The 243,333-nt window shown below is 39.5% G+C and overlaps 4 protein-coding genes across 19 annotated transcripts; 2 read left to right on the top strand and 2 right to left on the bottom strand.

Annotated features, from left to right (window-relative positions):
- The first annotated feature begins 26,810 nt into the window (after window positions 1-26,810).
- Window positions 26,811-53,630, top strand: MYB (MYB proto-oncogene, transcription factor). Of its 9 annotated transcripts, none has more exons than XM_021540549.2 (16): window positions 26,811-26,833; window positions 30,482-30,599; window positions 32,231-32,302; window positions 32,966-33,058; window positions 33,454-33,674; window positions 35,186-35,423; window positions 36,212-36,292; window positions 36,733-36,828; window positions 38,169-38,426; window positions 39,478-39,843; window positions 41,352-41,494; window positions 42,089-42,203; window positions 42,290-42,415; window positions 43,091-43,201; window positions 43,840-43,947; window positions 53,475-53,630. In XM_021540549.2, the coding sequence occupies exons 1-16, from the start codon at window positions 26,811-26,813 to the stop codon at window positions 53,589-53,591; spliced, it is 2,286 nt and encodes a 761-aa protein (XP_021396224.2). In that variant the 3' UTR covers window positions 53,592-53,630. The 9 variants fall into 9 exon arrangements, with proteins under 9 accessions (XP_021396224.2, XP_021396225.2, XP_021396223.2 ...); XM_021540550.2 differs by having other exon boundaries at window positions 36,733-36,837; window positions 38,169-38,378; XM_021540548.2 differs by having other exon boundaries at window positions 36,733-36,837.
- Window positions 53,631-80,855: 27,225 nt separating this feature from the next.
- Window positions 80,856-164,723, bottom strand: AHI1 (Abelson helper integration site 1). 7 transcript variants are annotated; one of them, XM_021540648.2, is made up of 26 exons: window positions 164,656-164,723; window positions 162,219-162,254; window positions 160,534-160,605; window positions 159,577-159,698; window positions 153,990-154,600; window positions 153,271-153,431; window positions 152,762-152,975; window positions 151,690-151,879; window positions 150,065-150,160; window positions 148,427-148,612; window positions 147,325-147,462; window positions 146,208-146,340; window positions 145,109-145,232; window positions 142,691-142,920; window positions 141,648-141,751; window positions 140,718-140,836; window positions 137,620-137,750; window positions 136,191-136,331; window positions 134,103-134,305; window positions 126,595-126,712; window positions 105,413-105,471; window positions 99,926-99,991; window positions 97,453-97,615; window positions 95,936-96,036; window positions 85,528-85,607; window positions 80,856-82,009 (listed from the first exon to the last, which is right to left on the bottom strand). In XM_021540648.2, the coding sequence occupies exons 3-26, from the start codon at window positions 160,541-160,543 to the stop codon at window positions 81,778-81,780; spliced, it is 3,732 nt and encodes a 1,243-aa protein (XP_021396323.2). In that variant the 5' UTR covers window positions 160,544-160,605; window positions 162,219-162,254; window positions 164,656-164,723; the 3' UTR covers window positions 80,856-81,777. The 7 variants fall into 7 exon arrangements, with proteins under 7 accessions (XP_021396323.2, XP_077638325.1, XP_021396324.2 ...); XM_077782199.1 differs by lacking the exon at window positions 164,656-164,723 and adding an exon at window positions 162,675-164,151; XM_021540649.2 differs by lacking the exon at window positions 164,656-164,723 and adding an exon at window positions 163,552-164,151.
- A 13,432-nt stretch (window positions 164,724-178,155) lies between these two features.
- Window positions 178,156-201,533, top strand: LOC110476048 (plasminogen). Of its 2 annotated transcripts, none has more exons than XM_021540647.2 (19): window positions 178,156-178,286; window positions 181,467-181,602; window positions 183,784-183,890; window positions 186,904-187,018; window positions 187,903-188,042; window positions 188,639-188,756; window positions 188,887-189,005; window positions 189,882-190,044; window positions 190,595-190,725; window positions 191,537-191,702; window positions 192,424-192,590; window positions 193,509-193,657; window positions 195,112-195,205; window positions 196,762-196,882; window positions 197,595-197,669; window positions 198,024-198,164; window positions 199,253-199,359; window positions 200,195-200,340; window positions 201,119-201,533. In XM_021540647.2, the coding sequence occupies exons 1-19, from the start codon at window positions 178,238-178,240 to the stop codon at window positions 201,278-201,280; spliced, it is 2,406 nt and encodes an 801-aa protein (XP_021396322.2). In that variant the 5' UTR covers window positions 178,156-178,237; the 3' UTR covers window positions 201,281-201,533. The 2 variants fall into 2 exon arrangements, with proteins under 2 accessions (XP_021396322.2, XP_021396321.2); XM_021540646.2 differs by having other exon boundaries at window positions 178,157-178,286; window positions 188,636-188,756.
- Window positions 201,534-205,897: 4,364 nt separating this feature from the next.
- On the bottom strand, window positions 205,898-238,096 carry SLC22A3 (solute carrier family 22 member 3). The gene is made up of 11 exons (XM_021540547.3): window positions 237,438-238,096; window positions 220,678-220,781; window positions 220,129-220,283; window positions 217,588-217,753; window positions 216,488-216,605; window positions 211,361-211,458; window positions 211,009-211,223; window positions 208,511-208,619; window positions 208,163-208,275; window positions 206,875-206,974; window positions 205,898-206,146 (listed from the first exon to the last, which is right to left on the bottom strand). The coding sequence occupies exons 1-11, from the start codon at window positions 237,849-237,851 to the stop codon at window positions 206,089-206,091; spliced, it is 1,650 nt and encodes a 549-aa protein (XP_021396222.1). The 5' UTR covers window positions 237,852-238,096; the 3' UTR covers window positions 205,898-206,088.
- Window positions 238,097-243,333: the final 5,237 nt, after the last annotated feature.

The following is a 243,333-nucleotide window of genomic DNA, read 5'->3' as shown; positions in this document are numbered from 1 at the left end:
ATGTTGCAAGAAATAGAAGTAAAAAACAAGAAAGCTTTTACTAAATGTAAAATTATTGTATTATGTTAAATATATGGGGAGTGTTGTTTACTTATAAATCAGTCTAAATGTCCAAGTCCATAATAAATTTTCCATTTAGGAAAATGCATGTAGACCTGGCCGTTTATGCCATTTCAGTTACAGTATGGAGATCAACGCTTTTCTGATTCCTATGGAGACATCTGTTCATTAGCACACAGGGTGGCCAATATTGCTTTAGGTAAAGATCAGCTAGTTCCTCTGTTCTACACACTTTGGAAGAATAGCTTTGCTTATAAAATGTAACAAATGTTTCCTGGACTCTAGCCAATATATTTTTGATCCTTTCTTGATCTTCTTTTCACTAATCCTTTTCTTTTTGTATTCTTGGTTTTTGTTGACATGCCAAAATTCTGTCAGTCTTGTTTCCTCTTTCAAAAAACGTATTTTTGTTAAGTTGAATTAAGCATTCTACCCTGTTGCCAAGAGCAAATTAAGTTCCCCCACACTGAAATCAAATTTCGTAAAGTGTCCGGGCAATTAGCTCTAATATGTGGTTGCTGTAACTCTTAATTTTCCCCTTTTAGGGGTTTTCTTTTTTCTGTCTTTGTTTCTGAACAGAAGACATGAGATTCCTTCTTTTCCCTCTGGTTGTCGTCTTTTAGTTCCCCAGATCCAGCAACCACACACTGATACTTGGCCAAACCTCACTTTTAATCTGTAACCCAAAGGTATTTAAGTAACAAATTGTTCATTCTTCAACCAGAAAGCTGAGCTGGTGGACCAGCCTGCTGGAACTGGAACAAAACTTGAAGAACAGACTTCTGAAGAGCTCTCCCAAGCACCACATTTAAGCATATCATATGCACATCCAGAGATTTCCCATGACAATTTAAAACTGGCACAGCTCACCCACATAACAACAGAAGTCTTTTACAACAGAACTTATCTTCTATGCATTAGTTGTCATGGTTTTGATTCCAAGATGTTCAAGGACAAAGCAAAAGCACTTTCTACATTCCCATCTATATTTCAAGAAGATGGGAAAGGAAAGGCCCAGTTTCAGAAGGATCATGACAAAATTGTGACTGTTTTTATATCATGGAATGGCCTGGCTCTAGCGTAACCTTCTTGCAAAGCTTTGGCATGCTCCCATGTGCATCAGCCTACCATAGGCTTTCTTCTCCAGGCTGCCTTCAGCAAAGAGTTTTTTCTTATCCTATTCCTCAAACCCTTTGTCTTGATGCACAGGCAGGATGCATAAGAATGAGACTTCTCTCTGCTTGCCGCACCAAGAACTCTGTGGTGAGGAAGGATGTAATCAGAGCCAAGGAAGCAATGGTTTCAGTTCCAATAAAAAGTTGTATCAAAAACTCCAAGTAATAAAAAAGTCTTGGATGGTTTCCCAATGTCAACTAGATTAGGATCAGCTAATTTGTTCATGAGAAATTTGACAGCTTGAACATTACTCAGTCAGCCACCATCCCTCTCTTTCCTTTACATCCCCATTTATTTTGGCAGAATTAAATAGTGCACATTATAAAGCTTTATTATAGTAACAGCCATCGTGCTATTTTAAACATAACACTAGAAGTCAGAGAAAAGCTACTTGGATTCCCAAGGAGATACATAGATATAGATATAGATATATAGATATGTATGCAGCTATATATCTATATATCTGCAACCAGCCACAGTGCAAACACTCTAATGAAACAACAACTGATTTCAACACATGAAACCTGCAATTACATTAAATACTCTTTTGTTTAAAAAATTACTTTTATTCTCAGAACCACATAGAAGTGTTGTCATGCATCCATACCTCCATTGCTGATTGCCAACCCCTGTAAATATAATAGTCCTTTAACTCAAAGAGCTGGGTATGTTCTGCTGTTGCTATTTTCCCTTTCTTATTTCTACTCACACCACCAACAGTCTTTAGTCTACCTCTTCCTTGATTTAGCTTTCTGTCAGCCCTGTAAGTGATGCAGAAGGGAGGTGCAGCTGAGAGTTGAGTGTCACTGATGTTCACTGGGGACTAGTCACTAACTGCCCTTCAGTGTTTTGAAAATTCTGTTATGAATAATAACGTGTTAAAAATTCAGTCTCTATTTCAAGTTAATGTGGCCAGAACAGCACCCAGAAATTCATAGCTAGTCTTTGACCTTGGCTGTATGATACTCATCTCCTTTGGCCGATTCTATTTCTTCCAGGCCAATTAAAAAAATTTCCTTGTGGCCAAGGGCAAGAAGGTCAGCATGTATTTCCAGAGAACAGGCAGAGGGATCTTGGGGAGGATGTGGTGACAGGTGGGAGGTGAAGCATCTTTTCCTTCATCTGTAGTACCACTGCCTCTTGGAATGGGTGGGAAAGGGCTTGGAGCTAGGTCATGCACCTTCCCTCTTTTCACTGTAGGCATCCCTGAACACTTGGCACTCCAGCCCAGCACAGGCTCATCACATGTGATCTCGCCATAGCAACCACATGTGACCTGCTCCCAGTTTCCTGCAGTACAGGAACATGGACAGCCACCTTTCTCTGTGTCATCAATACCAGAACTGCAGTGTCTGTACTCACAGTGTCTCTCAGAAAAGGCTGGGATGTCTGAAGGCAAATCTGATCATTTGTGAACTCCCACAAAATACACCAATTTCATTCTTCTCTATTTCATGAGCTACTCTTCTCTATTCATCATTTCATTCTCCATCTGGCACACCTGATTCATGTTCTATTCTGTCCATCATGCTTCAGCTTCTTAATCCTTCTTGATTCTTACTCCTGATAAGACTGACTTCTTTGTTATTAATGTTATCAAAAAGATGAATTAAAATTAATGCAAGACTTGTAATTCAGTCAATTGTTGAAGTGAAAAGTCAAGCCAGTCAAAACAGCAAATGAAACATGCTCAAAGGCATATCACAGCAGGTTTTAAAAGAAAACACAGACTCTTTATAAAAGCCTAGGCTTCTAAACAGAAGAGAGAAAGATACATGACCATACAAGGGACAATGTGTACTCACAGAAGCTATTTGAGAAGTACATATGATACTTTTCAAAGATTTTAGGTCAGTTAGATGATAAACACAATACATCTCATGATACAGCTACAGAATCTGTACATCAAACCTAAAATGCAATCTTCTATAGGAAAAAAATTAGAAGTTTTATATTGATTATTATATTAAAAACAGAATATTTATATAATATTTACACTATTTTCCTAATAACATCAGTCATCTTTTTCTATATTTTCCTGATATTACAAATATTTTATCCAATATATTTGAGTTAGTTCATAATGTCATATAATATGCAGCTACTGGTTTTAATCTTTGAGTGAAAAGAAGAAGTAATTTTCTTTTTGTACAACAACTGCTGCCTGTTTCCCAGTTGCTTAAATTCTCATTCTTTGGGAATTTTATTTTGCAAGCTAAGTACTTAAACTTGTATTTCCTGGCCTTTATGTTAGGATTTCTACTTCTACAACAAGCACTCTTGAAAGGCATATTATTTTATAAGTGTTATTTCCAAGTATGATCAAGTGGGAAAAATCAGAAAAATCTCAGATAGAAAATATATTTAAGTTATCATGAGGCATAAAATTCAAGGAAACAAAGTAACTACTAATGTATTAGAAAGAGGAAGAAAACTATGTATAGATTCACTAAATAAGGTAGGAAACAAGCAAGCATGGCTTCACATACACACAAACATGAAAGATACATTGCAATCAGACATGTATAAAAATATATTTTAAGAAGGACAGAAGAGTACCTTACAGAATACATAAAAAGCAGGTTAAAGAACAAATTTAAATTAATGTTTTAGCCAGCAGAAGTAGATGAAATTTACCCTAGACAAAACGAGAAAAAGTTTGATGCAGCCAAACTAGCTGATTTTGGAACTAACCAAGATACTTTCTGGAACATTAGTGATTGCATGTTGGAACCTGGGGAGAACAAGGGAAGTTCTATTAAATGAGAAAAGGCAGAAGTGTGGCAGGCACGTTCTTCTCTCTCTCTCTCAGGATTTTTCATAGAGATGCACAGAGAGAAGAAAGAGAAAACAATTTCTATTTCTGCTCCTTGTTTTCCCATGTGGAATGTGTTTGGAGAATTGTTTACCTGGGGTGATTGCTTCATTGGATTCTGGTGAGGATTGAGCCTGATGGCCAATCCAATCCACCTGTGTCTGGACTCAAATGAGAGGGTCACGAGTTGTGGGTTAGTTACATATGGTAGTTAGAAAAAGTAGGTAGGTAGTTTTAGTATCTCCTTTATATAGTGTATTAATGTATTATAGTATAGTTATAATAAAGAAATCATTCAGCCTTCTGAACCGGAGTCAAACATCATCCTTTCTTCCCACCAGCTTCTCCTGCATTTACAACACAGAAGTCTTTTACAAAGGGAGAAAGAAAGATGTGAAGATGTCGAGCATCATAAACTAATTAGTCTATAAAAAAACTGTAATGAATTGTTGAACAATCCATGTCAACAGCCTTAAAGATAATAAAGTGATAAAAAAAACCAACAAGGGTGTGTCAAGAACAGCTCACTTCACACCAAATTAATTCATTTCTTTGACAGGTGATAGACATAAGAAGCGCAGAAGGAAGAAGCAGAAGGCTGTATTTCTACAGTAAATGTTTGTCATTGTCCACATGGTATTCCTGGAGAGAAGCAGAATCTTGATTTGGTCACCATCAGGTAGATAAGGTTGGCTGAATTAGTTTCAAATCTGTTTATCAGTGACTTCCAACCAAACAAAAACAGTAGATCAAGTGGAAGTGATTCTGCTTTGGGTCTACTGAATCCACTTGTATTCCATATTTCCATAGTGACTAGGACAGTACAGTAGAAATTGCCTAGTACAGCAGAGAGATGACATATTACATGGGTAGGGAGAAAAATGAAATACTGGTTTATTCTGAGCTGGGGACATTTCTGATGGCTCCTTCACCACCTGTGTAATACTATGGGCCCTTAAAAGCATTCTAGTCACATCTATCTTGCATTTAGATGTATTCTGCTTCTCAACCTTCTTGCCAAGCCTGGAATCCAGTCTGGTTCTCCTGTTAAATCAGAGGTGGAAGGATACTGATTGTGTTGGATAGTTTTGAAGAGGCATACGGCATTGTGAAGTTGATGAATGGACCTATGGATTTGACTCAAAGACCACTTCAGATAATACAAGTGGTAGTGGTATTCAGATGGGTGATAAAAGCCTTTTGGACAGATTTTGAAAGATTTTACTCATTTCCATAGAAGAATGACTGAAGTATTTAAAGATCAGGTGGGAGGATAATCTCACAACTGCAATTGTTTTTACTCTAGTGGCAGTAATCTTCTGGAAGTAGCTCCACACTTACATCATTCATTTACAGTAGCACTGATCCTCAATGAGAGAAAAATGGATGCAGCACTACTTGGGAAAAGTAAGTTTGTCTGATTTATAAGAGATCATGTATCTGTCTCTACCTGTTCAAATATTAATGTATCCATCCGTGTTCTGTGAATATTTTACCTGGGAGTATTATGAGACTTTATTAAGAATTTAAGAAAATTTAAGAAAAAAATATATATACACACATTTCTGGTTTATATGGCATCTTTTATTGTAAAAAAATTAACTATTCAATAGAATTGACTTTACTTTTGTTTTTACTGTTTTTTTTGTTTTACTGAACTTTGGTATTATATCACATACTCAGGATTTTATATCAAAGGCAAATAATCACTAAGGTCAAGTTTAGGGGCAGGACTTCTTTTAGTTACTGAATGATACCTATACTTTTTCTTAACTTCAAAGTCAAATCACTCTTCCTTCTCTTTATTTTTTGATCACAGACTGCCCAGAAAAAAGGCCAGGCTTATTCACAGGCATCCAAGACACAAGAATGTTTGATTAAACATAGCAAACTAAAATTGCAAGTACGAGATTTCAGAACCAAAGTTTCAAAAGAATGCTCAGACAAAACACCACCTCTCCATCTTAGCTGAGTACAGGAGCTTCCCAAAAAAGCAAAATACTGGCTTTAAGCACAAGAGCAGATGAGCTGAACATTAAAAATTGGTCTCATTCGCTTTGACCAAAAGCTTGGGCAACTGAACAAAATGAGTGAACCTAGGTTAACTTCCAGATTAGCTGGCTGAGTGCTGTGAAGACTCTGCCTCTGCCTTCTGTGCTTCAGAAAATGTAATTTCTTTTTCATAGGTACAAGAACATGATAAAAGGTAGGAAAAAGAAAGCAGTATTTACAGTTGTTCATTTCACTTAGCTCTCATACACAGTTGTGATTCATTTTTACCAATAAGGGAAAGTAAGATCATACTTTTCATGAGTCATATTCTTTTTTATTGTGGATTTCTCAGTTTTCAGTGTTTTGCTTATTGATTATCCTTTGAATTCCTTGTGACAGAGATAAGTTTAGCAGTAAAAAGGTCACCACCAGATGTGTTTTCTCCTGATACCTTCCTTTGCATTTTTGAACTAAGTTGCAAATCATGTCTTCTTGTTGGCAATAACACTGGAGTGAGAGGTTCAGCTCAGTCTTAAGTGCCTAAAGTTATGGAATCTAGATATGCATTGCCTTCGTCTTTGATCAAGAGATACATCTCATCAAGCAGGCCATATTGCATAGACAGGTATGCAAGTAGACAAAAGACTTACCTTTAATCTTTATAGTATGAAGATCTTGATCAGCTTTTTGAGGGAAAAAACCAATAAACAAAACAAAATTTAAAAAATTATTAAAAAAACAACCCCCCCCAAAAAACCCCAACAAACTTAACAAAATTTATACATATAAACATAAACTTCACAATTTTGCCCTGATATAACTCATCTGAGCCTCCCAAATCACACCAGAAATTATTCAGCCATACAGAGGTAATGCTGAAGGGACTCAAAAGTATTCACTGACTTTGCATGCCTCTGTTTACGGTTGTCTGGCTTTAAAGACTTACCAGCAGGTGTCTAATTTAGGCTATATTAAAAAAAAAAAAAAGAAGAACTCAAAATGTGGGGGACTTTTTAGAAAATATTTCCCCAAGTGGTTTGTACAAGGATTTTGAGTGAGCCTGTGCTCAATTCAGAAAGGACAACGAAGGGCCCAATCCAAAACAGACCGAAGGACACAGTCGGCTTGTATTACTCTCGTGTTCTCATGCTCCTGAAATTGGCAATCATAACATACACCAGATTAAGCAGTATGATGCATATGTTACAGGATTCTGAGGCACCTGTCTGAGGTGATAGTTTTCATACTGAAACTATGTGTTGCTTTTGTATGCATCTGGTATGTGCTCCATATGTACAGACCTTGTCTCCTCTAAAATGAAGAAGGGGAAAAAAAAAGTGAGAGTTGGTTTTGATCCATTTCATTCATGATCTATACTACAATCCTGAAACCAAGGAGAAAACCCAATCTTTAATAATTTCTCATCTAGTCAAGGAGTGCCTGAGGAACATACTCCAGTTATTTTGACTAGTATGTTGAAACCGTACCTAGTTTTACTTTTTTTAATTATCTCAAACTTTCTGAAAAATTGTTGTCTCTTGGATACAAGCCATTGAAGTATTCTAGATTTCTTCTTCAGTTTTCATCTCCTTCAAAGGCTGACTGCACAAGATTTAAAAACTCAAAATATTTTAGTCTTTTTTGGTATGTGTTTCCAGCTCTCATAAATCTTTCTCCCCTCCTCACTGGCTAATGGGGCTTAAAAACTTCAGTTGTCTTGTCTTCCTTAAGATTTTGTCAAAGATTAATTAACATGGCTTGAAATGCATCCTTTTACTTAGTGAAAGAAAGTCTGTATTTTAATTTTTTTTTCAAGTTACCACCAGGAGTGTCAGGATATGAAAATAAAAGATTTTAACAATATAGACAGAAAGACAGTTTTGGAGAAGTTAGACTAATCACCTGACAGTGGTGGAGTGCAAACAGAGGGGAGAAAGGAGGTCAAATGTACATCAGTTTCTCACACCTGTGAGAAAGTAGGTGTGGGGAAGAGTTCACATAAGAAAAAATAGGGAAATGTAAAAGTCTGTAAGACACTGAAAACAGGTTGTTACAGACTTTTACATTTCCCATCCTTCCCAACCCATTTTGTTAAAATGATAGAGGACAATATTTGTCTACCTTTTAGTAAAGGAAATCGGGGCAGATTAAGAGGTTCTCTGACCCTTCTACAAAGATAGCAGAAGAAAATTCCCAGGATCTTGGTTATTATATGTATTTAACTAAGCACAGGATTTGGCCTAGTATTTTTTGTTCCAAGAGAGAATTTATTTATTTCTTTTTGAAACAAAATTTTTACTCAAGCAAGATAGTATTCAACTTAAAGTGAGCTTGAAATCCTCCCTTCTGAGTGGGGACCTGTGCTGCAACAGGCATGGATGTGCTGCATGGCATGTTGATGTTGCTGGCCCAATGCCCACCTGCTGGATGTTACATGAGGTTTCAGTTTGTGAGTAGCTGAAGTCTGGCAACAGGTGCTGACAGCTCCTGCCAGGCATCCCGAGCTCGCTTCCACCTGAGAGAACAGCCAGCCTCTGCATTCCCCGGGCACAGGGCAGGATGAGCAGGGCATTGCCCTGGAAGCTGCGACTGCGAGGTGCAGCCCGGGGCACACTCAGGTGGGATGGGAGCAGGGACACCCACCAGCCAGGCCCTGTCACAGCGGGAGGAGCAGGCGGAGAAGCACCAAAGCTCTTTGGCCAGGGAAGCTCAAGCATGAGCCAGGCCCCAAATTGTTCAGTCATGTTCTCACTGAGGCATTTCCCACACAGGCAGAGAGATGCAGAAGCTTAGGCCACAACCATCAGTGGTTTCAGGACTGTGCCTTTTAAAGCATTATTCTGCTGCCTAAGCAACATTTTAGGGACCTGTATAGTAGTTCAAGTCATTTGCCTGAAGCCACGACAGCCATTTGTGGCAGAACAGGGAAATACACGTTCATCCCCAGAGGCTCTGGCTAACACCATAACCGCACCAACGTCCTTCCTCTTTTCTCCTTCCTCCTGGCTGGTCAGAATCAGCTAGAAATCACATAACAGGAACAGATTTTGATCACAGAGAGATGAGGCTGTGAGAGGCATCACAATTAGACAGCTCTGCCTGAAATGGAGACACTTCAATCACAAGAAGTCCATGTGGCACATAACCAGCTGGACTGAGCCCACTGACTGACAGTGGTCTGTCAGAGATTAAATGGCTGCAGCCATATAAAATAAAATATAGTTGTGGGGATGGAAGAGTTAAAAGGTGGTGGTGAGGTGAAGAGAAATGCTGGGAAAGATATTTGTCCAAAAGACAATAAAAGTCTAAGCTGTCATCCTATATTATGCAATGGTAAAATTTCCACTGACTTCAAGAAAAAGGACTGGCAACCCATGACAGTGACTGCAGAAAGTGGCCCCCCGAGTGCAATTCAGTGTCTCTCCCAGAGCAGCTCGGAGCATCACAAATCAGCAGGACAAGATAAATATTTGATTTTATTTTCAAACTGAAATATTCTGTTATATTCTGAAATATAGTTTGTTTTCAGTATGTGACAAGATTTATTTTAGGCCCTGAGGTTTTGGCTAATGCTATGAATAGTAAAAGCTGCAATAGTAGGTATAGAATGCCCTGCTAGCCTACAGAATCACAGAATGCTAAAGGTTAGAAGAGACTTTCAAGATCATCTCATTAAACCATCAACCCAGAACCACCATAATCACCCCAACACCATATCCTCAAGTGCCACATCCAGACACCTCTTGAACACTTGCAGAGATAGCGACTCCATCACCTCCCTGGGCAATTTACTCCAGTGCCTGACCACTCTCTCAGTGAAAAATTATTTTTATAATATTTCATCTGAACATCAGTTTAGTACATCGATATACAGAATGTGAAAATTGAAATGATCAACCATTTTTGTAATTTCTCACCAAAGTATTACAAAAATCAGTAATTAACATTATTTTTTCCTTGTTTAATTGAACAAGCACTTCAAGATTTCAACCCTACTTTCCCTTCATTACCTTTTTAGGAGCTGTACTTGTATGAACAGGAATTTTAATCTCAAAACATAAAGCTTAAATTTTCAAAACTCAGGCAAGTTACCATGCTCAAAATCTTGCTCCTTCTAATGAAGGAGGCTTGCCAATTAATTTTAATGAAGTTGTGCTGGTACCTACTACCTTTCACAGTTTTGGATCAGGCCTTTGTTCAAAATTGTTTAATTATGTCTCTCATCACACCAAAAATCTAACAATATGGAAATTGATCAAAAGTAATGAATAAACTTCTTTTCTCAAGTCTTGTTCTAACTTGTTGCTTAATGTGCTCTAGCCAAATTTGTAATTTATAACACTTTATTGAGTTCAAAAAACAGTGAAAACCAATAATGATTAAAAATAAAATTAATGCAAAATTTATCTCTACTTATAATAATCTTTCCAACAATTCACATTTTCTAAATTACAGTGTCATTCTTTATGTTTTCATCTCACATACAGAAGTAGCAATGTATATGAGAGTTGTTATCAGATATTCTGAGGTATACATTTTCTTGTGGTATGTTTGCAAAATTAATACAAGCTGTATTTCATCTCCCATTCTGTCCTTTATACCAATAAATCACAAAACAAGAAAAAAATACAGTATCTTACTAAAAAAGATGTGGAATAAAATGTGGCCTTGTTTTTTTCCAGCTCTCCGGATTTATCAGGGTCCCAGAGTCTGTACTCCTATGGGAAGGGAAAAATGTCTCAGCTCTAGTCCCAGGTGGTCGGGTGAGTGCACAGGAAGAGGAGTAGTGCTGGGTTTATGGCTCTACAATCCGTGTGGGAATGAGCATGGACAAGAATATCTGATTTCATATGCACTGCATGAAAACTGAGAAGAGAATGGTGCTGATGATCAGCTTAGTGCCAGGTAAGTGCATTTCCAAATTTGGGGCAAAGTGTCAAAATATTGCAATATGTTTTATAAAAAAAAATTCCCAAAGGCTTCTGGAAAAGCATCAAAGCAACTGTATCAAAAGAGTATACATTTGAAATGGTTCTGCTACATGATGTCAACTCAGAAGCACAAAATGTTATTTTTCTCTCTAATATTTAACAGAATACAGACATCATAGTAATACTAATGTAGAAGTTCATAAAAACTTAAAATACAAATTGAATAAAAATTAAATACCAGGAGAAAAATAATACATGGAAGCAGATAATGGTCATAAGATTCAAACTACTTAAAAATTAAATAAAACATTTTTAAATATTTGCATTTTAACAGTGTCTTCTGATTTTTCAATATTTTTAAAGAATCTGACGATCTTAAGGAAATTATACATTTGGGTCATGCTTGTCCTTTCCTTTTATTTTTAGTCATTTTGGTTTTTGAACAATAAAATATGCACCAGTACCTAGTTCTGTTTGCATAATGGTGACAGGATATGACAGAATAGAGTTTCAAAGGTCTTTTTCCCCATGAATCCTCTTTATTTTGAAATAATATCAAATAAATGTTTATTGCACCTATGGAAAGCAAACACTTCCCTACTGAAATGCAACACCCTTTAGGAGGAAAGCAAATTTTGTGTGAAAGTATGGGAGCTAGAAGACCAAGCCACAGCAAACAGCCGAAGCTGGCCCCTGCTCTGCTCAGTGTTTCCTTGCACAGGGCTGCCAGCATCCCTCCAGAGCCCCACTACCAGAGATGCTGTGCAAGCTGATACGATTTCATCCATATGCCATAACCTGCAGGGTCTTAATTCCTGTTGCCTCACTGTGGTTTGAATAGCAGAAGAAAAGGACACCAAGTAGGAAGTTGCTTACAGACATTCTGCTACATTGTATGAGATTAAATGAGGGGATTTCCCATCAAGGTGAAGCAGAAAGCACACCTGTAAAGACTAAACATCAGCAATAATTTGGCATGATTTCCTTCCTGCTCCAAAACCTGCTGGAACGTTTTTCACTTTTTTCAAACTCCCTTTTGTGTTACAGATGAAAACAATGTACAATTTTAAAGCTGCAAAGCTGTACTTTCCCCCACCTGTTCACGTCTTAACATGACAGGGCTATTTTTGGTAGAAAAGCTGAAGAAAAAACTGCTTTTATACTTTTCTACATATTTGCCTTCCAGTCTTGCTCTATGATTTATTTTCACTCTCCCTTTCTCTCTCATGTATCATTGTGTTGAGACTCTTTAAAAACTTCCACACTCTCTGTATTTCACCACTGGGACAGCCTGGACTTTTCTGATGCTTGGATCTCTCACTTGGATGTCACTCTGCTGATAGAAGCCCAGAGTGCAGAAGAGAGATAAACCCCATTTCTCCTATGTGAAATAACGGTTGGACAAGAGTTGACCAAAATACGTCCTGAAAGGGCCTGATCTAATATTCCCTGCAATCAATGGAAGGCCTTTAACTGACTTCAGCAGGTCCCAGATAAGGACCCACACTAATATTGTCATTATCACTTGTAACGGAGGCTCTGAGCAGTGATGTTTTGTAAGACTAGGAGACAACTATGGCACTGCATGTTTGTCTCTGCTGTTTCAAAAGAACATTATTTTAATGAAAATTTCTGTTTGCTTTGTTTTCTTTGCTGTTTTTATGTATCAGATGTGCCCTTGTTAGAGGTCCTCCCCATGTTTTGAAATCTCTCAAGCCTCAACAGAAAGATAAGAATATTAAAAATCAACAAGGAAGTTTTTCTCACAAATAGTTTAGGCCTTTGTGGTGATTAAGCTTTAAAGGAAAAAAAAATAGTTTGGAATGATCCAGATGAAAGAAGAAGTCCCACCACATTTAATCAGGTCTCACTCATATGGGTGACAGTGGTACCATTACCCTTTGTGTTGCATTGTGTTCCAGAATAAAACAGACCTTAGTATCTGACAGAAAAACCCAAGCTGAATTTTCTCAGGCCAGAGATGTGGAAGACCTTAAAAAAAAGGCTTAAATACTGCTTTCATTTTAGAAAATTGCCTAAAAACTGTGTAATAAAAATCTATAAATATCAGAAAAAATAATGTCTCTGTTGACTTCCACTGCATGGAAAAAAAAAAAAAGTGGAGAACAAAACTGTTTTAAAAGAGGGATATCTCTCAGACCTCTTTTGCTTCAGTAACTTTCCGTTTGATTTGCATTGCAATCATTTCAGTCACTGTCATGAACTTTAATGGATTCACTTTTGCAATGTCCTGTAAAGAATGGAGATGTTATTAACCCTTGTAAGATTCCTTAAGATGGACCTGCTGAAGATAGATTATATGCTTTGAATCCTGCAGCATATCAATTGTAGCATGCAGTCCTTTAAGCTCTGGCAAATGAGCTCAGCAGCCCCAGGATTACACCTTAGCACCTGAGGAAGTTGTACCTGTGTGAATTTTTGTTGGCCATTACTCTTGCAGTCATTATAACAGGGACTGACCTTCACATGTTATGTTCTGGGCTTTGTCCTTTTCTCATTTAGATGAACAGAAAAATCCTTTTGACTCTGCTATGAATAGGAGCAGGAATATGATATGCAAGGAGCCTGCTCAAGAGCCAAATTCAGGGCTGCATCTCAGTAAGTCTAAATTCTGTCTAAATTGATGTATATAGTTATATTTGTACACATATTTTTCTATTGATATCTAACAACCTGTTCCTTAGACTACATTTTTACTTCCTCTCACTGATTTCTTACCTTCACCTTCCATCTTTGCCAATCTAAGAGTGCTTGCCAAAAACTGTTTGTATGCCCAAACCTCAATACAGGAATGAAGCAGCTAATCAATAAACACTGAGGTAGGCCATGTATTATCTCTAATAATTATCTAGTAACTTCTCCAAGAGCTTCAGATTGTAGGTTTTATTAACTCAGTACATTAAGTGTATGTAGCTAGGAAATTTAAATGAAAGTAAATAGTATTATTTGTGTATCACAAGTGAGGTTTGTCTGTATGAAAAACAATATATTTTAAAAGCATTTTCAGTTAAACTGATGAAGTAAAAATAATTGAAATTTATAATTCATATCAATTTTATCCCAAATGGATAGTTAGAACTAAATTAATATGAGTCAGGCTGAAAAAAAAGAATATGCTTTTTGCCACATTTCACCCTGTTTTCACTTCCTTTCCAGTGTGATTTCAAGATGAACAACCTTAACTTTGGTAAAGATAAAAATCTAAGTCTGGCCTTTGTAGTCCAAAGCACTAAAATGCTGACGAAGTTACAGAATAGCCAAAATAGAAGGAGTTCTCACAGGCAGGTACCAAGTTTTTATACTGAGAGTTAGATGTAAGGGTCAGATTCATCAGTTTGCAATAGCATAGGAAGAGAATATTAGTTTGCCAGTCACAGCTTTCCCAGTCAAAGAGAAGGGAAAGAAAAAAAAAAAAAATGAAAGCCTTGAAAGTACCAAGAAACTTAGCTATAGCTTAATGTCTAAATAAAGCTTTATGAGATGGTAATACAGACAAAAGGATAGTGCAAAGTTCTTGCTAAACGCAACCCTGTGAAAGTAATTAAATTTTAGATTAACCTAGTAATTGTTGTTTCTGAAAAGAATTGGTGGATGGCTTTCTAGTCACATGCCACTGGCACTCAAGGGACACCACTGAGATGATCCTATGAAATAGGAAGTTGGTCATTTAACAAAGTATTTGAGACAGATGCTACAAAAGTATTTGAAGCTACTCAAAGGACACAGAAAAGTGTAGCAAGCACATGTGATCAAATCAATAGGCAGTACTGAAAGAATGATCTTGATCACAGATGTGCTAGAAATGCAAAATGTAGGAAATGACAGAAGGGTCATTTTTCAGTTGTGTGCTGAACAAAAGGCATCCAAGAGGAGCATGCAGAGCCATTCTTCTGAGGCTCTATTACTTGTATCTCTAAGTGTGATGAACCCTGGAAAGTATGTTTCCTACTTAGTGTCAAGTTCAGGAGCTTTAAAACAGGCTTGGTACTTCTACTGTCAGAGACAGTATACAATCATCTTCATCACCATTCCAAGCTAAAATATGCCAGTGTTGTCCTCAGAAGCTCAGCAGGAAAGCTGGAAGGGAAAGGGCAGTTTACAGAGGAGACAACACACCTTGTCTGTTGGTTGAGACCCCGTGCACAGGACAGACAGAGATTTGCAGTCTGTTAAGCTGTAGTATCATACCAATGTAGCTGATACAAAAGTAAAGGGAACATCTGAAGAATGTGGATCTCTTGAAAGTGTCAAGGATGAAAAACTGGAGAGTGATGCAGTAGTGGTGCAGTGATCATATCTCATTTCTCAAGATGGAGAAGATAACTGCAAGTAGAGAGCATTTTCCTCCTGCAAAAGAAAGTAGCTGGTGGGCTTTGTGCTGTTGTGTGATATGAGACCAGTGGAAGACACTTATTCTACAAATGAATCTTTTGTGAGTTTCACTGCTGAACTACAGTAACCCTGCGGTCATTCTGCACAGTCAGCTCATCTGTATCAGAAAGCAAAGGAATCCAGAATGATGGGGCCTTTCCAACACCCATTTAAAAAAAAAAATTGTAGTGTAGCAAATTGCCTGAAAATGTTTCTTGTAACACAAAGAATGGTATTGGTCCTTTCCACATAAAAGTAAAATGGCCCTCTTTCTTTTCCTTCCTTCCTTCCTTCCTTCCTTCCTTCCTTCCTTCCTTCCTTCCTTCCTTCCTTCCTTCCTTCCTTCCTTCCTTCCTTCCTTCCTTCCCTCCCTCCCTCCCTCCCTCCCTCCCTCCCTCCCTCTCTTATATGAAATCATGTGAAGCTTTTATGACTTGTTCCTTACACAAAAATTTTTGTTGATACAGTATTGGTACTCCAAAGCTTTTCTTGTGGAAAGATTTGATAACTATGGATATCCCAACCTGTCACCCAGGTACAGAAACAGAAATGTTCACATATTTATGGTGTGGAAGAAAGCACAGACACAAGAGGGTCAGGGAATTCTATGGGCCATTGAACTTTGAGAAAGTCAAAAACAACTTATTACAGAATTACATTTGCCTGACCAGGACCTTACAGAGTAAACAGTCATGCCTGCCTTTTCAAACAGTAGTGAATTGCTAGCTACAAGCAAAAAAAAAGCATATTTTTTATGGGTAATCCCTAAAACCTGGAGAGGAAGCTGAAAATAGAAGACAGGATGGCCCTGAGGCCTTCAGAGACTGCTGAAAACCTCACTATTTCTAGAGTGGCCTACAGCATGTAAAAAAAGTATTAGAATCTCTGAATTCTGACACTTTAGTAAGGCAGTAAAAAAAACAAAGGTGATTTTCTGATAATACCAGCTTTGTCTGAGGAAGACTAGAAGGGTGGATATCAATCTTTGTGCGCTAGAGGGAGAGAAATAGCCAGCTGGGCTAGAATATTAGCCAAAACACTTATGAACTGTGTGATTGTCAAGTACAACTAAGATGTCACTAGGAAGGTTAAGAGTATGTTTTCTTACTGGGGAATTCCAGAGGAACTATTACTGGAAAAGAAAAAAGAAAAAAAAAAAAAAAAAGCAACAGGGTTTATAGGGCAAGGTTTCAAAGCTTTTTTGGCAAGATATAATTTCTACTGCATTATCACCAGCCCTCAATGTCCTGAAGCAAAGGCAGAGACTGGAAGAAATGTGCAGACAAGATGATCCTTCCTTGGCACAGTTACGTACAGATCAGCTCCTGTTATGTCAGCTAAATAAAACAGACTTCACAGAGAAGCACTTGCCATCCCAGTGACTGACACCACAAGAAGCTCTGTATATCGACCTACCTATTTACAGAAGATAGAGGCTGTACCGACCATGTTGACAATGTCCAGCTGTTTCTGAAACATTTAGATGAGAATTTATGTGAGGAGCAAAAACAGTATGTTTCAGCAAAACCATGTGAGTACTTTCCTACAAAAAATGCTGAAGTCTGTTATTATCAGGAGTACCTGAAACTGTATATTTAACAGAAACAGCAACATTGCCTGTATTTCTTGCAAAGAGGTATCTGAGGTTAAAAAAAAATCACATGATTTGACACCAAAGGAACCTGTGATAGAGTAATAAAAGGTTTAATATATATTTGCTTCAATGTGTTTAATTTGAACAGCATGAACTGGTATGGGATTCATACCTCTTTTTAAAGCAGTTTGAAGAAGCAGCTCCTGTGATAAGCACATGACATTCATTTGACTAAGTCTGAAAACTGGAGATAGACCATTTAGGAATTGTCATTGAATACTTAACCATTTATACTGGAAATATTAAAAATGTTTCTCAGTTCTGTCCAAACTCCTCTAGACTTAGATTTCCTTTAACCCAGAGTAAATGCCTTCTACTTCATTCTCAACCTCTAGAAGGCACTGGCTCCTGGAAAGAGAGAATTTGTGCCTGTGTGTTAGCTTACAACACTGAGATTTAGAGCATCTGAGGTTAATTTTAATGGTCCTTCCAGTGTAATCAAATAGCTCCTATGTGTCTATCAAAATGTAATTTGTCACAGCTCCATGGTGGCACTTAGCTGGTGTGTTGCCATTGTTGAGTTCTAGTGCCTCACCCTAAGAGTTGAGTCCTGTTCTCCAGTTATATTTGAGCAGAGAGCAGAGCCATAACCAGATATTGGTCTCTTCATCAAATTAAAACAACATCTGACATGTGATAGATCAGTAAGGACAGATGCTTTATTTATTCATACAATGAATAACTAAAGCTGGTTCCCTAATTGTCTTGTTAAAGAAACGTGAGTTGTCTCCACTTGTCTTATATTTCTACCCACAAAGCACTAAGGATCTACCTAATTTTATCATTCTCAGAGCTACTAAAGGTGCCTTTACCTGCTTTATTTTTCCTTTTTTTTTTTGCACAGCAATTGCACCCAGTGGAAGGCTACATCTCTGTTAGTGACCAGTTTAAAGAGTCAGATACTTGAGAAGATGAAATGGTTCTGTAATTTTGCTTATGTAAAGTAGGAGTATTTTTAAAAAATCTTTTCCCAGAGGAACTGCAATTCCTTATATTTCTAATTGAGAAAAGGGAACATCCCTGAAAACTGCAACGTACCTAAAACTGAAATAAAAAAAGTTAATGACAGTTTAATGTGAAAAGAGAGACAAGGCACTGAAAAACAATATGTCATTGCAAGTGAACAAAAAATTAACTGAGCATTTTGTTCTTAATGAACCAAGCAGTAAATATTTTATTGCAGAACTAAGACTAATAGGTTACTAGATAAAGAATTTTTTTTGACAAAAGTAATGTTGTATGATAAGCCCCTCAGTCAGTTTTCATAGGAAGGAAAGGAAGAAATATCTAACTTTGACCAAAAAGTACAGACCAGAAAAGCTGTATTGGGCTGCATATGATTCTAATCAAGCAATAATATCTCTATCGAACTGAAGACCAAATGATTGCCCCCACAGCAAGTTCACCTTTGATAAAAAGTTGAGCATGCTGTCAATGCTAAGTTTCTGTAGCATCTCCAAATATAGCTGAGAAATCAGATGCAGAACCAAAATGCAGATCTGGTGGTACGGCAAATGATGGGCCAGCTCCCCTTAAAAGGCTCCTTGTGTTTTACGGTGCTGAAAGCACTGGAACTTGTTTTCATTAGTGTACTATCCAGATATGACTCAGAAGACATATGGAGAATGTGTACTACCAAGATTCAATTTTTAAAGTCACTTTTCTGTTCAAAACCACAATGAAAAAAAAAAAAAAAAAGAAAAAAACCCCAAACTAAAACAAAAAACCCCACAACAAAGATGTGCTAAACTGACAAAAACTGTCATTAATAGCTGCCTAAATCAATAGGTGGTCATCTCTTGCCCTCTAACTTCAGTGGGGTGGGAAAGAGGAAAGGTGCTTGATGTATAAGTATGAAAAATGTCCATTTCAGGAAAAGTTTTAGATTAGCAAACCAGAACACTAAATACTATCTAGATTACAAAAAAAAAACTTGGTTTATAGTAGATGAACATGAACCAATTATATTGGTTACTATTCAAAAGAAGTAAAAAAGAAATAATATTTCAGTTTGCTATTGAAACTATTACATCACAATATGCCTGTGAAATAAGAAGTGCCAATAAACAAGAGAATAGGCACTTGTGAAGTCCACTTTGGAGCTATATGCATGGCATGGCCATTTGCTAGGGAATCTGTAATCCATACTAGAAAGCAACAGTAGATGGCCTACTTTTCACAAAAAGTGAGAGCTAGAGAAAACCACATTGTGCCATAGGGAGGGGAAACACAGGCATAGCCTTCATTATTAATTGGCATACACAGAAAGAGCAAGCAGAAACAAGACAAGTAAAAGAAAGAAGGGAATTCTCCCCGGAAACATATGGGAAGCACAAAACAGAAGTAATAAAACATTAAAGAATAGAGATACAAACACCATCATGTCCAGAAAGTGCAGTCATTAGTAATGACTGAAATGAAAGCACTGGAAGCGTGAATGTGAAAGTTAATGGCTTCTTTTACACATGTGAGAGAGTGCACAGAAAAAGAACAGGGTATCTAAATGTATGAAAGAGTGTTCCAAGTATCATTTTCTATATAACTCACCAGGTTTCACTAAAGGGAGAAGTAAAGGAAAGCACAGAAAATTCCACTTTGACACCTGTCTTTCAAAGCTGATTTCATTTTCAATATTTATCTTTGTAGCTACTGTACAGTAGAGAACCCAAAGCCATCCACTGCCAGCATGTCACTCTGGCCACAGACCTGGTGATCTACTCACTTTCTTTATGGGTCTACTGAACCACCTCAATTTTATAATTAGCCACCAAGGATCATTTTCCAGCTAATTTTGCCATGTAAACCCTATAAAGGTTCAAATCACTAAAGAAAACTTAGAGGGCACCCAGCACTGCTGAGGTACCCTCTCCTCAAGAAGCTGAGCACAACCTTTTTCAATATTTTTGACTATCCTTTTCTTATCTGGTTAAGCTCTCAAACCACAAGTTCCCTCATGTTGTCAATTCACATTTACATGATACCTTGGGAAATATTTTTGCAGGTCACAGAAGTCATTTCCAGTGCTGAAAAAATAGCACCTGTAAACATGCAATTTGAAGAATTATTGCTAAAAAATATTTGGTTAACACATTTTCAAAGTTCATACCCAAACGTTGTTGGACACAAATACTTAGTAATAACATAGTGATGGCTTCAGAGTTATCTAAGTGATAGCAATCACCTATTCAACTACTTGGTCTTCCCTCTAAGATCCAGAAAACTTCTTTAAAAGCTAACAGTGTGATGTAGGAGTAACTTCATGGAATTAAATGACAGCACAGGGAATGGCCTTCCTTATGGGCACAAGGAAGAGAGGAGGGAGCACTGCTGTATTCCTATACACAGCTTTTCTGCAAACATAATTTGACTACCTCTTAAACAGCAGTGAGTAACAAGGGTTGCAAGACACAGAAATGGAGGTGACTAATTCTGTCTTGGCCTGAAAAAATTACTTTTCTTGCCAATATTTTGGCATCTCCTACTGACTAATACAGAAAGGAGTGACATAGGGCCTGAGGATGTAAAACAGATATGGTGAAAATGAAAGCTCTAGTAGCTAGCCTACAGTTGTCTACCACAGCAATAGAGCAAGTATATAGGAGAATGGAAAAAGAAGAGATTGATTCCATTTTGCAGTATACAGCCAGTTAAATGATGGGGAAAGGTATGAAAGGGGCAAGGTTAAAACCATATAAAATACAAAATATTTTAATAAGATAATAAAAGACTACATGAGAAATGGGGCTTTGTGTGAGAAGTGTAAGTGTCCAAGACAAATCTAAAAAATGAGAATAATAATGGGTTAACATCTAAAAGAAAACATGTATGAAATGAATGCAACCAGTGAGTTAGAACCACAGGATAAATCTCCTTTACATATCTTCCAGTAATAGGAGAAAGTAATGAATTTTAGAGACAATGGACTTGACAAGTGTCTGCTCATGCTTTTATTTAAATTGGTGTAAATCACCTTGTATTTCCTTCCAATTTATCAAGTCAATAGAACAAGAGGGAAGAAAGACTGCTATAATGGGGAACCAGGCCTTTCCAGCTGCATGACGGTGAAAGAGGGCTAAATGTAGGCTGTTGGTGTCCATAGGAGCTTGCTGTGTTGTGCATTGCACAAATAAGTGACTAAACTCATTTACATGCATTTAGTCTCAACTACACTGCTACCGTTTATAGATTAAACTCCGCTTTCAGGTACAGCAAGGTGTATCTATAGAACCTTACGAAACATCACCCGAGTTGCTTTGCATTTACAAGAGCAAGAACAGGAGAGAAGGAACAGACAGAATTCTCTGCTAAATTGGTGCAAAGGTGCACCTCCCTCAGAGGACACTTTTAAAAGCAACCACGGAACAAAAGCCTCTCTGCTTGCCAGCCAGGCATACATTATAGTAACCACACCCTTGTAGGTAAACATCTACATGGAGCAAATCACTTATTTTGTGAATAGGGTTTACTTTATCATTTTGAAATGCATATTGCTGTTCTTTGACATATTAGTATGCTTAAAGGAATAATTTAAGGAAATAAGCTTATTTGCATATGTTTTCACTTATTTGTCCTCTCCTGTTATTAATCAAATTTGTTTAATATTTTTATCACATCATGTTTTATATAAAAAAGAAATAAACAAAGATAATTATGGCCTTTCAAGTAGTAGTTGCTTGCAATAAAATGAAGTCAAGAAATCACACAGTCTTATGTGTGATAAAAGTAGTTTAAAAGTTGCTCCAGGTATTCTGGTAACATACAATGTCAATGCCCCACCATATCACAAATTTTCTATTACTTTGAATGTCAGTGCTCTGCTGCAGGTTAAGATGAAGCTGCAATATGTGCAATGATGCTTCTCATTGTTAGCAGTGTGTTTTAAAAATAAATTAGATTGTTCTGTGTGATGTTGCAGGGCATTACATGGAAAGGCTAGTTTTCAGAGGAGGCCCTGCACTTGGAACACCACTGAGCCCACCATCCTTGGGCAGCCAACTGGACGTGGGGTTCTGCTAGAGTCCAAAGATCTGGTGTCACTTGCCCCAAGCCTCCTTTTGCACCTACTGTACCATCCTGTTTCAGAATGAATGAAAAACAGCTTTTGTACAACATATGTTCAGCTCCTATAGTAAGCTATTTTTGAAGTTGGAAGGCCTCAGGCATTACTATCCTTTCAAGCCATACACAAACAAAGAGGGTTTACCACAAAAAAGAGCCTCTGCTGATGAGTGTAAGGTTTACTTTTGCTCCCTCACTCAAGATCCTTATTTCATCAAGTTCTATAAAATTTCAATTGATTCAGTTTCACCTTATCATTGAATTCTTATTGCTACCTGACCTAAGGTCAACTATACTTTCAAAATAAATAAAGGTATAATGCAATCAACTGTTAAGTCTGAACTACTGCTATTTCTGTTGTACATCAGAACACAGTGGGTTTCCAGTGTAGATGCTCTGCTATAAACAGGATAATAGTGATCTAGAGGGCTCTGAATGTGCATGTGCACAAACCAGAGGTTACAGACAAAGGTCTATGCCACGCCATCTACACTGCTGGGGTAGGAGCCCGCTGAGCACTTCTCGCTCTAAGCACAGGATGCATATCCTAGGAGAGGTCTTGTTTCTAGCTGCTGTTTCCAGTCAGCTTCTTACCCTTTCTCTTGCTTTCCAGCCTGGCAGCAAGAAAATGTGAGTGTCATGGTGTGGAGGGAGCTGCATCTCCTGCTGGCCCACATCTGTTGCCATTAGTTTCGGCCTTACACAGGACGAGGCTATGCCCATTTTCAGCAGGGGAGGTGGCTGCCACTCACACCTAAGTGTTTGCTCTTCTTGGAGTCCCAGGACACGTGCAAATCTAGGTGCTAACATATCCAGCTACCTTTGAGGCAGGTATCCCTCAGGAAGACACCTGCCTGGCCCTCACACCTGAACAGTTTACTGTAACAAAAATGTTAATGCACACTGTTGGACATAATCCGATACATGATAAAAGAGGCACCAAACCCCAGTCTCCTGCCTCCTTCCCCATAACCTCTAATCAATCTTCTTATCTCCTTTTATGAGGAACTTGTGAGGAAGTCTACATCAAAGGAAAACATACATTTTTATTTTGCTTCAGATGTGCTAACAATATTTATTAAAAACATTTCTGGCCAAAATACCAAAAATCACCTGATGTTTAATTATAAAAATACCACAATTTAATTTGAAACTTTACCGTAACTACAGTCTAAAAGTGAAACTAAAAAAGTGAAAGTTCCTTGTTGTTTTATGATACACAGGCTGAAAGAAATGCAGAAAGTAAACAAAAAAAGCACACGTAAACATATATTTATAAAAATGTATCTTGAATTTTAAGATACATTTGCACCAGAGGGAAAGGTGGCAATTTATAAGACTTTTGATAGGAAAAAAACAAGTGTGATCATACAAGTTGTTAGACACTCTTTTCCTCGCAGATTCTGTGACAAACACAGAAAAAAATAGGAACATGTAGGTAGAGACTGCTGCTGAGATTTTCCAAAGCCTAAAAAAAAGTATGCAACTATCTCCTACACATTCAGAAAATCCTGGTGTTTAGGCTTACTGCTCTTCTCACAGCTGAACTTCCTTCATAATTCCTTTTCTATTTGGTTATGCCTAGTTAACTGACGTTGGCAATCCTCAGCCCAAGCCATGCCAGCTGAACAGCAGATAGCAACAGGAAAACAGTAAGGAAGAAGACAACACATATTTGATTGACATCAACAGATTTGATGTTTAACCAGGATTCTTTAAACTTTCTTCACATGCTTTTAAACTTCATCTTGAGGTTTATGTTTGTAGTGGAGGTACAGGAAATCAAGTAATTCAACTTGTATTTACCATTTATTTAATTACTTTTATTAAATTACCTATCTAATTCATGTAAGGGGGAAAAAAAACCCCTCCGGAACATGCAGTTACACTGTTTACTCTGTCATTGATGCAATTACTATAAATAGGCTCAAAGACATCACTAATTAATAAAGTTGGAAGGGTAATGTAAGAAAAAATCTGCTAAGGCATATGATATATAAGTTGAGCTGTAGAAGGGCGATTTTTCTTTTGGGTTTTGGCAAGAATATATTATAAAGAACCCTCACACATAAAAGTCCCCCAAGCTACAGATGCTTGGGAAATAAAGCAAAATAGTAGAGTTGTGGCTTGTTTCTAGATAAATTTTAAACATTAAGAATGAAGAACATTAGTGCAGTGCATGCACACACCTTACTGATTTTAGTGGGGTTTATATATGCAGAGTGAGATGTGGAAGATTGACCTTTAAACCTGGAACAGAGGTGTCATTTCTCTCTCTGTTTTGAACACAGTAAGAAGTGTTTTATTTGCAATTTTATGTAATCTTATAAACCAAATGTAGAGGATTCTTTTCTCAGTCTGGGATGAAAAAATGTGTTTCTTCAGTCACTGGAAATGTAGCCTTGCAAAAAAAAAAAAAAACTATCAGAAGAAAATTGTGCATATTAACAACTCTCCTGAGAGCAATAAAAGACATTCTTTGCATTTATTCAGCAAATTTACATCCAAATCGGGAAGACGTTTGATTTATCTCAGTTAATACTGAAATATTTGCAAAAATCAATAAGAGATGTTGATCAATGTCTCCTGCAGAAGAAGGTTTTTTTTGTACCTCTCTGGGATACTGTAGGCAAAATAACCACACTGCTTCAGTGAAACATGGGTGGCGGTTTTTTAGTTTTTGGTTGGTTTTTTTTTTTGTGGGTTTTTTGTTGTTTTGTTTTGGTTTTTTGTTTGGTTTTTTCGTTTGTTTGTTTTTTTTTTTCCCTTTCCATGACAGAGAAGTTGTACATATCCTTAACAGCAGATCCAGTAAATTCAGTCATTTTCTTAGAGCTCCACTGACGACAGGCCCAACTCTGGGCCTTCTGTGTATGTAAGCAACACTCACTGTTGGAGCAGTACTCAGAAAAGTCTCTTGCTTCTAAACAGCTTTCAGTAAAGGGTTCAGGAACATTTTACACACACAGGATTTACACTCCTGTGGCTTATTATCAGTTTTGATTTTGCAACAGTAATATCCCAAACACCTAGCAACACTGTGGACACTAAGACATCTTTCTGTATTTTCTCTGGCCTCCTGATTTCCTTCATTGCCCAGAATGATAAATACATATTTACTGGGGAAAAATAAACCCAAAACTAGAAAACAACTTCAAAATCCAATGGATAGGAGCAACCTTGTTCTCAGCTGATGCCAAAATGCATTTTATACAAAGGTGTAGAACAGAGCTGAATTAGTCTTCAATTTTCCGGATCAGTGCTACCCCCCACCACTTCCTCGCAGAGGAATGCTTTGCAGACGTGGCACTGTACAAAGCCCCTCGACTGTGCACTAACACTGGTCCCCGGCGCAGCAGACCCATTTCACAGGTAGGCACGGCACCTCCTACCGGAGGCTCCGAGGGTAGGGCAGAACAGGAACGACGCGCACCCTGCGGCTGATTTAGCACGAGGTGTGATCCCGAGAAGGGATGCGTCCGCTCGGAGAGGCAGCCCTGGCTGCGTGTCCATCCAGCCCGGCTGCGTGTCCATCCAGCCCGGCTGCGTGTCCATGCATCCCGGCGGGGCCGGAGCCGGCGACTCGCGTTACGCGGGAGCCCTCGGGAGCAAGGCGCCGCGGCGGGGCGGTGCGGGGCTGCCGCGGGCTGCGCCCAGCGCACGGCCCCGGCCCGCCCCGCAGCCCGCTGCGCCCTCCGCCAGCGGCGCCGCGGGCTCGGGAGCGGCCCCGCCCCGGCCCGGCCCGCCCCGTCGGCTGCTCATTGATGAGCCGCGGGCCTTTGAGGAAAGGGCGAGTGTGCCGAAACCGCTGCAAAGCCATGATTTTTCAAGCAGCAGCGCAGCCTGGGAACTTTGCATGTTTCACCATTTTTCACGTCCTGACTCATTTCTGTATCAAAAAATGTGTTCTCTGGAGCTCATCGGACACCCACCGCCCCTCCCGCCGCCGCGGCGGCAGGCAGCATCCACGCCGGGCGGCAGCAAGGGGAACTATAGCAGAAATCCCCTGCGGGCAGGCAACCGCAGTCCAGCCCCGGGCCCCTCCGAGTTCCCTTATTGCCAGCGGGGGTTGCTTGCCCCCGAGGGCTGCAGCCGCTGCAGCCCGCACCACGCAGGGAGCGGAGCAGGTGCACCCGCCGAGGCCCACCCTCCCCCCGTCGGCGGGAGGCACCTGCGTGGGCCGGGGGTCGGTCGCGGGGTCTCGCCCGAGAGTTCTCGCCCCACGCCGAGCCTCACCTTCCCCACCCGCCGTGCACGGCGGAGAGGGGCTGCCCCCCGCCCCGACAGCTCCATCGGCGACAGCCGCAGGGCACGGGGGGGCCGCGGCCGCGCCGTCGAGGGCCCGCGGCGCGGGAGCGGCGGCGGCGCTGGCGCGGGTGGCTCCCGCCGCTGCCGCGCGGGATGGGCGGGGCGGGAGGGCCCCGCGGGGCGCGCGGCGCCGGTGCGCCCGCCCCGCGCCCCGCCACAGCGGCACGGGCCCGCCAGGCGCCTGCGCACTGCAGGGGCGCCAGATTTGGCGGGAGGGGGAGTGTCCAAGGGCCCTTTGTTTGATGGCATCTCTGTTTACAGAGTTTACTCTTTAATCTCAACCTGTTTCCTCCTCCTCCTCCCGCGGCTCCTCGGCACTCCCGTGCGCGGCGGCGGAGCGCCCAGGCGCAGCCCGGCAGCAGGGCGCGGCGGCGGGCGCGGGCTCGGTCTCCCCCGTCCTCCTCCCCCAGCGGCCGGTGCGAGGATGTCCCGGAGACCCCGGCACAGGTAACCCGCTGTCTGCGGGCGGCGGACGGCCGGCTGCGCTCCGCGCCTGTCAGACGGGGCGCGGGACGGGAGAGAGAGAAAGCGGCAGCAGGCAACCGGCTCGCCCGGCGGACGGGCGGGCAGTCCCCCGTTCTCCGTGCACCTGGTCTACTCCGCCCCCGGAGCCGAGGCGCTCCCCTCCTCCGGAGGCGCCGGGAGAGCTGCAGCCCGGCGGGACGCGCCGCGGAGCCCCGGTGCCGGGGCGCTCGGGCCCCGCGCTGCACGCCTGCCGGGGGCCAGTGCTCGCCGCCCGCAGGAGCCAGCGCGGAGCCCGACGGAGCTGCGCGCTCCGCAGCCGCGAGGCGGGACAATGTCTGGCGGGCTCGGCGGCGGCAGGTAGCGCGTCCTTGTCCCATTCATTCATTCATTCCCGGCCGGCTGAGGCGACAGGTGGGCAGCGGGTGCGGGGACTGGGTTCGCTCCCTCGACTTTTTGTTTCCTTTATTCGTGCGGCCCTTTCGCCCTTGGAAGCGCGACTCTGGCCTGAGTGGCTTAGCTTTTCCCAGGTACACGCCACTTGGCACACGCAGGAGCGCGGCAGCGCGGGCGGGGGGCTGCGAGTCCGACGGAGCTCTCGGCCGCAGCTGTCACCCGTGGCCGCCAGCGTGCCGCGCACCCGGGCCAAGGCGATCCCTGCCACGCCGTGCAGGGGCCGGGGGCGGCGGTGTCCCGGGGGCGGCGGTGCCCCTGGGGCAGTGGTGCCCCGGAGACGGTGGACTGGACCGGACAGGGCGATAGCGCCGCGTGGCCGCGTCCGTGGCCCCGCTGCCGCGCGGGCGCACAGAGCGGAGTTGTTGTCTAATTAGCCAGGGACGGCGGGTCGGACACGTGGAGGCTTTTTTCTCTTTGCAGCCTGGCATCCTCCCCTCCTCCCCTCCCCTTTGGCTGGCTGTGACAGGGGAAGAGGTCGCAGCCCTGCCTGTCGCTTCCCGGGCGCCGGTCCTGTCCGGTGGGACTGGGGGCTTGGTGGGTTCTTTCTAAGGAAGAGGGGTTTGCGGTGCGGAAGGAGGCGGCGAGCCGCTGGGCGAGCGCCGGGCTGTACTTTCAGTGTCAGAGCGGGGCTGTCGCTTGAGCTGGCGGTGAATCACCCGGCCCGTTTCTCCCGAAAGAGAGGGACAGCTACCGCTGTCTCGTGGGCGCCTCCCGCAGGGACACGTCCGCCGCTCGGGACTGGGAGGCCGGGGCGGCACGGCGCGGTGTCCGCCTGATCCGGCGGGCGCGGCGCCGGCGGGCGCGGGCTCTGCCCCGCGGGGCTGGTGCCCGAATTCCTTCAATCACGGTAACAGCAGCGAGTCATTTCCTCTACACCTCCTTTTTTTTTTTTTTTTTTTTTTTTTTAACCTCTCCCTTTTTTTTTTTTTTTTGCTTTTTTCCCCGTGTATCGTTGCACAAGCCGGTTGCCTCGGCGAACAGCGCGGCGCTGATGGGGGGCCGGGGGACTCCCGCTGTCCCGGCCGGGCGGAGCGCCGTGCCGTGCCGTTCCGAGCCGCTTGGGGGGAGGCTTCAGGGCTGCAGCCGGAGGTGCAAAATAAAGTTTTAGAGCACCGCTGAAGGCCAAGTTGACTGAAAAAACAGCCGAGAGTCCCGGAATCCCCGGACACTTTTCTCCTGCTGGAGAGCGCAGGCAGTACAGTGGAGTTTGCTCAGTTCTGCGGTGCCAGCGAGGCCCCAGTCGTTTAAATAACCCTGTTACAGAACTGGCCCCACACTGAAGTCCTTAAACGTGTTGGCCGCTGATGCTGTGCTGCTGCTGCTGCAGAGCGGGGTTTCCCTGCGGCGCCCGGCCCGCACCGCCGCGCAGGAAGCGCCGCGGATGGATGCGGTCCTGCCGGTTGCCTTCTACGGAAAACTCATTTTCAAACTGCTACTTGGAAACTGTGCCACAAAAACTTCCTTTGCCATATGGGCAGCGGCGCAGCTGTCTGTGTGTGTCACTGAGAAAAGTGAATCTGCTTTGAGCGGCGGCTGGGGACCGGAGCCGCGCTGGTGGCAGCTGGAGCGTGGGAGCTTTTGCTCAAGCACGGGAGGCTCCAGCTGCCAACGAGGGGTGCGTGTGAAGTGGGAGCTTCCATCGGGGCTTACTCCCAGAGGTTCCGGGGTCTGGGAAATAGGGAGCGAATCGTGGGGCTGCAGGACTGCGGCGCGATGGGCACGAGTTGAGGGTAGTGGCGATGGGCTGGTTGGGTGAGTCAGGGGCACCCGGCAGAGGCTGCAGGATGACCACACACATCACAGCAGGCTGTGGAAAACTTTTTACATGTAGCATGTAAGCATGTTCTTTCATTACACAGGCCAGAAAACTGTGTGGAAGATGTAGGGTGTGATTAGTCCAGTACTTTAAAGAATTATGTTCAGTAGCTTGCCTTTTGGAGGTGTTCACATCTTGACAGTCATGGTGCTTCACTGCAACTTAATTGAAAGTCATCTCCTGAAAACAGGTTAACAGCATAAACAGTGCCTGTTAACTTTATTACAAAATAACTTTATTTTAATGTCTTAGTCATACTTTTAACTACCATACCATACCATACCATACCATACCATACCATACCATACCATACCATACCATCAGATATATCACAGTTTTTAATCTTAATGACACTGACTCCTTTCTAACACTCATGGCTAGCATCTTTTAGCTGAAGTATCAGAACTGCTGCTCATACCTTAAAAGTTAGAGGTAAAATACTGTCCACCAGAAAGGTACATCTTGTTGCAAAACACTCTCTTTTAGATTTAGTCAGCTAGGTAGAGCAAGTGCTGTTTGTGAAGAGTCATGGAGTCCTTTTTACCCATAGATAGCCTCTGGGGAAATCCCTTAGTCATGAATTAGGTGAGCAAAGTATTTCAAAAACAGTATGAGGGATTTAGAAATACAGTAGAGGTAATAAAGTTATAGAAATGGAGAATATAGAAGGGTTCATTCATTTGTTGGTTGCAGGATATTAAACTTGTCCTCAGTTCTTATCTGTCCAAACCCATAAATGGAGGGCATATTTTATATTAGAGCTTATTGCATGTTAATGCTGCCACTTACTGTCTTTGCTTATTGTAAAAGCTTGTGCCTTCTCATATAGGGCCCGTAAACATTTTCTCAGACAAGGTTATTGTTTAGCTTTTTGTTTTGCTACACGGTCAGTTTTATTTTGGAGCAGTAGAACAATCTGCTGTATTAAAGAACACAAAAGCACTAATGTTTTTCAGAATGTATGGCACGAGTTAAAGATCTTAAACATGTACTCACATACTGGACACAGCCTCTAGTTGTCTTTATTGTCCCAAACATTGTATTTTAATTTGAAACCTTCATTGGTTGAAAGTTTGCCAAATGTGTAATTCACCACTGATCTAACATTAGGAGCAGGTCTAAACATGCACAGTAATACGAAGGTTGCCAGCCCTTTGCCGGTATCTGTGGATACCAAAAACAGCAGAACCAGTTCAGAATACTAGAACAACAGAATGCAGAACAAAATCTTGTTGTGCAAGTTTTAAAACTTTTATCTGTGTAACCTTTGTAAGGATTGTAGCGGGGGGCTTTTTGTGTTTTGTAATTAAGTAGCTCAAGTCCTCATGCTCCACTCTGTCTCACTGTGTTTCCTTTTGCAGTATATATAGTAGTGATGATGATGAAGAAGATGTTGAGGTGTATGATCATGACTATGATGGTCTGCTTCCTAAGACTGGAAAACGTCACCTAGGAAAAACCAGGTGGACTCGTGAAGAGGTAAATCCAAGTTCATTCTTCTCCTGCATGTATAAAGATAAGAGAGAGCATGGATCACATTCTTCTCCAAGTTGCTTCATGTTCTCACCATATTGCTAATCTGCAAACTTACTTCAGTGACAGTACCATATCTGAGGACAACTTTTTTGACCCACTAGCTACATTCAGTGTTTTATTTAACTTTGAGCATAGTTCTTAACTTTTAAATAAAATATATAAACACAACCTTTTAATTTCCACCATGCTCTGTGTTAAAGTATGTGATGTGTGAAACTGTAATCCCTGTTGGAGAAGCAGATTCCAAATCACCTGTAGCAGTGCTTTGTTGTTGCTACTTGCCTCTTTCTGTTTGGAAACTGTTGCTATGTGAGAGCTAATGTGTGTTCAGTGTCCCACAGCAGCAAACCACTGTGGCAAAAACTGCTGCAGTCCTTCTGTACCACTGGAATTTTGCACTTTAATTGAACTGTTATGATTCCAAGTGGAAGCGAAGAAAAAGCTGGAGGAGAGAAATCCAGCAGTACCAAAACTGGGAATTCAAGATGTATTTTGCTTTTCAGGTCAGAATGTGCTTTAGTCATGATACCCTTGTGCTCACTTTTTGGGAAAATTGTGGTATCAAACTCCTTTGCCAGGTGGCTCTCCTTTAGCCTTTTAACTGGTTTGAGTTTGTTGTGGAATACATTAATACAGTTCTTGAGTTATGTTTTGACTTTCTCTTCTCTAACAATGTGTATTGATGTAAAAACAGTGGCAGGTCACCCCTTGCAAGCTTTTTATTTATTTATTTTAAACCACAGCCTGCCCTTACAAAGGTGGACATGGTTGTGATGTGGCCAGGGAAGAAAGGATGGCCATGAAGTCCAATGGCCATTGATTGTCCTGTTTAATGAAGTGGGAGCATACTGGGAGGTGCTAACTGGGGAAGGAGAGGGTTACTCTTCTCCTCTTATCTCTTGGGGCATTTCTGGTTTGTTTTACTCTATCTTGATCTTTCCCAGTACATAAGATTGGTTTCTTTTGTCTTTAGGGGCTGTATTTCTGGCCTTAATATTAAAAAGATTGGGCCAAATTTTTTGCTATTTACAAGTATGCAAAATTCCCTCACACAATGCAGGAGCAAAAAGGAGCTGTTTGTTTTATTGTGCATTTATTGTAGGTGGATAGGCCATGAGCAAATCACTGGAACTCCCATTACTTGCAAGACATATAAAGCTTAAGGCTGTGATTTTCAGAGGTTCCCAGGTAGCTGAGTGCCTGAGTGTTACTGAATTTCAAGGTTTTTCTGATGCTTGGAATCTAAACACCCATTTCCTCCTGTAAATCCAGTCCAAGAATAACAGTTACATTGCTTTGATGAGTAAAAGGGGAATGTATATTGTGAGTCAGAGAACAGCATGGAAGAAGTCAGTCTTTCTCCTGCAACGCAGTAAAGAACCTACCAAAATCCAAAGGAGTAGAAAAATCTTGTTTTAGGAATTAGCATGCAAAGTCTACAGACACCCTCCCTGATGCTCAGAAAGCAGAAGTAGATGCATAAGAAGCTACAAGAATGAATTTTAAAAGATATTTCTTTTGAATAATAAGAGATTGCAATATTAATTGTATCTGTGGGGGGATTTATGATTCAGGATGAGAAGTTGAAGAAGCTTGTGGAGCAGAATGGCACAGAAGACTGGAAAGTCATTGCCAATTTCCTTCCTGTAAGTGGATATTGGTTTCTGTTTCCAGGCTTAGTAGCAACTCTTTATCAAAGGGTTTCCTTGATAAAGGGGAAGGGGAGTGGTTGCTTTATAGTTACATTTTCAGGGGAGATATAAAACTTCCACAAATGGAGACTTAGAAATTCAGTTGGATTACTGTGAAAACCCTTATATTTATTTTTCCTTGTACTTCTCAGAAAAGGTTGGAAAAAATCAAGCAAGCAAAAATGGGGGATGGTGAGGACTTGCACAGTAGGTGGTCAATAAGACAATGAAACAAAATGTCTCAGCACAGCAAAAAAAAAAAAACAACACTTTGGTGAATTCTAAGTATGATTTTGAAGAAAATAGCTTTGTGTTTGGCTGTTGCTGAAATACTGCATGTGAAAGCATGCCAGATATTGTGCAGGTGGGGAAGATAAAATTTGTGTAGTTTTGGTGATGGAGTCCTCAATGCAGAAGTGATGGAAACCTTATCTGTTCTGTGAGAAAATTGCTAGCTGACCACCTTCTTCTCAGACTTACTGTATCACTTTGTGTTGTTTAGTAGTCTCAGCTGGTGGTGAAATACATTAAAACAAGTGTATGTAAGTAAGAGCATTCTCACTCTACTTTGCTCTTTTCTAAAGAGTTGTCCACTTTGTGTATTTCACATTTCACTAGAATCGGACAGATGTTCAGTGCCAGCACCGATGGCAGAAGGTACTAAACCCAGAACTTATTAAAGGTCCATGGACTAAAGAGGAGGATCAAAGGGTAGGTAATCAGTTTTTCTTTCTGTTTGATTAATACCTTACAAGCAGATTTCAAGTGCTGCGGCAAAACTCCTGGAAACTTTGGTGGTCTCAACATTATTATGGCCAGAGGCAGATTGTATTTGTGTAGTACTTTCAAAGTTTGCTATGCAAATAAATTACTGTTGCTTTACAGCACTGTAATGTGGAATTGCAGCCTAGAAATGCCTTAACTATTACCAGATTTTTCCTTTTGGGTAAAAATATGAATGGGAAGTGGGGAACTTTAATTGCTGTAAGTTTTACTTTGGCAGTTTTGAGAAATGTTGTTGAAAATATTGCTTCACCACAGAAAATAATTTCATTGATTCATCATGCATCATTAAATACAGACAGTTTTTATGTCCTTCTTTGAAGGTAATAGAGCTCGTGCAGAAATATGGTCCAAAGCGCTGGTCTGTCATTGCTAAGCATTTGAAGGGAAGGATTGGAAAACAGTGCAGGGAGAGATGGCACAACCATTTGAATCCAGAAGTGAAGAAAACCTCCTGGACAGAAGAGGAAGATAGAATTATTTACCAGGCACACAAGAGACTGGGAAACAGATGGGCAGAGATTGCAAAGTTGCTGCCTGGACGGTAATGACATATGCTTTTAGCTCCTAAAAAAGGAAAAAGCTGCAGGTCTGAGTAGTCTGTTTTGGTTGCCTCAGGCTGCAATGTATAAATGGAAAAAAATTTTGGAATCAAAACCTGGGAAGCCAGTGACACCAGTGTGTGTTTTTCTCAGTGGGGAACTTCACTGTTTGGTCAGTACACACAGCAGTGTGTTATTTTTACAGGCTTTTAATGTTTGCCATGGGTTAAAAAGCCAATAGCTGGAGCAAGACCATAACAGTTTCCCAAATGTCTATGCAGTCTTATTTGTGTCTGTGATGACTATCAAAATTTAAATCAATTTAACAGGGAAGGATCAGGCTCTGCAAGTGGAGCATAATTTACACTCAGCTAAGGGTATGCCTTCAACATGAAGTCCAGTCTGTTTATTCAAAATTATTTAAGAGAAGACTTATTCAACTTCTTTATTTGCTCTTGAACCATCCAGATGATTTTGACCTGTTAAAAAAACATGTGTAAAAGAGGACAAACTTTCTTGTCAAACTCTGGTCTAGGAAATACTTGTCTCACTGAAACCTTTTGTACAGCTTGTATATAAACTCAAAGATTCAGTGTCTTACTGGCTTGATTAAAAGTGACTCAAAATGTGGGCAAGCAAATAATGTAAGCAAGGGAGAGGTTTCCCTTCCTACTTTTCTTCCTGCTACTTGATAGACCTAAATATAAGGCCTAAGATCATGATAGCCCTTAAAACAGTCATTCCCTGGGCTGCTTTTACCTTCTAGAAGATAACAAAGAAGGAATTAGCCCTTGGAAATATTTTCGTGGCTTCCACACATCAGATACTACTTTGAATGATAACATGCAGTGGTGATGTTTTTCAAATAGCAGAGCTGTTTTAAAGCATACTCTTTAAAATCTCACAGAGTTGGTAAGTTTGCTTTTCCTGACTCATATATGTGAGGATTTGAATCTCAGTTTTTCTGCATCTAAGAAAAATCCCAACAGTTTTGTTTACTGATTTTGTGTGTGCAGCATGTTGTTGTTGCTGTCAAGGTGACCAGCTGGAAAATTGCTTGGAAGTTAGTCTATTCACAACTGTTCTCCACAATCTTCCTTTCCAGCAATGAGACACAATAAGACTGCACTGAATTATTAAGATAAAGGAAGATGATGTTGGCATTCCTTTAGGATAACCTCAAAGAGATATTAGCCTTTGTTTTCTCCTCACTTCATGGGAATGAGGTGAAGATGAAATTAGTAATTTCTTACAATTTGAGGATGCAAGTCATGAGAGATTGCTTTAAAAAGTATGTAACCACCTGTAGCCCACTTTTCTTTTTCCCTAACTTTTATACTGAGCATCTTTCCTGAGACTAGCATTCTTGGAAATAGCATCTGTAGTGATGGGGGTAGAAGGAAGGTCAGAAAATTGCTCAGGATTTAAACAGAAATGCCAACAGGAGTTCCCTGCCCATTGACCTGTCTGAATTGGAAATGCTCATATTTGAACATCTGTATTTCTGTTGCAGAACTGATAATGCTATCAAGAACCACTGGAACTCCACCATGCGCCGGAAGGTTGAGCAGGAGGGCTACCTGCAGGAGTCCTCCAAAGCCTGCCATTCCTCAGCAGCTGCTGGCTTTCAGAAGAACAACCACTTGATGGCCTTTGCTCACAACCCATCGCCACCCGCCCAGCTGCCGGTGGCCAGCCAGCCCCCGCTGAGCAGTGACTACCCCTACTACCACATCCCTGAGCCTCAGAACGTGAGTGCCTGAAAATGTCAGTGTAGGGGGGATGTTTGTTTTGCCTCATTGAACAGATGGATCCAGTTTAGCTATGCCTGGTTTCAGCACGAAGGATCTTCTTCGTCTTGGTGGACTTGGATGTGTTTGATGTCAGATGAGGATTTCTTTGACTTGTACTTTGTTCAGTGGTGAAAATAAATACATTTCAAACTGGTGGGATTCAGGTGGTGGAACCAGGTACAGTGGTTTAATGTCTTGGGAGCAGTTAACATATACCTTAGAGTTGTGAATATTAAATTTCTTGAATATAACTTGAATCTCGTTAATTCTGTGTTCCATATCAAAATCTCCCACATTCTCTTTAGTAGTATTCTGTTTGTGGGTTGCCTGTCAGAACCAAGTGAACAAGTATTGTTTTTAATCAGATTTCTTTTCCATTAATGATTAATAATGAAATAGGCTCCTGCTTCAGACAGTTGCATTGTAGAGTTTTACATGGTAATAAATTGTGTCTTTTGCTATTTCACTTCAATTTAGAAAATCTTTACAAATGTGTCTGTAAATGATGCATCTTTTCTAGTTCAGAAAGGGTATATATTTCATATATTAATTTTTCTCTCTAATACTTCCTGTCATATTCCCAAAAACCTGGTTATTTTTCTTGTAAACATTATTATTTTTTTTTGCTATTTCATCTCCACAGACTAGAAATATTAAGTACCTAACATCAAAGTATGTTTAATACAAATTAACAATTGCAAGCAGATAAAATGATGGAAATAATCGAGTTTTGCTTTTTGACCTAGGTTCCTGGTCAGATCCCGTATCCAGTAGCACTGCATGTAAATATTGTCAATGTACCTCAGCCAGCTGCTGCAGCTATCCAGGTAGATAACTTGAACCTTATTTCAAGAGTCAATTTCTTAAATATTTGATAAACTAAAATGCAGACATTGTACATTAAGGGAACATTTTAATGTATTAAGTGTGATGAAAAGAGAAAATGGGGAAGGTCGGGTGTGGTGTTGAATTTTAGTTAAATGGTATGCTCTGTCAGGGAATTCTAACATGGCTAATAATTGCTCCTTCTGAAGCGGATTTTAAATGCAGTAGTTGACATCTGGTGTGATGGCCTTCACTTTCTCCATTTCAAATGTCTGTACTGAAATTCAGCAGAGACTTTGGTAGTGAAAAACACAATTGACATTTGTTTCATCTTGGAATCTAATTTGGCTGTTATAACCACAGGTCGGCAAACCATGAGCATTTTAGTTGCTACATCCTATCAGACCTTTATCTTTTCTTTTCCCTTAACTCTTAATTTCAGAGACACTATAATGATGAAGACCCTGAGAAAGAAAAGCGAATAAAGGAATTAGAGTTGCTACTAATGTCGACTGAGAATGAACTGAAAGGGCAGCAGGCATTACCAGTAAGATTGTCACTGTGTGCTTGGATGGAGGGATAGCAGCCTTACCCCAGTGCTTGTCTTTTTAACTTTTTACTCCCCTTCTGCCTTCAGTACTAATCAAGGCTCTATATTTCCGTTTTTAAAGGATGAAACATAGCACATATGTAATTTGTATCTGCTTCGTAAATTCTTTTATGGAAAATAAAATCAAAAAAATTTGCATGTATATTACGTTGTAAAGTGGGAGCAGAATTGGGCTCCATAACTTGATGTAATATTGGAAACATGATGATTGTACAAAAGTTGAAAATCCTACAGACCTTTAAGCAATAACAGGATCTGTGTTTCTGAAAGTGTGCAATGCTTCATGTGATGAAAATGTAGTGCCTGTGCATTAGATTTTTCTTCTCTGTTGTATTCTTTCCTTCAGCTGTGTTTTATACACTTTGTAAGCTTCAGACTTGGTGCATGTTTGAGAATTTGATTTACTCCTCTGAATAATGTTAGATTCTTCATAACTGCATGTGTGGAGCAAGTGCTGGCTATTACTGAATTCTCATTGTATATGCCATTGGATGTTAATGTGTGAAAACCCTTGTGTAACTACTTAACACTGTCACCAAAGCCAAGAATCCGAAAATCATTTTTGAAGATAGGTGATAGCCAGCAGATTCTTTTTTTCTTTTTTTTTTTTTTGGGTAATATTTAAAAGAATAGTAAAAGAATTGCATGCATGATACGTTAGTTTGGCCACTTTTTAACTTTAGTTAATGTTTTGCAATTTCTTCTGTTGCATGATCACACTGGAAAGAAACTTCTGTTAATTTGTTCTTCTGCTTTCCTAACCACGTTGATTTGACAGCCCCTTCATTGCATTGGTGTAAGCTGTAGCATTAGACAGGGATAGCAGAAGAAAAGGAGATAACCAGACAAAAGCAACTCTAACTCTAAAACCTTTTAGCCTTCTACAGTGCTGAGCGCTCAGTAGGGAAATCCTGACGCCTCTTGCTTCTTACAGAAAAGGACTTGCAGACACTTTTTGAGCACTTGGAATAACGAAGTATGAATTGATTATGTGCTAGTAATGATATATGCCTATAATCCTGGAAGTAAATTATGAGGTAATTTTGGGATAACAAATACAATGCCAGTATTACTTAAAACAAGATCTTGCACTGATGAAAGGAAACATCTTGACAATTGTTTCATAGGCATAAGCTTTTAGATGATGATGCAACTACTTTTATCTTTCTTCCAGTGGCATCTGACACCTTGTGCAATTTCATTGCTAAGTTCCTTCTGCCTTTCCCCCCTCCCTTTTCTTCTTTTTTTTTTTCTTCTTCTTCCTTTAGACACAGAACCACACATCAAACTACCCCGGCTGGCACAGCACCACAATTGCTGACAGTACCAGGACCAGTGGTGACAGTGCACCTGTTTCCTGTTTGGGGGAGCATCACCACTGTACTCCATCTCCACCAGTGGATCACGGTTGCTTACCTGAGGAAAGTGCATCCCCTGCACGGTGCATGATTGTTCACCAGAGCAACATCCTGGATAATGTTAAGAATCTCTTAGAATTTGCTGAAACACTCCAGTTAATAGACTCCGTAAGTAGACTCTCTGCCTCAGGTGGCTTTGTGCATGGTCAAGGAGTAAGGGGTGAGGAGCTGGGATTGTCCTAAATGTGGTCGTTGATTTTTTTTTCCCCCCCGAGTAACTTCAAGTTGTTCTAGGATCTGAAACTTACTTTCTGACATGACAAAACGCAGCTGCTTGCAAACAAAGCCCTCAAGCATGGATGCATATGCTTTTTATGGGTGTCTCCCTTTCCTGCTACATCTTGGAATGGGAGTGTGAGTTTCAGCAAGTGCACAGTAGGAGCTTGAGACAATCTCTCAATTTTAAGTCTCTTTATAATACAATCAGAGATACCATGAAAAATTTTAAACAGTGCTTTGGATATTTATTGATATTTGAAGTGGTACATGCCATAGGTTTGGGTGTGGCTGCTCATGTATCTGCATCATTTTTTAGAATTTTTAGTTGTAGCCTCTATAGCTGCTTTTCAAAATTTAAGGGACTTTCCCTGACTTATGTGAAGGATTGTAAACACACATCTAAATGTCAAGTATATGACTGACATTGACAAGGACCTCTTGTCATTGCAGTCTCTGGGATGCTACATGTAAAGAAGTAGTACATTGAATTACATTTTTTGGTGACAACCTCCTTCAGAAGCAGAGATGTCTGCTTCGTTTGGTATCATTTCCCTTTCAGCACATCCAGAGCAGCATTGCATGTTAGGAGGAGCCGGTCTTGGTCTACAGCACACATTTTTTTTGTAACAAAAGGCACCATCATCATACCAAGCAGAAAACACTGGGCAGGCAAATAATAAGGACATAATTTGACTCATTCGTTAGGGATTCAGTTGCCAGCAACACTATTAGGATGTCAGACAGTTTGATAAGATCAAGGTATGTATTGAAAACACAAATTGTGTTCACAGTGTTGCTGCTCCTATGAACAGGGTCAGGCTAAACTGAACTGGGAAAGTCTTTGTTGTTGTTGTTGGTTACAGACATATCCTAGCGCTGTATTTTCATGAGGTGGCACTATACACTGTCTTATAGCTCCGTGCCTCCCACGTTGTTTCAGGATCCTTCATCATGGGGTGATCTCAGCAGTTTTGAATTCTTTGAAGACACAGACACTCCGGCTAGCAGAGCTCCCTCAGGCAAAGTCGCTCAGCTTCAGCAAAGAGGGGGCAGTGCTTGTAGACCTCAAGGACAGCCCACCACAAATTTGAGCAAAGTCATGTTGAGTCAGGGCTCTCTTGGCTCACCAAAGACCTTATCTGCCTCACAGGGCAGTGCGGCTCCGTGGGTCCTTCTTCGCAAAAGGAGAGGGCACTGCAGCCCCTCAGCCAGTGGCCACGGTAGCACCTTGGTCCTAGCTGACGTCAGCAGCTCAACTCCTCCTAAGTGCTCCCCTGTCAAAAGCCTGCCCTTCTCTCCCTCGCAGGTAGATCAAGACTTCTGCACAGATGTTACTAATTCTCAAAAGTCACCCCACTCTTAACAATTTAGAAACTAATCCTTTGGAACAAATGACTAATTACCGTTGTGCTTGTTGATTTCATTCCGTGTTTGAATCTTCTCACTGCTCCTAGTCTTCACTGCTGAGTTTAGTTAATCAGCACGCTAACTGTTGATTCTTGTCTTTTAAATTCATCTGTGGGGCTTGTTTTTTTGTGTTTTGGGGTTTTGCCTTTTTGGCTCTTTTTTGTTAGGGGAGTGTGACTCCTTGCTTTACTGTTGCTGCTAACTCCAACTACTAGAGTTCAACATTTCTGATCATCTGTGATACTTTCCATCTCTGTCCACTTACAGTATGATTCATTGACCTAGAAAACCCCAAACTGCATTTAAATAGCATTCAGGTTGTGAGACAAACTGACAACAACCAGAAAATTCAAATCACACTTGCCATCCTCTGCCCAGGCCATGAGAGTTGGAGTGGAATAGGAATGAGGAGGAAAATGGCCTGTTAAAATGGCCTGGCGTGCAGTTTGAAATTCCTGATGATGGTTGCTTTGTTTCACAGCTGTAGCACTATTTAAAAGTGTTTTGGATTTTTTGTTTGTTTGTGTTAGTTTCCTTTAGTCTTTGATGTCAAAGAAATACTATTTCATGAAGGATAGTAAAAGATTTCATGTAATGATTTCCCACTGTATTTCCCATTACTTATCAGCTATTTTAATCATATGTCATTTTTCCAGTGAAAGCCAGATTTTCTTACATGCCACATTTTTATAACGTGACAGAATCTAGAAGAACATTGAATTGTTGTCAGAATATAGGATACCACTATGCTCACAGGTTTGTAGACTAGAAATAGAAACAATATTTTAGATTACTAGGTAGAGCATATGCAAGAGCAATCTTCTCCAAACAAATAATGCTGCCTCTTTTTCAGTCAGCCGTTTCCATTCCAAAGTATTCCACGCTCCCATCACAGGTGGCAGCTTTCATTTTATACTCTGAAAATGAAGAACTTTTTTTTGAGATAGGTGAAAGGAAATTTATTTTCCTGTCATCAACACTTTCACTGCCCTAATAGCCCCTAGATGCCCCATATAAATATTTGTGGAATTTAATCCTGTTTCCTGTGGGTTTGTTTTTGAAACATCCCTTGCTCATTTTCACCCAGTTTCTTGGGCACACTGCTCTTAATTAAAATTTATTTGGAGAAAATCCAAATCAGACTGTGAAAGTGATGGAAAGTTTTTCTCATTGGAACAGAGTGCCATTTCCTTTAGAATTTCCCTTTCTAGCTTCCTGAGCCAAACCATTTTTTTCACAATGTAGTCAGGTACCCCACATACCCCTACTCACATCATAGGATCAGGAGAGTGACTCATGTCAATCAGAAGAAAATAAATTATTTTTCCTTTGTTGAATAAAGTCAGCTTAAGAGGTCTGCCATGTAATCTGGACGTTCCTGTTAATTTTTTCTTTCCACATGTGCAGTTCTTAAACACCTCATCCAATCACGAAAACTTGAACCTGGACAACCCTGCACTTACCTCCACGCCGGTGTGTGGCCATAAGATGGCAGTTTCCACCCCGTTCCACAGGGACCAGACTTTCAAAGCTCAGAAGGAAAACCACGTGTAAGTCTGTTGTCTTGTCGAACTCACGAGGGTCCATGTCTTCACATTTGCATGCAACCAAAGTGCTGGGTCAGCATGTGCTTTAGGCTGCAAGGGGGTGGGTTTCGATTCACCTTTACTGAGAGGGTGGTGAGGCACTGGAGCAGGTTGGCCAGAGATGTTGTGAATGGCCTATCCCTGGATGAAGCCCTGGGCAACTTGATCTCGTGGAACGTGCGCCTGCCTGTGACTGGGTGTTTGGAACTAGATGATCTTCAAGAATTGTTCCAACCTAAACCATTCTATGATTTTGTGCTTCCTGCAGAGCTGTTCGTTCACACATTCAGATTTTTCTTAGTTGGGAGTAAAACTTGCACTTTATGACTATTGATGGGTTATCATACCATGCATATAGGTTCACCAGTTTTTAAAATAAAGCCATTACACCTTATCACAGTCAAATGGATGTTCTGCTGTAAAAGCAAAATGAATTATAGGATGGCAGGGAAATATTTTCCAAAGTCTTACAATAATGCCGTCTCTATGCATGCATTTCTGTAAAGAGCTAGTATTTCCAAGCATCTTCCTTTAAAGTTCCTCTCCTTCTTTTTAAAGTTTCAGGACTCCAGCAATCAAGAGGTCGATATTAGAAAGCTCTCCAAGAACACCCACTCCATTCAAAAACGCACTTGCAGCTCAGGAAATCAAATACGGTCCTTTGAAGATGCTGGTAAGAAGGAAACAATGATAAAAGTTGCTTTGATATTAGTGCAGAGGGATGTTCTGGGACTTGGATATAACGTTTCTTTCTTTCAGCCTCAAACTCCAACTCATCTGGTAGAAGATCTGCAGGATGTTATCAAGCAGGAGTCGGAGGAATCTGCAATAGTGGCTGGGCTACATGAAAGTGGACCCCCTTTGCTGAAGAAAATCAAACAAGAGGTAAATCTCAAACTTACCTGAGGCAATTTAATTCAGAACTCTTTGCTGAGAAACTTATAGCAATGCCTTTTCTATTAAATAGCTGTGTCTGTTTTTCTTTCATGTAAGCCCCAAGATCTTAGTGTCGGTTCCATATAGTACACTAAGCATGTCTAATTCATCTCCCATTGATTTCCATAGAAGTCTTTCTGCTGTTTTCAGCAGGGGTTTGCTTGGGCCGTTCTAATGCAGTTTTCATTTGAAACTTAAAAAGAAAAGAAAAATTAGACATGAATTTGGATTGAATCTTTCAAATATTGGTGAAAAGTATAGAAAAACCCCATGGGGACCAAGCTCCATGGAGTGACTTAGAAACCTGAACATTTGAGGACATTGCATTATATTACTTTGTCACTAAAGTTCTAAAAATACATTTATTCTCAATCCTTTCTAGGAGATTAAACTCCTGAATACTGACAGAACACTGAGTGCAAGTATTCAAAGTTTTATTAGATGGAGGTTTTTGGAGAACCTTGAACTTTTTTCTTCTGCAAAGAGCAAGGCTGCTGTAAAAGATCTTACTGTAAACATGCATTATGCACCTCTGTGAAGAATATTTGTTCATTTTGTTAAGCAACTGACAGAAATCTCATGGTTAGTTATGTGGTGGTTGAATCGTGCCTTTTCTCCTTTCAGGTGGAGTCCCCAACAGATAAAGCTGGAAATTTTTTTTGCTCAAATCACTGGGAAGGAGAAAACCTGAACACTCAGCTCTTTACACCTGGCTCTACTATGGAAGATGTGCCAGTAAGTATAAGTTTTCATGCCATCAAAGGAATTCTTTGTTTGACATTTACATTCTTTGTTTTACATCTGTTCAATTCTTAAATGCAAGAGAAAGAGAATATTTTTTCTGTTTTTCTTCACTAGTAGGCTTTATTCCTTATTTCTGTCATTTTCATCTACTAAGCATAAAAAGCAAAATGCTACTCTTAATTATCACTCTGATACCTATAGAAGGTTTCAGAAGTTGCAGTCATTTTGCAGCCCACAGACTTTGAAGAACCTGCACTTGGAGGATGCCTGCACCTGTGTGTAGAAATTACTAGATCATGGAGTTAAAAAGTGGTGAAAGAGAGAGAAACTCTTGTGGTTTTTGCAAAGGGACCTTGCACGAGCACAGTTCCCTCTGCATTGCCAGGACTCATGGACTATTCAATTACTGTTACTCTTGAATTTGGGATTTTCACTGGAAAACCTTTGCACAGGACAATGCTCCTGCAAAGCCAAGTCCCAGGGACACCAGGCTGAGGTCTGCTCCTCATCTGTGGCTGTGCCCAGTGTAGCAACTTCTGCACTCAGCCTGCATTTACTTACATGCATTCTAATTCAGGTTGTTCTCAAGAGTTGCTGAAAACCTTTTTCTTTTTTCTTTTCCTGTTCAGAATCTTCTTACCAGTTCCATTTTAAAGATGCCTGTGTCTGAAGATGATGATAGTTTTCACAAAACAGTTGCAGTACCTAGAAACAGGCCACTAGCTAGTCCTCTACAGGTAATTATTCTTTGATAAAAGTATCCTCTGTATATAAAAATACATATATGCATTATATGCATGCATATATATATATATATATATATATATATAAATATTTATATATATTGCTTTCTCACAGAGCAATTTTAAGTTTTGAGTGTGGAAGAATGAAATGTTCAGATGTGGCTGAGGATCTCACTTTGCCTGTGGAGCATGAGGGCACAGTGGCTGCAGCAGAACCAGGAAGCTAAACAGGGCAGTGCCCTGTCTGTGGGGTGTTGTAACTCAGCTGGGTGCAGTGTGGAATTGGTAGGACTAAGAATTAATGTGGACCAGAGGGTTTTTTCTATAGACTTCTTGTAGGTGGCACTGCTTTTGGAGATTTGAGTGGTGTGGTGGTGGCCAGAACTTGTAACTGGCCTTGGGGTGAAAAGAGAGACTCTAGCACTGCCTGGCTGGCACAGGTGTGGCCAGTATTGCCCATTCAGCCCAGCACCAGGATGGCTTTTTCCAGTGAAGGCTAAATGTGTAATTTTGTAATGTAAGTCAGATGTGAGGCTGGGGTTTATGTGTCTGTGCTTTTGCCAAGGATTAACAAACACAGACATTTGCTGCACTTTAAAACAGAGCTGTTGCACAGGGGCTGATCCAAAGCCCACCAAAGTCATTAGAAGCCAGTTTGGCAGCTCTTGTGTACTGCAGGTAAAACTCATGGTAAGTCATTCAGAAAACAAAACATAATTTCTGTATTTCCAAGGAAGATGACTAAGTGATTTTGTAGCCCTTCTCCACATGGGAGAAATAAAGGAAAGTGTCTCATTCCCCAGGGTGAGTCACTGTCAGGAAGGAAATTGCAACTCCATAGTTCCCGACTTTCAGGCAGTCCACATGGCTAATCCTTTCTTTCCTCCCTCTTTCTAGAATTTACATTAGGGATTATTTACAGTAGAAAGGAATAAATACAGGCTGGTTTTGATTAGGCATTTCTAGCCAGGCATTAAAAAAGGAGATAGTAAAACTTTACACACATCCCCATTTGGCACAGTTTGCCATGGAGTAGGCTTGTATTTTGTCCTGCAGAATCATTTGATGAAAAACATCTTTGGAGAGCAGGGCTAGGACTCCCCTTGGCATGGGGGCATCTGTAGGGGCCAAAGACTCACTCAGTGTTTATCTGCTCCTCCCTCATGAACTGTGTTTCTTGGCTGGACTGTGGTAGACAGCCAGGAGAAGGGTTTGCAGATTTGCCCCTGATTTAGTGCTGAATTCAGACCCACCTCATGGCAAAGGAGCTTGGGTCTCCAGCTTTGCAGGGGGTTGCTGGAGCTGCCAGTGGGTGTGTGGGAGGAGGCTGCTGGTCCCCACGAGCCCTACTGCATCCCAACACCTGCCTGTCAACCATGACCCCAGCCAAACTCTGGGCTCCTTCACAGATTTAGAGCAAGATTTTCAGGTAGCTAAGCATGGGCTGTGTGTTGTCCTATTAGTGGTAGTTTCCTGCACTCTGGCTGTAATAAAAAAGAAGGATCTGAGAGGTCTGTAAAATAGGATCTTTTGATCTTTGGTGTACCGGTGTTATGTTTCCTGCTATCTAAAAATATTTTCTTTACAAGCTGCTATAAACGAAAGGGCTTGTTTAACCTTCTGTCCTCACTCATGCTGATTTTGTTCAGGAAGTTTACATGAGTCAATTTGTGGATCATTCTGGATTCAATTGTTCAGTTCTTGCTTAGGAAAACCATGTTAAAAGTCAGGTGTGTTCATTGTTTGGATAAAGAGGACCTTCTCTTAAGTAGGAACTGAGTTAAAAAGGACTTCCCAACTCCTCTCAGTGTTTAAAGTGTGTTGAACTGAAAGAAAAAGTAGTTGTGAAAAGCCCCAAAATGAATAGTTAGTAGGCAGCTTCTTGGTTTACTAGTATGAAGGTAAAATTGTTCTCTCTGCTGGTGGAAAAAGTAGTTGTGAAAAAGAAAAAGTAGTTGTGAAAAGCCCCAAAATGAATAGTTAGTAGGCAGCTTCTTGGTTTACTAGTATGAAGGTAAAATTGTTCTCTCTGCTGGTGGAACACTGAGGTTTTCAGCTGAAATGTAATCTTAAATGAAGAATGATGCTTGAGGTTTCTGTGATGGTGGCACAGACAGCTTTTTCAGAATGAAATACAGACTTTTTATAACAATGCAGTATTGTCTGCCAATGGCTGCACTCCCTGGTTTGGATTTGGTATCATGGTTAAAACTAATGGTAAAGCTGCTTGGCTTCATGTCAGAGGGGAGGAGTGTGGCCCTGTGCAGCTCAGAAAGGATGTATAGTCTGGCTCTGTTTCACACCAGAAACTGCTGCTGCTCTGTCCCTAATGCTTCCCCTCCTCCACCTCAGTGTAAATGGCCTCCTATGACCTGGGCATAGCTTGTCTAAAGGGTGCAAAGCCATGGAAAACATTAGCCTTTGTTCTTGTCATTGTTTTTACTGTTTGCTTTTTGCACATGACCAGATTTTAGCACGTTACTGTCCTATGCTTTCTGCCCTTCCTGGTTTAGAGTTTGGTGTCTCACCCTCATACATGAACACATGCATGGACACAAACAAGTAACTGGACTAAATCCACTGATCCCATGAAAGCAGACAATAAGAATGAGGGAACTCATGTGGGTGAAATTTAATTGTGTCTGTGTATGTTGACATTGCTGCAGTTAATATTTTGGGCCTGATCCAAATGTTCTTACTTAGGCAAATTCTCATTGACTTCAGTCCAAGAAAGAATTACAGCAATCTCTGTGCCTTGGGATCTGTGCATGGAAAGGGAAGAGAGAAACAAAGGCAGCAATAAACTTAGGGGTTTTAATATGCTTGGTTCCTAAAATTCCATTTTCTTTTAAATTTGAACTTAGAAAAGAGGGAGGCAGTATATTTACCAGCCCACAGGTTTCCATTGCTTTAATAATTTGCACTACATTTACACAAAGATATTTAGATAGGGATAAACTGATCAAAATCCTTGATTACTTATTGTCTTGCTGTTAAGTTCCAAAGAAGGCAAGAGTAGCAAATGTTCAAACCCATCTCTAATGATATTTTTTTACTGCATTTTGGATACCCAACTGATCACATGCCACTTAGTAAATAGCAGCTGATGACCATGTCAGATAGCACAATATGATTCATCATCACTTAGCAGGAACAGCATGTTGCATCATTTGGCATGTGAAGTTAGGTAGCTCCATGTAACACCACTGGAGTTTGGTGCTGTCCATGTTGTACAGAGCAAAGTGAGAAAAGAGCCACAGACCCAGGAAGAGTTTGGGCTTTATCCTCGTTCAATCCCCTGTTAAGTCTCCCTAAGACATAGGATGTAAAGGCAGTTTTGTCTAAGATCTTTCCGGCAAGGCGTGGAGGTTCCGCCAGCTCTTTTGTCCTATGTGTCAAATCTCATGGTTGAGCATGGAGTATTGTCAGACTGGCAGGAACAGGAACATCTCACCAAACCAACATGTTGCCTTGGGGTGGACTTACTCTCCATTGCATGGATCTCTAATATTTCTGCTTTGTATTCATGAGATGAGTTAAAACCTGTATTTTTGCACCCTATATTTTTGTCACTTAATTGCGTGTCAGGGAGATTTTGGTCTCTATAACATACTCCACTACCAAGACAAAAAGATGATCTGTACTGAGCATGTGCTCGAATTTTGCCTTGTAAGAGGTTACATAAAAACACCTCTGTTTCTGGCCCTTCCTATGTAAAAGTTAAATTTTATTTCACATTATGTTCTGTAGCAGTACATAATTCAAACTATCCTAACACAGACATTTTAACAGATAGAAAAGTAGGCTAAATCACAGACCTTCCACCTAACCCTGCAGGCTATCAAAAGACACCATGAAATGGAGCCTTTTAAGAAAATAGCACTGCTTTGATATCTTCTTCCCCCAGTAACAAAGGAAACAACACAAGGTAGAAGCCCTGCAAGCTAAAGAGAATGTTCTTCAACCCCTAGCTCCTGTCACTTTCCATTTTTTTAACCACAGACTGACACATTTCAGCTTGAATTTCCTGACTTTCAGCGGTTTATGTAGCCATTTTCTTCAAAGAGTAAGTTTAAAGGATTTTAAAACAGTTACTTGGTTGACCTTTTTTCAAGTGTTTGAGCTGTCATGAAGCTTAATTTTCTCAGTTTAAAAAGTGAAATGTTGTTTTATTTGCAGCTGGTTGTAAGATAAAATGGCCAGGAGGGCAGCATGGTCTTCTCCAACAGCAGCAAGTTTTCTCTGTTTCTGCTCCATGGCTTTTTGAGGGAAAAAGGTCCTAAAATCTCATATTTTCCTTTGTTTAATCAAGGGAGAGGGGGAAGCATGCTGTGTTTGAGATTTGCACAGCAGGGGAAGGTAGCCCCAGAGGTTTCTCTCACTTGTGTTGCCCCTTCTGTCCCCAGTGAGTGATATACAGGAAAAAGATATGCTTGCCACAGCTGAGGGAGCCAGAGAAGGTTCAAAGTTACAGGCAGTCATTGCATGTTTTCCTCCCAGGTCAGCAGAATTTGGGTTGCAAACCGATTGGAAGTTACAGCTGCCCTGACTTGGCGATGGTCTCTCAAGAAGAAAAGTGACAGCTTAACTATTAGTCACATTTGCAGCAATATATTCTGATCTGTGGGAAAAAAAAAAAAAAGATTACTGGAAAGAGGAAGAATATCCTAGTATGAGTTGCAGATGATTAGCCCACTTCCATATCTCATCCATTCATCTTACTTGGGAAGTTCATATATCTTAAGCAGGAGTTTTAGCTGAGCAAGAACTTCAGGGTTAAGCTCTTAAAAATGCCATCAATAGCTCTTTCTAGCTCTGGTATCATGCTTATAATAAAACCTGAAAGGTTAGACCATCTTATTCTTTCACATTTAGGAAGCTGTATTTCTGAGCAGCTCAGAAAGCCCCAGAGTTTAGAAGTCTGTCCTGTGCCCCAGAGGAAAGCCAGCAGCAGGGGTAGAAATAGTGGTCTGTCTTGTCAAATGAGATAAAAAATTAATTTATGGTCACTTTAGTTTTTAATTAGTCTTTACTGTCGTACCAGTTCTGCATCCTTACAGAATAGAAAGCCATATTACTCATATCCTGTCTATTGTATTCTGCTAGAAATTGTTTTGTTTAGTGCATTGTTTTACTGTTTCAGGAGTGCTGCATTTCTGTTGCAAGCCTTCTTTTCAGTGGCACATTCTGCAGGCAATCTATACCATGTAATCTAAGGGAAAGCTGACAAGAAATCCAGCTTTTGCAGCAGGGAAACACAATAAGAGACCTTCTAATAGTCTGAGCATTTAAAATGTTTTACATACAGTAGCTTTTTTTAAATACCAGCAAAGCTTGGCTAAATTAGTGGTAATGTTTGTAACACCACTAGCTTTGCTAGAGTTGCTGAAGCTACCTGCCAGCAGAGCAGAGATGTAAAAGGTGTCTTCTAACAGAGTTCTTTGCCCAAGGATTTCTACTGGACTTTGATCAGTTCAGGAGCTCGGCACTGCAGGACTGCAGCAGTGTTTGGTTTTGGCATTGGCTTCTAACACAAAAGGTGTTGTAACACAGGAGGTTTCTTAAGCTACAGAGACAGTACATGAAAAAGCAGTCTGGGCTACAAGAGCAGAATGACTAGTTCTGTAAGAAAAGCACCTTTCCATATTGTTTTCTTCCCTTACTCTGGTCTGTTTTCTCTAGATGGTCCAAGTTTTTATTTAAAGTGCTTTAACTGGATATCCCAGTTACGTCTTTGACAGTTTGTTTACAGTTCACATTTGCCTGAGGGCAGTTGAAGGCATATTACAGGATAAATAAAGTAGTTTTGCTGCCAGGAGAAGGATGTGCTGGTAGGATTGTTGAGGTTAAAAAAAAAAAAAAAAAAAAAAAGGAGAGAGAATAAAAGAAAAGGGACAGGGAGAATGACATAGCTGGAATTGTACCCTGATCTGTAATTTAATCCTATGAGAACTTGTAGCACTATACTTTCTTTTCCCCCTCCACTCCTGATTTAACTTAAAGAGAGAAACTGCTGTGTTTGGAAGAGAAAAATACAGTGGAAGTAGTGGCTGAAATTGTTTAAACTCTTCTAATTGACAGCAAAATTAAGACTGGTCTCCTACCCTGTTAGGCAATGAAAAAATTGTGTATGTGGAAAGAATTTACACTGGAAATCACTTTCACTCCCCATTGGCTAGGAATTTAGGTGCCAAAACAAACACCTCACTGACTGAAGTTAGGCTTGATGAATCCACTGGATTAATGAAAACATGTCCATCAATTTTGGTGAGGTATGGGTCAGACCTTCTGGCATCTGGTTACAAAGATCTTGTTTCCTTCCATTGATTTGCAGAGTTAGACTTGTAAGTGTGGTCAGGAGGATGCAATGAGCATTCTGCAACAGGAGTGTTTCTGTGCTATTTTCCTGCATGCCTCTAGCTTTCTGCCTTGGGTCTCTTTGCTTCTGATACATGTGTTGGGTACTGCTGCCATGCTGGTGTGGAAGGAAGCATTGTGGCATTCCTTTTTACAAACAGATCCCATAGCTGTGTGTGACCAGGCCCAGCAAGGCACTCTGCCTGGGTTGTAGGACCCAGCACTCCCTGCCAAGGAGGGAAGGAAAACTGATCCCATCAGGATGACTTTTACACGTGCCTCTGGCACTGTGCTGCAGGGCTGGCAAGGCATTGTGCTTTGTTTTGTGTTGGCTGCCGAGAGTCAGGGCTTCAGACAGAAAATGTTTATTAAAAATACCCACTTAAATGTTATCTGAGTTCCCCAAGGGTAGAATGGAAAACTGTTAGTAAATATGCTGCATCAGAAAACATATTACTTTGGGTCCAATTCTTTCTTCACTGGAGCAGAGCTCTCACCATCATCACCCAGATGCAAAGTTAGCCTCTTGTTATAAATTTGTCACAATAGGGAGAAGGGAAAAAGTGTAAGTAGTGTAATTTACTGGGAAAAATAATACATGGATGAAAACTTTAATGTCCCTACAGCAAAGCTGAAGTTGTTTCAAGCAGGCTCAAGTGAGGGGTGGAGCTGGTCCTCCTTGCTTGCTGCCCAATGCTCCCTGGGGCAGCCAAGCCCAGTGGGAGGGCAAAGGGTTACTGCCTGCCTGAGCAGCTTCTGCCACACTGACATCAGGCTAAAGATGAAGACCAGGCTTTCCATGGAATGAGTGACATGTAGCAGCCTGCTGAGATGTTGGTGATACCAGGATACAGATTTTTTTTTTCCTACTAAGCACATGGCTGTTAATACAAAGAGCTCAGTGTAGATACTAACAATGAAGCCTAATTTATGAAATAGGGACACTCCTTACCTGAAGTTACTTATAGTTTTCAGAAATTGACATACTGTGACAAATGAACTTTTCCTTACATATTTTCAGTTATTTAAGGTACTGCTGATCTCTAATTTCTAGACTGGTCCATTGAAGCTTTGGGGGATCACAGGGGGAAATACTGGTTTGACACATATTTCTGTCCTTGCAAATCATGGATATATGAGAACTATCAGCTGCTTTTGAGGTGTGCAGAAAAAAATCCAACTTCTAAGTAGAACCAATGGCTTTATACCAGGCATTAATTTGGTTCCTTACGCAAATACCTCTAAAACAGCAGGGGAAAATATGCACAGGTGCCTGAGTCTTGCTGAGGATCAATAGGGAGTTGTAGGTTCCCAGCTTGTGTAGGTGCCTTTGAAAAAGTTACACTAGAAGTTGTTTAACCAAAACATGAAAGGAGCTGTGGTGTGTTGCATGAGGGTCTGTGGCACGCAGAAAGTGTGTCACATCTGCTTTCTGGCATATGCCCACAGCTGAGCCACAGCACAAAGGTCCACAGCTCTAGAAAAGAGGTGTATGGCATGTCTGTTCACTTCACAGATGCAGCTTTCCCACAAAAACTGCAGAAATATAATGATTTGAGGTCTGACCTGGTTCTCCTTCAGAAAGGGAACTCCTGCTGAAGTTCAGCAGTTTTGCTTGCAAAATGGCATCCAGGAGAAGAGGCAGCATTTGGAACTTCCTTACAGAGAAGAGAAAGCTATGTCTAGGGAAGCCCAGCAGAAATTTGCAGAAGACTAGCACACTTGTTTAGTTATTCACTGGGTTTGTCCCTTTCAGACTTTAAGCCCTCCAAGGCAGGAACCTCGGTCCCTTGTGTTTGTAGTAGTACCCTGATTAGGGCATGTTACATGAAATTATCTGTATTTCATAGTTGCCCAGCCTTTTACTATCTGTATGTGTCAGATAACACTGTTTGCAGTCAGAAGAGCATTCTGTAAGTATTTAGGCCAGAGAATAATTTAAGGATCCTCTTGCAAAGTTAGCAACTAGAAGTTGGCAGAAAGAGCCATGGGCATGCCAGGACAGTTCTGCAGATGCTTTGCAGTCCACTAATTATGATTCATCCAGTGTCCTAGAGGTTGGGAAAGCTTTGGACGTCTCTTTGAGCAATGTAGTTATTGTACTGCAAAGATGATCCTATTCAAATGCAATGGAGAACTGAGAAGGGTTTCTCTTGACTTGTCTTTACTGGTGAATCCTGAGCATGCACCCTCTCAGTATTCAGCAGTGCTGGGATCCCCTTGTGGAAAGATAAGCACAATTGTGTGCAGTTTTGGAATGCAGACTATTTGTACAGTTAACTGTGTGATAATAGAGGTTTTATTCAGGTCTTAGAGAAAGTTTCAGTGTGGAAAAGCAGACACACTGACTAAGTGAGAAAGTTCAATAGAAAAAAATAAAAGTGTGTATCCTGGTAAATTCCAGGAGCTTTGAAATTTCATTGCTGTTTATAGCTCAAGGCAATGAGAAATGTCTCACATGTGTAGTGAGTAAATATATACAGCACACACAGCCCTCTGCAGATAGGTTTATCTCATTTTACCATTATACTAAATGGTGTCTGCAACCTCCATAAATACCACAAGAAGTGAAATGGCTTACACGATAATTAAAAAGCTGTTTCTGCCGAGAGTCGAGCCCCCCTCCCTCCTCCTTTGCCAGAGGAGCCGAGTTGCTGGGCGGGTGCTGATCGCTCACACAGGTGAAAGCAGCTTGGAGCGCGGGAATCCTCGGCAGCACTGGGCAGGCTGCCGAGGTTGTCAGGTCCCCTTAGGGAGCTCCAGGACAGAGCAGCTGCATTTTTAGAATGTAGGTTCAGCAGGAATTTGTTCATGGTCGTAACATTGAATATTTTAACTGTGCGCTGTAGCCTGTCTGTGCTCTGTTGACCATAAAGTTGGCCTGCTAAGTACATTTTAATTTAGACCTTCTTAAAGGATTAAAGGCAAGGCTTGTAGCTATGGCCTTATAGAAAAGACACTGTCAGAGAGAAGCAGGAAAATTTGGATCTCCTGTGGTGTCCCCTCTGCAGATCATCTGGTCTATCTGCCCCTGTGGTCAATACTGAGAAGTCAGGGTGACATGTTTTTGCCTGTTGTGTTGAGATTTCAATTTCTCAGGGGACAGGACAACTATGGATAAATCACACAGCACTCAAACTAAATCTCTCTCTCTGCTAATTTAGCATCTGAACAACACCTGGGAGTCGGCGTCCTGCGGGAAGATTGAGGATCAGATGGCTCTGGCAGATCAGGCACGCAAATACATGGCCACCTTCCCCACACGGACTCTGGTGATGTGAAAGGGTCGACACACAGAGAAGCATTATGGTTTTGAGAACACTTCACCTCCACTGGGAAATTCCTGTTCCTCTGCATGAGAACTTTTCATGAATGGGAGAAGAGCCTATCTTTGTTGTGGTACAACAGTTGGGAGCAGCACAAAGTGCATTTAGTCACTCAGCATATATATTCTTGTTGGATTTCACCCAACTTAAGAGTTTTTGTTTTTTTAATGATACTTGCCTAAATTATTAGGTATTGAGTTTGAATCGGTAATTAATAATCTTAAGTGCAGTCTTATAATAAAGGTAATTTTTCTTGTACTTTTTGAGATCAAACAGACTTAATACACCAGTATTGTTATTTCAGTGATGTGCTAGTTAGGGGTGGGGTTTAGTTTGTTTCTTTTTTTACTTTGTTTTTTAATAATAAAAGAGCAGGTACTCACACAGATATATTTTAAATCACTGAACAAAATGAATTGGTGTAAAATACCGAAGTGAAAAGCATTACTACAAACGCTTGTCTGTGTAAAAGGGGAAAGCTGATCAAGATCGTGAATGCTCAAACATCCATGCCTCTTGAAATACTCCTTTCTGTTTTGGTTCTAGGCCATTATACGTTGTGTGTTTCTGTTGGGGGGGTAATTAGCTTGCTTTAAAAAATATTACTGTATGAAACATAGATTTATGAGAAAAAAATATATTTTTATTCAGTAATTTAATTTTGTAAATGCCAAATGAATACTGTGTTTTGCTGCTACAGACCTTAGCGTGTAGACATGCTGCTAGTGTAAAAGGAGCAGTAGAGCTTTATATGGAAAAAAACAAATGTTGATGTTAGCTAATTGACTATGCACTAGCATTTCAGACCTTTTTGTTTTAATTTTTTTACATCATTTATATTTTTCCCCTTTTTTATAAGCAATATTTTTGAACACTGTTCTTGGGAGATTTTTATTTGTGTGGATGTGTTGTTTTGTTTCTCATTGGTTTGTAACAGCATGCATTGCACCTTCATATGTTTGGGAGAACACTGTCTTGTTCATGTTGTCTCTTTTGTTCCATGTCTAGCTAGTTGTTCCCTAACTTGGGTCTTGTGTACTGAATCAGGTTCTTAGAAATACATGGTTCTTTGTAGTGCCATATCAGATCTTTATTGATATGGCAAAACACTGATTTTATTTTATTTTTTTTTTTTTTTGTGTTTTTATAACAGCCTCTGACTTTGCTGCCTTAATAGCATTTGGTGCAACTTTATCTGCACTTAATTTTTTTATACAGCAATGTACTGCCTTGTAGATAAATAAAGTGTGTTCTTTTTTACTTAAACCTGCATGGCCTCCTAATCTTGTTTGTCTTCAGTTTTTTGGCGGTAGTGTTAAAGGCAACAATCAAGCCAAGAAGGTTTTTCCCAGCCAACTTAGATAAGCAAGGAATAGAGTTTTGCAGACCATAGCCTCAAAATCCTCGGTTCTCATCGATTGTTAAGGAAGTGGAAGGAACACTGCACAAAACAGCGAGTACTGAGCATGTTGTGGTCTCAGGGCACATCTCTATTGACATCGAAGTCCAGGTCAGCTTCAGTCAGTGGGAGACTCACTGCACCTTTTGTGCAAAACTGCCCTCATCCCACAGTGCTAGCTAATTTATTTTTTCATCTAAGGACAACCAGGTCAGAAACCAATTGAATAAGAAAAAAATATTCTGGAGTTCTTGTAAGTGTAGAACAGGTTTTTTTCATGCTTGTTTTAAGAAAACAGAGGTGAGAGTATACTTTGAAATCCTGGTGCATTTTGCTTCACAGCAAATAATTGGAGAGACCTGCAAGAGCCTCACACAGCTAACATGCTGAGGGTCTTTCAGCCCTAGCAAAGCTAGAGATAAAAGCAATTCCTGACAAAACAAACAAACAAATAAAAGGCATCCTGTCAGAAAAAAAAAAAAAGCATTTTATTGAGCAGCTTGAAAATAAATTGCAGAAAGGTAAGTTGATGCAAGTGCTTCAAAGTCATACTGATATTCGTGAGAGCAGACTTCAGCTCCACGATGGAAGAGTAGCCATGTGTGTGCTGAGCCCCAGAGGTGCCTTCCAGCCCTTTCTACTCCTTCCCCAGCACCTGCCTATCCCTCCCAGCTGCAGCCACACAAGCTGGCCCTCAAACCATGCAGTGCAGAGAAAAGGAGGAGCCAAAAGGCCTTTTCCACCCTCTGCACAGCTCCCTGCTCGTGTGCTTTTGGCTCCCACCGTGAGACGGGACTGTGGTTGCAGCAGCCCCGTCCAAGTGTTCAGTGTGTTTCACATCCATCCCCCGTGCAGCCTGGGCTCAGCCCGCGCCGGGGCCGCTCCGGAGGGTCACCGCGGGCAGGACCCCGGGCCAGGCCTGGGTCACGGAGAAGGGGAAGCGTGCGGGAGCCCAGCCTGTGCCAGAGCTGCCGGCTCGCGCCTCAGACCGCTTGTGCAAGATGTGGGAGCCCTGCGGGACTCCCTGGGGACTGGGAAAGGCCTGCCACACAGCTTAGGCAATGCTAAAAAGGAAAAAGAAAGGCCAAGCCTACAACAGGGCTTCAAGGCAAAACTCCTGCCTTGTATGGCTCCAGTGGTAGCTGCACAGATCCTGGCTGAGTTTAAACAGACCATTATCCCAGTGCTGGGAACCATGGAAGCTCAGCCTGCAGGTGCCCAGAAAAAGGAGTGGGCTTTTTTTCCCCTACACACTCAATTGCTTTAAAATCCATTTTAAACATGTAAAATTATAACAATAATTGTCTTCTTGATGGGCACACTTAGAGCTAATACAGAAGAAAACTTTTATTTGTTTATTTTCCCCATTTCTCATTTCACTGAAAATGCAAAACACTCAGTAGTTCAGGCTGATTTGCATTTGTTTCTGCACACATGTGGTGCCCAGCATGGGTGAAGGAGGAGGCTTTCTTTGGATGCTAGACCCAGGAAGCTGATTATTTTCCCTCCACCAATAGTGACTGCATTTCCCTAGCAGCAAAGTGCCACCTCCTACACGCCTTTCTCGCACAAATGTCCCTGTGTGACCCTGCTCTTCTCACTGCTTGAAACACATATCTTTCAGAGGCCCAAGAGGAGTTCCACCTCTCTGGAAAATTCCATCTTGAATTCCATCAGGTCAGGCAAGAGCTGTCCTGAGACGGGTCTGTGTAAATGGTCTTGGTGACAGCAACCTGTCCTAGAAGTGGCTCTTTGCACGGGTGTATGGCCATCCTGGACACATTTAAGCCTGGAGTAACCTACCAAAATGAAAGGAAAGCAGGTTCAGTCAAGTTCTCATTTAATGGAGAGTAGATATTTGGCTCAAATTCCTATTAACCTCTTTGTCCTCTGTAATTATAAATTAATAATGTTGTCAGTGGGAATTCTTTTGATTTCTGAAAAGAATTTAGATTATCATTTCAGCATGTGCTACTAATTAGAAATGAAGAGGCAAAGGAACCGGGGCGAAAACAAAAGTAAAGTACCTGAGTGTGAGGTGTTTCCCAGCTAATTCCCTGTCATTCTTCAGCCTTCTGTGCAGGGAATACAGGGGCTTCAGCTCCCACTGGTCTGACCCATGTGACATCTGTAAGCCTAAACTGTAAAAGGGCCAGAGGTTGAAGTTTTGGGAAAAAAAATTAGAGCTTGAATGAAAGAGTCAGACTTTGTAGTTAGCAGCCAAAATAAATCTGATGGTAAAGCAGAGAGCAAGTACAGCATTGACTATTCTGTAGCATAGAGTGATCCTTCAAAAAAGCCAGCTTTTTTTTCTCTGTTTTTGTAATCTTGATCCATGCCAGCTAAGTCAATGGCAATCACCCCTCCCTCAAGCCCACACAGGCAGGCACACAGGCTAAGGGTGTTTCTATAGCATTGTGATGGGGACATCATAACCATAACCTCCTCTTACTCCTGCCACATTTAATTTTATTTCTACCTCATTCCTGATCTGAGACAGGTATGATGGCAAAGCACAAAATAAAATACTTGTTCCTAGAAATCTATTTAAAATGTGTTGAGTTTTTTTTTTTTTTTTTTTTTTTGTGTGTGTTTGTTTTTGTTTTTTGTTTTCTGTGTTTAATAAGCATGTTAAAATATTTCAATTTGGGAAAGAATGGTTTTGAGGCACTGGTCTGCATTTTGCCTGTGTCCTTGTTTCCTAGCACAGGTGGAGTCAGTCATGGGAGCAGACGTTGCTCAGGAGCAATGGTGGAGTTCTGCCTGGGTGGCCAAGGAAAGACACTGGTCACGTCCTTCAATCTCCAGTCTAATGTCTTAATTCAAAAGGAAGTCATGCTTCCTGACCAAATGCACTTGTTCCCTTTGTTTGCCTCTTTGCTTTGAACGTGACTTTGATGTTTCAGTGGTTTTCACTGAAGACCCCGCTACCAGCATAAACTTGTTTGTGACTTTTTTGCTGTCAGTGACTGCTGGAGGTGAGATAATGAAGATATACCAGAAAGGTCCAAATTCCGCCTTCAGCTGTGTTTGCAAGTTGGCAGTGGTTAAACAGCTCATTGTTAAGGGCTGCAAAATGTATTCACTCTGCTATTATTTTTCCATAAATTATTGATGATCGGGTTGTTGAGTTTGTTTATGTTTTTTATAATCCCTCTTGATACATGACATTTCTAGAAGGCATTTTTCCAGTTCATATGGGTATCAGAATGATTGTTGAATTTTCAGTTGTTTTGTAAAAGAGCCTCCACTTCTCAGACTGCACAAATCCACATTTACAGCCTAGCTCGACTCACAGCCAAGGAAATTTCTTTTCATGGGGAAAATAACTTTTACCCCTTGATTCAATCACTACTCATCACCACAGCTCCAAGACGCGCTCTGTGCACACATCTGTCAGAGAAACGAAGAAGACGAAGAAGAAAGTTTCAGGAAGCTGTCCCCAGACAGGTTTCTACACTAACCATAGAGACCACCTCTGCATCTCCCGGTTCCTGCCAGCCCAGCTGCAAGCCTGCCGTGGCCCTCCCGATACAGTCAGCCCCCAGAGAGCTGAAAGGGTGCCTGCAGGTGTGCTTTCCTGCCTGCTGCCTCTGTTGTGTCTGATTAACTCTCTCATCAGTGTACATCAGCACAGGAGTTATCTGAAGGTGCAGGGAGGCTATCACTATTTCAGTGAAGGGTTTTTGATATCTGTGTTCCTACCAGCTCAAGGCAGAGACCTCTGAGGTGCTGGCTCAGCCTTCCTGTACAGATAAAGTTGCTGCTAGCCTGTGCTGCTGGCTGGGAAATAGAAATCTGCAAGAGGTTAGAGCTCCTACTTGCTCAGCCAAGCCTTGCTGCACCAAAGAAGTAAACTAAGAAACATCTGTGGTTTGCTGTAGTCAAAAAGGCCTAAAGTACCCTTCAGTTAAATAATAAAGAAAAGAGATGATACTTTGCTTTTCTATTCTGCTCTGCTCATACTGGCCACCCCTCTGCACCCCTACCCACTTAATTTCTGTTTCATCAAGGCTCATGCTCCTGATAGGGTTCAGGCCCAAACACTGCTTCAAAAGAATTGATAAAAATCTCTAATCTCCATAACAGCAGAGAACCCAAGCCCCAGGACTAAAGACATGGATCATTTCCCTGCCCATGGCTGATGTGCTCCTGCCTCTCCCACTCAGCAGAGGCCCCACACACTCACAATGGTTTGCTCAGTATCCCCAGGTTCAGGATCATCTTCACTGAAAGGCAAGCTCTGATTTTATCTCAAATAACATCCTCCAGTCAGGGAGATACACAAAAGGAGGTACACCTCCTTTCACCTGAGGTGATATGCTCCTGACTGGAAGGCCCATCAGGAGTAGGTAAGACAGGCTATGTTACACCCAGCTTTGGCACCCTCTCAGCAGCTTTCCACCTGTCCAGGAAGGGGATGAGTTCTCCTGCTGCCTCATGAAGGTCCCACTGTAGCAGTCCAGGAGCAGCAACTCACAGCTGCTATCATAGACACAGAAACACTCTTTCTTTAATCAAAGAGGTTGGAGTAATCCTTGTCTTGCCAACCTCTGATTTGTGGCCACATCCTTTAACAAGAGCATAGAAAATAGAAACGCTGTTTTTGTGGCGATAAGCTACAGAACCGAAGTGACAGTCACTCCTCCATCACTGCTCTGAACCCAGGGCTCTCTAGTACAAACCTTCATTGCAGCCAGCTGGAGCAGCTACTCTTGGAATCTCCGAGCCAGACCCAGCGTGATCAGGGAGGACTGAACGTACATACACCTACACAACAATTTTGCCACAGAAATCACAAAGCAGCAAAACATGATGACTAAAATAAGATGATGATTATTCCAGCGGTCCCCTCTCCTTTTTGTCACTACCAAGTTTTGCTGCGCTGTCTGTCTGATATCCAAAAAATACTTATTACCATCCCTTCTGGCAGCTCGTCAATGGAGCAACTTGGTTTTTATGTGACAGATTGAGCAGAGTGAATGTGGCAATTCATTTGATACCTTCATTTGCCTTCCTGTTAGTGATACAAACTCTTCTTCTTTCGTCTTTTTCCAAAGGATTTACAATATCAGAAATCCATTTTTGTCTAGAGCACAAGTTTTCCAGAAGGCTCGATGTCCCAAAGGCAGCCCTGTACTCTCTTGAAGACCATGCTGAGGGTGCTACAGCTTCAGCCTTTCTCCACCAAAGCAGGTTTCCACACCCCAATCCAAACTTTCCAGTAAAACCAGGCTCTGTGAAAGAAGAAGAGCCCAGCTGCTACATGTGTACATTTGGACTGACCAGATTTCTCTGGACTGAACACACAGGATGGCCAAGGACACCAAAGTTCTGGAGCAATGTTGAAATGTTTCAGTTATGAGGATGTTTTGAGAAGTTGCATGTAGAATAACACAACCAAGCAACAGAGTGTGCTGCCCTTGCAGTTTCCACGCCCTTGAATCTGCTGAGGAAGTTTGTGTTCATAAGACAGCTGCTGCAAGTCAGCAAAGGACTTCCCTGGGAGGGTTATGAACCTTTACTCATGTTAGGTAAGTGAATGCAAATCTCTCTCTCTGTTGTATCATTAAAAAAAAAAAAAAAAAAAAAAAAAATATATATATATATATATATATATATATATATATATATATAATTGATACAATAGAGGATATTTTACTGAGGAGGCCCAAATCCCAACCAGCAGTCTGAATCTAAGTATCATGTGCTTGCTTTGTGGACACTCTTGTTCACTGGAACAAAAACTCACAAAAGACAGAGCTCAGACAAACATGAGACTCCACACTTAGAAAAAGAGAAAACCATCCAAACAACAGATTGCTGTGAGAACATCTTATGTGATGAGAACTGAAACTGCAAGTCACTGGTTTTCATTGAAAGCAATGCAACCAAGAGTCTGAAATCAGTCATGTCCCCCAACTGATGAGTCGTCTGAAATCCTCCACCTTCCAGATCACACAGATCCTGAGAATTCTCAGCTTCCTCATTTGTGATCACAGATTTCTGTAGAAGCGTATTTCATTATTACAATTCAAATTAATAATAGTAATCATATAGACACTATGGAAAAAAAATCATACACAGAAGTTGTCTGACATGCTTGGGGTTTTATTCCCCCAATGAATAATGTGTTAATTTTTCAATTTATGCTGCAAGTAATTTAATACAAAACCTTTTACCTTAGAAGTAAGGTTGTCAGAGGTTGGTTCAGATACACTGTGGTTTAGAGTGGACTGGACTTAATTTCACAACTGTATTTTAACCTAATTCTTTCATGCCTGCTGCCAGAGTTTCCAGCCGAGTCAATGGGAGTAATCATGTGAATAACACACGCAGGTTTTGGCCTGAAAAACTCTACCACCCTCATTTGTGGGTCAAGGTTGGTCTGCCTGGGGAAAAGCACAATGCAGTGCCAACAGTGAATGGCCTTTACATGGTCCATTTCCAAGAGATACAATGATACCACCAAACCACCAGGACTGTATGCACATAATGAAAAGTGACAATGCACTCATTTGTGAAGGATATAAGACAGCCATGGTAGTTAGGGAAACATTTGCATAATCACATTAACTTTAAGGACCTACTTTAAAATTGACCTAACAATGGCTGTCATTGTTTAAAGCCACAGCTGTCCATGTTGATTGGACAAAATGCTTGGTCAACTTGTGTCGCAGCCATCTTCTTCAGGAGGACTTAAAAAGTTTGACTGAAAAAATCATAGGCTCCAGGACATCCTGTGAATGTCTGGCCTCCCACCGTGGTTCGAGTATTAGAGAATCCACAGCTTTCAGGGCTGCACAACTGCTGCATTCTCATTGGGTCCGGTGTAATCTATGACACAGCTTTACTTTTCAGAATTGTTCATCAAGGTTGCGTGGAAAAAGACACGCCTGTTACTTATTGGTTGCTAAAAATATTGCAAAATATGAATAGTCTGAGCCCTGATTATTTTAAGCTTGAGCAAGTTACTGCTTAAGATTATTGAAAAATCAGAACTTGTACTTCAGATAAGACACTTCAGTCAGATGTTTCTTCTACACACAGGGAAGACTGAACAATTTACACCTTCATACACCTTGTACAATCATTCCCCACCACAAAATTGCTGATATTCAGCCAAAAGTGTACCTGGTGAATGTTCTTCAGTAGAAAAATATTTACATACATTATCACCACATTTCAGGGTAGCTGGTCAGGTACATGGCTCTTATGAAAACCCATACTCTTCTTAGCTAAGATTTTTTTGCTCTGATTTTAGAAAGGCAGCCTTGTCCACTTTGAAAAACATGTTTATTTTTAATTATTTTCAGGATTCTCAGACAATGGAGGTGGTACCGGACTAGCTGGAGAGAGCTCAGAGTTTCAGTTACAGTGTGTCTTCTTTGAATAACACTAACCACAGGTAGGAGAATGACTAGAGCACACATTCTAGAATGGAAAACAAATAAAGGGAAATGTCGAAGAAAAAAAAAAGTTGTAGCAAAAACAGTTCAGCCCTTTCTGAGAATGAGGTTGAGGAAAACTCGTTTTTCCTTGCCCTGGTAGGCCTAGTTAGCATAGCATGAGTCTGTGAACTTTAACTGACTTTTTGCTTTGCATTGCATATACTGTGATTAAAAACCCATTTAGGCTCCCCACTGTCATTTGGTCTCAAACCATAATAACCAGTTTAAATATTCTTATATTGGTTTCAATTAAGAAGCTCTCCTGGCTTTATGCTGTGGATCAGGGACTCAAAATTTTAGGCAGGAGTGTAATTTGTGACGCTTATTCCTATGAGGATTCATATAAACTTGACCATATAGACTTGCCTTCTGAGCATTTCATTCAGCACAGGAGCACCGGGGGCTCACCTCCATTTGGCAGTTCCCCTCCTGGGCAGGACACACCACCTCTCTGAGGGTAAGGGGCTGCACTTGGTCATCTACCACGCTGCTCTGGTGCTGAAGGGGCAGATGCAATGTCACACCAGGCTCAGCTGGGCTGCCTTGGTCCCTCCTGCTGCTCCACACCAAGCCTGCTGCATGGGAAGGACGAGGCTGCCCAACACCAACGCAGAGGGGCGCGGGGCAAGGTGGGTGTAAAGGCAAGCTGGGAGCAATGGGAATTACTGGCTAGGAGCCAGATGTAAATATGTGCATGAGTGTGTGCACACACATAAATGTGACTGTGTAATTAAGATTAGTATTGTAATGAATATACAGAAAAGTGGGGAGTGAGAGGAGGGTGAATTAATTGCATGTCAAACCTCAGTTCTGACTCCACTAGCTTTGAAGTATTGCACTCCCAAGCCTTAATGATCTTTTAATTTATATTTTAAATTATAATTTTTACCTTCTGATTATTCAAAAGATGGGCAACATTTGACACCAATAGTTTACATTTAAGAAAAGTAATTGAAAAGATGCAAATGCCTTCACTGAACAGATATGCAGAATGCCCTTCTGTGTTAAGCACAGGTAAAGTGAATAAGCATATTAATATAGGCAAAGCTTTACTAACCACACTTATTTATATTTTAGGCAATTACTTCATCATTAAGATCAGCATTTATTCCTCATATTCATATCTGATCATATTAAGGCTACTGGAATAGTTCAATAGCATTACAAGAGAACTGCAGCTAGAGTATAAATAGGGATGAGATCTCTGAAACCTCTTCAGAAACACTTATGCTGTTTCAGCCCTTCTGTACTGTTTCAGTACTTCAGAAACTTGTGTACTTTGGGACTGAAAGAAAATACAGCTTCATATCACTTAGACACACATGCCTTTTCCACATGAAGGGAAGCCTCAGAGGTGAATACTGTTAAAGAAAAAAAAGTAATGGTTGTGCCCTACTGTCCTCTGACAGTCAAAATAAACCTTTGGCAGGGAAAGTGATATGACACCTTAATTTGGTCTTATTTTTATAGGATTCAGAGAGCTAAGGCAGTCCCTTTATGTTAAATCAATGTCAAGATTCATGATGTAATTTCTACTTTTGTAAATCACCATTGTGGCATTTGTACATTCCTATGGATTTGGTTATTACTTGAACACAGGTGTTTTTGCAGTATGTAACTAGGTATTTCATTACACAAACAGTCTTGTGTATGTTTCTGCAGGAATCCAAGACTGAATGATCAAGTTTCATTTTTCTGAGTGGCAAGGATGACATTAGTAGCTCCAGGATTTCTGCCTAGAAAAAATCTTAATATTTCATAGAAGAGGCTAAAATGCACAAGGGACTGAACTAGGGAATCCATTAATGTGCTCAGTAGGTGGAGTATCAAAACCTTCCTCCTCATCAGACATGTCCAGTACCACCTGCCTTCCAAGAACATATCTGCATTCACACTACAAAACACGTGCCTCTAGATACCATTCCCAGCCCTGTTCCATATACAAGCCCAGTCAGCCTTGGCTAAATCTAAAGCTTTGCCAAGGGGAAAGCTAACAGCAAATCAATATAGCATCCAAATCAGGCCCTCTCCACTAACTGGGACCATCCAAAGTTTGTGCATCCAAAAAGGAAGAAAGAAGTTCTCTTAAGGAAATCACACTTGCCTTTTCAGGCTCATTTATATTTGAGGTAAAAATGCATTCTTTTTTTTCAGCAATGAGCTGAACTAACTTTCCTGTTACCACTATTTGATGACAGATTACAGCATTTCAGGTTTCAGCTCCACCATTTTGCACAGACTACAGCACTTATACCGAACATGTCTGCATTGGAGAACAATTTGAAATAACTTGAAAATTATGTCAAATATTAGCTCACAACAGCATAAAATTGTCTATTTACAAATAGCACTCCTGGTAAAAAGTTCAGACTCTAAATATAACCTTAAAGTCATCCTCTGTAAGACAAAATTAACTCTTACTAATGCATCTGGATGTAAAATGAGGAATAGGATCATAACTGCTTTATGTAACTCTCCCTACAAAAGAGAAACAGTGAATAATTTATCTTAATGATGCCAATATTCTGCCACACACAAGAAGATAAAACTTCACAGTGTGGATAGAAAGTTCAGAAACTCATTTAACCACCAAGCAAATTCTCATCAGCTATCAGGAAAAGTAACTCATTTACTACAGAGTCAGACAAGGTTTACAAGGAGAGCAATATTTTTATTAGACTACCTGATACAGCTTCTTAGATCAATGGTTGAGCAAATGCAAAGATACTACAGACTTTGATTTTCTCTGCAGCAGAAAGCATAACCTCACTTGCACCCTTGGGCAAGCACAGGTACAGGAGCATTCACTAATTGCATGACACACGTGGGATGAAGCGTTGTGCCGTGACTGCGTATGGAAGTGGTGGTGCAAAAGCAGCTCCGGCAAGACCTCCCACGCAAAGACAAGGGTGGCACTGACACCACACGTCAGAGGGGCCAAACAGCACAAGGTGTGTGTACCAAAGCAGGTGAGATCCTCCATCCAGCTATTATCCTATTGTGCCTCTCACACGCCACAGGTGGTGGTACCTGTTGCTGTAGGGACAGGCGAGAACTACCTGCAAACCAGGTTAGTATTTTCTGCACTGGTGGAGAAGAGGCCAAGATGTTATTTTTGGGGTAGTGCATGCCCTGACATGTGAGATTTAGTTAATCTTTCTTAATACCAAGTGTTATTTTGTAGCCAGTTACCCATGTTATACACATAAATATACACTGTTTAAAAACAGATTAGCATTAGAAGGTCATAGGCAGCTCAAAATAAAATTACACAAACCCAACCCAGCTACCTCCTCCAAAGTCCCCATACACTTCATTGCAATATGCATGTGGGTTAATTTCAGCTGCTGTAACTCACTGATCTCCATTTAGCAACTTCTGGGTTTTTTTCTTTCTTTCTTTCTTTTTTTTTTTTTTAATGGCACTTTGGAGGCGTGGGCTTGTAGAGAAGTGATGTAAAACAACAACCCAAGAAAACAACCTAAATTAAGCATCTGTTCATATCACTGAAAAAAGAGGGGGAAAATGAGATGTCTTTTCCTTCTGATAATACTTTCAAAACCCACACAAACAGCATAACTCTAACTTTTCCAATGGATATTTTGGGGTTTTTCCCCCTGCACAAAGCCCTTTCATGGAGACTGTAATCCTGCAAGTCTTATGTTCCACTCACATTTAGATATCTCAGATCTTACTACTGCTCTTTACCTATCGTTAGTTTCTATCACAGCACCAGTCAGAAATGTCAAGAAGAGCCTGACTGTAAGACACAGAGTAGCGCAACTCCATAAAGTTCCTATTGTCAAGCAATACTATTTAATAGTAAAATATTGTCATAAGAATAAAGAATAGATCTTGCACATTCAAAGTGTCCATGTGTTTTCTGCTGCTCACAACAGGCAGTGAAGGCACCTTCACATGCAGGTGGGACTACTCATTTTCATATACAATGGCATATTATGACATAAATCTACACAGTTTTTGTGAGAACTTCTTTCATAGGCACACATCAAGACATACAGCCAGAGCTCTCAAGCAATCTTTTGCCTTTCTTTTGCTTATTGGAGGAGCTGCAATAGCTCCTCTATCGAGGAACTGCAGTAGTGATATTGCAGGGTGTGTATTATACAGTGATGGCTTGTTCCACCAGTTACAATCAGTCATTTTGGGATTCCTTCCATGTTTTCACTGTCTCTTCCAAATTAAAAAAAAAAAAAATGGGGTGAGAAAGAAAGGAGGGAGGCAAAAAAAGGGAAAACTGCTCAGCCTATTTCTTTCACATGGAGACCATGTGCAGCCTGCTTCCTGCTTTACCATGTTCTGTGGCAATCACTTTGATCCCTGGGGAGGTGAGACGGAAGTTGGTCTTCACCATTTAATTTTTTTATAGATAGCAAAGTCCATCCTTCCACCTGCATCCAAAGCACTGAGGCAGCTGGCAGAACAAAGCAGGAGAGAAAAATAGTTGACCAGAATCTATCTGAAATTGCCAGCATACAGGTGCAGTCTTGTTTTTCATCTCAGCTGCAGCAGTCCCCAGTGACTGTCAATGTTTTACTGAGGTTAATTAACCCTTTTTTGCCTAGAAAGCATCAGAGAAAGAAAACAACCAATCAAAAAACCCCAAAAGCTATCCGAACTAGAACAAAATTACGTGAGTAGAGAAATGCAAGAATCATATCTAGTTCGGAACTATGCTACAAATAAAAAGGTTGCTATGCAAGTAAAAAAGCTCCAGCAAATCTGTGGGGAAAATTTGCATCTTTGGATTGTGAGACAGCTCCAAGGTTAGCATGTTACTTCTGACACCTGAACAAGGTGGTAAAGATAAACAGAGAAACCACTCAAGAAGCACCGTCAAGAGTAAAGGAGCACTTGTTAAGCAAGGAATAGTAAAACTGAACAATAAACTTGGATAAGCACTGTAGACGGGAAGTCAGCAAATCTAAACAACTGAAATAAAAGATAAGACTTTGAGGATAGATAAGAATTCCCAAAGCTGCAGTTTGGCTGAGCCGTCCACATTAAACATTCCTTCAGATCCTCAAGGAGAAGTGGCAAAGGAGCCTTATGAGCAAATTCAAGTGCAAAAGGCAGGACTCTACCCTGCAATGTGGTGCCTCGTGCTCCTTCTCTGGCTGGTTGTTCAAGTCCTAAACTACAGGCTTCCATTACTACCCTGAGGCAATGATTCCATAATCCCAATGCTAAGATTTTTCCTTTTACATGTAGCCCAAGTTTTGCTTCTCATTTTCATCTCATTCCTGCTACTTATGCCTCCTTCCATTAAAAAGAAAATGTCCACCATTACCATTTGAGTATTATACATATTGGCCTCCTTTTCACTCTGCAGCTGTCATTAACAAGGGTGTATTTCCTTCTCTGAAAGCCTCTGCGGAATCCACCTGTCAGTGAAGGGTCCCTCCAGCCCTCCAGGCCCACCACAGTGGCTGCAGAGAGGGAAAGGTCCTTATTTCTTCCTTCCATCACCTGATACCTCAAAATGCCCCTCTTGAAATGCACTGGGCTTTTTTCCCCCTTCTCCAATCATGCTGAGTGCATGTCTAACCTCACTAACAGTGCAGTTTCTTGCCTCGCAGAAAGTTTATTTGGTCCAGGTTATTTTTTCCCCCAACATCAGTTTTTCCATAGCAACTTGAATTAGAACTAACTGTCCCTCTGATTTGTCACAAATTCTGACAGCTGCCTACCCACCACTGAAAGCTGAGTGATGGCAGGACAGAGAAGTCAAACACTCAGGCAACATCTGGGCTTGTTTTTACCTTCAGTCTTTGGTGCCTCAGCTTTCAGGGTGGAGAATTCATAAGGATGCTCTGCAGCTGCTCTTCAGCTGTGACAAAACCCAGACTCAGCTCTGCCAAAGCCTCTGTAGCTGTAAATAAGGTAGTTTTGGTAAACAGAGAAAAATCCATAGGTTTGGGAGGAAAGAGGGGAAAATGGGTGACAAATGCTCAGTTGTGCTGGTACAGCAGGAGTTCAGCAGTGGTGTCAGAGCTACTGAGCCCTCCCTGATTCACAGGCCAGTTCAAAACACCTCACCAGGAGCTGGGGATTCTTGAGCTGCAGTCACATTCCTGGCCCTCGGCGAAGCCGCCCACTCTGACCCTGAGGAGCAGCGCCAGGGAAAGCGATGCCTGCAGACCCAAGAGCTCCAGGCCTGCCACGGGGCTGGAACTGCTGGAAAGGCGGGCTGTGATGCAATCCTTGGCCTGTCTGTGCCAGCTGTGCCTTCTATATCCCTCACTTTGAAGAATGCCATGTGCAGAGTCAGTGAAAGGGAACACATGCCCCTTGCTAGGAGACTGCAACAGCAACTCTTGGATACTCTGTTAGCCGTAAAAATAGAAAACACTGTTTGGTGAGGGACATGCCCAGTTTCTTCAGACCTCTCAGTTCCTCACACGATGTTTTCTCAAAGTCTTACCTGGATCTTCCTCACTGCAGTTCAAGCCTATTCCTTCTTTTTCAGTCAGCAAAATCATGGAGAATAGCTTGATGTTTTCCTCTTTGCAGCAATGTTAATAGTACTTATTAACAGGTAATTGCCCTCTAATGAAATAGAATGGGATTTAGAAATTTCAGCCATTAGGAGCCTTCAGTTGAAAGGGAAATGAAGTATGATGAGACCTTCTCTCTTTAAGTGTAGTATTTCAGGATTTAACTGGATTCACACTGTTAAATGGAAATTCCACAGCAAATGGAATTCGAGGCTTGCAAAACAACTTCCTCTCATTTATAAATGGTATCACTTTGCATATATTTGAATGGTCAAACATCTATTTAGTCCCTGGAATTATTTGTTCTTTCATTAATGGAGACTAGATGAAAGCTGCAGATAACAGGTAATAGTGATTGAACATAAAGTAAAACCTCTTTTATTGTACAGGATCTGCAGCCTGAGCACCATGGCAATAATCTAATGATGCCAAACCTTGGATGCCCTTCAAATGCTCCAGAACAATAGGTGCTGCCAGCATGACCCACACGAGGCAGCAGCGGCTGAGGAGCCAGACTCTGCAGTTGCACTTTAACTCTGCGGCCGTGGCAGCACAAGGGCAGCGCCCCAGGGGCGCCCTGGAAGGGCTGTGCCTGCCCTGAGCTGGGCAAGGGCCAGCGCTGCTCAGACCCAGCCTTTTGGGGCTCCTGCTGGTTTAGACCCTCAGAAATCCAGCTGCCAGAACTCAGGAAGAGGTAAATCAGAGTCCTCATCAGGGTATTCCAGAGCAGGGAAGCCCAGCAGCTCCCATGGACTCCAGCAAGACTTGCCCAGCAGTGAAGCTCAAAAACCTCTCTGCAGAACTTCCACATTTTGAAGTTGACAGGGGCTCAGTCTAGGTAAGGGGTGTGAGATGAAAGTTGCCCCTAAATCTGCTCCAGCACTTTGGAGCCTTCTGAGGGACAAGCATGCAGCACACTGTGGACAGTTAAATGCACTGATTGTGTGCACTCAGCTGTGCATCAGCAACCCCTTTAGAAAGACTGTCCAGCTTCCGTCATTTGATACCAAACTCCAAATTATTTTAATGGCTGGTGGGATTATTCAATGCATGTGCCATAAAATCCACATGTACTCTATATAGCATGAAACTAAAACACTGCTGGAGAAAATACATTTTAGTAGCAAGCAAAAAGTGATTTCTCAGACTAATACTTGGTGTAGATTTGGTGCTTTCAGAGAGTTTGTGGGAATAGGAAAGGATAGGAAAAATACCAAAACATGTTAACATATGACACATGGTATAGTTAATTTCTTGGGTATTATTTCTCTCCTGTTCACTAAATGGTTGGATTCACAGAATACCTAATTTCCTGAACAGAAATCTTGTTAATTCTGTGTTGTGGAGAAAGATACCTCCATGAAGAAAAAAATGTGAGGACATTACAGACCATAAACTAACTGAGATCACAAAAGGAGAGAAATGGACAGGGAAAAGGCCAAGTTCTTCAACTGAGAGACATTTCCGGCTGTACCAAAATATTTATTTTAGTTTAAAATTATGGCTCAGTGAATTAATGAAATGAAGGCACAGAGGTCAGGACCCACCAGAAATACCTCTACCTGCTGTCATCATATAAGTTTATTTTTTCAAAAGCCTAAGTGCTCACACCTTTTATTAGTCCTGTTTCAAACTAAAGACACTTCTATTCCTTAATGAATGTTTGCAATTGAGATAAATACTGGATTTACATCATGACCCTCCTATCTAACTATTATCACATGTTCTGTAAAATAATCAGGGTCTCCTCAACTACTTTTTAATACATTTCTGTTTTGTTATTAAATCGAGACAGCATCATATGTGTTGGGCAGGCATTCCTATTTGCAGCGGACAGAAACTTGGGTCCTTCTTTTGCCAGCTAATCCAGCATTTATCTTTTCTCTCTGTTTTGATAGTAATTATCACTTTTGATTGAAAGAAACCTGAGGGGAGATGTAACCTCTCTTTCCTTGCCATGGAACATACTTCAAGGCTTTCAGTTTTTCTGGCCAGACTCCCATCCCAGATTTTTGGAGTTCCAGTGGAGCTTGCTCTACTATTATAGCTGCCAGCAGAGTGTATTGTAATAAGTTATAGCGTCCAACTACAGCTGAGTAATCCACCTTTACAAACAGGCCTTTTCCAGAGCTTTTTACTCTCATGCCTGATAGTGACAGCCCCAAAAATAAAATAATCAAAATTCCCTCTCCAAGCAATAAGACTGAAACACATGATTTTACAGAAGTACTTAAAAAATCCCCAAACCCTCTAAACTTAGTCCCACTATAAATGCAGACTACCTTTCAACTACTGAGTCATAGGTATGTGACAACTAAACTTTTAAGGTTCTGCTTGAGGACTGGACATTGTCAAGACAGTCTTACACAGATTAACTCTCAGGCTGTCCATGGGAGAAATATTAGTAGCTTCAGCTAAAGACAGGGAAATTGAGGTAGAGGTTCAATTTACCCAAGGTCATGCCATAAATCACTGCAGAAGCACAATTAAAACTAAATAGCCATGGGCTCAGAAGTTCTGGAGAAAGATTCAGGGTCAGGATTTTTGCTCCAGCTAGAGATTTATGACAGAGGAGATAATGAATAAATTTTTTCACTGCAATTTTCTTCTCAAACAATGGTTGATATAAGTTACAGATGCTATTTTAGAGGAAGAAAAAGACAACTGATAATAGTATTCATAACAAAGTGAAAAAGAGGAAATATATGATCATATAATTTAAATGGACCCAAAAATAATTTTTTTTTGCTCCATCACACTGCTGTAAGATAAAACTAAACTTTTCCATGTGAGGGAAAAAATAATAGATGATCTTTCTAATGAAATCACATGGGCAGAGATTGTACCAAACAGAGCTACCTCATTTCTTGCTTTCTGTAAAAGCCTTAAGCATCCCTAGTGTGTCTCCCTTACCTCTTCTACATTAAAAATTCCAATCCCTTGCACAGTTTTTGTCAGTTTCTAAATCTCTTGTCATGCTCACTGCTGTTCCCCAAACCATATTCAGCTTGTCTGCCAGCTCCAGTATGCAGTGCCCAAAGCAAAGTATGCCTGCTGAAGTGTAACTTGGGAAGAAGTAATAATCTGATCTTACACACTTCACCTCTGCTAATATCACTCAGGTGACCCTTTTTTTCCAAATAGACATAGTGTGTTGATGATTCACTTAGTTTGCCTTTGAACCTGCCACCTTTCACATTTTTCGTCAATGAAACTGGAAAGCCACTTTGTATTTTTGTCTTCGGTTCCCTCTTCCTCTAGCACAAATCTTACTGGCACCTATTTTACTGATTTCCACCATTACTTCCATTTTCCAACATAATTTTTAATTCTGATCATGTTCTACAAACAGCCTGCAAACTCCTGGTGTCACGCATGCATTTTATAAATACAACTACATCATCCAGCACATTAATGGAAATAGTGAATAGAAGTGACAGAGAACTGACCTCAGGGACCTCACTTGCAATATCTCCCCGGTATGATAATTAAACTTGGATAGCTCTTTTTTGAATGCAGCTTTTATTTTTTAATTAGTTATGCATCAAATCATTGTGATAGTTGATCATATTTCTCCCTGTTTGGTAATAAAAAACATTATAAAAGACAGTATCAAAAATCTTGCTGAAATCAAAAGTCATGTCACTTTTTATGCACTCTTATTCACTTTGACCAGTTCTACTGCCAAATAAGTGAGTGGATTTGAACATCCAACATCAGTATTTTTCATACAAAGATTTTTCCCCAAAATGGTCTTTAAATAAGCACAGAATTTCTTTTGGAAAAACTGTCAACATTTTCAATATTTCCTGTGACAATGTAATCCTATTCTTTTCAAAATTTGTAAAATCACTGCTGGTATTTTTTAGTAAATAGTGATAAAATATAGCTAATGAATTAGGTCTTTGAGTATTTAGACACAAGTTTCAGATTAAAGTTAACTAATCTGATTTCAGTTGAAACTCACAAAACCAGCAGTAAATTAAACATAGCAAAGTGGAAATAAATCATCATTTCAACATCTTTTGACAGAGTGTTTTCTTGGTTTTCAAACAGCACTAAGAACCCAGACCACAGCTTTTAATTTAACTTTCCAAAGCATTTCCCATTTACTTTCTTCCTAAAGCAGATACTTTACATCCTTAGAACAGAGGAAGCAAAAGCTAATTCTACTCACACCTTTCTAGTCAAAAAAAGTTGTAATGATAGTGGCAAATCAGTGGCCAACCTGCCTACACAAAAAAGCCAACCTTCAAAAGGGCCGATGTGAAACAAGGCAGCTATATCAGTATTTACAGAGATTTTTGCAGGAGTGAGTAAGTTCTTTGAGCTACAGGAGGCACAAGTGCCTGCAGAAGTGAGTCACGCTGGGGATGGACGGCAGGGTGTCCGTCAGAGAGATAAGCAGCACCGGATGCCCGGGCAGCTGGCACACTGCCACCCATCCCATTTCTCCATTTCAGCTGGAGTTTACACAGGAGGCAGGAGGCCAGCAGGGAGCTGAGGGTGGCTGGGAGGGAGAATGGGAGCAGCACCACAAATTGCATGTCCTTCCAGGAGTCCTTAATCCCATGTGACATGTGCCACTGCTTACAAATCTGCGGAGAGCCAGGCCTGTTTTCCACACTGCTGCACTGTGCAGAGAGACTGCCAGTGGCCTGCTCGAGCACTTCTCTCTTGGTATTGCACAGGTTCAAATGGCAGCAAATTCACTTTTCCCCTCTCTGGCTGAGCTCTTACTCAATTTACAGGATTCAGTCTGACCCTGGGAGACATATTCATGACAAGAAACTCCAATTCACACCAGAACTCTGCAAGTGAGGTTCACCAGCACTCAGCTACTGTTGCAGGTGCAAACACATGCATCTTCAATTTGGAAGCTGTGCTGGTCTATTGCTGGCTCCTAAGAAGGCAAGTATCTATATTTAGTTAATTCTAGCTCTAGAAAAATATGGCAATGCTCTGGAAAAACATACAAACAGTTCAAATTAACTAGGAATAGATTTCTTCAGTTATACAATTTTCCAATATGATTTACCACACATTCAAAACAAAAAAAAAAAAAAAAAAAAAAAACAAAAAAAAAGAAAAAAGAAAAAAGAAAAAAGGAACAAAACCACTAAGAAAAAAAAAAAGATAACCCAAAACATTCACAGATGTTACAGCACTGATCTCAGTGTGGGAAACTGGTGGAGTTAAACAATTCAATGAAGCAACTACAAAAAGACCAGACCTTGACAGTGTTTGACCAATGTCAGTTCCAATGTGCTGAACTAGTCACTCTTTCCTCTCCTTGCAACCTGAACAAGCAACCTGAGCTAAATATTAGGTTTATCACATTTGGTGGCAGGCTTTGTATGTACATTTAGGCTGGAAGATATTTGAGTCTTACGGCTTTCTTCTCCTAGTTATCATGGCTCAGGAGAAATCCTTGTTGATAGTGTTGGTAATGTCTGGTAATGGCCGTCAGCATTACTTGTTCTGTATCGCCTTCTGTTTCACTGGCATGAAAAAGCAATCAATGCTAAGCATTGTTAAAAACATTAACTCTCCTGATGAAGCAAACTGAATCCAGCTGTTGCTAAATGATAGCACAATCCATCAGGAAATTGTATCTTAGACCATGTCTACACAAGTGTCTTTCTCTTAACACAAAACCTGACCAACAATCAGAACCTCAGAATTATCCAACAATTTCTTTCCTTGTGAATTCCGGCTACTCAGGAATCTAACTGGAGGCAGCCAAGTCTCTAACTTGTCCCACAAACCTGATATCAAAAACACTGCCTCAAGTAAGTCTCAGCAAGAGCCAAGTGCCCAGGGTCCCAAACCTGAAAACCCATACTACTGTGTTGGCAAAGAGTACAAAGGGCAAAATGCCAGAGGCACCAAACTCAGAGAGCTGCCTTTGAGGACTTTTTCTGCTTTCAGAGAACCCTGACTGAAAGAACAGCAAGGAAAGACAATTGCAGCTACCACTTCAACTGAGTGTGAGGCAAAAGTGCTGCCTAGAGCCTTCACCCTCCTTCCCAGTGCTGGCTTGGTGACTGGCACCCATCCCTGGGGAGCAGGAAGCCTGAACCCTGGCCCTGCTCAGTACCAGCCCCAGGGTGCTCTGGGTGCCCTGCTCTGAGGAGTGAGGGTGCCCTTGTTTACCTCCTTCTCATACAAGCCTTTGGATACAGGCAACAAATTAGAACCTTTGGGGTCTAAAGTGGGAGTCCTGATTCCAGGATGTTTCCCATGGAGAACAGGACCTGCAATGTCCAATGAAAAAGTATCCTTGGGAAGCATGCCAGTGCAGGGCCATGTGTTGCTCCACACCTTCTGTGTGCCTGCACACACCCACAGTGCATCACCAAGGAAAGCCACCCTGGGATGTTCATGGCTCTGTAGCTCTGTCTCAGTTAACAGAAGAGCCACTTTCAGTAGCTCTGAATTCACCCTCCATTGCAACCTGGACCTGCTCAGTTCTGCTCATGCTGTTGCTTAAGGAGGAGGGATGTCAGGAGCACTTGGCCACACTGGAGAGCTGCCCCTTCTGCCCTTTCCCTGATGTCACTTTTTTATTATGACATTATACTAAACAACAATGGGGATTAACAAACCCCGTATAAGCTTATTATAGGCTTATACAGCCTGCTGAAGCTTGGCTTTGGATGGCATTTATTTTAATGAACCTCGGGCTGACGTCACTATTGCACCCATGATTGTGTATCCCCATCAAGCTCTAAAATGAATGCAGAACATAACACAAAGTTGCTTTATACAGTGTCTATACAAAAGTGTCAAAATCCTGATGACACACACTGAAATAAAAGTGGGCTGATGATGCAATGGCAAAATAAAAATGTTGAGGTGAAACTAAAGGAATAATTATGGTCCATAAAAAACCAGCACTGCCAAGTGAGTAACACTTGGTGATGATAACTACTTGCATGTACTCTGCACGGCTCACCTGCAGCAATGGATATACAAAGGTTTAACTTGTGCACTTTAAAACATGCAGTGCAAGCAAGGGAGCAGACCAGCCTATTCTACTTTCTAAAAATTTGGGGGGGAGAAAGAGGATTTTCTTCAAATTATACAGTTGTGCAGTGTTGAATTAGCTATGTTTAGCTATAGATTAATAGCAGGATGTTTAACACTTAAGATAACATCCAGAAAAAGATGAAATTCAGTATTTATTTTACCTGAGAACTGAGGCAATGAACTTAGGATAAGGAGCTAAATGCAAGAAAAACCTGCTCTAGTCACTTCTGTAAGAACTAGAGACATTTAAAAACTGATTTCTGAGAAATCTGCAATAATTCTCTTTGCAACTCCCAGACAATTTCATTGGAACTCTTTCACTATTATTTAACGAAACCAAGACTCTTAAACATAGGCAGAAAAACAAATATGAACTGACCAAGAAGAAAGTTAAATCAGCACTGTTTCAGCTCCTCTTATTAACTTTATCACCAAAAGACATGGCTAGGCCTGTGCTGACTCAGAAAATGTGTGAAAAGAGGTCCCTCAGTCGAACATGTCCACAGAACTTCATTAACTCTCCTTCTGATCCCAGAACAGTAGGATCTAAGCCAATATATTCTGCAACAATTTCCTTCCTAGCTAGTGCAGGCAGAGGTATTGAGTCTGCCATGTGCACTCCAGGATGCTGGTGATTGTGAGTCTGGTGAAAAATTTCTACATAACAGAAAAATAATGGTAACACCGGGCTACTTTTCTTTTTCCTTTAATACCTGCATTTTATGTGACTACAGAGTTTTCAAACAGCTATATCATAACAGTCTGTCGCAAGCGTATTGGGTGTTTCAGTTTGCCAGACCTGTCATAATAAATTAATTACAGGATGTTGCAGAAGTGGCTGAGTTCCAGCAGCATCTTGCACAGTTTAATATAGACCTATTTCCCCATTTCGATGTATTTGTGGTTAGATAAATCCTCAGAAAATTTACAGCTGCTACAGACTAGTTTATTATATTCCCTGCCTTTGCAGGCGATATAAATGCAACAAAAATTTGAAGTCTGCTCAGAGCATAGATTTTACTGATATTGCTTTACCGGTGTGGAAACATTTTTTCCGCTAAAAGTGGCATCTGCAGTTTCTACTGATTGTTTGCATTTGAGCATTACACAGGACTTGTAAACTTGCTTGTCACAGCCAAACACTGTGAAAATTCATTTGGCTTGGCCAAAGTCCTCACAAATAATCAGGTGGATGAAGTTTTGTATGAAATGCAGAGCTGAAATCTTCATCTACGACTGAAAGAGAGAAAAGGTTTTCCCAGCCTTTAAAGTCAGTATACACTAATTGCAGCCATGGTGTTGTGGCTCAAAGCCTTGCTGATTTTGCTGGAACTTTGAGTACAGGGTTCCATCTACTCCAAGCAGCTTGCAGGACTGGGACTCTACATAAACATCCTAGTGCTGGTAAACAAACCCTTCCAAAGGGGAGGGCAGCAAGCAACCTGCACACAACAGATAAACAAAAGACAAACCTCTTGTCAAAACCACTGTGAGCAGAACACATCTACACATAAGAAAGGGATCCTATGACATTAAATGTTTGAAAGCAGCTTGATTCTTGAAGTTCCAATCTCTGCTGCAGCTGTTTTGCACCAGATGAAGAGGCTGGAGAGGACTGAATCAAGGCAGAGGTGCCTGTTGCAACAGACAACAACTATTAAGGTGCCTCCTGAAAACCTGTACCAGAAGTCAGGGAATGAAAGCTTTCTCTCCTAGCAGCTGTGCAAGTCATAGACAACATGGAACTCCATAAGCTATAGCTCAGAGTTAGAACACCAGAGAGCGAAGAGTTACTGGAGAGACACAGAATGTTGTTCATGGGTCCTGAGAGTTCATCCAGAAAGCTTCTGTAAATGGCACAAAACAAATGCTTTAAAAAGTGAAGTGGTTAAATATCTGAATTTCTAAAGTCTAAAAAACATGACTGAAGCAACCAAAGCTCTGCTATAACACACCTACATGTTATCTTCTGTTCCTTCTTCTTAAGTTCCAATTTCTAATTGCCACATTTTTGCAAGTCTCCCCCAAGCAGCAGCTTTCTTCTCAAGTTTCTTATTTCCCTCTCTCAGACCTCCTCTTGTTTCTATTCCCTACATGCAGCAGTTTTGTTCCTAAAGCATGTATGCTAAACTCCAAGCAATAAACCCCCTTGACTGAACTGACACAGTATATTTTTTCAAGTGCAGGTGTACTTAAAGTAACTTGTTTGCAATATTCAATATGGACACCGGACAGAATGCTAAGGGGGAAAAAACCCTAGACTACAAATCTTTGTATGAATCTTCCTGGCCTCCCTCCACTAATCAGAAAATATTTCTATCCCCTCCCAATTTCCACATCCATAAAATAGGTTGCACTGCATACATACTAATTTCATACGTGCTGGAAAATGATCATTAAAAATCCCCATCACTCTTCGTGTTTACCAAACAAGTGTTTTTGCTCTAGTCTGTTCCCGCCTTAAACGAAGTATTTCCTATTCACCTGAGTAATTAGAGCAGAAGGATGTAGTGAATGAAGTGCCTCATTATCAAGTTTGCATCCATGGTCCCTGCAGAACGACTACCATGCCGGCTATTTTTCATAGCTGTCTGCTTTTGCTTGTAATGGGCCATTGTTAACCCTAAATGATCCTGACATTCAATTCTCCGTCAGACAATTGCGTCCAGCCGGCAGATTTAGTTCACTAGTCAACAGAGACTTTCGGTTGTCATGTTCCTCTGTGTTCTCATTAGCCCTTGTTTGACTGTGATCCATCCCCTACTGCCTTCTGAATTAAGTGATGCTACACATACACTTATTGTGTTTTATGATGTCTGTTCCTCAAATTATTTTAAGGAAAAAAGTAAATGCAATTTGATGGTTATTGGGAAACACAGGAAAAACACAGCCGCACATTTTCTTTCTTCTGTGTTGCTCATTTACACACAGTTCTTGATATCTCTGCCCTATCATAAAAACATAATAGCAACTCTAACACACAAAACCTACAAACACCAGAACAATGAAAGATCCATGATGCTGCTATTTACAGGCAGCTATAAATATCTAATATTCACACTTTTAAAAGCAACATTTTATCTGGTTTGTTCCAGCAATGAATTTGTGTCACCCTCTAAGGAAGTTTCACAGAGACTTTTATAACTCTTTCATTTTAATTCACACATCGTGGCTCAGGGACCAATTTTGCAGGACACCGTAATGCTTCATCTAATAAAAAAGGAAAATTTTCAGTAGACAATCTGAGTCCTTCTGGAATTCTTTTCTTGCACTGAAATTTAAGTCCTCTAAGTACTTATGCAATATTCTGCAAACATACATGATATTCACTGCAAAGTGATTTTAGAAAATATGCAGATTTCATTAACACAGAAACAAGAGGAATTGCATAGTTTTTAAATTAAAAACTTCCTTTTAAACCATTAAAGCATTTACAAGTTTTATCCTTTCTTTGTAAATGTAAAATACCAACAGCAATGTCTGAAGAATAAAAACTCTAATACCAAAAAGCAGCTCTTCTAAAAATAAATGTATCAACCGTATTTTTGAACAAAAGGTAAAAACTGTCTTTGCCATTGTGCCACACTCATAATTTGCTGAAGAGATTTTAGGGTGAAGGCTCTAATTTTAATACTGAAGGATCATAAACCTTTCTAAATTTTAGATATTTTTGTTCCTTTCCTGTGAAATGAATGCAGAAAGCTAGCACCACAGTGACACTGTGTATAAAGAGAAGTCTCTAACCAACCATGAGGTAGGGAAGAAAAAAATTATAGAAGCAAAACAAAAGCTATTGCAATTACAAGAAAACATTATGAAAAGTATTTTCAACTCCTGCATTTTCATGTTTGGCTCTTATCTGATTCCTTCTGCTTAATTGTTATTTGGAACTGTGCCTTGGAAGACACTACTGCTGCCTCTCCTCTCAATTTGGAAAGTGTGGCAAAGCAGCTCTATTCAGCTTCAGAGCAGTGAACATAATTGGAGCCCTAGTTCGCAAGCATGAAAGGAGGTGCTGTGTCTTTGATTAGAACTACCATCTCTCTGTGGTGTTTATCTGAAGTGTTATTTCTGTCTTCTGTGTCGACAATGGCAAATTAACATTTTACAGTGCTTTCCAATGAGCTCCCAGATCTTGGCTACTGTTCAGCTCTCCCTGATGTGGAGCCTGATGTCACGCTCTGCCCTTGTTTTAAACGTGACCCAGGACATTTTAAGAAATGTAAGATGTCGAGATTTTTCCCCATTATAAAATCTCTAAGTGCCACAAGTCACACAGGATGATGAGCTGGAACACACTGCAGGGACATAAGAGGTGGGGAGCCTGGACAGAATCAGGCAGCCCCAGGACTGAGGCAATTTTACACCACCTCTGACTGGGGAAAGAGACATTACTAAGTTTCCAGCACACACATGCAAGCCCCATTTAGGGCAAGGCTCCACGCACACACTCTAGGCAGAGCAAAGTTAGGACGGCTGGCAAATAACAACTCCCAGTGGGGTAAAAAGAGAGGATTTGCTGCTGTGCTTTACTTGAAAAAAAAAAAAAAGTTTACAGATTTTTCTCGCTTCAAAACATGTGCAAGGAAGATATTACAATATACAGCAACCAGTCCTCTGCATCTGGGTGCATTTCACACATCAGTGCCCAGCATTGTTATTTTCACTTCTTTTTTTAATGGAATCAAGTGCCCTGTCTACTAAATAAGGGCTTTCTAATTTTATGTTATTTATTGCTTCAGAGGGGGAGGAGAAATAATTTCCTAGCAGAGTAAAAATAAACTGGACATCATCAGCCAGAAAAAATACCAACACTAACTGATAGAAAGTGTTTTGTTTAATATAAAACATAAATTATTTAACACCATAGATAACTAGTGAAGTCATTAGTAAAGGTTCACAAAATAATACTCAAGTAGAAAAATAGAGTAATGATGCTTACAAGTGAATAAGGACTGCAAGTAAAACAAACAGCAGAGTTGGATATGAAATATTTTGTTCAGACAAATGAAGTATATTTGGCAAGACTGCTGCCAAAACAGCCAGGAACTCTGACAAAACTCCAATGAATCATTACTATGTGCAGCACACCTCAGTTGAAAAATACAACTGTCTGGAATTTGCAACACTAATTTATTTTGATAAGAACAAGTAGTCCTACTGAACACAGTGTAGTTGCATAGGTAGTTACTCCACAAGTCCCTTCAGAGCTGCAAAATGCAGTCCAAACACACATTTGATGTCAGGAAAATATTTCTGAAAACTTATGTTTTCAGGTACACCTTGATGTCAGCACTCCTTTGGTATTTTAACATTCTGAATACTCTTTTATTTAACTTACAGCACACTTTAAAATGCTACTTTAACTTATGTAATGGTTGGGCATGTTTTGCTCTAGATCACACTTTTTCATTCGATTCTTTGCTTGCAATGGATTGATCTAAAGTCTACACAAACGCCTAAGTGATAGTTTAATCAGATATCAAATTAGGAAACACTGTATTTGACAGTTTCAGTTCTTTTCCAGTCCAGTGAGGAGCTGAACCTCCAAGTTCTGTTGATTTCAAGGAAGCCAGGGCAAGTCATCCAAAACAGGCTTGCACTGTTGGTAAGTCACAACTGGTACCATTTTGCATATTTAGGTATTTTAATCTATTTGCTTGTTGTTAATCCTAGAAGAGAGATCATAATTGCAGCCTTCAATGCGTGTAATGAACACCCCCCCAGTATTCAGAAATAAATTATGCCTCTGCGTCATGGCGTTCGAGCTCAAAGGCAATATTTGTCCTTCCATTTGTGCTTAAGTTTGAGCCTCTCACTGCCTTTTTCTTCTTCAATTCCACCCCACGGGATGTAGGTTCGTTTTCAACACCATTAGTTGCAACTGATGACAGAGGAGTATCGACGCTCATTAAGTTGTGCTGATTTTCTCTCTCATTCCTTTGTATCCTTTTCTTCTTTTTCTTTGTACCTCTAGAGGAAGGTGGATATAAAAAGAGTAAAAGAAACACAAAGTTAGCCCAAATTTAGAGCTTTTTCCACCTACAGCTGATGTGTTAGAGCAATTGTCTGCCCGTCCTCTTGAGCACAATACTGAAACAACTACAAAAACTACTGTTCCACAGCAGAACAAAGACAGAAAAACCATGAAGACAAAATATGAGACCACTCCACTAGTCTACTTTTTATCATAGCATTGCTTTGAAAAGAACTGCTCATGATCTTAAAAATCAGCTTGTCTTGATCAACACATAACAGATGTAATTAAAAAATACAAATTACTAGTCTCCTCCTCTCATAAAAGCAATTGCACTTGTCTTTTTTCACTTTCCTAAGCTTAGATACCAAAATACTTACAATTAAGTAGAGATTCCTGGTTTATTTATACAATAAGAGTAAGACATGCAGTCAAAGTGCCTAAGATCAATTTTTCTATTTTAATATACCTGAACAAAGACAGAATCAGAAATCACTTTAATGTCTATTTATGCTTATCAGCCTTCATGCAGTGCCAAAAGGATCAGTCAAGCTCCTGTGTTACAGTTGATGCCTCTAACTGGTCTTGCACATGATGGCAGGGATTATATAGATGTTACACCACTTCTACCATGAATTTCCACTCTTAGCAGAAGCTGTAACTTTACTTAACTATAAATACAAATACATAACAATACTTTGACTCTAACCTTTCAAAGGAAGGCACTGTGTTTGCTCAAAATTTGTATTGAGCCTAGCACAAAAGGGTCCTGGTTTATGACCCAAACTGTTTAATGCTGCTGAAACACATAAACAAATGGATGAACCAAGACTGAAGAATGTGACGTGTGTCTTTTCCACAAAAATGGTGTTACAAATGCTGCACTGTCCTAATGTAGATTTTATAGATTAAAATGTTTACACATCAGCCTTGCTAATGAACTGATGAATATCTGCCTGTAGTTGGAACTTATTTTAGAGCTAAACTGTATACTTATGAATATGTGGATTGCTGCAGCTCTGGTACTGGAACATCCAAAGGAAAAGGTTTGGGAGTCCAAGAACCTCTGTGTTAGGATTCCTACAACAATTTGAGGAGTACTGCTGCATGAAGAAATGAGGGTACAGAGTCATAATTAGTGTTGTAAGTACCAAAGTACCAAACCCAGGGTTCAGCTGGGTCTCGTGTACACCTATGCAGAGCACTACCTAGTGCAGCTCAAGAAAACCATACAATGGGAACACACCTAAGGACATCCTGGCTGTGCTGACAAGTAGCACCAACCATTACTATTCAAAGGGTAAGGTTACTATGTTACTTCCAATATAAAGCTACTCTAATTTTGAGAAGCAGTTTTCATTGTTTTATTATTTGAACATCAGATGTGGTGATGTATCAAAACTTAGATTAAAATCACTTAGCATAATTTCTCTATTTCTTCTAGTCTGCAGAAGACACATCAACTGCTTGGCTAAGATAAAAGTCCACTGGTATTTTGTACAGAATTTCTTTTCTCCTATTGCAAAAGCATATTTTTCACCCAGAAATTCTAAAAAAATAGACATTTCATAAGGACTTCTCATTCATGTTCTTTCACAGCAGGTATTGTGGCTGTAGTGAACAATACTGTTCTAATAAGCAAACCAGTAATCATTCATTTGGCTTAGCACGTTGTGCAGGCATTAAAGTTTCACTTCTCCATACTGCAAGTTTGTACTTGGGAACCACTTGATTCTTAGGAGTTATGCAGTAAATAAATTTTGTATAATATATGTCAATGTGACATGACTGCTAAGTGTATTTTCACAGAAAACAGGAAAGTAATAGCATGTTTTAGGTGGAACAACTATTTAAGTACAGATTGGACTACATCTCAAGTCATGTTGATATTGCTGTTAGATGCTGAAATAAAAACCTCTTCCAGTTAAGATGGCAACACTTGCATGTATGTAAATGTTTAAGGATATTTCAAGACACGTTGACTGCAGTGAGCGAGAAAACTAGAGTCCTGGCAGGTCATGTTTTTGGTAACAGTAAAGTGAGAGTTTTCATGAAAAATAGCCCTGTTTCTGAGCTGTTTTATTATCTGATGTGTGCTGTATAAATACCTATAAACAAAAATATTGATAGTTCTTCACACTAGTAGCATCAGCAGTGTCAGAGGATCTTTTCCCTAGCTCTCAAAATAAGGCAACAGCTTGGGGTCTTTTCTGGAAAAAAACTGGTTCATGTGGTCACTGCTTTGAAGTGCTATGACATGGAGCATGCATGATTTCAGACTGGAATCTCCATGATGCTCCTGCTCCCTACAGTTTAGGATGAGGGAGCACATTCCAGTGATTTGAGCATATAGGTGCCTTCTCTCACCTTTTTGAAATGTAACTGAAGTGATTATAGGACTCTACTCCTTAAGTGTGAGATCTTGTCAGGATAGCTCTAGTTTAAATGAAAATGAAAATTTGTATTTGCAATGACTCAAAATTCTTGAATTTTCTTAAATAATTTGTGATTCCACATTTTAATTCTGTGGTTCCACATTTTTCAGTGGATGCCCTGGAAAGGTCACTCAAAGTAATTGTTTCCTGAAGTTCTATCAATGGAGTTGAGTTATCCCAAATTTTTTATACTGACTTCTAACAGACTGTGTCAACCGTCACAGTAACTGTGCTTTTAAGGCATTTCCTTCCTTAATGTATATACTACTAGAATAGTTGTGTCCAAAATTCAACACTGAATTCTGTCAATGTGTAGTTGTAAAGCCCACTCCTCATCATGCTTGAGGGTTAAACTTTCCACTCACAGTTTATTTTCAATTCTAGATACAGCTGGAGATACAAAATTCAGATTTAAAGGCAGGTTCAAATGAGGTATGTATCTGCATCTACAGCATAATGCATATTATTTATATGAGGAGGGAACCAGTCTGGCAAATGATCAGTGAAATAACTTTGCTTAGGTGACAGATAACAATGGCAAATGTGGGAAGTATTTTTAGATATCAATTTTTTAAGCAAAAATGGTTGAAAAAGCTAAAGATATTGTGGAAGCTCCTGTTCAAAATGCTGAGATCTTATCTGCTTACAGCTTTCACACAACAGAGAGCTACGATTTTTAAGAAATGCAAGTGTCATTATTAAAGGTGCTGCTGTAATCTTTTTAGAATGTGAAATCTTTTGGAATTTACATAAATTAACTTTTAGAAGGTGCAAAAATAGCTTTTAGTCTGCAACAATAAATCTTAATACATAGCTAAGGGATGCTAGTGAGCAACCACATATCCCTGAATTTAGATTGCCATGTACATTATAGTCCTTGCTCTTCTGGGGATGTGCATTTGTATTTGAACTGTTATTTCATTCACATTTTGGGTGTGAAACACCCTCCCACTGATCACCCTAAGGGTAATTTCTTGTTTTGCTTGAAAAAAAAATCAACCCTTCCAACATTTTTCACAGTTTTCAAACAACAGTTGTAGGTATAACACTGAAAATTGATTTAAGCATTTCTTGCTTACTGTGTTGCAGGTGAGTCTCTATCTGTGTCATGTCTGGAGATAAACTTCAGGTCCCCTGACTTACTGGTGACTGCTGACATCTGTAAAAGAGACAATAAAAGCAGGAAGGTAAAAAGACAACAGAAAACGGAGCCAACACATGTGCATAGAAAACCCACCAGCTTCCTGAATAAGGAGAGAATATACCTCATTTGAAAAAGAATGTCTATCAGCCATAAAATGTTAACTCCTATGTGGTTACAAACAAGGAAACAGCGCCCTGCTAAAAAAAAAAAAAAAAAAAAAAAAAAAAAAAAAAAGCTATTTGCAAATAAAAGTCAGTTTTCAGGTAAGTGTAGAAACAAGAGGTTGTGAATCTGCTTGAAGACAGCTTAAAACACATATTGTTTTAAAAGAATTGTTATTTGTGCTTCTAGAAGTACAAAAGCAGAATGCTATAAAGCCTTCTTATTGAAAAGTTTTCACAAGAAAAATCTGTCTTTTTTAAGTCTGCACATTTCATTCAAAAGCAGTTCAAATCACTCCAGGTTACTTTGTAGTTCAGGGCTAAAAAGATTCCCCGAATCTGGAAAGGTAGATTCTCTCACTTCCAAAGTAATTAGAGGGTCTCTATACCACTTGCTCCCTCTACAAACAAACCTAATTCTAAAGGGTCTCAAACTTAATGAAAGAATTCCCACAAGGAAATGTGAATGCCCTTCCTGAGTCTTCAGGGACAGGTTATTTTATCAGTTTAATATTATTTTTCTACTGACTTAGAATAAACAGGATCAAGCTCCCAATGACTTACTGAATACACACGTTTACACTGTGCACAACAACCATGTTCAAACATTAGTCATTAGAATTAGTCTGCTGTAAAAACACAGATTGCTGGATTAGTTTAGACAAAAGTCAGTCTATTAGAATACAATAATGTAGCATTGGCAGGGCTGGGAAGAAAAATCATCTACTTCACACACAAAATCCTTGTTAATACAGTAATAAACTTGAGACTAAGTCAATGGTAAAAGTAAACACAAAAGAAGGAAGTATAATGCCACTGATATGAAAAATACAAGGGAGTGTTGTAAAGGGAATGACTCCAAGTAATTAATACTTCCTTCAGCATTTATAACCTTGTGGTTCCTTGCCATAGACAATCATGAATTCATTCTGCTTACAGTCAAAACAAAGTATTTTTTCAGAAAATCCTTTGTGAATGGTGTTGAACCATTTTTACCCACATTTTTGAATATATATTACAGAATCTTCTCACAATACTAATACTATAATCAAATATGAACCATTCCAAAGAACAGTAGAGTAGAATTCCCTAGTGTTCTGCTACAGAAGACTGACCTCTTACAAAAAACAGACTAAGATTTTTAATATTTTCAGACACCTAAACATAGAAAATTATCCTTGTTTTAAACTTAGAAGCTTAAAGTATCTACTAAATTAAGCTACATAATTGAAAATTCTTATGATCTGTTGTAAAAAGAACTCATCACATAGCCTTTCATATACTAAAACACAGGTTTTTAGTATGAGTACCCAGGAAAGAGCAGCATACAATTGGAGAGATTTGAATAGCTGTTCATCTCACGTGGCAACTCATGAGAATTCTTAGATCTGGAAACAAGACTCCCAACATTCCACAGTACTGTTTCTGACAACTTTCTTATTTCATTCCTACAAACTTTCAAGCATGTAACAAAGGAGGAACTAGACACTAGATCTTTATGAATCAGATCTCGCTGCCACTATCTCCTTTTGTCTGTCCCACACACCTTTGTGTCCCTTTCAGCCTACTCCTTGACCTTCTTTTCCCATCCTAGTGATGTACAAAAAAGCAGTACTGAAGAAATGAGGGGATCAGTGGCAGATGCAAGGAGACAGTGCAGGAGCTGGTGAAACAAGGGAACGAAGCATCCGGAGGAAGAAGTGGAGCCTGGGAAAACATGCAGGAGATCTTTGGCAAAGGAGGTGTGGTAACACACACTGGGAACTCACTAAGGACATGTCAATGTAAGGAGTAAGCCAGGGAAGGCTGGAATATGGAGGAGTTGAGGAGGCTGTTGATCTCATCTTTGTCCATTTCTAAACCTCTCAACCACCTGTTATCATGGGCAGATCTTTCAGGAAGGTCCAAACAGCTCTGCACTATCCTCACTGCCTCTGTACTAAGATGCAGTAAAGCTGGCACTGGAACAGGCATGGTGTGAGCCATGACACTCTCCAGATCACATTGTTAATATCGCATTATTAGGGCAGTGTTTGTTTTAAAGAAAAACACCCTAAGGTTTCGGACACTTCTGAATATTTTTCTATTCACAAGAACAAATACTGAACACAGTACAAAAATTAGCTCATTTGTACAGTGCCACCAATGGTGTTCAATTTTGTTGCCATCTTCTAATTCTCCCCCTGTTTGAGAGATATAACCCACCAGAAGAAGAGAACATTAGTTCATGTCAACTGTAGAAGCTTGGATTTTCTAAAGGTCTTTTTTGCCTTACGATCATAGAAATGAAAATTGTAATAAAGTACATATTTTCCTTTTCTAAAGGGCTTGCTTGCTTTACAGCTCTTTCATTTCATACTTAACATTCTCTCTTGCTACCACATAAGGAGCAACCAAAGCAATATAAATAAAGGCAAAATACACAAAAGCATATCAAGTTCCTGATCCCTGCTATAGAATCCACAGCAGTAAATCAAGCACTAAACCTGTGCACTAAACCTCCACAACTTGTGGGAGCAATCAGGTATTTCAGAACACACTTCCTAAAAGAACCTGAAGCAGAGGGCATCTAAAGGAAACACTAAGGACATAGTACCATCCCAAATCTATGTTTTTGGTGGTGCTTTCCTCTAGGCTGTGCAGAGTTGTCCCTTAGACTGGTCTGCAGAGATTCTCTGGCAGATTAGGAGGTGGATGAACAGAATAGAGTGGTGCAGGAAATCTATTCAGATGATTCAAGCCATGATAGTAAATGAGTTTGCTCTATAGCCTACAGAGGAACTCTCCTATAAAAGCTGTTTCTACAGAACTTCATCTAATTAAAAACTCATTGGATCACAGATAGCAAGAATGAACATGTCTCTGTGCTTGTGCTTAGGACACTACACTCAGTACTAAGTCTGTATCTTGTTTTCTATTATGCAGTCCATGGATAAAAGATTCACAGCCACATATTTAACTACCCAGAACTATGCCAATGCCTGCTGTCAAAACTGTTCTAACAAGTCAAGTTCAGGAGAAATGTGACACCACACCTCACTCATCATTTTCTTCCCTGCTATTCTGCACCCGTCCACACATTTCCCCATTAAATCAACAACTGGCAGAATCTGCTAGCAGAATTACATGTACTTATTTTACCATGACCTTCCTATTTAAAATGCAATTAACTTACAATTGCTTTTCCCCCTCTTCAGTGTTTTTAAAGAACAAGCCTATGTAAATCAGACTGACCATATTCTGGCCCTTATATCTAAAGGTATTAGCTTAGATGAGAGAATCTAGAAGAACATAACTCTGTATACAAGACAGACATTGGCATGGATTTGTCTCTTTTGCATAAAAGGAAAATTCTGTTGGGTGAAAACTGTAGTAATGGCTTAACATCAGCAAATACTGCATCTCAGAAATCAAATCCACTATGTGAGTTTCTGAGGGATAATAAAAGAAGGAGGAGGAGGAGGAAGAGTGGAGACAAGATACTTCAGATGGAAGCAGTATGGTTTAGAACACCTGTTTTCAGTCTTAACAATTTGGCCTCTGGGAATTTATACAGGATCACAGCTTTGCATTAACATTTGCATAAAAAAGTTCAATTTTATTCAGAAAGAGGCCATGGGGAACCAAGGAGAAAAATGGAGAAGGGAGAGGTTAGCTTGCTCCTGAGATAATATGTCACATAACAAAATTTTTGGTTCTGCTTGACCAACTCAGTGGCTCAGCCTCATTCTTCCTATCTTTAAACAGACAGGTCACCTACAGTAAACACCTATGCATGAAATGTCACCTTTTCTTTTTTCCCCCAACAGGTATTAATTTGCTTATAAACCAGATACCTTCTCTTTCAATGACTCAAGTAATACAATAGACACAGGTGTAAATATTTCTTGAGACAGAACACAAATAAAGTAGCACCACACATGCTTAAGAAAGAGTAATTCAACTTGCACATGCAGCTGACACACTGGAGGGAAGGGATGCCATCCAGAGGCACTTCGAGAAGCTTGAGAGCTGGGTCTATGCAAACCTCATGAAGTTCAACAAAGCTAAGTACAAAGCCCTATACCTGGGTTGTGGCAATCCCAGACACATCTACAGCTGGGCAGAGAAGTGACTGAGTGCAGCCTTGTGGAGAAGGATTTGGGGGTGATGGCTGATGACAAGCTCAACATGACCCAGCCATGTGTGCTCACAGCCCAGAAGGCCAAACAAATCCTGGGCTGTATCCAATGGAGTGTGGCCAGCAGGTCATAGGAAGTGATTCAGCCCCTCTACCCTGCTCTTGTGAGACCCCACCTGCAGTGCCGTGCCCAGTTCTGGACACGGAACTGGTGGAGCAAGTCCAGAGGAAGGTCACAAAGTTAATTAGAGGACTGGAGCACCATCCCTGTGAAGGCAGGCTGAGAAAATTTGGGCTGTTCAACCTGGAGAAGAGAAGGTTGTGTGGAGATCTCACAACCTTTCAATATCTGAAGGGAGCCTACAGAGAAGCTGAAGAGGGACTTTTTTTTCCTGTGTCCTGACTTCAGCCAAGGCAGGGTTAAATTTGTGCAATAGCTGGGAGGGGTACAGCCAGGACCCAGATGTGATAGGACCTCACATCATTGCCAGGTTAGGGGAAAAAGGACTCTGTTGGAGAAGGATGTTCCTTCCAGTCCGAAACTTGGTGAGAAGCCATCTGGCACTCATTTATTGTAGCAGGCTCCACAAAGAGCATATTTGGATGTGAATCACTCTCTCTTTTGTACATTTTTGTTATTAACATTGCTGACGTTACTGTTAATTTTCTTATCTCATTGCTGTTTACAGTAAATTTCTCTTATCACAACTCATGATCTTCACCTTTTGTGCCTCCAATTCTCAACTTCATTCTGGTGCAGTGGAAAAGGAGGAGCAAGCGGGAGCAAGAGAGTGAGTGGTGTGTGGATTGGGAGAGCCTCGGTGGGGGCACTGAACTGAGGTGTGCTGTTCCCAGAACAGCCTGTAATGACAGGACAAGGAATAACGGGTACAAATTGAGAGAGAGGAAATTCAGGTTACATATTAGGAAGAAATTTTTTACTGTGAGGGTGGAAATAGACTGAAACAGGTTGTCCAAGAAAGTTGTAGATACACCAACCCGTGAGTAGTCAAAGCCAGGTCAGATAAAGCCTTGAGCAACTTGGTCTAGTGGAAGGTGTCCCTGCCTATGACAGAGTGGGTTGGGACTAGATGATCTTTAAGGTCCATTCCAACCCCTTCACATTCATTCACATGTCTCAAATAGTACAAACTGCATTTTAAAGGAAAAAACAGAGTACCAAGAAATAGGAAACTAAAGAACTCAAAAGCTAAATTATGTTAATATTGTGTAAAGATTAAGAAAAATGACCTATTCCTCATACATGGTGCCAATATAACATTTCCTTCAGATGAATGATTTCTTAAAGAACAAAGTAATTACTACTTCAAAAGTAGGAATTCTAAAGAAATATGTATTTTATAATGCTATTAAACAATATATGTGGAAGACTACATAGTAGCTTTGTAGATTGATTCTAGAAAAGCATGTCAATACCTTCAGATATCAATACCTTCAGAAAGAGAGATCTGTAATCATATTAGCTAGGAATGAAGCCCAGAATTATGAACTTCACTACAATACATTCTAATTCAATTGAAAACGACTTTTTTTCTGCTATCTCCCTGAACCTTTGAAAATTAACAGATTTCATGATGTGCCAAAAGTCTTCAGCACTATTTATTTCAAGTTTCATTGTATTAATTCCTTAGTATTTCCCTCATTAGCATAATCACATCTTCCTATTTCCTCCTCCTCTTCCTAAAAGATAATCAGTCTCTGAAGTGCTCCTCAGTAACCTGAAGAAAGGTAACATTACTGGAGAGAACAGAAACAGTACAAACTATAAAATAAAAGTGTTTGATGAAACTAATAGAAAAAAATTCCAGCTATTGTTTTTGAAATATGGAACAAGCTTTACATGCTTTTTAAATTTTTAGATTCAATAAATAAATTTGAAGCCCACAAAATCACCCACATGTAAACAGCCCAACCTCAGGGGAAAAGCATCAATTGCTTGGCAGGTTAGTTTAAGACACACTGGGCTAAGTATTCACAAAGTCTGACAAGGACCTCCTCTACATGAATTATTTATGTGAACAGTGATAATCCCCAACTTTGTTTAAATATACATGGAATCAAGTTTTGATGACCTTTGGGTAGATTATTCAAATTGTGCAATAATAATGTGGTTCTTGCCAGTAAGCCTTTTCTTTTTTTTCTGTTTACATCTTGACATCATTTTCTAAATATAAATATACCAGAAAGAATACTTCCTTACACTTTTAATGGAAGTTTAAAATTTACTGTTTTGTCTATTACTAATTCCTACTATTCTTATGAAACATAGCATTGCATACTTAATATTCAGAATCCAGTTATATGTATTTCATGTAGTGAGTGCGAGGCTATTGAATTATAGAACATGTTCACAAGATCTTATAGCCAGCAGAAAATTTCTGGAAAAAAAGAAAACAAAACAAAAAAAGACACACTATCGACTTTGAAATGTTTCTGATTGGCCAAAATTTTGCAAAACCCACACTATGGTTTCTAATAGAACCCTAACTGAATTCCTGTCCTTTCCACCTTCATCTTAAGGAACCTGAAAACAACATATTAACTGGAGCAGCCAGCTGTTAAGTCCATCTCTATTTCTTGAAATTCTTCCTCAGTGCAGCGAGAACTTCACTCCATGAAATTTCAATTGGCAGTTTACATGCATGTTGTAATTAAAGATGATTATGACCTAATTTTGTGGCTCAGGAGTTAAGTAACTCCTAAGGCAGGAAAACAAGGTTTGCATAAAATTATTGTTATGAATGCAAAACTGATGGTAGAAAGTATTTTGAAAGAAAGTTCTTTGAACTAAACCTTTTTTAGAAATTATTTGCAAAGCTTAATATTGGATCTTAAGTATTACACCCTCTTCTAATGTTAATAATTCCACTTTATTCACTCATAAAGTTCTGACGATTACCTAGGTATGTGTGTGTAATATCTGCAGTTGGAAAACTATTCTTAATTAGACTATATGGTATTTTCAGTAATTAAAACCATAGTTATAGTCAACATTTTAAGTGCCTTATTTAGTCTTGAACAGTACCAAAATCTCACAAGTAATTGCTAGGATGATTTTCACAGTAACTGTTTTGCAGTCTTAACAGTGCTAAACATTTGAGTAATCTTCAAGAAAACCCAGAAAGAACACTAGATATAGCAGACCTAGGTATAGCTAAGTATTAAGCAACAACCTAATTACTCAATAAATATTTTTGGATTAAAAAGATAAAAGCTTTTCTGCTAAAGCCAATGAAAAAAAAAAAAAAAAAAAACACCAACCAAAAAACAAACCCCAAAAAAACTCTAATAAAACACAGGGTTTTACTAAGTTTTTCTTATCTCCCATATAAAGGAAATTGGCAGTTCCCTTCATCAGGTCTTATACTGAAAAAAGTGAAAGGAATAGGAAGAAAAGTTGCTGTGTCACTGCTGCAAGACAGGAACTGCCATAACCGATGAGCCCCCTCAGTGGTCATCTTAGCAGTTTTGTCTCTGAAGTCTCTGGTATTGCCTAAAGCTAAAGCCCTGTACAACCTTCATTCATTCTGGCAAACAGCTGAATGACAAGTTGTTTCTTCAATGCAGAACTCTGCAGCTTTTGTAAATCTATTACATTTCAAGGCATCATAAGTCCTACAGAGATTTGATTCATCATCTGGATAAACTCACTATCTTCTTGATGGTTTATAGGGCGCTGATTTGACTTGAAATTAAAAAAAAATCCTCCAAATTGTGTTTCCCAGTCATTCAAATTGTTTTGAAATCTCAGTCTTTTCCGCAGACTAAAAAGTTTTATTAAAGCAATTAATTCCTAAGTGAAGTACATATACTTATATATATATATATATAAGAGTGTATATATATATATATATATAAGAGTGTATATATATATATATATATATATATATATACACACTCTTATATATAAGAGTGTCTTGTAGTAGTTGAGTTCACCAGGGTAACTAAGCATGGCATAAACAAAAATTTCCTTCTACCAATAGTAGATGTGTTCCATTCCAGATTAATGCTCCCTGCTCTTGTTTAACAGCAGAAGGAAAGAAAAGTAAAGAAAGAAGAGTGCATTGACTTCACATCAGGTACTACTTTGTATGCTCTCTCCACTGCTCATTCTTTACTAGTTTAATCTCATATGTATATCCCCTTATATAGTTTTTCCAGGATCTGTTTCACAATTTCCCTCTAGACTCTATGATTTTGTACTACCCTTGGCTGATGTGTAAGATGAAAAGCAATGTATTTGCTTGGTTTTAGACTGATATTGTACACTTGATTCATTATGTCTTTGTTGTAGACTATGTAGACTACTACAAAATTCTGATTAATTATTAAATATGCAGTTAATTTAACTCAAGGTACAAGCAGAATTCAATTTAAGAGCATTTTAATTAAATAATATTAAAACTCAGTGTTACTAAAACAAGTACTACCAGTAATTAAAAAGTAGTGTTAAAAAAATATGTCAGCCCTGGACACTTGAGAAATTCTAAGCAATCAAAACTAATCAAATGTTGCTTCTCACGAAGCTGAACGACAAATATGGGTTGCAAATATTAGTAACAGTAGCTGGTGTACATAAAAGTACTGTAATACAGTAAATTGACTAAATTCCTACCAGACTAAAACACAAAAAAACCATATGGATAACAATGACCAAGTCTAATAAAAATAAATATACCAGCACTTCTCTCTCTTTTAATCCAGGTATGGGTGAAACTGGGTGATTTCAAAAACATCCTCTGGGATATCTTCCTTGCCTCTAGCCATTAGACAATATACTAAAGAAATCTTCAGTAAAGTATTTTTCCTATATTTATTCCAGTCTGCCTTTACATAAGCATCTCTAAGTAGTACACCCTTGTATTTCCTGGACAATGGTTTGCCTAGGAATTTCTCAGCTACAAAGAGGTAAAGGATAGTTCAGATTAATTACTACTACTCAGTGTAGTGATTAATTCCATTTTTCAAGGAACAAAACACTTAGTAATTCGATTTATACAGTTGGCTTCAAAAGACAGCTGGCTTCAACAAGATTGCCAGGTGAGTAATCTGTTCTCAATAATTTATTAAATGCTACCTCTCTATAATCACCTACTAAAAACAGAAGCTGCACCAAAAAGGTCAATTGAAACAGTATTGAGTGTTTCAGCCTTGGACACTGCAATGTCTTTTCCAGCCTAAATAATTCTGATTGTATACACTATGGAGCAAAGATTAAATGCATCTTCTGAGGACTTCTCAAATGATAAGAATACTTGTTACATTCTTACAAATCAGACAAAAAATATTAGATGCAATTTTAGTAAAGCACATGGAAAAGTCAAATAATTTGAAAGAAATCTGAACAACACTTTTAAAGTAGTTGTGTTAGTACCATTTCGGTAAATGAAAATGAACAGTTGTGGAAAGTACACTTATTAAGGATAGAAACATTTTGAAATAAAAATTTCTTAAATTCTAACAGTTGTTGAACTAATTTTTAAGTACTTTTTTGTCCTAGAAGGTATCCCATGTTTTAAGACAACCTTCATCTTATTTCACAGAAGGGAAGCATAAGCATGCAAAATTTCCAATCCCCTGAAGAACTGAGAGTCAACTGTCCTGCTTTGCATATAGTGGAATCTTTAAAATCCAGGGAAAAAAAACCAAACCCAATCCATAAAAATCAAATGTCTAATTTTTTTTTTTTCCTGGACTAAAAAGTGGGTCCTGTTTATTTTTCTTCTGTATATTCTGAGTAACAAAAATCACAGAAACAGGAATGCTTACACACACATAACTCCTGAAAACTTGGAGTCAATGGGAGATTTGCCATCCATTAGTATGGTGGAAGCAAGCAGGATATTTAATTGCCACATAATGGAACAGCTGATTCCACACAAGATAAATATTAAACTTCTGCTGAAAATATACCTGCTTGCCTGGAATGAGATCTACACATAATAATTTTTTACATAAAAGATCAAAAATTAATACAGTCCATGTGGCATACAAAGGACACCTACCTATACTTACAGAATCCTTCCTTCTCAAATTATTACCTTATGTAGTGTCAGAAAACCTTCCCCTGCTTCTGTTGGTCCTTCTGGTAGGAGAGGAGCAGAATCTGGTATTAATCCTGAAGGCTGTTCTTCATATTCTTCTGAAAAGAGGAACCATAATTCGCCATGATTAGAGCTATGAAAGAATTTGTGAACCACCATGACATTACATTCCAAAACGAGGATGTGAAGAAAAGCAGGTAAAAAATGTTTAAAGGTAAATGTTGTATGAGAATTTATGAAAACTTCTCCCATAAACCTTTATTTATACTAGCAAGTTAAGATTTAAATGTGATTTATATATTGATTACTGTATAAAAGCATTCAAACATTTACCTAAGAACGAAGTCCATACTGTTAGGAAGTAGTGGATACTTAACAAATGTAACTTACATATTTTTTTGATTCACTAAGATGATCATCAACTGCAATAGCAAATTATTTACCAGAGATTTTTTTTTTTTTTTTCACAATTGGACAAATGCCTCAAAAATTTAATTTAGGTTTTGTCTTTGTTTGTTTTTCTGAACATTTTTTTAAGGCCCTCACAGAAGACTCTTCTTTCAGACTTCTCTCCAGGTTATCTTACGAGGAGGAAAGGCAGGGAAAAATGCACAAGATGTACAAGGAGAGGACAATAGGGAAGGGCATAGTAAATCTAACTTTAATTGACCCCATGAAGTGAGCACAGTGTTATGTGCAAGTGTTTTTTAGGAAAGAGGCTTAAATACTAGATTTCACTTTAAAGATATAGGGAGGAACTAAAAAATGTGGGAACCATCTTGAGAAATGTTGGTTTAAAAGATTTCTAAATACCAGTATAACTGATAGTTTGATAGTTTAGGAAGGCAAATGAATTTCTTGTAGTGTTCAACCACATGCCATGTTCACAAGCTGAATATTTACACCAGCACACTGAGCATCTTTACAGCAGTGGACTACGTAGGATGCTTCCTATATTATTTGTTCAAATTCATCTAGGTTTGTCTGTATCAGTTTAATCAAAAATATTTTTATGAAAAGGACCTGGTAGCAACTTCAATGCTCAGATGTGAGATTTAACCATTATTGTTCTTTTAAAACTTCATACTGAAATCCAGATATTTGGGAACTGAACATTCTCCATTATAGCAGGGGGAAAATTAAAGGTTTGTACAAAAGCTAGATTTAATGGAAATTGCCTAACAAAAAAGCCCAAGACATTTGCGAAATGCTCTGTTGTGCCCTAAAACATTGCCAAGCTGGGGCCTGAACTAGGTGGCTCTGTTTTAAAAGAGACAAGGGATCAATCCAGCTGACAGATAATTAAGTCAGTAATAAGCTGACTTATTCCATAAGCTGAAAGTGCAATGGTTAGCTAACTTAATACAATTTTTGCACCACAATAAGTCATCATTATGCCACGTGTGTACTACATAAATTCCTATCTTCAGAACAATAAGCAGAACAGCACGGTAAAATCTTGGAGCATCAGTTAAACCCACACCGGTATACCAGGAAGACAGCAGTAAACTTACTTTCACCAGCCACATAATTAGCTGGAAAATAGCCTTGCTGTCCATTTGCTAGGCTGCCAAACCACCAGTTATCATTATCTTTGTATAACACTTGGATAATGTCACTGCGATGGATGGTTAGCTCATCTGATCGATGCGCTGTGTAGTCATAAAGAGCCACTACCTAAAAGAGAGATAAGAACACCACAGCTTTATCACAACCATGCCACAGAGAAAAAAGCGCAACATTCACTTCCTCTTGCAGAAAAGCAGCTGAAACCAAAGCTGCACTTTGGTAAAAGCTGAGGCTGCCTTAAGTTTTGCTAATGGGATCAGGGGTGGTGGGAAAGCAGCAGGAGAGGCAAGATAAAGGACTGTGGGATTGCAGAAATGGTTAAGAACATTCAATTCACTAAGATTAGCTTCAAAACAGCAGCTGTTAGTTTTATAAGCAATTTGCTTGTGAAGCAAAGGGAAAAAAAAACTTCACAGAGTCACTTTCTCAGAATTGTTACACCACCTTCAGATCCCATTCTCTGTGTGCTCATGAAGCATATGTGTTTGAATAAATACTTCAACAGTATGACAGCTTTATCCAAGGAAAAATTTAATACAAAAAGACATTGCGAAGTTTTGCTTTGATCACTCCATTTTTTCTTTTTTCTTTTCTATTTTTCATTTGTTTTGTTTAGCAATAAGCATTTGGATATACAATTTTATAAATATCTGCAAAAATATATTTATATTCCATTTCACATAATAAAACTATTTGACAGTGAAATTCAGCGCAGCTATAGTTTTATGAAAAAAAGTACTAACAGTCATCAGGACCATGGATACTACATATAATAAACTATTGGAAGCCTGCTTTCTACCTGAATATGAAAATATCAAGTACAGTTTCTTATTTATTTCCTATGCCCGATGAATAAAAATCTGTCCTAGTGAACTCTGAGCAGAGAAGCATGAAAGGAAAACAAATTAACTGAAAGAATAATGAATTGCTCACTTCCCTCATCATAAGTGAAGAGCAAAATTATGACCTATTTTACAAACAGAATGCTGCTTCCATACCTACAATCTTCACCTCATATTCCTCTACTAAATTGTAAGTAGAGGTCAGAAACAGGGATCATTAGGAGCAATAGGAAGGGTAACAGGATTGAAGGAGACAGCAAAGTTATAATGATACGGATAGGAAAAAATCCTTCTTTTTTATTACTCATGCATGCATTTAAATTTTAAGACTGCTGACTTCCACAGTGCTTTTTATATTTGTGTTTCTGCTTTGAGCAAGGTCACCTGCAAGTTGCGTGTGTAAAAATGTAGCCAATATCACTTGTATTTTCATAATTCCATGTCACCAATTAAATAGATTAAATCAGTTATGAATGGGAAAAGATGGAAGTGATTCTACCATTGTAAATTTTACGCGGTCGCTTTGTAAGCTGGTCAGCACCAAAGAATTAGTATCAGCATAGTTTACAGCAGACAGGAAATTTACCTAAATATGCACTCAGTAGCCCTGAAGCTTTTATATAAAGAAGCTAAACCATGAAATGTGTTTTATCATAAACTCTCCTTCCTGCATTAGGAAAGCCAACAGTAATTACAGGTGATGTTGGCAGTACAGAAATATGAACTATAGAACTGAACCAAACTAAACCACACTAATGAACACCATGCCCATGTCCAGTAAGAGGTGCTCTAACAGTGCCCACTTCAGTTAAGTGGCATTCTCATGAAAACCATGAGGTCACTTAAGGTAAAAAAACCCAAAACCCAAAAAGGAATGTAGGAATGCAACATTAATTATTTGGCAGCATGAAAAACAATGAAAGGCAGAGCAAAAATTACTTTGTTTCGCAGTGTGTTTTGCACTATACTTCTGGTACAAATGTTGTGTTTTATAAAAAAAATTACAAAAATTTAGTCACATGGAAACTGCCACAAACAGTTCAAACCAATCAAACAAATCCCACTATCTCTCAGAAATAAGAAATTAATATACCAATGTGTTCTATAATACAACTGGTTTAGTACGCCAATTTAAATAATGACAATTTAAATAAAATGTGGAAATTGCCATTATATTCTCTGTCAACATATGATCAGAAGAATGACCATAACAGGATATAAGAAATGCATTTCAGAAACAAAGAAGAATGTAAACCACTCACAATTACACCCAAAACAGTGGTCTTTCTGCTGGTGTAAAATTTAAAAATTTGTCATGTTCTACTTGGGTTAATGTCCAAGTAAAAAATAAAAAAAATCTACATTCAACAAAATTTTACAATATTGTTTTTCAAGACTGATGTAAACCCAGAAGTAATGTATTTACACAGTTATGAACATCTTTGTAAGAATTACAAAATCTATGGTAGAAAAAAAAAATGTCCTTGGGATCATGCTAAAAAAAAAGGCATGCTTTCAAAAGCAGATACAATATAACAGGTACAGAAGATATTGCAAAAAATTACATAATACTTACAGTCTCTTGCCCGGGTGGACAACTGTTTCCTCCTCCCACTCCCAGTGCAGTCAGGCTGTCATCATTCTAGAAGAATAAGTTGTTTTCATTTTAATATGAAGTATTTTGCTAAACTATGATTGTATTTTCATTTCTCCTGTAAGACAGTAAGAATTATCTGCAACAAAATGCTTTTTTGAAAAAGAAAAAGCAGAAGTGATGTTAAGCAACACTGAGTAATATTGGCTATTGGCTGGTAGATGTTTAAAAAATTATATTAAATTTTTCAAGTATGTACACCACTCTAAAGAGACAACTGGACTTAAGACTGTGCAGTCCAAGCTTGTCTGCACTGAGAACACTACAGCAGATTTTTAAGAAGTTGTTGCAGTGAACTTTAGCTCTGAACCAGTATGCAAAAATGTCACTTCCATATAATGGAGAATTTTAGGTTGCTCTTAATAACCAGTACTTTAATTCTAATTGTTCTTTCCTTACCCCTTGCAGTTCAGACTTTCAATTAATTCAAAAGAATAGTAGATATATATTGCAATAATCAGGAGAAGCCTGTACCTTAAAAAAAATTATTTCTGTTAAATAATCAAATAATCTAAATCCTAAAGAGGATTTAGAATAGAAAAATTATGAAAATTAGTAGAGGAACAACAGACTAGGGGAAAAAAAAAGGGAAGAGGTTGAAGTCCTTTGCTGGTGTTACTTAATTTTTTTTTCAATGGTCTATCTTCACAAAGGGGAAACAATTTCCCCTCAATTTTGTGTGCATCAAAGGATACACACTATTATACAGAACAGAAATATTACACAGCAATTAAAATATTTTAGAAGCATTAAATGTGTGTTTTGTGAAGTAAACATTTCCACCTCTAACAGATATACTGCATTATAACCATTTAAACCTGAAAATTTTAATCCAACATACTTTACCTATTTAATATTTTACAGCCACTCCTTTATATATCTTTTTCACAAACTTCTTTCTCTTCTTCTGCTTTTAAAAAAATCTATCTAAAATGTATTGTTCTTTTTATTTTCAGTGTTTGCAATTTTTAATTTTTTTTATTATGGTGGTCCAAAGAACATCATTACAAATTACAGCAAAAATCCTTGCAAATCCTCAGTAGAATAAATGCCATTCTTGAGAACAGGCACTCTTGCCCTCGGTGCGGTTTCCATAACTTAGCTGGGCTTATCCCATATGGGAAAGAAATCACTGACTATCCTGAACTCCATCCAGCCTCCAGATTGTTTTGGTACTGTCACAGTAGTTACACACACAGCAATTACAGATGAACTCAGTACAAAAGTGAACAGTTGCACTCAGTTCTTATCATCTACAAGAACATCTAAGCCTACCACCTAAAGAGTTCTGAATAATTATGTACATGCAGAGAAGGAAAAAAAAATGAAGTGCAACTGCCTGATTTGATAAACAAATTTTGAACAAAGACTGGTGGAACTGCAGTTCAGAGTACACTGCTTGTTCAGTGGTCTATTGGTAGTCAGCACTGCTGTACAGGTTTTAGCTAATTCTCATTTTCCATTCTCAAGTTTAAGAGAACTGTGCAGGCAAAGTGCTTAGCCTGTGGGATGGGAGTGCCTCCTGTTGCTCAAAAATGATTCATCAGAATTATTAGCAGCATTACTTAGGTATCTAGTTCAGGTACTCATATTGCCCCATTATTGTGTCTCAATCTGTCTCTCTCTCATTTTTTAATAAAGTATTTATGTGGCTCTCAAACACTCGGGAACAGCTCGAGTAGAGCAAGCTGTGTGGAAATTAACAAGCTAACATCTATGAGTCACCCTGAGACTATGCCGAATGTTCTCAGACACTGCCTTAAACTTTTAATGCAACAACAATCCAAAAAGACCTCTTGAAGAGGTGCTCCGAGTATGTCACCAGCTGCACACACCTCTACCTCCAGCTGTTAAGGGCAATTGACATGGCTGCCTACCACACATCCACTCTGCTGTGCCCTGCCATCCCTCGAGTAGTGCCAAGCCATTCCTCAACAGTGCCAAGTACCAGTTACACCACAAGAAACATCCAACAAAAACTAGCAGCCTTTCAGCTTAGAAGTATCATTTTTTAAATGCTGTGTCACAAGATTAAGGCATGTTTTCAGGATTTTGAAAAAAGCAACAGGCATATTGAAGGGTATGAATACATGTTTCTTAATACAATATTAATATCTCCCTTTTTTCATGCAGGATGGAAACTATCTTATCCTTTTCCTGCACTGGAACAGATGTGGGGCTATAGCTTTGTCCTGAGGAGTTGGTCTTTTTGGGAGGCAGACCCTCTGTGAGAAACAGAAACAAAATGCTTGCTGAAAAAGTGTGCCATGTCACACTGATTGTGGCTGAACAAAGCTGTTAGCAGCTTTCAGCATTAAGGAACATCCTCAGAGGAAGATAAATAGATCCATCAGTTGATGCAGAGTTCTACACCATGGAGTATCACACTGGTTATCCATGACTAACCCACTTACTTAGATACATACCCTTGACATTTCTAACTCAAAACCAAACAAAAATGTTTCAATATGCTGATACAAAAGAGAACACTGCATGTGAGAGTAACCTGATACATTGTCACATCAAGTTTTATCAATTCCTGATAATAGCCCAAATTAAAATGTTTATGGCTTCTTTTTAATGGGTCAGTCTCAGTGACTGCTTAAATGGAGGTTTTGTGTTTTTGATGCAGATGTATAGTGGCATGTATACAGGATTTGGGCATTAGATAGATTTGGGCATCAGATAGATTTGGGCATCTCATTCCCTTAGGAGAAAGAGCACTGAGAAAGAACAAATGATATCTTATTTCTGCCTTTTCTGCAAGAATTTCAGGATTCCGTTTCTACTACTGAACCATTATACTTCAATTACCACGATAACAAAATTTAAAGAAAAAAATATTAATATAGTTTTATACGCTTCTTCCTTATATGTAAACATATTCATTGTGAGACAATAAACATACAGACTAAATCCCACTTCTAATTAGCCATTAACTCTTCTTAATAACAACACTTCGAAAATAAGCTGTTCTAAGATTAATTTTAGGCAGACCCTACACATAGCAGGGTGAATTTCAGTGTGTATGCATACATGGCCAGAGTCATGCTTCCTCCTTTTCCCATCAGTGACAGACACAGGGACATTAAGAAGGACAAACATCTATTTCCTGGATGCTCCTCAGTAGCACTGCTTCCCTCCACTAACACCCCCCCCATACCTGCACACATAGTGTAAGAGAAACTGGGAATATTGCTAATGCAAACACCCCAGAAAAGACACAAGGAATTTGTGTTACAACTTCTCTTGTCTGTCCAGTAAATCTGAGCCTCAGTGTGTAAAAGCCAACATTCTGAGGCTGTTACCTTTAGCGGATTTCTTTTGTTGCTGCTTTTGGTTTTTGGTGGTTTCTTGATTAGTTTGGGTTTTTTTTAAAGAGAAAGAATAAAAAATTAACTTCTAGAGCCTGATTGAAAACCCTTGATTGGCTTAAAAGTCAATATGCAAAACATCTAAAAATTCTACAGAATTAATCTGAGATTTCACTGTTGCTCCATTGTCTTTTTCCTTAATATCCAAAAGGTTAGAGATTTACTTGTCTCTTCCCCTAAGAACGCTATGTAGTCTATTTACTCTTTACTAAGTGAAGTTTTAAATTAAATGCTATGTAAGATGAGACTTAGAAGAAACAGCTGGATACTGTTAGCACTTCTGCATTTTGTTCTCATTCTCTGGTCCTAGCTCAGGACAACTAACTACAAATTTAAGTCTATGGGAAACAGAAATACCAATACTAGTATTAATAGCTCAATTAAAATTAAAAAGTATCAACCGTAAGAATGATAAACTCTTCTTCAGTCATAATTAATCTGTCTGTAGACACTGTAAAATTACTTCCTTAGGCTTCAGATTACTACAATCATGATTTGATTACAGCCCTTCAATATTTAATAAGCATGGGAATCTATAATTTGCCTAGAGGAAGAAAGGACCAAAACTGCACCAGGCTGCACTTTATTGAAACCTGCAATGTACAAACAGAAATCAGAAATGCAAACATAGCTGCTGCAGTTAAAACCTACAAGGATTAAAAAAAAAAAAAAAAGAGAGAGAGAGAGAGAAAAGAAAAAAACAGAAAAAGACCGATTCAAAAACACGTGAAATACCCCAACTCTGAAAATGATTCAAAACCTCTTCCACTATTTCACCATTTCTAAAAATGCTAGGTTTTGATATTATTTGGTTAACCTGCATTTATATATATTAATGCATTTACAATAAAAGTAGTAAAAAATATATTCAAGACCCTAATTTAGCCTTCTCAAAAAAAAATATTTAAATTAGCTGCTACCTAGCATTTCACAAAACAGTTGATCCTGCAAATGTTTATCAAGCTTGCTGTGGTGGAGAACACTACAGAGCTGGTTGAACAATATATATTTTTCCCTAAAAAATTACATATTAATGGCTAAAAATTTGAAAACATGAAAACAGAAATCATTTAGCAACTAACGTAACACCAACGTAAAACCACGCTTTCAACATTTCTTGGTGAATCCTATGTATCTTACAAGCTTGCCACAATTGTTTTAACAGGTTCTGCTAAAAAATGTAGGTCCAAAAATCCTAAAGCAATCCAAACAAAACCCCAAACTGAAACTGTAAAACAGATATAAATGACCCAAGTTAATTTATGTCCATTTATCACATTTTTCTCAAGAATTAAAATTAGTGCAATTACAACAGAATATTAAACCATGCCATTCTGTCCATGGGAGCAGAAGGATTAACATCTCCAGTACAACAGGCCCACAAATGTACTCAGTATTCAGAAGCACCACAGCTTCTTTCTTCACTAGTTTCTCCATACATTTTGTATTTACTACTACATCATCAAATGTATAGTTGCAATTAATGGCAGATTAATGACAGATACTGTTGGATTTTTATTATGACGATCAGGAAACCAGAAATAAATGAAATAACAAATATAATTAGGAGAAACTTACAATCAATATTTAAGAGATAAGCAATTAAGTAAACAGAGGATAGCTGTGATTTAACTTGTTACAAAAAGATGAAGTATGACTAAACAATGAAAACATGGTGCTACAATGAGAATTTCATTCCAAGTTATTGTCTTTGCTTTTCTCTCAGCTACTCATCAATGCCTGTCTTTTTAGTAAAAACAAAAAACACACAAGTGTGATTTTATTTATTTATTTCTAAACAACAAAAATTAAGTAATGAAAAAATATAAAGCTTTTGATTTGCAGATATCTGATCTCACTACCAGCTGGTCACAGCATAAGCTAATTTGGCCATGTAGCCAATTGGTTTGAAGATACCTCTTTTTTGAATAAAGAAAGGATAAAAAACACCTCTCTACAATGAGAACTTGTGAACAGTGACATTTTATAGTTAAACATCAATTTAAAAAAAAAATGCAAAGAGAGAATTCCTTACCTTCTGTAGTCTATCCAATAGTGTTCGACTAAGAGGATTTCCTACTGGGCTGAAGCACCCTGTGAAAAGAAAAGGCTGTGAATTTTCTGCTTGTTATCCTTTTCCATCGAATAAACCATTTTATTTTAAAATCATTATGTTAGCAGGGTATGTTTGACAAAATTCTAATGAAAAGCAGCAGCATCTTTCAGTCACAACTATGCATCCTTTAGTCAGGAACAGTTGGAGGGTTTATTTAACTAACAGACCTGACACAAGGTTAACTAATCCAATATTTCCATTCAAATGATTTGGAGAAGTAGCTCAAGCTATGTCCACATGCCACCTCGTGCTCAAAGCTGACACTATTATCTAGGCTGTATTGCTTTTCTCTTCATTGAAATTCCAAGTAATGCATACAAAGTTTTCCAACAGAAATGATCACAAAAACTCACAAAGGAATTACTTCCTTATTTTATCTGAAAGAATAACTATTCCTATTCAGAGGTTCCCTTTGATCATCTGAGTTCCTATCACAACACATCTTGCTGTTTATTTTATTCACTCTCTACACAGCACACTTGAACAAGTACTTGTAAATTCTTTTCTTTTCAGACTATTATGTTAACTACTAAGCTCAGTAAAACCCTTTCATCATCTATGGATTTATCTTTTTGTTATTGGTCTCCTCAGCTGTATACTTAAGAAAACATCTTAAAAAGAAAAGATACAAAAAAATCGGAAAATCGTTGAACATGACAGTGAAAAATGCTACTGCTTCACTGGAGAACAGTTTCTCAAGTACAGAAATGCCAGGCAACACAGAGTTAAGCTCACTAGATTTTCTCTGTGAGACACTAGCTTTGAAGCAAATTTTGTTTTTAAAGAAAAGTAAGTTGTGAAAACTCATTTTCATTTGCCACACCAAAAACCTGCTTTTGTGGAGTCCAGTATCTGAATAAAGAGGACTTTTCAGATTCAGATTCCCATGTACTGGCAGAGCTCCACAAGGAAACTTGCACAACTCCACCTACAGTATATTTTCTAAAGCCTAGTGGTTTTGACTTTCACAGAAGATTTACTCATAAATGTTTAATCATTAAGATATTTAGATATTTCTAACTAGAATAAAAGCTGCAAGCTCAAGTAACTGTAGTTAAACCATGCTCCTGAAAATCTGCATGTGACTAATCTACTTGTGAGAAATCCTAAATACATGCAATAATGGATTATTCGACTTCATATATGAATTAAAAACATTTTGATCTTTATAATCTAGAAAAATCTTGTATCAATTCAGGAATACTTTATTTTGAAAGGCTTACTTTGCTTTTATTACTTTTTGCCACCTCTTTTAAGAAGAAGAGATGAGCACGTGAACCATTTTCTGAATTTAATCCATACTTAAAGACAGTAGTCCTGAAGGCAAACTTTTGTCAAATAAGCTATTTGCTAAAACATTTTTTCAGCACATACCACAAGTCAGTGGGGATATTACTCCTATTAATATTGTTATCTACACACTCACAAAGTCAGAAAACCAGATGCTACAGAGATTATATTACATGTGGATATACTATCACATACACATGTTGTATCAAGTCTTTGAAGAAAAAAACAAACAAACTAAAAACCAACAAAATGTCTGCATGATAAAAAAATTTTTTTTTAGACAGCCAATTTGAGCATGGGAGTGTTGTTCCAACTCACAACATTCAAACCCATGCTAAGATAAAAGACACATAAAATATTTGATAAAAACAATTGTTTGTCTGGAAAAATATTCAAGTTTTAATTAAAAACAACATTAATCTACATTTTTATCTGTAACATCATTGATCTTCATATTTTTCTAAGGAAAACATGCATTACTTCCAAGTGCTCCTGGACTGTATGTTTATGCACGTCAGTATTCCTGTGCAGCCTCTATATTCAGCTGCTTATCAGGCAAAAACTCAATGGTTAGACTGATATTCCCAATTACACCCCAATAAAGGGCAACGCAGACCTGCTATGCTGCAAGTGTAGGACAGCAGATGTGCTACTCAAAGATATAAGGAGCACTGTATGGAATTCTAGAAGCTGGCACTGGTTCAGACTCAGTGTTTTCCATGACTAGAGAAAAAACAAACAGAAAATTCTTACTACTTTGCTTGAGGTATAAATAGACCACAGCACACCTGGGCACAAATATTCTACGATCATGCCTATTGGTTACCCCAAAGTAGACTTTACTGTTATCTGTTACTTGTTTTTAATTATCAAGCATCCCTTTTTGTAGCCCCTACATTCAAAACAGTCATATTAGAAACTGCCAAGCAAACAAAACAAACCCACACCAACAAAAAAACCTGTTCAAATCTTCCTCATTCACAAAACAAGCTCCATTCAGCAGGCAAGGGAATATCCATCCTTTCTTCCCCAAATAAAGCAGTAGAATTTTAAAGCAATGTTCCACAGCTATGGGCTTGATATGGTTCCATGCTTGATGAAGCAAGTAAATGACATCAAGCAGGTGTGACTAACAGCCTCAGCAGTGCTTGCTTTACTTCTCCCTCATCCAGGCTGTACATGCTTCTAAAGTACTATATTGAAACTGAGGTCTGCATTCCAGAAGGACATTTCCACTTGATCTAAAAATTAAGTTTACAGGACACCGTGACCTGCTGGGACTCTCACTTAGTCTGAGCTTATAGAAAGGTCATTAAATCCCTTGTAAGGTCAAGTCCAAAACAGCCCCAACACCCAGGGTAATCTGGATTGTTCTATCTTAAGGTTGCCTCAGAATCACTAATGGAGAAGCATTTTTATTGATGCAGATGTTTTACATGTACTCTCCAACGATCTTTTTTCTTGTCTGCTGTCTTCACATTCAAAATCATATCCCGAGAAGCTAATCTTTCCAATGAAAGTATTAATATTTGACTTACTGCATTTCCTATTTCTCTGCATTGATTCTTCAGTGGTTTCCTTTACATGGAATTTTACATGAGAAGAACATACTACTTATATGAGAACTTACTGCTAATGTCTAGCTGCAAATCAGGCATCTCAAAACAATAGATGTTAATCTTTTACCTCAAATGATCAGAATTTTCACATCGACACAATTTAACAACAGGACAGGTCATCTTTAGGGTTCACGTAACTCTATTGTTAGAATTATATCATGAGCCTGTCAAAGAACTGGTTTGAAAAACAGCATATCTGTCTGCCTCGAGAGGAGTCAAACTCTGGTAGCTTCCTGTACAATTTGAACAGAGAACTGAAAGTGTACCCTCAGGCCCCCTTGGTCACTTCTGGCAATTTATTCTTTGCCAGTATAACTGCAGCCTAAGAGAAAAGAAGGGAGAAGCTAGGCAGTTGTCCTGCCCAAAATGTGTCTGTAATACCAAGTCCCCAGTCTTACTGCATGCTTTCACTGAAAAGCTACCCTCTGCTCAAATTCCAAGCAGTTGAACTGAAATGCACAAAGTAGATGAGTCCACTACCAAATAGACTTGACTTACATAGCAGCAGCAGTGCCCCAGAATAGTACTTGTAATAATTAAGAACACTTCCTTTTAAATAACATCTTTAGTGATTTTGTTTTAAACTAATAGCATAAGAGGCAGAATAGAGAAGAAAGTCTTCCTAGGCAGTCACATATTCCACTATTATCCTACTGGACTGTCTATAACCACCCAGTGTGAAATGTTTATGCAAAAAAATGCTGTTTTAAAAAAGGCCAAAAGAACATTCATTACAGAATAACTCCTGTTTTAATGAACTTTTCAAAAAAAGGCTTTTTCTTACTTTCTGAAATGTTCTTGATAAATTAATTTTGTAATTAATAAAGGTATTTGAATATAATAAATCTCTAAGGCTTCTAGTCACACAGATCTACAACTAATGGAATCATCCAAAAGTTCATCCTGGAAAATCCCTAGAAAATCACAGAGCAAAGATATATCTAAGAAAACTGAAATATGATAATATTCAGACATTTCTGTGACAAAAACCTCTAAAGCATGTAGAGAGAGAAAAAAAATCTTACCTACTCTAGCCACACACTATTCTGTTTTTAACAGAGTTTTACTTCAGGTTTATACTAATTGCTAATGTCTCAAAACCCACAAAAAATCCTGGAAGACATGAAAACAAACAATGCCTCTAGGAAATAGTATTTCTTATTGCAGGCATTCTTACGAATTATATCATGGTCTCATGGTCTCTTGCAACACATGTAGTTAAAATACACCCAACTAAATAACAAACACTGGAAAAAAAAAGTCAAGCTAGACATGAGATGAACATGTGTAGATCAGCTCATTCCTCTTCCTACTCATCTTCTGTGGCTTTGAAACTGTTTCCAGTAATGAGAATATATTTTCAGCACAGTCACCTAGTGTAGTGTGACCGAATAATCTTTTAGTATGCAATATAATCTCTACTTACTTTAGGTTCCAAGGGAAAGTTTTGAAGTTTTTAAAGTAAAAGCTTTCAGCTATTTCTGAAATTTCACTTTTCAAAAAGTGTATAATGTAAGAGAATCAAGATAATTTTGTAATGATCTAAATATATATTAATCTTCCTTCAAAGACTTTATCCTCTTATGCTTATTAGAATGTAAACCAATTATGCTCTAATAAATAAAAGAGAATTCATTATATAAAAAGACTGTTTATATATTGGGTAAGAACCTGTTTTCCTTTATTTAAACACATGATCACAAATACATTTAAAACCCACAACAAACATTTTCAGATGCAGTTCACACAAAATGAAAGGAGTGGATACTTAACACAAGCATACCTTTCCATTTTACCAGCAAAGCAGATGTTTCACTAAAATCCATTGCTTTAGGTGAAAACCCACTTCCAACTCTGTTCTACATAACTTAGTGTAGCACCTATGATTTTGAAGATATTTCAGACTGAACAGCAGAATTGATAGGACCAAAGTGTATTGAAAACTGTTTCAGTGAAGTTTAATCTGTATGATAGTGACAGGACAAGAAAAAATGGTCTCAACTGCATTAAGGGAGACTCAGGGTAGACATCAGGAAGAATTTGTTCATGGAAGGGGTTGTTAAGCATTGGAATGTGCTGTTGAGGGAGGTGATGGAGCCAGCATCCCTGGAAGTGTTCAAGAAATGACTGGATGTGACACTTAGTGCCATGGTCTAGTTGAGAGGGTGACTTGGTAAAGCTTGAACTCAGTGATCTTGTAGGCCTTTTCCAACCTAAACAATGCTGTGATTCTCTGATCTTGCAAACCACTTAAAATGCATGTGCTTAAAATGGGCAGTTCCCACATGCTATATATACAAAGGTGCTGGCAAATACAAAGGTGCTGCATATACACAAAGGTGATGGCAACACTTCTGCATTCAAAGGTTTTCTATGAACACCCATAAGATTCTTTCAGTGTATTCTGCACTGACAGAAGTCACCTCAGTGTCAGATCTTGCCATTACTAGCACTCTCCTTGTCTCTTCTCCACCTTTTTCTTCTATCAAAGCATCTGAAAACATTGAACTCTCTCCTCAATGTCATTCTCATTTTCTAAGTGAGGTTCCAATTTATTAATCTAAATCTATCCTCTTAGAACCAAAACCCAAAATCTAAAGGACAAATAGAATCCCTCTCTGTTTACTGTCTCACTTTTTCTAAATTATATAGAGAAATACCTGTTTATTTATTTTGTTCATTGGATATGAGAGCTGTTTACATGCTATATACACTTGAGTAAAATGAGAAACAAAAAAAGCTCTGGCAGCTCTACTGCTGCCAGACATCACTCCTCCAGTTACTGGAGATTGATCTAGATGGCAAGCATAAAAAAACCCCAACCATCCCACCTTATACTCTCCAAGTTCAGCTGAAACAGCTGTGCTGATAGGTGGAAAAGCATAACTTATTTTTGTTTCCCTTCCCCATCATTATCGATACAATGAAAACTTGTAAACTAACAAAATAATCTTGGGAAATTATGTCAATAGATCAGGCTTAGTTTGCCATTCAAAATACTACACTATATAGAGAAGTCTGTACAGAAGGATAAGCTTTCAATGAAAAAGTAAGTAATGTTTACCTTTTCAACCAGTTGTTTACTAAACACTGATATGAAAAGGAGTTATCTAGGGAAAAACCTCTAGGGAGTTACACAATTCAGGACCATGCAGTTTCATACATCGTGCTGCAGCTTCTTAAACACAGCATGTGATTTCCCAGTGGATGTCTCAGCTGCAGCTACTAGGAGAACCCTGGGTTCACAAACCATGAACAAGTCAGATTTCCTGAAGTGAGAGACACAACTGCTCTAGTGTGCTTTGGCACAGTAACTTCCTTATCTATGGATTCATGCAGTTATCTCTGGCTAATGCATCTGGTTGTCTGATTCCACAGCTCAAGTGACCAGGTAGTTTGTCCTTGCAGCAGAGTTAAGTAAACACTGGAGCAGTGGAACAGAGCAAGGCTTAAATTCACACCTGTAGATCCACAGAGAGATACCTTTGCTGTAACATCAATTCCAATCCTCATATAAGAGACCTCAGAATCAGACAGCACTAACATGAAAACACTGTGCTTCTGGCAGTGCCAGATCCCACAACGTAATTATATCTCCCATCAGCCAAAAGAATGTATAGAGATATTCATTCAAGGTTAGCCATCATTTTCATTCCTGGTTCAAGGTATACAAGAGCACATACATGTGTTTGAGAATAATCCTCCTCGAGGAGGACTATAGAGAGAAAATGCCTGTCACTGGCTTTGGGTTTCATCTGAAAACATTTATTCTGTGCTTAGGCACAATGAAGAGGCAGAATTTGGCCCCTATTTACAAAAAGCATAATGAAGTAAAACCTATTGCATCACAAAAACAATTAAAAATCCAACTTTTTAATTAGAGATTAAAATCAAATACATTTAGCAGCCTACACACCCAGCTAATTATTTCTGAGTAATCTTATCAAACCATCATCTTACATTTTTCTTGCAAATGTTAAGTTTCTACAGTACCATATATAAACAATGCAAGTAGTAGCACGTGTCCCAAGCATTCTTTTGAAGTAAAGAACGTTTATTGAATTCATGCTAATCAGGAACGTGCTAATTTACGACAACTTCTAACATTACATCACAATGGCAGTAGATATCACTGAAAATGAGCACAGGTTATAGTATCCAGTTGTTTCTTTCTACAACTTGGAGAACAGAAGGTGATTCTACAGCAAACATCAATAAGCCTGCACAGATACCATCAGCTTTCCGAAATCAGATTGGCAGCATTATTTACAAGTTTTAGACAGCAGATAAAGATGTAAGGAAAATGCAGACTATGACGCATTCTTTTTATTAGTAAGAGTTATTTTTCTTCTCATGCTGCAGATATCCTGAGAAAGTCATCATTAGTTTTGCTAGGCTCACCTGGACTATCACCTCACAAACAAACTAAAACATAACAGAAAAGAAACTTATTTTGTATTTTATTACATGTAGTTTATGGTGTTTCTTATGAAAAAATACTTCACAAAATATAAAAATTGCAGTCCCTTGGAGCTGTAGATGCCCAGTACTGAAGTAGCAACCTTCACTTTTGGCTTTAATAATATTTTTGCCTCTACTTTAACTTTCTCTGAATCAGAGGAAATGGAGCTCTTAAGCAGGATTTATTATTATCTACTTTCTAAAAATATGTAGAACAGTTAGATTTTATTTATTATTTATTTATTAAAACAAGTAATTCCTGTGTAATACAGTTAAATAGAATTTAAATATCTGCAGCTCTCAAAGTCAAGTATCTTATGACCACATAACTCTACTCGTGTTTTTTAAAAAAACATACTTAACTACAGATAAAAGACAAAGAATGAAAATTATGCAAGGAAGGAAAACAAAGTAATTTTTTTCTCATGGTTCTTCCCACAACAGGAATTCAGCAATGGCTAGTTACTCAGAGTTACTTAAATCAAATTAGCTTGCCATTCTACAAGTGGAAAGTTGTAAGAAAATATGCTTAGAATACCACAAGTGTCTGTCATTTCTGTATTGCCCAGTAAGACTCACAATGTCAAATCACATCTTAATTGGAAAAAAAATCTAAAAAATATTTCAGATCTTGTAACTGCTTATGTAGCATTTTCCTAACATTTATATTCAAGGTAAAATAGTATCATGTGCAATATGCTGGAAAAAATAAGTCAGCTTGATATTTCAGGTCTTTACCATGACCAGAATAGCCACTACTTTCTCTATGACATTACCACTTTCAGCCATTACTGACTACTAATTTTGACAAAGTATTACCAGAAAATTCCATGAAATAGCCAAACAAGTCATACATTATCAAATCTGAAAAATGCAGGACCATTGGCAGACACTATATCAGGAAACCATTATGTAAGATTCTTAATTTGGCCTCAAATCAAAAGAGTAAGGAAAAAAGTTCAAAGCAAAAATACTTCTATATTGAGAAATAGAAGATCATGTCTTTAAAATACACTCCTAAGTTTACTTTCCATTTTGTAGTTCATAAATTAGACTGGTCAGATAGTTCATGGAAATATATGCATGTGGTGAAACCAAACTACTCCATGAGAGTTTTCCCACGTGTACACTTTTTGAGTTTTCAGAAAATTGATGAATAAACTACTTTTAGAAAGTTTTTCTACATATCAGTGAAAAGAACATGTATGAATAAGTAAGTGCTTTCTAATTAGCATCCAACTGTATAGGAAAAATAAAATAATGGCCTGCATCCACTTTGGTAACAAAAATCTGAATAAACTTCCTTGTAAACAACATGTGAAAAAGCACATGAGACTACTATTGGTATCATCTGTTACAGAGGAAAATATACTGAAATGTTATGTCCAACATTAAAGTAACGCATTGGAGATCCAGCTGGGCACAGATTATTATACTGATTTTTCAGTTTCCTTTACCTACAAGGTCTGCAAAGCTTTTCAGAATGCAAGAGTAACTTGTTACTGCTTTTACAGCAGTAGCTTTTTAGAATGTTTGGGTCTTAGATGGGGGATATGCAAAAAAACAACAAGCATGGAAAATATTTGCATTGAACATAATTAGGCAGCAATACTCTTTAATTTACAACAGCAGTACCTGATCTGAGGAGAGGTAAAAGAAGGCAAATCAAGACAGGCAGGTTAATAAAGAGTAGCTGTGCCCAGCTTTAGGCTAAGACCACATTTCTAAAACTCTGGATTATCCTGGAGGGAACAGAATTATCTAAAAGGTTCAATCAGGAACACAAAACACTACAACTGGGATTAGAAGACAGTAAGATTTTTCACTATCTCGGTGGCAAGTGAGAAAGTAGAAGTAACAGTCCTATCCAGTGAGTTAGTATCTTGTTACTATAGGAATTTTGCAAGCAAGACTATTTGCACAGCAAATCTAAAGATGCAAACACAAATAATAATAAAAATTAAATTCTGAATGAAGAAATACTGTTTGACTAAATATTTTTTACTGTTTCATAAATACGGTCTAAGTGCTTAATACAATACCATATTAGTTTTTTTCATATCATCACATAGGTAGCGCCAAACTGTTAAAAACTACAATACTTTAACATGTAAGCCTAATTATATGACCCATCCTCTCTAGCTGATTACCAGCTGCAGCTAAAATCCCTACTGATTATGCTCATATAGCATCTCCAATAAGCCAAAACCCAGACAAAAGCAGCAAGTGCTAAATTTTCATAATCATCAGTAAGAGGAAGGTGATTAAGGGCTGAATATTCAAGGACAGGAAATTCTTCTCCATAACCTTTTCTAAAAGGAACCACCCATTTCTATGCATTACGAATGATATTGAGTTTCTTTAAAACTGACTTCATCGCCAGCTGCTACAAACATTTGCTTCTTCAAAAGGACCAAACAACTGAAAACCACAGAAAATTGTCTAGTAACACTCTTAAGTTTGGAAATCTCAAAGTAAATGTTTTAATAGCCTTATTCAGTAAACCTTCCTAGATGGTTTTTGCTCACATTTATGTGCCAATTATTAACTCAAGAACTGGTGATACAGACAACCCTGGACACACCTTTTTCTCTTTGAGTGATTACTGGAACTTACTCTGAAAATTGTTCTGGTAAGAAAAGCTGATTTGCAGGAAGAGTCTTAATTGAAACCACAGTTTCAACTGCTGCAGATCCTTTACATGTGTGAGTAGTAAACAAATATGGAAGTTTATGTTCTGTACCAGAAGGAAAGCAAATTTCTAATGAAGTACTGTTATCAAGGTACACATGATATGGTATGTTACAGATGTGCATTAGGTGGGCATTACACTAACAGTAGAACAACTATGTTTCTTCTCCCCTTGTTGCTGTTTTTTATGCAGAAGCTGCCAAATCAAAAGCAAATATAATCTGGCAGAACACACATTATATTAGATTGAACTGCTGGACACAAAAGGTGAAAAGTTGCCATTTAATCAATATATATATTCAGAACTTGTGTTTTAAATTATTTCAAAAATGAAAAATTCCAAGAACATGCTTGGAGTCCTTACAGGAAAGAAACACCTGCTTGGTTTTAGCTAAGGCCTGGCTCACAATAGACATTCTTCAACTAGCAGCAGGCATAACTCTGTTACAACATTCTCCTGAACAAGCAGAAGAGGTGATGTACCTCATGGATACCTTTTCTGTATTGAGACAGTCATGTCCCACCCTCCCCCCGACTTTAAGCATAAGCTCATCTCTTTTTACTATAGAGGTGAACTCTGCTTAAATGTGATTATCCATTAATGAAAACTCAAAGATGCAAGGAGTAGGAAAAGGTCTTCACGTGAAAATACAATGCCTCACAAAGGGAATCTTTATTACGCTCTGTAGGTGCATAGTGACAACCAGAAGTTTGGCAAATGAATTCTCACAACACTTCAAATTGCTACTAGGCAATTTGTCACACCAAAAGATACTCAACACGTATTTTGAAAGAAGCTCTAATTTTCTGTATGTTTTAATTTGGCATATTGGCTGTAGCAGTCTGCTTCCTTTGACCAGTCAGGATCTGAATGGATTCCAGAAAGCCCTGTATCAACATATGCCACTGCAACTCCCTTCAGCTAATCTGTAGAACACTCCAATCAATGAGGCACCAGAAGCCAGCATAGATAGACAGCTGGAGTAGAGATCGACAGGACAGGAAAAGGGGATGTAGTATCTAGAATCATATGGAGATGCAGTATGCTGGAGTCAATCTTTAGATAAGATTCAGAGTGTCAAGTACTATCTGTTACATGGTCAAGAGCCTTCTGCAAAGGGACTGTCCAGCAAGCCAGAACAAAGCCCAGGGTCAAGTGAGCAAGGGAGAGTTTTTTTTTAATTTGCCTTTTTGCCACTTGAATCTTTTTTCTTTCCCTGATGAAGTAAAAACTGAAGAAACGGAGCCCTAATTATGGGAGGAAAACATGAGAAAGGAACCTCTGCAATCCTTCACTGCATGCCATAAGGTTGCAGAAATCACCCAAATAAAGGTTTTCAGAAGCAGAGTTTTAAGAGAATTCTAGTGCTTCATTGAGGCCAACAAGCAATGAATCATTGTTCCTTACAACTTCCAGCAAGCAAGAAAGCAAGCTAATGATGAGCATGCAGGCTCCAGTGAAGCTCTCATTTCATCTGGATCAAGGCAGCACATTGAGGCCAGTACTGTATGTAACAGCAAACTACTATGTGACAACAGCAATATCTGAATTACACACCTATGGAAGCCCTCACTTCTCTGTACCTGCTTTCTTAATGCTTTCCCAAGCCACAATCCTCTATCATTAGTTTCTATAGGTCCAACATGATCCGTATCAAACTACAATGACCAAACTGCATCAGTACCCCAACCTACTGCAAAGCATACTACAGACCACATACACCCAAAGTTAACTTAAAAGGTGTTATATGAATAGAATTAATCACGTCATGGAGGTTTGCTCTCACTGAAATTGGTGGTTCAACAACAAGAATAACAAGGTGCATTTGAATCCATGGAAGTTTAATTGTTTCACACATAAAAATCTATCAACAAAATTAGCAAAGGCTTTTTAAAGCAGTTAAAAAAGTATGCATGCGTACCAAAATGGAATGGACAATGTATGTTTAAAACATAAGATTTTTTTTTCTTTTAATGCACTTAGAATTTACTAATTTGTCAAAAGCAGTGATGAAGTCAAAGTACTTTGGTTTCCTCTTGGTAGATGGAGATGCCTCCCTCCTGTGCATCACAGCTGCTACCAGGGTTTTTGCATAGTCCTCCCAGCTCCTCTGGAAATTACAGGAACAAAAGAAATGGAGGAATACAGGCAAGGATCAATTTCCTCATTTTATTCACAGTACATTTCTGCTGTACTTTACTGCACAGTCCTTGGGAGAAGGACTGTTTCTCCCTCTGTGACCAGCTGAAATTTCATTCAAGCATGTTGTTGTTTTGTGGCTCAATAGCCCAAAATTACAGACAAGCTCAGAATGAAAACAGTTAACAGGACCTCTCTACTTAGGAATTAATTAATCAGTTGTTTTAGGATCCACATAACTGAGAAAAGTAAGGGCACACTTAGGCCAAATATATTTTGGCAGCGACTCACCAGAGTGCAACGTCACACCCTGATTTTGCAATCTATACCCATTGCTGCCAAGGAGAGAGTAATGCTTCATTTAATCCACACCCTTGTATAATTTGGCTGAGAGAACTTCCTTTAGCCTGAAGGTTCAGCAGTAATTACCCTAACATACACCAATTTCGAGTAAATATAAATGGTGTTCTTTAGATAAAGTTTTTGGAATCTTCAAAGATTGCTGTTATTGTGCTCTGTATTTAATGTAATTTTTACAGAAATATTTTAATTAACTTACCTAGAAGAAACATGAGAAAGAACATATAAAAAAGGAACATGTGTATCTTTGATCTCAGTATAAACAATTCTAGCAAGTTTAACTAGAAAATACAAACTCTTCTGACATTTATAACATCTTATCAATCAGATAGAAAAAACTGGATAAGCAACCTTTTACAATACGAGAACTAGACTGTCATTAATGTTAATGGTTATGTCTCTGTGTCTTTACTATTCTATTAGAACATTTTTGTGGTTAGATGAATCTATTTATACAACTTATGTTTTCGAATTAAAAATAATTTTTACTATTCATTTTATAAATGTAAACACCCAGCTCCTCTACCTTAAAACAAGGTCCTGTATTTGTGCCTTGAGCCAGAACTCTGACATTGTCCAATGATGTGGGCAGCACAGCATGTCACAGAGCTCTAAGAAAGTTCTTTCCCTTGCAGAATGGCCTGAGCTGCCTGTAAGCCATGATGAAGGCACAGGTGTGGCCTGATACTCTTGATTTTTATTTACTGCCAAAGTCACCTGCAAGCTGGAACATCATGAGCCTTTGTAATCTATTTGCACTGAAGAAACTGAGTCACAGCTACTTCAAAATGTAAATGGTATAGCCAAATAGGTTATAAAAGAAGGAGATATAAAAAATAACAAAAACATCTTGTGATAAGATATTCCTGTTGTTTTAAAAGAAAACTAACTTTGAGAAAGATATCTGTAAGCTGTTTTTCCAATTCTTCCATAGCATTATAAGCGAACCGAAAAAAATAATTTTTTTTTTATTTTCTCCCTTCTCTTACACATTTCCCTTAAGTCAAAGTGAGAGATATGAATATCTTAAAATGAATGATCATTTTCCCCAGGGGAGTTCCCATTCAAATTAAGACATATATAAAAAAGCACTTTAGACTTAAAGCTCTTCTGCTCATGGTAAAAATACTTTAAGCAAATATCAGTGTATTTACATCAGTTGACACTTGCTGAGAGCTGATCTGTGGTGTTGAGTTGCTGATTCCTCTCTATTGAGTTCTCCTACTACCTTTTAAAAAATAAAGAGAAAATCTGCTAACTGGATCTAAATCTTAATTCATTATAATAAATTCTCAGTGACTAAGCAGTAATCTTTAGTTAAAACAAAGGCTTCTAATGACTGCAAAGGTATGTTTATCTTTGGTTAATAGGAGGTAAAAATCCCACAACAGAAAAATATATTCAAAAACCAAGGGACTAAAATAAGTCGTTTACTCACTTAGGAAGTGCTAGTATTCTGCACTACTGTTATCACTATTGCTATCTATTATTGCAGACCAAGTGGTGGTGGGGATGTTTAAGTAATTCAGTTTCCAAAAGAAAGAAAACATACATAGTTGATCCAGCCACAGAGTTAAAATCAGTTACATCCTACAAATTACAGAGAACATGAGAATTCTTCAAAGTAGCAATAAGATATTTCTTGCAATACCAGAAAGCAACTCACATTTCTACATTTAGGAATGTATAAGAAAATACTAGGCAAAATTCTTAATTTTTTAGCATCAGCATCCCACTATAATAAAATGAAAAGGGTCACATTTAAAAAAAATCATCCCCATAAAAATGTAAGAACAGTTCTCTTGAGAATTTTTCAAAGTATCAATTTCTTAAAAGTATGTCAGGCAGAATTAGGTCTTCAGATATGTGACAGAGCAGGAAGACAGCAAACTGTGTAAGAACATAGAAAAATAACTGTAAAGTGAGAGACAAGTACTAGGCACTTATTTCTTCCATCTTGATGCACATTCCCCTTTTTCAAACACATGACATAATCTACTAGCAGCAGACTGCAGCTTGCAGGAAGCAAACCACTCCACAAGCATTTATTCTCATGTATCACTTCCTATGTTGGCAGCACCTCTACAGCACATACTGAAAGTGTTCTGCATTTCTGTCCAGCTTCAGACTTTATGGGTAGCAGACTGCTAATGGAAACATATTTTACCCATTGGACTGCCTGATCACATCAAGGCCATTAGGAATATCCCTTAGTGCAGGGGGAACTTGCATTTCTCCCTCTGTAGAAGGAGGAGGGAGCAGTAGTAGTATAGTAAGAATAAACAGAAAAGATAAACAAGATCAGTCAAACAATGAAAAGACTACTAAACTATGTTTTACAGTCCTCATAACATCACTTGATTATTTTCTCAATCAATACCACAAGAAAAAAAAGGCCAGCAGACTCACCAATGCTAATGAAATTGAGAAACTCTGTGAAATTATTATATATTACCTATTTCCCTTTTGTAAGTTTTTTCATAAATAAAGTAAAATTAGTTTCCTATCATTACCTATAGCAGATTGTACTACACTCAAACCACTTTCAATTAACAGTATGGGTTCCGAACTACTTTTAGGTGTATCTTTGGTTCTCTTCACCATAACATGCTTCTGCCCGAATTTTAAGATGTGGGGATAAAAAGAAAACTGTCAATGGAACTTAGACATTATGGCAAATTGCTACACCATTTCCATAGCTCTGATCTGTGCAGCCCTGCAGGCTTAATTGCTTTCACCATTACAGTAAATCTAAATGAAGCTGCTGGGTGAGCTAATGAGGCAGCATACATTACAATTCAACAGGGAACAGATACACCCAATATTCTTTCAAAACAAAATTGAATTATTTCCTTATGTTTATTGCAAGAAGTCTTTTACACATACTCAAGATATTTTTCTTAAGAAGTGGATATAAAGATATTTCACTTCTATGTTAAAATATGATTTGTTAAAATACAGTATTAACACTGATATGCTAGGATTAAAAAAAAAAGTATGTATCCAGTGATTTATGTGTCATTCAATTTGCCTGCATGGATTGGATCCCAGTAACAGATTTCTCCAATGGGCACTGCCACTGCCACTTCCTCTAAACAAAAATATTCCCCCACCCAAGATCAAAATTAGATATTTTCAGCACAGTAGTGCAGGGAAGATGGCAATGCCACCACCTGTGCCACATGGCTTCTTTTAGTCATCTTATGCCTTTCAATCACTTCTTTCAAGAGATATTACAAATACTGTATTTCATCTTATACTTGGACTATATAGTACACTTACATGCACTCCTCAATTAATACAAACTCTGTTGTTTTTAGTATCTCTTTGGAATATTTTGTTGACGATTATTCTCAAATAGAAAAAAATAAGTTATTAGAATAACAAATTGAATTAAATTGTTCATTTGATACATGTTCAATTACAGTGTGTCTAAGTCTTCTTTCCCCTAAGAGTTTCTTAGCGAGAGACTAAAAAGAATAAGGCCACACTGAACAAGCTTTCTGCAGACGTTCTTCCTTGAATGGCACAAAGCTATGCGAGTGGCATATACCTGCCAAAAAACCCAAACAAACCCATCCAATTCCTCCACAGCCATTGCAGTACTGAATGATGGATGTTACAGAGTTGTGGAGAAAGCATGAAATACTGGGGGGGGAATCAATCAATGACTTAACATACATGAGACTGCAACTTTTGACATGTATTTCTGCAGCATCTCTGCACAATGTGAATTTTGCTACCTGGTGTAGCAAAATTGTACCTCCTTTTTCTGATTCTTAAAAAAAACCCCAAGAATATAAATGGTATTTTAAGAACATTTAACTGATGCATGAATATTTCTGATATCTTTCATGTAGAAATCTATTTCACCATTTGCTTGAGACTGAAAGAAGCAGTCTTCAATATCAAATGCAGAAGAGGACTTAAAAAATGTGAAGTCAGTTTTGTTTATTTTTTAGAAAGCAATAGAGTACTTTGAAGCTTTCTCTTTATATAGGTGGAAAACACCTTTGACTGTCAGTTGTGTTAATGGAGAGAAAATTTCTAATTGTTCTCAACCCTGCCAAAATGTTGTATTTTTTTTGTTTCTGAGACTTTCTTTAATGATACAAGAACCATCACGTTTCTAGCACATACGTAATTAATTTTTAAGAGCAAGTTTAATTAACTGATTTTATTGAAGTCCAAATTTCTGTGAACAGATCTGTGTAGTATTTATAGTCAAGCTTCAATCTCCCACATAATTAACAATTAGGGTCACCGTTAATTACAATGACTTGAAACCTAAAACTTATTTTAGAAAGCATGTCCTGAACATAATGGTAGTTACTGAAGAGTCACTGTTGAATAAAGCCCAAAGATGCCAGATATTTCTTTCATGGCATACCACAGACCTCCAGAACAGTGCCTCATAGGAAGGTGATTTCACTGTCCAAAGATGCTCACAGTCTTAAGGAGGAAAAGCAAACAAAACCAGAGGGGATTTTAAGGTCTGTCAGCCAGATGAGCAATTGAGAATCTGGAGTTTTTGCTACTTCCCTATTTGCTAAAAAAATAACAACTAGGAAATGGTCATCCTGGAAAAATTTATGAAAGAGGAGCATATGAGAAGAAAGAGACAGGAATGTTTAAGACAAATCCCTGGATAATGCTATACTGCTGTGCTGCAGAACAGCACTACAGGCCAGGTATGATAAAACTAGCACTAAGCATGAACATAGCCAGAGCTTACAGCACAGGCAAAGTAAAACCTCAATTCTGACTATCAAAGACAGATCTTAATCAAATGCTGTTACCACTGAAGGAAAAACAAGAAAAAAAGGAAAGCAAAGGAAGAAAAAAAGAAGTTCAGCAACCTTAAATATTACATACCTTTAGGGACCGATTCCTTACAAGTACTAAACACTCATAAGACTTAGTGAACCTAAATTATAAATGTAAAACTCAAAGAGGATGACTTTCTCTAAAGACAAACATCTAGCAAACTTTCCAAATTACTGACATAGCTATGAGCACAGCTACAACTATACTGAGGCAGACACAAAAATTATCCTGATGTGGTAAAATGAGTCACACTCTTGATGAAAAATTTCGGCAAACAGGCTATCATGACAGATGGCAAGAAAACCTAAGTTCCATGCCTTTCCCTCAAATTTAAAACAATCTTTGTGAGAGGAAGGCACACAACACACATTTTCTGTAATTAACTCTGTTAAATCTGATTAAATGTCTCTAATGAAATGCTTTATACATAACACATAAAAATAAGTTGATCCATGTATTGTACCTGCTTTGTGGCACTTGTTTGCTAATTACTATTTGACAAAATTCATTATGTTTTTCTAGTAATTCTACCAATGCTCTTGACAAAACTCTCATACAGCACTGCAAAGAATCAAGTAGATGTTGTTAACCTTGAATTTGGCAAGACTTTCAACACTGTCCCCCATTCCCACAGACGAATGGCTCAAGTTAAAACAGACAGTGCAGCAGACTGGTAAGTTGGCTGAACTGGAGATTTACAGGTTTGTAACCACTCATGAAATCTAACTGGAGACTTTAGACCAGTGGTGCACTCCACAGGTTGATACTGGTGTCCACACTTGAACTTCTCCATTAATGACCTGGATGATAGCACTGAGTGCATCCTCAGTGAATTTGCAGTAATAAAAATCTGGGAGGAGGAGCTGATACAGCAGAGGAACATGCTGCCATTCAGAGGCACCCTGACAAGGCACACAAATGGACCAACAAGAACCTCTTGAAGTTCAAGGGAAAATCCCAACTCCTGAACTACAGGAGAAATATGCACCAAAGCAGACTGGAATGCACTAAATATAATTTAAAGATCATTAAAAATCCTTTCCCGTGAAAACAGTCCACTATTGCAATAGGTTGTCCAGAGATGTTTTGGAGCCTCCATCCTTGGAAATATTCAAAATCCAAATGGATACAGTCCTGAGCTCTGAGCGAATCCATTTTAAGGAGGAGGGTTTGGCTCCATGGTCAATAATATCATGGTCTTGTCTTTATTCATCTCACATAAAGAATATTCTGTCATTGAGAAAGATACTGAAGCTCTCTATCAGATGATTAAACAATTAATTACTTAATTTAGAGCTGGTTGGAAACAAAGGCAGTCCTCCCTTGGCATCCATGAGCTAACTGCTCTTGAGGGAAGTGGGGAAATAGCAGAATAAAACTGGGGCTTCATTAAAGCCTATAAATCTCTGAAATTATGCACTTGAAGAAAAGCCAAAACACACAATATGTCAGGGTATACAGAACCCATTTGTCAAAATGAACACACATATTTAAAAGTGATAACAGTGAATATTACTTTTATTTGAAGTATTTTAATATAAAAGTCACAAACAGCTAATTCTGCAAAAGTATCTGGATATGAAAAGATTTAAACGTCAAGAAAGATGTGCTGTTTTACTGCTACTGTCCATATAACACATAGATGGAAACACTGTTTTCTCATTGTTTCCTACCTCAGGCAAGACCAAGGCAATTAAACTGTTTTTTAAAAATAAAGGACTGCATATATTCAGGCTACTACACTACCTGTACTACAAGATAACAGCTATCACCTTACCGAACTATTAGAGCATGCACATACACCAGTTACGTGGTTAAATATATTGCTAACAGAGGTTTACAGATGTAAATGGGAATTCTCCATTTTGCTTTAAGAAGCACTAAATGCCCAGTAAAAGGTGACAGAACTGAACTCTCAACATAAGCTTCAGGAATGTGTAACCATCTGCTGGATCTCTAGAACAAGCAATTGTGATCAGTGTAACATCCCAATTAACGTAAGTACAAAATGAAAATATATTTTGTATATAAAATCAACACAGAAAATAAAGGTTCTATCTTTCCAGCACAAGCAATAAATCAATAGATGCATTTAAGTACAGATTTTCTATTACTCAAAAGCAAAATTTAACTGGTAGTTAGGCACTATGAACACCAGCACTTATCTTCACAGCTTATAACCAATGGGGAATGATGAAATAGATAAGTAAATCTTTTTCATGTTTCACTGAAAACAAGTCTACCACAGAAGAACAACTTGGAGGCCCACAAAACATTTTCTTACAGAAAAATCTATTTCAGTTGTGTTCCATTAGTATTTTTATGGTTGCCTTCCCTTAAAAATCTTCCTGTTCTCATGGCTTCTTCTTTTATTATATTTCCTTTTTTTACTACACTTCCCTTCTAGAAATACTTTCCTGTACCCATGGATCATCTTGGAAGTATTGGTCAGCTTTGGAAACAAAAAACACTGTGAGTGCTCATGAACAGCTGTAACATACACCTATGTTCGCTCATGCTATTTAGGAAGTCTCCATCAACACTTTTATCTGTGCTTTTGCATAAAGTAAAATTCAAGAAAATAAAATTCCTTGGTTTGAGCAATACTAGGAATAGCCATGTAGAACAACTTAAAAGTGTACGTTAATGTTCTTTAAAGGGTTAGTCCACTTTAAGTATTCACAATATGTAAGCATATGCCTTCTACTGTGGAAATAATATGCATCCTTTGAGCAACAGATGAGTATTAGTATGGCTCCAAGCTCTTTTGTTTAGGTAGAAAATAAAAATACTGAAGTTAATTGCTGTATGGCCATTTGCATTGTGAATTAGTGAGTAAGAGTGATCCTGAGACCAGTGGTCTATCTTTTAGACCATGCTAAGAACCATTTCCCCAGCTGCTCAGAAAAAGTAATCATAACTTCATTTGCGAAAAAAATTGTCTGCCTTTAGGAGATAATTCTATATAATTATAGACATTATTCCTATCTTTACTATCTACATTTGAAATCTCTATTACGTGTTTTTATTTCATTATATATTCCACCCTCCCTCTGGAATTCTTTTTACTCTTCTCAAGGATACAAAACAAAAACACTTTGAAATTAAGGTGCCAATTTTTTGTCTTATTTTACAGGTGCCCAGAAAAAATGGCATGAAATTATAAATTTTATTATTAAATACTGTGATTATCAATGAAACATATTATTAGCAAAATAAACATCACGAATGTACATAATTGCATTGCTTACCTTTTTCTCAAAATCTTTCAATATAAAATATCTTTAGGGGAAAAAAAATCTAAAAATAGATTTAAAACAACTGCAAATAGACTATCAGGCAGTATGATCATGTATTAGTATATATGTTTTTAAATTATATTCTTTTTGAGTGCCCATGTTTAAGATACTTTAGTAAGCATTAAAATATTATCAAAATATTAAATTAAGAAAAGCTGGCAATCTCATCCTCTTCTACAAACTTACACTAATAAATAGATATACAGCTTAAAGAAAAAAAATAGTATTACAAAGAAACACGCATCAGCATTGGACTGTATCACACTGCGCTTAATAAACAGTATCACATATAACCAAACTGGGTTAGTCCCCAAAAGAGCTGCACAGCAAAATTTTAAAAGGCAGAAAATAAAAAAGTCTTCATAGAAGTTATCACCTCTTCCCTAAAAAGAGTGAAGAAATAAAGAAACTTACCACTTTCAGCAGTGAAAGAATACAGAGGATTCAGTGGAATACTCAGAGCGCCTGGCAGTCTTAGCTTGGAGTGTGGTGAGAGAGATGATGGTGCAGGAAGCAAGAGATTTGAGTTTGCCTGAAATAGGAAGACAAATCAGAAAGTGAAGTATCATTTCCTGGGTCACTTACTGATGTAATAGCTAGAAGATAAATATTTGTTTACTGTAAATAACGATTAAATTCCAGGAAAAAAAATCAAAACTCAAGTTAATGATGGTTAACAACTTCAATATTTATTTTTTCTTAGCATTTGGAGATACAGACTTGGAAGTATTACTGGCACAGCAATAAACTGAATTGTATGTTTATAAATGGACACTAACTCTCAAGCAGTGCAATGGAGCAGAATTGTTCAAACCAGCATTTTGTTGCATCTTCTTGTATGAAAATTACAAGACCTACATAAGCTCATAAACTTATACATATAAAATAATTACTCTTTTTTGAGTACTCAAACTATACTACATCTATGAAGAGATACTCACCACTATAGGAAAAAAAAATCTTAAACCAGTCCTAGCACAGAACTGATTTCTGTAAAGGAATAAACACCAAAATCCCAGGCACTTCCTATATGCAAATTATATATAATATAATTCCAGTCTTACTCTCCATAGCAACAAAGATAATGTAGTTAAAATCTGTTTTCCTCTGGAGTTTCTTTATATACATATATACAACAATTACAAAACAAAGGCCTGTCCCAAACTTTACTCTTGTCATATTATGCAATAGAGTCTATGAAAAAAAATCTAATGATCTCAACTTTTTGGTTGATCCCATTGAAAATTTTAGTGTTTGTTAAATATATTTTGACTGCTTTAATACACCAAAGCCAAGGCAGAAGAAAAACAGGCCTTGAATAAAATATTTGTAACTTCCCTCAAGCAAGATATTAATATACTAAAATTCATGAGAATTATTTACATAAGATAACATAATCCTTGACCCTTTTAAAAGTTAAGCCTATTTCATCATATAGAATAAAAGCATATGGTCACTTAATCCAACTAAAACCTCCCAATCAGTAGAGCACTACCTTTGGCCTCAGTAAACTCTAGATCAGAATCTTAAACTTCAGCTGTGGGCCAGTGATATTTTCCAAATTTTCAAATTACTTGCTTTAAATTCTGTTTAAAGAAAGAAAACAATCACTGATTCACTTTCGTTTGACTATCTCAAAAATGACATTTTATATAACTATAATTTCTGTAATTCAATAAATATTTTTCAATTCAATAATGCATAAGTATTGGCAGGTGTACTAGAATGCAGGTAATATAGCAGTAAAAATGTGTAATGAGTTACTTGACTGGGCCAGAGGGTATCTGCCACCAACTGCTTTGCACCACTACGCCTGACCTTCATCTTAAGATGTCTGGTTTTTTGGGCAGGAATATGGATTAAATTCTAATGTGCAAAGTTTATAGTAAAAACTATCTTTGACTAACAAGGAATCTTGTAGCAAAAGTGCACAATTGTAATGACTATACTCCAAAACTGACAGAAAGAAAATCCAGACAGAAAATCAAATTAATCATTGAGCACGATTTTAAAAAAGCATTAAACCTGCTAGATTTTACTACAGGGTACAAATTTAAATGAATGCTAATAAACAGTAGCTGGGAAACATTATCAGAATGGAGGCCTGTCTCTCTCAACAACTGCAACAACAATATCAATCTGCTTTTCTTACACTTACATATGCAAGCAAGTAAGCTTCATTAATATGAAGTCTTTTCTGATACAAAAAATGGTGGAAAGCCATTAACTTACCTATTTACTCAAACACAATAAAAATAATCTGTTCTGCAAATGTTTTGAGCTCAGCTTCCCAGTGTTTCATCTTCTTTGACCCACTGTAAACTCTAGGGAGGGCCTTTCTCTCTAGATAAATGAGAAGGTCTCCCCTTTGCATGACTTTCTTGTGAAGCACACACTACACTACAAGACAAACAGTGGCTTTCCAGTCAAATACTTTAATGAAAGTCTCCTTCAAATTTGCTATCAAAAATGAGATTTCAGATAATACAAGGACAGGACAGAGCAAACTATTGAAAACTAACACTTAATAGATGTCTCTGCAGTTCATCCTGGAAGGAAGAATTATGAAGCTAAGCTTTCTTGATTCTAGTCCTTGAACAAATTATGTAAGAGATTTGGAACTCTATGTAAATTATTCCTGTACAACACTTAATTCACTTCTCTTTATTTTCCTGCTGTATTATGCAAACGCTCTCACAATACATGCCAAATAGCATGCTTTGAAATCAGATGCAACAAAACACATAAAAGAGATGACAATGTACAGTCCTGAGGATTTAAGAAAATCACCTGTTCTAAAATGCAGCACAAGTTCTCTTAGAATACTTTCTTCTTGTCCAAGGCCTTAAAAACAAGATTAAAACCTTTTTAATGAAAGAGATATGAAAAATGAAGTTTTATATCTAAGTAGTCTTACAGGAAGTGATTCATTCCTCCTCTTGATGGCAGTGAAGCTGAATTCAGGTGAACTATAAAAGACTGTCCATCCAAATTAGAGACAAAAACAGAATTTCAATGACCTTTCTGCCACTAGCTCTTAAGAATTATTTAAATCTCTAAGAGGTCCAAGGAGGAAAAAAAGCCACAACATTGTAACAGAAATGGGAAGCACTCAGCAATAAGTGAGGAATAGTGAATCAAGCACAACTGCTTCCAGGTGAAGTATGCTATTCTATGAAAACTAATTAATTCTCCTACAGCAGGCAGACATAAGACTAGCCACAGTACAAAAAGACATTATTTTTGAAATGCATGATGTGGGAAATCATTGCTAAATACCTTTACAACAATGAGCAAAGTTGGCTAAGATAGCCAACCATGAATTTACTCATTTTTGCTGATTTCTTCATGCATAAACCACAACTTTATCAAAGATACAGTTTATTACTATTGTGAATTTACTAAGACTAAGAGTTAAAACACTCTTATTGTTTCCATCACAATAAAGATACCTTCACATTTTTTGCCAGGTTTAAACAAAGATTTGCATTTTCTTTTTTGTGTTAGGGCAGCTCTATGCAAATAATGCAAATACACACTTTCAGTGAAACTAGTTTTCACATTAAAAGTGAATTGCATAAGATAAAAATTAGAACGCTCTAAGACTTGACAATGTGGCAAAAGCATATATTGAGAGATAAAGCAGCCAACATGTAATTGATTCTGAGACTAATACTCCAGAGTATATACAGATGCTATTCCTAAGTGCTACAAAGATGCCAGACATCTAAAAGCCGAATTTTAGAGCTAGAATACTACGTTTTCAAAGAAAGCCCTTCTCTCTACACCTACACAACATATGTCATCCCCTTGTTATGGATAGTTATAAACTGTTTTTAACTGCTAGTTGGAAGTGAAATTAAAAAAACATTAATAGCAACATTGAATGAAAAACACTTATGAGTACTTCCAAGAGCCAGAGGTGAGTTAAATTTTTCCTATCAAAAACCTCCATTAATAGAATCATGTATTAGTATTAGCTTCTTGAGGTAGAGATAAATAACTGCTGCCAAGATTCACTACTCTGTAATTTCTTGATGAGCTACAGAAGCTAATTCTGCATTCTGGTTTCATACAGAAATTAACTTTTACCTTTTGTATAAAAAGGTTTTCGCTTTTGCAAATTGCTAAAGCTTTAACACAATAGTCAACTCCTGGTTCTAATTTATGGGCTAAGAATGGCAATGCTGCAGAAGAGAAGAAAAGAAACTATCATTTCTTAAGGTTCATGTTTAGGTAAAAAGAAAAAAAAACAAAAAAAACTATTGGTTCTAATGGGACCTGGAAAGGGGGCACGGGTCATAAGACAAAGAACCCAAGCTTATATAGAATCAGAGTATTCTCTAAGCTTGAATGTATTGATATCACATTTTCTAGTCCTATATCTAAGTCACAGAACTCTAAACTCTACCCTTTAAAGTTAGTTTTAAATCCAGTAGCTATGCTGTTGACACATGTTAAAACCAGAGACCCCCATGTAGGCAGATCTGTCATTTGTGTGTTCCAGCACCTTTGTGCTGGACATGACCCCAGGTGTGACCTTAGGCCAGGTCTACGAGGCATGCTGCCACCATGCTTGTCCCAACATGGTATTTCCTCTGTATCTGTAACAAGGGCATGCAAACATGATCCAAAGATCAGGATTACTTTGCACTGGGGCTGCCTCACCTTGAGTGCTGTGTGCAGTTTCGGGTGCCACAACATAAGACAGACATTAAACAGAGTGTCCAAAGGACAGAAACAAAGATGGTGAAGTGGTGAAGGGCAGGGACGAGAAGCTGTAAGAGGAGTGGCTGAGGTCACTTGATCTGCTCAGCCTGAGGAAACTGAGGACAGACCTCACTGCAGTTACAACTTCCCTGTGTGGGGAAGAGAAGGTGCAGACACTGATCTCTCCTCTGTGGTAACCAGCGACAGGGCCCAAGGGAATGGCCTGAAGTTGTGTTAGGGGAAGTTTAGGTTGAATATCAGGAAAAGTTTTTTCACCCAGAGGGTGGCTGGGCACTGGAACAGGCTCCCCAGGGAAGCAGTCACAGCACCAGACTGACAGAGTTCCAGGAGTGTTTGAACACTGCTCTTGGGCACATGGTGTGGCTCTTGGGGATGGTGCTGTGCAGTGCCAGGAGTTGGACTTGATCTCTGGGGATCCTTCCAATTCAACATATCTATGATTCTGTGAAATATATACAAGGTAACACCTGTGTTCTCATCTGGATTTTTAATGTTCCAACTTGACCACAGGGTAGCAAGCCAACCTATGTGTGGTTTCCTAAAGTCATCTTTTTCCATTTGCACTTGTCTGTTCCCATAAATATTAGCACATTCTCACACATGTGGCTGAGTGGCAACTTTCAAGAGTTCTACTTTGACAAACACTTCAGCAAACCATTAATGTGAGTGTGCATTCTAATAAGCCTTCCAGCACAGCCTGCACTTACATACACGCATAATTTTTCATATGATAAAGGGAATTGCACACACATTAAAAACTAATTCCCAATTACAATCAGTACAAGTTTTAAGTTTTAATGTTGTATAATTTACTCTGAGGCTGTCCATAATGTGATAAATCAGGCAGGCAATACTGCAGCCACATGCAAAAAATGAGCTTATCCCTGCTTGAAAAGTATCTACCACTGTCCCCTGAGTGTCATGTTGCATCACTGAAAAGATTAGCTGCAAGACTCCTTTTAAGGAAATCTCCTCCCCCATATCTCAGTGGTTCATAAATTCCTGCAAGGAAGCACTCTCAGTGTTTATAGTCACTATTGCCATGTGACAGATACCGAACAATGTGCATTCTTTCAGCTACCATCCTGTGCTGTTTGGAAACTCCCACAGTAAGAAGACTCGGATGAACTTTTGGACATCTCCCACATGGATAGAGGGCTTGGAGTATGCTTGGAGTCAAAACCACTGATCATTACTCTGCTCACAGTGGACTCACTCATCCCAAACTAATCAATGGAAATCTAGGATTACAGAACTCCAGTGGCTGAAAGTTATTCTTTCAAACACAGTTGTAGGCTTATCTATTTCGTCTAGTCACACAGTAACATGGAACTTCTGGATACTTCTGCTAAACCAGATTTGTCTTTCACAATCCAGACTGCTGGTTAATCTGGGAGTAAACAGCTGCAATAATAAAGACTCTCATAAATTCTCTAACCTAATCTTTTTCTTCATATGACCGACATCCAGAACAGTAAAAATTTATCCTGCAGCACTTGTCCCAGACACAAGGCTACATGTTCCATTCTCTCCATGTTGTGCCTTTTTCTGATAAACAACTTGATATCTCTCACTTTGTAGGTGAGGGGAAGAATGAGAAGGAAGTAGAAACAAGGTTTGCTTCCTTGTGTCAGGCCACATGTAATTGAAAGGTAGAAGCAGCAGACTACTGTTATCCATGAGAGCTACCGTGTGCTGTTTCATGAAGGGGTTCACTGGGCGTTCACAGTCCAGAAATCTGCGGTCTGTGTGAAGGTCTGTGGGATAGTTTTCTTCCAGACAGTTTCAAAGTACAGGCCTAGTGGGGATGCCAAAGCCTAAACCAGACTAAATCTAATCCAAAGTAAAACCCCTACAGCATGATGATAGTAGTTACAGCAACCTCAGCAACAATTTTCATCTACTCGTCTGCTTCTTTTGTGATTCACTGGTTATTAATGCAGACAAAACCTAAAGCTACCAAAAAAAATCTACATGTACTCAAAAGTACTTCAAAATTAAAAACAGCAAATGCAAACCCAAATGCAAGTTCATGTCATTGTGAAAAGTAATTATTTACAGTGCTCCTCAGCTACATTTTGCATCCTTGTTGCATGCAAAATTGTCTCAAGTTGGGGAAATCAACTGAATTAAATTTATTGCCAATTACAAAAGCTATAATTACTGATTTGAGTATAGAGAAACAAGACAAATAGTAAAACACACAACCAAACACTTTTCATCCCTCTTTGTCTCCACTTCAGGCACCTTTTTGCTCCTTTCTAATCCCCAGTCTCCTTGATTTCAAAATTACATTAGACTCAGTCCCTTTGGAAAGGAAATGGAAGGGTGGTGCAGTAGAGTGAGGCTAGTGCACTTGCTCTTTTTGAATCTTCTTTTTTTCTTGCTCTTTTCAACTGCTTTAGTATGGATCCTCCACCAGACAACATCCCCTTGGGGCTGCACATTTTCAGCATGGATACTTCCATTGTTGCAACCTGTTTGGAGGGGTACCTTCATCTGTATTTTCTTTTGCATGTCCTCGTGTATCTCTTGTCTTTCCCTTCAAGCCTATTCTGTTATATCCCCAGTATTACCATTTCTGCATTGTCTTTTGTCTCTTGCACCACCTTCCTGCCTCCTTCTGTGTCTTGCATATCTCCTCATTTCACATGACTTAGCACATCTCTTCTCCTCTATCTTCGCTTGTGCCCCCTGACACGTTTTCCTTTGCATTTTTCCTCTGTTATGGTATTTCCTGTCTCTAGTAGGTTCTGACCTATCTTAAATCTGTTTTCTCAGAGGTGCCATATTCTGTTCAGTTCGTTTCAGTTGTGCAGTGGGTCCATATTGTCCTTCACTGAGCTGGCCTGAAACATCTGTGCCCAGCACAGGGCATGCTCTCCCCGCAGCCCTGCATCTCCCTGAAACCCCTACTATTTACGCCACATACAATTTTTAAGGTATCCATAATGATCTATGGATCCCTGATTTTACATAAATGGACAAACAGCAATGGATACTAGCACAAAAAAATCCCTTGTCATCGGTACATGAAAAACAAATTTTTTTAAGATTGCTCTTTTCTTAAGAGCTACTTATACCTGCATTAGTATAAGTGAGAGATGCCATGACAACACATCTGGCTTTTTAAGTATAGCAGTTCCAGAATATGGAAAGACTATATACTTCTGAAATTAAGTTTGACTTACCACAACAGAATCAAGTTTTTGTTTCACCTTCTGCACTCTCATTGATGCTCTTGCAACATTGAGAAACTGATCTGCTGGAGACATCACTGAGTTTTTTTGTATAGGAATTTCAGAAAAACTGCTAAAGAAGTGTGGCCCTCTTGGTGCAGCTGTGGTAAGTGAGGAACTGAGATCTCTTACAAGTTCAGCTTCCTGTTGAGCAACTGTAGAAATAACCAACATTAATGTCTCAGGTGAAGCCTTATAATGCCATGGGAAAAAAATTGAAGGAGCACGGTCATTTTGCCAGTCTATGTCTCCAGTCAAATACCATCAGAAACTACAGTCCTACAGGGAAAACCTGAAAGCAACATGAAATTTTCCCCTTACCACCTGATTTTCCCCCTAGCTCTTCTGATCACAATATCTCACTCCAGTTATTTGTGTTTAGTAATCCCTCATACAGAACTGGTATTTTTGTATTACTTATAAACAATAGTGTTCCTCATGCAGAAATATTGGCATTAGGTAGGGGGAAAGAGTGGGAAGAGAAAGGAATTTTTCAAAGGCAATAAAGTTATAAAGCCTGCACTGAGTTCAGGTTGGTGACGTTGCACATTTTTTCTAGCTTAGTTCAAGTGAGTTTGTGATATCTGAGCAATATTTCATACGTTGACAGACATACAGGCATAGGACACACTGCCTGACAAGTTGACTTTTGCAATTTTTTGTACTATGGTCTCAAGCCAACAAAGGTTAAAATAATTCTTTGTGGAAGTTCTGCCCATGATATTAATAAAACTGCTTGTGTATCTAAAACAAATGCTGTCAGAGTCTTAAAAATCAGTATTTTAGTCAGAGACTAAAATTAGTATTACTGTATGTTTAAATCTTTCAACGCTGTGTCAATGACTATTTTCTGAAAGCAAAAAGGTTGCATTTAACCAAAAAAGGCACATAAAAATAATAACCAACAATACAAAAAAAGACCACAACCTATGCAAAGCCTTATTGTCAGCAGTTGCTTGTGTCAGAAGACACAAATAACTATTACTTTGCTGTGTGATCTCTAAATGTGCATGCACAAATATATATATTTCAAACTACTATGTTAAGTTTAAGGCTCACTGTCTGCTTATCAGAAAATTCTGAACAAACCCTTCGCCCAAAAAAAGTCTTTGTTTTTTAAAATACCAATATCCTATTTAATTGAAGTATAGCACTGAATATTGATTGCAATGTCACTCCACTTAATGTTCCTGTAAAAGTCAACCAATTCAACAAATAACCTACACTGAGAATTTATATGAGTAATCCTTCTACTACATGTTACTTAAAAAGCCAGTGTATAAAGATAGGATTAGCTTTACAGATCTACGTCCTCTGCAAACATAATTCATACAAAAAATTACTGCATATTAATTGCTGCAAAAAAATTTCTGCATGTTTTTAAAATATGAACACATTAACTCTCTAGATGCAAATGTCTTTAATTGAACACAACTATCAAAAAGGCCTGTGAAGGACAATCTGAATTTTATTCTGTATACCAAAACTTCCAATTTATTTTTTACTATCTTCTCTTCAATATGACATGGGGAATACACGTCACTGACACAATGACATCACAGCTATAACAGCTATTTCTCAGAAGTCTATACACTCTCATTCATTTCTATATGGCTCTTCAACATTATTTTGCAACATAGCTGCCACAAACTACTCAGATTCCAATTAAGCTACTAATTAGTTTTCCAAATAATTGTTTTTTTCTGGATCAATAATCTACCTTGATATTGCAAAAAGGGCTTTTGTATAATGCTGCCTATATATGATAAAGTGTTACAAAAATCACACAGTATGAAACACAAAAAAATTGAGGGACCTATGGTGTTTCTGGCTAGGCCAAAACCCTTGCTTAAAGCAGCATCACATAGAACAGGCTGAGCAGGATCATGTTCAATCCAGTTTTGGTATCTCACAGGAAAAAGATATGCAGTATCATCAAATGACTGTTTTCTTTTTCTCTCAAAAGAAGTACAGATAGTAATAAATCACTTCTAAAAATAAAATACTTAAAGGCGAGTATCAAGAAAATTTGTACTGTACCTTTATAATCATAAATGTATATAAGTATTGGATGGTTTTGACCAAAGGCACAAAAAGACACCATGTGTTCATGTGGATGAAAGGCAACATCACGAAGTGGAGATGTGAAGGAGAGATCAGAATATGTCGCCACCTGATCTCCTGCAGAAATGAATTAAGTTTATTAATGCCATGGAAAAACATTTGAAACAGCCAAATAACAGTTGGTTAAATCTTGTATTACTGCAGTGTTTGCCACTGCTAATAAATGTTCTTCAGTCAATTTCCTGATTGAAAAGTTGTATTTTGGCATAAGACAAATGAAATTTTGTATGCTTATAAGTTATTCTGTAAGTCAGAAGTTAGTGCTGTTGCAATAGCTGCAGGAAATGCCAGAGGAGCATACACCAGGTTAGATGAGTTCTCTCATTCTGATAAACACATTCTTGAAAGGTGGCGTTCCACAGTATTTGTTTGTTCTTGCATTGTGCAAAGATAGCCATCTTACTTGTGGATTTCAGCTATATAATACTGATAACAGGAGTGAAAGTTGAGGAGAACATTATTTAAAAATATAAATAAAATTAGCTCTTCAGCTGATGGCATTATAAATGCAAATACACTGTGTATACAAAAGTCAAAATCCAATAAAAACACACTAATAACAAAGTTCCTCCTTTCTTTTACTTTTTATTATTTTTTAAAAGTTTTCAGGCAAATTATGTAGCAGCAAAGATGCAAGCTAACACAGTTGGAAACATGGAAAAAATTTCAAAACAGAACTGTTAGTTATCTGCCAGTTACAAAGTACATACCTTTGTTACTTTAAAATATTATATAAACTACAATTACAGACAGAATATAATGTCCTCAAATTCAAAATGGTATTCTGACTTTCTGCTCTTATTTTCATCTCTTTTACCTCCTGTACAAGAAACTACCCCACATTTTCATCACATTTTTCAGAAGATTCTGGTAGCTATTTTGAAACTCCTTGGCTTGGGGACTAATTCACAGTTAAACTTTATATACCACACACCAAAAAAAAATCAGTCTCTGGCCACCCACCACAGAGATTAAGTGGTTCTGCACAAGAACCTGATTCTCAAATCTAAACAACACAACATAAAACCTTACCTGACCTAAAACATTTTTGTGCACTCCATCTTAAGATCCTCACCACATGTAAAGAGTTGCAGTATACAAAAAGCTGAGCCTCAGGTGCTTAAGTCATGCTGGATATTACAAATGTTGCCTATATTAATTTCCTCTACAGAATTAAATCTCAGAGATTAATAACAGCTATTTAAAAGGTGGAGCTAAAGCTTCAGGATTTAAGAACGTCTCACTGAAGTTTTATTCCGTATCAAAAGTGTTCCAATAAACTTTAAAAAATCTTTTACCCTTCAGCTTTGACAATTTGGCTTAAGCCCATAAAATAATTAGTTACCTGTTTCTGGATTCCAAACATAAGCTCTTCCATCTTCACTTCCTGAAAACAGGAAGGTACCGCAAGGTGTTAAGGTGCTGTGAATCTTTTCTCTGTAATTTGTAGCACCTACATATTTCTTTGTTGCCAAGCTAAAGAAAGTTTGCAAATATAGAAGATACAGTCAGAATATAAAATGTAACTTTTTAAGTGTCAGTTCCCCTTCTATTCTTCAGAAAAATAAGTACATCTTGCAACCCAAATAGATATGCAAGCACACACTATTTGCAGAGTGAAGTATTTATTTACCCTTTATTTTCCCTAACCTTCATAATGCACCTGACAGTATAGATGAAAATGTACATCCTTGTCTTTCAGCAGAAAAAGGAAACCCTCAGATCTAGACAACAGATAGTGCAAATTACTGGATCTCTATCTTGATCCTGGGTTTTGCACAAAACAGGAAAATTAGCACTATTACACCAAGCTCTGTTAGAAAAGTTTTCATTATGCTTCTTGAGCTTGAATGATTAAACCTACGCAGCAGCTCTCTTCATCTCTTCAGACTAACGTCTACTTGTCTACCAGCAACAGAATCAAAAAAATTCAGAAATAAATGTTGATTTACTATTAATATGTTTGATATTATTTTGCAACTTAGGTATTCTAATCTTTTTTCAGTGAAACATTATTGGTCAGCACAGTAAGAATGATCAAATAATCTGTTGGCATCAAATAGAAGAGTATCCACGAAAGAATGGAAAGAGGAATAAATCAGCTTGTAAAAGGCTATTTTAAACATGAGGCATAGCTTGGAAAACAACATCAAAAGTTCAACATGGAGACTAACCCAGCAGCAGCACTACAATGCAGACTTTACGGCAAGAACAGCAGTAGGCCACCATAGCCCTCAAGGACAGAAGACAGTATTATTTCACATTTGTTACTGCAAAAACAGTGGAGGTATGCTGGGAGAAGTGCAGTGCATTTAATATTACAGGAAAATTATTTTAAACAATATTCCAAATAAATATACCCTAGATGATCCCACAGCAAGTCTATATTAGCCCAAATAAGAGTTTTAGCTGCATGAATAAGATAGATAGTATCTCCAAGATGTCATTAGAAGAGCCCTGCAAGATGTAAAACTAACCTTCATGTGAAACCCTAAGGAGAGGGCTGAACTAAAACCAAATCCCTGATTACATACCTAAGTGACAGGACACCAGTATTATCCAAAAAGAACAAAAAAAGCAAGTTCAAAGAAGAAAGTTAAGAGCAACCAGCTGTCAATCAAAGTGAACTGTGCTCATCTGTGACCTCCACCCCCTCTTTTCTCATGCAGGGAATGAACAGTTAATGCTGACGTGTAAAATTATCACTGCTGGGTATCTGACCCTGTGGTTTATTGATAGACTTAAAAGTCAATGTAACTGCGGGCTGTGGTCAAAGTAGCAGTCCTGGTGGTGTTCTCTCCACCCTTATTTTCCCAGGCTCTCCCTCATTTCTTCTCTAGTGTTTGGGCAGCTATCAGATAAATTTGACCAGAGAGCTGATTAAAATGAAAATTAATCATTTGTATTTGTAGGCTAATTTTTAGTTGGATCAGCTCACTGATCTGACTTACCCTACATCAAAAGATCTCTAGAAATGATAAAAAAGAAATGCTATGAATACACGGCCAAAGGTGTGGGAGATTGCAGGAGATGGTATGACCTATGGATAAATTTGCTTAAAATAATTGTGAAAATGCACCCCATATTAAACCCTTTCTGAAAGATTAATATGCATGCCCATCTTTCCCTCTCAAACTAAAACTCTCTGCATGTGTTAGAAAGAGAAGCAACAGAAGAACACTTCTTAAAAAACTACAGGTTCCCTCTCTTAATCCAGCAATTTCATGCTTCAATTGAGTTCAGCTTCTAGCATATTTTATAATTTACAGAAAAAGAGAAACATGCACCATAATACAGAAGAGTCCTCAGCTAGTTCAAGCATTCAATCCAGTACAGAAACAGAATTGCTTAGTTTCAAAATAACCTTCAAGATCATTAAGTCCAACTGTTAACACAGCACTGTCCCATCCACTGCTAATCCATATACCTAAGGGCCACCTCTACACATCTTTTAAATAGCTCCAGGGATTTTCTGTGTGGTAAGGAATGGAAAGAAACCTATAAAATTAAGGATGAAACATCTTAGAAAAGTTGTACATGTCTTCAATGTGATTTTCCAGAAGAGAATGTTCAAGTGCATCTTATCAACACATGTAAGTGATTGGTGAGAGACTCTGCTCACTCCCACCCAATGAAACACTCCCACCCAATGAAAATACAAAGAGGGGATGGACATAAATTGAAATATAGCTAATTCTGTTTAAAAATAAGAAATGTCTTTTATCTTGAGGGTGAATGAACACTAGAACATGTTGCTCACAGAAGTTGCAAAATTTTCACCCTGCAATATATAAAAAGTCCAATTGGATAAAGCTCTGAGTAGCATGCTGTTGTGATTTGACTATTGGGTTGAACTGGTCATTCTCCAACATCAACCTCAAGTGAGTTGATAATCTCCTTGCTTGTTATTTTTGTCATTAAAAAAATCATGCTTAAACCAATTAAGAAGGAAAAAATCATCAGAAACTGCAAAACTACCTCACAGCCTGATTAATAAACCATAATAGGTACATCACTGCATTTTTTATTATTTATGATGATAATTTCCATTTCATCATCAAAATATCCTTCCCAGAGTCTTTAAAATGCAAAACTAACACAAAAATATTACCACTTCCAAGTTCTTTTCATGCCCAGATTGCATTTCAAAAGTGAATTCACTCTTTAGAAGACTAACATTGTATTCTTCATGGCACTTTAGGCTCCCAAGTGATCTAGGATATTTTAGATATTCTACTCTAAAAGACTTACTAAATATCACCCAAAAGGTCTGTAACAAAGCAGCATATCGAAATAATTTCCTAACCATAACATTTCTATCCTTGATTATTAGGACGTCTTTTTTCTCCCCAGCTACACAACTAATACCATTATGGTATTTTATTTCTCCATGTAAATTTTAAAACATAAAGGAAATAAACATTTGTCACCAAAAATACCAACATTCTGAGATCCATAATTCTCAGAGTACTGTCTTTGGCATGGATTAATAAATGCCTTCCATTTGGATGCACTTCCAAATGATTTACTGGTGTTCCTTTAATATCATTTTCTTTTATTTCCTACAGAAGGATAGAAAAATAAAGAAAATTATGTAACTTTGTGTTTTAAAACTCATGTTTTTACACAGTATTGTCCATTTTTCTCTTGCATTACTACTTTTCTCCTCAATTCATTTTATTTGGTTAAAAAGTTTGCTCCTATATTACGGCATTACATCCTAGACATCAACTTTTTATAACCATGAGGCAGATTCTGTTGGGACTGAATTTTTAAATTTCTGAATTTCTAAAAAAAATAAGCTGATGGCAAAAATTCTGACTGAACATTAGGGCTCTAAGATATGAACAAATGTGTTTTTTAAAGCCTGTGGTCTATTTTATTTTTGTCTCTAGAGAGCAAAGCATTTACCTGTTAAAACAATGCTATCAAACCTCAAGTATTTTCAAACCTCAAGTATTTTCATGTTTTATATAGAAAAAAAATGACAGAACCATAGAATCCTAGAATATCCTTAGTTGCAAGGGCCCCACTATGAACATCAAAGATGAACTCCTGGCCCTGCACAGGACAGCCCCATGAATTACACCATGTGCCTTGAGAGTCCAAATATTTCTTGAATTTTCTCAAGCTTGGTGGTGTGATCACTTGCCTGGGCAGCCTGTTCCAGTGCCCAGCCCAATTAAATCACAAAATAATTTTTAAAAAGTCAGTGAATCACTGCACATTGTATCAGTTCTTCTACATCAGTTTTTAAAGAAAATCCTCTGCAGTTAAACAAAAGGTTATGTATTAAAAAAACTCAATTCAAATCAGATTACTAGATTTGGAACAATTCACATAAAAGCAATACTAGTTAAGAATCCTGTTTACCTTATTGACCTTCCAGTGTTGAAAAAGGTGTGGAGAACTTCCTTTGACAGGTGTATCCCAAACTATTATCAGTCCTGAACTATCTCCTGAGAACATGTGGTGTCCTGAGAAATAATGTCTTATAAGTAAAAGACCACCCACCAAACAATAATACACAAAACAAGAAACAACCTTTTGTTCTCTCATTTTTGTGAATAGGCAAATACCAATTCTTCCATCTCTTTTGCTATAATATAATCATTGCAAATGCATTTTGCTCATATTGCATGACATAAGCTGATACCATAAATCTAGATGTAGAACATACATTAAATACTGAGATGTGGAACATATTTTTTAATTTTTTAATTTTTATTCACATTCTAAAACCACCAAAAAGTGAGCATTTACAGCTCAATGAGCTTCACATAATAGCTCAATGCTTATACATTCACTAAAACAATTTTGAACTAGAACAAATAGTGTTTTCCAATATTTATTCTTTATAAAATTACAGTCTTCCTCTTCGTGATACCTACTCCAGTGACTAAAATGAACCACCTAACTATAACCCATCTTCAACTCTTCCTCCACTAGTACATGTCAGTACAACATTCACTTTCAGCTGTCAACCTACCAGTTAACATGACTCACAATGGTCAAACCTCTGTCCTTTTCTCTCCATGTTTCCTATTCTCTGGCAATATTGAAAATTCATCACCTTTCCACTTCTTCAGTCTAGAGCTATCTCCTCATTTTCTTTATCAAAGAGTCATAGATCGCTCTGGGTTGAAAGGGACCTTAAAAATCATCTAGTTCTGACCTCTCTGAAATGGGGAAGGACACCTTCTACTAGAACAAAGCCCAGACCAATATGGCCTTGAACACCTTCATCAATGGGGCATCCACAATTTCTCCTGTCCCAGTGTCTCAGCACTCTCCCAGTAAATTATTTCTTCCTAAGAAGAATACACTGCCTCCATGAAGTAAAGAAAACTATTAACACTCAAGCTGGTCTTCAATTGGAAAAACAACTATTCGTAAAAGCAATATTAACTACATACCTTCTGCATCAAAACAAAGTGTGTTGATGAAACTTTTATGGCCATCAAGCTCCTGTAGCAGTTGCCCATGGATTTCTCTCACATTTGCATCCCAGATTCTAATCACTGAGTCGTAACATCCTGTCACGACCAACGAGTCAGCAACTGGGTGGTACTTGGCAGTGTAGACAAATGAAGGATGAGGGAAAACTCTCACTGCAGATGCTGCCTTCATCTCTATTTTCCACATTCTAAAAGGAAGCAAAGTTAGAACTTCTACTGTATAAAGCAGTCACACACAGGTATAACTCATGCCCATATTTTGGACTACTGGTTCTAGAGGCAACCACTTGCAAACACTTAGCAATACCTGTTTGTTCCCACCAAATTGTTCCACCTCTATTTAATCCTTTATTATGGTACTTTCTAACAAAAATTAAGAAAAATGTACAACTTTATACAGTATTTGGTCTTCAAAGCAAATTAATGACTATTTACTCACTTAATGGATATATTTCTCATTTTAAAATACTCATAAAGAATTCCATGAAATGAACTGGTTTCTTTCCTTCAGGAGTTATAAACAATTATATAACCAAACCTCTTCTGGGCTATCATTCACTTAAAATAATATTAGAACAAGAAAAGCCATAAAGAAACACTTAGGGCAAATAAATATAAATAAAATTCCAGAAAAATTTAGAATAATGATTACCAGCCACACAGTGATCACTATCTCGAGGATGTTTACATCACATAAATTCACTTCTTACTATTAATCTATTTCCTATCCTTTGCCAACCATAGCTGTAAGATCAGACTTTTGTTAGTGTTTTCCATTTGATGGTATGCATTTTATTAGTGAGCCTTCCCCAAAGATGAGTCTACAAAGAATAAAACAGTACCCGGATCACTAAATACAGGTAAGCAGCACATTACACACAGTATTCAGTTACAAAATGCTATTGAATTGCTTTAGTGGCACCCACTTCTGCTGAGGCAACCACATCTGGTAGCTATTGAAGAATTCTAAACTTACTCAGAGGTGAATTAATTAAAAAATTGCAACCCTTTAGAATACAACAATTAATCTGCAATTTTATGCAGAAAGGTAAATTCCTTGTGACCTATCTTTTAGAATGGTTTTAATCTAACAAAATAAAAATTAATTTACTGCTCACAAATAGTCTGGGACTAAACCTTGGGAAGGCTTACATATCCTTGGGAAGGATAACACTGAACACTATATAAAGAAGAATTCACAGAAGTTCATGAAGTTACCCTTATGTTACCTTAGAACTCAGTATGAGATAACCCAAATAATAAACTTTAGTTTATTTAGTAGTGACTTTAAAGCAGTGGGGTGCTGAGACATTTTAAGCAGCTGAAGGCAACTCACAACAAATACAGGAACTAATAACTCATACAGTGACTGCACACAGAACACAGAAAAGGAGGCAGACCACTACAGTTTCAACTTGCTGCCACAAATTCATAGGCAATATAAATTACTGAAATCGATATTTACCTCAATATAAAAAATATACTTAATCCACTCTCAAATTAAAAAAAAAGAAGTGCTGAACTCTCAACACACTCTTTTTATGCTCACATACAAGCAGCAAAAAAACCCTGAAACAGTCCCACACGTACAACATATCATTTAACAATTCTTCTGGTGTTTCATTTATGCAACTGTCTCTACCATTACTGAGCTGCATAACAGAAATAGAGATGCAAAGAGTTAAAAAAACCCAAAAAGCTCTATGAAAACCAACTAAGTTACTGACAATAAAACTGTACAGTGTTCCAGTGATATTTGCATGTGTTTATTTCCATTCCCACAGCTTTGAGGGTTTTGGCTTTTAAATATTAGCAGATCAATATTTTAACATTAACATTGTAGGGAAGCACACTGTAATTGAAGAGGATTCAATTTAAGAAATAGCAGTTTCAAAATTTACAGCAATTTAAGCTGAATTTACTAAGTGTAAAAAACCAAAAGAACACCACCAATATAGATATATGCAGTGTGGAAAATTTACACCATAACTTGAATCTTAAACTTTCAATTTCCTGCAAACTTAATATCGCATTCATAGTATGGCAATTTCTCCAGGAACAGAATATTGAAACTGTCTCAGAGTCTTCTTGAAATAAAATCTCTTTAGTTTTTTACTCCACTGTAGATTTAGACACTAGGGCTTTTGGAAAAACCTTGGTTTCAAATACAGATACATTAGAAATATTGTATATTAGAAATAATAAATACAGCGTAAGTGATTAACCCAATCACAATTTTTATATTATTTTAGTCACACAGTAACCAAATTTTTAATTAAAACATTATATAGCATAGTAATAGTAGTATAACACTGAATTAGACCACTTTCTTTTCAACTTCTGATAGTATCTGCCAGAACATCTCACCATACTGACCTGACGGTGCCATCAGAGGAAGCAGTAAGAAGGTATTGATTGTCTTTTGACCAACAAAGATCATACACTATGTTAAGATGACCATAAAATTCTCTCAGGAACTGTCCAGAAGGAATTTCATACACTAGGGAAGTAAAAATAGAAAAATAAAAGTTTTGTAAGTATTTGCAGTCAAACAGATGTACCTACTAGAGCCAAAGTTTAGTCTAACCTTAGGCTGATTTTCTGCTAGCATAAATCAACTCACTTTCTTTATCTTTCCATTTTGAAGCAACAAGATGAAATAATTACTAGACAGGAACAGACAGCAAGCATTTACCTCCATCTAGTGGTTCATGGATGTCACAAATGTTTTACCCCTTAAGAAACACCTTATTGCATGAAATTATTAGAACCAGATTAGGATGTTTGGTTTCCTTAAATTTTGAAAACTAATTGACCAGCCTTAGAAATATTTTAACCTTGAGATAATTTTATGGGGCTGTGTAATAAAGGAATCTAGATTTACTGTTCCTTGCTACTTTGTGTATATTTAAAATACTGCTCTCTCTAAATCTCAAAACTTTTATGCAAGATTTAATTATGCAGTTGAAGCTACTGTGATGAAGCAGTCAAAAATTTGAGTTACAAGGATCTGTATTTCGACTGAACTGAACTATGGAAGAGAGCAGCTGCCAGTACTCTGTCTGGAGATCGTAACATTCCAGTATCTAACTTTCAAGACAGGTTAGAAGAAAAACTTACATGAAAAGTGTGTGAGATGGAGGCTTAAAATGTTATTTGCCTTAAAAAGTTACCATCAGAAACCATGTTCCTTCTGCAAACTGATTTAGTATTTTGATTAGGCCTCTGGGCAGAAATGGTGCCATTTCACACCATTAAACTGTGTATATGTAACCATGTAAGAAAAGCCAGTTCCAACCCTATCAACACAGAAAGAGCATTTTCCTCAATGCTCTTTAATGCACAGAACAATCATCTAATCACAACTACAGACGAGAAACTCTAAAAAAGCACAACTTAAAAATTAACTTCCCTTAATCTTCAATTTCCAAATGCATGGATTATAAGCAAAAAGCCAAAATGTATTTAAACTTACAAGCAATGGGGTAGCCATTCCTTCCTGCACATGCTGCTGCCAGCGTTCTCCCGTCGTGAGAGAAGCGGATGCAGAAGCAGCCCATATCTCCACCTCGCAGGGAAAGCAGGTGCTTGTTGGGTAGGCGGCAAGCCTGGCTTTTCAGGGAACAATTGGTAGGAATGTTAACTATCCAAAGCGTGGAACATACTCTTAGCTCCTGACATGCAGAAGCTCTAAAAGGCTAGTAATATCTTAATGGCATTCCAAAGTAAAATTCAATGTATTATAAACAGAGACAGCTTTGCAGGCCTAGGCTCCATGAATGTGTATCTCTTTCTGCCCCATTATTGCAAACAACTAGCACATTTAAAAAAAAACTAAAAAAAAATTTAACCTGAAATAAACTCCTTAATCTTAAGAAATGCTTAATAATGCATCAGTGATGTAAGCTGTGGAGTTAGACTGTAAATCAAGGTTGCTTAAGGAGCCTAAGCATACCCTTTAGTAACCTACTGACTGCGGTGTGAACTCAGAAACCCAACCACAGGCACTCAAACCTTTGGTCTTCTGCCAAATAATTTTAACATTCCTCATCTGTACTTAAATATCTGACTTTTAAAGACAGAACTAGAGATGAAAAATCTCAAAAAATTTAACTGGTATTTTAGGCCCCTTTCCTTTCTCCCAGCTTATTACCTCTTTTTGACCCAATGGCTTTTTCTCCAAAACTAAATCAAAGTTTAAGGTAAAGGGCAATATTCACAGCAGCCATGTGGTTCTTCAATGTAAGCTCTTTCTTTTTTCATAGCTTAAAAACGTCTTCAAGAAACAAAAAGAAAAGTCAAGAAAATATATTTCTAATCAAGTTGAAGTCTGAGAACTGGCTTCCTGTCTTTCTTCTTACTAATTCAATTTCTTAGCAAATTCTACAGATAGAAATATCTGACTCTTCTGGTAAAAAAAATGGTAAAATCAACCATATTTGCTAAGGTTAAGCCTCCTCTACTATCTATAAGAGTTTATGTTTTTTTTAATACATTTGTTAATTTTTTAAATTAATTACTTGTTTCATAATACAAAAATATAGTAAATATTTAAATTATTTTCAATTAAAATTCAAAATAAAATGCTTCACCTGTCCAGGCAATCTTGACCATTTAAATGGCTCCTTTTTCTCCTCTAAAGGAAGTTCACATCCTTCTCTCTGCAGCTCAGACAGTGCTGCATTTTGTTCCTGTTGAACAACTGCCATAGAGTGAAAAGAAGGACCAACCTTAAGGCAAACAAAACTAAGTATCAGAGAAAAAATAGTTTTAAAGTGAACAATGTAATTTCTAAAAAGGTTAAAAGGTACTTTTAATTTCAATGTCTTGCATTTTTATATCTGGAACACAGAGACTGGAAAAGCTTGATACATGAAAACTGCATTGCAAAATGTCATTTAAAGTAACCAGGAGTCAGAAAGTAATTCAAACTTCCAAAGTTTTGTCAATCCATGGTATCACAGTTTTTTCAAATACTCAATTATCTCCTATTTTTAGTAACTCTTAAGGTCAGCGAAAATTAGAATTATTCCACTATTGTACTGTATTGTATTACTGAGAGGGTGCACATCTCACCAGGCTTCCACAGACCACCCCTCATAGTACAAACATGAGCAGAAGAAAGTATTATTACAGCTCTAAATACAAATGGGAAATTATATAATAGAACAATACTGTACTTGCATCAGAAAAAATGCCATGTTTATCTTAAATGCCCATCTCAGCACAAACCAGTGTAAGCCTATTTTTAAAGTAGGTTTCATTTGTGAAAAAAAATACAGCTCACTACAGCTAGAGGGTGCAGGGAAGCAAAGTTAAGTAACTTGCATCTTTTCTCAAAGAATTTTTCTACCTGCATGAGTTCAGTGACTTAAAAATGGCATTTCTGCTAATAAGAAGGAACATCAATCTTCAAGAAAGTACTCTGAAAGTTTTAAGACTGCCAGTGGCAAAATATTCAAAGTTGTAGGTAGAAAAGTATGCCTATTTTTCAAAGATACCTATGAAGGGCTGAGTTTCAAACACCTATCTTGAGATGTAACATTCTTATTATGTATTTTATATACTGCATGTAAGCACAGCTTTTATATACATGCCTACAAACACAGACTCACATGCTCTACCTAGGTATTAGTTCCTACAGAATAGTCTGCATATTTGTAAACATATTTATGTATTATATATTTGACTTACATGATCTGGCAGCTTCAGGCCTTTTACAGATACATATAAAGTTGATGGGTAACGATTTCTAGGACATTTTGCCCACCAGTCATAAACCTCAACTACATTTGAATGTGATTTGGTCCTTGAAGGTGGGTAATACAATTGCAGACGAAGTTTTCCACCAACATTTAGAACTCCATTTGCACCTACGAGCTGGAAGGATGATAAAAAGAGGAAAGAGGAAGAAAGATGAACACAAAAGTAATTGATAATTGCTAATATCTTACCTAACAGTATAAACTCTTGAAATACACATCCTATTGCACGAATATGTTAACTCTAAAAGTGATGATGAACTAAGCATGGATTTAATCCCCTCAGAATCAAATAATGAAGACTGAATCTTAGATGGCAGCCTAGTTTCAAAAGATGCTTCACAGCAGTAACATCTGCAAAGTGGGAAGACCTCTGCAGTATCTGTTTTCCTTTTTTTTAAACTACTACTTGCTAAAATCAACCAAATCTCTAAGGAATGCCAATCCAAAACCAACTTTTTCCAAATCTGTCTTCTTTGAATGCTGCAATGAAGGGCATTGGGTAAGGTTTGGTTCAGAGCAGAAGATATAGCAATGTAGTAACCTCTCCAACTTTAGAGGGGACAGAGTCATCTCTACTGAACTGGAGAATAGCAGAAGTACCTACTGCCATTAACACTGATCAATGTTGAATTGAGACATTTCGACTTTGACTTATACAGATAAAAGAATAATGCAGGCAGATGCAGAAAGAATGAGGAATGGGCAACAATTTCATTCATATTTATGAGCTGAAAATTTGCTCTTCCCTCTGTTCAGGAGTAGGCGGTATTGAATGCCTGGATGTATAGCTCCTACCAGAGCTCTGCCAACAGACATGGGATAGCAGATCCCTGATTCCAGTAGATTTATCTTGGGCAGAGCTCAGAAGAATCTCTGTGTAGACTTGCCATGGAGGCCCCTATCCCTTGACCTATACTTGCAGTCCATTATCTTTTCCTGTATTTCTCACATTTCCTCTATGTTGTGGACTGCTCAATGATTGTCAATGACTACCACACACAGGGGTAGGTGTTAATAAACAATCCTCAGGGAAATTGAAGTTTGTCAGCTCTCAAAGAACTGACACAATCAAGTTTCTCTTAAAAGGGTAGAAAGGTACAGGTGCTGGCTGAATTACGCATATCTCACATTTGGCACATTTGTATCTCAATTGCCACAGCATTTCAAACTCTGCAACTGAAAATGAAAAGCATTCTATAATTAAGGGAGTCTTTTCAAAGACCGGACAAATGAAAATGTCACTAGAATACAGAACAGCTGAGGTACAAAAATCAGTCGATTTGCCATTTTCTTCATAATCACATAAACGCAAAGAAAACAACCTTCTGTACTTTATGAACAAACAAAAAAAATTTAGACATTGTACATATACATTAGTGTCAAGCCTGTTACTGTGTTGACCTCATGGAGTGGAAAAAGAGGAAAAGAACAGCCAAGCAAACAAGGATTTTTTTTCTTCCATCTCTGTTGCTGAAAATATTTTTAAATGTTTTCTTCCTTAATACTGTTAGAGATTTTCAGATAAAAGGATTTATGAACTTTTTTCTTCATTTAAATATTTCAGTACCTTTAGAAATGCCCAACAAATTTTTCGGTAATGACCTTCCTGAATTTTTACATCAGAGCTGGCTCTCACTTCATGCATACTTGGAGAATCAAGGACCTAGAAGTATCAGCAGGAATATAAATGTATTTCTAATGAATGTATACATTATGGTAAAAAAAAAAAAAAACAACCTACTGAAAACATGCTTGATCAATTCACTAAATTAAACAGATTTAAATTTTAAGAAATTATAAAAACAGTGTTTCTTCCACATAAGTATAAAATTAGAAATAACAGGTCCTTATGCATGATGACTATAACCTCCATTAAAAAAGAAGTCTAATCTTAAAAAAACTTATTCTTGTTCTCCTTATATCTCAATAAGAGAAAAAATAATGTGTTGTGTTAATTAAGAATATGTTCTTAGTAATTCAGAAATCATTTAGATCACAAATCTGACAGCAACAAACAGCTGCATATTAATCTAGATGTAAAATGGTAGTAAAAAAGTTAATTTTTCTTTCCTAGCTTTATCAGTTTTGTCATTGAATCAGTCATAGAACAATTGGAAGAAGCCTTCAAAGATCACAGAGTTCTGAGCCATAGGCTTGGACATCTTTCACTAGATGAGGTTGGTCAAAGCCCCATCCAACCTGGCTTTGAACACTTACAGGGATGCCTATGAGTCTTCATTTTTCTGTCAGGGACTGAATTTTCTCATATTTTGCTACTCCTGGAAGTTTATGTGGTATGCAAAAAAACCTTAGAATAATACTTTTTTAAAACTTGTATTGCATAAACCACACTAAAGTCAAACATCCTTTTTTCAGTGGAATCATACTTTTGGTTCCAGTATTATTTCCATGAAGAATCTTCACATACAAATGTAATTAGTTTTGTGTTAAGCAATTAGGGATTCTTAATTCTATAAACATGTTCATTTACAAGCATCACAAAACGTTAAGAAACATATGGCAATAAATTATATTCAATTAATTATAATTCAATATGGCAATAAATGATAGTCAAACCTATTTAAAAGAGGACAAAAAACAAGGAACAAAAAATATTTATTGCATGAGGTTTCCATTTTTATGTTAATTGCACAGAATCTCTCTGTACAAATATTGAAATGCCTAAGCTAAAAATTATGTTGAATACATAACCTAAAATTTTTCCTGTAACATAATTGTATTGGAGGACAAATTAATAATTACTTTATGAAAACTGGGACAGGAGAGGTGGATGTGTAAAATGGTAATGGAAATAATGCAAGGGTTTGATCATTGTTAATGAGGTGCCACTACATGCAGACAATTCTACCTTTGAGTTTCTTGTACTTAAAACCCTTTTCAGATTTAAAGAATGTGAAAAGAGTGATATCCACCATATCTTACCAGCCTTCTCCAGAAGTTTGAAAGTTGGTTTTATAAGAAAGCTTTGTGCTCCTTCTTACAATTAAAACAGGATCCTTGCCTATAAAAAACACCACTTCTGGTATCTTGACTTGACTTTGTACCTTAAAGCTATGGTATTAACCCAATTTAACTGAAATAAAATACCCAGTTAAGTCAAATAGATACTGATGAAGAAACAAACAAAAAAGCAGAATGTGAATAAATTGGGTGCAAAATATTTCATCTTACCTCAAAAAACATGATAACCTGAGGGTTTTCCTCAGTTTTTTGAATAAAATACGTAAAACGTTCATTAAATATTACTTGCTCTTCCCACTCTGGAATTGTTGATTTAGACTTTCTAAAATCACAGGGTTGTGTCATTACAGGAAGAATGTGCTCTATTTCTCCTTGTTCATAAGAAGAATCTTCCTTCATGCTGTTAGAAGATTTCCAAAGAATTACAATTGTTAGAGCATTTAAAAAGCAATCTTGAACAAAACAATATTTTCAACTACTGAAAGCTAAGAAACATATAAGATACTATTTGCCTAATTCTAGAAAAATTTTCTAAACCCACTGACAATTTAAGACAATTTGCAATGTATATAGAAAAATTACAGGCTGAAGTTGAAAATCCAAACAATTAAGTTACTGTTAGCAAATTAATGCATAATGATCATGGTGGAGTCTACTGTTTAAGCCCCAGAAAAACCTGGTTTCAGGAAAATTATGGATAATGACAGTGGAAATAAGCAACTGAAGTAATTAAAAATATAAAGAACTAGACTTCATTTAAAGATTGTTAAAGTTCTTAATATAAAAGGCAGATGCTATTTATACTACAAGAATTTTGATTACATGTTCTTGGCTTTTACATGTTTTTGACACTTAAGAAATTTTGCCTCTGGGAAGAATACAGAATGGACTATGTTGGAAATATCACAGATTCACAGAATAGGCTGATCATCAAGTCCAACTCCTCGCCCTGCACAGCCCCATCCCCAAGAGTCGCACCATGTGACTGAGAGCATTGTCCAAATGCTTCTTGAACTCTGTCAGGCTGGTGCTGTGACCACTGCCCTGGGATCCTCAAGAGCAATACAGCAGTGCAGAGCATTTAGAAGTGCCAAAAGGAAAAGTAAAATATCACCCTCATTTATGGTATGCATATATACACATTATCATAGATGCAGAAACTAATGAACAACTACACAAGCTTAAAATACCCCCTTGTTTTCATTTTCATATTTAATTTGTAGGGAAGAGTATACCTGGTAATTGTAATCAGTAATAATAGAAAGAGTTTATTAAATGTTACCTATAATCCTTCTTCACATATAAGCCAGTTCTCTGATCAACAATATGGATTTTGACCACAGGATGAGATACAAAGTGATCAAGTTTAAGTTGATCCGATCGATGGATATAAACTCCCAAAACAAGATCATCGCCAAAACCAAATTTAGACTGAGTTAAAATTTCTGAATTCTTCATTTCCTCATCATTTTCTGGAGCAATGTCCGTGGTTTCTTCTAGAAATTGGAGCAAAGTAAACAAACTGTCACTAGTGGAACATGGTAACTTCTCTCTCAACTCAAAACTACTTATAGTAAACCAATTTTCAAGAATCTAGATTGATTTATCAAATAAATATACTCACAAATGAGCATCAGAATTGGAAGAACAGAGGTACAACTAATTAACTTAAATATAAGTAACTCAAACAGCTCAATCACTTCTGTGCTACTCCTATGGACAAGTATTTCTGTAGCAGCACAAAAAAATTGCAGCTAAGTAGTACAGTATTATAACATTTCGTTGGCAGACCTTTTCTGCTTTTCTTCTTAACCTTCTTGGTTTTAGCTTTCTGCTTTTCCATGCTTGTCTCCAGTTTCTGTCCTTCTGATGTAAACAGCCTTTCAGGTGAGTGACTTTCATTGCCACTTGCTTCTGGATGATGATGCTGCAGCTCAGAAAGGGACATTGCACTGCAAGGTAATGGATCACCGTCAGCAACTGCAGTCCACTGCATATATTGATACAATTACTCATTGCCATTTCTAATCTGCTTGAAATTCTCCAACTCATCATCTGTGTATCTTGAAAACATAACAACCCCAAGCCCCATTACTGTCTTGCCTTTTTCAGTGTTCTCCCCTCTTCCTTTTCCCCTAATTTCCAGAGAACTGCAGAACCATTTATGTGAAGAGGTAAACAAATACTTTTTTTGCTGGATCAGGGCCATCACTTATCACTAAAAAAAAAATCATGCACAAAACTATCTTAATTTAGTTAAGAGTGAATTCCACAGTAAACAAACATGAAATACCAATGAAGAATATTTTTAAAAAATTAAAAAGAACCTATGAGCTAAATAATAATCATGACAACCTTTTGAGAAAAGATTTAGTACTGCTTCTTTGTAACAGAATCACCCAGTGAATCACTTAGAAAATATGAACAATTTATCAGAAAGCTGCTGCCTATCTTAAAATGAAACATTTTGTGTAAGATTCACAGACAACACGTACGGTTTGCCACATTACCTTGTTTCAGCTTCAGTTACAATTGCTCGCTCTTTCTTCTTTTTCTTCTTTTTGCCCACTTCATTATTCAATGCAACTTCATGCCTTTGAACAGTGGAGGTAGATTCAGACATCTGTTCTTTAAGTTTCTTTCTCATTTTCGTTTTAATTGCATTTGCCTCTTCCTCAGCCACATGCAGCTGATAGGCTTGAATAAGCTGCTCTTCCTCTTCTAATCCAGTTACATTTCTCACTTCAGTCAAGAAATTTTTGATCTTTCTATCACCTTCTTGATCAGGTACATCTGTTTGTGATTTACTTTTTGTTTTCTTCTTTGGAAAATCATTAGTCTTTTCTTCAAAACTCTCCAATTTAGCTTCATATAAATCTTCCTCCTCATTAAATTGTTCTTGTAACAGTGATTTCTTTTTCTTCCTGTTTAACTTTGGCTGCTTGTTCTCTTCTCCACTAACAACATCATTGTTTATTTTCTTTGCAATTGATGCTTTCTCTCTCAATTTATTTTTTGTAAATCTTGGGCTCTCTTCTTCAGGATTATATGTGTTGTTTATAATTGCTTCATCATTCACACATTCCTTAGATAGATCAATATTATTTCTAAAGGTATCAAGCTATAAATGAAAAGAACATAAAACATTTGTACTAAAAATCATATTCCAAGGATAAACACTGCACTTCATTATTCCTTCAGCAACATTACTCAAAGTAAAATTAAATCAAAGATCTAGTTATTTTCTTGTTTCAATTTGACAAGCAACAGATTGAAAGTCAACAGAAAATTCACACTGAAAAAAACCATTTGGTATTTGGGCACCTCATCCTCAATCTTACAGTAAATTTTCACATGACTTTTACACATACCCAGTTAAAAAAGGAAACAAACAAGTCTACTCCATAAACAGATGCCAGTGTTTTACATTGTGGAGGATAAGACTAAATGCACCACAAGAACAAATACTTTCATCCACTGAAAATCCAAGTTAGAGAGTTCAGAGATTTCCAAGTTAGAGATTTCGAGCTCGACTGTTTGCAGTCTCTTCCACTGAAAGCTGCTTGTCAGAACTAAATTTCAGCTAATGTGTTTGTTTAAGCACTTCTTGATGGTTTTATAGAAAACTCACTGTAAACTTTCCTCTCTCCTTCAAGTTTCTATTTCTGGATACAAAAGGTTATAATGCCACTTCCTTGCCTCCTTGGATATGTTCTAGGCCAGGTTGGAAGGGGCTCTGAGCATCCTGATCTAGGTCAAGATGTTCCTGATCATGGCAAGGCGCTTGGGTTAGATCACCTTCAAAATTCCTTTCAATCCAAACTATGATTCTATGATAATGCCAGAGAATGTAGCAAGTAACTGAGGTCTAGTTCTGTAAGGTCAACACAGAGATCTCTGTTCTTTGATGTAACTTCGACAAAGACACGGAGGTTCATTTATGCTGTTGTCTTACAGAAAACTCTCTTAGAGCTTCAACATGAAAAATTAGAAGGGGCTTTAAAACACAACAAAAGCAAATTTAAGAGTTTGGAGAAAATATATGTATCTGCCTACAAAGTTTTATTTGCCAAGACCTTCTTCCTCAATAAACAAAGACATTATTCCCTTCTAGTCAGGATACAACTCCCAGTCACAGAACCATGTTTGTCTCAAACATTTGTAAACAGGAACAATATGTGTAATAAGTGTGAAAAAATTGTCCTTTCATTTTTCATCTTATACATGCTTAAAGAAACTACTAACATCACATTTATTTGTAAGTCAATGATTCAAGAGGATGTGGAAAATTTAATAGAAATAACTTGAAATACAGAACAGAATAAGCAAAATAAAAGTATTAAAGAGCAAGCTTTGTGTAAACTAAGAAAAACCTCCAAAACAGAATAAAGTTCCTAATAGACCGTTCACTTCCTTACCTTTATTTCTGTGAATAACTTTAACTGTAAAGTAGGAGAAATGAAGATTAAAACACACTGACAATTAAAACCCAACTGTGGCCAATAACTAAGGTCTTGTTGATTTTTGTCTTTGATAAGACACTCATCCACTAAGTGCAAGTAGTAGAATTATTTGAGAAATCCTAAACAAAAAAGCCCTCATCTATGACCTGGTCAAGCGTTTCTAAAATAACTCTGATACTCAAGAATAATCTCCTTAAAGAAATCTACCTGATGCAAAAATTGGCTTGAAATACTTACTAGAACTTGGTATCTATTATTGCCTACAAACAAAAAATCATAGATTCATAGAGCCACTTAGGTGCCCCAGAGCTGTCAGGGACAACGCCTTTTCAAAGGACTTATACCTTTTCAGAAGGACTTCTCAAACACTCTTGAGTGGAAACTGGCATTGTATAGAGTGAGTTTGTCACAGGTATTTGGAAACTTGTGTAACCTGATTTACAGAGGTACCTGAATTTCCACCCATAATAACACAGGCACACCTTGAAAAACTGGGGATGGACACACACTGCCAGCCCACTGGTTGTAAAAGACCTTTAACTTACAGTTGAATTGTTACTGAATGTTCTTGTGATGATGGCTTGTTGGGTGGGATGTTTAAGAAAATTTTAATGTACTAGGAAACCAGTTTTACTGCCATTGCTTGTGTAAGGCTATAAAATATAGACACTCAAACCTAGAAGAGCTTTAATTTACAGATAAGATGATGGGCTTGGAATTTTTCCACCAAATTTTAACAGAAAACATTGAGAAAATGTATGGATCAATTATATATTCAACTACTATCAGTTCTCCTATTTTATGCAGAAGAAACAAAGGTGTAAAATCCAGTGGAAATCTCGACAATTATTCAGTGTCTTTCAGCCTATGAGCCAGATAAATCTACTGCAGCCCTGCCTTGAACACAAAACCCAAGTTACCAATGCCTGTCCCTTCCAATATTATAACCTGATCAGATTACAGTCTAAGAAAGAAATTTTTGCCTCCATACAGTGATCTAACCTTTTCATCTGGTAGAAAGTTCTTAAACATCCTCTTTTAAACCACAGAATTTAGATTGAACAAAATAAATTCATTCATTTTCGTGATGACTTTAGACAGATTAATGTACCTGGACTTTGTCTGATCTGTGGCTTGCCTCATTCTAACAAGTTGTAATAGGAGGCAGAAATGGTAAAAAATAAATATGGTTGCTGCCCTAGAAGAGATATTAGCAAATTCACATTCTGACTGTGACTCAATTGCTTGTTTTTTTCCACAGTGCCTTCAGACTTCACACCCACTGCTCTAGCAGCTATTTACTGAACAGCAAAGCAGAACTTTCATTGGCCACAGCTGATGAATATTTCCATCTCCATTACAAGCTCTTCAGTCCTATCAGCTGTGGCTTCAAACTCATCCTGCCCTACAGACATCAATCTTTCCTCTTCCAAGCAGACTTCTTCCCTGTTGTCCAGACAGGCTCTCCAGGCAACAGGCACACAAAGCAAATCCGGCAAGCAGGCAGGCACTCTCCTTATCCTCACTTCTGTCATTTAAAACCAGAGCAACCCCCTGCAGCTCCAGAACTCAGGTTTCAAAGAAACAGTGGATGATAAGGGGAAAAGTCTTATTAATCTCTAAGAGAGGCTAGAGCAAAGACAAACGAAGGAAACAGACTGGAACATTTCAAGTGGAAATAGGCTCTGAACAGTGACCTGGTTTTGATCAAAGCTGGGAGACCATTTATGGCAAGTGCATGACATGAAGCCAACCATCACTGACAAATTTCACATTATTTCAAGATATGTGAAACTCTGTACAGTTAAATCATATGAACTGAAGAAAATGGGAACAAAACCAGCCAACCTCGTCCATCTACCTACTCTTCCACTCCCACACACATTTATTTTTCACAGAGAAATTACTGTTTATTTGCTGAAGCTTTTACAGAAATTTCTACTTGAATGTAACCAGCACGGAAAATACCAGCCTGAGCTCCCGCAACTTTGTCACACTTTAAGGAAATACTCCAAACGGTCAGTAATGGGTTTCAATACAAGCTTTCCTCATATCCTTAATTTTTAAGCGTTTTCATTTGTAACATTTATAGCTTCAACAAAGCCAGAAATTTGAATTTCTACACTGATCCTAGAAATGCTTCTTAATTTTCTTGCATACCACTGAGTTGTGATTCAGGTCACCGTGATTTTAAGTGTTTCTACGTAACTCCAAAACACTAGTGTTTCACATCAGAGACTTCTAGAATGGAAACCAATTCTAAAACCAAAGAGAGTTTAAAATATTTACCAGTAATATGTAGCTGCATATGAACATATGTGTTCAAAAAGACTTACATATTACAGAATTAAAAATTCACATTTCATAAAAAAGTAAACTTAACTGAGGGAGAACTTAGTATTTTATTTACATACATACTAGTAAATAAGGGAAAAAAACCCACCTTCTATTTTTAAACATCAAGTTGATTCTTTGTATAGACTATTGACTAAATAACATATACATCAAGGAATATAAATTTTTTTGAAATCCATACAAAATTCAACTTCAAATTGTCAAACTAAGACCAAATATTTAGCAATACTAAGTTTAATGTATCTATTCTGAATATATTTAATATATATAACTACATGTAACATTTATTATAATACATGAAATACCACTCATTTGTCTTAAATGAGTATTAATGAAGGAACATTAATTTCCAGAATCTGATATGGACACAATTGTAAGAAAAATTACTAAAAATATAAAACCTATCAGGAGCAAAATAAAAAAACAGAACATTTGTCTTCTAAACCATTTACTTTCTTTCCAAATTCCGAATCTTCTAAGTCAATAATCAGGTATATATAGAACAAGTTCACACTGAACTTTTATTCTCCTCTTCAGGAAAAAGACTACAGTATGAACCATAACTCAAAGGGATTTCTGAGGCTCGTTTAGAGACAGATATGCCACAAACAAAAATGTCATCTAACTATAAAGTTGGGGTGATAGAATCCTTCCTAACCTGCAAGTCACAAGCTAAGGTCAAAATCTTTTAAAAAAAGTTGACTTGTGAACAAGGAACCACTCAAGACACAAAGCTCAGAATATGCAGAAATTCACTGATTACTGAGATTTTAAAAAAGTATAAAATAGAACCACCAATTACTATCTCTAATATTATATTATCAATTTTCAATTCACAGCTGTATTAGACAGATATGCCTGTATTACACAGGTGTAGTACTCTCAAAATTAAATACTTTCACAGATGTAATTCTACTAGCTATCAAACATCTCATTAACTCCCAGTAAAGTCAGTACTGAATTTGAAAAATTTTATGAAAAACGGGTATGGAAAAACAAGTACTGGTGGACATTAAGCAAGTGCACGCCTGCATGTGACACTTTCTTTTCACCACCATTATAGTCTACATCATTTTGGCATACCCTCAATTTACAAGGACACTTTGCTGTTACACAAAGAAGAAAATAAAAGCCACACCAAAACCAAGGGGGACATGCAGAAACATACTTCACACTTCATTTTTTTTAATGATTACATCTCCTTTCTGCAGTACGTTTTCCTGATCTTTCTTCTGTTAAGGAAGGCAACCAAACAAAGACTGCATGCTTTGTAACTCACCACAATACTCTCTTGAGAGTCAAACTTCTTTTTCCTTGATTTCTTTGCATCTGCTAGGCCAGCATGGCGTCTGAAGATCTCCTCAAAGCGGACTTTGGTTTTTGCCTTCGCCTCACTTTCAACTGCAAAAAGAAATTGAGAGTATGATTCGCCATCTCATTAATCACCATTGCTAAAAAAAGTGGATAATCATGCTTTAAAATTGCAAAGGATGAGAATTATTTACTGGGAAAATTTTAACTGAATACAAAGTGAAATTCTTGGTAAGGATTTCCACTGGCACCATAATCTATATAAGGATAACTCAGCAGCTTTGCATAGACACACACACCAGTCTTTCACTTGTTGCAGAAGTCAGTACCATCTAACCTGTCTCCTGAAGAAAACACATTTTGAAGAGCACATGCATCAGGATCAACACAAAACTTGGGCTGGCCAAAACAGAGAACAGATTACTGCCCTCCCTGTTTATGAGCAGAGGTGACACACTATCTTCCAGGAGAAGCAGAAGCTCAGGGTTTTTATTGGGCCTGGAAACCAGAGCAGCACCACCCTGAGACAAACCTGTAAGAGCTAGGAGCTGGCACTCTTGCCTTTCTGTGAATCATGATAGTGCCACCACCAGCATTTCAACCCTTGAAGCAGTAGATGATCTAGATCCCCTTAGGTAATGCTTAATTTGTAGCTAAGAATTCAAAATGCAACCTGGAACACCACTGAAAAAGGCTGTTGCATCTTCAGCTACAGCATATTTACCACTGTCCATAACAACTTTGTAAAAGTCCTTGAATTTAAAATAAAAAAAACAACCACTTTGAAAATTAGCCATAATCATGAATTCAAAAAGGTGACAATGGAGCATTAAGGATTTATATAGGACAGAAATAACTTCTATCATTTGCACCTAGTTCTAACTATAAAATATGTACAAAAAAATCAAACACAAAGCATCCTTACCTGCTCGCATTTTCAGTCTTCAGTTAGAAGTGGCTCAAGACAACAGATGTTTCTTCCTCAGAATTCACCATTCTATTTAAAGTATTTAACAACTGTCATTAACATAAGTGGTCCATAGACTTCAAGTTAATAATTAAATTTGTGCTAATTAGTATTAGGGATGACTACATTTTATTTAGAAAAAAGTATTTCCCTATTGTCTAAATTATTAGAAATTTTCTGCTATCAAATCCCAGCTCTGATACTTATTACTTGAGGGTAAGTAAGAAACAACATTACAGTAATTTAATTAGCTATTTGGCTATTTCTGGGTGGTAGCCAAATTATTCAGGACTTCAGTCCTCCAGCCTTCTAAAAAACCCAACAGTTTATTTAAATAATAATGACCCATGAAACCATTTATGTTGAAGCCATTCTAATCAGATTCCTCTCCTGACAGCATCACTGAGGAAGCTGGCTGATAGTTTTCAATACAAAGGTTAGTATCTGCTAGCAAATCTAACTTTATTACAAATCCCTACATATTTATGTTTATATAAAGCATTTGTACTTTTATAAAACAGACAAGCAACTACATGAAACTCACTTCTCTAAAGAAAAAAAAAAATGTTAGGCCCTCCTGGTTGTGGAAAAAAGCCTGCAAATGCAATCCAAACAAAGCTTGAAGGCAAATAAAAATATCACACAGGTTTATCTTTTCATCAAGAAAATTCAGACTGTTCTACAAAAAACTTTAATACAAAGAGCTGTTTTGTAAACAGCAGAACTAATGAAGAGTCGGTTCCCATGAAGGTGTGATGCTCCCCTTAGCCTTCCATGCAGGGAACTCTGGTACCTATGTCCCCCACAGCCCACCAGGTAACAGCTCCAAGTTCTCCTTAGGTACAGCCTTTGTTAGGCACCAGTAACTCACATTCACCACACACCCAGACTGCACTGATCCCAGCAAACTGCACACAGCATTAAACACTGTCACGATGTGTGGTTGCATTATTCTCACACCATTTTGGTCCAAGCCACTTAACGCTCACCCAAACTATGTCTGAAATGACAATGATGAGGTTGCAATATTTTCACTATCTAAAACATGTTCTGACTCCTGACAGCAAAGCTCTACTGTCTCACCTAAACCAGTAACTGTTAAAAATAACACTTCTTACAATAAATTAAAAGAGAAAATACCATTGAAAAACAAAACTGCTTTTGCAATTTATACCTGGTTAAATTTAATGGCCATTTCAAAAGTACTACAGTTACTAAGTGCTGCTTTCCAAATAGTCAATTCACAATTGGCTAGAAAGCACATAATTTAGAAGAGCAGAAAACTAAATAAATTTAAAAAATACAACAGATTCTATCACTTTAATCACTGACTAAAGACCACAGAAACATGGAAAAGTATCTTATAATTAGCTGAATAATTTCAACAAGCCCTCTAAAACTAATTAGAAATAAGAAATTAAATACTGAAGGGCTCTTAAAGCAAAAAATATGAGACAATATAGTACACAAAAGCAAAATGGAATAAGTGCATATCTAGTCTAAGTACTATTCTATTCTAGAATAGTACTATTCTATTTAAGTAGTCTAAGTAATAAGTTTCTGGTCAAAGGTTAAATAACCCATAGGTTGGTTAAAATACTAGTCTTACATATTTTTTTATTATAATGGAACAAACATCTTACCAAAGGCTAGGGTCGCCTCATGTTTACAAGCATGCCCTGTAAAATGAAGAATTATCAAAATTCACCAATGAATGCATAACTGTTTGTTTACTTAATCAGTGTCTACCCTGTTGTGGCAATAAAACTAAGCGATAAAGTCCTCTCATGACAGTGCTATTGTTTAATAGGCATTTCCAATTTAGTGCTTCATAGTCTTTGACATGCTTCTTTAAAGCAACTATCAGGCTTGTGTAAATATAGATCATTAATCAACAAGGATAAGAACAAGGCTGTTTACTTAGTGTAATCTCACCTTAGGAGAGATTTAATTGTATATCAAAGTTCAGCAACCACTGTGCCCCAGTCTGAGTAAGCTCAGCCATCATTAATTTTGTAAAATGCATTTTTGCCTGATCAAATTGGATCTTTTCCATGTTAGTAAATATAAGACAATCCAAGACTGACAAAAACACATACCTGGAAAGTGACATTCCAGCCAGCATGACAAAATAGCAAAACAAATTCATAAAGTCTAAACTTACAATTACTATACTTTCCTGAAAATAACCTAGCTTGTTCTTCTCCAATATTCTATTTATAAAGTGATTCTACATTAACCTCTTGCTCTTTTCACAGTATTTTACAATATTCATTGAGTTGCTATACTCTACATCTGTAATACAGGGATTTTATGCTAAACATGCCACGATAGTCACCATACACAAAACCCACTTTTACTGACCACTAATAAAAGATATAAATCAAACTCACATTACTATGAGCAGCACATACAGAATTTGCACTAAACAATGGGAAGTGAAAAAATTTCCTACCCAATTATAACTATTTAGTAAACTGAGCTGACAAAATATAATTGCACACTTAGGATTTTCCTGAACTAAATTCCTTGTTTTTCTTTTGTCGCAGTAAGTGAGCATAAACTTCAGTGTCTGTAAACAAGTAGAACATCAGGTCTTGTTTATTTCTCATCTTTTATATCACAGAGGGAAATCTTGGGTTTTACTAGTAGGCATCTAATTAAGCAACATGCAGTGACCATTACTCCTGAGATGTGAAAGAACTTCAGCTCAGAATTATACAGCAAAATTACAGAGATGAATGTGTTCCTGCTCACTATTGAAAAAATCTGACATCAAAAACCAATCTAGTTTTATTAATGAAAATTCAGTGTTTAAGTCCAGAAAACCAACAGACGAAATAAACACCTATGTAAAACCTAGTAAAAGTGCAGTAGTTTTCTACCAGTTTAGATGTGCCTGTAAAAACCTTATACTAATAAGAAAAGATGTTTTAAAAAGCTGGTGCAGCCCTCAGTTTTTTAATAGTAACATACCAGAAAGTTTTTGCTTCGTAGGAACTGTTAGGTTGCGGTTTTTACCCCAGAAATTTGGCACCTTCGGTGCAGAGAAAGTTGCAAATAGACTCTGATGGCAAAATTACTGACTTCAGTTCTATGTAAGGAAATACAGACGACTTTTATTGTTTGCTAACTTTCTGCTTTATCTTAGATGCTAATTATTAAAAACTGTTCTTAACAAGAGACCGCATTAAGTATTTGAATTTCCAATGTGACATTCTGCTTTGCCTGAAAGAAGATTTAAAAGATATAAAGGGACTTTCCGGCCCCACACCACAACTGGACTAACCGACGGAATTATTTAACGAGGATGTGATGCGCATCCAGATGCGCGCCCCGCATGCGAGGGAGGCATCCCCGCCTCGGAGCCGGGTGTCAGGCATGGAGAAGCACTGTGTATGTTCACTGCAGCTGCCCACGGACGTCACCCCAGTGAACCACAGAGCCCGGGAAAGGCGGGGGTGGGGTGGCGGAGGCGAAAGAACACCCATCCGGGCTTAGGGCATCCCGCGGCACTGCCCGTGCCTCCGCGCCGGGAGCGGACAGCGACAGCACTGAGGCGGCTCTAGGCCGCCGGTGCCGCCCGGCGACAGCGGCACTGCGGGGCCGCTCCGGGCACGCTCGCCGGCTGCGCCAGCCGCTCCCGCTCCCTCCCGCAGCGCGCCCGCGCACCCGGCCCGCGCTGGCCGCCGCCCGGCCCGATCCCGCTCCCAGCCCCGATCCCGCTCCCAGCCCGATCCCGCTCCCGCCCCTATCCCGCTCCCAGCCCGATCCCGCTCCCGCCCCTGCTCCCGCTCCCAGCCCAGCCCCGATCCCGATCCCGCCCCTATCCCGCTCCCAGCCCGGCCCCGGCCCAGATCCCGATCCCGCTCCCGCTCCCCGCCCGCGCGCGCCAACGGCCGCGGCCGTGCCCAGCCCCAGGCTGAGCCCCCCGCCCCGGGGCGGGCAGGGGAGCCGGGGGAGGGAGCAGCGGCGGGGAGGCGTTACCCAGCGCTACCCGCCCCCGGGGCCGTGCGCTGCGACGAGCGGCGGGGCCCGGCCCGGGGCGCGGCCCCGCTGCCCGCCGAGGGCAGCACTCACCCGGCCCCGTCCGCTCCCGCCGCGGCCGCGACGTGGCCCGGCGGCGGCCGCCCCGCCTCCCCCTTCCCTCCGCCAGTGCGCTCTTCCTTGGCCCCGCTCCCCCTCCGCAGCGCCGCGCGGGTGGTTCCGCCCAAAACAATCCCGGCTGCCAGGGAAACGGCGCGCTGGGGGCGCGGGGAACGGGGAAAAACAAACCAAACCAAAAACAAACAAACAGCTATGAAAAGCATTAGAAACGGGAGCCCTCGCACGGGTATTTCATCGTCCATTAAAAAAAAAACAAAACTGTCGAAACTACGTATTAGCTCTCGGAGTTCAGACTAACAAAAGTAGCTTGGCGAAGAATAAAGTCCCTGGGTAATGGGCTCTGTTGGGCTCAGGAGGGCGAGTGACAAGCGTTTGGAATGCACATAAGCTTTCTGCAAATAGTAGCACAAATTTATGTCCTCCAGCTATGCAGATACTGGAGAACTTCTGTTTGTTGCCTGATTTAATAGTTGATTTAAGCAGTTCTTTGGGGGATATTTTTCTTCCCTCTCAGGGATAATTACCTAATAAACTTGAGCATTTTTGTCATTGAAAGCCTGTATATTCAATTATTCTGTGTAAAAAATGATTAAAACTATAGATGTCAAAGGTTCCTCCTGCACTGGAAGATTTGAGAAATCAGTGCAAGGTTTTCCATGAACATGGTTAGTTTTTTTTCAGAAGTAAAGTTGAATAAAATTAGCCTTCGTTTGATAGCAATTTTCAGAAACTAGAGGTGAGCAAATGCTTGTGATGCTGAGTTTGTGACATAGTTCCCAAGCATTGCATCCCTCAAATTCTGTCAATGAATTACACTGGCTTCCTAAAGAATGACCTTCTGAAACCTGGCTTGCCTGTTCTTTCCTTATGTGTTGTTATTGACAGTCACTAATGTCTCTTTTTGTACTTACCTGTCCTCTGCTTTCTCAAAAGCTTACGTGCACTCAACTGATAGGTAGGGATATTTCTGGTTTTGTTAGGCAGGTCTCCTGGGTTGCCTTGGCATAACAAACATAAACCAACTCCTCAGCATTCGTGTGCTTCCCTTTATCCTTAGTGAATCTCCATTCTTTATCTCCCTGTCCTTCGTAGTGCCCCAAAGTCCATGAAATAATGGCCTTGAACAACCTGGACTCGCTTTCAGGTTGGCCTTGCATTGAACAAGAGATTGGATCAGAAATCCAGATAGATGTTTCCTTTCTAACTAACTTCCTGGCATCTGAGAGGCTCAGTTGTGGCAAACTCAAAACCAGTCATTTTTAATCATTGACATGGAAAGCGGATTTGATATTGTCTAATTTGACCAGCAGTAATAAAGCTATAAAGCCTTCTAAGTAAGCCTGGCAGGAGACATCCACAGGTTTTCTATTACTACCAAAAGTTTGTGCCAAGTTTCCAGGAGCAGTTGCTTCAAAAGAATGTCTTTAAGATTTCTGTGATCATTACACCTTTGACAAACATGAGGTATTTGTGCCATCTGAGATCTATAAGCAAGTAGTGGTCAAGGCCAGTTTCCGTGCCAGGGGAGAATAAATCTAACCTCTTTAGCTGACTTTTTTAGTTGGGTTTTTGGGGGGTAGAGGCAGATGACAATGCTGCAGTTCTTACTCATAAATAATAGATAGAACAAGTCTATGTTAAATTTGTTCCTTTCATCCTGGACTAGTTAAAAATTACTATTCTGGAGTTAAGAATGTTCCATATAGAAAGCTACTGTAAGCCAAGGATTGACATGCTGATGTAAAGAAGACTTTTTCACCTCATGTTACTTCTTACAATGTCCTATGTCTTACAGTTCTTCTGATGTACTTTGCATAGTGCAAAACATGACCTGCTGATGCTAAGCAGTTCCTGAGGCTGCTGATCACACTTTCATTACAGCTAAAGATGTTGCAATGTGTATTCCTGTGTCAGTGTCACAAATATTTTTTTTCCATTTCCTGACTGTGAAATTTAAAAAAAATATTTGGACTTTGCTCATTATTGCAAAAGCAATGCAAGTCAGGAGCACCTAAAGAATGCAGGGGAACCTGTACAGCCCCTAAAATAACAGGATGAGTTTTGTCTGTACTTCGATGGCCTGTGGAACAGACACCAAAGGAAAGAAAGCATACTCCAAACACAACATATCCTGTTCATAAGCAGAGACAAGTGTGCAATTCCTATGCTGCTAGAAGCAGAAAACCAAGACTTTTGAAAAAAATTGAACATGTGTGCATGGAGTTTTTCAATGGCTTCAAAAGCATGTGTTCCCTGTGTTCACCTGGTATTTCAGTTGCAGGGGCTTGTACAGAGAAAGCTTTCCATTATCTTACATTTGGGATGTGTGGGAAGTAGAAAGGGACACGAACTAAAGTGACATTGTGGGTTACAGGTGAACAGTTTGAAGATACCAGATGCATTCTGAAACTCTCGCAGGAATTCCAGGACGATGAAGAATGGATCAAGGTTCTTGTCAGAGCCCACCTTTCAGCAAAAGGTAAAATCTGTCACATGCAGGGACAGCCTCGAGGTGTCACTCGAGTGTACAAAATGGAAACGATCTGGGGCTGGATAACTCAGAGAATGCTAACTGTGCAGTGATATGTTGGCAGAAGTTAATTGTTTAACTCATCAGTGGGTTATTTTCTCTTGATAGCAAAACATAATAGGGTTTCTGCTATTTGGTATTCTGAGCAAACAATCTAATTTGACATAAGGTGAAGCTTGAGTTGGGACAACAGAAAGAAGAAATTTACATATATTACATTGGTAAAAAAAAAGAAGGGTCAAAACTTTAAAGCCAATAATCAATTTCTTTAATAGAAAACAATTCTGCAATATGTTCTGCATCCTGAGATGATTGCATTTTGCATGCTAAATTTCTAGTGGTTTAAATGCAAGTCATAAGAAATAACTATGCTGGAAAGTTGGTGTGCCTCAATACTGGCAGTAGAAATGCCTGTAGGTGTTTATTTGGCAGTCTAAATTTCTGTGGCTGCTTCTCAGAGATCTGCAAGTCTTTGAACTGAAAAGCTTTCCCTGTTAGTTCTTAGTTCTGTCCTTGACTTGTCTCCTAGTCCTGAAGTGGGTGCCCTTAGTTCATGGGGGCAAGTAAGCAGTCCTTTCTCAGAAAAGAGTTCTCAGAAGAATGTTCTTTATCCTCACTGACTTTGTTGAGCCACATTTACCTTCACAAAGTTCTCTCCAGGGTAGATACAAAACCAATTGTGACCACGGATTTTATTTTGGTTGTGTATTATCAACTTCTTGTGAGTGGCAGTTCTCCCAAAGCTATAATTCTGTAATACAGAAAAGTTTTTTCACAGCCTACTACAGTTTTTATTTATAGGCCCAAAGCAAAAAAAATCTTACATTAAAATTCAGCAAAACATTTAAAGAAACCTGGTTTCTTCTTCCTTTTTTGATCATGTTTTCAGTTTAAGACTTTAAAATGTTTTAAGGAAATCAAGTCTTAGTCATCATATTAGTGCAGAGACTTGAAGCAAGGCTGGAATTATGAAGTGGCACAATCCTAGGGATCTGGTATTAACAGGGAATGTAACACTCCTAAATTTTTAAAAACTAATTTTATTTTCCATTTTAAATTGGCTGAAGTTATTAGGAGTGTCACGTGAACAGTCCCTCATATTTCAATATGTTTAACGTACTAGAATGTCTATTTACTTTGCAACAGGAGGAAAAGAAGGTAACCTCATTTTATTTCACTGACAGAAAACTAGGTTTCAGAAGCCATAGGTTCAAATTGTGTGTCCAGACAATGAGGTCACAAACCCTCGGAAGACAAATTTCATTGTCTTCTCTATGAGTGTTTCTTGAACAGCGTCTCCTGAGGTATAGCTAAGTATCTATTATCTCTATAAATCTCAGTTTTTCTGTCGTCAGAACAAGAATTCTAAGTCTTTTTGAAAGCATTTTATCATTTGGAAAACCTTTGTGCTCTCAGGACACTTCAGGTACTTTTCCACAGGGTGGTAGTGTAACAGCACATGGCATTAAGTCTAGTTTTTGTGAAGTGTTCTGAAAGCATTGGATATTGGAGCTAGAATTTGTCTGTAACTAAGTGTAGCATTGTTGCTTTTTTAACTTTTCAAAATACAATTGTTCCCCTTGTACGGTTAGTGCATCTTTGCATATGTTTTAATTATTTTCCTTTCGTGTTGTTTATTAACTATGCAATAAGCTTTAATAAACAGCAACAGATCCCCTGAATATACCTATCATATCCTGTGTTTAACAATATTTATTTGTAGACTAATTTCCAAAATCTCTTTTTTTCAGAAAGGTATTTATTCTTTGAAATGTACTTGTTTTGTTTCAGAATGTAATTGTTGATGAGGTTCATCAGATATCTTTTCTTTCTTCTAAAGGCTTGGTTTTTTAATCAAGTCTGTTTGGAGACTTTAGTTTGTAGTCCTTCAACATGTTCTTATAACTCTTTTTTTTTTAAAGTCTTCAAGCCTATCTTTTTAAACATTACTGTTTATCTCACTGGGATATTTTATTCTCCAGTATTTTATTAAGGTTCATTTATTTCCCTGCTTCCACTGACATATTGAGTGAGAATCACTATTGTCAGCAAACAGTGGCCATTTTTTAACTTGGGAAATAATTTAATAGCTCTGTTGCTCACAAATCTTGTTCACAGTCTAGCATTTAAAATCAACCCAGTGGTGTCCTGGTGCCCAGCTCTCACTCCACCTGTGCTGAGGGTTGAGAATACCCAGTTGTCTTTGACTGGCCTTTGCTGCAGCAGGAGGCAATTCCTCATCCCTGCAGCTTCCAGGGAGATAACTCTATCTCTCCTCATTCAGTCCCAACTCCCACAAGCACACTTGGCTTTGCTGAGCTATATGCAAGGGATGCCCTTCCCACCCCATTTGCCTTACCCACCTTTTTAATATTCCACATTGGAATATTCTTGGCAAAGCCAAAGATTCTTCTTTGTATGTGCGTCCATAGAATATGAAAAAAAAAAAAAAAGAACAAAACCTCTTCCTATTTCTGAGTTTCACCATAAATCTTACTGTTGCTGTACTTTCTTCCCCTTCTCATGTCATTAGTGACAAAATTGATGTTATAAAATAAATATAAGAATATTAGTGTAAATCATCAGCATTATTAAGAAGTGTTTTTCTCTAGCATAGACAGTAATTATAAATAAAATCTCACCTTTTTCTTCTCTCTTATTGCACTTTTTCCTTTTTTTCTCTTTTTTGTTCAGCTTGCCACATAGTGGCAGCTACTCCCTATCTTCTGATGATCACAGCAAAAAAAATGCTACAGGCTTGATTTCTTCTGAAGTTTATTAGGATGGGAAAATCAACACACCATTTTTGCATTTAAACAGTGGGAAGGAGAGTCCTGCTATGTCATGCAGCTTGGTCACAAAATTAGCATGGAGGGGGAGCAGAAACAGAATCCTACATCTAAATAAACTATATTTTGGGAAAATTCAACCTTGGTTTCACAAAATCTTGCTTGTCTGGAAAACACCTTAAGTTTGAAAGAGTTCAAATCGATGCAAATCTAGGCTAACTCACCTGCAGGGAAATGGAGAAAGAAGCAACCAAAGGTTAGTCAAGCCTCCCAGAGCCATGGAATCGGGCCTGGATGGTGCCCAGAGCAATGGAAAATAATTACCACTGGAAGTGTCAGGAAAGTCCAGCATATTTCAGGCAGTACTGTGGTGACCAAAGGAAATTGAGTGAGGCATGTTCCACCAGCAACAAAAATCAAAAGAAACACACCTGACCCATAGACTACCAGTCAGTAACCAAAGCTAATTCCAGAATGTTTAACTGTTGTTCTAGTTTTCTCTGTATAATTTAAAAACATACCACTTCCAAACAGAATATGTATTGACTTACATATGAAAAAGGTTTACACCTGCCCAATAGAAATGGACCTCTAAGTCTGAACAAGGATATCTATATTTTTTAAGTCTTCTTGTTGAACACCTGATATAAAGTATATTATAAATCTATATCTAGTATTTAGGTATTTTATTATTGTTATAAAGAATCCTATGGAGATCAGGCTCTGTGAAAACTCATTTTGGGATTTTTTAAAAAGCTACAGCTAAAAAAAAATATGTGCAGACTCTCTGCTTACTCCTTAATAATCTTCATCAATTATTTATGCCTTCCATTCTGACCCATTCATCAATTTCTTTTGAATAGCTCTTCTGTAACAGTCTTCCTTGACAGCACCTTTTCCTTGGATTTTTTCCAAGTCCTGAATATTGTTCCACTCTCCAAGCTCCTGCTCTCCCATTCAGTCTCCCCTTAGTTCTGTATCCCCACCACGGCCATAAGAACAGGCTACCTTTTCCAAGCATGTGGCCCTTAGTGTGGAGTTTCTCACTGTACAGTGGGACAAGGTCAGAGAAAAGCCTGAAATGTGTATTCAAAACCAGCTCCCCTTGCTCAGGTACAGTACTAGTTTGTCTCTGCCTAGTCCTCCTGTTCTACTACAGCCCCAAGGGCTTTTCTTAAGCTTCATGCTCAGTAAATTTGGGTGCTTTCATAACCTGTTGGGCACACCATTTCCCAGAGCACACACAAGGCTTGTTGCCATCTGGCACTTGCTTTCTATCCCCTACTGCTTTCTGCACTGTTGTCTTTGAAAGTTCTGCCAGAAGTGCTCTTCTTTAAAAAAACATTGGCACCAATGCTCTGGAATAACTGGCCAGGCCCAAAAATTGTTCCTATTTCTTTTGGTTCCTGTGAGACATTCTGCAGGTCCTGTAGGCACAGTCTGATGGAAATTTCTGTTTTGGATACTGTCTTTTGCCAGCAGATGCTGAACTGTGCCTGCTGGGGATCTACCCCCCCGGATGATGCTGTTGCCTGCAGAGGCCTTGCACAGTCTGCCTGTAGGGCAGAGCTCACAGCAGGACAGATGTGCAGTGAGCTCCCCATGGACAGAACAGCATTGTGTCACTGAAATGCTGCTGCTGTTTCATGTAAACCAAAGGCTATTGATTTTGTAGTTTAAAACAGGCTACTTTTTTCAGACACTTTTGTCACTGTACCTCAGTGCACTTTGGGGTTACTGTCAGAATAACAATTTTCATGTTATTAGGCGTCATATTTGGAAATTAGTTTTCTTGCCTAGAAATCTGTGTGACCCATTAACAGCCCATACTCTTGCTATAGGATGTTCTCAGGAGCTAAAGACTGTCAGGCCTTCACTTTGCAATATTCTGTGAATCTTCTTTGACTTGATTCCACAGTTATCTAAGTCTTTTCTGTGTGTCGTTTTGTGACTTGGGATATTTTTTTTGGCTTTTGTAAGAATACAGTCTGGATATCTTGCATTATTTTCTCCATCTGAGAAAATAGTTGCAGTTTTATCTGTTCTCTAGCAGTCTGGGAATTCTTGATTTACTGTCAGTCATATGTCCTAATTCAGGCACCTATTCAGGTGATACTTCTGGCAAGATTTCCTGCATTTTTCAGTCTTTGATGTGCCTAAAGAATAAGTCTTTTTATCATATTTACAGTTTAATACTAGGACTGTGTCAATATATTGTCATAGAATGTAGGAATTTGGACCATACAGCACTTTGTCATCAGCTGGGACTCTGAATCCTTGGCACACAGGTACTGTCCTTCTCATTTCATCTGTCTGGGTCTGCTTTGGTGATCTGTATGTCCTTATTCTGTCACATTTTCAAATGTAGTTCCACTAGATTTCTTTGTTTTCCTGTATCTTAACCCTGTAGACAACTAACTGCAACACTTCAGAGCTTTCTGAGTGCTAGAAAAGCTTTTTTTTTTCAAGAAGGTACCTTAAAAAAATATCAGAAGACTAATGGATACTCTGCAACTAGGGAAGGTCTTGTGGAGTTTGAAAAACAAGCTTGGAAAAATTTATTAAGATAATCCAGTTGGTGACAGCAGCTGTTTAAATTTTTACCCCACTTTCATCCACCTTCCACCCCACTGTTTGTGATGATTCATATTTCTGCATTTTCTATGCCAAAAATAGAACATGTTATGCTACAGTCTTTGGGACACACAGCACATGTAAATGGCATATCTTTCAGTAGTTTGCTTTGAATTAAAATATAACAGGAGCAAATAATAAAGCTGATCAGCAAATTTCCATTATTTCTAATACAAAATTTCAACTTGGGAGTTTACATAGGAGTCAGAAAAAAAGAACCAATCAATTTTTCTAATGTTGTCTTCAGCAAATGCAGGCAGTGGAAAATAATGACAAGGTCTTTTTGCATAGGAACATAAAAATCATTAAAGAATAGAGGAATTTTATACAAAATCTATTAAGCTAGAACTTGTATTAACATTTTTATTAACTGGTTGTAAACAAAGATGTTATAGTAGGTTATATTCACACACATAAATACACTCACACATATGCATGCCCACACACACACATGCAATTTGTAAAATATTAAACTAAAACTGAAGGTAATATTCTCACCTTGCTGACATATTGTTGAAAATCTCTGTGTCTCAAGTGTCTTGAACTGATCCTGTTCCAAACAGCCCTGAATGGAGCACTAACATCATTTTTTGCCGTACCCTTTTAACACTTACTTTAAATAAGATTAAATTGGTTCGAACATCCTTCCTTTATGCAAGTTAATGACCTAAGAATAAGCATGGAAATAAACCTATATGTAAGTGACAAGCAGAAAATGCACTTGGAAATTTCATTATACACTTTGTGTGGAAATTGGAGGTGGCTTGTCCCTCTTTTCTGAAACTGTCAGAAAAGTAAAGAACTATAAACATTCATCTTATTTCAGTGATGTTTCTAGACAGCTGATTTCATCACTAACTGGAATCATCAGTTAGCAAAACACTGCAGCATTGATCATTGTATAAAACTGCCCAAGTGTGTAGAAAAAGACCAGAATAGCACCTTGAAAATAGTAGGTATTTGCAGGGGTCTTTGGAAGCGCTTGAACAACTGTTGGGTAAAATGCAAAATTTCTCCACACAGTCTGTTGTCTGCTTTTCTAACCAGAAATGGAATGATAGTTATGCTTCTTTTCTTCATTTTCTCTTCCACATTCTGCTGCCAAATTGTCCTTACCCTCATCCAAGGATTCCCCAGTGACTCTAAACATTTTGAGCAGAGTGGTGAAAGAGTTAAGTTGCACCATTAGGTGTCAGAGGAAGGACTGATAAGAGTTCAACAACCCTCCCTCTGCATGGGCTCCAGAGCACAGCTCACAGCTGAGTCCTGTGACTTGGAACAGCAGGGACAGGAACTGCTTGCCTGCTAATCACAAGGAACTGCAGCAATGACCCGGTGTGCCCCAGTCTTTGAGGAGCCTGAATACAAAAGGATTCTCACTTTCTTACAGACTGTCCCAAGAAGAGCAGAACTAAAAAGAAAATCAGACATATGTATTGCATTTCAGGCCCTATTACGTGCTGCTTCTCTGTTTGTGTTTTGCAGCTCCACGTGTAAAGAGTGGGTAGCACTCTTTAGGCAGGGTGGTGACAGCAGTACAGCAGGAGAATAACAAAATCAAGGAAGGACAAGTTTGGGTGCAGGACATGTGCTCCCCCTGACAGAAACATGTAGCAGGCTACAGCAGATCACCATAGCATTTTTGCTGAACCACTTTCCAAAGCAGTGCTAGTGCTGGATGTTATGGGCTGGGATAATCAAGCAGGACTCAAAGCTGCACAATCCCTCTGCTGTCCGTAATTCTTTAGCTTAGCTGTGGTTTCTCTGATGTTCTCTGTCTAGGAAATGAAGAATGATTTTACTCTCTTGTCTAGCAGCAGTATGATGCAGTTGTCCCTCACGTGCAAAGACTTAGAGCACACTGTGTGCTAAGTTCTGGCTGTTAGATTCTCTATGGCTTTAATGCTCTGCACACCTCTGTTGAAGGTAAATGCACAGTCCCTGTATTTCCAGATACTTTTTCAGCAATACAGAAATTGTACTAATTAATTTTTTAGATCTTTCTGCTATAAAGGTGACACTCGGCTCACTTCTTGCTTCTCATTTGTCTGACTTTATTCTTCTGGTTTCTTACGTTTGGCAGCAGCCAGAACAAATTAATGTTTTAGAGACAGAAGCTTTCACTAGTGGAGAAACATCTTCTCTGTATCTCCTTGTTGTCATTTTCCTTACCTTAGATCCATTAGCATCTGTGGCCAGAAATGAGTTTATCTACCAGATGTTCTACCCTCTGTGTTCTTTCATGGGCAGAGCAAGTACAGAATTTATTTTTAACTTGGCTACCTTTCCTCCTCTAGAACCCCTCCCTACCTTACGTTCAGCAGCACCTGCTGTTAGAAGCCATCCACATTATCCATCTGGGGTTGCTGCCCGAAGACCCCTCTGGCTCTGTGGATCTGGGCTATATAAGTCTTACTTTTGTTACTTTTTCTGTTGGCATTTGAAAAGAAAGTAGAAGTACCTTCCTTATTTCCCAGCTGCTCATGGCTCTATGCCATGGCTTTACTATTTGGAGCAATTACATGAACTCCTTTACTTCATGTTCATCCCAGTCTTGTGGATGTGCAGTACCTTAGAGATGCCTTTTGAAATTTTCCCTTCCTTTGAAGATATTTAAAGATAATGAAATTTTTCCTTTGATTCTTTCCTCCTAGCAAGTAAGTGATATCTCAGTGTCTGTTTTCTGACGTTTCCTGATTTTGAAATCTAGAGAATTTATGTTTAAGGGAATTTATTTTTTAAAAATGTGCTCTGTGTTCTGACATTTTTTGCAATTACTTTTGGGGGGTATTTTTCTGAACTTACAGTAAACCCAATTTCAAGGGTCAACTTCTATTTAAAAAGCCTCCTACTGTTTATATTTTAACCATTGTGCTAACCAGTGTACCCTGACTCTGAAATAAGATCTGATAAACTTCCACCTATGGGTGATCCTCACAGTGATCAAATAAATGAGAACAAACACCACAAGATTAGAACTGGAGAGAGATTTAGATACTGTGTGAATCTATGAGGGGAAAGAGGAAAGAAGGAAAGACACAAAAGGATAAATCAGCAGTTTACAAGGATCCTGTCAAACATAATGCCTTGACAAGTCACATCCTTGTCACAAGACAACAGTGAGGAATGCCAGTGTGGCAGATAAAAGACACCTCTGTTTTGTCATTTTCTTGTGCAAAACATACAGAATGGCTGTTTTTGTACCAGGAGCAATTGCTAACAGTATCCTCAAGTCCAGTTTTCCAGGATCAGATTAATTTAGACAGAGATTAATAAGATTTCTTCAAATCTGCATTGAATGAAATGGCAATGAGTGTTCTTTGCTTTCTTCAGAGCACTCACACCAATGTAGGTCCATTTTAATCAGACTTGAGACAATGAGATTGAGAGAAGAATCAGAGCCAAGCCTAGAACTGGCAACAGCTAGGCATATTGTGAAGGAGTATATATAGACTTTTAACATGAGGAAAGATTGCAAAAGAGTTTGCTGACCTGATGCATGGAGATTTTCCCAAACTCTCCTAGACTTGTGGTAACAAACCTTTGGGTACCACATTTAGCTTCTTTGGTTTTGAAAACCAGTAGGAAAATCTAATCTGATTTAAATCTCTAACACATTGTGTTTATTGATGAGTTTTACAAACTCAGTTAAGACTCACAGCCTTTCAAACCTCTCCATGCAGCAGAAACAAATGCACTTACCCACTTACACAGTTTCTTTTCTTAGACTTTTACCACCAGATGTGCACCATAGCACAGTAACCCACTGACTACCTCAGTGGAAATGGGAAATACAGGAAAATGGGGAAGGTATCAAAGATGCTGGAGAGGGCAGGGCTCAGCAGAAAAGCAATTTTGCACTGGAGTAAGGAAAAGACCAACTGTGTCATAATATCTGATGGGAAGGAAGCAGAGATTGGTGAGCAGATGCTGTTTGTAGCCAGGGAGTCAGGGGTTATAGAGCAGGAGAGAGGCAAACCAGGATCTGGATCTAGAATTGAAAATGAGGTTGATCGTTAAAAATGTGGAGTTAAACCAGGCTTGAATACCTCTCAAAAGCCTACTAGCTAGTAAAGCCTACTTGGTGTTCTGCTCCTTTGTTTTACCCTTCTTTCCCAATGAGTAACTGGTCCTAATACATGATAAGCCTGATCCCACATGTGATTGCATTATATCCAACCCATTCTCCCTGACACCGTTCAAATGTTTCCCTGAGCTGAGTCCAGCTCCAATCAGCTCCTCTCCTTGGCCCATCTGCTTTGTTTCCCTGGACTAACATCAGTGATATCCCAAGCCTCTACAGATATCCCATGCTTTGCTGTTGTTCACAAGTTGCATTAAACAGATTCAAGCACAGAAAACAACCAAATAGCATGGTATTATACTATCCAACCAGAGAAAAACTGTATAGGACCACAAGCAGAATCAGCTTTAAATTTTTCACATAATCAGTAAAATATAAGTTAGTCTGGTTCTCATGCTCATGCCTCTCTCACATATTTACCCCTGCACTCCAAGCTTTATTCCAAGCCCTCAATACAGTGTAACTTTTACTTAAAGCAGGCAGGATGATGCAGAAGTGGACAGCCTCATTAGTTTTTAGAAGCAATTCATAATTCTGCAAACTTTCGGCCTCCAGTTGCAGAAGATTTAATTGCATGATCCAGCAGTGTGCATTCAAGTCTGTTCTCCCCATCCAATATTCATCCTGCTCCTTCCTCTGGTGAGTCACTAGCACATTTGATTCAGTAAGTTGTTTGGAAGCAACAGCAGAGAGTTAACATGCAAGAGAAGCCATGAAATGGTGCTGCAGTGCAACTTTTCCAAGGTAAAGACTGCTTAGGAAATGCAGAGTGAGCTGATGTTGAAATCAGGATAACACACAGATGAACAAAGTCTGACACCCTCACTGGATAAGTTTGTGCATGCAGTGTGAAGTTAAATGTCTGGTAAGGAAGAGCACTACATTGCTATCTATGATTCTTAAACCTAATGTTTGAGGTTTAGAGTGTCCTCTTAAATCTGAAGTTTAAATGAAATTAAGTCCTACTCCCAAATAGAAGAAGAAAAAGGAAAACTCTAAGGCAAGGAGACAGCAGAAACTGAATCTTTAATAAAGAAGTAAAATTAAACTATTTTACAGAGTTAATATCTGAATCTTATAAACATGCTTACCATGAGATTAAATAGAAGTTGTTCCTTATTAATCAATACAGGTATGCGTGGCTGAATTTACTATTGGGACTCTAATATCAAGAGAAATTCAGATACTGCCTGGACACATGATTTCTAGCAATATTATTCCTGTCTTTTCTCTAGTAGAGAAAGACCTAACCATTTGAGAACAAACCATATCCTGCAAAACAAGAGAGTGCCTTTGCATTTAATAGCATCCACTAGGAATGATTGAATCTGATTTGGTAATCCATCCAATTCAAGGTTGTTTGAACAGCCACACCACGGCAAGGGGGGAGCAGCATGGGAGAATGATTAACTTAATCCTCCTGCCTTGTTTGTTTGATGCTGCCTCACTCCAGTGCAAGTCAATAAAACTTTGAGCACTGGCACACACAACTTCCAGCACTCTCCAAGCTGGCCCAAAATGGGGATTAGCAAAGCTGCCTTTCTCCTTCTGTTCCTTCTCAGCTCAGGTAAGAATCTTTTGCTTTCTGCTTGCCTAGGTGAGACTGGGGCCAGACACTTGCAAGCTCTATGTGATGAAGGTAGGTCCCCAAATCTCTGTGTCACAACTCCCCTGGACAATGATGGATTTGGGGCTTGCTGGGCAGCAAGAGCTGCTGCAGAATAGAGTGAGAGCTGTCATTGCTCCTGAGTTATGTTCAGTAGAACATTGCTCCTGAGTTATGTTCACCAGAAAAGGAGCAGCCTTGGTGTCTGCATGGGCAGTTAATGGCTCCCAGCAAACGTTTCCCATGGCCAGAGACAGGGGCACCCCTGGGAAGCAGCCTGCCAAAGGCATGGCTCCCTCTGGTTTCAGCAGCCTTTAATCTGAGGTTTGGGGATTTTTTTCATATGTTATTTCCAATTACTGTGATCCTTATTCTGATTGCTTTAAAGTTTTGTTAATACTTGTGCAAAACAGAATCATACAGGAAAGGAAAGCTTGTACACACTGCAATTTCAGTCTTTTTCATAACCACATTCTTAACTGTGAATTTTTCATTCCATGTGATAGGAAGACCAAATCTGATCACTGTTACTTTCTGGAATATTTTTGGTACAGAAACATGTGTTTGTGGAAGATGCTACAAAAATTTTGGGATACGCAAGATCTGAATTGGGCTTTTTAGTTATGTTTACATGGGTTTCATACATACAGATTCTCTGTCCTGAAAACCTTAAACTCCAGTGAATTGTGAGATTCAGACCACACAGCTTCTTGCAGGCATCTATATAACCACACAGTATGTTGTTATTGTAGTAAAAAATACAGTTATAAGTGTACTAATGCATATATAAAGATACAGTAAATTAAACATGTGCAATACAATACAACAAATTTTACATGTGCAGTTTTAAAACATAAGAAAAAGTAACAGTTAGGAAAATATATGGGTATATTTTAGCTGGAAATATTAGAGACGTGCCCCAATGTAAAAAAACATCTGTTATTTAATGTTAAGAATTTTTATCTTGGTTTAAATTCTAGTTTCTAAGCTTTGTTTTCGCAAAAGAATAGCCTCTGTAATACTTTCCTCAATTAAGTAGGAATTTTATATGAGGGAGAAAAAGATACAATTTGGGCTTTTATCTGAAATACTATACTCTTGTTTGCAAATCCTTTATCAAATGGTAGCAAATATTTGCATTTTTGAATAAGATAGTAATACATCTTTCTGTGTCTGTAAAACATCATAGACATAGGGAAAATGGTAGCATGAAAATTTAATGCTTTTTTATTGTTTGCATATTTTCCTTTCTATTTTCCCCACAATAATGCCCTGCCATGTAAATACAACAGAAAAGGGGAGAAATAGTTTTATGACTGAAATAAATTATGAACCTGTCAATATTTCTAAAATCAAATGTTGTATTAATAATGACAATATTGTTGCAAAATGTCAAAACAGGACAGAATTAAGTTTGCATGGAAACTGTACCATAGTAGGAATTGTTTTTTTTTTCTTTTCTTTGTGGTGAGCATTGCAGCATCTCTATGATATTGTCTTAACCTAGTTTAATGTTTTGTCTCAAAACTCATTTCTTCTCAATGTTTTTGTTTTGAAATAACTAGTGGAAATGTCATTGGACTCTTTTTCACTTATTCTTTTGTTTTCCAGCAGCTATCATTTTCTTCCATGCATACTGTTAAAGTAACTGCCAACCCTTAGGGACAAACTCTTCCCTAGTCTAAATGCAGAAAAACCCTTGCAGTAACTTCTGTGCTTTTGCAATTGTATGTGAGGAAGTATAACTTGGCTTTTATCCGTATTTTACCAGCTTCAACTTGTAGATGCAAAATGATCTTTAAGAAAATACCCAATTTCAGGCTGAGCTATCTCTCAAGTGAAGGAATTTAATAACAGGACACGTGAGCCTGCTGAAGAGTGTTACTGAAGAGTGTTACTCAGGAAAGGGAGGGGCTGTTGCCTTTCTCAGGTCGAAAGACATCACTAAACAACTCAGTGGAGCCCCTGCTCACAGGCATGGGTCTGAGTGGGACATGGAGTGTTTTTGTCCCTCCTGCTGGCATTGGGCCATGGCTGAGACAGACAGGGGTCAGAGAAAGTGAAGAAGTTCCTCTCTGCAGCATGGCTGTTATTCCTAAGATTCCAGTCATGGTCTGGTTCATCCCCTGTCTGCCTTTTATTCAGCAATTGTGTAAGGCCAGGCACAAAAGCTGACTGAGATGTCCTGCAGTGACCAGGGGCCAGGGTGTCTGTTTGGGGTTGAAACACTACAGAACAGATAACTCCCAGGGCCAAATGTTCATCAGAAGAGTCATATGCTCCACTGATAAAGAAACTGTAAAAATCACAGGACTCGTGCAACTCCATGACCCTGCAGCTGGAAGTCATGAAAATCACTGTGCTATGCACTAATTCTGGGATTGCAGAGCTGTAACAGAAAAATACTAAATGCCAAAGTCCTTTACAAGGAGGAGTGTTCTGGAACACTTTTTGAGTTTACCATTAAAAATAGCTGTACTTTTTAGATTCCTATATATTTGACATGCAGCTGTAAACCAGAGGTTGTTAGGTGGATTTACTTACCTCTTTAATGTCTTATTTTAATTCATTGCAATGGAAGGCAACAACTGCTGTCTTGATTATTAAGTAAGTTCAGTACAGGGTTATTACAAACTGAACAACTGACAACCCCAGTGACTGAGGGTGGTTTGATTTTTTTAAGAGTAGGAGCCTTTGAAAGGAGGTGACTGATAAATCTCAAGTCATTCCATGTGGATGGATGGACAGCAATGAACAAACATTGTTTCACGTCTTTCTTGAGCACCATTTCTCTGCTTTGTCCAAAGTATGCATGGCCAATATTTACTTTCTGAAACACCTCAAATATTTTTTGCTCCTTGGCTCATCTTCTGTGCCCCCATTACCTTATCCTATAGGTTTGTGTTATCACTGTTCAAGCCATTTCTCTGTCCTGCCTTACCCTGGGTTTTCAGTGATGCTACTTTTTGCCATACCAGGAAAGCATTATATATTACCCATATTTTGTCACAATTAACCCAATTATTCCAGTAATTAAATGATGATGTCATATGACTAGGCGACAAAGAATTTAACATGGGAGTTTAAAATAAAGCAAATCATCATTCCCATTTTCATTCTTTTCTCTCTTTTTCCTCTAAGTGCAAGGAAGCATCCTAGACCACTATGTGAGAACAGAGGGAGCTTGGTTGCTCAACCCCATGAAACAAGTTTATAGAGCAAATAGTGATGAAGAATGTGCAGAGAAATGTGAAAGTGAAGAAAAGTTTCCTTGCAGGTAATTTCCACTGGTTCCCACATGTCTTTCATTGCAGGTGATGGAAAAATATGCCTTTTTTTATCCACAATCTGAACTTTCAAGGGTTTCCTTATGACTATGTGGGGGTTTGAGGTTTGCTGGGAAAACAAAAATGTGCAGAAACAGAATTCTTGTACTGCATATAGATGGACATGAAGATGAAGATGAAGATAGAAAAAATAGACAAATTAAGAAAGTTATGTTGAATTTTTATTGAAAAATGTTACGATGCACAGCTTGATGCACAGCTTGACATGCTGCAAACCAACGTGACATGATTTTATCAAGACTCTTGCACTCCTTCTGCAACAAGAAGTCATAATTAATTTCTTGGAAATCTAGGACAGCAATAATAGCATTGCTTATTTTCATTGCATTCATTATATTGCAGATAAATCAATTATTCAGAATTTTACTAGAATTTGGACTTAGGTAACTTCTATTTACTTTGAAAAAGAGACCTGAACCTTAATGACCTGAACCTTCTTTCAGCCAAGTCCTCTCCCTGCACTTGCATTACCCAGGCTCAAGGGGCTGGAAAGCATGAAGGGTGTTGATGACCCTGTATTGTTGGTCTTTGCTCAGCCTTCTGCCCCACTGGATCCTGCTGCTCTGAGCCTAAGGCTTCTGGATCTCCTGTGCCAAAGCCTTGCAGCCCATTGAGCTCCAGCAGTGCAGCAGGAAACTGAGCTCTTTTGAGGCAGTGAGATGTCCATTACTGCGGTGGGAGGCAGTCCACACACACAGGGCAGAGGGGGTTCCTCTCCCAGTCCAGCACTTCTGCAGCATGGCTTTTTGAACTCAGCAGTTTCAAGCACTTGGTTCTACTTAATGCTTTTATTCAGGGCACGGATACATTGGTGCTGGCTTCTTAAATGTGTTTTGTAACTTTGTGGTTTAAGATTAAAGAGCAAATGAGGCTTATTTTAAAAAGGTGTAACCCTGAAGGATGACAGGGGTCTGTTGACTGCATGAAATACCAGCAATTCCCTTGGATCCAGCTTCACTCTGAAAACCACAAAGATACAGAGCTGCAGTAGCACATGGTTCTGGAGAGTAGGGAGGAAGGCAGACAGAGCAAGTCTGTATATTCAGATTATATATTCACACTTTGCAGGGAATTAATGTTCCCTTTTGAGGCATATTCAGACACAGAATTATTCCTTAGCTTCTGCCCTGGGGTCTAAGCCTGCCATCTCTTGGCACTGAAAGGACATCAGGTTAATGCCTCCTTAATTAGTTACATGAGATCTATTACAATCAAGCAAGAACAGGTGCTGCCTGGCAGGAAGGATTTGAGGGAAGAAAGATAAACGTTAGTTAGAGCCTAAGACCCAGCCAGCACTGCAGCATCCTCACATTAATGCTTCAGAGCAATCTGTTCAGATCAATACTTCAAACTTACTATCCCACCTTAGAGGTGGATTGGGCCATGCTCTTTAGTTACTTTCCTACTTACAAATTTAACATTACTGATAGCTTAACTGGCTTAATTGGTAATAACAGCTTTCTTGGTATGGACCTACCCACTGAATGCCATGCTGCTTTTGCTCTTTTTTTTTTTTTTTTTTTTTGTTCAGAAGACCCAGCTGTAGGAGTTATTTAGCCTATCAGAAGGTTTCCTTAGATGCTATTCTAGAGGCTACACCATCTGCTTCAGTTTTGCAGTTTACAGCCTGGGCACTTGCTGAAAAGTCAAAAGGCTATCATTTATAAAGTGCTTACTCTCAAAAGAGTTACCACAAGATAATTTAAGGTCCTGGACTGTGTTTTACCTGCTCCTTGGTAACTGCTACATACTGTTGAGTGTCTAACTCATTGAATTTCCACTAATATTTTTAAAATAATATCAAGGTTCTTTGTGTATATATCCCCTTCAACATGGTCTCTTGAACCTCTGGAAAGTTATAAATCTCTTGTTATACTTTCTTCTTGTAGCTCCCTTTCAACCTAGGTTTGAAATGAACACTTAGAAGTGAAAATCACCACTGAAAAAGTGAGTTGCAATACTCAGTGATTTGAAAACATTTCTCAGCCTTAAATACCACTGGACTGTAGTGTCTGATAAAATTACAACTGAATACTCAACAATGTTTTCAGGAAAATAAGCATATATTCAGTATTGTTTCTTACATTGCTCTCTCCTTTTAAATTTAACAGGGCCTTCTTATTTACCAGTAAAGACCAACAGTGTTTAACATTGTCTGAGAACACCAAAACAGCAATGATATTCAGAAGAGCAAATGCAATTCTTTACGAAAAAAGAAGTATGTCTGTATCTTTTTTGTACTATTAGACTGTGGTTCAGATAAAAATTATCTATTTTTATAGTATTTGTATCTTGTTGTATGATGTTGATACTCTTCAGTTAATTAATTTGGTGACATTTTTATCCTATTATTTTTATGGCATAATTAATTGATGTGGTGAATTTTTGTATTTCCCTTTTGTACATATTTTATGAATACTTAGTCGTAGATGAGGATTATTTGACAAAAATGGTCTCTAATTCTTTCTGAAAATAGGAAGTGTGTCTCTGAGAAATGTCAGCTATCCAATTTTTTATTCTGTTTCAAAAATTATCACCTTATGCCAGATGTAAGGAAACAATTGGGTTTTAAGACTATTTTTGAATTACATTATTGAGGATGGAGCTCTTGCTGTATACAGGGAAGAATGAATGTGGTTTATTTTTAATGTAACATAAATTTCATTTTGCTGTTCCCTGACTTTAGTAATGCATAAAGGAGAAAAGATCTCCTTAGGGATCATTGAGATATAAGATGATGCAATAAACTCTGAATAGAATTACTTCTGTTCTGTATTAAATGACTTCATGAACATTGTGTTTGACCATTTGATGTTTTGTAACTTTGAAAAAAGTACTAACTAATTTGAAAATATTCAGAAATTTGAAACTTTATTATCTCAAAACTTTGATCTCCTTCAACAAAGAAAGGTGCATCAAAAGCTAAAATGAACCAGATTCTCAGTTGCTGAAAATCATGAAGGGGTTTTGATAGGCCAGTTTCTAAGCAAAAGGCAAGAATCTCAGTAACATGACAGTAAATACCCATGAGCTCCAGAGAAATTCATCTTTACATCTCTGTTGACCTTGATAAGACAATGCTGTGTGTATAGCAGCTGCAAGGAGATTTTAGATAGCAGTTCAACATCTTTAGCTGGATTGCAGCCGAACATCCAAATGAGATTTTGTTCAGGCACTGTGGATACAAGGAAGTAATTTTTGGTGTGTCAGCACTGGGCCACATTGCCCAGAGAGGCTGTGGAGCCCTCACCCTTGCAGATACTGGCTGGACACAGCTCTGAGCAGTCTCACTCACCTTAGAACCTCAGTGTGCTATTTCTGGGACTATAAATGAAAGGCAACTGAGGGTCCTTTTCAACCTAATATTTTCTGAAGCCTTTGGCCAGATGCATTTTTTTCTGGTAATTTAATGTTTAGAACATTAGTTCTCTCATTATACACAGAAGTAAGTGGGAATTTCCGTACATCACAATTAAGTAACACTAAGAAATCTTCTGCAGTTCTTATTTAGAAGGAAAACTGAGTGAATCAATTAGCAAGTAACAAAGCTAAAAGACTGAATGAGTAAGTTATATGTAAATAATCATATTGGTTTTTCTTACTGTGATCAGGAGCTAGATTGCAATTTTGGGTTATTTTTGAGACATCCCTTGGATTTACTGAAGTTAGAACCTGGTACTGCAATACACATTGCGGATTTGTTACTATATGTTTTGGGGCCTAACACAAACACATGTCTATGTTTCTTGAAATAACAGAACCACACCACTAAAAGTGCAAAAAACTGTTGTTTGACAAAACCAAAATTTCTGAAAATAGCACCTCTCTCTGCAGAAACCAAAAGATGGACCTTGGTATCAAAACTATCAAAAACACAACCTACTCTGTATGTCTCAGATGGTGTCTGTGCTGCTAATTTTTGTATTTGCAGTATTTTCTTCAGTCAAAGCAATTACTTGATGAAACCTAGTTGCTATTTATCATTGTGTTCAATGAAAAGGATGACGATTACTATTTGGCCAAATACTTCTGACAATTTCAGAAGTTACTTTTTCTATGGTATGTGCTATAAAAGAGAAAGTTAATCTTCTCTGACTTACAGTAAAAGTAACAAGAATTAAAGCTGCATTTGGGAATTGCTACCTATGTATCTGTTTGGAAATAGTTAACCCAAGGCACACGGATTGAGTTTGGGGATCAAAGTTAGTAATTTGTCATCAGAAAGGAAAAGCCCTAAAGGTTATATAAACGGTCAAAAGTTTACACAAACAAGAAGAGTCAGCACTCGACTGATTCAATGTTCAGTGATTGAGGGGTTTAATGTTATTTTATTGCAAAATTGTTTGAGGGATCCAAATGGCTTCCAGCTAAAGTTTCTAGAGTAAACTTGCCTCTATATATACATTGAAATGAAAGCATTCCTAAGGGTGTATCTATAAATTCACGTCTCAAATATCAGAAAAGCTGAACCATATTTTGGAATCAAATATTAATTCTTTTCACAGTGGGCAAGAAAGATCTGTGTAAAATGGCATTATTTATCCAGATTTCTATTAATCTTCTGCTTGTATGTCAGCTTTGTTACAACTTTGATGCTGAGAAAAACTATTGCAAAACTTGGTCTTTACAAGAATTCGGTATTAACACTACTTAAAGACACTGAGACAAGCCAGGTCACAACCTAAAAGGCAGATTGCTTCCCCAGGGAAATAGTAAATGAGTTTCCCACTTAGTTTTCTGAGCCAGAGGACATGTTGCCTGACAGTGACTCTCTCTAAACTGCAGCTGTCTTGTCTTCAGCTGAATTCAGGTGACTGTCTTTAAAGATTTGATTTTAATTACTGTGCATAACTATAATAATCTCATAGCAGGTAATAAAAAGAGAATGTGTTTCTATTTTGTTATAGTACCTATTTAAATATTTAAATTGTATTTTATTATTTAAATCTACTATGGCATATTCCCAAAATAACTGGGTTGTGTTACACTTATTCCTCTAGAATTCTGGTATAGAACTTCTTTTGCTTTCACATACATTTTTCAGTCCCAATTAAGTCAACTGAGACATCAGCTATCTATCAGGTTTTTACAATGTAAAATATCTAGTTTAGAACATAAGAAAGTCAAAATATGCTCAAACATATTTAGGTGGGGTAGTATGAAAATGGATTTTGTGTATGTTAGAATCCAATGGATATGTCATGATACTGATAAAGCACATATCATTTCAGTTTATCTTCTAGAATGCAGGGAGGGAAAAGGAGTGAATTACAGAGGAACAGAAGCCAAAACTCGGAAAGGTGTGAAGTGCCAGAAGTGGGCTGATAATTCCCCACATAAACCAAAGTAAGATCTTTTTGTATCTGTTTCTATAAAACCAGATCTGTTCTGAAATCTTGTTATCTTGTCTGAAATCTGTTTCTGAAATTTTTTTAAGCCATACATATGTGCTAATTTGTCTTGTTTTTTTGGTGTTAGAAGTCTCCTTATAAAATATTTTTCTATACTTATCTAGAATAAGATAATTCTCTAATCTGAGTTGTTACTCAGATACCTCTAAGTGGTGCTGCATGATCAGTAGAGACGCTGTCACCCTGGGCAGTTGCATTTAGATTTTATGAGCTTTACATGAGCAAAACACTAGACTGGGAAATACCTGGTTCTGCTGAAATCAGATTTTTTCAGTAATCTCACCAGAGCAAGAACTTCTTCTCTTGCCAAAATGTATAACATGTGGCAGATGAGATAGAGATTCATCATTTTATCAGTGAATCCACAATTAATAAGGTAGTGTTTCTTGCATTAAAAAAAAACCACCAAACTGGGTTTATTTAATAACCTTCTGTTCAGAAGTTATAGCATTCAGGTTACAGAGGACTCTCACATTTCAGCAAATACATTCTCATTGCATCTCCCAGGGAACATATCCCAGAGGAAGCAGTTCACTACATGCCACATGGTACCCTGTCTGAGCAATAACTGCTGCAAAACAATAGCTAAAGAAAATGCAAGTATTAAGGGCATAGCTGGCTATAGAGGCACTGTATTTCCTGAAGTCTACCACTGTAGTACTTCTAATGCTTCAGCAATGGCACACAGTAACTATTAGGGGCCCTCTAAAGACCAACATCAACAAAATTGTCCTCAGATAAAAAATTTATTTTTAGAGTCCTCAGCTGAATAATTGGGACACTTTCCTTATTCTGTAATCCCATTTAATTCTGTTCTAGTTACACACCTGAAAAATATCCCAAAGCAGGACTGGAGGAAAACTACTGCAGAAATCCTGATCAGGATGAAAAGGGACCCTGGTGTTACACAACAGACCCTGATACCAGATTTGACTACTGTAACATCCCTGAGTGTGAAGGTCAGGATACACATACTGACTTCTTTCCAATTTTTGCAATATTTGTTCAAGGATGTGAAGTTATTAATTTTTATTTTCAATTGAGCATTTGTTTCAAACGTGAATTTAGTTCAACACAAAACTTTCCAAAATATTTTCAACATCAACAAGGAAGATATCAAAAGACCCTGAAAACAACAATGCAGTGTCTTTTTTTTGCCTGGATAAAAAAAGGCATATGGGTGTATTCATATATCATAAAATTAAAATGGAACCAAATGACATTTGATAGTGCAAAACTCAATAAAATGCACCAGTAGCAAAGAACAAATTTTAAATTATATCTTAATAGATTAAATTTATCTCTTTTAAAGCCTGTAATCTGTAATGTTGGTTTGAGGTTTCTTTTAGTGGAATACTATACATGTAATCAACAAGTTAAAGTCATCTTACCAAGGAAAATAAGCTTTTACTTTGCCAAAAAAATGACTGTACTTCAGCCTTGTGCTCTGATCAGGCTCTTGTGCTTTGTGTGAGATGAGTGGGAATGTTTGTGGACCAGTTCATTGGGGACTTTCTGTCTCTCTTGTCCTTATTCGGCCTTGTTCCTACAGTAGAGTGCATGCACTGCAGTGGAGAAAACTACCATGGAGTAGTTGCAACAACAGAATCTGGGCTTGAGTGCCAGCGCTGGGACTCCCAGGAACCTCACTCTCATGGATACCTCCCAGAAAAGTGAGTCAGGTTCTGTGGTGGTCTCTTTATCGACAGTGGTAGGCTGAAGACCACCCTACACCAGACAGGATAATTGTTACAGCTATTAGTAGCATATATTAAAACTTTAAAATCTTATCTTATGGTTCAGTTTTCCAGAGAAGGATCTGAAGAATAATTATTGTCGTAATCCTGATGGAGAACCTCGGCCCTGGTGTTTCACTACCAGTCCAACTAAACGCTGGGAATATTGTGACATTCCTCGTTGCAGTGAGTCTGGCTTCTAGGCTTCTTCCTGTCAGAGTGGTGTGAGGATCCAGAACAAACAGACAACGTCCCAAATATAAAGAAAGACATAAACGACAGCTGAATTTTACCTCAAAGGAAAAAAAAAAAATCACTTTAAAATGAATCTCTGATAGCTTTATTGAGGCTAGACATTTCTGTTATAGACATTTCTAATGTTTTTTTATGGAGCACATCTCCCTTCCTTGATGTGTTTTCCTATGACCAACCATTTCTGGTGTTTCTTCTGATGTTCCTCTTTTGATACCAAGAAGTTTCACTCTTCCTGAAAATACTTTGGCTTTTGTTTTGCTCCTCCAAACCAATTCTCCACCTTTTCTGTTTTCTTTTCCCCTAAAGACCTGTCCTTGCCATTATACTTTTCCTTGGAATTTCTCTCTAGACTTCATCCTTTCTGTCTCTCACTAGTCAGAGTATGGCTATTTTACATGTGCACCTGTCTGTATCACTGATGGGCCAGATGCTTTCACCCCAGTTTTCTTCACAGTATTATCATTTGCTCACTTTCCAGCTCTGTTCTGATGAGGCTGCTAAAATTTTCATATCCTGACTTTTGTCTCCTGTCTTGTATGCTGGCTGCTGTAAAGGGGTAGATGCAAATGCCCTTCTGGCAGCCTGACTGCTTGTGAAGATCTCAAAATGGGAGAAAGAAAAGTTAAGAAAGGTATTGTTAGATCTTTTCTCTGCCTTTCGGACTTTTCAAATATTTTGCTATTTAGAACTTACCTGCAAAGAAATCTAAAAAGCCCACCTAATTATAAAGATCAGAGTGGTTTGTTGGTTTAGTTTTTTACTATATATAGAAGGCACTGATTAATTTCAGTTCCTTTTCTGTAACAGCAACACCCCCACCACCTCCTGCACCAGGACGCCAGTGTCTCTCAGGAAGAGGAGAAGACTATCGAGGCACAGTATCTGTTACTGAATCAGGAAATACCTGTCAGCACTGGAGCTCTCAGTCTCCCCACAGACACGCTCGCACTCCTGAAAACTATCCCTGCCAGTAAGTGAAACTCCTCTGATATTCAGTGTCCATGAGAAATACCAAGTCTCAAATTTACTTCCGTTTTTTTCATCTGTATTGCAAAGTTCTTCAGTTACAGTGGCATTCATCACCTGATGGATCTCATATTTTCAATTTTTTCATACATTTTTTATTGTCTTCTTTGTTCTTGAATACAGGTGTCTTCTTTTCCAACTTTCAAGCTCTTCTTGACTGACTTTTTCCCTCTTCATTTCATCATTTCTCAGATGAAACCATGTGGAGTAAGAATGGTACAGTTATGATATTTGCTTGGGGCTAGATTCTTTCACCCTAGATTCTTTCTGACATGCTACTTTTGACCTAAAAGTGTTGCAGTCTCTTAATTAATCCATCAGTCCTGTGGGTTTCTGGTTTAGTACATCCAAAACACCAGTGAATTACAATTATTCATGTAACAGATGGCATCAGTAAATCAACAGTAAACTAGGCAGCAAGAGATTCTCCATTTGTTCATAACCTTTAATAGATTTCCATGAGAGACTTTTATCAGTCAAGTTTTCTGTTTTAGGAGCCTAGATGAAAACTACTGCAGAAATCCTGATGGTGAGAAGATGCCATGGTGTTACACCACCAACACAACTGCCCGGTGGGAATATTGCAACATCCCCTCCTGTGATAGCACCAAGCCAGAGGATCCTGGTAAGAGCAGGAGACAAGTGGAAGTGGAGGGTCATCATAGTTTATCTTGAAAAATCTTGTGTGACTCTGCTCAGTTGCATTGTTACTGTCACTGTTGGCATTGCCATGTCTAGTTGAACTCCTGGGTCTGATGTGGAGCTCAGGCTGGTGTGTTCAGTCTGGTGGCTAAGTGCAAAAGGTTTTAAGTAAGGATTTCCTGACTGAGATCAGGAAATATTGCAGTAAAAGAAGTCTTTTTTCTTTGCCCAGTGGTGGTTACCTCCACTGACATATTTTTAAATGCTCCATGGAAAAGTTTGTTAGCTTTACATGCCAATTCCTTAAAAACTGAATCTGTAGCAAAACCCAAGATAATTTAGGACCTTTGATCCAAGACTCCATAGAAAACAATGCAAAGAAAACTCTCCTTACACAAGGTAGTCTTGATCCACACATAGGTGTATGGCAAAGACAGAGACAGCCCACATCCTGAAAAAAATTTGATCCATATGTTAACTATTTGTCTTGTTATCTGAAATAAATCCGCATGCGTGAGAGTAAAATTAAATACAAGTGCTTTTAATCTAGCATAGGTGCTTTTAAAAAGCATTAAAAGCATAGATGCTTTTAATCTAGCATATCATGAAATTTTTGCAAACATCTTTTGAAATCTTCCTTTTGATCTACTGTCTGAGAAGGATTCTGTTACAGAGAGCATGCTGTGGTGGTCAGTGAAATACTCTGGCTTGTTGTTTTCTGTTGTCTTTCTATGCTCGAGTTTAAATGTTGTAGTATCAAGATGCAAGAGATTGGTTTCTGTTATTCACTGCAGCTGTTGATGTGCCTGAGCAGGCTGAAGTTGCTGAGGAGTGCTATCAGGGCAATGGGGTGTCTTACCGTGGTACAGCTTCTTTCACTCTCTCGGGAAAGAAATGCCAAGCCTGGAGCTCGATGTCGCCTCACCGGCACAACAAAACGGCAGAGAACTTCCCAAATGCGTGCGTGTATTTCCCATTTCCAGGTTTCATCGGACAATGGTCATTTGTGAACTTGTTTTGATTTGCATCATCATTGCAACAACAATGATTATAAAGCTGGGAAGGGAGTGTACTAGATAAAAATATAAATCCTTCCTTTTCTTCTTTTTTTACCATGGAAATATTTTTTATTAATTTCATCTTGAAAGAAACCACAGGTGTCACTATTATACTTTAGACTAATTAACTGTGTGTTTCTACATTGCTTCTAAGGCAATTAATAGTTGTAATAAATTTTCTCTTATGCTGAAACGAACTGTTTCTATGCATTAATTAATTAATGAGTTTAAGTCTTTGCTTCCTAGTCTGCAAGTCACTAAGACTTTGAGAAAGGGGTAGATTGTTTTCTACCTAAAAATAACCTTTTTAAAAGCTATTACCATATTTGAAAAAAATAAAATAAACAATATCTTTGCTACACATGTATGCATTTACTTATCTGGATTTTTAAATTATGTTTTACTATAAGTGTTAATCAGTGAATAAGTATTTGGCATATTTAAGTATTTAATATATGTATCCTGATTGCTTTCTGCTGTAAAAACTATTTAAACTGGCCATGACAGAATGTACATGATAAATTATATATGCTAACTCTACAGCAGATCTGCTTTCTAAAATGTTCTTTTGAGCTCTCCCCGGCAATGCCATGGATAGGAATATAATTTGTTTGTATTTGCAGGGGCCTGAGCCAAAATTACTGCAGAAACCCAGATGCCGACAGTCGTCCATGGTGCTACACCACCGACCCCAGCGTGAGGTGGGAGTATTGTGACCTGAAGAAGTGTGATGGTCAAGGGCTACAGACTGTACCTAAGCCTCCTCAGACAACGCAGGAAACAAACCCTGGTGAGAATACTTTCAGCTTCCCCAGAAATGCTCATAACCAGGAAGCTGGTTTGTATGGAAACATCTTCAAGAATTTAATGAGGATGAAATACCCTAAATAAATCCAGAATTTAACACAGTATTGTATCCACACTCTTAATTTTCTGAGCATTTTTGTAGAATTTTATAGCAAGGTTTCTGCGTTAGGTTTTAGACTAATATCACATCTTTTACCTGCTACATCTGTAAATACTGGAAACACAAGAAAATAGATGGCTACTAGTTTCCATACTACTGTGGGAGGGCAACTAGCAATGACAGAAAATGGAGCAATGATGGCATTTTGCTGGCGCCTGCTTCAAAAAGTCAAAAAGTCTTTTCCTGTGACATGTTTTCACATTTCTAGGGTTCCATTTACCATCAGAGAACAGCTGGCTTTTTAGATACAGCTCTGTTATGCAGTAGATGGTTAGACAACTGCAGCTTTCTTTTTTTTATTTTCTTTTTTTTTTTTCTTTTTTGCTATGACACTTTTCAATGATTAGAAGGTTAATAATTTTTGGCTGAATATGTGTCACTGTGGTTTACGTACTTTAAAATGTGGCATTGGACAGATATCAGTGTCTGCAAGGAAAATACTTCAAGTGCATGGTCTTTATATTCCTGATTTCTGGAGTCTTGAAGGATTGACTGAATGTAATCTTCTTGATTTATGACTTTTGTGATCATGAAGAAAACTTTTAAGATGCAAGGAAATTAAAATATCATTGTTAGTTATCCTTGACACTATGTAGCCCCTTTCCTCATCTACATAATATGTAGGATGTGTAAATTGTAGTAGTAGTTCCTCAAATTTATCACTGCTTCACCACCATCAAGTATGGAAGTGGCCCAACAGCTCACAGCTAACAACCATTTCCTTTCCTTCATTTTTCACAGAATGCATTACTGAAAATGGTGTAGACTACCGTGGCACAGTGGCAAAAACTGCAAGGGGCAGGACTTGTCAGGAGTGGAGTTCTCAGAGACCTCATAGCCATGACTATTTCACTCCCACAACTCATCCAAGAGCAGGCCTGGAAAAAAATGTAAAAAACTGTTCATTTAATACATATTGTCACTGAGCTTTGCCTGTCTTTTTCAGGGTCCTCCAGCGAGCATTTGGTGACAGGTCTTTGTAAATTTGTTTTCTTCAGTTCAATCCAAGAACCTGATCATGATAATTCTTGTTGACATGACCAGTGTGGTCACTGTGGGACACAGAGATGCCCAGAAGCTCTACCAAATACTTCTGCTGCACACCCAAGGGGCTTCAGATGGGCTCTTGCTTCTCCTCACTACTGGGGACCAACCAGAGTGGGTCTGTGGGCATTGCCTCTGTCTCCTCTGACAGAAAGAACACCTGGGGTCATAGGTCTCAGTAGTACCAGGGCCAGCTGAGATGGTAATGAATCCAATGTTCAGTTCAGGTTCCTTAAGATATGTAGCTGATGGAATGTAACCCCCCATCCCCCAGTAATTCCCCTTCAGCCCTCCAGCTTCTGCCACAGCCCATTATTCAGGGCTACACATGTACATGACTGTCCTGGATGGCAGTCTCCCTTTCTAACCTTCATCTCCCTCATCCTAGCAAATGTACTCATCACCAATTTTTTAGACTTTTAACACCCCATGTACAGTATTTGCCTATTTGTGACAAGTCTTCCATGTGATATAAAGAGCTTGTTTGATGTTGACAGCTTTTACTATTTTTTTACAAGGTAGATGACTAACTTTCTTTAGTCAATCCTTTGATGGCATCACACACCCTGTATTGAATTCCAGACTGGGGAAACTCCCTCTAAAATGCTGCCTGTCATACATTCTTGGTTCTTGTATTTGTCAGGGGCTCTTGGTAGCAAATATTTTCTCCTTTTTGCTAAGACATGGGATATGTTTAAGGATAGGGCAGGGAACTAGAAAACACACCTGGTAGCATGCAGTTATGTGAGATGCCTGTGCTGAGCAGAGATCAGTCAGTATGCCCAGGGAAAACCTAGAGAGGGATTCAGCTAACAGCACCTGCATGAGAGGAAACACTGCAGCCCTGCATCACCACAGAGAGGCAGCATCAGGTTGAGCAAGACAGCTTACACAACACTCACTTGTCCCTGAGTCATGCAGCCAGAGTGGATGTGAAAAGACCTCAGAACTGATCCTACTACTCCTATTAACTGCAGGGAAAGCAGGAGTAAATATTTTCTGTGCTTTAGAAAACAAAAGTCAAGACCCCCTAATTTTTGAGATCTCAGAGATACAAGGTTGCCCTAGTGAAGCTTAATGTCTGAAGACAGTTGAAGAAGTCTGATTTTTATTATCCTTTTCCAAACTCACGGAGCAAATGGAAAAATGAAATAAATTTTGATAAAAGGAATTAGAAATCACTTATAAGAATGGAAATAAAAAATATATCCCAAATTTTATCTTATTTTATTTTGAAACTTTAATTGTTTGACCTTTTTATTCCCTGGTTAATAGCTGGTGCCTTTATTCTTTGTTACAGTATTGCAGGAATCCTGATGGAGATGTGAATGGACCTTGGTGCTACACAACAGACCCGAGAAAAGCCTGGGAGTACTGTGACATTCCCAAGTGCCGTAATTATTCCTTTAAAGACTAGTGTATCCCTTTCCCTTAAATTCTAGTGTCTCCCTTTCCTGTACCTTTTTATAACAGTTAGAGAATACTTGGTGTTTAGTCTGAAAGACTGACCTAAGTGCAGTTGATTTAGGCTAGAAATTAAGGCTCCTGGGAAGTGATGTTTAAGGTCTCTGTCTGAAGACTTAAGATTGATCTTCCTTGAAAGCCCCAAATGCACCACAAGCTATGGAGGCCACTGAAGCTCATGGGGTTTTGCCATGTGTTTTAAAATGGGCAGTTCCAGCAGAAATCTTTCCTGCCCCAGCCTAATTTCCTGGCATAACTCTGTGTGTGGTCTTGCTGAACAGGGCATGCTCTTTTACCACCAAAACCTTTACACTCCCTGCTCATGTGGCTCTGGTTCTCTTCTGGATGACAACCAGATTGTCCTTCCTCTGATGTTGTACCATATCTGATGTCTGCAAAATGCATCTGACTCTAAATATTTAACCAAATGGCCTTTGTCTTTGTTAGTAGTAATCAAGCTCTGAATGAGGTGGTGCAACAAAGTGTACAATGGTGAAGTTTTATAACATTTTGGTTTCCAGTCCTTTCATGTGTATCAACAACCAAAACTCTGGTAGGAAGAGAGGTAGCTTCAAAAGAAGAATGACTCCTTGCTGCTTTATCCCCTCAGTGGTGAGCAGAAGAAAATGTGCTCAGATCAAAACCCAAAAATTAAGCAAACCAGGAAAAAAAAAATTGTTGTATACACACTGGACCTGTGAAAATAGCACTGCAGTGAATGTGTTGGGCTGGGACTCTTAAGATAAAAAAAACCCCCAGATTTCCACATGACTATTGTATGCTATTTTGATGATCAATTTCTTCTTTAAATTAGTACTGTTTTTTTGCTGAGAAGGTAATCTAAAGAACAGAGGAAACATGGCTTTTGCTTTTAATTTCATTAATTCACTCATTTTGATGACAAAATTCTAAATTCTGTGTTGATAAGACTCAGTTCACCGAGGCCAAATAAGAATTACATTTTTAATAACTCAGAGACATCTGAAGTGCCAAATGATCCTAAGATAAGAGTTGACAAAATTTTGTTCATCAGACACAGCATTAGATTTTCACATGCTGTACCACCAAGATTATTTTAAAACATCTGCCAGTGCAATTTCTGCACTGCTGACATCCATAAAAGTTCTTTTAAAAATGTTGGAAGAATTTATTTCTTTTTTCTCTCTTTTTTCTTCTCCTTCCCCTTCTGTTTTTTTTTTTTTTTGGGGGGGGGGGGTTTCTATCTGACTGTGGAGCTACTTGTGTGTAATTTGCTGGCCATTGAGAACTGTATGTGGAAAAAATTACTAGACATTTTTAGGTGTTCCAGATGAAGGTAACCTAACAAAATATATGTGATGTATGGTATAGAATTATTTGAAGAGAATCAGAAGCTGAAGTGACAAATGTAACAGGTTCACCTTCTGGTTCACTGAGTTCATAGTGAATGTATAGCAAATCACTAAATCATAGTTCCTTATAGTGATGTTTTTTTCTTATTCTGAAGCTCCTCCTCAGTATGAATGTGGGAAATCCAAGTTCAGACCAAAACTGTGTGCTCAAAGGATTGTTGCAGGGTGTGTTTCGCATCCGCACTCCTGGCCCTGGCAGATCAGCCTCCGTACCAGGTATGATTATTCCTTATTACATCAGACACTACATGCAAAGAAACCTTGCCTCTCATACAATGCTACAGGAAGTGGTTCAGGCAGTCTAAACTTGGTTTTAATTTATAAATAGCTCAAGGGTAAACATTGTGTATGCTATTCTTAAAGAAGGTAATTTAGACAACCAAGAACACTCTATTTTGTGACAAATCAGTTGTTAATTGTTAATTTCAAAAACATTTTCAGTAGAAGGCAGAATGACTTTAAATCTGTTATTATATTCTACAATAGAATCAGTTTCCAATGAATAAGAGCTACAGGATGGCTAGTACACCTCTTGATCAACCCTTTCATGTAAACATTTGATCCTACTGGCAAGGTTATTAACAAAACTGGGAATCAAGGCCATTTGCAGAGCTTTATGACTGTGATAAGGATGAGAAAAAGTAAAAATCTCTAAAATGGTGAACCTCACTGCACACAGGGTTTTCCAGCAATAGAAACACTAAGAATGAAGATCTAGGTATTTTCATACAAGGCCTCCTAAAAATGTCCACAGAACCTTACTGTTATTGTAAGAAAGGAAAGCAAAACATTTCTTAATGAAATTGTGGAATCATGTATTTAGTTTGTAAAGGCACACATGATAGAAATATTACCTGATAAATTCAAGTAGGTTTAACTTCCACATCTTAAACTACTGTCCTTTTCATGGCATTTTGCTCTATTACAGTTATGGACTGCATTTCTGTGGGGGAACTCTGATAGATCCTCAATGGGTTCTTACTGCTGCCCACTGCTTAGAAAAGTAAGTATCTCTTCACCAGCAACTTCTTACATGGGATAGAAAATAACAGGAGAAACAAGAGACCAAATAAACTAACCCAAGCTGGTTGTGAACAGCTTGCAACAGCTGTGAATTGAGCCAAATCTATTTGTCATTCATTGCTGAATTCATCATTCAAAAGCTGAATTTTGACAGTAAAACAGAGTGACGGTGATAACTCCTGCCACTTTGATTTCATGTGCCATTATAAGGGATTAAGTTTACTCTAAAGCTGGCTATCTGTCTTTGATAGAGCAAGGTGCTCAATAGCATTGTAAATGGTCTTCGTTCTGGTGGTGTGTTCATCAGCTCACCATGTGCAATTATTTCCAATAGATCCTCAAGACCAGCTGCATATAAAGTATACCTTGGGTTACACAGAGAAGTGGCAACAGAGCCATCAGTACAAATACGTGATGTAGAGAAGTTGTTCAAGGAGCCACGCAGAGCAGATATTGCTCTGCTCAAACTGAGCAGGTACCTTCTTACCTGAAGCACTCCTTTGTTCTGATGGGACAAGGTGACTAAAAAGTGGTTGCTGGTGGTGTAGAAATGAGTGTTTCTGCATACTCTGTGTTCAATTAGTGATTTGAGACCCCCTCTTTCTTCCCTTTCTGAAGAGACTCCAGGGTTTCAGAAGGGGAAAGGCTGCCTTTGGGAGGGGGGGAGGGCTAGGAACAGTTAGCCAGTCTGGAAATGTACTGGGTGTCAGCTGCTGGAAGGTGAGGCAGTGGCAGCAGAATAGAAGGAGGTAATGCCTAGAGGAGCTTTCAGTCTGTGTTTCTACATGCTTGTACCTTGATGAGGTAATGATGATCGAAACCTGCAACATTAGCATGATGCTACTCTATGCTGTTTCCATGCTGTGGTGGGGAGATTTCCTTCCAGCAGGGCTGGCCAGTGGCAGGCAAAGAGTTTAATGCAATGGCCAGTATGAACCTTCTTGCATCCGTTTTCATTCATCAAAAATGCCCTCTGTGGAACTGTGCAATCCAAAGGAACTTGTCCATGAAGCTGCAAGCAGATGTGAATGTGTGGTGCTTGGGCTTTTAGTGCTGTGGCTGCAGTGCATGTCCGAAACAGATGCAGGGTCAGCTTATAAATGTGGTCTTCAAAATGAGCTTTTGCTGCACCCAAAGGCAAGTCCAATGGCAAGTCAGATGGATTTAGGTTCTGTTGTGTGCTAAGTGTCCTGACAGAAAGTGATTTAAAATCATCCTGGATGCAGAAAGAGCAGGCTAACAGCTAGGTGTTAAATGCCACTAAATTATACCCTTTGTAATGGTTTTGTAATTAGGTTCTGTTGACTATGCATTAGCCTAAGTCAAAGCATTCTCCTGGATTAATGTTGGTTCTTTTCATGTTTCAGACTTTTCGCTTTTGTGTATCACTTTCTGTGGGTTTAGAGCCTATAAAGCAAATTTGTATGTCAGAAAAGAACCTCAACTGAAACTAAGTATTTAAATGATAAAAGGCTAAATATATATAGAATCTTTTTAGAAACCTGAATTAGAACCTAGTATTAAGTATAATTGTACTAATGATTGTTCTTCTGTTCATTTCAGACCAGCAGTCATTAATAATCATGTAATCCCAGTTTGTTTACCAAAAGAAAACTCTGTGTTAGGAGGAAGAGAGGACTGTTATGTGACAGGCTGGGGGGATACAAAAGGTGAGACAGTATTAACACATTTGAAAGCTCCATGTTTGCAGACTGGTATCCAAAGTGTGCCCTCTCTTGTGCCCCACACAAGAGAAAAACTTATGATGAAAAACTTATTTCATCAAAATTCATCACATACTACCAAACTTCCCACTGTCTCTCTGACACTGTTTCTCCTAAATCATTCAATGCCATGTAAACTGAAACCCTCTCAATAGATGCTATAAGAGGAGAAGCAGAGCTAAGGAGTCACTTCTCTCTCAGTCCTTATGCTTTTCCCCAAAGTGGGCTTTTGCCCAATTGGATGGAAAGATTTTCTAGATTTATGTTATTTCTTAATCACATAAATGTGAGTTTTCTCATTCTCTTGAGTGATTCTTCCTCCCAGCCAGGCTGGTTCACATCTCACACAAATAAAACCCTCATTTTCAAAACCCCTCACTCTGTCTCGGTAAAGAAGTGCATTGGGTACTTTCTCTGCCTCCTTGCCCATCATGCCATTTTCAACTGTTTGCTTCCTACCTGATTTCTTCCACACAAAATTCAGATATAGAGAAATAAAATGGCTTGGGAATGACTTCCACAAGTATCTGTGGGTACTGGATCCACATGGATGTACTGTGAGAACAGAAAGGTCAGTGGTGGGTGGTAAAAGGTGATAAGTACCATAATACTGATAATGCTTACTGATTTTGGTATACCTTCATATTGGGACTGGGAAGTGTATGCACAGTGGACACTATGCTGATTTTACTGCTTATGCATATCCTGATATTTACGTGTTGTGAATATGATAATTACTTCTGTCATTCATTCTTTTTTTGTCTCATATTTATTTGCAAAGGTACTCGTGGTGCTGGCTACTTAAAGGAAACTGGTTTTCCTGTAATCGAGAATAAAATATGCAACCGCCCTGAATTTTTGAATGGTAGAGTTAAAAATCACGAGCTCTGTGCTGGGAATATTCATGGTGGTACAGACACCTGCCAGGTAAGAAAGTCTGTGAACATGAGAGTCAGTTGTAAGTACACTCAAATCAAATAGGGCATTGCTTTTTGGGCTTTAGAGGCCCAGAATTATCCTCAGGATGTTACCACACCACATGCATCTGAGCTGAAAAATGTCCACATATTCTCTTTTCTTGCTCCTTTGTCTGCTGCTGGGAAGTGTGGCAATTTTTCAGATAAGCCTGAACTCCAGAGCACATGGTAACACACAGCTGTACAAGTCATGTGTGTGAAAGCCAACTTAGAATGAGAAAAGGTCTGATTTTCTTTCCCTAGATCCCCTTGCTAGCCTCTGCCAGGTTACCTCCAATGTCCAAGCTAGCTCAGTTAACCATATCTCAGTTAGCAGTCAAGGAAGGATGCAGTGGAGCCTGCCATGCAGGCAAAACAAGGGCCAAAGGAACTGTGAACTTCCAAGTATCAGTGCCACTGGATCATCTAGTAACAACAGAAACCCATGAAGAACTCAGAAAAGAGACTGAGGGAGGAAGCACAGTTTAAGTTAACAAGGACAATCAGATTCTTTTTAAATAGATCCCCTTACTTCAAAAATATATGTAATGCCTGGTGACATGAAGAGGCCTTTTATTGTAGAAGTGTTCAACAAAATGCATGGCAAATTCTTGCCTTGCTGGAATTCCAGTGTTTCCTTAAAACTACTGTGTCCTTTGCGTGTAGGAAGTACTTCTATTTCTGTGCCTCCTGTGGGAAGGCCACATGGGTCTGAAAAGAAAGAATCATCCTGTTCTTTTGCTGTTTAGGGGGACAGTGGAGGACCTCTAGTCTGTCTGGACCAAGATAAATTTGTCCAACATGGAGTCACCTCTTGGGGCCTTGGATGTGCCCAACCCATGAAACCTGGTGTCTATGTTCGAGTCTCCAACTATATTTCTTGGATTAAAAGCGTGATGGAAAGCAACTAATCCTGGGTATGGACTGCCCTCTTCTGGAAAGCAGCATGCACATCAGAAATACAAGATCCAAGTGCAATATTAAAGATACAATCATTCATAAGAAAGCAAAATAAATATGATCATCCATTTTAAATTGCTATAAATTGATAGTCATTGCCAAGAAGCCCAGCTTCTGTCACCCTCTTTCTATATGTTCTAGAGTTTGTTTGCTATGTCTGATCATAGACTTACCGACCTCTGAAATACATGTTGAAAATTCCAACCCTTTCTGTAACTGGACACATGCATTTTAATTTTTTTTTAGTTCTTCAATGACATTTTCTTTTAAGGTTATCATTTTCAAGATGTTCTGTTTCTAACATATGAAGAAATGAGAATACTTTTTTATTTTCTATGGGTTGTCTGAACCTATTACCAATTTGATTCTACAAACCAAAGAAGAATCTCACAGTACATATCTTATATGCCTGTGAAGTTTTATTAGATATATCTGATAGCATTAAATACATGGAATGGGGAAAAAGAGGAAGAAAACACATTTGGTTTGTGTTTTCATATTTTTTTATTGTCATGGGTTATACATGTGTTACAAAAGTATAAATTCTACATCAGAGATATAAAACAGTGAATAAAAAAACAGCCTTACCCTGAAGTTAGTCTCTAGTAAAGAAAAGAAAAGAAAATAGCTATCAATAGGTACCACAAATAGTGACAATGCATCTACATATTATAAAATTGTGTGCCCATAGTACCCACTGATTTCTGTGTATAACATTATCTGACTACATAATTGTTAGATGTACATTTTTCTCCTCTAAAAGAAGATTATGTACACAGGTGGTTGTAGGGAGTGTAAGCTTAAACCTTTCAAAATGCTTCCCAGGGAAAGCTTGACACATACTTGTCAAAGTGAAACAATTGCTGACCATGATCTCCCGTTCACATCCTGCCTCTCCAGCAGATAAAAGCAGGGAGCTCACCACAGGCATCTGGAGACCCCCAGTTCTCCACGGGGTCCTTCTGGCCTCCCCAGGGTGTGCAGAGTCTACTCCAAGTAAAACAGCTACTTCCTGGGGTGGGCTGTCCATTTTCTGCGCTCCCAGACAAGCCAAACTGCATGCCATTTTGAAATTGTCTTTTTTTGTAAGCTTGCACATGCAGAAGGGATGTGTTGCATGCTAGGAGTTTTGGTTTGGTTTGTTTTTGTTCTCCCAGTACCTTAAAGGGAGAGGAGAACTATTAAGCATAGTTAGGTGGCAGGGTGTGGCAGGGTGATTTCTGAAGCTTCTACGTCTGGAGCCTGATTCTGGGAGATGAAATAATCTCAGGGCATTTCCTTCATGAGCAGGAGCAGCTCTGATAAAGCACACACCACCCACCAGTCTGGTCAGAGGGATCCACTGAGCACAAATACCCTCCTGCATATTTTCCGTATATATCCACTTTGGTCATTAAGCCAGCCAAGAGATTTCTACAATTCTTCCCTGACATCAGAAATTCTGTGTTGCAGCTTTTCATTTGTTAAGCTTTTCAGATGTGAACTCTTGAAGGCTTGTAGACAGAAACCATTGGCCCTGCTTTCCTTACCAAACTGGCTAGAAATGCCTGGATATGCCTGAGTGGCCCTGAAAGTCCCACCTCATAACACTTCAAACAGTGCCAGTTGTGATCTTTTCCTTCTGCAAGACTGTCAGGGGCAATACAAATCGTCACTTTTTGTGGTAACCCTTAGTACAGACTGGATAAAGTAACCCAGCACACATGGTGGCAGTGACACATTTGACACAAAACAGCGATTTCATCTGTCTGTTGGTCCAAGAAGCCTCTTTGCCAACAGGAAAAGCACAGCTGGGTTTCTGAGGTCACATTGTTCATGTGCCTTTGGTGATGGTATGGTGACCCTTTGTCTCTTGTGTACCTCACATCTCTCACTGCACCTCTGGAGGATCCACGTGCAGGGCAATTACAGCTGATGGAGTTCAGGCCCTCATTGAAGAAGTGCTCTCACTGAGTGAGCTGGGTCACAACAGCCACTTTGGTGTCAACACGTGCATCTTAGGAGAACACTGCTGTGCCTCCTGAGAAGCTTGTAGGACTCTCTTGTAAGTATTAAGCAGTTGGAGGCACATATGAATTTAGAATAACTCTTTTTAAACAAAAAGCCTGTCCTGTGGTCTGCTTGCCCACATGCATCCACCTCCTCACAGCTGGTTTTGCTTGGGGGTCTCCCTTGCTGAAGCTCTTCATCTGGTACCACCACCTCATCTGTCACCTCTCACCCACAAGAGTGGAATCCCAGCATTACCAGACCACTGGTCATGCACCACATTATGTACCCACTACACTTTCAGGAGGCAACACAGTCTCACAGAGATGAAGGATTTTTCAACTTACAAAATCCCTCTTAGGGAGAAGAGTCAGTACAGGAGAAATTACAAAATACAAACTCCATCTAAAATTGCTTGATTAGAAGTAAAAACATATACACAGGCTTTTTTCTGCTGTCCTTTACAAAACAAATTTTTTAAGAAATAAATATATTCAAACTTCTGACACTGCCCCAAGCCATTTTACCTACTGAAATTTATCACCTACATTCTCTTTTGAGCAACACATGAAAAACAAAGCATAATCTGAGAAGAGGAAATAAGTCTTTGCATCCCTCATTTCTCAACGCATTTTAGTTGTCCACAAAATGAAGAAGCTGTCAAATACTATTCACATTTATTTGGAAAGGTGTAGCTTTAAAAGATCTCTGCAATCTTTCTCAAGCTGCTGAAGTGTTTAAGACACCAATTAAAAAAAAACACAAAGAAGAAACACTAAAGGGAAGAGGGTGGTTCATCTCATCCAGCACCACGTGTGATCACTTCACCCTGGTTCTTCAAAGTGCCTGCAGCAGGGGCTGGCTGGGCTGAGTTTCGTGGCTGGGGGCCTGCACTGAGACACAGCACCTGGCCAGTGCAAGCCCAAAGCCTCAGTTCAGGGCTGGTGTCTGCCAGGCAGCCTTGGGCTATTGTCTTCAGCTATCTACAGAAGATTGTATTGGTCTAAGAGAAGTTTTCTCCTTGTAGCTCCAGTTTTGTGTAGTGTCTTCTAGATTAGCTGTATATATAGTGAGATTTTAATTTTGTTTCATATCTCTAAGTCACTACTGACTTTTACTAAGCATACCTTTGACCTTTACTGTGCCTCAGAGTAAGTTAGAAACACCCTTTAAAGACAGGCCTTTATCACTAACTGCCTGAAATGTGCAAACATTAGGCTGGGATTATTGTTAAAGGTCCTGTTTTCCTCCAGAAGGGCTGGTGATAAAGGCAGTTGCTGGGAAAAGGCAGGGAGAATTGGGAATTGCTGAAAAGCACAGTATATTCCTCACCATAGGAGATCCTCCTGTGCTCCTAGGATGGTGAGACTGGAGTAGTGGTAATTTATTTTCACTGACTCTACCATAGTGCTACAGATCTGTGGTATGAACCTTCCAAACCCAGCCCTTTATTTGCCTGTGACAAACATGTTTTTTGGGGAGCTTATAAGGTCCTTTATAATATCTCAGGGAGTTTATTTTATTTATTTCTCTGTTGGTAACAGGATACCTTTTGAATGCCACATATTTTCAAGTCCTTCCCTGCAAGGATTGTATTGTTCACCAGTCAGTGGCCAGGACACAATTCTTGATGAAGGTCATAGAGAACAAAGTCAGTCTGTCCCTGGAATCTACTTCGAGCGCCAGAGTTATTCTGTTACATGTCAGCTTCAAAGGACCAATTAACACTTACTTCTCTTCATAACAAAGCTCCTGGCTCATCCCTGCCCAATACAGCTTGACATCTCTGTCAACAACCCAAAAAAATTATCCCCAAAACAGAAAGATGACAAATAGAGATAATGAACAGAATGCAGAAATTGGAGGTCATCTTGGCAGTGGTGAGGGGAAAGGAATTTGGTTTGTAGAGATGGGTAAATAGCATGATTTGCAAAGGAAAGAATCTACATGCTCTTGAAAGAGGTGTTTGAAAAAGCTCTCAGCAGAGGAGAGCAGGCAGAAGCCCTTCCCTTGGAGAGAGGAGGGGTGTCTCATGAACCCCAGCGTGTCTGGGGAAAGGCACCAATGGGCAGCAGGGCAATCTGTCCTGCAGAGCTACTGCCCTGTGCAGGGAATGACACCTCCAGAAAGCCCCGGAAAGGTGAGGAGGACTGCTTCCACATTTCAGAAAGCCCCTGAACAAGGAGGGAAGAAGGGCTTTTGTTGAAAAGGATCCCTGTGAATGACAATCAGACAGAGAGAGGTTCTGCTGATGCACACTGATGATTTCCATCCCTCTCAACCAGGGAAAGTGTCACCCTAATCAGTGCCTTCCTTTTTCAGCTGTCATAACTTCTACTGGTCCAGATTCTTCAGGGGCAAAGGAGGACCAGTTAAAATAGTCATCCTCTTCTCCTCAAAGTCATCTAAACAAGAACTACCATTTAAATCATTCCCACACAAATGTAATTCCTAACAAAACAATAAACAAAAGTCTCAAATAGATACAGAAATAAATATAAGGTCAGTGAGCTGGACATTCCATATTTTTAAAGCTGTTCTGTTCTCTGTGAAGAACCACAGTCCCTTCTTGCAAAGAGTGTACTCAGAAAAAGAAGAATTTATTCAATATTCATAGAAAAATACACTACTTGTATTAAATGTCCTTGTGTTTAGAAGGAAAACATGACATTTAATCCATATTCTGCAGCAAATTTTGAAGTCATGGCAGGTGGAAAAAAAATTCCCAGTATGGGAACAAAGTTCTTAGCTCAGTGCTGTCCTTCAAAAGTCAAATATAAGAGTTGGTGTCCTGGTGTTTCCGTCTCTTGCCACATTTTCCAAAATGACTGTTGAAACAGAAGGGGAGAGGAATATAAGTGAAAAAACAGGAAAATATGTAGTTAAAGCTGTAGTCCAAGTTGCAGTACTGAAACTGTTTTTTAGCATTGAAAATTTCCTCCTACTTAATTTGTACATTGAATCAGGAAAAAGTTGTTAATGTAATATTCAAAGCCTCTCCTTGAACATCTTTTATAGTACTACGACCTCAAATTATTTAGCCAAGGAATAAATATTCCCTGCATATCTGCAGGGCAGTCTGCCTTGCTGTGTGCCACGAGTGGGAAAGCTGTGCCTACAACTATTCAGCTTTAAATCCATCTAATATGTGACTTTTAAATGACTTCACAAATTGTGGGATTGCATCCATGATAAGGGGCCCTTCTTCACAGGATGCTTTGACTCAGGTAATGGCTGGTTTTCTTGAGCAGAGAGTTGCAGCCTATGCAGCACCTCTCTTGTGCACTGTTGCTGCTTTCTACTTCCAGAGATGCATAGGACAGCTTTGTGTCTCTATGAGAAAAATACGGATTTTATCACCATACATTTTTTAACAGCCTTCCTTAGTGATATTGCAAAGTTCAGGTTTCTATTGAGAAGAATACCTCCTGCTCATAGCATCCACCTAACTAAGGAATTTACTTTGATACTGGAAATCATCAGTCCTTTATAACAGTTGGTGAAGTTGGAGGAGAACATATTCAGGAAATCTCACCCAAGTATAAGTATCTTATACCTTGGAAGCTGCTCCACATCCTCCACTGTCTCTGGTAATGAGATTCCCTTTGTCTCTGGTAAAAGCAATACTAGGAGGCCACAGACAGCTGCAAGAATACCTACAATGGACATTGAAGAAACACAAAAGCAGTAAGAACATTGTTACTTGTATTTTCAGCATTTATCCACTGAGAAAAATTTATTCAGATTGAGTTTGAAATGAGGTGTTTTAAGTGCATCACCTATTTGTGATAAACCTATTCTAATCAAATACCTTTATGTTACATTAATTTAGCCTATTACAAAATTACTTGAGGGCTAGGAGCTCATTTGCAACCTGATCTCCCCAAAGGGAGATCCTTGAAGTCTAAAACCTGATATAAGTGCACATGGGTAAATGTATAAAAACAGCACGGGAACCAGAGTGGTATTTCTCATGTAGAACAAGTCTGCCTTTTCTCAAAGGGCTCTATCATGTAGATGCGTCTGTGTTTCCTGAAATTTTCCTGAATACTGAGATTTTCTTGAACACTGAGATTTTCCTGGATACTCTCTTCTTTTATCTATGGTCAAAGTAAATTATGTGGTTCAGAATAAAAACTCCTCCTTGGGGAACACCATTCAAAATCTGAATTAGGAATGGATATATTGGAATAATTTCTTGCATATATATAATTTACATAATGTATTAAGTCAAAAATAGAAGGGCTGGAGCAAAAAATCAAATGTTCCCTGACTGTTGCACAGTTCACTTTAATTTTGTAGTTGTTTACTTAAGACAGGGGAGAATTCATGTATCCCTCAGAAGCAGCAGAATTTAATAATTAGATAATGTGAACACTGTAGTTCTATGTCTTTTCTTGAAATAATGGTCATCTTTTACAGCATCTTTTGTCTTTCCAATTTTGTTTTCAGTTAAAGATTGTCACTGCAAATTTCCCTTCTTATTCTATAGTTTTCATTTTGAATTTTTCCTGTCACATCTACCTCCTAGAAGTCTGGTTTAGCCACAGACTCCCATGCAATTACAGAGACTAGCTGAAGGGTTTCTCAGTCTTAAAAGCACTTCATACCGTTTAATTTCTGCTCTTTCAGCAGTTACCTAAGCAGACCTGAGCTCCTCCACACTCTGCAGAGAAATCACATTTCATCCATTTGCTATTCAGCCTCTTGCTTTAGGCATAAAGGTGGAGAAACACTGCTCTGCAAGGAGATAGGGCCCCATACTACTTTCACCCCAAAAGAAAAGCTCTGTTACAAGTAGGATAATTTTAAAGTATAAAAGTATATTGTAAATTAAGTCTTACTGAAAATAACTAGAGGTAGCTCCAACCAAATGGCTGCTAATCGGAAAAGCAGGAATGGGGCTATGATCCCACCAAGATCACACAGACTTGAACACAGGGAAACACCAAAGTTTCTGCAAAAGACAAAAAGTACCAGACATTAGAGAGGTGCAATAACTGGCAGTTTAAGGAGTAGAATGTAGACTTAGCTCCAAAATTATCTCTTCAGTGTATGCCATCCACATTAAGCAGTGGCCATTCAGAGTGGGAAACTCTGGAGAAAACCAAGTTTAAACAAAGGACAGTGAAATAGGAAATGGTGAAAAGCACAGGGAAAGGCTGAAAGATTCCTGGGAGGTTTTGACATACCTGAGTGTTGTAGGGTACAATTCACTGTTCACTAGGTAGACAACTTCAAAAGCTACTGTGATGCTCAATCTTCCCAGTGTGGCAACTGTTGTTTTGAGCCATGAGATATCTGTTCACACAAAAATAAACACTTCTGTGTGAAGTGTGCTCTGCCACACCTGCAGAGCATTTCTGAGAGCCCCAGTCCCTGTCAACAGAAATTATACCTCAGGAACACTGCAAATCAGACTGAAAGGCCACTGCTGTAGGTATAAATCTATATTGGCATTTATTGCTTTCAAATGTCATGTCGGGCTGCTTTGGAGAGCTAGAAATCACTAGAGTTGATTGATTCAAGATGCTGGTGGGGCATAACACCGTGGGTGGGAGAATAGCCATCATAAGCTTCCATGACTGCATCCAAATTGTGCTCCAGAAAGGAGTATTTTTCTATACAGAGATGTTATGCTGTAAGAAACACTGCTGAGTCATCTCCCAAAGCCTTCTGGCCACAAGGAAAGTGCCTCTAAAGCTGCACAGAATCATAGAATCATTTAGGTTGGAAAAGACTTTTAAGATCATTGAGTCCAACCATTAACACAACCTGCTATTCCACCACTAAATCCTGTCCCTAAGTGCCACATCTACACATCTCTTAGAAATCTCCAAGGAGGCTGCAGTAAAATTATATTCCCTAGAGCAGTCCACTTACCCTTTGTGATTTTTCTAGACACTGCACATTAGACAAATTCCTAATTATGCTAGCCCTGGTCATTCTCCCCTTCTCTCCCACCATACCTGGCATGCCTGGCACAGGCTGTACCTGACACTGCCCCACTGGCTCTGCCCAGCTCTCCTAGGTCCACTCAAGCTCCAGTGAGCAGCCACTGCCCTGAATACATCAGCAGGAAGCCCTTGTACATCAGCAGGGATGCAGTGGTCACCCACACACAGCAGGGAAGAGCTGCCCCTCTCATTGTGAGCAAACCCTCTCTGGAGATCTGGTGCTCTCTGGAAGTGTGTGACAAGGAATGTGACAAGCACTTCTGTCATGCTCTTGGGAGAGGACAGTCTCCTGCATGGTCTAACCATGACTAGGCAGACAGGAAGGCAAGTGAAACAACAAGCCTGAACTTGGCACAAGGGGAAGCTCTGCCACTGGAGAGGGCTCTGGCACTGATTGTGTTTTTTCAAACCTTCAGTGGAAGAACAAGAAAACATTTCAGTTTTCTCTGAACCAAAAATGAGACACTTGGGTTTATATCCCTTCCAAAACAACCAAACAAATCACCATCAAACTTCATCCCATGTTGCAAGACACAACTTTTGCCCTGAAGAGTTCTGTTTTCAAAAACATATAAGAAAAATAAAGGCTGGAAAGAACAAAACAAATCCACAACATCTCCATGGCATTCCTTCAGTCCATCAGACTCCCAAGATGATGGTGACGTCCATGTGGATGCTCCCTCTGCCAGGGGACTGGAATTGTGTGAGCAACACAGAGTGATGGGGCTCACAGCTGAGAGCTGCAGTTTTTTCCATCTGTGTAAACCGATTTCTTTAAAGCAGGACTTGGATCTCAAGTGTCCAACTGCAAGCATCTTAATCCCAAGGCTGTCCTCTCCTACTGAGAGAAGGCTGCTGGCAGCCCCATGCTATACCTTGAGAAACTAAAAGCTCTTAGGATGGCCAGGACTGTCCCTCACTTTGATAGGAACAAGTCTGGGGAGGAATAAGCCTTTCTGATGTCCATTGAGCTGCCAGTCCCCAGCTACAGTATAACAAAGCATAATCCTATAGTTATATACAGTTCAAAGCACCTCCAAATGCCTCCCTAAGGATAAAAAACAAAACAAAAAAAATCCAAAACCAACAAACAAAAAACCCATAACAACAACAAAAAAACCCTCCAGAAACTGCAGTAGGGAAAACAATTTAAAGAAAGGAGAGAAGTGCTGGGAAGCCTTTGTGCAATACCAGATCTTTTCTCTGTCCTTGAAACCAGCTAAGAATGGCTTAATCAAAAGCTGCATCTTTCTCCCAGCCTCTTAGCATTGTCCAAACCCCTGAGAGTGAGGGCAAAGCAATAACCTCTGTGATGCCTACCACAGCCCCTACATTGTTTTGTGGTTTGCATTGTTTTATTTGTAAAGGAAAAGACTTACCAAGATGACTCACCAAAATCACTGACTTTGTGTTCCATGTCAGGAAATGTATTTTCCCAATATGTTTGTACATTCTTCCCTTGCATTTGCCTTTACAGAGAGTGCAGGACCTTTATATACATTTTCTCTAAGACTACTCCCAGCTGTTGTTCATAACCCATCAAAGATGTGGCTATTCCAGGTGCCATGGCCATCTACATGCAAATAAGGTGTGCTGTTCCGTGACTGAGTGCTGCCTGTATCACCAGCTGCTTTTACTTTTATCTGCAGCTCTGTGTGGCTCACTGTCCTTGCTCAGGGGGTGCCAGGGGGAAGCCATTGACCTGAAGAGCCTGAGCCAGGGAAGGGAATTACCTTCTGGCAGGAAGGCAGTGATGAGACATGCAATGCTCGCCACGATGTTGCCCATGGCGAAGGGCAGGCGCCGGCCAATGCGATCCATTGTCACTATAATTAGGAAAGCAGAGGGCAGCTCCACAACTCCTGAGATGAAAAAGTCCAGGTAGAGGTTTCCTCCAATAATTCCCAGGCGCATGACAAGCCCTTGGTAGATAAGGGCACTTGTGAACCTAAACAGCAGAGGGAAAAAATATGTTGAGAGGCAAACAAATGATTGCAAGCAGCTGGAGAGACCCTAAAAGTCACAAGGAAATCATTCCTCAAGACCCACCACCCAGGTAACAAGCTGGATGACATGGGCACTCACCAGGCATACATCAGGATGAGTGTGTTCCTCCTCATCTGGGGAGTCCTCACCAGGTCCAGAAAGGAGGGGTTGCTGACCTCCTCGTTGCTAATAGTGATCTGAGGAGACAAGTGAGCAGCAGTCAGCTGTCAGGAGTCACGCAGGCACTGGGACAGAGTTTCTGTGTAAATACAGTGATCAGCAATATTCCAGTCCAGCAAGTAAAGGTGCTGACAAGCCAGTTTTCTGCTCAAAGCACTCCAGAACAGTGCACAGGTGTTGGAACAGCTAATAACTGAGTATGGCTGTGGGCTTTCCTTAATGAGATGATTGTGCAAAAATCAACTAAAAAATCCCCAATCTTAATTTGAGAATGGAAAAATTATTTCCTCCTTGTTGACTTTAATTTTCTTGGAAGGTAATAAGCAGTCATTTTCACATCAGGGCCACTGGGCACAGAATTGTCTTCTGCCAGGGGTAGCAGGGAGGAGGAGACAGGGAAAAGCAATGGGCTGAGGGAAGCAGGGAGAGAAGGAGCTGAGCAGCAGGTAATGAATGGGCTTGGGAACATCACTGGTGGCACAGCTGGGCAGCAGGAAGAAAAGGGGAGTGAGAGAAAGAGCAGATCTGTAATGGTGCTTGGGTGCTACAAAATATTCAACCAGTGAAATGTGCTGAAGGTGGCTTTTACCCTAAAAAAAATAACCTGCTAAGTATGAATTAATGGTCCTCATACTGCCTACAAAGTATAATAAATCTCTTTTCAGCTGCCTCCAATACAATCACAATGAGAAACTCAATGAAATTACTGCTTAGAAGGTTTAACACTAAAAGAGCAGGATTTCACACAGTCTTGTGTTTACCTGTTGAAGTTCATTGCTGCAGATATTACAGAGCCAGAATACTAGCAGGGCCAAAAGGGGATTATTTACATTGATCTAGACTGCTTTTAACTCTGGCTAACAGTTTTTAACCAAGCCAGGTGAAAACCCTTCATTCCTATGGTCATTTGTTGAGTGAGGAAGACACAAGGAAGATAAGGCAGAAGCAGGTTTAGGCAGGGGTCAAACATGATACTGCCCAAGAACTGGCAGCCACAGCTGGGATTGCCATCAGCCCTCAAAACAGCTGTGGGGAACATGGGGTTAAACCTGCTGTGTCATTTTTAGAAGGATTTTAGGCAGCCTTGCTGCTTTAACTCTCCACTATTGACCCCTCCTGAGAAGAGGCCTAAGAGGGCAAAGAGAAGAGGAAGCCCCTCCTTATTACCACAGCACTTGCTGCTCACAGAGGTGCAGGAGCCCAGGCCAGAGGGGAGACAGGAGTGGAAAGACAGAGAAGCTCAAGGTAACGTGCAGATCCATGATGAGAATACAGGTAAAGCCAAAAGCATTGCCCAAGAGTCTCCTCTGCTCAGCCAGGGCTGAGCCCAAAGCTTCCACCCTTTATTTGTTTTATTATATCATAAGGTAGCACAGCTGCTTTTGAGTGAGATTTGGCTGGATGTATTTACAGATTACTTTTTCATAACCGACTGACACAATTCTTTGTAAGTAAGACAGAGAATCCCCACACTTATTTGAACTTCCTTTCTACTCCCTCTCACTTTTCTTCTGTAACCAGAGCCAAAAGTTTTCTTCAAAGCACTGCCACTTGTGCTGCATGCCAGAGTCCTTAGTGAGGCAGGCTGAGGTTGCTGGGTTTCTGCACTGCTCTTGGACTCTCTCATAATATGGTTATAAAGCTGCCATGTCTGTTGTTTATAAGAACAGGCTGCCAGCCATCAGTTGTGACTTTGTGCAAATATGGTTTTAGATTTCTAGAGGACTAAAGATAAATTCAGCACAACTGCCACTTGTATTTTTATATCTTAATAAAGTCAAAATAGCTCCAAGCATGACTGAGCACTTTTTTATAGATTAAGAAGAAAAGGACTAGGGAGAGTCAACACTTTGCAGGGGTAAAAATCCTCTTTTTGTTCTTTGAAGTCAAGGAGAGCTTTGCTATTCACACAAGTGCAGTCAGAAATTCAGTGTCAGGGCCCATGTTTCTAAAGATACACTATTTGAAAATGCTGGATGAACCCTTTATAACTTTCCTCACATTTTCATGTTCCAGCAAAATTACATATCCGTGTTCCCACAATTATTTTTATGTACATAGTTCTACACATGCTTAATTCTTCATGGGCCATGCAAGTTTATACATACATGGATGTATATAACATTTACATATACAAGTTAATGTATGCAAGACATATGTCTAAATATGTTCTATAGGGTAGGGAAAAAATCTATAGATAAAGGGACAGGTTTTGAACCACAATTCTCTTAAGAAGCAGTTCTACTCAGAGGGTTGTAGTTCATTCTGGTTTTGGACAGAGACCAAGAATTAGAAAATTAGCTTGAAAAAACTAATGGTAGGATAAATGTGAGCAACTAGAAAAAAAAGTTTATCATTTAGAATTAATTTAATTAGTTCTGGCTGGGGTTGACCTACACCAGTGTCATAACTCACAAAGTAAAAACAGAAAATGTTTATCCTTTTTCATATAAAGGTTATCTGTGATTTCTGCATGCCAACAAAAACACAAAGCTGCAACATCCAGAGCCATGTAAGGGACTTGGCTGATGAAATTGATACAGACATATTGGAAAATCTGAGCCCAAGTGCATTGAGGGAGAATGCCTCTCACATCTTCCTAAGCCTCCATGCCTGCAGCACTTGGCCTGAAATTCTGGGGCTGCTTCATGAAAGAGAAGTCTGATATCAGTTAATGTGAGAAATACCCTTGATTCATTACCCATGCACTTTCTGGAGATACTCTTTCCTCTGAGCACAGCAAAAGGATGACAGAGATTTTATATTTAAAAGGTCCTAGGAATAGATCCAGTACAAATCTGGATGTGTGGAGGTTAATCTGTTGCAGCTGTGAGTGGCTTAAGGTCATGAGCATGGATACTTTTGGAAAAAAAAAAATAAAACTTTAAACAAAAAGCAAGGGAAGACACATCTTTCTGGCATGATGCTTTGAAAATGCTGATTTTTAGAGAGGAAGTGGGTGTAGGAATGCAGGGCTGAACACGGAGGGGAAACTGCAGAAGCACAAACTTCCTGCTTCATGACTTGGGGCACCATGGCACTGCATAATCCTGACCTGGCTGTAGGAATCACACTGGTGTATATGCCCCAGCAAAAGACTATAGATTCATAGAATCATAGAATGGTTTGGGTTGGAAGGGGCACTAAAGTTCATCTAGTTCTAGCTCCCTTGCCATGAGCAGGGACACTGTCTATCAGGCCAGGTTGCTCAAAGCCTTGCCCAGCCTGGCCTTAAACACTATTCAGCATGGGGCTTTTTTTTTTTTTTTTTCATCTTCTCTGGGAAATCTGTTCCAATGCCTCATCACTCTCAAAGTGCAGATTTTCTTCTTAATATCTAATCTAAAACTGCCCTCTTTCAGTTTGAAGCCATTCCTCCTTGTTCTGTTCCTTCATATCCTTGACACAAGTCCATTTCCAGCTCTCTTGTAACTCTTCCTTAGGTACTGGAAGGCAGCTCTCATGCCTCCCCCAAAACTTCACTTCTCTGAGCTGAACAACCCCAGCTCTCTCAGCCTTTCCTGTGGAGAGGTGCTCTGTGGCAAGCACATCTCTCTCACTCTCAGGATTTTTCATAGAGGTGCACAGAGAGAAATGAAAGAGAAAACAATTTCTATTTCTGGTCCTTGTTTTTCTCATGTGGAATGTGTTTGGAGAATTGTTTACCTGGGGTGAGTGTTTGATTGGATTCTGGTGATGATTGAGCCTGATCGCCAATCCAATCCACCTGTGTCTGGACTCTTGTGAGAGGGTCACGAGTTGTGTTAGAGTCAGAGAAAGCAGTATGTAGTTTTAGTATCTTCCTTTATACAGTATACTAACGTATTTTAGCATATTTATAATAAAGAAATCATTCAGCCTTCTGAATTGAGTCAGACATTGTCATTTCTTCCCATTGGGTTCGCCTGCATTTACAACAGTGCTCCAGCCCTCTGATCATTTCACAGCTCTCCTTTGGACTCAATCCAACAGCTCTAGGTCCTTTCACAACCTCATGTGGTTTAACAGGAGGTTTAACAAGGTGCTGCACCTGGTCCAAGCAACCCCTGGTATCAACACAGGATATCAAGCTGGGAATGAACAGCCAAGAGCAGCCATGCCCAGAAGGACTTGGGGGGTTCTGGTGGATGATGGGGGTTCAACTGGACATGACCCAGCAATGTGCACTTGGGTCCCAGAAAGCCAATTGTGTCCTGGGCTACATCCAAAGCAGCATGGCCAGCAGGGCAAGGAGGGAACTCTGCACCTCTGCTTTGCCCTTGTGAGACCACACCTGGAGTGCTGTGCCCAGCACAAGAATCATAGAATGTTTTGGGTTGAAAGGGACTTCAGTGATCACTCCAGTTAACCACATCTGTTTTTACTGGACCATAAGTCCAGTGCTGCAGTAATCACAGTCGGAGAGCCAAACACTTGCTCCCAACACACAGAAGCCAAATGTTGCAATGTCACAACAGCATTATTTGCATTAAATGTATCAGTCCTTTCAAGTTCTCTCATGACTGCTGGCCAAAGGACTGTAACACTTATCATCCTACTTTCTGAATAGTGATCTCAGACAGAGCTTCCTCAGTTGTGAACTTTGCAGTATATTTTCACCCTGTTGGGATGGAAGCAAATTTATACTGAAAATCTAATTGCAATTTCTCTTAGAGTTGTAAAATGATCTTCTAGAAAAGGAGCCAGGATAGTGGATCATGCTATCTCTACTCATTCTGTCAGATAAAATCGCAGCTGCTATGAAATACCATTGCCTCTCAGGTTAGTTTCTGATATTTCCCACAAGTTTTTAAAGTAGGAGTGTTACAAAACAAAGACCTGATTCCTTGTTTTGCAAACCCTTTTTTTTCAGCCTGTATATTTCCAGCTAGTTCACTTTTCCTATCTTGCAATGAACCAAGTAGCTGTGTGGCTGACAACAAACTGTTCTGGTGTGACTCTTCAAGAGTGTTGTCCATCCCTTAGAGAGTGCACTTTAACACTACTGAACCTTCCAAAGCTTAAGAAAGCTTAGAAAAAAACCCTAGCTCAAACATATGACTGTACCTCTGAGAAATGGGGTGAGAGAAATTTCCCATTGTGTTTTGCAATGTTGCGCATGATTTTCAATGCCTTCTCTCCCTTTTTGCGTGTCAGGAGCCAACGTGGAGATTCAGGAACCACCCTGTAAGAACACAAAAGTTTTAAATGAGGCTTTTACCTTGTAACATCATAAGTAAACAAGTCTTTTATCTTTTACCCATGTTAACACAAAACACAGATTTTTCAGTCTTTGGGACACAAAAACTCTTTTGAGGACTGCTTTTCCAGTCAGCCTTATGTAAAATATTTGATCGTAGTGGGCAAGAAAGAAGAAAAAAGACTACATCAATACTCTGTAAAGCTGAAAAATCAGAAATTTTAATATTGTATCTGCACAATGGTTGTCAAAAATATAACCAACAAGGCAAAGAAGGTTCCTGTAGAACAGCATCAATGAAAGCCAACACTAAACATGTAGAGGCAGATCAGGAAGCTTCTGGCTGTATCACTATAAGATGCATACACACACAAAGGCATACTTCTTTTATAAACTGAACACAAAGCAATATGATGGGTGCTTCAGTTTCTGCTAGCCTAAGGTTAAGATGATTCACTATTTTAAAGTTCACAGCAAGCAGTGTTTAAGGAAACAGTGTTAAGGGGGAGGCTCCGTGGATTAGTCTCTTGGGATCCATCCCACAGGATGGCTTCACTGAGACAGACGTTTACCACAGCTTAGAGCTCTGCTTTCTCCTCAGCTGTACTATCCAGCTCAGGGGCCTGAAGGCAAGGTCAAACTTTAACTAAGCAGGTAATGAGAGGCAGAACTGGGGTCTCGTGGCTGACGGAAAAAAACAACTTTGGTTAAGTTAACCTTATAAACAGAGCAGAATTCTGTGAAGGGCCAGTTGTAGCTGATCAGAGAGGCAAACTGGTCAGAAAAACTAGAGTAATGTATGTCTGTGATTCACTACAAAGGAATTACAAATTACAAAGTCAACAACATGCAAATATCTTCTTCCTAACCTGCATCTTCCACCCGGGAGACTTGGAGCCACAGTAAGACTCTCAAGGTGCTCAAATAGCAATAGCAATAATGACAAGAACAATGACTGCAACATTACCAATAGTAGAGCAGGAAGAGGAAGTTGGGCAGTGAAATGGCCAGCTGGATCCCCTGCCAGGTGGGAATCAAGTATGCAATTCCAGGGAGAATTATAATTCCCAGGGTAAAGAATATCTGAATCACAATTCCAACCATCCGCTGATCGGAACCAACGATCTCCGTCACTAAGCAGAGACAAAGCCATAATAAATAACACAGAAACAAACCCAATTTGAAAATAAATTATTAGAGGTGAAATATAAGGAAGGCTATGCTGTATGAGGCCACAGTTCTGTCTAGCACAGCATCTTGTCTTCAGGAGTGCAGGCATGTCACTGAGGCTGTCCAGGGCAAACACGAGTGACATCTCCTCATCAGCCAGAGGGGTTTCTGACTGCACGTGTGCTACTGAATCACATAGGGCCACAACAGGGGTTTGAGACTGCCTCATGATCATGCTTGGTGAGAAATCCTTAGCACTCTCCCTGGTGCAGTTTTGGCACATGTCCCAGACAAGGGGATCCTTCAGGCAGAGGCTACTCACAGCAGATAATATGGACAAGGCATCTATGAGGAAGAGAGTTTACCATAGCATGCTGGCTGCTCTGAGGGTAAGGTATGATCCAGCCTGGTTTGTTAATTTATTAGGAAAGTTTTAGCCTTTTTTGTTTGGGTTTTTTTAAATAATTTGGTGGATTTTTGATTCTGTGAATGTGTCTAATAGCTCTGAAATCTATGCTCATTTTTCAGGCAATATCCTGTGGCCATGACATCCACAACTGAGGTGAGCAATGCAGAAGTGTCTCCTGTTTGTTACAAAACTATCTCCACTAGAACACCTTCAGAGTAAAAGCAGAGGATTTTACCTTGGTTTGCAAGATACAGAGAACATATTTATTTATTTATTTTGCTAAAGGAGGCACAAATTTACAAGTAGCAATGGCTTGTTTTGGCTGGCAATGCAGAGAGATATGACAGTATGACCATTTTTATTGACTATCCATCATGTCTCCATAGCTAGGGGCAACTCCATTGCCTAAAGTTATCTAATTAGCACTGCCTCCAATTGTGAGTAAAAGCAAAGGGAAGTTATTGGGGCAGCCTGAAGCACAGATAAAGAGCTTTGGGAACGTATTAATAGTGACCACCCTCCTGTGATCTGTATATGTATGTTTCTTAAAAGATATTAGGTTGGCAAATACTCTGGGTGATCCCAGGAGATAAGAGGCAATCCCTGGAGGGATTTGGAAGGAATCACTCTATCCAAGAGTTAGGCACCTTGCTTAGGTCTGCAGTAATACAGTGTACCTGAGATTCTCAGGGTCTCTGAATCTTTCCCTAAAGTCAGGCAGCCTGATCTGAGCACTGAAAAATATTCCCTTCTGTTAAAGCTTGACCATTCTAAGGAAGCCCTGGGTCTGTCATAAAACATATTGTTGGTTAGAGCACTTGCCGAAGTTTCAAGATCTCAGTTTAAAATTGTCATGTGCATGGAAGTAAGAGGAAAAGCAGCTTCTGGTCCTTTCTCTGGATCTTGGACAGGAGCTGCTCAGTGGTGTAACTTAGCCCAGAAAAACAAGGTTATTTTGGGCTTTAGCTACTAAAAGGGCTAGACTGGTATGTTTGCATGTACATCAGCACAGTGCTCCAAGGTCTCACTCTAAGTGTTCATATCTGCTTGCAATTCTGCTCCCATTCATCTAAATTCCACAGAAACTTTAAACACTTGTCACAGGCCTCATAGACAAGAGCAATGATACAAACTTTTGCCCTACATAATGATGTTATCACTATGTTTTGGTTTATAATAGTAGATCACCACATGACTGGTTTTATTTTTAACTAAATCTGACATCCCATCTCTTGCAGGATGCCTTGCTCAATGTTTGGGTTTTCATTCTTTATGGCTGTCTTACTGAACCTGGCAGTCATTCAAGACACCACAACAATATCCTTTCCTCATCAAAAGGAAGCTTGCTGTGCAAGGAACTTCATTCCTATAGACTGATAAATTATAATCTACCAAAGATTCTGTATCCCTGCTGCTTTGATGCTATTTATAACAAAGCTTCCCTTTCTTTTCGCATTTCAGGAAAATAATAATCTTAATGTGAACTCTGGTGTCCAGCCTGACACTAAGCAAAGTCTCACAGCTAAAGAATGAAAGCAGCCAGCCAAGCTGTCTTCCAGTGAGGAGAAGCAGCTAACTCCTCTGAGCATCTGTGTAAGACATTCAGACTGCCAAAATAAACCATGTCCCTGTTTGTGTATCCGGTTTATTTGTGCTTGCTCTGTAGATTTTTTTATCATCCTGGTGATCTTCTGTGTAACAACAAAGCCTTTATATATGAATAACCCATTCCCTCACCTCGTAATCATTGGAAGACAAATGCATTAACCAGGATGGATTTGGGTTACTCTTTGTCTGCTGACTCCAGGGCCAGTGCTTTGCTTTCAAGTAAAAGCTATTGCGACAAGCAGATGCAGCCAGAGTCTTTGTCTTTCAAAAAACCCTCACTACTTTCCCTAACCAAGAAAAAAAGAAGGTAACAGCTCTCACCAATCACGTAGCATGTCATCCAGGTTCCCTTGCCAAACACTCCTTGGAGAAACCGGAATATCAAAAATACAGTAAAATTTGGTGAAAATGCCACTATGATACCACATATTCCAACCCCAAGGCAGGAGAGCAGGTAGATGAGGATTCTGCCATATCTGTTGAAAAAGGAAAAGAAAGTGGAAATCATCAATGGTGCCTATTAAATATCGTTCAGAAAACATCAGTCAGAAAGCTCCTCTGAATGCTTCCTTTTTGTTTCTGTGTCCTTCTGCCCTTTCTGGGTCCAGATGTGCACAGAAAACTTTGGAAACCATAAGAAAAGCTCATTTCATAGCATTTTAAGCTCTAAACACAACTAGTAAGTACAATCGCATATAGTTTCCAGCTCAAATCAAAGCAAAGATTACATTGGCTGAGTTTTGTTAACCCAGGTTGGGAATATTTATCCCAAGAGAATTAAACCTGCAAAATGTTGACACATGCCTATTGCAGGTGATACTGAGAGTGGTTTCACCTCCCAACAAACCAAAGCATGAGTTCATACTGTACCTGTCAGCAGCATAGCCCAGAATGAATGCTCCAGCCAGGAACCCCAGATTGAGGATGGCCTGTGAGAGATCCAGCATCCAGGCATTGCCACACACAAGATCATACTGTGGGAAAAAGGAAGAAGCATAAACATCCAGGTGGGTTATTTGTTACCCTCAGCATAAAATATTACAGAACTGCATAGGTCCATGTGGGAAGGGGGAAAGGAAGGGGAAGGGAAAGCTCAAATTTGCTTGCTCAATAACCAATAGCACCAATTATTTTCTTGCTCAATCACCAGAGCACCAGTGGGCCCATAGCAAGCACTCTTAAAGTGGTCATGAGCACAGAGAACTCCTCCTTGCCAAGAAGATGCTGCCTTTCATACATTAATTGTTCAGATTTGGAAAGCAGTTTGCAGTGTTCTGCAAACACCACTGTTAAATACGGTGCCAAGGCAAAGTCCTGACTTTGTCTGCTGCAGAATAAGGGTCCACAGCTATTGCCCGTGAAAACAGCATCTTATAGAAATCCATTAGTTTAGTTATTCTTCTTAGTGCCTTCTAGATAAAAGCAAAAACGTAGATTCTGAGGAAACTGAAAACAGATCTCAGGTCAATTGCAGACACACTGAATATGTATTTTCTTGGTGTAGCTTTCCCAGACTTTTCTATTCCTTATACTGCAGCATCTGTAACTCCCTAGCGCTACTAGCAGGGATGGGGGTGGAATGAGTGGAAGCAAAAGGGAAGGGGAAAGTGGTTGAGAGGAAGGAAGGGACTAGGAACTAAAACTAGAATTAAACTAAAACTGAAGTAATTCTATAGGCAGCATGGCATGAGAAATAACTTTAGTTGTTAATGGAGAATAAAGAAACGTAACCACTGCAGACCATATGGGATTTGGGAGGTTTCAACCCATACCTGGGGTAATCTTTGCAACAATGAGAATTCAGGACCAAAGGAAGCCTCAGACAACAGCAGGTGCCAGCATTTACCTAGAGAAACCCTTTTGCTTTCAGATGTGAGCTATAAGAAATTTTGGAATTCTCAACAAGGTGCTGGTCGCTGAAGCACACACAGTGTGCCACATTTGTGCTCACCAGCACATGACAACACCAACGCTCAAGCACTCTGCTTGAGCAGAGTGGGCACAGGGTGGGCTAGAGAGACAGCAGAGAGAATAGCCTCTTTGCTATTCACAGTTCTCCAGGCCCTAAAATTTTGTATCATGTGCCCAAGAGACATCCCAGCTCATTTGCGTGCTGTATCTCAGAGGTGCCTACAGAGGACATACAAGGGGCACCTCACAGGTCTACAGCCTGACAGATATCCCACCTCCACTGACTTTAAACAAAGTCATGGTTTTGATGTCAACTCCAGGAAGCCAGACTGGCCACCTGTCAGCCAAGTCAATCTATGAGCACCTGGCTTCCACTTCTATAAATCTTCAGCAAGAGCTGCAGAAACCTCTGAGAGGAATAAAACCTACTCTCAGCTGTCATACTCAAGGGCAACAGAAATGCTTTCCTAAATTAGACTGAACATGGAGCATCACTTTCAGATTTCAAATGCTGCTTAACATTTTGCTTTTTGAAGCTATAGCAATGTTAGCAAATGGTACCAAAAGATGTATCTTTGGAAAACAGTGGGGATTTATGAGAATGACCTTTAAAAGAAGATTTTTAAAAATCGCAATGCAATTGCCTGTGCTGAGGCCAGAGGCCAGGACTCTCCTTGACCTCTTTTCAAAACTAGTATTTTTTTTTTTTATATAATTATTTTACCTCTCTTTACTGTAAACAAGCAAGGAATAAACTATCATGAAAGAAGGTAGGAGAACAATTGCATACCATAAAGGAAGGGGAAGGATTCTTTCATCTGTACACCAGTTTCCTATGATTTATGCAGCAGCTGAAACCATCTCTACACTAACAATATAGTCAAATACTGTATGTATTCTGGGAAATAGTGCCATACAGGGAATTTCTAAGGAGCTATGGGCTCTTTCTGAAGATTGGTGACAATACACTAACTGTTCTTCTAAGTTAGCCCTGCACTTTGTCATTTTTAAAGTATTTAAATACATTCTGATATAGATAAGCACTCCTGTTTGCTTGATGTAGCACCTAGCAATGAAGTCATCATGCTCTTAATTGTTTTTCATTTGCAAAAATAACCTTTAGAGGGGAACGTAACCTTTAAAAAGAATTTAACACCCTGCAGAAACCTTTTCTTTATCCGAGCCACCTGCCAGACCCACTTCACTGCTCCAGCTGTGGCCTGGTTTGGTTGTGCATGAAAGTTATCCCTATATGCATCCTTTGGACAAAAATCATCTGCAGCAGTTTACCCACACTTTCAGACTGCCTCCAGTTAGTCCTCCTGTATGACATCCCTCCCAAATACCTCCCACATTCCTTGCTATCAGCCTCCACAAAAGGTAGTGGTGTGGTGCCTCCTCTCTCTTTCTGAACGTTCATACACCTGCCAATGCATGGGTGATGTTGACACTTCTAAAAATGCTAGAGCACTTATTGCAGTGCCAGAGGGTGGGGAGAGAAGGATATGAAAATGTAAAGCAAAGCCTTAGGGTTTTCTTCCCCTGATCTTAAGCCTATTTGTTGTTCTATACAGCACTGGCTACACTCCAGTAGCCATTGAACCCTCAACAGACCCTGTTAGAAACTAGCAAGCTGGCTCCTCAAGGTGATCACCAAGCAAGTGACCTAGCTCAGCTGGCCAGCTCCAGCCCAGGGCACATCTTCTTCCTGGCTTTGCTGTGCTCTCAGCCAAGCCCCTGCCTGCACTAGTGCAGGCACCCAGCACAGCCCTGCAACTCACCTCTGCATTCAGTCCTGGCCCCACCTACGGGATTTCTATCCACTTTAGGACAAACTACTGTGCACCTGAACACGGACCCCTTCCATTTAGAGAGCTACTAAAAAGCTGCCCAAATTGGGAAACAATCTACTTCCTCACTGCTTCTCTCTGAGCCTTGATGGTGAGCTGCCATTGCAAGCAGAAATGAAGTGCTGCCAACACAGACAGGCAGCAGGAACCAGCTCCTTCCAGACATTCCTCTACGTGTCCTTTAACAGATGGGAAAAACAGTTCTGTCCTCCCTGCCAGCCTTGCAGTCCATGCAGCCAGGCACTGCTGGTTGGAAATACAGGCTGAGGCTTGGACACCAAGGAGATGCTCAGATTTACAGGAGCAGTGGTGTGACTGGAAGGAACAGCACTGAGTGCTTCACTGATCTATAAAGGAGCAGCAAACCACCTAAGTGAGATCTCTCTGGGAGAAGGAAGGTGCTTTTCACTGGCTCCCTGTAGCTCATTAGTGCTGTAAGAAGGAGTGGCAACTGGATGAGCTTGTACATGACTGATGGCTGGGAAAGATGGGACTGTGGCAACTTCTCATTTCTTCATGGCTTGGGAAAAAGGCCAGCATTTTCCATTCCAGTTTGACCTACTGACTAACCACAAATTTGTCATTCCTGGTACTTGAGAGACCTTTATTCACTTCAGCACACCCTGTAGAAATACATTGTTTTAAATCATAATGTGCTATTACAAGCTTCTCAAAATGTCTTAGGGAGGAGTTTTGAAGAGTTTTACTGCCTGTTACAATTAAATTACAAATAAATGGATTACACTCTATGGTCAATAAAGAATTTTACAGTGATTCCCCAGCCCAATTGCAGCAGCATGTCCAGAGCCCAGACACACATTTTAAATGGCATTCATACAAGTGATCAAAAAGAGTTTGGTTTCCCCTTTTGCTGCCAGTGACAAATGGTTCAGTGAGATATTCATAGTTTAAGGAAACCCAGGGAGATGCTGACTGTTGCTACATATTCCTTATTGTTCCTAAGAAGTTCTTGTCTTGGTTCGACAAGACAGGAGTCTGTGAAAGAGGGCAAAGCCTCCTGTGCAATGGAGAACGGCAAACCCCCCTCCCTCTGAATTACGAGGATCTTTAAATTAAAAGGCTCTCAGGCAAAGATATGGGAGTGGGAGTAACAATTCTTTACTAGGAGAAAACTAGACAACAATTTAAAAAGGCAAATGCAATCGGTACAAACAAAACCAGTGAAAGAAAAAAAAAAGTCCAGAACCTGCGGGGTGCCAGTATCAGTTCTACTGGGACAATTTGCTTCCCTTGCAGTGGCTGGTGAATTGTAGCTGCAGTGGTGATCTCTAGAAGGGTATAGTTTCCCTCTGAAGATCTGGTGGCAGTGGGGCCGGTCTTCCTCTGCGCCGGGGTTGCCTCTGAGCTCCGCTGCCGTCGCCTCCGCGCGCCGGCTGCTTCGCTGCGAGTGCCGCCGAAGAGAGAGCGAGAGAGAGCTGCTTCCCCAGGAATCCCGCGAAGAGAGAGAGAGAGAGCTGCTTCTCTCGGAGTCCCGCGAAGAAGAGGGAGAGAGTTGCTTCTCTCGGAGTCCCGCGAAGAAGAGGGAGAGAGCTGCTTCTCTCGGAGTCCCGCGAAGAAGAGGGAGAGAGCTGCTTCTCTCGGAGTCCCGCGAAGAAGAGGGAGAGAGCTGCTTCTCTCGGAGTCCCGCGAAGAAGAGGGAGAGAGCTGCTTCTCTCGGAGTCCCGCGAAGAAGAGGGAGAGAGCTGCTTCTCTCGGAGTCCCGCGAAGAAAAGGGAGAGAGCTGCTTCTCTCGGAGTCCCGCGAAGAAGAGGGAGAGAGCTGCTTCTCTCGGAGTCCCGCGAAGAAGAGGGAGAGAGCTGCTTCTCTCGGAGTCCCGCGAAGAAGAGGGAGAGAGCTGCTTCTCTCGGAGTCCCGCGAAGAAGAGGGAGAGAGCTGCTTCTCTCGGAGTCCCGCGAAGAAGAGGGAGAGAGCTGCTTCTCTCGGAGTCCCGCGAAGAAGAGGGAGAGAGCTGCTTCTCTCGGAGTCCCGCGAAGAAAAGGGAGAGAGCTGCTTCTCTCCTCTGGGTGGGACCCCCTTCATTGAATCAGTCGAAGGTGTATACACAAACCATTGTCTCTGAGAGAGATAACAAAAAACCTGTCCAACCGGTTCGCCTTCGACAGATGGCAAATGGAATACAAGCTTATCTTACAACCCAGGACATTATCCACCCCTTATTCTATTTCCATCTGCACACCATGAAATCTTACACCCAGTTCTCTCTTAAGACCAAGTTTCCCTGTGGTACACAGCGGGTCTCCCCATCTTCCTGCATTACCCACCAAGTGTAACCAGGTCCTTGAGCAAAGACAATCCCACGAATGGGTTGGTCTTTGCCTGAGGTGGGATTAATCCAAACAGTTTTCCCTAAAATACCTTTCATATGTACTACAGGGACCTTATCTCTATCTACTGCGTGTAAGGGTTCTGACTGAGCAGGGCCAGCTCGATTGACAGACCCCCGGGTGTTGACCATCCAGGTTGCTTTTGCCAGGTTAATTTCCCAGTTTCTAAATGTTCCCCCACCAAGTGCCTTCAGGGTAGTCTTAAGGAGTCCGTTGCACCGTTCAACTTTGCCGGCAGCTGGAGCATGATAGGGGATATGATATATCCATTCGATACTATGTTCTCTGGCCCAGGTGTTGATAAGGCTGTTCTTGAAATGGGTGCCGTTGTCAGACTCAATTCTCTCAGGGGTGCCGTGTCTTCACAGGACTTGCTTTTCCAAGCCTAAGATGGTGTTCCGGGCAGTGGCATGAGGTACAGGGAAAGTCTCCAGCCATCTAGTGGTGGCTTCCACCATGGTCAGCACGTAGCGCTTGCCTTGGCGTGTCTGGGGCAGTATGATGTAGTCAATCTGCCAGGCCTCCCCATACTTGTACTTGGACCACCGCCCACCATACTATAGGGGCTTCACCCTCTTGGCCTGTTTGATGGCAGCACACGTCTCACAGTCATGGATAACCTGGGAAACACTGTCCATGGTTAGATCCACCCCTCGGTCTCGTGCCCACTTGTAGGTGGCATCTCTGCCCTGATGACCTGAGGCATCATGAGCCCATCGAGTCAGGAACAACTCCCCCTTATGGTGCCAATCTAAGTCTATCTTTGACACCTCTATTTTTGCTGCCTGATCTACCTGCTCGTTGTTCCGGTGCTCCTCATTAGCCCGACTTTTGGGGACATGGGCATCTACATGACGGACTTTCACCGTCAGCTTTTCCACCCGAGAGGCAATGTCTTTCCATATATCAGCAGCCCAGATTGGCTTTCCTCTACGTTGCCAGTTGGCCTTCCTCCACCTTCCCAGCCAGCCCCACAGAGCATTGGCTACCATCCATGAATCAGTATAAAGGTAGAGCTTTGGCCACTTCTCCCTTTCAGCAATGTCCAGAGCCAGCTGAACGGCCTTGAGTTCGGCGAGTTGGCTCGATCCACCTTCTCCTTCGGTAGCTTGTGCAACTTGGCGTGTGGGGCTCCATACGGCTGCTTTCCACTTCCGGTTCATCCCTACAATGCGACAGGAACTATCAGTGAAAAGAGCGTAGCAGGTCTCTTCTGCTGGTAGTTGGTTGTATGGTGGAGCCTCTTCAGCCCTTGTCACTTGTACCTGCTCTTCATCATCAGTGAGACCAAAGTTTTCACCTTCTGGCCAGTTCGTAATTATCTCCAAAATCCCAGGGCGATTCAGGTTTCCAATACGGGCGCGTTGAGTGATGAGGGCAATCCATTTGCTCCATGTTGCGTCAGTGGCATGGTGGGTAGTAGGAACCTTTCCTTTAAACATCCACCCCAGCACCGGTAGTCGGGGTGCCAGGAGGAGTTGTGTTTCTGTGCCAATTACCTCCGAGGCGGCTTGAACTCCTTCAAAGGCAGCCAAGATTTCCTTCTCTGTGGGAGTGTAGTTGGCTTCAGACCCTCTGTAACTTCGGCTCCAGAATCCCAGTGGTCGGCCTCGAGTCTCCCCAGGCACTTTCTGCCAAAGGCTCCAGGACAACCCATGGTTCCCGGCTGCAGAGTAGAGCACATTCTTGACCTCTGGTCCCGTTCTGACTGGGCCAAGGGCTACAGCATGAGCGATCTCCTGCTTGATCTGGGTGAAGGCTTGTTGCTGCTCAGGGCCCCAGTGGAAATCATTCTTCTTTCGGGTAACCAGATAAAGAGGGCTCACAATCTGGCTATACTCAGGAATGTGCATTCTTCAGAAACCTATGGCACCCAGGAAAGCTTGTGTTTCCTTTTTGCTGGTTGGTGGGGACATAGCTGTGATCTTGTTGATGATCTTAGTGGGAATTTGGCGCCGTCCATCTTGCCATTTCACTCCCAGGAACTGGATCTCTCGGGCAGGTCCCTTGACTTTGCTCTTCTTGATGGCAAAGCCAGCTTCTAGTAGTATCTGGATGATCTTCTCACCTTTCTCAAACACTTCTGCCGCTGTGCTCCCCCACACAATGATGTCATCAATGTATTGCAGGTGTTCTGGAGCCTCACCCTTTTTCAGTGCAGCCTGGATCAGTCCATGGCAGATGGTGGGGCTGTGTTTTCACCCCTGGGGCAGTCGGTTCCAGGTGTACTGCACGCCCCTCCAGGTGAAAGCAAACTGAGGCCTGCATTCTGCTGCCAGAGGAATGGAGAAAAACGCATTAGCAATATCAATGGTGGCATACCACTTTGCTGCCTTGGTCTCCAGCTCGTACTGGAGTTCCAGCATGTCCGGCACAGCAGCGCTCAGCGGTGGAGTCACTTCATTTAAGCCACGATAGTCCACAGTCAATCTCCATTCTTTGTCAGATTTGCGCACAGGCCAGATGGGGCTGTTGAAGGGTGAGTGGGTTTTGCTGACCACCCCTTGGCTCTCCAGCTTCCGAATCATTTTGTGGATGGGGATCACGGCATCTCGATCCGTCCGATACTGCCGGCGGTGCACTGTCGAGGTCGCAATTGGCACGCGTTGTTCTTCCACCCTTAGGAGTCCTACTGCAGAGGGGTTTTCTGACAGTCCAGGCAAGGTGTTCAATTGCTTAATGTCTTCTGCCTCTACAGCGGCTATTCCAAAAGCCCACCTGAGTCCCTTTGGGTCTTTGTAATATCCGTTCCGGAGGAAGTCTATGCCTAGGATACACGGAGCATCTGGGCCAGTCACTATAGGGTGTTTCTTCCACTCCTTCCCAGTCAGGCTCACCTCAGCTTCTACCAGAGTCAATTGTTGTGATCCCCCTGTCACACCAGCAATGGAAACAGGCTCTGCCCCCACATGTCCCGATGGTATCAGAGTACACTGTGCACCAGTATCAACTAAAGCATCATATTTTTGTGGCTCTGATGTGCCAGGCCATCGGATCCACACTGTCTAGAAGATCCGGTTTTCCCGTGCCTCTCCCTGGCTAGAGACAGGGCCCCTCTAACACTGGTTATCATTCCTTCCCTGGGCATACATACTAGAGGTCCCTTCAAGGGGGTCTGACAGATCGTACCCACAAGCTTGGTCACGGGAGGTTGAGGCTACCTTCACTTTGGTGGAACTCCCCCGGTTAGAGTTTCCCTCCTTGAGTTGACGGACCCGTGCTGCCAGGACAGAAGTGGGTTTCCCATCCTACCTCCCCATGTCTTCCCCATGGTCACGCAGGAAGAACCACAGATTAGCCTTTGGGGTGTACCCTCTCTCTCTAGCTGGGGATTGTTGGGTGCTGATTCTGGGGCCTGTGACTCTCACGGGTGCTGTATTAACCTTCCTTATCTCCTCCCTCATCTCCTCTTTAAACTCCTTAATCACAGCTGAGATATGAGCCTGCATTGGGCCATTAATCATACTCTCATAATTTCTAAGTTTGTTGGCAACAGAACCTATTGTCTCCCGGTGGGTGTCAGCATTGATCGTTGCAATGAAGGTGGCGTATTGAGATGGCCCAAGATTTGCCAGACTCCACAGCATTTGTCCCGTACACCTGACCTTGTCAGGATCATTATTGTGTCGTCTATCCCTCCCAAAGAGTACCTCCAATACTGCCACTTCTCTCAGCTGTTGGATCCCTTCTTCGAGGGTCTTCCAGCGCATTCTATGATGGTGCTCTTGCATTCTCTCTCTGTGGATAAACCTCTCCCTGACACTCATTAAGAGCCGCTCCCAGAGAGAAAGGGACCCTGGTTCCCTTACAAAAACCTGATTTATACCTGAGTCCTGGGTCAAGGGTCCCAAGTTCCTTGCCTCACCACCGTCCAGCTGCACGCCTGTACCCATAAGATCCCAAACCCGGAGTAGCCAGGTAGCATAAGCCTCACGCCCTCGTCGCACAATGTCTTTATGCAGATTGCGAAGACTTTCGTACGTCAGGGACTCGGTGATGATAGCAATCTCTGGCTCCCCTGTGGGTTGTGAGGTTCTTCCATTCCTGTCCCTATCTGCAGGGTGCTCTGCTTTCACCTTAGACTTCCTTGTTTCTACCGGGGCCACTGCTGCTGACCGTGACTGCCTTTGTGGTTCAGCTGGAACCTGGACAGTTGTAACATCTGTGGGTTCCACAGCTGTACTATTAGACTGTCCCTCCTCAAGGCAAAGGGCCGGTTTCTCACCAGCTGGGGAAATGCACTCCTTCAGCATCTCTCGTATCTCCTTAACCAGAACCCTCACCCAATCTGGGCGGTTCATTTCTGAGGTGGGCTGTGGGGCAGGGTCAGGCTCTGGAGCAGCAGCATCTCGAGTCTGTGGTGTAGGTGTGAGGGTAGTTATCCAGGTTAATCTTCCCTTATCTCTGAATGCTAAATATAACAGGACTATCAGCAACACCACCCATTGTATGGTATCATTAGCACTTATAAAGGATCTTAACCCTTTGAGAACTGGTGGAGCAGACCCAAAAAGATGGTTAAAAGGTTGAGAGAAAGTTTGCCCAGGTGCTATTTCCTCGCAGTAGGTACCGTTATTAAAGTAACCCCAAAAACATACAGTTAACGTGTGATAGCTATGAATCCATGTACCTGCCTTCCAGAGGAAATTAAAGATCCATGAATTCCTCACCCAATTAACCCAGAAGCCAAACTTGATAACAGACACCGTAGCCTTAGTTATAGGACCCATTTTTAGATAAGGGTCTGCAAATGGGAAAAGTATAGCTACGATCACATGCCACCCAAACCAAGGTAAACTAGACCACATGGTGATGTTGAAGATGTTTTTACACACAACAAAACCAAATTACTTAAGAACTGTTAATCTTTTTTCCCTCTCAATGCCCTCGGGCCCCACGTTGGGCGCCAAATTCTGTCTTGGTTCGACAAGACAGGAGTCTGTGAAAGAGGGCAAAGCCTCCTGTGCAATGGAGAACGGCAAACCCCCCTCCCTCTGAATTACGAGGATCTTTAAATTAAAAGGCTCTCAGGCAAAGATATGGGAGTGGGAGTAACAATTCTTTACTAGGAGAAAACTAGACAACAATTTAAAAAGGCAAATGCAATCGGTACAAACAAAACCAGTGAAAGAAAAAAAAAAGTCCAGAACCTGCGGGGTGCCAGTATCAGTTCTACTGGGACAATTTGCTTCCCTTGCAGTGGCTGGTGAATTGTAGCTGCAGTGGTGATCTCTAGAAGGGTATAGTTTCCCTCTGAAGATCTGGTGGCAGTGGGGCCGGTCTTCCTCTGCGCCGGGGTTGCCTCTGAGCTCCGCTGCCGTCGCCTCCGCGCGCCGGCTGCTTCGCTGCGAGTGCCGCCGAAGAGAGAGCGAGAGAGAGCTGCTTCCCCAGGAATCCCGCGAAGAGAGAGAGAGAGAGCTGCTTCTCTCGGAGTCCCGCGAAGAAGAGGGAGAGAGCTGCTTCTCTCGGAGTCCCGCGAAGAAGAGGGAGAGAGCTGCTTCTCTCGGAGTCCCGCGAAGAAGAGGGAGAGAGCTGCTTCTCTCGGAGTCCCGCGAAGAAGAGGGAGAGAGCTGCTTCTCTCGGAGTCCCGCGAAGAAGAGGGAGAGAGCTGCTTCTCTCGGAGTCCCGCGAAGAAGAGGGAGAGAGCTGCTTCTCTCGGAGTCCCGCGAAGAAAAGGGAGAGAGCTGCTTCTCTCGGAGTCCCGCGAAGAAGAGGGAGAGAGCTGCTTCTCTCGGAGTCCCGCGAAGAAGAGGGAGAGAGCTGCTTCTCTCGGAGTCCCGCGAAGAAGAGGGAGAGAGCTGCTTCTCTCGGAGTCCCGCGAAGAAGAGGGAGAGAGCTGCTTCTCTCGGAGTCCCGCGAAGAAGAGGGAGAGAGCTGCTTCTCTCGGAGTCCCGCGAAGAAGAGGGAGAGAGCTGCTTCTCTCGGAGTCCCGCGAAGAAAAGGGAGAGAGCTGCTTCTCTCCTCTGGGTGGGACCCCCTTCATTGAATCAGTCGAAGGTGTATACACAAACCATTGTCTCTGAGAGAGATAACAAAAAACCTGTCCAACCGGTTCGCCTTCGACAGATGGCAAATGGAATACAAGCTTATCTTACAACCCAGGACAGTTCTTCTCCTCTTCTCTTGTCCACTGGCCTTTCCAGCTGATTAATTGTTTTATATTATCTTATCTTATACTTACTAAGAAACTCAGTAACTCTTACAGTTAGTTTGATATAGTTTTGACTTAATTGGTTAGTTAATCTAAACACTGTCTAGTGTTTAATTAAGAAATCACTCTTTGGTAAACAAATTTTTATAACACATTCCACAAGTGCACAACAACAAGTAGTAGCAGGTGAGGTAAGAATTGTTTTGATCATTCTTTTCTCTGCTTCTCTCACAGCTTGTCTCAGGAGAAATCCTGAGAAGGCTAAGTCTCTCTCTGTTCAGAGGACATGTGAATACCACAGTCAGCCACTACCCTGCTGCCAGGGCACTGGGGTTCAGGGCCTGAGGGACAGGTTAGTTTTGAAAGCTTTGTAAGTTCCCCTCCTGTGCATGACCAAAAGCCTATGAACTTTGTCTCTCTGCCACTGGGATCACCTTTGGAGTGTCCTAGCCCAAAAGGCCTGTTCTGTACTTCTCCTTTTTCTCTGTCTCTTCAGGGACAAAGCAAGAGGGAGGTAGAGAAACTCTTCATCTCCTAACAGGGGAAAAGAAGCAGCTGTCCTCAAAATAATAAGGAAAAAATTGAACTCTCAACTTATACTTGTGAGTTTGATGGCAGTGGAAGAAACACAGCCCCGCTGGCATAACACCTTCAAGAAACTGCTCCACTCCCTCTCATACAGAGAAATCTTAGTCAGAATTTCATAAGAAATTCAGCCATTACTGCTTCCTCTGCTCTTTCTGTGCCCTTTTCCCTCCTCTAATTAATTCCCTCCCTCTCCTAATTGATATTAATCCCACCATGACAGTGAAAATAAGACAGGATATACTGCCATGCCAATGACAACAGTCACACTAGAGCAACAATTATCAGAGGGTAAATTGAGTTGTTTATTCCCTTGGAGGAGGATAGCATAAGGACCAGCTGTGCTTTTTCCACCCTGAATTTGACTGACATGTTATCTCCTTCTCTGAGGGACTAAAAACTCTGAGAGAAACATTATTTTTTTTCCTTCCAGGTTTTTCTGTAAATGTTGACTTCTATTTTCTGAGATGGCTGGTGAACAGAGAAGTAAGAAGACTGATTCCCAGCACAGGAGCAAGAGGCTATGTTCAGATGATCATTTGTCCACCTCAGACCTCACACTTTGGCAACAAAGTATTGCTAGGTCTCAAAATGGCATCATCTACAGTGTGAAGATTTGCTGCAGACAGGACATGTTGAAATCTGTCCCTTCTGCTCAACTCCTGCCAATAAAGGCTGAAATCAAGGCTGCCTAAAATATGTCCATCTGTGCTGTAGCTGCTGATGACCACACAGACCTCCCTCTTCCTTTCCTCCACCACCCCAGGCCATTTCACTGCAGTCACATGCCCATGCCTTGAGGAGTCACCAGTGACAAGAATGTCCGAAGAAAATGGTTTTCCCTTTGCACACTATTTCCAGCCACCCTGTCACAAATTTGGGATAATAGTACATAGTGCCAAAGCCCAGCAGTCTTAAAGATCAGTGACCCCATCTTCAGCACAGTTAGGTTTATTGACTTCTGTATGTCCTGGATACATGGGCCCTTCACAAGGCACACCCAGCAGGACTTGGCAGGCCAAACACTTTCTATTTCAAGTGCTACAGAGATCAGGGCATGATCTGGGCTCCCCTCCAGCCCCCTTGGCCAGAGCATGAGGCTGTGACCCCCCCCAGTCCACTGCAACCTCCCAGTTGTTTCTCCATCTGCTGCACAGAAACATAATCCTTCCCTCCTCGCTCTGAGGAACTGCTGCTTTCACCAGCCCTCCCTCCTGAGCAGTGCCAGCCACCTGCTGGGACCAGCATCATTTCAGATGGCACCAGCTGCCATGAGTCAGGAATTGATTTACCTTGATAATTTACCCTGTCAGCTTCCCTCTCCAAGAAAACTCTGAATAGCCACTGCATTCCCATCCTGCTGCTGACACAGATTCACAGGGAGATATGCAAGACACAGTCAAACCAGAACTGATTACACTGTTCCTCTGCACAGCTCCACCACCTCAACACAGATGTGTCTCAAAATCATATCTTGAAACCTTTATGTCAGCCCAGGTCTTGTTTGCTCAGCTCTAACACAGTTCAGGTTTATGTGTGCAGCACCAGTGACAACTTTCTCAGATCTAGATTGTCCTCACAGAAAAGCCTGACCTAGAGCAATGGAACTCATAGACCCTTGCCCATGTCACTGCAGAAGGAGGGACCTATTCTCAGAGTCCATTGGACACCAAAAAATCTTATGGGGAATCTTTAGCAGTACTGCATTGACCATCATGAGAACAAGGTAACTGGCTTTGCCATGTGTTGCTCCTGTGATGATTTCTTAACACAGTTTGCTCTTCTCCTCAAATGCTGAAGGAGGAAAGCCCTGTACATTCTCCCAGAGCCTCACTGTACCCTAACACTGAGACTTGGGAGTCCTGCAGCAGCAGGTGATGCAGCAGGCAACCCAAGTAGTACTTAAAAAGTGTGTGCTTTGTATCAATCCATGCTCCCCTTTTTTCCTTTGTTTCCTTCTGCTGATGCTACTGTGAGCACTTGTGCATAAGACAGCTATCAGAGATGGGAGAATGGCCAGTGAGCAGCATGAGCAGTGAAGTCAGGTACCACAGTGCCATTTGTTTCACAACTCCTCACAAATCTGTCACGTCATGTAGCTTCTGAAGGGTGCTAAATAAGGTGGACTTATTGCAGTAGCCTGTGCTTTGGCTGCCAGACCTCCTGTGTGACATGACATTCATCCAAAGAGAAGGCTTTACATGCCTGCTTTTTCCCTCTGAATCCCCTGTCACACTGCAAATCCACACTGGACCTGTGCTTGCCATAGGCCTGGAAGAACTCCTTCAGTACTCTGACTTTCCCCCCTACACTCCTCTCTCTTTCTCCTGGAACACACATCCTGAGACTGTTTTCTAACTCATCCTTTTAACTTTGTCTTCCTGTTTACTTCTACTGCTGATTCAACAAGACATGGCATAAATCTTTAGCTGAAAAGAACATTTCTGCACCCATGGACAAAATGAAGCATTTACAAGTAGATGGGTAAGAAAAGAAGTCTTTGGTGAGCTAAGTAAACAGAACCTAAATTAAGTCATGCTTTGTTAGAAACTCAGCTGGGCAAAAAGAGACTAAATTAAATCTGGGAAATAAATTGTCTTTGCTGGATATATAACTCATTAATAAGATATCAAGCCCCTTTTAGTAGCTGATCTCAGAGCAATTGAGTCAGGATATGCATGCCACAAGCCTCCTTTTTAGAAGAAGAAATTGAGCCTCATGGGATATGATTTATCCAGAAAATGTTGCAAAACTGGGAAGAGGTTCCAAGTGGCACAGGTCACAGCCCAGCAGCCTCCATCTGAGATGGACTTGGCCAGCAAGAGTGTCTCTAGGAGTCACAGTGACACCAATGGTGGGACCTGCTGCCCCAGCACAGGGGAGAGACAGTCCCAGATTTGCAGACTGTTACTCCAGGGTTTTCCCAATATGCACTTTTGGGAGCACATGTGGGAGTGCTTGCCCAATCATCCCTTCATCCCTCCTCCTTTCCCTGGCAATGAAAGTTCTCCTCAACAGAGAAGAGCAAGAAAGTGAAGATGAATGTGATATTTGCCTGAGAACATTGAACCTTTCACTCCCATTTATTGCTGCAAGACAAATACTGGTTTCCTTTTCCCATAGCTGTGCCCATTGCTACTGGAAAATCACAGTGGCTCTGTTAGATACACAAAGTGCTGCCATAAACGGACTCTGAGCATGATCTTATGGACACAGCCCACGTGCCTTCACCTATAGCAAGGCTGAAGAGGTCAAAATACGGGACAATGACAGAAAAGGAATCTCTATATTTTTATTTTTAAGGCCTAACTCCTCACAGTCCTCCAGCAGAGGTACCTTGGAGGCAGCAGCATAAACTTCCCACCATGCACCACGTCCATGTCCTATGGATTGTTCCAGAGCCAGGCTGCAGTACCAAGGCACCATTTGTCCTCCCTCCCTGCCTTCCACTGCCAACGTGGACAGAGACACATCATTATTAGGGACCAAAGTTTGACACCAACTCCCTGCATGTCATTTGCAGCCCTCTGAGCAGCCTTTATTTCACAGATCATACACGAAATCCAGATCTGAACGTTTGCTCGAGGGCCACTGGGGTCCTCTGGTTTCTCTTCTCCTGGCATAGAACCTGGCTAAAGCTGCTCAGGTTGCATGTGGTGCTCAGGAAACAAAGCTGCTGCTCAGAACAGCCTGAGGCCTGACATTGGATACAGCAGTCCTAGCTGGATGGGAGAAGGATGCTGAATTGGAAGGACAGCATAAGCATCTCCTGTCAGTGTTTGCTCAGGGCTTTGCCTGCTGTGCCCTTCTCCCTGTTTTGGAGCACACAGCTCCATTGGAAGCACCGAATTAAAAAGCACAGCAGGAGGCTCACGAGACAGAGAGGAAGCAGAGCCCTCAACTGTGCTGACACATTTTGCAGTGCACCTTGATTATTTCTGAGCCAATCCCTCTAAGCACACTTTGGATTTTTCATCACTGCATGAGTGACAATTGCTATCAGAATGACTCTAAAATACAGACTCCTAGCGTGCAGACTGTATTTTGGATCCAGACCACAGCACACCCACGGCACAATTACAGATTACACAAAGGATCTCCTAGGAAAGCATCTTCACTGGCCTTTTGCAGCCTCATTAAAAAATCACTGCATTTGCCAGTGCTTACCACTAGCGATAATAGCCTGTTGTTCTCCGACACCGATATTCGGGAAAAGCTGAATATTAGCTTTGGACAAAAACGTGTGTTTGGTTTTTTGTTTTGTTTTTTTTTTCTTTAGTAAGCGCAATCACTTCTGCTGACTCCTGCCAGATCTCAGATAGGCAGTTGTTTTTTATTACCTGCAAACTTACATGTTCAATACTGGAAATACAGAGAAGAGATAATCTACATTGATCCTGGTCATAGAGTACACTTGGAGTTCACACTACCAAAGCTGTTTGCCCGAAACTGAGCACCCGAAGCCTCAGCTGCAAGGACTTAACTAATTGCTTTAATCTGGTATTCCTCTACAGACAGAGCAATATCTCAGCAGGGTATTCAACTTTGTGTGGGCACTTGGCTTTGAACAGCCACCTTTCATATCAGCTCACCTTTCCCTAAAAGCTTGGTGCCAGCACTTGATCATACTCATTGTCTGGATTTGTTTGTGACTCAAAATTAAATAAATCTGGAAAGGAAAACCAACCAGCAAAGTAACAACCCTTGCATTGGCAACCCAATTGTACTGCTGCAATCCCGCAGCAGGATAGGCACCACTGATTAGAGAGTGGGTGGTGTTTTCCTTACCTCGCTGACAATGGATGAGCGGGGCTGTTCATAGACCCAGTCATCGTGGCAAGGGGCGAGTGGCAGGTGGCCTGTGCTGTGATTGCCAAGGCGGGCGAGCGGGTTGGTGCAGCTGACAGAGGTGTCCCAAGTGACATCCAGCCTCTCGCACTCCCCAGTGACCGACTCGTTCCCCAGGTGCAGGGGCAGCACCGTGAAGTTTCGTTCCTCTTCCAGTGTCCAGCCACATCGTTCACTCAGCTCAGCCGCCCCAGGGATCCTGCACCAGAAGCTGCCTGGTGCTCGCCCAAGGAAAACTACGCTGGCGAACAGGGAAGAAAAAGTGATGCCTGTCTGGCTAAGGAGGAAAAAGACCCTCTTTTGAAATCTTCCAAATTCCCCAGCCTCCTTCAAAATCTCATCAAAAGATGGCATTATGTGAGGTGGTCTGTCCACTTGCAGCAGCCCGAGAGATGCCCGAGTTTTCGTTCACACTTCGCACCGGCTGCCGGCACTTTCTACCAGCGTGACGGTCTCGCCTCCCCTCGCTGCTCTCTCCTCATGTGCACGCACGGACAGACAGCCAGCCGGACAGACGCGCGGGGGTGCGATGCCGCCGGGGGCATGAGCGGGGCGGAGCAGGGCAGGTGCGGGCGGACATGCGGGAGCGCTCCGCGGGGCACCGCGGGGCACCGCGCTCACACACCGCCGGCAGCAGCGCGGGCTGAAGGAACTCAGAATGTGGGAGAGGAGGGGCCTGCGTTCCCTATTCATCCCGAATGTTAAACAGATTATGTAATAAACACGGTTAACTCCTTCGGGACGGGCGAGCCGCAAACGGCAGCTCCCGCAACGGCTGCCATAAATTAATATGTAAAGCAGCGTTAAACGGGAAAGAGCCCAGGAGCTGTTGCAAAAAGCATCAGTGAGTGATGCAGGCTCTCTGCAGGATGGCAGGGGCTGAAAGAAAGTTGTTTCAAAAGACCTATAGTCTTTCTTTCCAGAAATAGAAATTAATACTCTGGTAAAGTCTAATTACTTCTCTAAGGCACTACTTCAGCATTTGTACACACCTAATTCCCATGGGCCTTTTCCTTCTGTAGCATAAAGTGAGGGTCACAAAGTGCAATAGACCAAAATCCAAGGGTTTTTTTCTCAAAGTTTGGTCTACCTCTTCATGAAGGCTTTTATATGACCTTGTTATATTTAATTCCACAAAATCTGTCAAATATTTAAACAATTAATGTTAAGTGTTTCTTTCCCAAAATAAGTGTTTCTTTCTCAAAAATGAATGGAAAACAAGTTGTGTCATTTTTCTACTCAGCTGTTTGAGGAAAGGGGAGAAGGGAAAAGGGAGCCAGGGCCAGGGTGCATTTTGTGTGCATGTGAGCATATCTTGTGCAGAACACCATCAATCAAATCAGAGATTCATAGTGGGGTTTTTTGAACCTTAGAATCATGAGATCCATGGAAACTGTATTCTCTTGGGAGAAGGAGCAGAGAGACAGCATCTATCAAAGACATCTCCTGCAATCCCTTGTCTTTCGTTACCTACAGGCTTGACTATGGGTGGCTACAGTTTTGAAATAAAGTACAATTTTAAAAACAGGTGCAAATCAAGGAAGGCTTTGATTACTATTACAGCCTAGCTGATATGAAAATTGATGCTGTGGTATGAGCTCAGCAAAGATGCAGATTTCTAGGTGGGTGCACTCCTGTGCTTGCATCAGAATATGCTTTTGAGGTAATTTGGATGCCTGGTTATGCTATTTTGTAGTACTCAAGCTGAGAGGCCATGAACATATCATATCGCCTGTGGATCTAGGAGGAGATGAGGAACACTCTGATGGCTGGTTTCAAACAAGAGAAGTTCTTTTTTCCCAGCAGGGCTAACTGGGAAGTCAGTCATGCTGAGTTGTCAAAGGTGATGTTTATTCCAACAGCTTCCAGTGCATGGGGAGGAGATTGTCTTGTAAGGAATACCATAAAGACAAGAAATAGGGACAGACCCTGATAATATGACTGTGTGCTGCTCTCCCAGATCAGCCCAAGGGTGTATTAAACACCCACTGCTCTCCAAGCCTTACCCCAATTAAAAAATATTGTTTATGTCCTGTTGAATATTATCATAGAATCATAGAAAGGTTTGGGTTGGAAGGGACCTTGGAGATCATCTTGTTCCATCCCTGCTGCCATGGGCAGGGACACCTTCCACTATTACACTACAGAATATTAGCTCAACTCAGAGTCATGGGGGTTAGCACCCTGAATGCCACACACCAACATAGCTGTGCCCAGCATTCCTCCTGTTTCAGAAACTCACTGGTGTAATTACTTGGTCACCTCTTTGCTAATCAGTGGAGCCAGATTCAGTTGAAGGAGAATTCAGTCCACTATTGCAACCTTGCTTCTGGAGTTACTTTCTTCCCAAAAAGAAAGAATGGTCTAGTAGCCCACTGTCAAAATTTCACACATCCCAGTCCATTATGCTCTGGTCTTGGACAGCGTGTCAGGCCAGAAGCCAGAAAGCCTGAAAGAGACCAGCACTAAGATCAGGGCAGAAGACATCTGAGATTCTCCCAGATATTCCCTGCAGCTACACTGCTGGTCATAGAGGCAAGGATCCATTCAGTAAAATAATTTCCACCACCTGGCATACATGATGTCATGGTAACCTTGGTTTCTCATTGTCAACCTGTATTTTAAGTTCTCTGTCCAAAAACAGCCCAGTGTACTGTAAGACCCCAGTTTGTCAAAGAAATGTAAAATATCACAGTGACAGATGCATGACAGTGTGCATTACTGCATTTATTCTACAGCAAGAAATTCCTGGTTTCTGCATTCTTTCCCTAGAACTTCAGCTTCATGTGCTGTGAGAGAGGAGCACATCTAAGTACAGGAAGATGATGGGTTTGTATATAAAACCTGTAACTGTAACCTCATGAAAGAATGCCTTTAAATTTTTGAGAACAGATCTCTGGGTCATAATTTTAAACATTCTATCCTATGTATACAGTAAAAATTATGCTCTTTGTTACTGGGAAAAACCAAGGAAGATGTTGACTGATGAGAAGAGCAGAAACAGTAAAAGTAGATTCAGAGAACAGAAAAGTGTAAAGAGAGCAAGCCAGGGAAAGAGTAGATGCAAAAGTGGTGATGAAAGGGGAGCATAGAAAATAGAAGTAGAGAAGTACAACTAAATTACAATCACAGGCATCTTCATTTGGAGCTCTGTTTAGCAGCTCAAATATCACAGTTGTTTTGGATATGGAGTGAAAACCATATAGTCTAGAGAGGAAAGCACATTCACTCCCTGTACATATGTGGCACTAGACTACCATTTCTCCATGCCTGGATGACAGCGTGGGACATTTTGCTGAATACCTACTCTGACTGAATCCTGGACAGTTAAAACTTTACTGCAACACCCTGGATAACCTCTGCCAGCGCATCAGATAATCTCTTATAAACCTCAAAGTCCTTCTTGGAACAATGTCAGCAGTGGGGCAGTGACATCACCCAGTTTGCAGACACTTGAGGGCACCATCCTACATAACAGCACTGATAAAGTTATGCAGTTGCGTGATAAAGTTATGCAGAAAAACACAACCTAGGTTTAAGATCTGTACAGACACATGCCTCTTGCTGAATAAAAGAGTGCCTGTGAACAAGCTTGGGCAACAATCATCCACCCTGCTTGCTATCTCACTTGATGCAGCATCATATTGTACCAAATATTTGTCTCCCAAACAAAACTGCGAAGACTAGATAGCCCTAAGCAGCAAGGGTGCAAATCAGTCAGCTTCACACCCAGGGCCAGGAGACTGCCTACACCAGCCTTTTCTTCCACTGTCCATACCAGGAGAAGGGGTGGGGATCTCCACAGCCCTGCATTTGGGGACTACTTGAGCCTCTGCTCACTGGAGACCCTACAGCAGAGACTGCAACAGGGACCCAGGCAGTGGCAGCTCAAAGCACATTGCACAGATGTTAATGGCAGGGCTTGGTTCACAGCAGAAGATGGCAGGAATTAGAAAGGATCAGTTTTAGAGAGCTCAGTTTTGGAGATTAAATAAATAGTGGGTTTTTTAAGATCAGAGGGAGACCACTTTATGGGGCAGAGTTGCTGAGGCTCCCCTCTCCCACACATGGTACAATTACATTCCAGGTCAGGACACTAAATTACATGTAGTTTTGCCTCTGACAGTTCCTGTATTTTATCTTTTGTTGCTGTTGGCTCTTTTTTCCTTCACTTTATGAATCTTTCTTCTTCCTCCCACACCCACTTTCATCTTCTTCTTTCACCCCACTCTTCCTCTTCCAGCTTTCCTCATTTTCTTTCTAAAAGGTGGCAAATATACACAACAAAATGTGTCCTTTCCCAGACCTCCAGATCAACTTAGTGAGCTGTGGGCTGAATTTGAGATATGGGAAAAGTCAATTCCAATCAACAGGGTTTCCACCTTTTGGCAATTCATTAAAGCAATACACAATACATTTAACTTCCCTCTCTCGGTATTTCCATGGACTGTAAGCTATTTTTAGCATCTTGATCCCAGGAGAAAATATAAATAAATGTAGTACTTGGAACTGTAGAACACAGGAAACGGGAATCTGTACTCATTGTTAAGACAGCAGCTGGAACAGCAGAGGAAAATAAAGACATGGGGAAAAAAGGAAAATCAAAATGAGGGGGGAAAAAACATAGAGAGTGAAAGGAGAAGCAAAACAGTAGCAAAGAGATTCCTGTTTCTCTCCTCACAGGACAGGAAAAATCAGACCAGTAGTTACCATTTTGAAGACAACCTGTATCTGTCATTTTGAGGAATCCTAAATCTGCAGCGTGTGCTCATTCTCACACCCTCAGCTTTTCCTCCCACTGCCAAGGTGCAGAAGGTGGGGATCACATGGGTTTGGATGCCAACAGCTCCTGGGGCTCCCCCAGGCTCATCCCTTCTGCAGCCACCAGGTCTCCCTCCCTGACACCCCACACCTTTCCTTGCACATGTGTAGCAGTCTCTGCTCAAGGCCAATGGGATCCTGCTGGCCTGTGCTTTATTGCCCAAACCCAGAGCTGTTTCACCTCCATGGGGCTTGCATACCACTCATCTTTGCCTGTTGGATAATATCCGGTACCACACATTTGCAGATGATAGCCTGACTCTCAGCACACTGAGAGAAAGCAGCAGAAATACGTCTCTGCACACAGGTGTGGGAACACCTGCTTGCCAGGATTTCAGCTCAGGATCTGTGACAGGTTCAGGGACCAAAAGGGCTTACCAGTTTCCTCAAGGCCAGCTGAAGGAAAGGCAGCCAGAGGAAAGAGGATTCCTCTATACCTATTTTCACAGTCTATATGTGGCTTCCCTCACCATTTTTCTTTTCACTCAGTCGCCCTAGAGGCCAATGAACAGGTTACACCAGGCTCTACCTTGCTGTTCAGATAAATATGCCATAATTCCACAGCATGTTTATCAGGATCCTTGCTAATGACTCAGAATAAGCAAGCATTTCAGCCATAAGATAAGACAAGCCAAGTTCACCAGAGGGTATTTTACACAATGGAACAAACAAGGTATATTTCCAGAGATGGGTGTAAAGGCTTAATAAAATGAAAATGCTCCCTCTCACATTATCAGACAGGTGTAAATCACAAGGTTGCTTCCTCTCTCAGCTGTACATGCCTCAAGTTCTGTTTGGAAAGTGATAAAAAAATCACATTGGCTCTGTTTGTGATTTCCTCATTGTTGCACATCCCTCCCCTATGACTCAGTTTCCATTAAGCTTGGAAGCCTACATTTCTAAATAATAATAAAAGGACTTTACTTTGAAGTTTATAAATCCATTTTATGAGAATAAAGATGAAACTTTTAAGTCTTATCAATGATGGTGTCAGTGCAATGAAGAGTTCTGAGAG

This window comes from Lonchura striata, chromosome 3, assembly GCF_046129695.1.
Source record: "Lonchura striata isolate bLonStr1 chromosome 3, bLonStr1.mat, whole genome shotgun sequence".
Classification (NCBI taxonomy): domain Eukaryota; kingdom Metazoa; phylum Chordata; class Aves; order Passeriformes; family Estrildidae; genus Lonchura; species Lonchura striata.
This window is presented reverse-complemented; position numbering and strand designations above follow the sequence as displayed.

Bases quoted from the DNA above. Each gene is read 5' to 3' on its own strand.
- MYB (XM_021540548.2), top strand. From the start codon at position 26,811: ATGTCCCGGAGACCCCGGCACAG. The intron at 26,834-30,481 runs GTAACCCGCTGT...TTCCTTTTGCAG, and splicing joins TCCCGGAGACCCCGGCACAG to TATATATAGTAGTGATGATG. The intron at 43,948-53,474 runs GTAATTATTCTT...CTGCTAATTTAG, and splicing joins CACTAGCTAGTCCTCTACAG to CATCTGAACAACACCTGGGA.
- AHI1 (XM_021540648.2), bottom strand. The intron at 152,976-153,270 runs GTCTGCCAACGA...TCCAATTTCTAG, and splicing joins TAAGAAGAAAAGCAGAAAAG to AAGAAACCACGGACATTGCT. The intron at 105,472-126,594 runs GTAAGTTTCTTT...TTCTTTTCACAG, and splicing joins TTCTTTCACTGCTGAAAGTG to GGTGCTTCAGCCCAGTAGGA.
- LOC110476048 (XM_021540646.2), top strand. From the start codon at position 178,238: ATGGGGATTAGCAAAGCTGCCTTTCTCCTTCTGTTCCTTCTCAGCTCA. The intron at 189,006-189,881 runs GTGAGTCTGGCT...TTTCTGTAACAG, and splicing joins TTGTGACATTCCTCGTTGCA to CAACACCCCCACCACCTCCT. The intron at 190,726-191,536 runs GTAAGAGCAGGA...TATTCACTGCAG, and splicing joins CACCAAGCCAGAGGATCCTG to CTGTTGATGTGCCTGAGCAG.
- SLC22A3 (XM_021540547.3), bottom strand. From the start codon at position 237,851: ATGCCATCTTTTGATGAGATTTTGAAGGAGGCTGGGGAATTTGGAAGA. The intron at 217,754-220,128 runs GTGAGAGCTGTT...GTCTCTGCTTAG, and splicing joins GATGACATGCTACGTGATTG to TGACGGAGATCGTTGGTTCC. The intron at 208,276-208,510 runs GTATGTCAAAAC...TGTCTTTTGCAG, and splicing joins TTGTACCCTACAACACTCAG to AAACTTTGGTGTTTCCCTGT.